This window comes from Pholcus phalangioides, unplaced genomic scaffold, assembly GCF_987345545.1.
Source record: "Pholcus phalangioides strain wild (caught in Gottingen) unplaced genomic scaffold, Ppha-v1.0 ptg000001l_1, whole genome shotgun sequence".
Lineage (NCBI taxonomy): Eukaryota > Metazoa > Arthropoda > Arachnida > Araneae > Pholcidae > Pholcus > Pholcus phalangioides.
The window spans coordinates 14049090-14337447 of NW_028301594.1; the positions used below are offsets into that span (position 1 = coordinate 14049090).

General features: G+C 35.5%; 4 protein-coding genes and 1 non-coding gene across 5 annotated transcripts; 2 read left to right on the forward strand and 3 right to left on the reverse strand.

Annotated features, from left to right (window-relative positions):
- The first annotated feature begins 24109 nt into the window (after positions 1 to 24109).
- On the forward strand, positions 24110 to 35756 carry LOC149089921 (receptor expression-enhancing protein 5-like). Its single transcript, XM_089231056.1, has 5 exons — positions 24110 to 24233; positions 24536 to 24599; positions 27617 to 27755; positions 34326 to 34556; positions 35527 to 35756. The coding sequence occupies exons 1-4, from the start codon at positions 24224 to 24226 to the stop codon at positions 34500 to 34502; spliced, it is 390 nt and encodes a 129-aa protein (XP_089087182.1). The 5' UTR covers positions 24110 to 24223; the 3' UTR covers positions 34503 to 34556; positions 35527 to 35756.
- Positions 35757 to 42819: 7063 nt separating this feature from the next.
- Positions 42820 to 43926, forward strand: LOC149089922 (protein tipD-like). The gene has a single exon (XM_089234953.1). It carries the CDS (start codon positions 42820 to 42822, stop codon positions 43924 to 43926), a length of 1107 nt encoding a protein of 368 aa, XP_089091079.1.
- A 9019-nt stretch (positions 43927 to 52945) lies between these two features.
- Positions 52946 to 199895, reverse strand: LOC149089923 (neuroligin-4, X-linked-like). The gene is made up of 8 exons (XM_089231066.1): positions 198938 to 199895; positions 113983 to 114132; positions 103475 to 103660; positions 95942 to 96737; positions 94278 to 94393; positions 81109 to 81623; positions 71200 to 71711; positions 52946 to 53705 (listed from the first exon to the last, which is right to left on the reverse strand). The coding sequence occupies exons 1-7, from the start codon at positions 199401 to 199403 to the stop codon at positions 71268 to 71270; spliced, it is 2673 nt and encodes an 890-aa protein (XP_089087192.1). The 5' UTR covers positions 199404 to 199895; the 3' UTR covers positions 52946 to 53705; positions 71200 to 71267.
- Positions 199896 to 221230: 21335 nt separating this feature from the next.
- On the reverse strand, positions 221231 to 221304 carry TRNAT-GGU (transfer RNA threonine (anticodon GGU)). The gene has a single exon. It is a non-coding gene; the product is annotated as a tRNA-Thr (tRNA).
- Positions 221305 to 243363: 22059 nt separating this feature from the next.
- LOC149089925 (uncharacterized) lies at positions 243364 to 248259 on the reverse strand. Its single transcript, XM_089234963.1, has 2 exons — positions 244549 to 248259; positions 243364 to 244350 (listed from the first exon to the last, which is right to left on the reverse strand). The coding sequence occupies exons 1-2, from the start codon at positions 248257 to 248259 to the stop codon at positions 243364 to 243366; spliced, it is 4698 nt and encodes a 1565-aa protein (XP_089091089.1).
- Positions 248260 to 288358: the final 40099 nt, after the last annotated feature.

Here is a 288358-nt window from a genome sequence, read left to right on the forward strand (position 1 = left end):
CCAATCCAACTCGTTAATTTCAGTAAATTGCAGTGTAACGACGATGTGGCCTGAGTTTGTCATAGCATGGGTCACGATCAAGTTTTGATAATCCGGGATAATTTTCAATCAATTTCTTTAGAACCAAACCAAACAGAAAATCACTTTTTGTGTGATATAAGTTATTACAAGCAGAAAAGTTTTAAGAAAATCATCATATTGCTCCCAACCAATGATAATGAATTAATACAAAAATGGAAGTTTCGTATATTAATTAATCAGAAAAAACCATAATTATAATAAACTAATTACGAACTTATATATCTGGGATTTCGGGGTTGATCCAAGAAATATGGCCATAAATAAAGTTTTGAAAAAAAATTATCATGAGCATAAAAGAAAAACAAATTCAACATCATTCTCAACTGATATCATTAAAACAAAAATGGAGAATTTAGGTATTAAATTAATCAAAAATATTATAATGAACTGGTAATTGTATCATCAGTTTATTATAATGAACTGACGATAAAAAGTTTTAGTTTATCATGATGAAATTATTTATCTGGTGAATTGGGCTGGCTCAAAGAAACATCGCTATAAAAAGAATTCTAAAAAACATTTCTTAGGAACAGTTTTAAAAACAAGCGCTTATTATCATCAATCTCAATCAATACAATCTTGAAACTGATATTTATAGGCATATTATTCATAATCACGTACGCATTTCACGATAATTCTGAATCAATAGCAAATGTAGAATTATAAAAACAATTGTCTACGAAATTTCACAGAAGGTAACAATCTTTCTGAATCATTCGCCATCTTGAAACTAATATTCATAATCACATTTCCATTTCATCATAATTCTCAATCAATATCTTTAGTACCAATCCATAAATAAAATTACTTTCCTATGACAAAAAGTTACTATTATCAGAAATGTTCAGAGAGAGAAACAAATTCATCATTCTCAACCAATGTAATCCATACAAAAATAAAAATTTTGCGTGATAATTATTAGTCAAACTATCATAATTATTATAAACTGATTGTAAAATTATTAATCTACCTCTGATCTAATGGCTGCTCTAGAAAATATGGCTTTACTAATATTATTTTTAAAAACAAATTATCATCAACAGAAAAGTTAAACAAAAAGTTAACATTATTCTCAATATAATTAATAGTAAATCAATATAAATACAATCAAACCTCGTTAACGCGTCACTCTTGAGAGAGCAAAAATATGACTTAGTAAGCGGAGTGACTCGTTAAACGGAGTAAGCCATAGCTGTGCCAATTCCTGTCCGAGGACAATTGGGAATTCCAAAAAGTGACCCGTTAAGCGGGGTGACGTTCTAACCGGGTGACGCACTAACGAGGTTTGACTGTATAGACATTTTCTGTCAGTTGATAAGAAAGTATTGCAAATACAATATACCAGTAATGAAATTATATATGTGGGGACTTGAGATTCGATTTAAGCCATATGCCTACAAAAAAATATAATCAAAAAATTATCAGGAACACATAAACAATAAAGGAAAAAAAACCTTATTCTCACCATAATTCAATACTAGAATGACAATTTTGTGTATTAATTGATCAAAAATTATTATAACACTATGTAGCATGAGGAATGTCCTACAACGTACAAATCTTCACTTCCAGTTCGAAAAATAGATGGCAGCACTATAACAAGAATTATACAGAAACAAGCTTCACGTTAGGTTCATAATTCGTACACACACATTCCAACGTGTACCAGTTCGTTACAAGTTCCGCAGAGAAATATGGACGAAGTGCATGTGTGGTTTAGTAGTAAAAATGTAGAATATAAAGAACTTCCCCCCAAAAAAAAGTCAATACCGATAAAAATGCTTGTGATGCTTTTGTTCGCATGCTTAACGACTTCTAAGGTAATCGCTGGGCCAAAAACCATCTCAAGTTTGAGAAAAACATAAAGATCTATACAAAAATGGCATTTCTAATGTTTCTCACGAATGACACTTCGCATCCTCCACGCTCATCTAAAGTTTGAGGATAATAATCATAATTTTCATGATTATTCCGGCCGAGCAAACACAGAAATAGCAACTTCTAACCCAAGGACAAAGAAAACGTTTCTTTTTCTTTCCTATTACAAATAGTGTAATAAACTGATAATAAAATTATCTGTCTGTGTTCTTGGGGTGGATCCAAGAAATATCGATACGAAAAGAATTTAAAACAAATTGTCTTAGGAAATAAACCCTTTATTTTTCTTACCATTGCGTCTTCTTAGAAACGCTTGTTATTTTCCTCTTATGCACTGGGACTTTTTGTTCCAAGACCGGGATTCCGCTATAAAAGTTTTATAAAAGTACCTCTATAACACTTGAAAAATGTCTCCAATAAGATAATTGGTTACATTCTAGAAAATCCAATCAATGATCTTATTGCCGCATTTTTCAAGTTTTATAAAGGGACTTTTATCAAACTGTTATAGTGTAATCCCGGCCTAATTGCTGTACCTAACTTTTATATAATGTCTGTTGTAAAAGTTACAAACTAAATAAAAATATTTCAAAAATTTTGATAAGTAACAAAAGCTTAATTCATAATTAATATTTTTAAAATTCAATAAAAGTTTTTTTCTCTAACTACACACAGTTTTCCTTTCATACTTCCATTCACGGTATCGAAATTTTCTTTGGTGTAATGGAAATGAAAGAGTTTTGTCATGCAATGAGTTAAAAAAGTATTACTATCATTCTCAATCAATACCATTGATGCTCAGTCACAGAAAAAAAATCGCACTTATAAATCCAAAACGTTCAAGTATCACGCATCATTTTATCCGTATGCAAATTTTCCACCTAAACAAAGTCAAATTAACTCATTCAAGACAACACGACTTCCACATAGTTCGTGTATACGAGCACAACGATGGAATTTTCCATGTTTAAGAAAACGAGCAAAAGTCTCTAGTTCTCTTTTCATCACAAATCCTTTAAAAAAGCGGAGGGTCTTTTCTTTGGTATATATATATATATCTTGTTATCCTAACAAGTGAAACTCGCGTCCACCCTTTCCTTCAAGAATAATTTCAGGACTTTTCTTAAATAGCATTCCACTTACATATTTCCACAATGTGCTTACGAAATTATCTCTAATTGGATGCTTCAATTATGATCTTTTGAAAAATTCAAAGTTCTGGTAGAAAAGAAAATACTCGATTCGAAGCTCCTAATATTACAGGGTGAAGTGGGAATTGCATTCCCTCCTTGCATGCAAAACGGGAAATTTAACTTCTCGGGGGGGAAAAAAAATTAAGTTATACAAATTTTTGAAAATACTAATTACATTAGAGATTGTAGACTTTTCGGACTTCATTTCCCGGGTATTTTTCCTATTCTTGAAAATATTGGATGCGTGTTTATGTGTATTAATACGGGCTGGTATCGGATAATTCGTTACTAAAGATGCTCAAATCATATATTTGATTTGTAAGTCTACTAATTAGAGTGTATTTGTCAAATACGATCAAGTTGCGAGACTAAATGACTAATAATTATAATTTACTAGGTATGTCTCGACTCTTTTCGTTAAAATCGTGTCTGTAATTACAATGCCTTCCGATGTTGCTGCTGTTTCGGTTCCACTATTTTTGCCGTACCATCTTGCTGGACTTCTTCGCAAGGATTCGGGTTCGAAACCCGTTGGCGGCAGTTGCCTTATTCTGCGGTTTTAACCTTTGCGGCGCGAATGCGAGCCGGTCTCCTATATGGGAGACAGATGGCAGTACCCGCAAGAACACGTAACAAGCACAACTCTAACAATACGGCAGGGCCACTCATATAATACATACAACACAACGGCATGTACCGATTCATTAGAAATTCCGCAGAGTAATGTGTAAGCGGTACATGCACGGTTAAGTAGTAGTTAGTACTCATTGACGTTGGTTTTCTGTGATTTTCCAACTTCGAGGTATGAATGCGAGCTGGTCTATCACGTGAAACTCTCCGCAGAGAGCATGGAGGCCTTCAACACGATTCTACATAGCATAATAATTCATACATTTGCCATTTTCACTTCAACATACGAAAAAGCAGATGTCTTCACCACTGGAACATGAAACAAGCATAACTTTAACAACATAAATATGCTACGGCCACCACTGCTCTCATGAATCTTTTCATAAGCTACTGTTTATGGCCCATGGAAGGATCACATCGCTTATGGTCTAATAGCGTTTGTTTTGTAATTTCTTTTCTGTCTTCCTCTCTCTTTTGTTTGTTTTTATGTTCCCTTGTCATTGTAAGAAAATAATAAAAAATGCAATCAGAACACACATTCTAGCATGTACCAATTCGTTAGATATTCCATAGAGGAATGTTTGTTAGGTGAACGTACGGTCAAGTAGTTGTAGTCATTGAATGCATACGGGACTAGCTATTTATTCGTAGTTGTCGTGAGTGCAATTCCCCTCCCCTAAAAAGTATTCATTTTAAAAATCCCACTTTAATCATAAGATAACATGTTCTTAAATTCTTTCGCACGCTTGGAAGTCCCTCAACGCAGCCATTTTTATTTATACCAGAAATAACTTGCTGTGACACATCAACGGAAGCGACGTCAATATTGAAAACATTCTGACGACATGTTTTGCTGTTTTTTTTTTCGAATACTCGAACCTATTATGACGAATCAGAGGAATTTTTGACAGAACAAAGGAAACAAAACTAAAAATAGAAATTTCTCGTCACTTTATAAGAGAACGCAAAGACTCGCCAGAAATCATTAGCAAAAACTAATAATAATAATAATCATCATCATCTAAGGCAGTGGTGGCATTTTACCAATCGTAAAATTAAATTTAAATGTAATTTCAGAAACCATTTAACTTTAAAAACCCCGATATTGACAACTTTCCCAACTCATACATGCACTCACTTTTACACAAAACATCACTCTCGTCTTTCCATTCATCCAGCCCGTATGGTGATTTATGGTCCGCTTTAAGGGCCAGGCATCACCGTTAAACTTTTGATTCTGGTTCGCCAGAAATCATGATTTAGCAAAGACGTAGTTAAAGTGCTAAGGCCCAATGTCTAATTGTTTTCTTTGTAGCGCTGAAGGCTTGTGAGTGAAATACAAAAACGGAAATGTGACACCAGTTTGGATTAAATACGACGATGGTAAGTGACCATATTTATTATTATTATTATTATCATTATTATTATAGTTCGGGGAGAGTGAATGTTATAAATAAGCCCTTAAAAGTTATATGCGGCACAAACGTGATTTTTCCGTGTTTTTCAATGCGTTTTATTGCGTAATTTAATTTAATTGTTAAATTTAATAATATGTCGTGACATGGCCCGCGATAGAGTTTTATATTACCATCACCTCTGAAACTGAGGTTTTAGTGAGCTGACAACTCTGTATAACACGGGTTTTTTGATAGCCATCCAAAAAAATGTTTGGCCCGAGCTATAAAAAAACGCTCATATTGAAATGCGATATTTTTATGTGACGCAAATCGTCACAAACATTAATTATGCACTGTTTGTGTTGTATTTTACGTGTCATGCCGAGTTTTTCGTTGTACAGCGCCACGTGTGAGTGAAACTTTGAACTTTTTTTAAAAACCTATCGCAAATAAATACTATCGCGATGAGTATTTTAACACACAAAAAACGTCCTTTTTTTTGTATCAATTAGTTAATTTGTTATTAATTTCTAACATGTCCAGGATTTCTCGCCTACTTTGTGTTACTTACAGAAATCTTTTTTAAGAAATATATACAGTTACATTACATCTCATCATCATTAAAATAATTTCCTCGTTGTTTTCAAATTATTAAGTAACTACCAAATGCTTACTCATCACTTACTTAATCATTTACACAAAGAATTAACTATCAATATGAGAATCTTCAGTTTTATCAGCCCAATAAATAATCATAAATCCTTAAAATAATGGGTATCATTGAAACGTATTTATTAAATAACGGACCAGCTGATTTCTCAATTGAGTTTTCACAGGAAAAACAGCGAATCCTTCTATCCAATCTTGGACGGGGCAAAGTAGTGAGAATCCTTTAACTGCACTATTTACGCGAGAGACAAAGAGAGAAACTATCTTTGGCTCTCTTCCGATAAGCTATTCGGGATTAGCTCAGTTTCAACGTTGGGGCGGAAGATCATTTGGGAATTCATCGAAGAGCTCATTCTCCGCAACAAAGATACATCTCCTCCTTCAGTTCATCATTTAAAGAGGAAACTCTTGGAAGTGTTTTGGTAAATAGGGGAGGAGATGAGAATCACAAAGTTGAAAGCGTTTTCCCTTCTGAGTTTGATGAAAATCTGCATCGGCAGCGGCATTCGCTTCCGGAACGTAGAAGACTCCCGGTGTAGAAAATTTAAAATTTGTTCCCGATTTTTACTCCTAATTTACCGAGAGAGAGAGAAAAGAGTTTTATGTACGGAGAGGACTTCAGTGTTTTCAAAAGAGACCTAAAGAATTCGGGAAATTTATTCCTTTATCTACATCCGGATAATGATTAACCTTCGTATATTGAGTCCGTAAAAAAATAGAAATAAAGTAAAAAAAAAATCAGACTTTCATCGTTGAAACGCGGGATTCTAATGAACTGTGTTGAATTGATTGAAACTTTGTGATCGATCGTTTGTATGAAGAAAAAGTCGCTGAAACTGATTCTGAGCAGTCCTGTTGTAAGGATATCAAAGGAAAGAAAATGGAGGGCAGTGAAATGGCGAGAAAATTTGGAAGTTAATACAGGGTGTCCCATAAATTCCTAAATTGAGGTGCGGTTTTTGAAAAAGCTAAATTCCCGAAAGGATATTTTTTTTTTTTTTTTTTTTTGCACAGATAAAAAATTAGTTAAGTTTTTGTCGATAGAGGACACTGCACAAAAGCAAATCAAGAGTGATTTTGACCTTAATTTTTCTTCAATCTTTTCTGCGTCGGAAACGTTCGGGAAACTTCAGCTCACGATTCGTGGATAAGGTAAAACGATTTTATCAACAGTGTCTTTTCCAACAATGGTTAACATCACAATGAAAACCTTATGTAGGTGCCAGTAAGAGGAAAATTCAGAAATGAGCTGTTGATTTTACACCCCGCTTTTTATTGGACTATGCTTTGCATATTTCTTGTGATTTGCTTCCGTGCAGCATCCTCTATTGACAAAAATGCTGAATATGTTTTCCTGTACCAAAAAGCATAATAATATCCCCCCTTTGTGATCATAACTTTTTCGCTAAACCACGTTCGACTATAACAATTTTTTTTAAGTTTTATGAATTTTTAAACTATTTACGAATTTAATGGGACAGCCTCTACTTCAAAGTGTATTAAAATTTAATAAAAATACGTTGTCAACATTAAAATCAATATCACAGCGAAACAAGCGGTAATCAAATATGGTTATTTGATTTTATGGTTATATGAAAACGCTAAACCGCAAACAAATAGTGATACTTGTTAATAGTGTTAATGAAAGCCTCGGCTTACGAATTTTCCGGCTAACAATTTTTCTTTTCGTGCTTTTTATACCTCGTCTGATGAATACGGATTCGGCAACGAAGATTTTAGTGCATCTGGATACACGCATTATAATAAACCAGCGTCCTGAGCTGGGTTTCAGCGCCGACCATCATCAAAATTAGTGTCACTTAAGCCCGACTTGCTCTCTTTCTCGTGTCCACCTCCGTATCTTCTTCCAGATGTGTCTCCACTTCTCATTGTGAACATTTTTCGAACCATTTCATATAAAATGAAAGATCCAACCAATAGAATATCCATTGGGAAAAAAAGGAGCCTATGTTTTCAGAGCATGCGTTCTTTCTGTGCAACGCTCTTAGCATCACCATGAAGTCTATGTATTCTAGAAGGTTATCTTTTCCATCTGCATGTATCAGGCACAGAAATGAACTGACCAAATCACAAATGAATGACAGCTACCGACGAATTCGACTGGGTTGTGTTCATACGAAGTACGAAAACCTGGATGACCAAGCGGAGATCGATATGTAGTTCGGAAAGAAAATTCACATTCAACTGTGGGGTAATCGAACCACCAATCTCTCACTGCCCGGGCGAGTGTTCTAACCATTGAACTACAGAGAACAGACATTTTCCTTCCTTAGAGAATATGTATGAATGCTGAACGGGACTGCGCATGGGCAGCCTCCTAGCTCAACTAATAGCTCTTACGACGTTAGCCCCCAGATGGTGACATATAGAGAGAAACGATGTCACTCTCCGCTGTTCATACGAAGTACGAAAACGTGGATAACCAAGCGGAGATCGAGATGTAGTTCAGAAAGAAAATTCAGTGGTTAGAACACTATCCCGGACAGTGAGAGATTCGTGGTTCGATTCCCCCACAGAGGAATGCGAATTTCCTTTCCGAACTGCATCTCGATCTCCGCTTGGTTATCCAGGTTTTCGTACTTCGTATGGACAGCGGAGAGTGACATCGTTTCTCTCTATGGGTTATGTTCATTGTGTGTATATATAGTCTAAAACAAAAATATCTTCAATATCTCTTCTAAAATCTCACATATCCAATTTTGAAGCTTTTCATTTTAGCCTTCGATCACTTTATGTCTTTTTTTCTTGGTGCTTTAAAAAGAACGTATCTTTAAATTTTAGGCAATACCTGGAGAACGAATCAAATTATTTTCCATAGAACCCTATAAAAAAAATCACGTTTCAGCTAACGAACGTGATTCTGGAACGAATTACCTACCTTCATTCGCCGAGTTATCACTCTAAAATGCATTTGAATAACTTCCACCAATATTCGCGTAAAAATATTACATGGTATTGATGAGAAAAAACCTCATTACGGAAAATATTTTCAATATTTGAATATACATAGTGTAAAATATGTATTCTCGTTCAGCACATTCCTGAGATTTTCCGCAAACGAGGGAAACCATCACCTTATCTGGTAATGTAAGAGGATAGATACCACCTATTATAAGAGCCGCAAATGTAACTTTTTTTTTTTTACTTTCGAGGGAACCAAATTACTTTTATGTGTGGGCTAAATCAATTAGCATTTACAGGGAGTAATTCCATTTCGATCTCATTAGCTACCAAGAAGAAAGTTTCGAAAGAGCAAAAGTTAAGAGAAAACCGGTCCCTTGATAGTTATTGAACTTGATAGCTCATTGGAACTCCGCATTTGAAAATAAAAAAAATAAATAAATAAATAAAAAATAGTTGGAATTTTCTTACAATTGGAAATACAAACAGAAATTCCAATAGAGCTTGTAAAATGGCTGGGAATGGGGGGAAAAGGGTCTATAATTATACGGGGGGGGGGGAGGGGAAGAGGGAGAAATGCGCATACAAAATTAAGTGAAGAACTTGATTCTTAATTATTGTTTCATATGCAAATGAGAATCTGATTGAGTATGTGTGGGTGTGTGTATAATCAAAGCTTTTGAATCACTGGATGGTTAATGGATATAAACAAAATAATGAATCGTATGAATGAGCTTATTTATTCTTCTCGTATAAAATGCGTGTAATTAAATTAAGTAAATTAACATATGGCTTATAATAACGATGCATTAAGTCATTCAAAAATCAGTTTTCCTTTTAAATGCATAAAATAGTATATATTTACTATATGTTTTCTCGAAAATGTGTTTGCACACGCACTCAAAAAGTTTATTCATTCAAATACTCTAATGGAAATTTTTAAATTTGTAATACTATTGCGGTAGAATTTTAGTTTTACGACTCTTGAATTTTGATTTGCATAATTTTTTCCAAAATAAGAGAATTTCCAAAATTTGTTTCGACCAAGGAAATTATGTATTACATCTGTCGCATACATGGAAATTGAATAAATTTTTGATGGTAAATTATTGAAAAGAGACATTTTCAAGGTGTCTGTTTACTCATTTTATGAGTGGTTTCTTCCTTTTTGAATAGGTACTCGAACATGAGTAAATTTCAGTTGAATATAGTCCTTTATCAATATTTGAATAAATGAAATTGAATCATTTCAAAAATGTCATAAAACTTTCATGGCTTTTATTAAGCGAATATGATTTCATAAAAATGTCATATTAAGATGGGATGAATATTTTGCTAGACTTCGACAAAAATCTTGATAAACTGCATGCGAAATGTTTTTAATATAGAATAGTGTATTCAATTTTCATAGGTCAATATATCTTTTCATTTTCAATACCCCATCATTTCATTTTCGATAAAGTTTCCAATTTAATTATGATTTCATGATAAAAATAATTTCTACGCCAGTGACGATAGCATCGTATTGGATGTAGATTGTTATTGAAATCAAAAAGTTTCGATTCAACGTGCCATTTTTTTCATTTTACATAAGCTGAAGACTAATATGCCATCTATTGGTACGTGCAGTTAGAACTTGATGATTACTTACTCGTTGGTATAGATGACAATGGGAGTTCCGCATTCTATTAATGTTGCGTGAAAATATTTTTATTCACATAATATCTCTCGGTTCCGGTTAACACGAAGTGTCGAATTCGTGGTCGTCCACTCAACAGAGCATTTAGTTGTCAAGGGTTTAGTGCAGTGGCTCTTAACCAAGGGTCTTTCAAGAGGTTCCAGAGTATCTGTGAGCTTGGGTAAGAAAACATTCAACTTTTTTTTATACAATCTTTGTCTTATTGGCACAAAGGACCCATGGAACACTAAAGGTTATGAGCCTTTGGTTTAGTGGGTTCAAAAGTAGCACAGAAAGTCTCTAACAAGTCTTCCCCGTAAAAGAAAAAAAGGAAAAAGAAAATTTTTTGCTGGGGGGGGGGGGGGGGGGGGGGTAAATGGAAAGCGTTAGCACAAGACGGAAAGCGCCGTCGAATACAAATACAGTCAAACCTCGTTAATGCGTCACTCTCGGGAGAGCAAAGATATGACTTAGTAAGCGGAGTGACTCCTTAAACAGAGTAAGCCATAGCTGTGCCGATTCCTGCCGGAGGAAAATTAAGTCTTCCAAAAAATGACTCGGTAAGCGGAGTGACGAGTTAACCGGGTGACGCACTAACGAGGTTTCACTGTTCCCAAACACCATAATAAAGTAGAACTTCCCATGTCGATCCCGTGCTCCGCCCTGCATTTGCGCAGAGAAATTTCGGACCCATGGATATCCGTTGTCGAAGAGGTTCCACTGGAGAAACTGGAGAAACCGCGAGACACCCAGGCTCTGTCGCAAGAAAAGAGGTTCCACTGCACTGCATATAAAACTTTCCCCAGCATTCCAATAACGAATGCAGTAGAACCTCCCATGACAAACACTCCTCATTAACGAACACCTCCCGTTAACGGACACTTTTGGAGCCCGTTTAGCAGTAACTGTGTGTATTTCGCTATTTAGGCTGTCAGAAATCGTTTGCACAACAGATATCTCTGCAACCGTTGACTTTAAAAATCTACATCCAATTGTAAAAATTTTCAAATGGCGTGCAATCAAAAAAAAAACTTTTTATACAGCCCCCGTGTGCTAAAACGTCCAATTATTGAAATGTAGACCCCGCTGTGAAAAGTTAATTTCCAAAAAAAATAGTATTTTTAAATACAATGTGTATCGATATATTAATGACTATGCTTAAGCAACTTACCCGTGAGTTATGATCAATCCTTTCATTTGTTTTGACTTTTCATCAGTTTCAAATTTTCATTCATTATATGATTATTTTCCATTAATTTCGAAATTTCCATTCATTCTCATTTCTGTTAATTATATAATATATAATAACATTTATTTAATTTCATTAGTTGTCTGATTCATACTAAATTTAGAATTTTCGTAAACTCTAAATTTTTATTAATTTTCATAAATCCTGAATTTGCATTAATTTTCATCCATCTTCATTTTTAATTAATTCATGTTAAGTAGGTTGAAAACCGATGTTTAGACCAGTTTGATAGATTTTTGGCTTCCTCTACGTAAATAAGAAATCCCTTTTCAAGAAATAAAAATTACAGTGAAAACTCCCTCAACAAACACTCCCCTTTAGCGGATACCTCCTGATGACAAGTTTTTTTTTTCATTTACATTGACGTGCTTCAGTGTATTTTGGTATCCATTTACGGACAAAATTTCGATCCACTAGGTGTCCTTTATCTGATATTTTAACCTTCAGAAACCGTTTCAAACTCACAGAAACTTATTAAAACAGCATCATTTAAACATTTTTTTTCTCAATATTTTAACTTTTTTACATTAACAATTTACAACCCCCCCCCCCCCCCCTCCGCTCGTGTGCCTCTCTTTTAAAGGATGGGAGGGCATCAGGATTGTACAAGATGCTCAGGCGGGGCATGTTGAATAAAAACAGTTGGGAACCACTACTGTGTGTGTGTGTGTGTATTAACCGAAACCCCCCTGTTAGCGCGCAAAATGTCCGGTCCGTGGGTATCCACTATCGAGAAGTTCCAATATATTCAATTGACTACAAAAATGATCAGCATTACTCGTATACTGGTAAATAGATTTTACAGACAATTCAGTGACTCAAATAAATTACTATCATTTAAAAAACCATTTAATTATTATTATTTTTTTTTTTTTTTTTGTTCCTCATAATATGAGTGTTTATATACGAAAACGTTACAGTCAAAGCAAACTCCTCATCCAAAATTCAACGAAACACATCAAAGCGTTCCCTGAATCCGAATTGATTCCCACATTTAGTTATAAGCTGAATAATACGAAACAGATTAAAAACCCGTTTCCCAGAATATAGTAAAATGTACGTTCATTTCATACTCGATTTACGTAGTGCTCCATCCCACGATTGACAGCGTCCATTGAATGAGATTTTACAGTATTTTCGTTCCCGGTTATATCTAGTCATTTATTTACTTCCCATTCAATTTTTGAAAAGATTTAAAACCCTAATAAACAAGTAAAATAAAATTTTCTACTACAAAAGTTGGTCTCTGACAGCGCTTAAAATTTCCATATAAAATGATTTCATCCAAAAAGCAATCACTGGAACGGAAATGAAGTGGAATTTCCTTGAATTGGGAAAATTCCTTATAGTCAGTGAAGATTTAGAGAATAAACACTTATCATAAATGGATTTTCTTCTTCACATTTTTTTTCATCCTCTTCAAGGGAAAAAGAAAAGACTCTCGTTTCGATTTCCTCTTTCTTTCCGAATTAATCTATAATGTATTTAAAATTTCAATTTAAATAGCGAGCAAATTTAGTTTTTTTTTTCTTTTTCAATTTCACTTACCGTTTATTTGAGTAGGAGTTCGTAAAATAAAATTCCTTTATCCAATATATACCCAACACAAGTAATTTTTGCCTGTTTATAAGCTTTAAGTGTGGCAAGTTGTTAAGTGCTCAAAACATTGTCCAGACGTTTAAGGTATCCGACTACGTTGAAAACGTCATTTTCGAAGAAAATATGGATTTTCATTTTTTTTTTTTTTTTTTTTTATAAAAGCTCTATTTGTTGTGATTCCGAAACGGGCCTTGCTTTGTTTATATGATGCTTAGAACCAAAGTTACATCCACTTTAGTGTTGCGTTTTTACATACAAGTAATACGCACATAAAGACTTTAAACGTGTTTTACGAAGAATGCTATTTTTGACATTTTACTTAAAAATTGATTCATTACATCCTAATGAAATTTTAATATGATATTTTGCTATATATTGTTGAGGTTATGAACCAAAATTTAAGGTCCATCACATATATTTTTTTGAATTACAGTGTTTTATAGACAAAATGTAGGATGAAATTTCAAAAAATTCAAACGTACTTAAACATATTTTGGTGTAACTTATGAACATATCATGCAATCTTTTAAATTTTGGTTCATAACCTGAAACATTACTAGTCAAATGCACTGTGAAAATCACAAAGTATTTCATTAATAACATTTTTTGCAATCGCGTTTCGAATATCACATGAATTTTGCCTAAAATTCGACATAAAAACGACTTTTCCATAGAAACTACAATAGATAGACGAAAATTTGTCACTGTTTTGACCATTTCGAGACACCTTCTATCAAAAAATGAATTTAAAGTTCACTCCAGAACCATTTTAAAGAAAAATGACAAAAAAGGTAGTCGGATACCTTAAGTGGTTTAGTAAATGCTCGTTGGACTCTACGAGACCACGTGCACTAGCGCATGCGCATCATGCCTACATAATTGAAAAAAATACCTCAGACTCTGTTCAACTTAGTCACTAAATTACTAAATCACTTAATCACTTACCAGCTAAACTCGTGTAAAGAGACTTTGCCGTCTGCATACATTCATAAACTATTCGACAAATTTAAGTTAACAACTAAATCACTTGCAGCGTGTAAACGGGGCTTGAGTTTAAGTGTACTCAGAGAAAAGTGGACAGATTATTCAAAAACATTATCAAGTAAATTATATTAAAAAAATTGTGGTTGAGATGAAAGTAAACCAGAAATATTGCTTCGAAAATTAGTGTTTCATGGCTTATTAATCATAGAATATATTAATTACAAGAGCAAATTAATTAATTCTTTTATGTAATTGGAAAACTGAAATTGACCGAAGATTCAAAATAAAAATGGTTTCATTCTAAGAATAGATCACTATTAAATGAGTGATGAGTACTTTCCGCCGATTTAAGGGAAGCTCACCAACAACTCTTCGATGGAAAAATCAGCCCTGAGAAAATTCACTGGTGACATTTCGTCACCAGTGAGTGACCAAGTGATAGAGCAAGTGAGTGAATGTGTGATTCATCAAGTGATAGAGCAAGTGAGTGAATGTGTGATTCATCAAGTGATAGAGCAAGTGAGTGAATGTGTGATTCATCAAGTGATAGAGCAAGTGAGTGAATGTGTGATTCATCAAGTGATAGAGCAAGTGAGTGAATGTGTGAGTGGTCAAGTGATAGAGAAAGTGAGTTAATGTGTGCGTGACCAAATGAGTTGGTGAATGAGCTAGCAAATAAGCCAGTGAATGATTCAGTAACTATGAATGGCTCATTCTCCCTCACTCACTCATTCTAAGACTACAATTAAATGAATGATGAGAACTTTCCTGTGATTTACGGAAAATTCACAGCCATGCAATTCACTCATCGATGGAAACATCACCGCTTGGAAAATTTACCGACAACAGTTCGTCCCCAGTGAGTGGGTCTGCGATATAGCACGTAAATGAATGTGTGAGAGGGACCAAATGACTCAACCGAATCAATCTATAACCTGCTCAAAATCTCAATTTAAAAAGCGAGCACAATTTGAGAGAGCCTTTTTTTTCCTTTTTTAAATTTTACTTAGTTTATTTGAATATGGAATTTCGTAAAACAAAATTACGTTAGTTATATATTGCTTTAAGTGTACTTACAAGAAAAGTGAGAAGATTATTAAGAAAAAATTATCCAGTAAAAATTATATTAGAAAATTTTGTGGGTTGAAAGTAATACGGACGAAACATATTGCTTCAAAAATGAATGTCTCGAGGCTTATTGACCCTAGAATATATTAATTGCAAGATAAGCTTAATTAAGCATTATTTATTCTTTTACGTAATTGGGAAACTAAAATTTATTGAAGATTCAAAATAAAAATAGTCTCATTATCAAAAAAAATAAAAATCGCGATTAAATGAATGATGAGCACTTTTCGGCGAATTACGGAAAATTCACCGATAACAACTCACTGCCACGCAGTCACCGATAGGAAGATTTACCAACTCGTCGACGAAAAAACCATCACTGGGAAAATTCACATCCACTTTTTCAGTGAGAGAGATAGTGACCGAGTGATAAAGCAAGTGAGTGAATGCATGAGTGACCAAATAAGCTAGCGAATAAGTGTCAGTGAGTGAGTGACCGTATGAATGACTAATTCACTCACTCACTCGCTCACTCCTTTGCTCAACTGCTCACTCACTCGACCATTTGCTCACTCACTTGCTCAGTCACTGACTCCCTCACTTGCTCAGTCACTGACTCCCTCACTTGCTCAGTCACTGACTCCCTCACTTGCTCAGTCACTGACTCCCTCACTTGCTCAGTCACTGACTCCCTCACTTGCTCAGTCACTCACTCACTTGCTCATTTGTTCACTCACTAGCTCATTTGGGCACCTGCTCATTCACCAACTCCCTTACTAACGTGGTCAACCACTCACTTGCTTACTTACTCATTCACTTACTCATTCACTTGTTAACTTCCTCACTCTCACTATGCCACTTTGTCGATGAATTTTTCCAGCAGTAATTTACGTGACAGCGAGTTTTCAGGTGATGAATTCGATTATGCGACTATCTTCATTGCATGAATTCGTATGCTATTGTACTGAACGATGCGTCTTACGCACACAACTACTATTACCAAACCACACATGCATCTCGTTCATATTCTTCTACCGAATTTCTAACGAATGAGTACACATTGGAATGTGATTGTATGCGCTATGAATCTAACGTGAAGTTTGTTTCTGTGTAATGCTCGTTACAGTGCCGCCATCTTGATACTATTTCGTCATATTATGAGTGAAGTGTAGTGATTGAAGATTTGTACCGTTGTAGGCCTGCTGCCCTCTACAACGGTACAGATACTTATCTTATCATTTATCGAATATTTCAAATAATATTGAAATTAAATATTTGAAATAGTGTGTGTGTGTGTGTGTGTGTGTGTGTGTGTGTGTGTGTGTGTGTGTGTGTGCGTGCGTGCGTGCGTGCGTGCGCATTTTGAATGTTAAATGTTATTAAGTGTTTATTATCATGTGTTACTCATACCGTCATTAAGAATGAAAATTATGCTGGATGCCAAAATTCAAGTTAGGTATGACAAACTAATAATTCTCATGTAAACAGCTGGTACAGCAAGAGAATAGACAATTCAGCAGTGATTATTTCACTCTCATCAAACGGTGACTAAGAAAAGTATTGAAAAAGAATGTCAATATTGCCCTTAAAGAAACAAATTAGTAATCTTTGATTTCAGCACGCAGAGATCATTCAGACCTTCAACACAATGCTTGCATAACATGAAAGCATCAGCCATTTTCACTTATTATTATGGAATACAGATGCCGGCACTAGTATAACACCAAAAAACGAGATTAAAGCTGACGACATAATAAATGCGTTAGATCCACGCACACACACACACACACACAACGGTTGCACGCGGTTGAGTAACAGTATGTGGTTTTGGCGCAGTTTGACCAAATTGGCGTTTGTGCTGATAAAACCAAAACCCAATTCAATCGAGATTCATCACTAGAATTTTTAATCCTTTAGGAGACTCTTTTTGTGGAACACGCTGTATAGGAGTTCCAAATATGTCTCGGGTGACGTCACTTTGACATTAGAAATTGTATTCCTGCGGGCGGAACTAAAACGTCTCCGTGAATTGAAACGTATATAATAGGACGACGCACGCAGAAATCCGGATAGAGGTACAATTAGACTTGGACTATACTACTAATTATTCCGCTGAATGTATGAATGGATTAAACCATTTCTCTTCATATGATGTTTCTCAGTGAAAGCTAAGCATGCTGATTCAAACTTAGGTTTAGTGTAGAATCTATCATTTCCTTCCATTTTACACTCGCCAATCAGAACTGCCATTACCTCTGAGAAAACTTCGTATGAAAAAGCACAGCTGCTATAATGTATATCGGTTGATTATAAAAGTAATTTAACGAATTAACAATCCATATTTCACGGAAATATGAACGCTCAGCAAAGAAAGAAGCGTTAACACATACGAAATTACTTGAGGAACATTTTTTTCAAAGTTACAAACATACAGGGTGTCCGGTAAGTTTCAGCACGTCCTTTATCTCATCAACATTCCGTCGTAGAGGTATTTTTTTCAATTTAAAAAAAAATTATCAGCAGGCGTTCAAAAAATAGTACCAGTTTTAGAGCGGAAAATATAGTGTGTCACATGTCACAAAATAAAAAATCTAAATTTTCATACGGTCCGTCTGTGCTCTAACTTCCAATTAGAAAGTTGTTGCTTTGACTCCCCTTAGCCCAACAAAAAAAAATGTCATGTTCCTAAGTGCAATATACAGAGATACCACAGAGATATTCGAAAAACAGAGGAAATTTAGGGAAGAACAACGTTAAATGTGGGTAAAACGGTTTTTCCGCATTTAACGCTGTCCTTTCCAAAATCCCCCCCCCCCCCGTTTTTTGAACTCGAATATATCTATGAATATTTCACTTAGAAACGGATTTTTTTTTTTGCATCAGGAGAGACACGGGGCTACAACTTCCTAAGTTCAAGTTAGAGCACAAAGGGACCGTAGAAAAATTTAGATTTTTTTATTTTGTAATACACTTTATTTTCACTCTCAAAACTGGTAATGGTTAATTTTTCAACGCCTGTTGAGCATTTTTTAAATTGGAATCATACCTCTACGACGGAAGGTAGATGTGATAATGGCCGTGCTAGCACCTACAGAACACCCTGTATAGTCCAATATTTCCGAAGTTGTTGGTGTCTGTACATGCAATAACGTAGCAAGGCTGGACAAATCTATTGCCCGATAAGCCCGGGGCGTATAGAAATTTTGACTGGGCAGGTATTTTTCGACTACATGTCCGATGCGGGTATATATATATATATATATACAGGGTGATTATAAAAAAACTATCCCGACATATGGGCCCCTAACTGTCATACCATTCACAGAAACTGAATGAAATTTTGGCATAAGGTATTTTGATGTATGCTCTCCAGAATGATATTGTAAACAACAGTGTCACTCTAACAGTTACGGTTACAGTGAGAAAATTTCGAAAATATCAAATGGCAACACCAAGTTTTTTGTATTGGAATGTGATCTCCATTGTGAAAAACCCTAAATAGCGTTCGAACGGCAACTGTAGCATGAAAATCACCGGCGGTAGATAGGCTAAAAGTGAGGACAACCAATAAGGACAGAGAAGCAACATAAAATAAAGCATTTTATTGTGTTTCACAAATTTTCCACATGACCTTGTGGAGGACTAATCAGGCTGGGATCTCAAACGGTGTGACGAATGAAACGAACATTAATGCTCTGGTGCACGGCAAAGTCCTTTTTACTTTTTCTTTGCCTAGCTCCGGGGATTTTCGTGCTACAGGTGCCATTCCAACGCTATTTAGTGTTTTTCAGTATGGAGATCGCATTCCAATACAAGAAAATTGGTGTTGCCATTTGATATTTTCGAAATTTTCGAGTAACCGTAACTGTTAGAGTGACACTGTTGTTTTCCGTATCATTCTTGAGCGCATACCTCAAAATACCTTATGCCAAAATTTCATTCAGTTTCTGTGAATGGTACGATAGTTAGGGGCCCATATGTCGGGATAGTTCTTTTATAATCTCCCCGTATATGATATGGCACACAAAAAATGTTCGGTCCATCCAAGCACTTTTTTTGGGCAGAATAGGAGCACAGGGGCAATGCGTTCATATTTAAATTTTTGAAAGCACGTGGTGTTTTAGATTCACCAATTACAAGCAGGGGTAATCTATGATTGCCGGTGGCATTCGCACCATAGCAGTGATGCGATCTCTTTGGCCCTTAAACCCCGCGGCTGTTTTTTTTTTTCCGTATTTTTCTTTTAGACGATGACGGATAACAGAAACTGGCGGTTAAACGAATGATAGTTAATTGAAGTTTCACTGTACTGCACTAATACATATTTCTAAAAGAAAATTTCAGTAATATTTCCGTTCTATATTTTCGATGAGAAACAGAAAATTCAGGTTTTTTTTCTTTCTTCTGGGTGTGCGATTCAATCCTTTACTCTTTTTTTTTTTTTTCATTTTATCTCTCCTGTCTATACAAGATGGAGACAAAGAGGACAGAGAAATATACAGGATTCGAGAGAATAAGGGACTCAATCACTGAGTGGAGGAATCTCGAAGGGGAATCATTTATCACAAGGATCACATAAAACTGGAAAAAAAAAAGAAGACATATAGAGGAAATGAAATAAAGAAAAGAAAAAAGTACAAAATTCCTGATGGGAGTTTCACGAGTATGTGTTTCGTGGTGTTTTTCGATGAAAGTGATGAACAGAGTTGTTTATAGTTTGGCGTGTTCCTTTTTATTCCATTAAACATTTTTCAGTTCCATTAGTTGAGAGTGACTCCTGATGTATATTTAAGGAAAAAAAGAAAAACGCAAATAAATAAAATCTGGGACTAAACTGGGAGAGAAAAATACTACATTTATTTATTTGTGTTTGTGTTTAAGCTTTCTCTTTTCTTATCCACCCTTTCATCTCGTTTGTTGTTTCCTCTGTGTCCCTTGCTATGAGTTCAACAAATCTTCCGGATACAATCATTTTTATGTCATGTTTTCATTTCCGTATTGGATTCCCCTGTTTTTCTCTGTTATCAAACCCGCATCTTCCTTTTATAAGTTTAACCGACCCTTCCTTCTAGAATTTTCTATTTTCCTTCTTCTACTTTCCCCCTCCCCCCGCTATTGTGATTTTTCCGTTACTTTCTGGAACATTCCAGAGTTGAATTTGTGTGTTTTACTTTCTCTCTCCCTCGTCCTTTGACATGTGTTGTTCAGCTATTCTCTCTCTCTCCGGGGAAGTACAAAATGACGCTGGTGAAGAATGAGGAGGGCTTGAAATCGAACTTGTCGTTTTTTCTTCAACATGCTTTTGGTTCTTTTTCGAATTTAAAAGAATAAAGTAATGAGAAAAAAGAACATATACGTTTTGCTAGGTCCAAAAAAAGGAAGAAAAACAATCGTTTGTTCTCAATGCTTATTATTACTGTATCAACTTTTAACTGCTTATCATTAACCTCTATACCAGGGATGTACAACTCCCGACCGGTCAGAGTGTTCTACTTGGTCCACGAAAGGTGTACCGGTAGAAAAGTATCAGTACACACAACACGATAAATACCTAGGCTGAACATATTTCATTCATAAAAAATTTGTGAAATAGGGGGAATCCAAACGGGATTTTTGCCAAAAAACTGTCAAATGCATGTAAAGTTGTCACACCAACAAACTTGACAAGTTAGGCTGGAAGAGATTTCGGCAACGAGGTAAGTCCGGTAGTAGACAACAACCGAGATAAGTCTGTTCTATCTTTTATTCATTCAGCCAGGAAAACGATCAAGGGCAAGTAAAGTTGGCAATTACCGTGTCAATAGCAAGTTAAGTTGTCAATAACAGTTTAAAAAAATTGTCAAAGACGAGTGAAGTCATCGATTACAAAGAATTTTTTTCCCCAGGCCAGTAAAGTTGTATGAAAAATCGCCAATAGCGGAAAATAGAGGTCTACTGCAGGTCACAATGTATAAAATTCAAGTGTAATTCAAATAAGAATCCACTCACATGTGTATGATTCAAATTATCGTTTATAAATTCGTAAATGTTTGTCAAATATGTAAGATGGATATATTTGCAAGACTATATGTTTACATTACACAGTTTACATAAGTAGTAGTATATTCACATAACTAGTAGAGCAATAATTATTACATAGAAGAGTTGATCCACTTTGCCCAAGAACATTAGGACTTTTATTATTTTTTGTGTATTTGCCTTATTCGTTGGTGTCTTCTAAATAATAATTATTACTCACTCTATCAGTCATGTAAATAACCTGAAGTTGGTTTTCTGTGGTTCCCAACTTCGAGGCACGAATTTGAGCCAATCTCTTTGTTAAAAAGTCTCGCCACTGAGAGCAACAGGCCTACACAACGATACAATTATTAATTCATTGCACTTCATTCATAGTAGGAAAAAGTGACGGCAGATGGCAGCAGTACATATAACTAGCATTTACACAACAACAAACCTCACCTGTTAGGTTCACAACACGTACACGCACATTCCAACATGTACCAATTCGTTAGAAATTCTGCAGAGGAATGTGGACGAGGTGCTTGTGTGGCTTAGTAGTAGCAGTCACATAAACTTACATACCATAACATAAGACATCAAAATAACCTTAATTCTTTATGTCAAAAATTCAAATCATTCTATTTTCCTCTTTGAAAATAAGGGGAAAAAAGGGACATTTTGCTTAAAAATTTGGACTGCTAAAACTACGGAAATGTTCTATAGGATACAGATTATGTGGTCGCTCTATATGTGTATATATACAGTCAAACCTCGTTAATGCGTCACCCGGTTAACACGTCACTCCACTTATCGGATCACTTTTTGGACGTCCCTATTTTCTTCAGGTAGGAAATGGCACAGCTATGGCTTACTCCGTTTAATGAGTCACTCCGCATATCAAGTGATATTTTTGCTTTCCCAAGATTGACTCATTAACGAGGTTTGACTGAAACTATAAGTTTGAACTGAACTATAAGTTTCTGGCCCGCGGGCAGAAGTAATACCACATATCTGGCCTTCGGACTGGAAGGGTTATAAAGTGCACAATATGCACGCCTGTTCTATACGGACTTATTATCGAGAACGAGTTTTGAGATGCATAGTAAAGGACCCAAAGAGTCTCCATAGGTGGTTACACGAATGGAAGATTGACGAGAAATAGGAATAAAGTACAACTATACCTTTGGGGTATCGACAAACCTTTTTCCTATCATGCAGCACACTTAGTTAATCTCTTCTTTATTGAAGGGGATCTCATATCTTTTAACATTTTCAAAAGCTCTCAAAAACTAATGCTCCAACAGAAATGTAATTATAAATATTATATAATCACTGATTTATTTCAAATTCCGCACATATATTTACGATTTTATACGCTATACTATACGTTAATAAAATCTTTTACATATCTCTGCATCTTATAGATGTTCTATTTTTTAATTTTCAAGTATTAAGAAACAATATAATGTTAACCCCTTTTGCACTCATTTTTTCAAAACTAATGGAAATTTTAGATGAATGATTTGAGAATTAATGAAAATTTAGAATTAATGAATTAAAAATTAAATAATTGAAATACAAGCTCACCAATGAGGATTCAGAATTAATGAAAGAAAAAACAAATCCCAGATTTGATGGAAATTCCGAATTGCAGTAATGATGGAAATAATTCGAGAATTGACGAAAATTCAGAATAAATGAGAGGAAAAAATACCAGAATTTTGAAATGAAAATTCAGAATTAATGAAAGAGAAAATCTTAGAATTTTAGAAAGTCCAAAATTAAGTATAAGGAAAAATAAATAAATACAAGAATGGATGCAGATTTAGAATTAATAAAAGAAAAGACCAAAAATTGATGAATACAAATGAGAAAAATGCTCGACAATATTGATGAAATTTTCAGAATTAATGAAATAGAAAAAAATCCCAGAATTAACTGAGGAAATTATTTTCCTCGTCTATTACTGAAAGTGCGGGCGGGGGCTTCAAACCACTACTACTGAACTAGACATGCACACCTCGTCCATATTCCCCTGCGGAACTTCTAACGAATTGGTACATGTTCGAATGTATGTGTATGTGTAGTGAACCGGACGTGAAATTTGTTTCTGTCTAATGCTTGTTGTGTGTAGCGCTTCCATCAAGTTTTCTAACTATGAGTGAAGTTTAATGATTTAAATAATTGTATTGTTGTAGGCTTGTTGGTCTCTGTGCTGAGATTTTTCAAAGGGGAGATCGGCTCGCATTCGCGCTTTGAAGTTGGGAACCACAGAAAACCAACTTCAACTGAGGGGGCCTACAAACTGGGGGTTCGTTGCAATATATCCCCTGTCGCTCACCCATTGCCCTCCCCGCCCCTAAACATCCTGGAGCAGTGCCCCTAGGCTGGTACGTTTGGCGGACCTTTTTGTAGTGAATTTATAGCAGGGAAAAACAAGAATATGAAAAAATAAAATTGTCCAGGGCCTTATCAGCCCCACACTTCAAAGTGCTGCTCTGCTTCAGGCTATTTTTTGGGTAATTTGGCAGCACAACCCAAGCGCCACACCCCCAATTTCCCGATGATTGGGAATGTTTTTGCAATTACAGCAGAAATTATTACAGATTTTTTTTCATAATATTGGCGACTTTCTTGACAATAACCACAATCAATCCGTATTTGTTCGTGGTAGAATATGGTCACAAAGTTATTACATTGATTTTATTGGAATTAGTTTTTAATCCTATCACTGGCGTAAACATCGAAGTCAAGGACGTCTCGGAAACATTGTTTACATACTCACGTGGGTGTGTGGTTGAGTTCCTTTTTGTTTCTATTTTTATCTCCCAATTAGTTTCAGGCGAAAGGAAAAAATCGCCAACTAACTAAAAAGATGGCCAGAGGTGAACCTAAACAATGAAATTATATTCATTAGCTAATGATTCTTTAGTTATTTATTGGCTTTATTTAGCAATTTGTGCATGGCTCAACTATTTTGTAACAACCACTTGTGTTGGATGCTGCACACATTATATTTAGTGCTTTAAATCCCTCATATTTAGCTTTTTAATGATACGTAATCATAATTTGATTTTACATGTTTCATTTTGTTACAGTTTAGATTCGATGTTTTGTTTGAATGCTTGTTATTATTTCGTAAGCATGGCATGTTAGTTGATTCATGTTGTGACATTTTCTCCTATAGGTTCTTCAATTGCTTATCATGTTATTTACCTTGTTATTGGTTTCCTTTATCCCGCTTATGCATCGTAAGTGGAACGTTATGCTCGTTTTATGATTTAGTCCCATTATTATTTCGATTAATTTTCTTTAGTTTGATATGTTGACGAATGTCACGTTGACTATTCATTTAACTGATACAAAATTAATCGGTGTGGAAGGGGATCTTCTAAATGATAACTTCGGTCAATGTATCTATCGATGTGTGTGAAAGCTGATGTGCAGTGGATTCTATTTATGAAGTTGGTGGTTTGAAACGTGAGTGTGACCTGATATCCCTGTTAAAAAAAGTCTCGCCGCAGAGAGCAGAAGGCTTACAACGGTGCGATTTTCAGTCATGGCTCTTCACTCATAGTTTGCATTTTTGGTTGTTAGGTTGTGTGATTTTGTAGAAAATGAAGGATCGAGAATGATTAATTTCTTAAAAAAAATAATTTATTTACAAAACAAGACGAAACAAAAATCTAGGGAGCGACATGTTGCTCGCTTGATGGTTTGGTCATGAATCTTGGAATTTCGTGTGCGACAATAGGATGGCATCGGCTTTACATTTGTGGGACACAATACAAATCAAATCTCACACACACTGTACTTGCTGCCTAGCAGTCCAATGGTTAGGGAGGGGTTCTGCCGGTCTGGGTTCGAATCCCGGTTCTGCATGGATGTGTGTCTACTAACACATTAATAAATTCCCTGCACAGATTAGGTCTCTTGGAATACTTGATCATTTTCATTAATTTAATATAGATGGCAGCACTATGACAAGCATTACACAGAAATAAACTTCACGTTAGGTTCACATCACTTATACACACATTTTTCAGCATGATCCCATAAAGAAGACACAATACATATCAATTGTGTTTTTTTCTTTGAAGAAGACATGGGGAAAGAAAGAATTGAAAAAGAACGGGAAAAAATCCTGAAAGGTCACACAGATTTCTTCAAAATATCTGGATTTAATGGCGAGGTGCTAGTGCTGAAAGATTGGTGAAGGTCAAAATCAATTTATTACCTAAGTTTTTCATCTAATTACGTAAACACACTTCTAGCTAAAGTTGATCAAATTTACCAAAAATGTGTACGTTGTCCAGCTTTCAAAAGAGCCTACAATAAACCTTATTGGTGATCTAGTTCAGGGGAAATGGCGATTTTCGGCGCCACACACGGCAGATGGCCCAGACAAAAGTCATCAAGGCCAAATATATGCTGATGACTTTCAAAAAAATATAATCGACAGCATCGAAAAGAAAAGCAGAAACCAACAATATAATAAATAATAGTATGTACCCTGTTCTGGGTATAAAAAAATATGTAGAACCCGAACTCTCTGGCATAAAATGAATCGGTCAGGCAAAAGTCTCTCTAAGTATCCAGACTATTTAAAACAATAATAATCTAAAATAATGATATTTCTTTATGGCACTAATGGCAGAAGGCATGCCAAATGTAATTACAAAAAAGAAGAAATGTGTCGGAAACATACAACCTCGTAATCTGGTATAATCCTATTGACAAGACAACAACATGTTGGGAACGAAATAGATGCTACTGTACAGAGGGGAGAAAGTTCTGTTTATCCTTTTTAATCACCCGCACTTCGCATCATCTATAATGAATGGTTCTAGAACATTTGTAATGAGAGGTTCTTTAAGCAAGAGAGAAGAAACGGCAACCCACTGCCATTACATTAGCGAGTTATAGTACCCTTGGCGATCTGGATTATACTAATTTGGCGGTCTGGATCATACTAATTTGGCAATCTGGATTATACTGCCCCTGTTCCGGAGAATTTTAGTATTTTGCTCACAATACATCACTGAAATTGGAGTTCGTCAAAATAATTTTAGTAGGTTTTGGGCACAATTATATTTCACTTCCACAATCTTCGCTTGATTAAATACATATATCCTGTAGATACAGGTGTAATGTTACCTTATAGGATTTTTCTGAAAAATGGAATCATCTGCAAAATCTGTATCTGCCAATTCTGAAATTTCACAAATATTTATACATTTCAGTAATGTATTCAAACAAAAAGCGAAGTTTCTCTGAACTAAATCAGTGATGGGCCATTCAAGTATTACGTAAGCAGATTTTCAGCCATTTTTGACCCCCCCCCCCTCCGTCAGCAAAATTTCGTCAGCAGCTTAGAATATTTCATATCTTCAAAAAAGGAGTGGTTGATGACGTAAGCAACCTTCAAACCCCCCTCCCCCTTTTCATCAAAAGTCAGCAAATCCAAAACCCCCCCCTCAATGCTGATATAATACTTGAATGACCCCCTTGGCTGTTCTGAAAGCTTGTACTATGGAGAACTATGGTAAATCTGACAAATTTTAGCTACAAGGGTTTTGCAGAATTTGCAATTAAAAATTTTGGCGAAAGGTTGATTTTTTTAACTCTGCCAATCTTGCAGCACTTGTAGCTTGCCATTAAATCCAGATATTTCCTTTGGGTGAGGTTTCCCAAATACTTCACTGACTTGACACATTTCTTCCCCCTCCCCCCATAATCAATTATCCACCATAACCCAAAAACGGTTCAATGATGGGAGGATTCCAGGGTTAGTAGGGTGTTTGATGTTCCACTTGGGCTCGTCTATCACCCCCCCCCCTCCCCTTCGTTTGCCAGAACATGACAAGTTTGTCCCGTATTTGCAAAATTTTGCGATAATCAGTCCAAAATTATAGATTTGTATGGAGAACATACAGACAGACATACATTCAGGAAATCAATGTAGGTATTGTGGGGGGGGGAGGCTTAAACCCCCCATATGTAGGCCTATTTCTATAGTTTTGTGATGATGTTTAATGTTGGAGCTCAGACGCATGGGCCCAATAAAAATTTACACCTATGTCGGACCATTGAATTTCCTTCCAATGTTGTCTTAAAACACTCAACCGTGGTTATAATAACTACATTTTGTTGCTCCTCGAATGTTATTTTTTATACCAAAGTTTGACGGTATTCTAATTAGTGAATTTTTGTTGATCAGTCGAGTCCTCAATTTAAGTTTATTTCTTTTAAATATCACCATATGTAGATTGCATGCTATCGATACACCTACTAAAAAGGATGATACCATATGGCTAGCCTATTGGGTCGTTTTTGCACTGTTCAACATCGTGGAGTTTCTATCAGACTACCTATTGGATTGGATGCCGTTTTACAGCTCAATGAAAGTAAAGAACCTATAATTTTATTTGTTATTACACATAGTTGTTATTCTCAATTATTAATTATGCAAATTATCACAACACTGTGTGTATGGTTAAATAATCATAAGATCTGGACTTCGGTGTTTTCAAAATACATTGAAATGTAATTTTTGCAAACATGCATTATGCATATATATTATATATATGATTGCACAGTATAATTTTAATATACAGTATAGTCTCACTTATCGGACTAAAATGGACTGGAAGAATGTTGGATAAGCAAAAATGTTAGATAATAGGGAGGTGTTAAAAATAATCTATTAAACGTTAAAACTGTGTTATTATTTTACACATTATGAACCTAATAATCATATTTTACAACAAAACAGCAGAAAAAATGAACGGAAAAAATGAACTTACAGTTACAGAATATTCCAAAGTAAAATACCATACTCAAAAAGTTCTTTCCTGTGAGGATTTAAAGAGTTTTTTTTTATCATAGTCTGCTTTCCTGACGAGTGCCAAGTAACAAAAAATAGACTGTGCTCGTGCTCGCAACTTGCAGTTATTATTGCTGATTGATGCTGTGTGATGTGTTTTTTTGGGGGATGGGACTCGAATCTTGAATAAACAAGAATCTGCTGTATAAGCACACAAATTCATGGTTCAAACATTAGGCGGGGGAGTAATATAACACAATTAGTCGACCACAAATCACCCTACAATGAATACTCAGAACTCAAGCAGTGAACAGTGGAGGCATTTACTTGCTGCGCCATGAAATGATCATTATTACAGCAAATGTTCAAATGTGCAGCCACTGATTATTACATTGACAGAGGCTGCCAATTTGAATGTAGTGATTGCTGTACATTGGCAAAAACACCAGGCATGTCTCGCTTGAATGATGTCAGCAGCTTACTAAAACTCTGGCAATAAGATGTGCATCAAATTCGATGGAACTGTCATTGTGGCAAGGGCTCTTCAAATGACCGCAGAGAAAAAAGTTGAGACAAGAGTGCATATTCACTTGCCTGTCTTGTCTGTAATGCACAGTGCAAATAACTATGACTTCTGTGGGAAGTGCTTTTTGATCGAGTTACTGCTTTGGTTTAGAGTATGCATTGCAGGGTGATCCACTTTTTTTTTTATTGTATTCTATCATCCCCTAATGTTTGTACCAAGAATTTTGAAGTAGAAGAGGGTGAATAACCCCCCCCCCCCCCGCTACTGTTCAGTGAAAAATTTATGGAGGGTAGTGTTATAATTGAACTGCCACTACTCAAACCTAATTAGTGCCTGTTCGGGTAGACACATTTTGGGTGGGAGGTTATATGGATCGTAGAAAAAAGAAAATTGCAATATATAAAAAAAAGTTAATTTTTGTTCACCAGTGACGCTTTTTCAAATTATAGTTTCCTTCTTTCCATGGTCCATGTAACCTACATATACCGAGTTTCAATGAACTACATTTCTCAGAACAGGCTCTACTTAGGCCTGAGTAGTGTGAGTTCAATTGTAACCGCCCTCTATTTTGGTATGGGCAGAAGGATTGGGATAGACATGTCCTCCTCTCCTTCACTGCACACACCCTCCATGATCCGCGCGTTTTCCCTTGAGGGACTTATATGTATATATGCTTATAGTTCTATAGTTCTACTACTTGAAGTTTTGACCCCCATATTTTCCAAAAGATTCTGTGTATTGATAAAGAAATGACGTAATTTCTCAAAATCAGTGGAAATATTATTTTGTTGAATTCATTTATATTTTGTAACCAAAGAATCTGAATGTCGAAATGAGGAATTAATATTCGAATCAGAGGTTACTCTAAAAAAACTTACAAGTTTTTCCTGCTATTTTTTTATTGAATAGACAATTTCATTATTTTATTTTATTTTTTTTACATATATGGGGTTGTTCTGACAAAATTGGCCTAAATTGTGTTCCCAGCAGTTTGCATTTGAATGAATTTGGCACACAATTTTTTTCCCCATCACTTTATATTTGTATTACAGTTTCTGAAAAAGTCACCACTCTGTCTGTTATTTCTTCATCAATAGATTTTAAAAATTTGCTTGAACAAATTTTCATTTGTTAAGGAAATGTTGTTTCCTCGCTGTCCCTAGCCCTTTTTTTCAAATTTTAAAATGATAGCTTTCTATCTTAAAACTAAAATATATAATTTTTTTTCCAATCTATATACAGCGTGTTCTGTTAATGGACTGACGAACTCAGAGGGTTGTTAGCATGCATCAAGAGGAAAAAAATTGCCATGAAACATGGTGTCGCAAACCGTGTTAAAAGGGTGAAAATCGCAAAAAAACGCATGCAGGTTTTGACGTCATGCTGCAACGAAAAACAGTACAATAATAACTGCAAAAAGATTAAATTTGATTAATTATTACAAGAGTTGTTGGAAGTGGTGGTCACTGACATCATTGCACAGTCAAAAACAATATGAAAACGATTCCTGGGCGCACTCGAAGCCATCACGATACTCATTGAAACAGACAACTAATGGCTACACATGCTTACTAACGCAATGGTTATGATTTACATCATCCACAGAGCTTGATCTTATCATAGCACATCCGGTTTGTACTGCTGCTTACATCAGATATGGTGAGCAAATGCATTCAGCGATCAACTGACATCCACCTTTCGTCTCCTCTGCTCTCAGAGCCTGCATGCATTTTTTGAGATTTTCAATGCCACCAGATTTTCAACCGGTGTCAACGTGGCTTGCGACACCATGTTCAATTGCAATTTTTGTTCCTCTTAATGCCTACTAACAACCCTCTGAGTTTGTTACTCCATTAGCAGGACACCCTGTATGTATAATCTACATGTATATAAAATTGATTTTCTGTGTGTGTTCTCTATACAAGTCTATAATTTTGGAGTGATTGTAGCCAAAATTTACAAATATATCAAACGGGACCCGACTTGAATGATAGGCTACTTTAAAAGTTTGTCAGAGCTAGGCCGATGTTTAAAAGTCTTGCAACAATAGTTTCTCAGCCTCAACAATCACTTTCGGAATGTTTACTTTGGTTACCATGGTTCCCTACCAATAAGTTTAAGACATGCATATGCCTTTACAATTGTTTGTCACTTCTTTAATGCTACCAGTATTATGTATAATAGTTTATATATGCCTTTTCATAATGGTTTGTCACTTTTTCAATCCTCCCAATAATTGAAGAAAACCTTGGCAGCGCTGGGTATTTTAGCTAGTAATATGTATTTAGGATCCGTATATTTTCATATTCCCCCTTTTCTCATAATTAAAATAAAATTGTGAATAGTTTACAGCCAAATGAAAATTTTCCCCAACTTTTTTTTTTTTCATTTGCGACATTCGGAAAATATTAGTTCAAGTTCTACAACACCAGTCGCCCCCTATCAAATTTTGTGTTGAGAATATTGAGACGAATGTAGTCATCACTTGAACTTCCTTTTAAATCAATTAGAATTGTAAATTAACTCACAAATTAGATTTATTCCGGAAAAAAAAAGGCGAGTGATTTCATTAAATCTCCTTCTCCTCGCAACCGTTTCTTTTTTTTTGTGAGAAATATTTGGAAATTATTTTCACTTGGACTCATGTTTAGAGATGTCCAAATTTCTTTGTTGCAACATCAAGCTGCAGTAATGTTCCACCTGAAGATTTTGTTTTTGAGTGCCTCTCCTGCGCTAACAAATCAAAAACAAATGAGAAATCTGTTGTCCCCCATAAAATTGACAAAAACATCAAACAAGAAATACAAATAAAAAAAGGGGAAAAATAATTGAGATTTTGAAAAAAACTGAAAATTATTGCTGAAACAGGCAAAATTCCACGTCAGATTTGCCTATCTTTTAACATGGTTAAATTTAAACTGATTTTCTTTTTCACCATCAACTTTGAACACACTTTATTACTGACTCTGTTTTATTTACCAGCCAATAAAGTGTCCTTAAGAATTTTTTCGGACTTTTTGGTTGACATTGTTTTTTTTTTTTTGTCCAATTTTGTGAGAATGACCCATGTATAAGAATTGAAACAAGTTATTTTACTTACTGATGCAGTAGAAGTATTAATTTAGTACAATCATTGTGTTACGGACAACATCATTAGGCTGGAGAAATACTTTAATATATTTTGATATGCATGTGAAATGAAAACAAATATTTTCACTCATGAAAACACTATCTTTCCCTCTTCTTTTTGGCACTTTGCCTAATTCTTTCTTTAGAGATTATGCCTTGTCTGCTTGAAGGATATATATATTCTTTTTCGGTTTGTATGAGATTCTTATGATGAATCATGCCTCAAGCTGCAGACGAAATAATTTATAACATTACTTGTAAGGATTTTTTTTTTCATGAAGTCTAAAATCTGGTGCCTATCAAGAACTTCATTCTCTAGATTCATTTTAGATAAAGTAAAGATAATTCTTCATGTTTTCATTTTCATTTGGATATGTTCAAACTTAAGAGAATCTTGTCATGTTGCAGTATTAAGTTATGCTTTATGTAAAATGCATTTTTTATGAATTTTCTTCTCTTAAAAAGAAAATACTTGAAACACAATAAAACATCTTGGGTGAAAATTTACCAAGATATGTGATTAAGATTTTCCATTTGTGTTGCCTTTTTAATTGATAAAATAGTGAAATCTCTCAAAAGATTGTGCGTATATGTAGAGAAAGATGTACTCCCCACTTGTTAATGCAAGATATACTGAAAAACTGGCTGTTTATGCAGAGATACTGATTTTTGGAAAAATTTCACCTCTGCTGCTACCAAAACTCGAACCTGGGTTCCTCGAATGCCAGTCGAGTGCTTTACCAACTAAACTATTGGCCTAGTGAGAGATAGAGTATTTCTCCTTTGGAGCACTATAGGCCTATACTGAGTGGTACCGTGCGATGGACGGTGGTTATGTATGAGCCATTTGTTGATTTCTGTCACTGTCCATTTGTGGTGTCATTCAGTATATGTGCTTCAAAGGAGAAATATTTTATCCGTCACTATGACTTAGTTGGTAGAGAACTTGACCGGCACATTCAAGGGACCCGGGTTTGAGTCCTAGTACCATGAATGAATGAACGCCAAGATCTCTGCCACCAGACTTATCCCGTTGCCGAGATCTCTTCCAGCCCAGCTTCGTGGCAGAGTCTGGAACAAAGTGAGTGCGTGTGTACACCTAACAGTCTGAGTGTGTAGCTAGTGTTGTGTATGATATTTCAGTGCTGCCATCTATACTTCAAATTGTGAGTGAAGTGTAATGATTGAATATTTGTAACGTTGTAGGCCTGTTGCTCTCTGTGGCGAGACTTTTTAACGGGGAGATCGGCTCGCATTCGCGCCTTGAAGTTGGGAACCACAGAAAACCAACTTCAGCCGACCACCACTCTGGGGTTGAGTCCTAGTAGCAGCAGAGGGAAAATTTTCCAAAAACCAGTATCTCTCCATAAATAGCTAGTTTTCAGTATATCTTGTATTATACAGATATGGTTGTGAAAAAGAGTATAAAATCAGGCATTGTGATCCATGCGGGAAGTTTCATTTAAAAGTAATGAGAAAATTTTTCTGTGGTATAACACAGCCAGGCATAATTTATTGGGGGGGGGGGGGAACCACATACTAATTTAAATTTTTATAAACCCCCCCCCTAATTATATATTTTACATGGTGCTGCTTGTTGCATGTGATTGGGAAAAGTTGTTGTGCTATACCATTATTTTATCAAAGTTACATAGCGGCAGGTTTCTCTGTTCTAGCATTATTTCAGATTGAAAGGATTCTCCCACCCAATCTAGATATTTTGCATCTAGTATTCATATTCTGGCCACTTTGTGTGTATTCTGAAATCCAGAGTGTTCTTGAGGATATATTCTCTTTCAGTGCCATATTTTCAGTGGGGGAGGATTAGAGGGCTATAACTCAGGGCGGCAAGTTCAGAGGTGCTGCAAATTTGAGGGATGAATGACAGAGAATGATAGAATAGGCAAAAAGGGGGGGGGGACAAAATTTACATAACCATTAATGAATTAGCCTTCGCCTAAACAGCAAGGGACTAAGGCCAGTGAGTGACCAAAAGTGTGACCTAGTTAGTTATGCAAGTATGTGAGTGAGCAAAATAATTACTTAGTTTGTGTGCAAGCATGTGAATGGCTAAAAGACTGACTTTCGAGACACAGGTGCAGTTGTAAAAGTAATGGCTGGCCAATTGGGTTTACAGGTTGGCAAATTTGATTAAAGAGTAATCAAGGAAATTTGACGGGCGAAATGGGGGAAAACTGAGGCAAAAATTTGTGTAGTTGCCCTCATGCCTCCAAAACCATAAATGCACCTCTGCTCTGTCTTTGGCTTTGATTTGCTAATTTTTTAATTCAGCCAGACTTTGAACATAGTTAGTAATATGCAAAGCTATTTCGATCAAGACAAATAGAATTTGCAGACACTTGTGTGTAGGACATTCACTTGATAACCCATTAGAATTGTCTCTTGATTTCAGTTTCTACAATATGTTTAATCTAGTGCTTTGTCTCTCTGTGTCTATAAGTATTTAAACATAATTTTGCATGTGTCATGCCTTAGGTGACTTTCTTGATGTGGTGCATTGCACCTCTACCATACAACGGAGCTTTCTACATGTACAAGGTGTTCATTGAGCCATTTTTTCGATACTATGGAAGGAATTTGGATGGATATATAGATGCCATAGTCGACAGAGCTGTCGAGATGATGCCACCTTACCCGAAAGGGGAGCTCTGATGAAAGATGCGTCCATCAGATTTCAATCATCCATTTTTAAATTTTTTAGCCTTAGTAAGTATGTCTTACAATATTTTACTTGAATGTGCCAAATAACTCCAAGATTTTATTGCTGTTTTCATGTTGGAGTTACCTGATGGATTTGAAATAGTGATTTCAAAAGGAGCAATATAACTTACAACAGCAAGTTACATCAAAACATTGGTGTTGTATATGACAATAAAAATACATCAACGGAGTACACCATTACTACTACTACTTAACCATACATGCACCTCATACACATTCCTCTACAGAATTTCTTATGAATGAGCACAAGCCGGAGAATGTATGTTATGAGTATATGTGTGGCCTCTAATGTATTTATGTTGTACAGTTATGCTTGTTTCATATTCATGCTGCCATCTGTCCTCCATTTTCTGAAGTAAAGATGGAAATTTGTACCATTACTACTAAGTGCCGCCTTAACTCATGGGCCTACCCGGACGCAACTGGGGGGGGGGGGGCTTCCTCATAATAATGAGATTGGGCTTTAATTTTTGAGAGTAAATACAGGTTGTTCCCCCCCCCCCCCCATAAATTATAAATAATTTAAAAATTCATAACAGTTGGAAGAAATTGATATATGTGTGAATGTGCAGAGATCGTGAAAAGTTATTCTTATGAAGGGGGATTTTTCTTGCACAGAAAAACAATTTAGTTCAAAATGGATTATTAGTTCAATGGGTGTAACGACAAAAATTTGAGTACTCTGCGTAAATAATATTATTATTTTTCATGTACATCTTATACGTATCAAATTTAATAATACTTTAGTTTGCAAACACAAAACTGACAAACGACAGGCACTCATGAATGTATTAAAAACGCACAGATAAACACCACTTTCCAGCATGGACCAATTTATTAACCCTTTTTGTTGGTGAAATTCCTCAAAGGAATGTTTGCGAAGTGTGCATATGCAGTGTAGTAGTAATACTTAGATATATTATTACATTGATTTATTTTTAAGTTTCACTTTTAGTTTCAGAAAAAAAAGGAGAGAATCGGAAGAGACTGAGTCCAAAGAGTTTGTTTGGCAGACCGATTACCATTTTGCTGCACATCGTCATCATTATTATGGATAAGAAAAGCTTATTACCTGTTATTCTGAAAATAAATTTTGATAATTAAGTTGAATAGCGTTTATGTGATTTCCATTTTTGTGATAGGCATATGTATAAAAAGAAGAATTAAACATTTTTTTTTTACTTACAGATTTTGTTGTTTCTTTAGTCACAGATTCTTTTGTACAATATTGCACCAGTATAGTCAATATTTGAATAATCATGGTTATCATGCTTGTTTATGAAGGGGGAAAAAAATCAGATATAAAGTCTGGACCGACGTTTTTTATGTGGTGCAGTGTTCCCTCTTCAACCTTTTTACAGCTGCATACCGGTGAAAATAATTGAACGTTTCGCAGACTGGCGGGAATCTGAGAAATAATTTGCGGACCAGTGAAAAATAAATAGGAGTAATTTTTTGTCCGATAAAAGTTAATAAATTTGGGGGGGGGGGAGATAAATACAAGTTATTTGTGGACCAGCAAAAATTAATCCGTGAAAATAGAAATAATTTGGCGACAAAAACATTTTAACATGAAAAAATAAATAGTTGTATAATTAATTTTAGATTATTTTTGCAGATACACTTGGGCGTGGTAGCCCGGGTCAATAAGCTCTACCAAAGGATGTGTAGATGTGTCGCGAGTTTGGTACCCGATTCGTCTTCGTCAGTAACTTTCCTGACGCAGGGGTATATATCAGAAACGGTGAGATGAATACAGAAAAGATTGCTAGGGAGTCTCACGCCGAAGGGGTTAGCGCACCAACTTCTCGGTGGGTGTAAAAATTCCGACTGCCGTTCGGAATCGACAATAAATTGTAGGTCCAGGATTGATCAACTCACGTTGCAGAAAATGACCGTGGTGCGAAAAAAATGATCAAACAGATAAACTTCACAGAACATTCAGATATAGTCCTCCGACCACGAGATGAATTTTCGCTGCGTCATGTCACGTCACGTCGAATGATTTTATTCAATTTTTTTTTTTGGTAAAATGATTGCACATCGAGAAAAGTTCATCAGTGACTGAGCTTTCACGATTGGCATGTTTTTCTAGGATAAAATAGAATCGTTTGACGTGACATAACGTGCCGTAGCCGAATCTCATCTCGTGGTAGGAGGACTATACGCCATTCATGTTTCAAGGGGGTCGTATAGTTATTAAAATAAAAATAGTCCGTGTAAAAAGGTATTTTTTATTTTAATAATTATACCTCTCCTTGAAATATGAATGACGGATCTGAGTTCTATATATATATACACGTTATTAGGATAATTTTTCTAACTGGAAGTATGACTCTCTCTCTCTCCAGGATCCACGGTTCGCCAGTAAAATGTGGCAAAGGGAATTTAGTAATCACCCCTGTATATGCAGATATGATAGATTTCAATATTTTAAACAAGTTGTCGAAAATGTGAAACGCTGAGTCACAGTGTACATGTAAGAACAGACGAGGGTTGGGGATGAAAGGAAACCTATTGGTATACTAGGGGTTTTCAATCTTAAAAGCTTAAACGTAACCTTAAAGTACCCCCCCCCCCCCCCAGAAATACACTGGAAGCCAGTGTGGTCTTCTAAATGCGGAAGATGTGCTTTCCATAAACATACACACTACGTAAAATTCATAGGAAGCAAGCATGTTAGGGGCCGTTCAAGTATTACGTCATCATCGATGGGGGGTAGAGGGGGGTTTCCCGATTTGCTGACTTTTGATGACAAGGTGGGAGGGGGGTTCGGATAATGCTTACGTCATCAACCACCCTTTATGAAAATATGAAATATTTTTAATGGCATCTTACTCGGTGTGCCAAAAACGAAAAACCTTCCGATAGTTTGTGGGCACTTGAAGTAACATTCCCCCTATTGATAAATGGCCTACAGAGCCACTTTAGTGATCTCTAAATGTTTCGCTTATCCAAGTGGTCTGGCAATGTGACCGGGCCGCTTAAGTGCTCTGGAACTGTGCTACGCATCATTCAAGTGATCCGTAATTATATGCCGGGGATCACACACACTTAAATAATCTGAGAATATGCCGCGGGTAACTTGAGTGATGTAGAACCGCACTTGAGGCCACTTAAGTGCTCTAAAACTACGTCACATGTCACTCAAGGGATCTCTAAACGTGTCACGTATCGCTTAGGTGTTCTGGAATTGTGTCCCGGGTCATTTAAGTGATCTGAAAATGTTGATTTCCGGAGGGCAGGCCGCATCAGATAACCCCCAGGGCCAAATTTGGTCCACGGGCCAAGGGCCTTTATACGATTTATCATTATATGGGTTAGAGGGTGGGTCACAATGAATTATGAAAGATAAATCTTGAGTTCATAGCCCTCAAATAACATTGAAATTAACAGAAATTGATTATAATAACATAAAGGTATTGTCTTCCGAAATTTCAAATTTAAAAGAAAATCTTTTTTTGCATTAAAAAAATAAATTTTTGATCGTGGAGAAGGGGGCACGAGCATCCTATACCCCTATGCCCCCGCCCCTCGTGTACGTCTCTGATCCCACCAATATGCGTTAGGATTCAGAGGGGCAGAGCTGATGAAGAAATTTTGCTGATGGGGGGGGGGGGGTCAAAAATGGCTAAATATTTGCTTAAGTAATACTTGAACGGCCCTTAATCAAGAATAGGCAGCTACTGATACTAACGATATTGTCCACCTCATGCCAGAAGCACGAATGTACAAATTTCCCTTTTTTTTATCAGCTGTTTGAATATCTTGTTTTACTATCTATACTATCTAAGTCAAGGGTGGCCAGCAGCTGGCCCGCGGGACACATGCGGCCTGTGAAGTGATTTTGTGCGGCCCGCGACAAAGTGAAAGTACTGTGAAAAAATTAAATTTTTGATCATTATTTGAACTATTGGTTCCAATAGCAGATTTCTTGATTAACAAACTTCTTATTTCTAGTGACAAAATTAATTTAATAAATAATTAATTCAATTAATAATGGAGCAGCTTATACACCGAAGTTGCACCACTGATGCGGCCCGCGACGCTATAGCTGACCATTATGTTGGCCCCTTGAACAGGCAGAAGTTGGTCACCCCTGATCTAAGTTGTGCCTGAAACGCGGATGTGATCCTTTTGAAACACGTTACAAAACATCTTAGGAAAATAGCTTCCATAGAGTAACATGGCTAGAGAATCCATTCAAATGTCATTTCTCACGTTCTTTTTTTTTTTGCCAGGACATTGCACATTCGTCATTCTGGCATGACGAAGCCGATATATCGGTTATTGCACAAGTAGAATTTGAAAAAATTACATTGTGCGATACATGGTAATTAGCTCAGCTGAATAAAGGCATTCTTTAGTTTTGACACATTTTAAAATAAAAATGAATTTCTTATTTGGATTTTTTTTATTTTGGAGAATCTATCGCGACACCCCTAGTTCATTGACGCGACCCCCTTTTTGCGCACCACTGTGCTGGCCGATTCGCTCTTACCATAGTTAACAACAATATGTTTCAACAAATGAATTATTTTCTTAATCATTATATTGAGCAATGGCATGCTTAAAAATACATTTTTTAGGTGTTGAAACGTCTGTTGAAAATCATTCGTGTTGGAGATTCCAATCTGGTAAGACGCGTTTGCGTCTAGCCTCGAAGGAAGGCCTCTGTATGAGGCCTAATCTAGAATTAGGTAAGAATCACAGTTTTTAGGGCTTCGGTCGTGGGCATTGACACGGTTAGGTAGCTCGGGGAAGGAATGTCCTCGTTTGATGTTTTTGTGGTTCGTTGTTCTTTCTCCCCTGTTAGTTTGGCTTAGCTTTGTGGACCCGAGAGGTACCGAGCATCGTGACCCCCTGCAGTTTGAGTGAGCGGACCCTTTGCGTTCGTCCTCTCTGCATTTGGAGGTCAGTTGCTCAGCCACTTACACTCAACATCGTCGTGGCAATGGTATCACTGGCTTGTTGTTTCGAGCCACTGTGCCAATGGTGCCGGGTTTTGAGGAGGTGGGCTAAGGGTTCGCAGAGCTGAGCAGAAACCGTTTCATTCAAGATTACTACAACCAAACTTAGTTGCCGCTGTGGTGGTCGAATGCGAGAACCCGGGTTCGAACTCTACCGTCACCACAGTGGTGGTCATCTGAAGTTGGTTTTCTGTGGTTAACGTAAAATTTTCATCGGGATGGATAGGATTGACCCCACATGAGTTATTAATTTACCGTCAATCGATTGCTTCGAAAAGAGGACACTAGTACCGTTTGAACTGTCTGAGGGGAATGGGGTGCCTCCCCTCTGTCATGCAATCTTTGATCGATCAAAATTTTGATTGCGCCTGTGATATGATTTTACACAACTTTCTATAATTGGTGCATTTTGACTTTCACTTGATTTATTTGATTCTTCGATTTACATAATTTTTATTACTATGCACTACATGTAATCTTTGACGTATCAATAAATTCTGGTTTTACCCGAGATACCTGGTTTCTCCTCCCGGGTTTGGGGCGGGGGGGCTGAAGTGCTTACGTTGATTTTTGCGTCAGTCTAGGTGTCTCGCGATTTCTCCAGTTATAACCGAAGCGACTCCACGCTGAGCCAAGGAAAGCCACCCATTAAATAAAAAGCCACCCATTTGCTTAGCTTAACAGATTTGGAAAGTATTAATTTGTTTACTAGTGCAATTATTGAGATAATTAAATACAGCAAAACCTCTCTTTTGCGGTCACCTGTGGGACGAAAAAAAAAATTCGTCCGTAAAAAATTGGTGACATTAAAAATTTTATCAAGGGTTCCAATGGCATACTTTTATTACACAGGGGGAAAATATTATTTGGCCGTAAAAGAGCGATCACTCCATCAGTGCAGTGTCCGTTAAGAGGAGTTTTACCGTACTACTTAACCGCACATGCATCTCGTAAACATTCCTCTGGGAAATTTCCAAGGAATTTGTGCAATCCGAACGTGTTGTGTGCATATGCGTGACTGTTAACGTACAGTCAAACTCGGTTATAACGACTTCGGCTGTAATGCCTATAATTGACGGTTCGTACTCATTCCCATAAAGAATAATTTTGATGAACATTGCTTATAGCGTCGATAAAATGCAACCACCTCAGATACAACGACGAATTTTTCGTCACTTTTGTTTCCATGCTGATGACGTTTTCTCAAGAAATCGTTGAGATTAGAGATGATCACATCCAGGGAATGTTCGTCTGTTTTTTATATTTATATATAACGTTGGGAAAAAAGATTTATTGCACGTAAATCGTAACAATCGTAAAATTTGTCAAATAGGAGTTTGTTATATCAAGGTCGGGTTTCAGAATTCGTCAAATATGAGCTAATTATAGGATTTATTTCGACGATGGTTCGGAAAAATTCGCTAAATCAGAGTTCATTATATCTGATTCAGATTCTGGCTCACAGTACGGTCATCTGAATAATAAAATGTTATCACGTGGAAATGAGACCGATTTATCCTACTTACCAATACGAAATGGCGATTATACATAATAACCGGCAAATGTGGTGAATTTAGTACGATCCATCATGTCATGGACGACGCTTGCGTATTATGCATAAGGGATCGTTCAAGTATTACATCAGCATCGATGGGGGGGGGGGGTTTCCGATTTGCTGACTTTTGAGGACAAGGGGGGGGCGAGTTTGGATGATGAGCATGATTGAGCAACTCTTAAATGCTCTGGAATTGTGCCACTGGTCATTCAAGAAATCTGTAAATGTGCCGCTTAGTTCATTTAAAAAAAGTGGGTTTGAGGGTCAAGCCGCGCCACATAACCTTCTGGGTCACATTTGGTCCGCGGGTCAAGGATATGGCTTAAAGGGTGGGTCGCAATGAATTTCTTAAAGAGAAATTTTGAGTTCTTACCCTTCGCGTAAAATAGCATTGAAATAAACAGAAATTGATTATAATAACATATAAAGGTATTTTCTTTCGAAATTTAAATAAAAAAAAAATTTACGTTAAAAAATATTTTTTCTGGAGTCTGAAGGGAGGCGCACGAGCCCCCTATGCACCTTCTTCCCGCATACGTTTCTGATCTCACCAATAAGTGTTAGGAGGTAGGAGGCAGTGCTGACAAAATTTTGCTGACAAGGAGGGGAGGGGGGTCAGAGTTTTGCTTACTTTTGCTGACGAGGGGCCGGTCAAAAATGGCTAAAAATTTGCTTACGTAATACTTGAACGGCCCCTTACCACTTGAAATGGGTACTTAATAATTATTAATTAATGATTATTATTAAATAATGAGGCTTCTCTGTATTCCTAGAAATGTTTAGGTGGCCAGTGTAACACTGAAAATGTTGTAGGTCTTCTAAATACTCGTATGGCTTACTGCTCGGGATGCGTAAGAAACTTACATGCAGATGAGCCGACGTGAAGAAAACATCGGGGGAGGGGGTGAAAGTTGCTGATCCTTCCGTATATACGGGACTCAAACGCGTACACAGGAGAGAAAAAGTGCAGTGCACTGTTTTTTTCAGAAATTATTGAGGGTGGCCGGCTCAAATGGCCTCAGCCCTTAGGTTCCACTGCCTATGCTCACATGCATCGTTCTTTCTTTCAAACCGACCACAATCCCCCGGTCTGTTATTTAATTATAAATTTACCACCGAATGAGTTGTGCCGGAAGTGTGTATGTGTACTTAACAGCTTAGAGTGCGTATCTAGTATTGTACATGGATTTTTAGTTCCGTCTTCTATTTTTCAAATTATAAGTGAAGGGCATACGTACATGATTTAATATAGTAATTGTACCGTTGTAGGCTTCGTGCTCTCTGTGGTGAGACTTTTTAAGAAGGGAAATCGGCTTGCATTCCCACCTCGGACATGGCGATTTACCATATATCGTAGAACATTTTCGGCTAAGTATTTTACTGGTGTTCCGTGACTTCAGCAGCGCCATCTTATATATTTTCCCTTTTAATGTACTTCTTCAAGAACAGTATTTTATTTTTACTTTGGAAAGTCAGTGTCTTCTGAGCGGAAGCTCAATCAACTGCGCTCCGTAGCAAAAGGCAAAAAATGACTTAAGGGGATCATAACTGTTGTAAAGGCTTTCTGTGAATTGCGATGCATTTCTTACATGTGCGAAAAGCTTAGAACGACCAAAGCTGATGGATAATAATCGCTGATACACGGTGAAGTTCGTCGATTTTGTGGAAGAACATTTTTCTATCACATAGAAACCGATCTGACTGGCTGCGTTACCGAACGAAAATGACGGAACTCAGAAATTCCTTGACATCCGAGTATAAGTTCGTTGATAAAGTAGATGAAGATGATCATAACATACCCCAAGGATCAATTGGAAGAAGTAGTGTTTCGAGAGGGCACATCAAGGTTCAAGGAAGCATCCATCTTACGGGAAAAATACCGTTGGTACATAAAGCGATGGTCGGTGATTGTCACCAGTCTAAGCAAATAATCGCCGTGGGAACCGGTGATGGAACTGTTCGTATCTTGGATCTCGTGAGCCAGATGCCCTTGAAGGATTTGTCAGATGTTTGTCCGAAGGCGGAACCCGGGATGCCCGTTACAGGTCTTTCGTTTCTGCAGCACGTGAGTGACGCGACATTACTACTCGCCTCGTATTCGTCGGGTCTAACCTGTTTGTGGGATGGTGAAGACGGCGAAATGCTCTGGGACATCGTCCAGGACAGACAGACTCTCGTGAACAGGCTGTGCCCTGACGAGAGATCCTTTGCTGCCGCCGGAACTGACAACAAGATTAGCATTCACGACCTCGAGACCGGAGAAATTATCAGCACCCACGGGGGCAGTTTGAATCCGGACGTGATGGATGGTCATACCATGAGGATATTCGATGTCAAATTCAACCCTCGGAATCCCAGAGAATTCGTGACCGGTGGTTGGGACAGTACGGTTCAGTTCTGGGATACCAGGATGCCACATTCAGTCAGGAAGATAAACGGTCCGCACATCTGCGGCGACGGGATCGAAATACTCAAAGGTGGCAGGGAAATATTGACAGCTTCTTGGAGCAACGGTAACACGTTGCAACTGTGGGATTACGCCGAGGGTACTTTAATAGATACTCTGGAACCGGACGAATACCCATCACGTTTGTATTCCCTCGCATACAGCAAAAGGGGCAAGTTCTTCGTCACTGGCGGATGCAGGGAAAATATGTTCCGAGCCGTCGACATCTTTTCCAAGACAAGCTTCGCTACCATGATTGATATGGAAGACTCTGTTTCTTTTGTCAAGATTTTGCCTCGCATTTCGGGGAGAGCTGCGCATCACCCGGTAGCTGTCGGTATTGGCACTTGTATTCGCATTGTAGAGCTAGTTTTAAATCTATAGAACCCGATGAGAAAAGAAGAAATCCAAAGAACGATGCAATTCCCTATCCTTCGATACAAAAAATGGAAGAAGAAATGTTGACCATTTCCGGAATTTCTTATTTTTATCCATTTCCGGAATTTCTTATTTTTATCCATTTACAAAGTTCCTTTTAAGGGTTGAGTTACGAGTTCAACTTGTATTTATCTCTTGCGTTCATTTGGAATCGAATACAAAGGGTTTTTGAAAAACCTCACGAATATGTTCACGATTGACTTGTTCATGAAACACTGCGAAACGAAAGCTTTAGCTTATATAAAAGCGTTATTCGCAGTTTTATATGTCACTAAATAAATAGTGTACAAATAATGGTTCATTTGTAGTAAATTTGGGATTTTGTTGACAAAGTACTTGAATCGTCCACTTATTGCAAAACCACAGGAACCTTTCACCTAAAAGCCGGATGTATCTCGGGTAAAGATTTTCGTTGGACTCCCTTCACAGTAAATTTTCGTATGGAAAAGAAAAATATGATAAGACTGATCCAGTGTTTCAAAGCTGTACCCCCAGTCAGCCTCCTCAATATAAGGGTCATGTTAAGACGTTATCATTTTACAGATTGATAATACACTGATAATAGTTTAATTGAGTATGCACAACTATACCGGAAACCCAATTATAGCAATGATCGTCATCATATGCAGCATAAGAACTGAGAGCTGAATTGCCACTGATAGGTTTGCAGTTTTTCGTAGATTTGTTGCTCTGAATGAACGGTAGAACTCTGCCACACCGGACTTATTCCGTTGCCGAGATCTCTTCTAGATCAGCTAGACTGCAAAAGATTCGGTGATCTGATCACATATAGGAAAATATCGTAAGCCCTGTACTCCATTTTTCGGTCAGTATTTCATTTTTGTAGTGTCCCGTGACGGAAGTAAATATGTGTCCAGTATTAAATTCCAAAATAAATTGAGCGCTTCGAAAACACATTAAGTTCAAAAATGGAGTAAAATTTACATATAATTAGAGGGGGGACAAAATGAGCACATATTGAAACACTTAAGAGTTCCTATAATAACCCAATATATAGGTTGCTTCACCAAAAAAGTCCAAAAGCAATACCCTACGTATTTATTTTAAAATTCACATAAAATGAAAACCATCAGAAAAGGGAGTAGAAATGCTCTGCGACAGCTTTCATCCGTCCCCGAAATGATCAGAAAAATTAAAAATAATTATGCCCTTTTCCATCCAAAAATAAAAATCGATGATGTTTGTGTCTCTGGCCGTCAACTGAAATAAATTGTTGCTGCAGTGATTGAACAAAATCTCATTGAAACATCACTGATTTAAATTCTTTGAGTTTTGCCACTTTTGGATTTCGAAAAAGACTTGAAAAGGTGCAAAAATCAGAATTTTAAATGATCGGTATTTCATTTTTATACAATTCTTCCAAGGTAAAAGTTTTTCCTCACAGTAGAAAGAGCCTTAAATTTCACTGATTGAAATTTTTTTTAGAATAGATCCGTAAGAAAATTTTAATTTTCAAAATTTTAAATGAAAGTTCTAATTTTCATATATCCATTAAAAACATTTTCCGAAGTTTCAAAAATCCTCACTGCAAAATTCTTTTTTTTTGCTGATGATTTTTCATATTTTACGCGAATTATAAAATGAACCACAGATTTTTATTTCTTTCGACCACTTCTAGTGAAGCACCTTGAGTATTTCCAGTTGTATGAAACATCATATCCGCTTCAATAAAATGGGAAGTGCAATCTCCTTATGTTATATCATCTTAGATATCTGAAACAAAAAGGAAATCGTATTTTTATGAAAGAACAGCGGAAAGAAATTTCTAGTTTAGCATAGAACAGGAAGAAAAATATTCCCAGGAAGAAGTGGAAAGAGAACTTCACTATCAGAACTCAAATTACTTTCCGCTCTTCCTTTTGATAACCTTTTATAATTAGTTCCCTAGAGATCAACGTCGTACCCGTAAAGTGCTCACTATCTATCGTCGAGACAAAAAGCAAGTTTTTATACCGAATAAAAAAAAATGCAATAATGATTTTTTTTCCCCTCATTTTTATACAGGAAAAAAAGGAGGGGGGAAAAATACCCACGTCCTCCTGTGTTTATTTCCTTTTTTTTTCCTCAAATATTTTTCCATCATTTTCCTGTCTCTGAGGAATCTCCGGAAAATCTTCGGAAATAAAATATAAGAAAAAATGATGATGTATATATATGTTTAAAGGGAAAAAAATAAAATAATGTAAAAAAAAAAACAAAAGAAGAAATTCTGGAGGGGGAAAAAAGAATTTCTTCTTCCGATATAAGGGAATTTTTTTTCCCCTTCAGAAAACTCAAATTTGATGGATGGTGACAAGTAACTTGAAAAAATAGACTTTGGAAATATTCCGAAAACTTTTGCTTTGCAGCTGTTCAGCTTTATATGTTATGGGGGAAAAAAAGAGGGGAAAATGTAGATCCAGGACAGAAAAAAAAAATTCCTGTGAACTTTTACTTATTTTTATGGTCTTCTTCAACCCAAGTGTATTATTAACTAAAGTTAAAAACAGTCTAAATCGCTTACAATTAAATTTGATTTAATGAATGTTGGTCATACGTTAAACTAGGGCTCGGAGTTTTATGACCTACAAGATATGCAAGAATTTATGACCTAAATAGCGTGAGAATATGACATTAAAATTCAAAAATATGACATTAAAATGCAAAAATGTGACATTAAAATTCAAAAATATGACATTAAAATTCAAAAATATGACATTAAAATTCAAAAATATGACATTAAAATTCAAAAATATGACCTTAATATTTAAAAATATGACTTTATATATATATAAAAATAGTTCCGTTATTTCATCTCTTATTTTTCAGTAATTGTTTCTTATCGTATTAACCCTTTATATCCTTCAAAATATCAGGTTAGATAATTTCTTTTGAGCTAACTTCTAACATATTTAACAAAATAAAATACAGTGTGAATGAGTTATGAATTGTCTTAATGTTAGTGTGAATTTGTAATGATTTGGATGAATAAGTTTATAGGAATTCAGAAGCTAGTAACACCGAAATTGCGTTCGAATGGTTTGAAAATTCATGAAGATAAAAGGAATGGGTTTCGAGAACTTGCCACGTAAGGCTTCAGAAAAATCACTTGGCCCGGAGGCCCATACTCTTAAGACGGGGCTGTGCTTGATTACTATTTCGCACAGCATAACCTTGATGGTACTTGCACCATTAAAAAACCAAGTCCAATCCAATCCGAAGGTACGTATGCACCCTCGAATGCTTGATGTCACTTATCGATGCAAATTTGTCGCGAAAAATATTATATTTTTTTTTTTGGAGAAGTGCTACTGTGCACTCTTATAAAACAGCCTCTACCACATTTGATATTGAAATTCGATCGCACATTCTTATGATTAAAAATTGCTTTTGTATAGGTGCTTTATATCAGCTCTGAAAAGTTTGTCCCATGAATTTAAGAATCATCCTGTATTACATGTGAGAAAGATATCAATGAACTGGAACACCTTCCGCCACCTATCAAATAAAACTGTTATATGACGTGAATGCCGCTCTCCACTTGTTAATACAAGATATACAGAAGACTGGATGTTGTGAAGATATTTATTATTTGAGATGTTAATTTTTTAAGGAAGGAAAAAACTCATCTCTGCCTCTACCGGGAGTCGAACCCGGGTCCTTCGACTGCCGGACGAATGCTCTGACCACTAAGCTACACAGGAGATAGAGATTTTCCTTCGCTAGAGCGTATATATCCGGCAATCGAGGGACATGGGTTCGACTCCCGGTAGAGGCGAGTTTTTTCCTTCCTTAAAAAATTAACATCTCAAATAATAAATATCTTCACAACATCCAGTCTTCTGTATATCTTGTATTAACAAGTGGAGAGCGGCATTCACGTCATATATATAGCCCTCTGGTGGCTCGTCGTCCATGAGCTATTAGCTGATCGGTTTCACCGTCCATTGCACGGTTCCGTTCAGCATATATACGCTCTAGCGAAGGAAAAATCACTATCTCCTCTGTAGCTTAGTGGTCAGAGCACTCGTCCGGCAATCGAGGGACCCGGGTTCGACTCCCGGTAGAGGCAGAGATGAGTTTTTTCCTTCCTTAAAAAATTAACATCTCAAATAATAAATATCTTCACAACATCCAGTCTTCTGTATATCTTGTAAAACTGTTATGATTCTCCAATTGAAAGTAGCAATCGGGTTTTATTAATTCATGTACCGCATGGAAAAAAACTGTTGTGCTATGAAATCAGTTGGCATTTATAAGTAATAATGTTATTTAAATAATCGAGTTTGCTTCGAATTTTTAACAATTGTTATTTTTGTTTGCTAAAATAACACTAGTAAAACTCGTTTAATAAACGTTACTGTAATTGTAATAATTACAATTTGCTTGTCATACTAATGTTATTTTACCCGACAGAAAAAAAAGTTGTTAAAATTTCGAGGAAAAATTGATAATTTAACATATATTATTGCTTGAAAAATATTAGCCAATACTATACTGCCCTTTTTTTACACGGTACATTAATCAAAATCCGGTCGTTAATTTCAATCGAAGAATTGTAACAGTTTTATTTGATAGATGGCGGGAAAGATTCTAGAGTTTATTGTGATGTTTTTTTCTCACGTAATATAATACTCTATCACATAATTGTTTCCAATATATTCTAGAAGGAATATTTTTTTGCTGATGGAATTTTATTTTTACCCGTTTATTGGTCATGGACAAAAGTAATTAAGAAAAGGATCATTCTTTCATAATGAAAAAAATTCTCTAGTGCGATGTTACCTTTCATCAATTTCTCTGTTAATTTAAAATGTTTTGTTTTCAAGGGGTTACAAGCTCTCAAAATTAAATTGCTCTCAGACAGATTTCTCGTGATTCTCAAACTCAATTAAAAAAAAAAATGTCTAAAAGTCGATCTTGCGCATGTCAATGTGCGTGAAAAAGTTTGTAAAATATGAACAATTAGAGTCTCAGAATGACTGAGAACGCTGGATGTCCAAATAATTTTTTTTTTTTTCGGAGAAAAAAAATTCCCCATATTTTATAAGGCAGCATGCTATTTTGTAATTTCGCACAGATATCGACATTCTGTGAACCGAGAAGTAGGTCTGTGCAGGTGAAATAAAAGGCAGTATACCCCTCAGTTGGAAAAAAAAATAAAGGATACATTTCATGTAAGAATAAAACTTTTCCTTTCTACCGCGATCATCTCGGTGCTCTTCATGCCCCCTTCCATCCTGGAGCTAGCCGTCCTAAGACTGATATATTTGGCGGGACCTCCTCTATAGTGAAATTATAGTGTAAAAAGCAAAAACACAAAAACAATGAGGTTTGTCCCGGGCCCACGTGCTAGATCCTTGCCCACCCTAGATGCTTGATTTCATACTTGGGAGATATTCACCAATAACTCAGATGAACACCCTATGATTCAATGATTAGCATCTTGATTATTTCAGTTAAAGCCACATGCCAGAGTTCTTGCAAGCGTACTATTCGCCTGGTGATGGTTATAACCAAGTCTTTGGATTCGTGGATTCCCAATAGGCTTACGGGGCTCCGACCTAGCGAGTCCCAACCATGAATTCAACCACGCACGGCACGGAGACCGATGACTCCACATCCCGCAGTAGGGCACCTTGTCACTGTGATGGTCATGGTGACGGACTTGCATCACGAGGACCCGGCTTCACCTCTACCGTCACCACAGTGGTGGTCGGCTGAAGTTGGTATTCTTTGGTTCCAACTTCGAGGTGCATATGGGAGCCGATCTCCCAGTTAAAATGTCCCACCACAGAAAGCAAAAGGACTACAACGGTACAATTATTCAATCATTACACCTCACTTGTAGCGAGAAAAATTGATGGCAGCAAGACATAACAATCATTACACAGAAACAAACTTCACGTTAGATTCACAACACGTACACGCATATTCCAAAATGTACCAATTCATTAGAAATTCCGCAGAGGAATATGGACGAGGTGCATGTGCATGGGCGGCGATACGGGGGGGGGGGTGGCGTAGGGGGCATTGCCCCTCAGCGTCAAAGGTGGAATCGACTGATCTAATGTATATATGTATATATGAATTGCGTCATCACCCGTGGCCCCCCCCCCAGCAATAATGTTCGTGCCCTCCCCCCCCCCCCCAGACCCAGACTTCCAAGTCTATCTCCGCCTATGTGCATGTGTGGTTTAGTAGTAGTAGTAGGCCCTAGGATGAGATCTTTGACGGGCTTCTAGGTCAAAGGAAAGGCAATTGGAAAAATTGGAAATGCAAGAAAAGAGGTGTGGTGAGATGGAACTGAGCATTGAATAGCAAAGAGTGGAATAGCATTTCAACACTGACACGTATTGTATTTACCTGCTCTTATTTAACCACTCACGCTTTCCCTTCAAAATTATTTCGATGCGTAAATATTTGGGACAATAAAAACACCGTCATGTTAAATAGTGTTATAAAATATGCCGCCTCATGTCTGAGGCTGGTCCTGTCCGTATGGAGAGTACTCGAAACAATTCATGTCTGGATGCCTGTAAAACCTTTATTTGGCAACGTTGCTCTCAAAAGCAACACGTGTGGGCTACTTATATTTTTCAAATAAACACATTTTGTATTTTGAGTTCGATTCGACATTGATTGCTTAAAGAAATTCCTAAACACTCGAGTTTTACTTGTGAGCGGCTCATGAAGTTTCTATAATTACCAGCAGAAGGGCTCAAAGGTACACAAGTCAACCTATTGATGATTTTTGAGCCTTACATTTTGGCAGGGCTCTAACTAGGCAGGTGCAACAGGTGGCGCGTAGGCCTAAATGGGCCCAAAAATGAGCCAGAAAGGGGTTAAATTCAAATTCTTCAAAGGCCGCAGGAATGACTAGCTACGGCCCTACAGTTTGGAGGGAAATACCATGTGTGGAGGAGACATTGCTGCGCATTCTTCACCAACCATAGAAAAGTAAGTTGGCAAACCATAAATGCCATTTTTATACAATTCAAATCTATGTAAATCATATAAATACAGTGTGTTCCCCTGAAGTGCAACATATCATATATATTTTTAAATATTGGCAATAACTTTATTTTGTCATGCAATAGCATTCAGGATACCTCATTTGCTTAGCGTAACTTAAATATTTTTCCCTCTGAATATTTGAATCTTTGCCAATTAAAAGATTAATGAAAGAAAAAAATTAAAGTAAAACTGGAATTGTAAAAAATTCCAAGGAAAAAACTTACAACGAATCTATCTTCAGCACACTCTTCAAAATCTCCGCTAATTTAGATCAAGCAAAGAATTAGAATAGAAATTTCATCTATTTTTTGAAACAGACATTCATGAAGTTACAGGGATTTGTACTGTAAGAATTGTAAGTCATACATCATCGATATGTTTCGGTAAAGGTGATAAATCCACTGGTTATTATGCATTATCACGAGCATTTTGTCCACTTTGTTCGATAACTTTTGCGAAATTATTAAAAGTGATTGTGTATAATCCTTTGTTGCATAAATTTTAGTGTAGGATGATGAATTCGATCAGCGAATTTGATTATATTTAAAAATGTTGGTAAATGTGAAGAAAGCTGATATTATACAAGGCTAATAATAATTTGTAGGTTTTTATCCTTGCAATACTTATGGAGTCATATGTCATAAAAGATATTTAATGGGGGAAAAAATTAAACAGCACACAGCGCTCACACACAGCAGCATATGCATCCATTCAACTCACCACCGATGAAACATCAAATACATGTACTTCATACATAGGGTGCATAGTTAACAGAGCGTATGGCGTTTTACTGGAGAACCGTTGATCCAAGAGGCACAATTCCAATTGGAAAAGTATACAAATAACGTTTAGACTTTAGACGAGTCATTCATATTGCAAGGGTCTAGTTATTGAAATAAAAAAAAATCAATTTTTTATACCGTCCCCGAGTGCCCAAAAACTCAATTAAAAAACTTGTTGCCCTGCATTTTTTGAGGGGGAAAAATTGAGAAAAAAAAACAGCATTTTTTTTTAAATGGGGGTAAAACGGGTGTTACCCTCATTTAATAGTTTTTTTTTTGCCAAAGGTAGCAATGCTGCACTTAAAAACGCGGATTATTTTTTGGCCTCAGAAGAGGCAGGGCAACAACTTTTTATTTGGGTTTTTGGGCACACAGGGACGGTATTAAAAGTTATTTTTTATTTTAATAACTATACAACCCCTTGAAACATGAATGAGATATCTGAGTACTACACGTTATTTGGACACTTTTTGCAATTGGAAGTATGTCTCTAGGATCAACGGTTCACCAGTAAAAGGACATACGCCCTGTAACCTATGCACCCTGTTTAAATAATCGTCCTTGCCAGTAATTTGTATATCCCGAAGCATAACAAAAGGAACCAATAATCGCCAACCTGATTGAAACAGCTGATTGAAAAAAAAATATTTTAATACCTAAAACTTAATTTAATTACTTTTATGACAAAATATGCGTAGTGAATTCCCGTACGGGAGATACAGGTAAGTGGTGTTGAATTTAAGTGAAACATCCGCTTGATTTCTTCCGTATTTATCACACTTTCCAACTTAATTCGGGAAGTATCAATAGTCACCGCTAAAAGTGATAAATGTAGGAAAATTTATAAAACTTACCGAGACGATTGTGGTAGCGATTATGTATATAAATCGACGATTATGATAATCATCGATTTATCACAGTTGCCACAACAGATATACTACTTTAGAATTTGAAATTTTTGATATTTAACATAGTGAAGCATGAGTGAACCAGCTTGTCACGTTTCCAGAAAAAAAATAAATGTTTGAATAGCAGTAATGTGTTCAAGAGAAGAATGCAATAAACTGCATTATATAAAAGTAATCCTATTTGATCCATATTTGGGTGTTCTTCTGAGGTTTAGTGTCTGCTTCAAGTGTATGAAAAAAAGAGATGACTTCATGGATGAAAGAAAACAAAAACCTTTATTCTCAGGATCTATAAACACAGCAGGAATGTACATTATCATATGTATAACTTATAATTATCAGCTTCCGAAACTTTTTTTCCTAAATTCACTTTCCATTCCGGCGAGACTTTTGAACGCTTTTATTACTTATAACGGATACCGTTATAGATGATATATATATATAACTATACGAACCTGAATAATTTACACATTATATGTAAGACATATTTACATATTTCGTCCTTCTATACTAACCGGAATACGAATTTGGTTTGTCCTGATCCCAGTTAATCAGCATTATATCGATATCATATCTGTGTCGGTGTTCTTTACAATTAAAAAAAAAAAGAGAGGAAAGTCTTGTATTGAGCTTCAAATCAAATTGTTCGTTTTGCTGACATGAGAGTGTCTAAGAGATTGTCATATTGAACATGATCTTCTTTCGTTTTCACGTAACACCATCATCATGAACGATTCGGATTTTTCCGTTTAATGTAAAAACTCCATTTCACGCACTGTTCAGAGGAAGACAAATCGAAAATTTTGTTTTCGTATTTCTTGTCTTGAGCGAGTCCTCGTCGGAGATACAAAGAACCAGAAAAAAACAAAACAACACACACACAATAAACAACAACAAAAAATAAAAGCATGTAAAAACTCAGTTGCACGGTGAAGAGAAGCACGCAGAAGCACGCTCATGTTGCTCGTCGGCTCTCGTTGGTTGTTCAGATGTAATGAGGACCAATCATCAAGCATCCCTAGAATAATAAAAATAAATATTTTTGTATTTTAATGTAAATGGTTACTCAATTTGCTTAGAATTACTCGCGAGTTGGAAGGTGAAATTACTTCACTCATGGGCGGAGATACGGGTGGGGCGTGTGGGCATTGCTCCCCGCGTCAAAGGTGGAGTCGACTGATTTAATGTATATATGTATATATGAATTGACATCATCATTATTGTGCGCCCCCCCTCCGGCAATAATGACCGTGCTAACCCAGACTTCCAAGTCTATCTCCGCCTATGACTTCACTGCGTGCTTAGAGTCACTGATTGATCATTCAAACTGATTTATCACTTTAAATGCAATTTATCTTAGTCTTAGATTCTCTGAACAGAAAAAAAGAACGATTGGTTGTGGCGTTCCTCCTTCCTTCTCTTGGCGTTCCTCCGGTCTCTATACGTTTATACTATAACGGGATTCGACTGCATTGAACATGATTTTTCTATCGTATGAATGGCTACAGCATAGGCACCGGAACCTAGGGGCTGAGGTTATTTGAACCCCTCCAATAAATTTTGTAAGAGGGCTGGGCCGCCTCTTCCAACAATTTCTGGAAAAAACAATGCTGTACATCCTCCCTATCCTGCGTACGCTCTTGAGCACCGTATATACGGGAAATCCAGCAACTTTCAGCCCCCCCCCCCTCGTATTTTCTTCATGGGGGCCTCTGGGCTACAATATGGGCAAAAAGCCATTGTTGTAGAAAATGTTGTCTGCTGGCCGGATATAAGAGATGAACACCATTCGCGGGCCACAAACTTGTAATTATCGTGCTGTGTGGATTGATACTTCTCTTTTGGAAACCCTTTTACGTGGGACCATCTTAATGTAGGGGCTCACCTGGGTTCTTCCTGTTTACCTCTTGTGAGATAAGGTCATCTAAGGCCACTCATGTAAGATGACCTTGCATAGGAATTACAATAAATTGTGACCGATTTATAGCGGTCTCAGTGTATTGCTAGGCCAGAGGGCCACCATGATGCTTAACCATTGTTTACGTGGCCGATTTGATCCCATTTTTTGAACCAGAATGAGCGCATTCCGCTATAGAGGGGGAGGGTTCACAAAATTCTGCTGAATTTTTTCTTCTTCAAACAGTGACCCGTGTATAAGCGGTCCCTGTTAGTACATGAAAGATTTTCTGAACAAAAACAAAATCGGCTTGTCTACGAGTATACAGGTTGTTTCACCATAACTGACCAAAAGGAATATAAATTACATCATTTCAATTTTAAGCAATTTAACAAAAAAAATATGAAAAATTATCATCAAAGAGAACGGAAATGATCTGTGATAGTTAAACCCCCCCCCCCAAAAAAAAAAATCATTATTGGGCGAAATACAAAAATTTGTATACGGCCCCGTATCTAAAAAAATTCCAATTAGTAAATTTTGCGTCTTTTTCTATGAAACTCAAAGAAATTTACCCCGTGAAATTTTGTCCAAAGTTCATCGAGATATTGATGGTCAAGATTCGTGATTTTCGGCACTTTTCACGGAAAAATTTTCTTCAAGTCGATTTATAGCCTTTGAGGGACCAAATGGGGAACATAACAATCAATTTACGTTTGCATGAATGTTGGACTAGCATTCCATGTAAAAGAAATTAAAAAAAGGGAGTAAATTCCGTCATTTCAGACATAATACAAGATGGAGTTTATGACTAAAAATATATTGTGAGTATTTTCATCATTATTCATTAATCTAAATCAGTTTCCCAACCTTTTTTGTCCCATCGCCCCTTCTTCATAAATTTTTGTCCCATAGCCCCCAACGCAGTCTAACCCATAGGATCCTTTGTTATACCCGTAGCTTCTACCGCACCGGAACATTCCATCGGTCACGTTGGGAATCACTGATCTAAGTGAAAGCACAGACTAGAAAATAGAATAATAAAGCATGAACGAAAACATGCAGTTGAATTTATACATCACAGAACAACTTAGTGAAATTGTTCACACAAATAAAACGATTGTATCCCAAAATATTCTGTTCTTTCCTTCAGTAATGCTTTTCTTCTATTCTTGTGTTTCCTTTCTTCATGTAGTAGTTAGACACCCCCCCCCCCCCCAATACCGTTATATGAGGAAAAACTAATATCTCAACGAAATTTGTTCGCGATTTTCCGGGGTAACTTTCTCTGAATTCCATTGAGAAAGACGCGAAATTTACTAATTGTTATTCGTTAGATTGGGGGCCCGTATATGAAAATTTTAATTTTTGTATTTCCCCTAACAATGACCGTTCTGGGAAACATTTTTATTTTCTGTATATTATGCTGAGGTGAACTCGGAAAGAAAAGTCGTCTTGTCTCAGCCGGGACCGGAGCCCAGGTGCTCTTGCATACCGGGCAAGTTGACCTTTCTATTCGCTGATAATTTTTCCTATTTTTGTTCAATTTTAAAACAAACTATAGAATTTATAATCCTTTCTGTGAATTATGGCGAAACAGCATGTATATGGTGTATGATATCCATGCTTGTACTCACTCGTATACTGTAATTATTATAATTTTTTCCAGCCACCTAGTCGCCCGTTGAGGCTTTAATAATTAAATTACTGAATCTCACACCAGAAAGAAAAAAAAAAGAATCATACATTCTGTTGAATAAACCGCATTAATGATTTATTCCAAGCGACTGCACAAAGGATTCGCGTAATTATACGCATTTAGCCCCCGAATCCCATTAAAGTTGTTTGATTACGAGAACTTCTGCACTTTCGTACAAGATGATGCATATGCGATGATCTCGAATCCCGTTGACGGGCTTCCCGACTAGACAAGTGTGATCGTCCCCCGAGCGATTTAACCCTAAATTTAATGAGTTTTCCCATTTCCCACTCCTTACCCTCCTCCATTTTGGATTTTCCAAGAGTGTGTCATTAAATACTTAAAAAAAAAAAATAGTAAGAAAATGAGAAAGAGGTTGGACTTTAGCGAGAGATTGTCCCTGAAAAGGCTATTTCAGAGAAAGATAGAGAATATCCCTCTCTTTCACTTCCACCCATAACGTCCGGGAGAGAGAGAGAGAAAGACTTGAATTATGTCAGCGTCGACTATTCGTTCCGGGTACATTCCAGGAGATCCTTGTCACCCGAGTGTAATGAAGTATATTGAACTGTATTTCACTCGGGCAGTGTATGTATAAGTTTCGCGAAGAAAGTGGTGGAAATACTTGGGATAGTCGAGAATTGATGACACGTAGGGGCCCGGCTTGATATGTGAGAGTTTGCCGCGCTTGCAGATTCGCGCTAAGGAACTCGCTAATCGATTGAGTGTACACGTTGGAATTCCGATGTCTTTTACTGTGCGGGTGACGTCGTACAAAGAGCTGAAATTATTATGGTAATAAAAATGATTGCACATGAAACAGTAGCGGCGTTGTTGTCTTTTTTCGTTTTGTGGAATCGAGATTCTCGTAAGTTTTATGGCGTTCCTCTAAATTTGGGATAAATGTCAAGAAATAATGGCAGGATATACAGGGTTTGCACAAATTAATGACACGATTTTTAAAAAAAATATATATATTTTCAATACTTTTACACATAATATAATCAGTGATACATAAAAATGAAGAAAATCAAAGTTTTTTTTGTCAACATCGCTCAATGGATGGCAGCACTTCCGTAGAACGCAGTGATTGGAATTTGACAGTGAATCATTCTTTTGTGGTTTTTTCAGCAACAAATTTATCAATGGACACTGCACAGAAGTCGCGGTAACAACTATTGCATGCTCTAATATACACATTTTTTCCCCTCATAGTCACCATTTTTAATATCAGACACTGCGTTTTGTAGAACTGCTGCCATCTATTGAGTGATGGTGAAAAAGAACTTTGAATGTTTTTATTTATTCTATTATGTATCACAAATTACACACGTATTATTAACACATAATACGTGACACGATTTCACAAATTTATCTTTCCAAAACTATTAACACATAGTTTTGGAAATATAAATTTGTGAAGTCGTGTCATTAATTTGTGCAAACCATGTATGTTAAGTATGTATAAATCTTGTTTATACGGAGGTAGAATACCCGAAAATGATAAATGAATTTTGAAACATCATGATGATGAGACATTCTGATAAAATGATGTAAACTTAAACAACTGGACCAACAGCATTGCGATTAACTGACGAATCTCTACCTAGTTTATGTTAATATGAATTAGGGCACGGGCCTTCAATCTTTCAGACATTGCGGGACAAATTTAAACTTTCGATGAAGCCCGTGAGACATGAAGTCATACTCGTGAAAAAATAAACGGGGATCCTCAAATTATTTAGCAATTTTATTTACTGTGAAATAATTTATTTCATTAAATTTCAATTTTTATTTATCTTGAAGTAACTTTTTTCACCGATTCCGATTTTTATAAATTTTAATTGTGACGTTTTTTCTGATGACTGGGGACACACACACACACACACACAAATCACTTTAAAACTAATTTTTCAGGACAACAAAATTTGCATTTGAGATTACAAGCAGTTATATATATATATATATATATCATGTCAGGAAAATTATGAAAATTATATTGTTGCCATCTGTAGTAGATTTCATCAACTTGAACTTGCACCACTTCATTAGTAATTAGGTACCATAATTCTTAGTTATTTTATATAACTAAGTATACATGAACCAATGTGTATGGACTTACACCATTTGCATTCTCAGCCCGCCAATTCTGAAATTACTCTTTTCCTTAATTTAAAATTTGCATCAATTAAGGAATTATTTCTTACACCAATTCTCAATTTATTTATAAATTTCACATTCACCTATTCTAAAATTATTTCAGTAAACCTTTAACTATTTATTCATTAATTAGAAATTTTCATCAATTATGACACTATCTTTTGTTTTTCCAAATCAAAAGAAAAAGATCCGAAACCGCTAATAGAAGGTTACAGATTACCAATACAAATAACAAATGCAGCAATATAGTTAGAAATAAAAAGAAATGCAAAAAGTGTTATTAAAAGAGATATCAACCGAACTGATCACCAGAGTAAAATTAGATACACTTGATATCGAAATGATGTTTGAAAGCAATGTATTCATCAAAATTCAGTGGCAAATATAGATCATATGGATATTGATATAAGGGAAGATTGTATTAAAATTAGTCATATAAACATAAACGTGAATAAAAGACATATATATATATGAAATGTGCAAAACAGTATTTGAAGTCGGGGAAAAAAATGAATTACATACCACAAATACGGAAAAATATCAGAATGGAAATACGATCAGACAACAACCAAAGCTGATTTTTTAAGTAATTTTAGTATTTTTGAGAGAAAATTCATCTCTGCTAATGAGGGCAGAGATGAATTTTCCTTTCCCGTGAGTATATGAGCATCGGCATCTCTTCATACACAACCAGTTTTCCATATATATTGTATTAAGTGGAAAGCAGAGGGTCGCCCTTACCAGATATGGGATCAGTTGCGAAAATAATAGCGGGTGTCCCTTATAGCCCCGATTTTTTTCTTCTAAAAGAGATGGGGGGGGGGGAATCAAAAATTCGAAAAAGGAAAATCATGAAAATTCCTAATATATGGAAAATATGGTTTCAGAATTGATGAAAATTTAAGCGAATGAAAGAAATATCTTCAGAGTTCCTGGATGGGTGAAAATTTATAATTCCAGAATTGATGAAAATTCAGAATAAAGAGAAGAAATAATCCCAGAATTGATGAAAATTCAGAATAAAGAGAAGAAATAATCCCAGAATTGATGAAAATTCAGAATAAAGAGAAGAAAAAAAATTAGAATTAATGAAAATTCAGAATGAATAAAAGAAAAAATTTCAGAATAAATAAAAGGAAAAATTTCAGAATAAATAAAAGAAAAATTTCAGAATTGATGAAAGTTCAACATTCCTAAATTAATGAAAAATCAAATTATGGTAAAAATCAATCATTATGGTAAAATTATGGTACAAAAATGGTGAAAGTTCAAAATTCCAGATTAGGTTAAAATTCAGATTTTTTTTATAGAGCAATTTCAAATATAGTGGACATTTAGAACTTATGAAAAAAAAATAATTCCAGAGAAAAAAATCTTTCCTTTCGTTCCAGATGAAAATTCTGATTTCCGGAATTGATGGAAATTCACAGTTTATGAAAGATTGTTACCGGGCGCCCCTCCCCCCAAAACACGGGACCCGGAGCGACCGCACCTGTCGCACATTCCTAAAGGCGGCTCTGTTGGAAAGGACGCCTTTCTCAATACATAATCGTTCATTTTCTACTTCAACTCCAGAATAAATAGTAGAATTTCTGTTACTATTTTTGACACTTTTCGCAAAAAATACAAAAATATAATTCTAATCGATATACATTCGTACCATTGCATTTCCATTTTCTATACCTTCAGTCCCCCTTTTTTTTAAAAAAGAAACTTCTATATCCTATGGAGAACAATCCATTACATAAAATGTTTCTTCTCACCAAGCAGCGCAGAATATTTTATATATTCGAATGAATATTTTAATAATTTTTCACGAGATTTTAAAGTTGAGGGGGAAAAAAAAGTAAAACTGATATCACATTGTAATGAAAAGCGCGAGGGAAAAATAATAAAAAGGCGAGAGAAAAAAGATTTTTCCCTTGGATTAAATCCAAAAAAGCTTTTTACACGAGCTTAACTCGTTGAATTCTTTTACTATTTATCTCCTAGAAATTTCAGCTTTACGGATAGGGGAGAAAAAAATAAAAATAATAATAATTCATTTTACACGTTACTATTATTATTATTTTTTCCCTTTGTCCCTACGAACATCTTTTTTCCCTCACGTTTCGAAATTTTTTTTTTTTTGCTTTGTTTTCACTGAAATTTTTGTTTCACATTTTTATCCTTCAAAGCTGTTGTTTAGGACGTCATCTTTTGTTTGGGAAAGAATACAAATGGTAGCAGTGAATTTTAAAGACAGCTTTTCCGGATGGGAGAGGGAGAAATGTATTGCTTAATGAACGTTAAAAACGAGAGGGGAGAAAAAATCATTCCGGAAATTTTCCCGATGGTTTTTGAAGCACGGGATTATGAATCTGATATCTTTCATATCCCTTTCTTTTCGTGTTATTTATTTATTTATGATTTTTCTTTCTCCTGTCATTGTATGTTTATTTAATTCTTTTTTTCTTTTTTTTGTCTCTGATGAAATGTCTGAATTAAAATTATGGCCGGGATTTATTGCTTTTCTTTGCGGGTATTTTTGAGAGAATTATAACATTATGTTTAGCATAATACAGTTTTATTTTTATCTTTTTTGATTTCTCGGAATCTATGTATTAATGCTTCAAAGTTTAAGGAGCTTGAAATTGTGGATTAATTTTTATGCTTCGTATATGCCCGCCTGTACAAATACAAATACAAGGCCACAACAGGCGAAATGCCCTACGAGGTGTCTGAGAAAAAGATGTCCATAACGAATATGGATGTCATATATTTCTAAAATACAGCAAACCCTCAATTAAAAATGTGATTCTCAAAACTTGATGAGATATTATACAATGCCCATAAAAATATTTAGAGGTGTCCTATAAGAGGTGGTATTTATCCCGTGCCTAAGTATGGATAGCTTCTCGATTTACTCCAATTTGTTCATCGTATTTCTTTTTAAACGTGTCAATTGTGTTACAATTTACTACCCCCGGGGGGGGGGGGAGCTATTCCATTTATTAACAACCCTATTAGAGAAAAATTCCCTGCGTCACCATAACCTCGTATTGTCCCTTACCAATCGATACTGGTGTCCCCTTGTAAAAGCAGTTGATTGACGGTGTACTAATAATTCATGGTCCATCCTATCCATCCCGCTCAAAATATTGAACACTTCGATCATATCCCCCGATACCTGCGTTCTTCCAATGTAAACATCTATATATAGTTGTTTTAAAAATCTATTTCTTACTAATCATTATGTACTATTAAGAAGAATAGGGAATTGCTGCACTTTGATGATGTAATTTTAACGGCGATCGATTGCATGCGGTATTTTAATTTCAATTTCAAGAAATTGGGAAAATCGTTCAAAGACTGTCGGTTTTTTTCCTCGTGTTTTTTAACTGTAAAATGAAAGCAATTGATATATGAATAAATCTGTAATGTTCTACAAAGTTTCTAATTCCATGTCGATTATTTATGGGAAGAGATTCAAAAGTTTTGCAAAAAGGGGAAATGTATTGCTTAATGAACATTGAAAACAAGAGAAAAAAATTATTCCGGAAATTGTCCCAATCGTTTTTGAAGCACAGGATTATGCATCAGATATATTTTATATCCCTTTCTTTCCACGTTATTTCTGTGTTGATTTATTTACACCACCATGTTTTTCTTGTCATTACATGTTTATTTAATTCTTTTCCTTTTTTTCTGATGGAATGTCTCAATTAAAGTTATATCTGAGATTTATTGCTTTTCTTTGCGGGTATTTTCGAATTATAATATGCTATGTTTAACAATATTAATTTTTATTTTTCTCTTTGTTTGTTAGTTTTTTTTTGTTTCTCGGAACTTACGTATTAATGCTTCAAACTTTAACAGGCTTCAAAATGTAGATTCATTTTTATGCTTTGTAAATGACCACCTATACATAATTACTTTAAAAATCTATTTGTAATTTTTAATCATTACTGTACTATCGAGAAAAAAATCGAATTACTACACTTTGACGATGTACTTTTAGCGATGTTTTATTGCATGCAGTAATTCAATTTTATTTTCAAGAAATTAGGAAAATCGATGGAAGAATGTTGATATTTTTCCTTCTTTTTGAATTGTAAAACGAAAGCAATTAATATAAATAAATCTATAGTGTTCTACAAAATACAAGAAATAGTTTTCTATCTTATTTCATGTCGATTATTTAAGGTAAAAAAAAAATTCAAATATTTTGAAGAAAAGGGGAAATTTATGACTTAATGAACGTTAAAAACAAGATAAAAAAATTGTTCCGGAAATTTTCCCGATGGTTTTTAAAGCACGGGATTAGGAATATGTTATATCTGATGTCTTTCTTATCTTTTTATTTTCGTGTTTCTTTTATATTTATTTATAATATTTTTCTTTCTTGTCATTTTGTGTTCATTTAACTCTTTTTTTATTCTGATGAAATGTCTGAATTTAAATTATGGCTGGGATTTATTGCTTTTCTTTGCGGGTATTGTTAATTATAATGTTATGTTTAAAATAATTTTTTTTTTCAAATTTTCCTTTTAATTTTTTTGTTTCTCGGAATCTATTAATGTTTCCAAAGTTTAGGAGGCTTTAAATTGTTAATTCAATTTCACATGCTTTGTATGTAGCCTATATACACATTTCAGAAATGTATTTGCTACCAATTATTACTCTACCGTCAAGAAGAATATGATATTACTACACATTGATGGCACACTTTTAACGGAAGTTCGACGGCATGCAGTATTTTAATTTTATTTTCGAAAAATTGGGAAAACTATTGGAAGAATGTTGATATTTTTTCTTCTTTTCAAATTTGAAAATGAAAATGATTAATATCAATAAATCTATAGTTGTTCCGCAAACAATATAAGAAATAAGTTTACATCTTTTTTCATGTCGATTATTTAGGGGAAAAAAATTCAAATGTTTTGCAGAAAACGGAAAATGTATTACTTAATGAACGGAAAAAAACACGAGAAAAAAATTATTCCGGAATTTTTCCCGATGGTTCTTGAAGCACGGGATTATGAATTTCATATATCTGATATATCTTTCTTTTCTTGTCATTTCTTTATTATTTATTTATAATATATTATTTTCTTGTCATTGTAGGTTTATTTGCTTCTTTTTTCTCTGATGAAATGTCTCAATTAGAATTATAAGTGGAATTTATTGCTTTCCTTTGCGAGTATTTTTGCATTATAATGTTATGTTTAACATAATTCGTTTAATTTTTTCCTTTTAATTTTCGTTTCTCAGAATCTACTAATGCATCCAAAGTTAAGGAGGCTTCAAATTCGGAATTAATTTTTGTGTTCTTGTATGAATATACATTTAAAAAAAATCTATTTGATACTAATTTAAATTATTCATGCAGTAAAAATTTATTCATTTTCATTTTATGAAAGCATAATTTTTCAGTCTAAATGGCATTTTAATCCGCAATTTTAATTGATTACAAAATGTTAAGGTCGAGGAAATATGAATTTTTTTTTATTGTATTAAAGGTAAACATTAAAATATTCTGTTTTACTGCTATAAGTATTAGGCTGAATAGTTATTTTTCAAAAGGTTTTAGATCTTAAGGATTAATTCTTGAAACTTATTAAAAATCGTATTGAAAACATATTTAATAATTTTTTTGATACATTGATGCAGATTTCTCAAATACTTCAACCAAATGTATATTATGAGGAAAGCAAAAAAAATTTCATTGAAAGATGTATAAGGACATAAAGAGCATTCATATACTAAGAATATTTTTGCTATGACGGATATTCAGGTTTTGGAAAAATCTCAGATTTTGTTATTATTTGTTTACTAAATCATTACTGTTTTCTAACTGTACTATTAGGGAGAGTAAGAATTTTTATAGCGTATTACTACACTTTGATGTCACATCTAATGAAACTTGATTGCATGGAGTATTTTAAATTTATTTCTAAGAAATTGGGAAAATTATTAAAATAAAGTTGACATTTTTCGATATTTTTTTTGAATTCGAAAATGAAATATGTATATATATATATTTATTTATATATATTTCATTAAAATATAATTATATATACCGTATATACTCGTGTATAAGCCGACCCCCCTCCTTCAGGACCACCAAAACCGCAATAAATTGAAAACCCGTGTATAAGCCAACCCCAAAAGTCCGTGCACACATTTTAGAGAAAAAAATTCTTATATTTTCATGCAAAATGAATAGTTTGCAGAGATTTACAATAGAAAATGATTCAAACTTTTTAATCCATTTCTTTTGAGTCTCCAAGCTCATCGTAATCCATCAGATCATCATAAGGGGGTGCGGCATCTTCGTTTTTATCTTCATTTGGACTGTGATCGCCATTGTCACTTTCAAAGAGGATATCATCTTCAGTTCCGTCCATCGCATTGCTGATGCAACACTTTTTGAAGGATCGGCAGAAACAGAGTTCCACGCCTCATGTACCCATTGGCACACTAGGCCAATGTCAGATTTCTTCAAAGTACCACTTTTTTTTGTAGTTTCTTTATCATCGGAACTCATCCATTCGACCCACAAATTCCTCAAATAGTGTTTGAGAGGCTTTTTGATGCTCACATCTAAAGGCTGTACAATCCACGTTAGCCTGGTATCTAAGCCAATGATGTTTCCGATTTCTTTGCCTCGGCTTCGACATTATCCGTTCTGTAGGCTTTAAACATATCCCATACCAATAATGCCGGAATCTGGAACACTGCTACAAAAATGACTACTGATTGTGGGGGTCGATGTTTTCTCATCAAAAATTGACCCGAGTATAAGCCGACCCCCCTCACTTGAGGAACGAATTTTTCCACAAAAAAACTCGGCTTATACACGAGTATATACGGTATATATATAATTAAATATATATGAAATATAATTATATATGTATATATATATATATACACTTTTCCACCAAGAAATGCAAAATATATGAATTTTTATCTAATTTAATATCGAAAAAAAAAACAATTGAGGGGTTTTTCCAAAAAATCGTACCAATCTACAAATTTTATACGTTACTTTGAGCGGAAATTGCTTTTTATAGATTTCGGAAAATCAGAGATTATTTTGAGAGGCGCTGAATGACTTTATATGGAAAGCATACTATAATACTATATTTATACTTCCACTTCAAACGGTGTATTCATGGCTCGAGTTTATTATCATCTATCAAGAATTTTTCTTGAGCCGTTCCGTGAACTGTGAACTTAAAAATGATCGATTTCGAGAATTTTGTATTATATGCCATTAATTATTAGTTTTTATTCGTGATAATATATTTGCATTCGTGCTTGTATAAATTCTGATTATTTTTAAATCATGTCATGTAATGCATGTTGCTAGTCCGGGAAAAATGAGCTAAAATTCTTCTTAGTTGCTGATTCTAAAATCACATCAGATCTTATACTGTTTGTCACAGAGAAAATCGGTCTTGAGTGTCATGCTCAGAGGAGTTGAAATCGTGTGGACAAAGCAAATAATTTTATGCAATTCTATGACTTTATTATGCATGCCGTATATGTTTTCGACAAAATAAATTGCCAATGCACAATTCCTATCCACACTGAAAAGTTGTCTTATCAATATGTATACTCTGTAGTTAGAGTATACATGAAATTGGATTTCACATGAATTAATGATTTCTCATTCCGCCGGTGCTGTCTTCACATAGTTCTCAACCGTATTAATCTTTAAACCTTCTCCGTGGACTGTCAAGTGAAAATGAAGCCACGAATTGCAAGAACTCAGAAACCCATTTTACGGCAACAAAACACAAGATTGGTCTTTGTGATAACAAGAAATTTTATCCGAAATCCCCCCAAAAAAATCTGTATATGAACAAGACTTTCGTGCAAGGGTTCTTAACCTATGGGTCACGACTCAAATTTGTTCCGCGGAAGCTCCTGAGATGGGTCGCTCAAATCCACTTACAATCCGGCTATAAATTCATTTGTTGCTTCATTGGTTTCAGTGGAGTCTTAACGATTTTGGCGGCCTGGGATGGGACACAGAAATTTTCGGGCACCCTTTATGAGCTATGAGCTATAATTTTATATATATAGCAGTTTTTTATGGAAAAACCGGTATCGAAAAGGGCATAACATCATTACAGAATGCACAGGAAATGCTGAAATTAACTGCATGAAAATATGAACACATTAAACTAACATTAATAATACGTGTCTCATCATGTCATTCAGACATGATGAGACATATGTAATGACATATGTATTTCTCAACGTAAACATTTTACGGTTGAGAACTATGTTTCAAACTCTCATCATGTCATTCAGACATGATGAGAGTTTGAAATTTACGAACGAACATAATTCCAGAATTAATGTAAAATGATCCCACTACTAATGCAGAATAAACGAAAATTAATGCAGAATAAACGAAAATTAATGCAAAATAAACGAAAATTAATGCAAAATGAACGAAAATTAATGATAGGAGTAATTCCAGAAATAAGTAAAATCCAGAATTTGTGAACGAAGTAATTTGAGAATTAGTTAAAACTTTTATTGTGTTGGAGACCCTGTGTGATACGAGGCCCTGGGCTTAGCCAACACTATCTATAGCAGAATAGCAGAATGGCTCCGCGCGAAGCTCGTGACATCATTGAAAAGGTCGTCTCACCTATAGCCATTGGATACCTTGCTACAAAAAAGGGTAAAGGTGGCGCATGCATCGGCCTGCAATATTCAATGGCTGTAGGTGAGATGTCTTCTTTAGTGACGTCACGCTCTTCGCGCAGAGACCTTCTGCTAAACATGATGTTGGCTCAGCCCAGTTGGCAAAACTGTCAAGACGCCATGGAATGGCCACACTAAGATAACTAAACATTATCAAGGAAACAGATATCTTCTGGATGTTTTCTAGATAACTTTTCTTTAGGAGGTGAACTCGGAAAGAAAAGTCACTTGGTCTCCACCGGGAATCGAACCCAGGCCCTCCTGCAAATCGTGCAAGCATGCTATCATCGACACCACTGAAGACATGTCCCTGCCTTTCTTATTTCCACTGTGGCGTGAGATGCTGACGTAGAGACATTAGTAGACTCAACGTCAGCCAATAGCGCCCAGGGAGGACGGTAAAGATAGACGGCTTTTTCTCAGCCCAATATATCAAGGAAACAGATATTTTCGTGAAATAAGGAATCCCAGGTCATGTCTCCATTGGTATAGATGGTAGCATGCCTGCCCGGTCTTGCAAGAGACCAAATGACTTTTCTTTCCCAGTTGACCTCGGCATAAAATTCAGAAAAATATCTGTTTCCATGATATATTGGGCTGAGGGAAAAAAGGCCTCCTATCACTAAACATTATGTTAATCAGGAATATTTAATAAACATTTTACAAACTGAAAATAGACGAATGGGTCGCAAAATTGGTTGTGTTGTTGTTTTGGGTCGTGGCTGAAAAAGGTTAAGAAGCCCTGGTGTAGTGCAAAAACGAAATCAATTTTTTTATTGCAGTCAAAATGATCGCTTCCATCATTCTGGGTAATTCGAAACTCTTGTCGTTCTAGTGTTAATCCCCAACAGCTCAGAAATTATACAAATAACCAACTAATACATATACAAAAATGCCCAAGGGAGAGGGTGAGAAAAGATGTCCATAAGAAATAGTAGCTCTTCTCTGCACCCCTTCAAACAAGTGCATGTCCCGCTGTACGTATGGTCTCCAAAACCTTACAGCATACTCCAGTCCAGAACGAAATAAGCCTCGAAAAAGCGGAAGAATGACTTTAGGAGAACGCCAAGAGACCGTGTTGAAAATAAAACCGAGGATTCCAAGACCACCGATGAACAACGTTCAGAAAACCTAATTACTGCCATAACCCAATTTCTTGCTGTAACTGTATGTCCCGTGTAGAATCCGGAATGAAAGCACTCCACATGGTTCCTCGGGATTTGGCTATTTATTTTGGCTATCCCAAACCCGTGAACAGTAAATACTTTTATGCTGGCAACGTGCCAGAAACACGCTGAACAAAATTAACTGCAATCGGTTAGAAATCCATTTTTATGCCAACGTCCTTTTAACATGCGACATTTCCTCGAGGTAAATTATAATCGATTCCTCATTTTGTTAGTTGGTACTCGCTATTATGGAGTCGAGTGGATGGAAATACACTTCTCTTTTCCACTTTTTGGGCCAGAACTAAAATGGGGGGGGGGAATTGCAACGAAAATTACTTCATTACGTATCGATGCCGAAGAAATACATCCAATTAACTTAATGAGGTAGTATTCAAAGCCAGCTCTCTCTCTCTCTTGTATTACATACTTTCTATTCCGCGACTCTTTCACGATACGGCAAAATTAGAAAATGGAAAACGCTTCCAAGAGCTTGAAATGTCTCAAAAATCTCGTCTAGAAAAAAAGTGTTTTTAAATTGTATGAAAATTTAAAGCAATTTCGATCATATGTTTATATATATGTATACACACGGTCCATGAATGTCCAAATACATTTCAAAAGTAAAGCCATTTAAAATCGACGTTGATTCACCAAAGCGAAACATTCGACGTTACAGAGTTTCTACAGAAGAGATTCCTTTATTTTTAAAAATTTAATTAAAATTAAAAACTGAAAGATTTATCTCCATATTTTTAAAATTAAAGTTAATAATAATTTGCAATGAGAGAGAAAGAGAGAGATTATTGCAATCACAAAGGTCAAGAGTATGGTTCCATAACCTCTTCAGTACGCAGGCCAGATATGCAGTATTTCTGCCGCTTCCGAGTCAGAAATTTGCACATGTATTGTGACCATATGACTCGCATTTTACGGGACTGACCTATAATTTTGTGGTCGTTTAAACATATTCATAAAATGACCAGTTTCCACCATAATTTTCATCGAAGCTTACTTGAATTTTTGAAGTAAAAAAAATTAAGATTATTTTCATGACATAAATAATTGACAATATTTTTGCTGTAATACGCAACTTTCTTTGCCGCTGACAAATTTTTTTTTGGCTGTAATTGACAACGTCACTGAAATTAGACAATTTGTTTTGGCTGAATGAATGAATCTGAATTTGTTTTGGCTGTAATTGGCAAGTTTTCTTACCGCTGACAATTTTTTTGTCTGTAATTGACAACGGCACTGACATTATACAATTTCTTTCGGCTTTAATTGGCAAGTTTTCTTGCCGCTGACAACCTTACTTAAATTAGACAATTTTTTCTGGCTGTAATTGGCAACATTACTTGCCTTTGACGATTTTTTTTACCATAATTGCAACTTTAATCGCCGTTGACAATTTTTTTTTGCGATTTTGGCGACATCCCGCATAGATCCCGTTTCCCTGCATTTTTACGAAGGGAATATGGTCAGTCTAGGTATTTACAGTATTGTGTGATGATCGATTCTTTTCTATTTCTTCACTACTATTTCTTCACTTTTTCTGGGCTGGGTGGAACCTGTTAGAGTGTCAAATCTTTCCCACGGGACAGAGGTGGGTCACCCCTGGTGAAACTCATCTTCTGGCTGTGTCATCAGTGTTTAAACAACAACATATTTTGTTGGTGCTGCCGTCTGCCTTCCAAATTAATTAAAATGATGTAATGTTGAAATGAAGTTTTATTTTCCCTCGCTCATGAAAACCGAAGGGTTCAAAGTTGAAAATCAATTCAACTTTGTATTCAACGGATTTCTACCCCCACCTCTCCAACACTATCGAGTAGGAAACTAGAGGTTTCTACACAGGGCCGTCATTTCATCTTTTACCAGGGGAGCGAAACTTTTCCGGGGGGCAAAGAACAATGACGGGCCTAGGTTTCTACCAGATTACAAAAGTACAGTAGTTTCTTTTCCCACCACATTTTTTCCCCCTTTTAATACCGTGTTTCCCCGAAAATAAGACCCGGTCTCATTAATTTTTGCTTCTTAAAAAATGCTCGTTTCAAGGCTTATTTTCGGCGTAGGGCTTACATTAGGAGTGTAATGGAAAACCACACTGAGGCCTTTTTTTTGGGAACAAAACATTTTTGGATGATGACTACATAAAATCGGCTGAAAGTCGCAACACTGGATTTCATAAAACATTTCTTTTGGGTTCCATGGTTTGAAACATAGCTTCCCAATCTTTTTTGTCTGCCCCCCCCCCCTCATCGCCCCCTTCTTCAGAAATATTTTTCTCCCATCGCCCCCCCCCCCAACACAATCCAACCCATAGGATCCTTTGTTATACCCGTAGCTCCTACCGCCCCCTGGATCATTCCATCGCCCTCCAGGGGGCGTTAACGCCGCCACGTTGGGAATCACTGGTTTAAAGTAAACAAGCAGTTCGGTTTAGATTTCCAGGACGAAATGATGCGGACTGAGGTCCGTGCCAGCCGGAAATACTCGACGATTCATTTGGTCCCCAGCGTCGTGCTGTACCGGTTGTTTACTTATAACCGTGATTACACTATAAAAGTTTGATAAAAGATCTTTAAAAAAAAAAACGAATAAAAACAATAAACCTATTGGTTACATTCGCATACGCTTATTGGTTGTATTTTTAAGTTTTATCAAAGACCTTTTACGAAACTTTTATAGTGTAATGCTGGCCTATGAAACCAACCGCCAGTTGTGAAAAACCTTTTTAGCATTTACTGGTATTTGCCCTATTCGTTGACGATTTTTTGGAGTATTAGTTATTGTTTTCATTCGTTGACGAATTTTTTCGTCCGAAAACATGAATTTTACTTGAAAAATTTGAGAAAATTACTTTCGTGAGCTCGAATATTACCTCCATTTCCCGTCATGTATCTCCTCAGCTCAAGACTCAAATTCACTTCACTATATTAGGCACTAGGATCACAAATTCATATCGTGCGGGTGCTGCTGACTCTGCATAGAATGTTGTATAATCTGTACTCCACCACCTTGAGGGTGATGCTGAGAGCAACTAGTCCTGTTATTCGTCGTCGTGGAGTTTTGCTGCGATAAGAGGGGTTGGGCCTCCGCTATGGACGTCGTCGTGATGTTGACACCACCACTATCCTTACTGTAGATCTGAGGTGGTGCCGGTATAACGCATGGTTTCGGTGGTACTTTCGGATGCAACATTCCACCCGGGTGATGAACCTGGTGGTGCAGGTGATGATGGTGCGGATGAGGCGGTGGATGCAAGGCAAGCTCCTGTTGTTGCTGCTGCTGCTGGATCGTCTGACAGACCGGAGATGGCGGTGGTGCTCGGAGTGGAACCTGTTTTGTTTGTGGGGTCGAACTTTGCATCAATTGGCTGTCTCCTGATGATCTCTGAAACAAGAATAAGGAGAGACAATCAATATGGATCTGAATCTTTGGAAGCGCATAAATCTAGCGTTTTGATAAATTTATTTTATGGCAAATGTGTGTCTAATTATGCTGACCACTGCAGTGTCAAATAATTTTCTGTTTTAGTTCAAAGTGTTACATAAATTACATTGAAGATCATTGGAGAATTATGTCTATATTCAATAATTTGTGAAGCTCTGTGTTTGAAACAAATGAAAATATCACAGTCATAATGATTTTGTAGCATTGGTATATTTTTAAAAATGAATTTTCTCTTATAAATGATATTTGGTAATCGAAAATAGCGAAACATTAATATTCACGAACATGATATTATTATTCTTCAGAACTTTATGATGCAAATCGCCAGAGGAATAAAAGTCTGTTGCATTTGAATTACGTTCATTGCAACAGATAGAAACTTCAAACATCCATTCTCATTCGATATGGGTAGCAAAACCTCTCTTTTGCGGACACTTATGGGAGAAAGAAAAATTCCATAAGGGGATTAGCCGTACCTGAATGGGTTCCCCTTAAAACTGTAAAATACAGTATCAACGATATCTTGAATGGTTTATTATTTGAAAAAAAACGAATCTCTCCAATATTGTAAAATGCGTTTAAAGTCAGTTATGTTCTGAAAGTACATAATTATTGCAATGATTATGTGCAGTTAAAATTGTAAAAGCTGTATTATGCGAAGCAGTTTAATGCCAACGAATTCCCTGGACAGATCATACGGATCTTTTGGAAATACGCGAGGTTAACGTTATTAAAATAACAAAAATTGCTTAATGAATTGACATCTTTTGGAAAAACTGATAAATCGACGTTTGGTGGTTAAGCTGAGTATTTCACTTTCAAAATATATTTCAAGCAGCGAGATTAAATCCAACGCCATTCCGTCATTGTGCTACACACGAAAATGTATTCAATCCGTCCAGCGCAGAACTTTAAACGCTATTGTTCCGTCCAGTATGCACTTCGAAAACCGATGATTTTTTTGGTACTGCTTTCTTCCGCATCACATTATTCTTCCCGGTCGTCTTCTTTTTCTGTTGATTTTGACATTGTTAATTTCTAAACATGTGTCAGATATTTCTCGGTGATATACGATCTTCTATTCTCACATAATTTCTAGAAGCATAATCTTCCGCCGATGCTCGTAATAAATCACTGTATTTGGCGATATGGATTTTTATTTTTGCTTATGATAGAGATCGACAATTACTCTAGAGCTAGCCAAATTAAACAACGTGGAATCAAATGTAAAATTTCCGAGCACAAGCAAGGTAGTTTTAGATCCTAAACTCAGACAGAGTTGCCAAACATAAAAATTTCCAGCCAAAATGTTTCATTTTTCAAAGTACCCATGAAGTGAACGAAATACTAGAACTTATGCTGCCATCAAGTAAGCATAATTCGAACCAAAATTACAACTATTGGTGTCCTTATTGGAGTTTTAGTTCAATGGAACGAATGATGAAAATTGTATCTGTGACCTCATCTGAGGAATGACCGTTAAGAGGGCGTTTTACTGTATTGATTTAAAATAAATTTGATCATAAGTAAATTTATTTCACTTTTTCTCTGTATTTAAAATCACAATTTACCAAGTAATATGATAAACTAGATATAATACGAAAAACACACACAAAAAAAAAATCCTAGGATTTTTTTGTGTTTTTCGTGTATTTGCCTTATTTGTTTGTGTCTTCTTAACATTCTTGGGCAAAGTTGATCAACTCTTGCATAGAAATAATACTGCTTAGTTTTTCTAAGCAGTTATTAAGCCATCATCGTTTTTTTTTCCGATTCCTAAAACGCTACTAGTATTTAACTGTACATGCACCTTGTGCACATTACTCTGTGGAATTTCCAAGGAATTGGCACATGCAGGAACACATTGTGGGTATGTTTAAATGCGTGAACCTAACATATTCATGTTATCGGAGTTGCGCTTGCTTCGTGTTCTTGCTGGTGCTGCCACCTAACTTCCACGTATTGAAGTAAAGATGGTAAATGCTCTAATTTTTATATTATAAATCATGTTGAAGGTCTGCCCTCTCTGCGGAAAGACTTTTTGAAATGGGAGACCGGCTCACATTAGAGCCTTGAAGTTTTGAAAAAGAACGTCCAATTTCGTGAGTAAAATTTGAAATCACAAGTTGGAGTATCAAATAAATACATTATGTAGAGAATACGATGGATTCATAAATATGATATAATAAAATGCGAGTTATAGGAACTTTTTCACCAAATATATCAAATGAATTGTTGACTGTATCCGACCCGGATTAAAGATTTCCAAACCGATGAAAGAGTGAAAAAAAGTTTAAATGGTGACACGATGAAAAACGGTAGTTTTTGCTGTTATCAGGTAAACATTGAAGACCGCGTGTGACTGTTTACATTATTCTGTATTCGAAGGTGTTCGTTGATTTCATTATATACTGGAACCACACGCAAAGAGAAGTGCATAAACACAAAAGAACCTGAAAAATGTTATTTGATGTCAGTGGAGAAAATCGCAGCGGTGGAAAGTGCTTTCCTATATAAATCCAGAAAAAACCTCCATTTTAACTCTCTACTGATTTCAATTCCCCTTTTCTCAATTTTTTTCCCTACTGTGCTAGAAACAGTTGTGGATTTATTTGATCTGGAACACTGCACACTGAACCTGCACCACATTTTCTTTCACATCACAAACGGCACATTCTTTTATCTGAGAGCTTTGTTTGTTTGTGGAACTTGACTATGTTCCATCGTGAACATGCGAGATATATTTGGTCTTATTCAAAACTCGCCTGACAAAATTAACTGCTATGTAGTAGTGACGGTCATGTACTACTCAATCGCGGTTAAATAATTGCTCAAAGGGTGTCAAGACCCCTGAAGTCGATTTTGCAAAATAAAAGACTAAAAATTATTTTATCCGTTGCAAATCAAACGCAAGAAATTTTGTGTACTCGGTTCATTTGTTCTTTTAAAATAAGAGAAAGAAGTAACAGAAAATACAAGAAAAAACACTTTGAACGCGATTTTCTCACATTGCAGTTTTCGAACTCATCCGTATGATTAACAAAAACGACTGCACCTAAAATTCTGAAGTTTTACAGAAATGCTTATGCGACATGTGTTATTAAAATAAATCTTCAACTTAGATATCTGACTATTCGTTAGAACTTAATGAATTTTAATAGTTCAGAAAAACATATATATAAATTTCAAATATCTGAATTCAATATTTTTTTAAAAATACTCCTCATTGATCAATAGCTAAATCGGAGGTTTTACTAACACATGTCAAATAAACATTTTCTGCAAAATACCAGAACTTTTGATGACTTTTTTTGTTTAAATCTTACGGAGAAGAACAAAAACTCTCCAATCTGAGAAAAATCGCGTTCAAAGTGTTTTTTCTTGTACACATTTATTCGTTACTTCTTTGTGTTATTTTAAAAGAACAAATTTACCGATTGACAATTTTCACCAATTTTTTTGCATTTGATTTGCAATTGAATAAAATATTTTTTCCGAAGCATTTTGAAAAATTGATCACTTAAATTTTGGACGTTAACCTGTTTGTACATGTACCTCGTTAACATTATTTCTGAGAAATATTTGACTATTCTGTGCATGACGTAAAGTGTTCTGTATGTACTTTTGAGGCTCTGACATATTTATGCTGGTAGAATTACTCGCGTTTCGTGTTCAAGTGGTGCTGTCACCCGACTTGAATATTAGAGGTGACAGTGAGAAATGCTTCAGTATATAGGGTATTGTGTTCTCTCTGCCTTGCTCTCAACGGAGAGTTTTTTCAAACGTGGGACTGACTCGCATTCACACCTCGAAGTTGGAAACAAGGACAACTAATGACTGTTTGACGTGAATACGTCTTTTAAATCGTCTGACGATACTGGAAGCATTCGCAAAAAAAGTTGTGTGACGAAATTCTTTAAACGCTTATATCTCAGGAAATACCCAACAGAAGCCAAAGGCAATGTCATCATCACGTGCAAATTGCAAAAGTGAATTCAATGAATGATATAAGTCCGGTTTTAATATCTCTTCCCGTCTAGGCACCAAGGCCACTGTCCTAATTCGTAACAAATGGTTTTCCGACATATCTCTAGCAGTTCACAACGAATGTAGACGACATTGGTATCTTTTGTTAGTTGTTCCAAAGTCAAAGTCGATGAGAATGTCATAATTTGATTATGTACCCCTTTGACAGTTGAAGCTTTAACGATAAACACGCAGCATCAAATTACACGTGCTACCAAACTGTATAGGCCTATTTGATTCATTTTTTTAAACTACAAGTTAACGATAAATTTCTTATAATGAAAGGATAATTTCGAGCTGAGAAGCCGCGGTTCAATAGAAATTGCAAGTTTCCTACTGAAATTTACATGAACTACGTATCTTCAGCACGGAATTGTCGTTCAGCATGATATGAAGGTGTGTGTTGTTCTATCAGTTTCACATAATTTTATTTTTACTACGTGATTCAAGGCACAAAAAAACGCATTCACGTCAAAAACCTGCTGCCGTGTTTAACCCGATTATTTTTCGTCTAACATTTTAGCCAATGGTCATTTGGCAATTTTCATGGTCAGTTCTTTCGATGTTTTTCTCATTTCGAGTTGACATGACATTAATTTTGTAATGAGGAAGTAAATCGTGAAGTTCCAATTTTCTCCATGTTGTGTCTCATTTACGGTCTTCGCTGCAGTCTTTCCCAATCGAAAAGAAACACGTGCCCACTCTTAGATCATGTAACTGAATAATTCAAAATAAACGATAAATTATAAAATAATCCAAATTTAATCATGCACAACTGCCCGATCTATACAGCACACACACGATTGCAATATTGCTTTGTGTACCCAACGCATGTGAAATATATATATTTTGAAGATAAAATATATATTTCTCGAATTTCATCACCTGAATAGATTTATTAGCTAATCCCAATAAGTTAGCAACTCCATAGCAGAACATTTCTTTCGATTCAACCAATCGATACGTATGAGTAGTACCAACTTTTAAACACTAGCTACGAGAAAATTCAGAACTAAAAGAAACAAGAAGTAAATACACGTCACGTACGATCTTGTTAAAAACATAGTACTCATCATATGCCAAGAGTAAAATTTTTTCGGGAAGTCTTGTTAAAGTCACGGGAAAGAAGCTTTTATTAAAAGTCAAAAAAGTCTTTTCGAGCATAAAAATATATTTGAAAAAAAAACAAACCTTTTCATCTCCGGGTTTGTGAACAATGACAAGATAGTCACGTGAAAATCGCATCCCAACGGAAACGTTATATTCGAAATGATCCAGATCAACCTTTTCATTTCTTCCCCCCCCCCCATATTTCGAATCATTTGCATATTTATAGAGTACATTCAAAAGACTGGGAAAAGGAAAAAAAAAAAGTACATATATATAAAGTGAGTCGAAGCATTTTTTCCACTTATTGCTTTGTGATTCCCATTTTGTATACATGCTTGAATGGAGTTCTCACATTTTCTTGAAGCTTTTCGAACTGATGACGGTGTCTTATTGAAAGCAAAGAATATGAGAGGAACTGTCACTGGATACGTTTGGTTTCCTCAGTCGAAACTGTAACAAGATATTCCTATATTTTCTCCCTTCATTTCTGTTCAAAAAAAAGAAATTTTACAATTCTTTGCTCCACCAAACGAGAAAAGTATCCTCTAAGTAAGCCTTTATCGAAATATCCCTGTTATATATGGAAAAGATATTTTTACTTATTATGATATTTTTTTCCCCTTTCTTTACAAGTTTTTTTCTTCTTTCTGTGAATATTGCGGAGAGGGAGGGAAAAAATGGATCTCTTCTTTCCTGAATATTGCGACAGACAATTTCCGAAGAGAAAATTTTTCCCGTCGTTTCTCTCTCTCCGTTATTATCTATAAACTATGCACGTTCAATGACGTCTTTATTCGTCGTAATACATTTCATTTTTTTTTTTTGAATTCCTATTTGGTTTCCGGTTCGTTTGTCAGCGTTGTACGATGATGATGTGATATTTTGTGCTTGCACTTGTATGATGGGCGTTGTATATTACCGTTTATGCATTTATGGGGTGGGGGATGAAACCATTGCGTATCATGTAATGGTTTGATAATGTTGAATATTTTAGATGATTAGATATATTTGTATCTTCACTTTATTGGCTTGTTGAGTAGATCCAAAAATTTTCGATATGTCTCAAAGCCATCAATCCGAAATAGCGATTTCCTACTTTTCGATACACAATTTTGAATTTATTTCAAAACGGAGAGAAAAAAACATTTCTATATATTTTTTTCCATTCGAATGAATTTTTTCCGTTTTTCTTTCTTATCGGACCAATGAAAAACGAATATTTTATTTTAATATGAAATGATCATTGTTAAATTTTTACATGAATAAATCTTTTCAATCATCCGATGGTACGTGGTGCATTGACAAAAAGTTGCGTAACAAAATAATTTTAACGTCCGTATCTCGGGAAGCATTCAGAATATATCAGAGTTTTTTTTATGTCTGCGGGAAGATCTCGTTACTGTAAATTTAATAATACCTCTCTGGTTTCTACCGCTTTACGATCGAGGACGTAATATTGCGTCCCAACGCCTTTGGAATAATGTCAAAAACAAACTCTCCCTGTTTTCTTTCCTCTCTTATCACCGTCAGGATTTGTTGTAACCCTACGAAGTTGTTTTTTTTTACCTTCCTTTTATACACAATTATTATTGACTTTCCCACACATATGATGTATTCTGTTACTATATACGTTCAAGAGTAAAATGATAGGCACACTAAAACAGGCTTGTTAGGTTTGTGGTGAGGGGGAAAAGAAAAATTTACTTTGTGCAACTCTACACTCTCTTATCTGTACTTATGTATTATAAGTGAAGATAAGAGAACATAACGCGGCGGAAAAAAATTGTTTTTTTCCACTTCTTTACCTTTCTCTAACGTGCGGTTATGTTAGGACGTTCATACCATATTTTTCGTTCCTTCGTCAAATAGAGATCACTCGAATTTCTCACTGAAACCTTGTAAGCGAAGCGGTTGATAACCCTTCCGGTCTGGGCATTTGGCTCGCGGCTTGCATTCGTAATGAAATTGATTTACGCTATATCTCGGGAAGTTCACAACGGAAAATAATAACAAATATTATCGTCCGTTAATAATTTCAAATATTCCAAAGGCAAATCAGATGAAACACATTTCATTAATTCAGTACTTATTAGGCGATTCGAGGCATAAAGAACGTAATCACGTCAAAACTTAAGGCCATGTCTATGAGACAGCCTACACTAAATTTTTTTTATTGGCTCTCGATCAGATGACGATTCATAAATCAGTAATGTCAGAATCTTCAGGGACATTCACCACATCACCGAACGAGGCACACAAACAGGCTTGCTCGGATTGGCGCCAGTTTTTGTAGGATAAAATGCATAGAGTGTGTAAAGAGTATAAAAAAATCTGTTCTTAATATTGCAACGGGTGATGGAACATGGATCTATGCATACAATAACAGAAACTGACATCTGGGGTCTATGAAACTGAATATACTTCTCGAAGTGCTGCTATGCTTTTGAAATTCTGATGCAGTGACTGCAATCCAACTTAAATAACTGTGTGCACCTATTTGAGTCTGCATTTCACACTCGTTATAACGACAATAAATTACAACAACCTTTTCGTTACAACGACTAGCACGTCAAGTCTCAAATACCATAGAAATTTAATTCGTTTAATTTTTTAAACACAGTATACAGAATGCATAGCAAACAGGATGTATGGCATTTTGCTGGCGAACCCTTGATTCTTGAGGTATACTTCCAGTTTGAAAAAGTATCCAAATAACGTGTAGTAATATTGCATTCATGTTAGAATGGGTTTGTGTTGCTATTAAAATAAAAATTTTAACTTTTAAATGGACACCTATGCTCAAGAACCCAGTTGAAAACTATTTCCCTGTCTCTCCTGATGACAAAAAAAAAAAAGAAGGAAAATAATCCATGATTTCAGGTGCAATCTTTACTGAGATATTCGAATTCGAAAAACGGATGAAAGTTTGGAGAAAAAGCGTTAAATGCGGGTAAAACGGTTTTCCGCATTTAGAGCTGTTTTTTTTTCCTAATTTCCCTGCGTTTTTCGAATTCCAATATCTCAGTGAGCATTTCACTTAGAAACATGAGTTGTTTTTTTTTGTTGGGATCAGGGGAGGCAGGGCAAACAACTTTCTCATTCAGTTTTAGGGCACGCGGGGACTATAAAAAACTAATTTTTTATTTTAATAACTGTACAACCCCCCCGAAACATTAATGACATATCTGAGTACTACACGTTATTTGGATACTTTTTATAATTTAAAGTGTACCTCTAGAATAAACGGTTCACCATCAAAATTCCATATATCCTGTGTGTTATGCACCCTGTATAGTGCGATTTGTAAATACAGTAGACTCTACTCTTGATAATCGGACCGAACGCTATTCCGTCCCTTTCAGTAATCCAGCGTTTGTAGGCGGACCTTCTTCGAGCGTAGTTATTTTATAACATGTATATTATTATTATTTTATAACATGTATATTAGTATTATTTTATAACACGTATATTAGTATTATTTTATAACACGTATATTAGTATTATTTTATAACACGTATATTACGTTTATTTTGCTAATGCAAACTAATTCATTCCGCTAATACAATCGAAATTCATTTCGCTGAAGCAATCTACTTTGTTTTGCTGTACTTTCATTGGAAACTATTTTCACACGAATGAAAATTTCAACAGGATAACTGTCAAAAAGGTGGCTTGAGAAGAAATTGTGAAAAGAAAAGAAGTAAAAAAAAAAATCAACCAAAAATTTTAGTTTTTTCTCCTTAAAATTTCCTACCACGAAACGGGAAGAGAGTTTATACTTACGTATAATTTGTTTTTTCGCCATAAGCCCCGTTTATATGTGCAATAATATATCCCGGGAAGTTACTCGTAACAGGGATTTTCGCTACAACCCGTTTACATAGCGTTTAGTTTATGCCGGTATTCCCCCTCTTCCTACCGGAAGTCGTCACTGGTTAAGTGGGTTGAACGGAAGTGGTTGGTTCAAGATGGCTGACGAAGGAGCTTACAGTAGTTTTCGCGGCACAAAGGATTATGGGAGAGGACGTCGGAGTCACCCACTATTATTCCGCAACAAAGATGGGATTCATTTGACAGATCTTTGTCTTTCCTTTTTTCCACATGAGGAAAAAAGTTGCCATGCGGGAAATAATCATCAAAGCGACACCCCCCCCCCCAATCTTGTACATGTAAACGAGGCTATAAACTGTTCACAACTTACCGTGTAGTTCCTCTTTTGCATTTTCTCCTCCTGACGGTTCTTATCCCTCTGGTAATAGATTCCAGCAAAAATGACGATGTTGAGAATGAGAAGAGAGCACCCGACGGCGATGGTGACGCTCAAAGCCGTCGAGAATGTACTCTGATGCATAACCACCGCTAGAGAATCGGTGATGTTGATGACCGTCGTCGGTAAGACTCTGTCCCCACCGTGTTGGTGATTCGTGGGCCTCAGGGAATTCAGCAAGACGTTCGGTCGATTCCTGGTTCCGTTCCACGTTCCGGCCACCGTCGGGCTAGGCGGTGCAGCCGCAGCGTACGTCTTGTTGCCGTTGGGGTTCGTGAAAGGAACGAGCCTGACGACGCCGTCATAAGAATGCTTGTTATTGTGGTCCTCGAGAAGATGATGCTCGGGTGCGAGGTTGATCGGATTCGAGATGTGCAGTTGCGGGAACAAGTTCAGCCAGAAAGACAGACGGTGAGCGTGGTAGTGATCACGGACTTTTGGTTTCATACCTGGAATACAACACAAAATGTTTGCTAAACTACATGGCAAGGATGTTTAAAGCACAAAAGGAAGAGAATAGCATCAGACCGCAATATTTACAAATATGAATTGCGATGTCATAGACAGAACTCCTAAAATTTAATAACTAATCAACCAGTTGACATAAAAATTTGCGGCTTCTTCTAATAAAACCTTATTATAGCCTAAAGCAAGGATCTTCAACCCATGGCCCGCGGGCCAAAACAGTTTTTGAGGCGTATGGTTTCTTTATAAGCTACATATCTCGAGTGGCCAAATTCGACATCCAAAAGGTATACACAATTACAGAATTTACAGGAGCACTGAAAAACACTTTAATGAAAGAAGCAATTTTAAAACAATTTCAAAAAATAATTTCATAATTGTTGAAAATTTATACTTAATGAATAAATAGTTACATAATAAGTGAAAGAAAAATAACTGCAGAATTACTGATGTAAATAATATTCAGAATTACGAAGATTAATTTCAGAATTGTAAATATTAATTTCAGAATTGTAAATATTAATTTCAGAATTGTAAATATTAATTTCAGAATTGTAAATATTAATTTCAGAATTGTAAATATTAATTTCAGAATTGTAAATATTAATTTCAGAATTGTAAATATTAATTGCAGGATCGCGAAGATTAACTTCAGAATTGGCAATATTAATTTCAGAATTGCCCAGTTATTTTTTTCAAAATTGTACAAAGTAATTATTCATGAAGAAAAATTAACAATTTTTGAAAGATGTAATTTCATAGTTAATGTAAATTTAAAATAAGTGAAAAAATAATTTCAGAATTATCGGGACAAATTTCAAATTTAACAAAAGAAATAATTGACTAGAGGAATTAATCAATTAATTAATGAAAGAAAGTTATTTGTAAGTAAATAAAAAAAAATTCAAAATGAAAGAAACATAAAAGTATTCAATAAACTTGGGGGAAACCTGGTTTAATAACCTAGGATACTGCGGTTTGACTGAGTGGCCCGTGGACTTCGTGGAAATTTTAATTCGGCTCGAATGTCGGAAAAATTATGATACTAAATATAGCGAAACATGAGGTATCATGTCACCATGAATAATTATCACTTGACAGTTGCCAATTATTATTGAAGGCGCGAAATGAATCGTTACTGTGAATCGCAGTGGACAAAAATGCTTATACTAATTGTGCGTACATGCACCTCGTGCACATTCCTCTGTGGAATTTCTAACTAATTGATAAACGTCGAAATGTGTGTTTTGAGTGCAGGTGTAGCTTCAAACGTATCTATGTTGTCAGAGTTGTGCTTGTTGTTGGTGGTGCTGCCAGCTGGCTTCCATATTTCGAAGTGAAGATGATAGATGCTTCAATTTTCATGTTATGTAAGTAATATTTTAAAAGTGTGCCTGTTGTCGGCTCTCATTTTAAAATGGGAGACTGAAATGGATTTTATTAAGGTACTGTATTACACGCAGCGCAGTAATGCACGCAAAAATGCAGTAAAACATGCTTAACGTGACAAATATCTGAAATAACTATTTTCATTAATGTCGCATTTATGCATTAATGTTGCATAAGGCTGACCATTTCTCCCCGAAACAAATACGGAAAATTAGATTCATAAATACGAAAAAACCGTACATCACCAAATGTTGCGAAAAAATTGCTGAAGATTCGAAATTGCTAATTATTGGAACAGTCGTTAAAACTCTAAAATAATTAACACCATGTGTAAATGACATTGGATTAAAATACATTTTCCCGAAAAAAAAAAGATGGCGAACATCTCAAGTTTTTGTGAGTTAAACAATTACATTGAAAAACAGTAAGCTATGAAAATAATCTTAACCCTAGCTTTCAGTTAAGAATCAAAATTTAAGATAGCTTCGTCTAAAATACAGAAACAAAAAACGGGACATTTTAACTAGAAAGTGGGGATAAAGGCACAACAACTAAAAAATACAGGATGAACAAGAATCATATGGTCACCCCATAAGGAAGCCCGCACCAGCCTGACAAATTGAAATCTTACATGAATGAAGAAAAATTCATCATCTAGTCCGTTGAAATCAAATTATTATGATGATTCATATTGAAGGTTCACTGAAGGTTCAATTCCTGAAGGTTCAGATATTTCAGGTAATTTGTCTTGGAAATAACAACTTCAATTACGTTGTTGTTTTTTCACAGTTCGACTTTCCAGGTTGAAAATTACGCGAACCATTTTGTGTGGCCATAAATATCATATCTTTAAAACTTGCGCGAAAAACCAGACGCGCCATATCATTATTCATTAGCTCAATCATCGTTTTAAAGTAAACGAGAATTATAAATCTTCGTGAGAACTAATTTTAAAAGAGTCTTCTCAAGAGGTACTTTCGATGAACATGAAAAATTTTGTCTGGAATTAAACTCAGCACGAATATTCTCTGTTTGAACTTTGAAGTGACAAAAATTCGAGCTGGAAAAAAAAAATTTAACCGAACTTTAAACCGATGAGATAATAAATTCATGATCTTAAAAATATACGGTTAAGGGATTTAATAAATTTTATTACCACCGATATGTTCATACACTATATCGTCTTCCTCATGCACGAATGTGCAATGTCTTTGGGGGGGGGGGGGAAAGAACGTAGGAAATGACGTTTTTGAATGCTTACTCTGCCAATGTTACTCTATGGAAGTTAGTTTCGTAAAATGCTTTCTAATATGTGTTTCAATAGGGATACACATACACGTATCAAGCAAAACGTAGATTGCTGGCGTCCAACCAGCTGATTAGAATTTGCATTGTCGGGTTTTGGAATGAAGGAGACGATCTGTTTCATACTGAATATTATACTACTACTAATTAACCGCGTACAAATGCACCTCGTACACATACCTTTACGGAATTTCTAACGAATTAGTACATGCCGGAATGTGAGTGTATGTGTTGAGTACATAACGTGAGGTTTGTTTCTGTGTAATGCTTGTTATGTGTAGTGCCGCCATGCTGCCATCAATTTTTCTAACTGTAAGTGTAATGATTGATGATTTTAGCGGTGTAGGCCTGTTGATCTCTGTGGCGAGACTTTTCAACTGTGAAAAGTCATTCAACGGAGTTTTGGGATTGAAACCATCTTTATACACTTCTGAGAATATTTCCTGGATAAAAAGCGATAAGAGTATCTTCTTGGCGAAGAAAATAAAAGGTTTTGCGATAATCGAAATAATTCTGATTTTGTGAAATCCGAACGAGCCCCCCCCCCCCCTCCTGATTGTTGCTCCCTGCCAAATGCTTTTATACTATCACACCATTAGAGTAATAATATCGCCCCCCCCCCATAATAGAACACGCCATCGTAGGCGTGATGCTCTCTGTGACGAGACTTTAGGAACCGCAGAAAACCAACTTCAGCCAACCGCCGCTGCTGCGACGGGGGTTTGAACCCGGATCCTCGCGATGCGAGACTGTCACTATAACCACTCGACTACCACAGCGGCAGCCACCAAGACCACGGGCCGAACTCCGGCCGGCATCGCGCCACAGGACCTGCGACTCACGCAAAGGACCACAAGCAATAACACCCAACATGGCCCCGCTCTGCCCCTTGTGGAATATAAGCAGGATTTTTTAAATGAAGAGAGAGACTTGATTTATTTGAATATGTTTACATTGGAAGAGCACATGTGTCGGGGGGATATGATTGAAGTGTTTAAAATTTTCAACGGAATGGATAGGATGGAACATGAGTTATTTATATACTATCACGCAACTCTCCGACAAGGAGGGTGCGGGTATAAGTATCGTTTAGTAACTAACTCCCCCCCCCCCCAGTGTTAATGTGGCAAGGTTTTTTTAATAGGGTTGCCAATCAATGGAATAGCTTGCCTCCGGGGGTCGTGGATTCTAACATAATTGACAAGTTTAAAAAGAAATACGATAAACCCGATATTTTGGGATAAATGAAGAAGCTACCCATACTTAGATAAGACAATCATAATTTTTCATGAGTATTATGTTCGTATTTTATCATAAATATTGGTTTTTTATTGCTCTTATTGGGCTGCTGTAGCACTGATATAGTTTAGAAACATATATTCGCTAACCGTATTTTTCATGGGCATCTTTTTTCAGCCACCTCGTTGTACATTTTGTCAGTTAAGGCGTTTGTATTTGCATAAACGTCATTTCCCATTTTTGGAAATTTTGGAAATTTGTTCCTTTGGGATGAGAGGGACGATATACATAAATACAATCTGTCTGCCGGATTAGATTGCTTGAAATTATTTGAAGAAGAAATATGCACTTCACCTATGAATTCTAATGAGACTTGGATAAATATGACGGAGCACGTGTTTTGACGAATCCCCCGCACCATTCTCATCAACAACCAAATATTCGAAAGATCACAACACTATTAAATTTTTCTTCGAAAATATCAAAATCGTTGACAAAAAATAATCCTCAAAATCACTTTGAAGATATTTTAAATCTTTTCAGCATATCATTCAAATAGAATGCATATCACACACATAAGTATCAACGTGTTTCGAATCATATCCTCCCTCGGGATACGTTTGAAATAACAAAAGTTTTCAGGAATAATGAGTTCTTAGCGTGTGTATCAAAGAAAATATCGCTATATCTAAATATTCATAAACATTTTAACGCCTTTAAGATTGTAATTTTTATACGAGGACTTTTTCCTAGGAGATGCTATGCATATTCCGTAGTTTAAATTATTCGCATGTGTGCATTCGTGAGAGTTGGTGCCGTAAAAAACATTGCAATCAATAGTTGTCATGGTTTACTCTTTTTGGCTAGCAGAATGGGTTAAGATTGTGGTTTGATGCCTTCGATCAAGATGACGTGCGAGACGCATGAACCATTATACGTTCAAAACATATAAATTCGTGGTCATTTCGTTTTAGACAATGCGCATCCATCGTGATCAACGTCTTGCATGTGCTGGGAAGCACACGAAAATTGGGCCCTCGACGATTGAAAGAAAATTATACTCTAACAAATAACAAATATTATAATAAAAAAAAAATATGATAAGAATTTGTAATTTTACATATTACTGTTAAACAGGACATTCCCCTCGTAAAGATTCTTTTCAGGGGAATTGGAATGAATCAAGCAAGCAAGAGATTGTGGCATTCGCATCTATGTGTAGAGCTTCAAATGATTTATGAAGCCAAAGTTATGCGTGTTTCGTATTTGAAAAATGCTGCTATCCGTGTTCCATATTGCAAGAGACAATAACGGATGCCTGAATTTCCGTGTTTATCACGATAGAAGAATTCTAATATCAAGACATCGATAGAGTAGAAGAATCACGTTGAAATTCCGTGGAGAGACATTTTTGAAAGAGTTCTCATTCATGCTTTGTAACGAACTATAACGAACACCTTAGAATTTGTGTTGTGAAAGTATGTATGGCCCCGACGTATCTATGTTATCAGAATTCGGGGTGTTTTGTGCTCCAGTAGTGCTGCCATCTGACATCCATATTTTGAAGTGAAAGTCATAAATGCCTGAAGTTTCGTGTTTTGTAAGGATCATGACGAAAATATGCTTTCTCTCTGCAAAAAGACCTTTTCTTTTTGCGGTTTTTCCAATTTCGATATACGAATATATAAGCTGTTTTTAAAAAAAAGTCTACTGTGAATATGAATTCAGATAATTCCGATTCAGCAGACTTTTTGAATAGGAGACCTGAACGTAATCGTGTATCGAAGGTGGAAACCAATGGAAAAACGAGTTCAGCTGACCTCCTATGTGCCATCAACTAGGTTCGAAAATGAAACCTTGTGAAGCGATTCCATCACGATGCCCAGACGACCGAAAGCTTCGCTTTCACATAAAACTACTACTACTACAAATTTCACATACATCTGAAGTAAATAATCATATTTACTATACATGCACTTGATGTAGTACAATATTAGAGTGGCAGTTCCGATAACTATTAATATATTACTACTTCTGCTAAACCGCACATGCACCTCGTATAAATTCCTCTCCGAAATTCCTAATGAATAGGCGCATGTTGGAAAGGTTGTGCGCTGGTGGTCGTAACGTATTCATGTTTTAATAGTTATGAGTGTTTCGCGTTTTACTGGTACTGCTACTTCACCAAACACCAACTCCGGCCACATCGCTATATTGCAATTTACTGCCATTAGTGAGATGGGTTGGAAGCGAAGGCGCTGTCTATCGGTGGTCGCCTCGAATTCGTTAGGGAAAATATCTTATCTATATCCTCCCTTGGGCTCGAACTCGGGACATTGACAACAACCTTCACGATGGCAGACGAGCATCTTACCACCATGCCACTCGGGCACCCTGGTACTGCTATCGCACTTCCATAATTTTAAGGTGAAAATAACAGTTGCTTGGATTTTCGGGTTATGCATGCATATCATGTTTTAAAAGTCTTGTCTCTGTGGCAAGAAAACTTTTTTTTCTTCGAATGATCGCATTCGACTTGATCGCATTTGCGGCTCAAAGTTGGAGAACATTTCCAATCATTCCGCTGGTAGAATCCATGCAGGGCTATGTATAATAGCAACTATGTGAGCCTGGAATCCATGTTTCTCATTTTGAAACATGGCTTATCAAGGGTGGAAATTGTGCAACACATTTCACTAGGTAACTATCCTTGCTTCGGTGGCATTCCGGTCAATAAGAGTCACAAAATATGAGTCGGGGGCAAAGAGAGAACATAGGTACTGTAGCACCCACTGAAAATCACAGAATTAAGTCAAGCAAAAACCTGAGAATCATTTCAGAAATCTAACTTCCTTACGTGAAGATCAGGCAGATCAGTCACATGGTCAATACATTTCCAACGCTTCGGTTTACGAAAATCCTAAATTCCATTATACCAAAAACATTCACGGAAAATATCTTGAACATTTTATCCCTATATAAATATCTCAATTTTTTTACCTTACATTCCGTATAGAAATGTTCTTAACAATCCTGGGAAAAGAATCTCATCTTCCTTGAAGCAAAGACGCATCATTACAGCTGTATATATGATATTAAAAAAAAAAAAGAAACAAGATTTTTACCCTTCTCTCTTTTAATGATTTCTACAAAAATCCCCTTCTCTTTTTTTCATTCATCTATATCATCTTCCTTCGAAGTATTTTGAGAGAATAATGATTATGAAAGAATTCGTTTCATATTCACACTCGTTATCGTAAAGAATGTACGGGATCAAAGGGACAAAAATTCTTACGTATTTTCTGTTAAAAAAAAAAATAAAATTCCCGCAAAATACTCGCATATTTTATGAGATCAATTATATACGAAACGTAGAGCTAAAATAAGGGATATCTCATCTCTCGCCCCCGTATTCTTATTTTTTTTTCGTCTACTTATTCAGTCCTTAAGGAAGAGATGACCGATTTTCTTGGAATTAGTAGCCAGCGAACTACAATCGATGCGGATCGGTGCGTGTGTTATGTATATATATATATATATATATAATATATATACATGTATATATATAATATATATACATGTATATTACGGTGGAAATCCCTACCGAATACATTGCTTTTTCCTTCATAAAGAAAACATACGCTTTGGTGGTCGATTTGCTCTGGGCTAGTGAGCAAGTCCTGTGAGCGAGTAAGACCACCAGGTGAGAAAGATTCCATGGGTTTTCTTACAGCGTACACTTTAGTTCTTTCCCCCCAAGCTCATGATCTCTTAAAGAAGAAGCACAAAAGAATATTAGCTCCGAGGATATAGCCGTGTATGTGTGTGTTTTTTATATTTTCCTCTCCTGCCCTACTTAATACTTACCCTGGAGAGTGGGAGAGAGAGAGGAAAAACCGCATTTTTATCTACTTCTTCGTGGATTATTTTGGATATTTTCTTTGGGAAAAGTATGTTTATCTAACCAGACAGAAGATAATGCCATCTAAATGCACACAAATTACTTTCAACTAAAATACTGTGCGAACAATATCTCCATAAATTTATTTCGAGTCGAAACGAAACCTGTAGAAGTGTGGTTATCGGGATATAAGTCACTGGATTTCAATCACAAATATCGACAAAATTTCTGATTTATAAGTGCATATGAAAACTTTATGTGGACTTCAGTCTCGTTAAGTTTTTTGGCTGAGGGAATAGTCAGACAAATGCTTCACTGTTGTGGGAACGAAGAAAAAAATCCCTTTTTTTCAGTTTTCTTTTCGTGAAAGGTACATGGAAATCAAACTCTCGGACGTCGCGAATTCAATATAATAGGAAAAAAATGGGTGACACACAAACATAAAACCTAGGTTCGAAATTACTGTCACCGACACATAGATGATTAAAAGCAGACACTCAACAACAACACTATTAAATGCACCAAGCCTATACAATGCAAGCAAACGTGCTAAAAAGTTGTTTGCCCGTAAAATTCGAAATACTGTAATGTGGAGAGAAACACGGTGTCACTCTTTGTTGTTCATATGAAGTACAAAATAGCCTGTATAAGTGGAGATGAAGATGAAGTTCGAAAGAAAATTCACATTCCCCTGCAAGTAATCGAACCACCAACATTCTCCGAGCGAATGCTCTACTATTCTCAGCTACGTTCTTACGTAATTCATTTACTTAGAGCATAGCTATGAACGTGAACGGGACTGAGCGTGGACAGCCTGCTATAGCTCAGCTTATAGCTCTTACGACGTTAGCTGAGCTAAAGCCGGGTTTTCCTAGGAGTAGAACTTTTGCTTCGTGTGCAGCGTGAAAACGCTGATTGGTTAAAAATTTGAAATTCTGGTTTTTTTGAACAATCAGCGTTTTCAAGCTGCGTGCGCTGTAGAAACCTGCTTCTAGGAAAACCTGGCTTAAGAGGCTGTCCAATGCGCAGTTCAGTTCAGCGGGTTGGTTGGTTCGGGCTGGTTATCCAGGATTTTTTACGAATGCAACGGATGGAATTATTTCGCAGAGTAAACTTATTTTTGATTAATTTCTGGAAATTTATTTTTACACATTTCTGATTCGAAGAATGACATGTATTTCATACAGATATTCAACACTTTATTCTTTACATTCATTCAAAGTAGCTGCCTGGAACAAACGTAACGCAAAATATTCTTGTTTCTTGACCCTTTATTTCGTCGTGTTGCCCTCAAATAACATGAGTTTCTTCTATTTTTCAAGCAAACGCATTTTGGATTTTGAGTTCGTTTCGGAATTGATGCTTCCAAGCAACTCCTGAACATTCCATTTTCATGTATGTTTATGAAGTTTCTATAATTACCAGCAGAAGACCTCTGAGGTAAACTTGTTTCCTATTTCTACGAGCCAAAGTAAACGACGATTTTTCACCCTCGCATTTTGGAGGGAAATAACCACGTGCGGGAGAGACATATTGCTGTGCATTCTTCACCAACGATAGAAAAAAAAATTGGCAAACAAGAACAATCACATTTTTATGCTACTCAAATTTATGAAAATCCTATAAATATAGTGTGTTCCCCTGAATTGCAAGATCCCATATTTTTTACATATTGACAATAAATTTTTTGGCATGTAATAGTATTCAGGATACCTCTCATTTGCTTAATTTAACCCTTCAAAATCTTTCTCCTCTGGATATTTCAATGGTAGTCAATTACAGGGTTACATCGCATGTACACAGTCCGCACATGCAATTAATTACTAAAATTCTTTTTATTACAATTATTTTATTATTATATCCGCGTCTTAACCCGATACATTCTTACCGTGTTTGCTTACGTGGAGCAATTATCCACTGAGGAAGTATTACTATTTACTCATTCATTTTTCATGAATTTTGGACAAACAAAAATCATCCAGTGTTAAACTACATCATCCACTAAAACGATTTACATGCACCGTACTTTCCGGGAGAAAAAAAGAAATCCTAGTAGAGCCCAAGAGAGAGGAGAAGCGTATAGTTTGAATTATTGCTATTGTGTTGGTTTTTTGAGACGAAATTCTTGAAATGACGTATAGATTACGTGATAAGATGTTCATTTTTTCCTTCATTATTCCCTTATCCTCCCACAGATCTCCCTGCTTCTCCCGTTATTCAATATCATTGGATCTACTGTATAAAACGTCTGAATATTTTACTGCCATCTATCTCCCATAAAAGAAAAATACGTGAATCATAAAATTTTCGCTGAGGGAAAAAGAGAAGTACTCCGCTATTTCGTGATCTTTTGGTGATCTTATATTGCGGCATTGAAATAGTACTAATTAATAAAAATATGATAGAACTAACATAATATTAGTAATGTTCACTGTTCATCTCTCTTCGTGTCCCTTTGCTACTAATTTAATTTGCCAGTTCTTTTGTTATAAAAGTAATACATTTTAAATAAAAAAGATTTCTAAACATTTTCATACTAAATTTTACTTTCGCCCGTTGTAAATTTGTGTATTTTATATTCTTTAAGAAATTATAAGATTAATGGCAATTCACGAAATAATAGTGATGTAAATCAGGACATATTTCAGCATTCCAAACTTTTATTTCTTCCATAAGTCAGCCATCACTTTTTGGCTGATCTATTCAGTATATCCAGTTAAATATAAAGTGAATTGTAGTTTCGCCAGAACGGGTTTTCGTGGATGGGGACTTTTTTGAATGGGAATTTTTTTCTTACACAGACAAGGAGATGTATTTACAATATATCTTAGGGGTTTTTGTGCCCGTATAGCGTCCGTTCGACCGAAACGTGGAAAAATCTGTTTTAACAACGCAGTAACCTACCATTTTATGGGCAGTAAAATTTTACAGCTTTTTATTTGTGTGAACGACTCAACTTCGTGCAGATGCTTTTCAGGAAAAAAAAAAAAAGAGGAGAAAACGTTTCTCCCCTTTACGGTCGCGTTCAGTGTTGAAGAAAGCAAAATTCGAACACTTTCGGTTCTTTGAAAACGTTGACTGACGTTTAGAGCGAAAAAAAAACACTTTATTTTCTCGGTAGAATAAGTAAAGACGTGAATACCGAGGCTAAAAATACTACAGCTTGCCCTATGGAAGTCAATATACAAAGCGATTTGCTTAGTTTTCGGTGATTGTGATGATACAAATTAACAAATACAGAGGCCACAACAGACAAATTGTTCAACGAGATGGCTGGAAAAGATGGCCATAGAAAATATTGACGCCGAATAAATATTTAAACTATATCAAAAATACAGCAACATAATAAGAGCAGTAAAAAGCCAACAAAGAAGACACTTTTCATGAGTGGAGGTCTAACTAATTTGTTTGTGGAAAGTACCCGATGATAAAATAAACGTATACTTCGGCCATTAAGGCTGCGAACCGAATTTCTCGTGAATATGACATTCTTAAAAAAAGGCTTCATGTTGTGATAGCAACAAAATAGCAGAAAATTCTTCACAACGCCTCTAATCTCAGCATACAAAGTGGCGATTCATCTCAAACGAGACGATTGAAAAATGTAATGTTGAAATGGAAATGTCCTCAAATGATTTTAGAGGAAGTAAAAAAAAAATTTGAATCTCATGATTATAGGTCCAGACTGTAGAATGGATGTCACAGAACTTCTAAGAGGCAATTAGTTAGAGAACTGATACTTCTTGACAGGAACATTGGTTATTCATCCAGGAAATTTCTTGAGAAAGTGGAACACAACTTAAAATGTCTTTTCTCCATAAGATCGTACGCAGGATTAACCTTTGCAGGGGCCACGCCGGGTTTACAGGGGAAGGGGGGCAGTGAACTCTTAAAGAGAAATTGTAAGAGCCTAACCTAAAAGTTTTCAAAAACATTTTAATTTAACAGAAATCCATTGAGATAGCGAATGGCGGTGTTTCCTTTCGATATTTTAATGAGTTTACAAAAACTTTGTGAAAAATGTTTCAAATTTTTGATTGTCTTAGTAGAGACACGATTTCTCCCATACCTTATAAATATGGTCTTGATGACATAACAGTAGTATTTCAAAAATCTCTGACAAGTTGCCTTGTTGAACGTAGACAGTACCTCAGCGTCGAATACCTGCATCAAGAATGGTGGTTGGCAATCGACGAAGATGACTGATATGAATATCTTTGATTTCGGTCTTGCTTTGAATTGAAAGATCAGCCAACTCTCTCTGCTTGAATAATTACTACTCTAACCGAATGTGTAATGTAATGTTTTGCATGCAAAATCGTCCACATTGCTCGTTGCACCCTAGACTTTTACGTAATATGCTGTGCATTTTATCTGCAGCTCGCCATCATCGTTTTTATTTGAACAAAAGTTAGGTACGCTTATCTATAACTTTTCTACTCTACATGGAGACAGTAGTCGTGTCTTTAAGCAGAATATGCAGCAATGTACGAGTATATTAACCTGATTATGAATTCATAACCATTGTATTCTCTCTGGTACAGAATGGGTATTGGTTGTTAAATCTGAATAAAATTAAAACAGATTCATCTCCTCTAGTATATATTTTAGGTAAAGTATTAGCAGAACTTTAGACGAACACCCTTATACATGCATTATGAAACCGGAAGAATATTTTGAATCCACCCAATTTCCTTGTTTTCATCCTTTTTTTTTAATTTTCAATGATTACGGAAAACGCGGATGAAGATTTGAATGCGTGGGAAACGATCCATAAACTAATTGCAAAGAAAGAAAAACCTACCTATCGATAGATACTTCTGATGAACGTTCTCATACTGAGGCCATATAATTTTCTCGAATCTTCCTTTTGGCTTGTCAACTCCTGTATCAAGTTCTATGACCGGTGAGTTCGGATCACTGGAATTCAGGAAATGAGAGGTTTTATCGAATATTTACTTTAATTTCAATATCACAGTGTGCATGAAAAGATTATGTTGATTTCGAGAGCGATAATGTATCGTCAGTTTATAGGACATTATACAGTACAACTACGCTATCCAATCCGAACTAATTTAGATCAGAATCTCTTTGATTACAGAGAATATTTTTCTAAACGTGATCGTTTTATGCATTTAAGGTGAGCAATGACGAGACTCTCAAGAGAAACTTAACTTCATGTTAATCACTATATATATATACACATATAATTAACTATGAGAACATGTTAGATGAAAAAGGATAGCGCGAGTTACAATATTTCGTTACTGGTACGTATTTGTACAACAAGCATTATGATGTCAGTTTTACGTTAGCACGACAAATTTCCGCGAGTTCACTCCTGTTTCCACACGTTTAATAAAAGCTGGTATCCCAACATATTAGATGAGAATTGCAAACCTTATTACCATGTTCAACAAAGATCATTCTGATAAGGTCTACGGACCTAAAAATGCTTGGGGGAGCGGGGGAGGGGGGAGAAGTCTCTTGGTACTTAAAAAAGCGTCTTTGAACGATACATAATTGAATTAGGAGTCAATACCTTATTTTGAGAAAAACATTATAGGGGAATCAGGGTGAATAAAAATCTTCGATGATCTGAAGGGGGGGGGGGGGGTTACTTTTGGCTTCATGTGAAAACCCTTTGACCCACACGTCAAGACGTCGATGCATTCAACAAGTGTAGGAAGCCGATAAGAGAAAGCAGTGCTTATCATTCTTTTTTTTAAAAAACAAGGATATTGCTTGGATTGATCGAGTGGAAATCCGCATAGGCAGGGCTGTCTTAATCCTTTTATGATCACGAACGAAATATTTCATTCAAATGCCAGTGGAATAAATCCAGTATCCAGAGAGTTCTCTGCGCTTTCTTTACTCTCTCTTGAACATCGTGAAGCTTTTTTTTTTTTTGTAATTCTATAAACCGAAGTTGTTTTTTTCCTCCCAATTCTTTTCTATATTTCTCTATTATTGATTTTTTTCCCAACATATAATGTATCTTTTTACTATATACTTGTAAGAATGAAAGAGAACACATAGGGTGAGTGTGAAAAGAGAAATCTACTGTATACTCTCTTATACACTTAATCTATTATACAGTTTTTCCTTTTCTATTCATTCTTCTTCTTTTTTTTTTCTTCTATTTTTCCCCTTCTTCTTCCATTTTCTAACGTGCGGACAAGGTTACCAGATTTATCGCTGATTTTCAAATACAGATCTTCCCAATTTGTTGCTAAAATCTTGTACGGGAATGGGGCAATACAACAGCACAATTGTAGGAATTGCAGTGACCCTTATGTCCCAGCTGGACTATGCGCGTGTTTTTGTTGGGTTTTCTCCAACTTTTTATTATGCAACATTTATGAACTGTTTGGATTAACGGTGATCCAGTGTACCCTACATCTTGTGCGCGTGTTGAGTATAAATAATAAGTATATCGTTCAGTTATTGAATTTCCGCAAAACTCACCCATATCTTGCGAAATTGACCCAATTCGACATTACTGCTTCTGCGAGACCAATCTCGGCCCTCGTGTAGTTCCGTGAGAAGTGGGATAGAGTACCAACTAGGGGCGCCCCGAAAACGAACTGCAAATCCTCGCCGTGTACGCAACCTTGTCTTTGAGGAAAGTCGCCGTCTTCGATCTGGTAGCCGAACACGTAGAAGAATGTCTTGTGGGACCCGATGGAGTGATAATTAGCCGATCTCACGGCTGGAGCAACGACTAGAGCGTCACCGATAGCATCTAAAGTCCCATCTAAGACGTTGATAGCGTGTTGTATCGGCCTCGTCCAGTCGGTGTATTCATTAACGATAGTCAGAAATATTTCTTGAAGATGGTAATAGAAAGTGTTCCTTACTAACGTCCTTAGCAACCTATCTCTTCTGTCGGTGTCTATCCCGTATCGCTCTTCGTGAGCGGATATGTAGAAATAAGACTCTACACGCGTCACTCCGAACATCAGGTCGAAGCTCCCGTACTGAGGGTCATCCGGGAATTTCTCCATCAGCCTCACGGGCTCCTCTTCTATTACGATGCCATCTACGGTCGGTCCGAAACTGGTCAAAAAATCTGGGACCGATATCTGAACTTTGAGGATGTCGGACACGGACCTCTGACGCACGCAGTCCAAGAAAGAAGCTGATTGTGTAGTCGGGCAGCCGAGAGTCCTGGCGATCTGCTGGCCGTAAGTCGTAGCGTCGTGAGCTATTGCCCAGGAGCTGAGAGCTGATCCACTTTGCATGATAGCACGATGAAAAAGACCTAAAAAAAAATAGAAACAATTCTCGAATAACACTGTATGTACCCGATAACATCATTTCAGCAGTAAACGTCTATTTAAAGAGCTAAACCATTTCAAGCATGCAATACAGCGGCAGAACCTTGGTGATCTCTTTCGTGTTTAACTTACGAACCTTTCAATCAGACATGTCATGCTCTACCACAGAGGTCTTCAACCTTTTCCTAGTCGTGAGCACTGCCTGTACCCATCATCAAAATAGCACCCTTACGGCAAGTTTGATATACCAATGCATGGAATCAGGATGATTTCAATCCTTCAATGTAATTTGTGCAACGTGTCTACGTGGGACGTTGACAAAGTGCTCACGAGTACGAAATCGAACCCGAGCATCGGGCACTCTGGGAGCTTTAGGGAGCATCGTGGTGCTCACGAGCAACGGGTTGGAAATGCCTGTTCTATTACAATATGCACTTACAACTGCCCTGAACACCCGAAATGTTCCTGCTTTTAAATGAGATTTCTATCCAAATTCCCATAAATCATCTAATTCAAGTTACATTCACGAAGGATGCATAATATTCTCATACGTGAGAGAGTAGTCACGAATGTACTCTTTTTTTCTTTGCTGATGCTTCGTATTAACAGTGCTTTCAATTTGAGGGGGAAAAAAAAGGAAAAGGTTTAAAGACCTCCTCTCTAAATGCTTATCCATATATATGAATAGCAAAATATATATATATGAATCCATCAACAATAATACTACATATTTCCCGTTCAATATCTGACATTTTTCACTTTGTAAGAAACTTAATATAAGGTGCTAACTCCAATGACTGCACACAGTAGATGGTTCCTTGACCTTTTTTCGCGATCCCACGTCGAAGTGGACTCGACAAAGTGACCTGCATCGGAAACAACGGTACTCCATCGTTTAAGCGCCCCCCCCCTCTCACGATAACAGGAAGGTCCCCGTGAAGTAGACTTCTTAACAGAAATCATAAGCTATACGACAAACCGCAATGTGACAGACATTTACGGCCTTCCTCATTAAAAGTTAGGCGCTGTAAAGTACGAGCAGTACCAGAAGAAGACACGAAAAACTTCTGATAAGGGGTTGGTCTGGATTGGTCTTAGAAGAAACTTTCAATAACCAAAAATGTTTGAAATGCGAAAAAAAAGTCATCTTTGAAGCCTTTTCTGTAAAAAAAAAAAAATCAGTTGTTCAAAAATAGTGACACAAAAGTTCAAATGCAGACATTGGCATATTCATTCGTTACCATTTTCGTATTTAGAAGACAGATGGCAGCACCTGAACACACGCATGCTCGAAATTTACATGGATTTACGGTTACGATCCACAATGATTTGTCACGACAAACCCACTTTTTGTAAAATAAAATGGTAATGAATTACTTTTGAGGTAATAGGGCGGCGTGCTATTGCTAAGGGGTCATTCACATATTACGTCAGCATCGGGGTGGTGGGGAGGGGTTTCCGATTTGCTGACTTTTGATGACAAGGGGGAAGAGGGGTTTGGATGATGCTTTCGTCATCAACAACACTTCATAAAAATATGAAATATTCTTAATGGAATCGTACTCGGTGCGCCAAAAAAACGAGAAAAACTTTTCGTTAGTTTGTAGGCACCTGAACTAACATTCTCCCGATTCATAAGTCTTCCATAGAGTCACTTTAGTGATCTCTAAATGTTTCGCTGATCCAAGTGATCTGGAAATGTGTCTGGGCCGCTTAAGTGCCCTGGATTTGTGCCATGTATCACCTAAGTGATTTAAGGAAGTATCTATATCGCAGGGGTTCTTCACTGAAATTGGGTCACAGGCACTTCCGAGATGGGTCGTAGAAATCCACTTACACGGAGAGGGATTCTTGAGCTATCATTCACGACACAAACTTGGCTTACAGGGGCGTGTGAGATGAAATCCACTTTCAGCACGGGATTATTGAACTATGGGTGACGACCTAAACATGATTCGAGTAGACTTCCGAGATGAGTTATAAGAATCACTTACAGCTAGGGATTATTGAGCTTGGGCAACGACCTAAATTTAATTCGCAAGGAAACTCACTAAAGTACTCGCATAAATCCACTTACAGTCCTGTTATAAATGTATTTATTGCGTCACTACTTCGAAAAACAGTGACATGGGTCGTGAAGCTGAAAAAAAGTTAAGAACCTTTGATACTTTCTGTAATGACATCTAGTGCGTGCTTCCCCTCTTCCTCAAAAACGAAGGCGGTTTCGCGGACTACTATACAAGCAAATAACAAAAAATTTCCATAAAGTCATCATGACCCGTATATAAAATGAATAAAAAAATCATTACTTTTTTTCCCCCGCTTTTTCGCAATTGCCCTATAGACAGCAAAAGTATGTCCTAACATTCCTCAGCAGAAGAGGGGGGAAAAAATGAAAAATCCAACTTTTCCTGATATATATATATATAGAGAAATATATTGCAAGTACTTCCGACTCCAAGATTTACTCTCAAGGAATTCATCAAAATTCCAAACGCTTCATAAAAAAAAGTTAGAGACGGAAGAAAGAGAAATGTTAGACGCATAAGAAAGTATAATAATAATACAAAAAAAAAAACGAAAACGACAAAGGTCTTTGAAAAGTAAAAGGTGGGACAATGTGGACCACCCTTAAGGTCTCTCCCTTCAATATATATTGCTATATATATGCGTACCATCCATATGTGTAACGAAATATACACACACATACAATAGAAAGACGCCACCAATATCGTTACTCTGAAGATTTCTCGAAAAATCTATGGCAAGAAGCAAAGAAAATAAAAACCTTTCCTTCTATGGAAAAGAATCCAACAAAATGTATATACAATTCCTCTTAAGACTATTTCGAAGATGGCGGAATGTTTTTCTTGCAGATCCAGGCAACGCAATTCTGTTTTTTTACCCCTGCTTTAGTTTCGGGGGTGGAGGAAAAATATAACAAATGTTCGAGAGATTTCCTTATCTCTTAAAAATTTTTGGATTCTGATTTTATATAATATTTTTTTCCTCTATTCTATGGTATAGGGATTACGTTCGGTATAAGATATAGTTTTTCTTCTCCTTTTTTTTCTATACAGGTAACCGTTTGACTTTGTCTCTGGAATTTTCATTGTTCGACTATTTCGTCATTTGTTATCATTTCCTGTTCAGAATATATATATACATAAAAAAGAGACTGATCTGATTACTCTGATCAAGGCCAAAGAGATTTCGTGAATGATGGATTGATGCGATTAGTTTTCGGAAAAAAAAACCGTTTTCTGATGATGGAAAAAAATCTCATATTTTGTAAAAGGGAAGGATTTTGTTTGGGTGTAGGAAAGAGGGGAAAAAACCTGAGAATATTTGTATTGTTCATTTGCTTAACTTTCGACCTTCCGTCATTGCTCGTGCGCACATGCTCATAAAGATGAAAATACGGCTTACTTAAAACGCAACACCCGTCGTGTGCTAGCCGAAACGAGGGAGTGGGTTCCAGTGAATTATTATTAAACTATAAGCTTGTTATCAACCTCTTCATGTGAAAGGGCGAGATATCTCGCCCTGGAGTAGATGAAAGAAAACATTTCTAGAGAGAGAGAAAACTCTTTCTCTGTCCCCCCCCCCCCCACCCCCATAGAAACACTTTATTGGTAAGACTATGATTAGCTATTGATTTTTCTCCTTTTCTCTCAGCATTGTCTATTTTTCTCTCCCATTACAATTTGTCGAGTAGAAAACTGTATGGTACGTATTTTTCTCTGCATAATCTGCCGATTATCTGTTAAAAATGTGTTGGAACATTAAAAAATACGGATTATCTACTGCTCCGGAAAATCTGCAGAAAATGATGTTGTTAGCCTGATGAGTATTCTGGGGTGTCTGAATTTGAAAATTTTTTATTGAACTGTAATTTTTTTTTTTTTGTGTGTGTATAAATAATGCTATTGTTTCGTTAATAAATGTCCTTAATTAGCGTATTAAAGGATTGGTTATTGAAACACAAGGTCAGCTTTTATTATTTTTTCTTAACTTCTGTGCATAATACGCCACCGCGGATTTTATACGTTGTTTTGTTTTCTTTCTTTAAATTTCGCATGCGGATTATACGCAGAAAAATACGGTACCTTATATATACAGGGTGAATTGCAGCTAGTCTGCCAATGACGAACAGAAATCGAATATAAAACACTCGAGCAACTCAGTTCTATCTCTCACCGTTTACGAATTATCGGCGGATAATGGATTATGGAAGGGAAATGCGTTTCCCCACGTAATCCATTTTCATGTCTGAAAAAACCAAAATTTGTTTCTGAAAGAACTACATGCAAAATGAGCACATTTTGTAAAGAGCAGAAGAAAAAAACCCTCTTAGGGAGACGCCATTTTTATCAGAATATATGCATTTACTGGGTGAGATACACAAGCGTTGAATGATTGAAGAAGTGTGAAAACGGAATGTTGCCAATCCACATCTAAGATTCCCAAAAGTGATTTTTCGTTGGGATTTCTTCGTCAATGAATTCTTGTAGATGAATTTTCTGTCGGTGAATAGACCAGATAGGTGTTTTCATTATTTCAAAAATACTCATTACGTAAACTGTATATTTCTATGCTATCTAGATTCACCGACCAAACAAAAATTCCAAACAATCCTTTCATTATAGGACGCTGTAATAATTCATTAAAACACTTCCATAAAGCCATACATATTTTCGACTTGTATCCAGCATAAGTCGGACTTTGATTATTATAGGATCAAATTTATAGTTGTATACAGGGTGTCCTGTAAGTCCTAATGCGGCCTTTATCTCACCAACCGTTTGTCGTAGAGGTATGATTTCAATTTAGAAAATGCTCAAAAGCCGTTCAGAAACCACTTTCAGTGTGTTCAGAGTGAAAACACAGTGTGTGTCAAGAAATAAAAAAAATATTTTATACGGTTTCCGTCCTCAAACTTCACATTGGAAAGTTGTTGCCTTTTCTTTTCTGTGTCCAAAAAATTGTTTCTAAGTGCAATATATGCTGAGATATTCAAATTCAAAAAAATTGGGGAGGATTTGGGAAAGATGATCATAATGAGCTTGTCTTTTAGTTTATGGTGTTCTTTGCCAACTTTTCGCCGATTTTGAATTCAATTATAAAAACTAGTGCAAGGTGATTTCTGAACACACATTTTGAGTATGTTTTTGAGTTACAACCATAGCTCTAAGACAAATGATTGATTAGTAATTATACAGGGATCGAGTTATAGGACTAGCAGAATACCCTGTATATTAAGTAGTATATCTACACTACTACTACTACTGAACTAGACATGCACCTCGCCCATATTCCTCTGCGGAACTTCTAAAGAATTGGTGCATGTTGGAATGCGTGTGTATGTGTAGTGAGCCTAACGTGAAATTTGTTTCTGTGTAATGCTTGTTGTGTGCAGTGCTTCCATCTGCCATCAAGTTTTCTAACTATGAGTGAAGTGTAATGATTGAATAATTGTATTGTTGTAGGCCTGTTGTTCTCTGTGGCGAGACTTTTTAACGGGGAGATCGGCTCGCATTTGCGCCTGGAAGGTGGGAACCACAGTATATACACTACTATACAAACATGGAGGAAGACATTTTTACGACAAATTTTCAACGCCATTTCATATTTGTTTGGTAATTTTTTTTTGGCGTGGCACTGTCATTTTTGACATACGAGGACAAATTAACCAATGCTATTGTCCGTTCCGAATGACTTTCCTTCATTGAATCTCGCCTATTGGTGTTTTAAACATTTGGGGAAATTTCTTCTGGTAGGAATATCTTGGAAAATTATTTTTGTGGCATGTACCTTTCATAACTGTGCAAGGAAAAATCTGACAAGAGCTTTCCACACGCAAAACTTGAGAACGCCCTCGGTCTAAGTGGATGTCTTATAAACTTGGGTTACTTCCTCCTCCCAACTAAAGATCATGGCCCACCGCTCTGTCTCAAGGAAGAAATATGAGCAGGTGGTCGAAGAAAACCTCTGTCTTCCCACGCTAGAAAAATACCTGGGTTATTGAATCCCTTAATGGATACTGTCCAGCAGTCACATATGATTAGGTTTCATATTTGGCTATCAAAGTTCCCATTGCAAGCACATACTACGATGGATGGGACTTTGCATGGCATGATATGAAATACGATAGAAAAATGGATGTTTATACATGTGCACAAAAACTTGGTTCATGTTAGGTTGCTATTTTGAAAACTCCCAGTATTAAAAAAATATGTACCGTGATGCTTTATACGAAGATCTCTTCGAAGGTTATTGGATCTGAAAGTATAACGGGGATATACAGAAATGGGAGAGAGAGGTGAAAAAAACCCCTCTTTTTTTCGATATGCGATATTGGACGTACGTATATCCACTATATAAAAGGATGCTTTTTCCGTTCCTCATACAACTTCACTTTACATAAAGAACTCCCTGATTCGAGCAGAATCCGAGTTGCATTGAGAAAAATGTGCTTCGAAAAATATAGTACGGTTAAGTTACGAAATTTCTAAATCAGAAATGACTCACAAATCAACGACTAATCGCGTAATGACACATGGACAAATCAACGTAAGAAATATGAAAAAAAAAAGTTACTGTGTTTGACCCGAAGGAGACTACGAATGCGTCACCAAAAGGCAACATTTAAAAATGAAGCGAATGAATTTTAAATTTTTTCTTAACATTAATGAATAACCAACAGTTCATGTTTGTTTACCTTTTGCCATGGGCGACAGCACCAGGAAATTGACGCACGCAGCTCCATGTCCTTGTCCAAAAACTGTGACATTTCTTGGATCGCCTCCAAATTCTGCTATATTTTCTTGGATCCAATGCAACGCGGCGAATTGGTCCATAAGTCCATAATTGCCTCGAGCCGAACCTTCTGCCGCCGGTAAAAATCCTGTGAAAAAGCGTGAATTTGTTTTTACTCTGCATAAAGCGAAATTGGAACGTATTATTACAAGTTAGGACAATTGAATTTTTCTGTATAAATGATGATTACGACACTGGAGAAAGTCACCTGAAGGGGGAAACCTTTTCTTAGGCCGGGATTACACTATAAAAGTTTCACGAAAGTTCATTTATAAAACTTGAAAAAAGTACCTAATAAGGTCTGCATCGGATGCATTTGCTGGAATGTAACCGATAATATTATTGGTTCAATTTTTAAAGTTTTATAAATGAACTTTTATAGTGCAATCATTACCCAATTTAAATTTTACAATCTTTGTAGATTGAAGCTGACGCTGGCGTTTCCCAGGATGATGAGAGGAGTTTATGCAAACAAATATAAGGGAATAATAACCTTAAACACCCCATAAAGGGTTTCATTAACCCTTCTTTGACCGCTCCTCTAATTCACGACCAAATGCTAGAATTTTTTTTTTATGTATGATAACAAGTTACTTAAAAAACATATTACTTAGTTATTCTTTGTATTTCATGTAAATTTCTAATTAATTAGATTAATTAGCTTAATTTAATTAAAACAATTGGTATTTATGATATTGGGAAACTTCATGTATCATATGACAAAAAGAAATTTAGGAAAGAAATTATTTGTCTTTTTCAATTTTTAAAAATTTTATTTCCGTTTATAGTCATAGGGGAAAAAAATTTCAAATCGAAAATCAGGATAAAATTTCCAAAAAAATTAATTCTTGAAAAGTCATAAAAAATTGAATTTTTTTGTAAAAAAAAAGTAGAAAAAATACTATAGCACTCATTAAACATCTTAATTTCCAAAAATGTTAATTTCATAGAAAAGTTTGTTTCAGCAGTTAATCGAAAAAATAATTTTGAACAAAGCGTTGCACAAATGCAATGGCGAGGTAAATTTGGTTACTCTATATCCATGTTTTTAAAATTTAAAATTTGCTTTTTACCAATGACTGCACAGAGTTGCGAACGTATACTGGAAGCTAGAGGTTTTTGTTTAGGGTTGTTTTTTTCAGTACTGTCTTTGTGACCTTCATTTCCCGCAATAATTTTATAATACTTTTTCAGAGAGCTTAAATCTCTACAGAAAGACATTACACCGAGTTTGTTGCATTGGGAAACAATCATTTCCATCCAGTTCTTTTTAGTGCAGCATAACAACTGCATTTTTCATGAAAGGCTCATAGTAATCTTTTTGAAGTTCTGTTGTACTGCCCAAAGTTGGAATGCCGCGATTGTCTATAAGGTCGGGATTACACTATGAAAGTTTTATAAAAGTGCTTTTATAAAGTATGAAAACTTCAACCAATAAGCTTATCGGTTGCATTTACTCGAATGTAACCTATGTGCTTTATTGGTTGGATTTTTCAAGTTTTACAAGAGGGATTTTTATCAAACTTTTATAGTGTAACACCGGCTTAAGAGAGATTTCAAATGATTCAATGGAAATCTTGATGGCTATGCGAATGCTCCATGAAATCCAAATAAACATGGATAATTCTACAGAATAGATAGTTTCACTGGAACACGAATGGAAAAAGGTATACGGCTCTTTTGATACTAATACTACTTAATACTATAATATATGGCTTACATGCACCTCGTATATACATTTATTTCTCTGCGGAACTCCTAACGAATTGTACGTCGGAATGAGCGTACGTGTGACCCAAACGTATTTATGTTCTCAAAATTATGCATGTTTCATGTTCTAAAGGTGCTGCCATCTGTAGTGAATGACCCCACCGTTGCCACAGTAATGGTCGGCTGAAGTTGGTTTTCTGTGGTTCCCAATTTCGAGGCACGATTGCGAGCCGATCTCCCCGTTAAAAAGTCCCGCCACAGAGAGCAACAGGCTTACATACAGTAGAAATATTCAATCATTACACTTCACTCACAGTTCAAAAAATCGATAGCATATGGCAGCACTATAACAAGCATTACACAGAAACAAGCTTCACGCTAGATTCATTACATATTCCAACGGGTACTCATTAGTTAGAAATTCCGTAGAGTTATATAAACGAGTTGTACGTGTGGTTTAGTAGTGGTAGTAGTGCCATCTTTTTTCGTCATTTTGAGGTGAAAATGACAAGTATTGGAATTTTCATGTTATGTAAGTCTTGTTGAAGGTCTGCCTGTTCGCTGTAGAGAAACTTTTTCCTAATGGAAGAACAGCTAGCATTCGCGGTCTTGAATTTGGAACATGCAGAAAACCAAATTTATCCTACCACCACTGTACCGGTAACTTCGAACTTCGGTGTTGCAAGGTCGTTAAGGTCAGCACGATATTCCTTTTTTTACCCTGGCTTTTGATACCACAGAACACCAGGGAGGCACCGAATAACAGTAACATCGTGCCCCAAGACATGGGGGATTTTTCAATCTCTCAAGATTCAAGTACTAATCTGCAGATGTGATAAAGGCATGCGTACATCAGGAAAAGCGTGAGAGGCTTGCGTGCTCCCGTAGATATGCACGGAGGGTATCATTTGCGTACCCGGTCACTTGCTCCTCATTCCCCCTCCCACTTCTAGGATCCCCCTTCCAGGATCGAACTCCTATATGTATCACAAATATAAAAATTGTTAATCCAATACAAAAGAAGAAACTTGAATTATAGCTGTAACAATTCTTAGACATAGTTTTAGAAATTCTTGGTGGTGGAATACCAACGGGAAATCCTCATCATCATCACAAAATTTAATCAACATCCGTCGGTAGAATTAATGTATTCATAATTGAAATAAATAACAATGGCTCTTCTCAAACACTCTTTTGCAGTAAAGGCGGAAAATGCAAAAGTATCCAATTTTTATTCGCAGTTCACAAAACGGCAACTTGCGTGTCGGGATTAAAAAGCCAAGTTTTCCGTTCGAGAATGTGGTTCACGATTTCGTATGAATATAATTTGGGCGTTATTAATTACTTCAAGAAAATATGTACGCGAGTAGAGACGAGGCGAGAAACTAAATTACTCTCTGAAATTTCTCTCGCTCTTGTATTACTCATTTTTATATCGATTAAAATTCCCACCGTAAACAAATTAATTAAGATCTTCCTCTAATTACGATATTTTGCTCTCGGGATATTAAGCCGGAGTGGAAAACTGCGTTGTCAGACATGGCCGCTAAAACATCCCTTCTTACAACCCTCTATTGTTTGTTCTATTTTGAGAGAAAAGTTACGTCAATGTTAAAACACGATACTCCAATTTTGTTACTGTAGAGAAGTATCAGGTTCTTCTTCATTTAGTTGAACGTTAACTTAAGTGTGAATATTTAGTCAATGCTCTCCCATTTTGTGCTTAGTTTTGGAAATTTCGAGGAACTTTTATTTTAACGGAAGTTTAAAATAGGATTATTTTTATTCAGGGACATGCGATACTTAAGGCAATTGAACCAAATTAGTAAGAGTATACTCGAAATTTCATTAAATGTGGAAAAATTTCGATGAACGCGTATTGTTGTTTAATACGCGAAATATGTATGAAAAGTTTTATACAAAAAATATAGACACAAAATTCATTTTGCCAAATCATAACGATATGGTATATTTGAATGGGGCGTTGATTATGATACAAATATAATAAGAAACACTTTGAAAAAGGTTTAGAATAGTATATCTGAAAAAAAATTAATAGAATCTAAGACTGTCATGAGGTGGTTAAAGATTTAACATTAATAAACTTTATCTTTAGAATTTTTTTTTGTTTTTTTTCATAAAAATCCCGACTGATTTGAAATTAAACGGCAAAAGAGATAAACATGACGATATGGATTTCAATATGACATACACAAAAAACCAAACAAAACTATAATTTAAAAACAGTTTGTATACACAGCACCTAAGGAATATAATAAAATGAGTGACAAAATATGAAAAATTATTACACAAATTTAAAAACTACTGAGATAAATAAAATCAACGCAATTAAGTAAGGTTTATAAATTTTCATATGTTTTCGTATACTATTTTTTCTCTTTACGAATGTAATGAGGATTGAATATTATCAATATCATTGGTCTGTTGTCAACCCACAATATGTATAATACCAATATGTACCAGACGGCATATGTAAACATTTGGACTATTGAGTCATTGGTAATAATATACTTGTACTTTGTATATGTATTTTATGTGTATTTTGTTTTTGTGGGTATTGTATATATGTTATGTTTGTGAGTGTGTAAATAAACTTCGATTTCAGAATGATGACAATTGATGACATGCGTTATCATATGATACGAGGCATGTGGTGATGTATGATTTAACGTCAATTTACAAAATTTCCCCTTCCATTGCTTTTCTTTTTGCACCACATACAATACGACCTACGGCCATAGGACAACTAATTACTTCACAAAAAAGTATCAGTTGAATGGGAAGTTGTCCATTCAAGGCACTGCAAGGGATGTCACGGCAGCATGAGAGAAGTCGATTTTTCAAAAATTACTTTAACAATATTTCATCCAATTGCAATTTAAATGCAAAAAAATTTTCGTTAATCGGTTAATTTTTCTTTCAAAATAGGAGAAAAAGTAATGAATAAATGTGTACAAGAAAAAACAATGAACGCGATTTTCTCAGATTGAAGTTTTTGAGCTGTTTAAAATAAAATAGAAATAAGTTGATTAAAACAGATTCCGAAAATTCTGAAATTTTGCCAGAAATTTTTGTTCAACACGTGTTAGGGAAATGAACTAACAATTTAGCAATTGACCAATGAGAAGAAGTTTTGAAAAAATGTTTAAAATTTTTAATTTTTTTTTATATTTTTGAAACTTTGAAAATTCATAATAATTATTTTAACGAATAGTCATAGATTTGATGCGAAATGTCTTGGATTTTTTAATTTAGATTATATGTTAAATTCAAAAAAAAGAAAATCATGATTTTTCAATATGATGACCGGAGCAAAGGGATTCCCTTTTCTAAGTAAACGCTCTGCTTCCCCTTTTTTATGCAAATGATTGGTTACAGTTGTTTGTCATGGGTTTTTTCTTGATGGTCTTTTGCGGTCCATGAATACTGTGCGACAATAGGATGAAGGCAACAGACGCCTCCCCCAACAGAATAATATTCCATATAATAATAACGTAAAAACGAACAGTCGATTATGTTTCATGCAAGCCCACGGGCAAGCTGAAATCTCCTCTACGACTCCTAATAAATCCGTGTACACGTGGTCGAAAATCCCTACAATAAAAATGTAACTACAACAAAAGTGAAGATGCAGTCGAAAGCTTTCTCAAAGTCCATGAAACCCAAGCACAACATCCAATACCAGTGCATGTTTTTCATACGATTTCTTACACCATCTACTTTAAAAAAAGAAATAAATAACTTATACGACAATACAAATGAGAGAGATGCTTCATGTAATTGTATTTCAATACTTATTTCCAGTAACAATCGATGATCGTTTGTTCACCGAAATGGAATTTTAAACTTCATTCTTAAGAAAAACCCTTAACCTTCGTTATCATTGATTCGAATTAATCTATAGCATATCGTGAGAAAGCGAAAGGAAAACCCAGAACAAAATAATGAATATATTCGACGTTCTAGAAAAATAAATATCCGAAGGAAACACTAAAATCTAATTACATACATAACGAAAACAAAATAGAGAGGAAAATCAAATTTCTACATAATTTTTGTTTGCATTAAAAATTTGATTTCAGTTTTCTTAATGCGTTGAAATCTTATAAAAAAAACTATGAAATTTTATATATATATATATATATATCTTCTTCAATTTTGTTATATTTGTTGTTATTTTAAAGAAGGGAAGAAAAACGATTTAAGATGTTTGATGATGGGAATTGGATTTCATTGGAAAATCGTTACTAATCGATTTTTGCACTGGCATAATTCTCTTAGAAACGAAATAAAATAAAAATTTCCTTAAATTTCTTTATTGTTTTCTTAGTTTTAAAGCCTCGTTTAGAAGGAAAAAAAAAACGAAAGAAAGACAGGAATTTCCTTTCTTCTCTTGTTTATCTTTAAGATAAAAATATCGGCAAAAAGAACTTCTTCAAGAAAATTTCCGTTTCCTTATTACTGAGAAGAAAAAATTCGATCTCTTTTCCCCAAACAATTTAAGAAAATTCTAAAATAGAATGAAAATTTATGTAAAATATTTGAGAATGAAATAATAAATTGGGGAAAAAAATAGATTCACCCCTAAAGCGAAATATGTATGCGTGTATAATTTCTTCTTTAGGACCAAAAGCAAATATTTCTGATGATTTATTAGGAATTCTTATGAATAATTCTTGATTTTCTTTTTACTGGAAATTTTGGTAAATGTCAGGTTTCTCTGTGTTATCTTTGTTTATTTGATGTGTTCATAGATGTTTTGATGTTGGAAAATTTATTTTTCTACTGCCATAAAAGACGGAATATCTCAAAAAGGTGTTTTTTTTCAATACGAGTAGTTTTCACGTTCAGAACAAAATATTTTGGATAATATTTTTTCTGTGCTATGTATGCAATATTTTCAAAAGATGTGTCAAAAGCCTATTCAAAAATGTTAGGAAAGCATGTTCTGAATGTTTCTGTGTTGCTTAAAGCATTCACTGGTTGGAATTTTATTATTAGTATATATTATTATATTTTTATAATTATTGTTATTATATTTTTATAATTATTATTATTATGTTTTTATAATTATTATTATTATATTTTTATAATTATTATTATTATATTTTTATAATTATTATTATTATATTTTTATATGTTATTATATTATTATATATTATTATATTATTATATATTATTATATATTATTATTATTATATTATTATATATTATTATTATTATATTATTATATATTATTATTATTATATTATTATATATTATTTATAATTTAGTATACTGGAAAAAAAGTAAACATTTTATAATTTTAACCCTGCAGCACTCAGAGGTTTTGATAATGAGTATATCTGATACATGTCTCTTTTATAATACTGAAATACATCAGAACATGATGCTGCTGTTGCCCGAATCCCCTTGGGCAGACAAAATGACGCTCAGGGATATCCTCTGGAATCAGGTTGTAGGCCCACCAGAGTGGGTGCAACTTAACCTCTTAGTCAGATTAAAGGCCCCTTGTGGAGTGAATGAATCGGACATTAAGGCACCAGTACCAGCATCTTCTGCTGCATATGGTGTATTTTAGAATATTCTTGAATTCCTGAGTAATTTTTTATTTTGTGTGTTGTGATATGTGATTTGGTGTTTTGAACCCTATTTTGATGTTGAACCCTATCAATTAAGAAAAAGCTAAACTAATGCATGTCTATGGTTTGGCTTTAGTGCGCTCCACTTTTATTAGACGTCAAATATTCTTAGTTTTCGCGATATTATCTCATATATGTTTTGCTTTTTGTTATGTAACTGTGTCTTAAGCTTTCATTTTCCTATCGTGTGTATACTGCAGTAATCATTTACATTTTTCACATTTTTTGGTTGTTATTCTACTTATAATGCTATTTCTCTTGAGTATTGAGATGTCGTATCATTCAAATCGCTGTCTGCCCATGTTCTCATATTATTTTGCATATTGATGTTTTGAATATATAGCGACATAATATAGGCTACATGAATATACAGGGTGATAGAATTGCCGTAATCTCATCAACCGTCCGTCGTAGAGGTATGATTCCAATTTAAAAAATGCTCAACATGCGGTCAAACATTACGCTGTGCTAGTTTTGAGAGTGAAAATACAGTGTGCCACAAAATAAAAATAAACAATCGACATTTCTATACGCTCTCCCTGTGCTTTAACTTCCAATTCGAAAGTTGTTACCTTGTCTCCCCTGATCCAAGGAAAAAAAATTCAATGTGCAATTTCTAAGTGCAATATTCACAGAGATATATGAATTCGAAGAACGGAGGGGATTTGGTAAAGAACAGCGTTAAATTTGGGTAAATTGGCTTTACCGCATTTTCACACACTGCATTTTCACTCTCAAAAATGGTACAGGGTAATTTTTGACCTCCTGTAGAGCATATTTTAAACTGGAAGAGTCAGTTTCAGAACTTGCTTTTAGAAGTTGCTTCGTATGACCGATTCTCGGAAATATGCTTACATAAATACTTAATACGTAATTACTTCCATAATCTGCTTACAATAGAATTTAGATTGAACAACTTTCAACCGAACACTCACACATTCATTAAATTATATTGAAAAATAATTCTTTACAATGAATTGATAGATATATAAGACACTCTTTCAACGATGATTAAAGTTGATAATTATTCTACGTAAAGGTACCCTAAGGGTAAAAATAAATCTGATAAGGTCCGCTAAGGATCTACTCAAACGTACATGCAATTAATAGGCATTTCTCTGCGGAATCTATTTACCTGCCGAATTGAGATTTGAATTTGTGTTTCCTTAATTATTTTCCCGTTATTTTCTCTTCTAATCTTTTAATTTAGTGGTATCAACCATAAAATTCTCTAAAAAAAATTGATGGACTCTCATCGCGATGACCCGGGTTCGTACCCCACCGTCCTCCATCCCAGGCTGAAGGTGGTTTTTTGTGGTTCTCAACTTCGAAGCCGAATGCGAGCCCATATCCCAGTTAAAAAGAGCAACAAACGTACAGCGGTACAAATTTTCAATCATTGCAGTTCACGTATAGTCTGTAAACTTGATGGCAGATGGCAGCACTACACATAACTAGCATTACGCAGTAACAAAATTCATGTTAGGTTCACAATACGTATACGCATATTCCATCATGTACCAATTCGTTAGAAATTCCGCAGAGGATTGTGGACGAGGTGCATGTGTGGTTTAGTTCTGGTTAAAAAAACTTCCTGTTTGTTTTCTGGACTTGAACATGTCCATAGCAACAACATTAAGGTTTTTTAAAAAAACTAAATATTATTCTTCTTTGAAAATAGGTGATTTAAAAGAATTAAATTTATGACATAAGTGATGAAATGAATGAAATTTTTGTTTCCTAAATTAAGTTTGGAATCTCGCACATTCAGGAAATAAAAAATCAAGTGCTTTCATGTAAGAAAAATATTATTTTTTTCTGATTAGGAACATTATCCGGGCAATCCTGATGATCCCCTCCCCCGGCCGGCCGTAACCTAGAAACCTGGAACTATTGCCAGGAGATGTACCACGACTCTCCACCCCCCATAGTGAAACAACATAGTTCCACAACATTCTTTTTTGTTTTGCGTCTTTAAATTTTGCAACCCGGGGCTTCTGTCCCCCTCCTCCTCCTCCTTCCTAGTTCTGTGTCTTTTTCCTTATTACTTGTAATTCTTGTTATTAAAAATGTAAACTCCAATTCAGGGTTGAGGGAGCCAAAAAGGTAATTTATTTCGTCCAAAGCAGTGGTAGAGGGTTCGTGAGCTTGGATGTGATAACAATCAACTCATTGTTCTTACGTTGCTATATGCAGAATGCTATTTTTCAAAGGGGGGTCCATGGGTTTAATTTTTATTTATTTTATTGTCATGGGGGAGGGGGTACGCAGGCCCGTACCAGAAATTTTGTTCGGAGGAGGGACCACTTTCATTTTCTCACATTTCGGGGGGGATTTGGGGTTCCGGCCCCCCCCCCCTTCGCTACGACCTTGAGGATATGTAGACTTCATCTTGCTGGCACTAATTGTCCGTGTGCCCGTGAAACACAACAAAACGTTGATAATTTCGATCAAACCCCTTCCAAAGTAGTACCCCATCTGTTGCGAAAATTCATAACTATTTTTCCAATTCTGTCTAATTGAAAACAAACATAGTGCAGAAAATGACGAAGTGTTTTCTTGCTCTTTCAATTTTCTTAAATCTATGTTTTAATTAGTTTGACAATATTTATAACAATTCACACACCAATAAACAATCTGTTATCATAAGTTTTTATATGTAATAAATTTGTTGTATACTTTTGTTTCGATACTTTAACAACAGTCGATAGGTTTATATTGACTTAACATGTTATGCGTCATAGCGATTGGTGAGCTTAATTAGTGTAAAAATAATACCAAGGAATCTCAAACGGCATCAAATTCATCAGTCCTAGTTATACCAATTGCGGTGAAGAAGAAAATCTTTTCATGGTGGTTGATTTGTGGCGCTATTGATTGATTGATTGTGATGATATATTACAAATTAAAATGAAATAAGAAAGACAAGATTATTTCATGCTGTGTGTGTGTATTAATATATAAAGATTATTATACTGTGAGGTATATTTTATTCCACTACTGACAAAAAAAGAAAACCGAATTCGAATGACAGTACCTAGAACACCCAGCCGGTAATTCACCGTGACGACGATCACATTACCAAAGCTCGCCAACACGCTTCCGTCATATGGATTACCAGCGTTCCATTCAAAAGACTCTCCATGAATGTAGACCATCACAGGAACTTTAGGAGCATCTCTGCCTCCTGAAATGATAATAGTAATGTAATGAACGTATATGCATAATATACAATGAAGTTTCTGAGTGTCAACAAATTTCCATTTAATCCAGCAAACAAACATTTATATAAACTAGGAAAGACAAAAGTGTTAAAAATAGTGAAAATCATTCTATCTATTCTGGATCATTTTCCTGAACTAATGAAATTTTAAAATATTTGTGAGATGGTTTATTTGATTGTTATAAATAAGAAATTGCAAGTTGCGTGTATAATTTTAATGAACACTGATTTCCTAATAAAATGCACGCTGTTTAATGTGATCACATTGGGAGTCAGGGTTTCTGGTAACAAACAACCGATTGATAACTATATTCGACAGAGAATCTTGGTTGTAAACACGGTAAGAGATATAACGACCAGTATACCCAGTAATCTCCCCAGCGTGGTCCAACCCCTCGGGGTAAAACGCTTACATCCCTCTTGGGACAGAGCGTGGACCATGTCTGGACTTACAGTATACCCCGTTTGGTCGACCGGGACGTATGGAAATTGGACAATACGGATCATAAGAAACTATAATGCCCCGATGACCTTGTGAACTGAGTAAGGAAACTTCCGTCGATAAAGAAGGATCCTTATTTAATACAGTCTTGAAAATTCATAACAATAACTTGTAGAGAAAAAAAGTGTCTGGTTCATTTTCAAAATATGCAGAAAGTCACTTTCGACAAAACAGAGGGGAAAAACAACATAAATCGATGTCCTGTTAACTATGAACACATTTTTTTCCCCATATAACGGATATTGGTACATTCCGTACTTAGCGACAGTGATAACAAAACCCGAATGACAACATTACCCGTTATTCGAATACGAATCATCTACTGAAATTCAATAATGAAAACAATGCACGTGTAATGAATGAAATAACCAAGATATTGATCAAATCATTTCATTATACAATTTTTCGAACTATAACCTGATAAAAAAAGATTTCTGATATGATTCTATAACCTGAGCAGAAACCGAATTTGAAGTGTTTGTATCACATTCCACAGAGATATAAGGTTCCCAATGCTACTTATCAATATCAAGAATTTCCAAGAAGTCTCGGAGATGTTTTACGACATCCAAAATAGTAAATTTATAACCAATAAAAGATCCAGATCCTAAAAAAAGAAACGAAAGTATGATATTGGATACCGAAACAATTCCGTTCCATACAAATCAAAAATAACAGGATCGATTCCGGAATAAAGTTATAGGCACCAAATTCCAGAGATAACAAACGCCTCTTATGACATCAAACAGCTTAACGATATCTCCCTCCATTTTTTTATAGATATATCATTACTAAGCCACGAACTACTAGAGCTTTATTTCTCTCCTAAAAACAGAAACGAAAAACGTAGCTTTTTTTGTTTCTAGATTCTTCTTAAAAACTTTGACATGTTACTTGTGTGGCTTCTTCTGCAGAATATAGTAACAAAAATAATAAAACTATGTATACATTTATATATCTAGATATAACCTTATATCCTTTGTTTATTCCACCTTTACAAACCACATATACTTTCCAGAATAAGTCTTTTTTATGGCTTCTAAAAAGGAATGAAAAATCTGTTACCCAAAGCCTTAAGGGCACACACAACAGTGGAAACTCTCTATTGAAAGAAAAAGATTGAAAGGGATTTTCAGCAGCGTTGCCACAAAAGAGGAAACCTTCTTCGGACTTTATTAAAAGTCCTGGTAGTAAAAATCTACTTGTACAGTGTGTTTCAAAAGTTTAGTCACAGTAAGTGAATGACAACAAACGAAAAGCTAGATGACGCAGCAACAAAATCTCTTGAGATTTATTTACGCACCCACGCGAGGCTGTGTATATACAGGGTGCATAGCTAACAGCTGACACAGAAATTTACTGGTGAATCGTTGATCCTAGAGGTATACTTCCGAGTAGAGAAAACGTATCTAAATAACGTGTAGTACTCAGATATGGCACTCATGTTTCAAGGGGTTGTATAGTTATTACAATTAAAAACATTAACTTTTTTAAAAGTACCAAATTGGAGAGTTATTGCTCTGTTCGTTTTGAGGCCAATAAAAAGTTATATGTTTCTAGGTGCAATATTCGCTGAGGTATTTTTTGAATTCAAATATTTTGAGAAAAATTGGGGGGGGGGGGATAACAGCAATAACTGAGGGGGGGGGGAATAATTTTCCGTGGGTTTAAAATGGTTTTCCTAATTTTTTCCACATTCTTGAATTAAAATATAGGTGTTTTTAAAAGTTGGCACACACAAACGTATTTTTATGGAAATTACGTTTCGAACCATGAGCCTTTCGGTTGCCTTTGATTTGGCGTCGTACTAACTGCTCTAACAATTGCTGCTAGCAGCTGTTTTTTTCTCAACTCATAGTGAGTGAAGTGTAATGAATGAATAATTGTAACGTTGTAGGCCTGTTGCTCTTTGCGGCGAGATTTTATTTGCGAGCCGATCTCCCGGCTAAAAAGTCTCGCCGCAGATAGCGACAGGCCTACAACGTTACAATTATTCATTCATTACACTTCACTCACTATCAGTTGAGAAAAAACTCATAGTTTAAAAACATTATTGCAGACGGCAGCACTACACATAACAAGCATCACACAGAAACAAACTTCATGGAAGCTTCACTATACCTACACACATACATTCCAAGATGTACCAATTCGTTAGAAGTTCCGCAGAGGAATATAAACTAGGTGCATGTCTGGTTAGTAGTAGTAGTTGCTGAAAGCCCGCCGTAATTAAATATATCAATTCTCCCGCATATATATTCATCTCTAATGCGCATGCACTCTCACAATGAACACCTATAGTTACCCCAAGCGCTAGACGGCAGTTTCTCTCGGATTATCTTCCATAAGGCTTGGGGGAGGGGAGGAAGGTAGGACCCCTTATGGTGACCAAATAGGAATGAAAAATCTGTACCCGGAGCTATAAGTGCACATACTACAGCGGGAATTCTATTCAAAGAAAAAGGTTAGGAAATTCGGCACCGTTGCCACAAAAGGAAAACATTCTTCGGACTTTATTAAAAGTTCTGGTAGTAAAACTCGACTTGTATGTATGCGTACACATACACAACATAAGTATATATATATTTTGCTGCTTCATCTTCTCCGTTTAGTTGAGAGGGTGGATGAACTCGAGTGAAAAACCGGATTTTCCTGTTCTTATGCAGGATACATTTTGGATTTTCAATAATTTTACCATGTTTTTTGCTTCCCCCCCCCCGTCTCCGTGTATTTCGAAATTGCTAAGAAACTTTCAATTTTCAACTATATTGCTTATTTTGCTGAACCAAACATATTTTCGAGGTATAAGACGGGCATTTCTAAAGAAGCGTTTTTCACTTCGGAAGTTCTTTCGGAAAATAGAAATTGCTTCGAGGAAAAATTCTTTTTACGAGTTTCTTAACTAGATGATTTTCCAGTTCGAGTCGGTGTTTCTGGCGAATATGCGGTATTTTTTTTTTATTGTTTGTGTCAGCGTTTTTGAACATGCGGTTCACGTGTGCACTTTATTATTTAATTAATTCCAAGTGAATAGAAAATCATTCAAATGTCGCTATTGATATTAGTATTACAGCTCACGCCGATTAATGTGATCACATCGATATTCAAATCTGTGATACCAATAGCCGGCAGATAACCGACACCGTGAGAATAACCTTTTCCCAAACCACATTCAAAAACATAAATCTTATAAATTTTTAAGGTTCTTTTACGAATATATGGAACACCCTGTGTATAAAAATTGGAATTTTTGACGCGAATACGTTCTTTGTGACATGAATCGCGTTATAGGTACTGACATAATAAAATGGATATCATATTTGTCTTAAAATATACAAGGTGTCCCATCAAGACCACCCAAACTCTGCACAGCCAGATTCCTCGATTGTAATACATAAGAAATGCCCAAAGGACCGTACATGTATGACCCATAGTTTTCGAGAAAAATGCGGAAAGAAAAGTATGGCGTCATATCCGGTGGAAGGAAAAAAAACTTTATTGGAGACATGAACGTCGGTATTTGCATATGTTTACATAGGAAAGTGTTCAGAATGTCCACCACGCATATCGAGGCATGCATGCGCACGCCGTCGAATGACGTCAAGCCGTCGTTTGATATAGCACCGGATATGACGTCATACTTTCCTTTCGGATTTTTTCTCGAAAACTATGGGTCGTACAGGTATAGTTCCCTGGAAATTTTTTATGTATTGCAAGCTAGGAATCTGACTGTGCAGAGTTTGGGCGGTCTTGATCAGTCACTCTGTATAATAGACAATGCCAATGTCGTCTATTTGCGTTGTGAAGTTCTCGAGATATACCGTAAAACAAAGTGATATCATCGAATTTGCCTTAACGAGATCAAACCCGTAGACAGCAAAAACGCTGATATATTCTGAATTCTTCCAGAGATATTTGAGTGTTTGAATTATATACACACACACACGCACAGGAACATCTGAATAAACACAGACTCATACACGCGAACATATAAAATAACATTTTTCTGTGTTATCTTTTGATGCATTTCCCTGCACAGAGTGATTCCATAATCTCCCTTGCCGCATTGTACTGGTGAAGCGTTTATCGAAGAGGCATACTCTCAATTAGAAAAAGTATCCGAATAACGTGTAGAACTCAGATACGTCGTTCATGTTGCAAGATGTTGTTAGGATAGTTATTCAAATCAAAAAGAAAAAAAAAACTTTTTATAAGTTCCCCGTGTGCTAAAAACCTAATTAGAAAGCTGTTGCCATGTCTCTCCTGAAGCCAACAAAAAATTACGTTTCCAAATACAATATTTGCTGATATATTTGAATTGAAAAAACAGAGCGAAGTTAAGAAAGAACACGAAAAACTAACGGAAAACGCTTCTTCCTCTAGTTTATGTTCTTTCCTTTCCCAACTTTACTATAATTTTTGAATTAAAAATACCTCATCGAATATTGCACTTAGAAATGTGTAATTTCTTTCTACTCGGGTTTTTTATAGCACAGAAGGAATGTATAAAAAAGTAAATTTTTACATTTTAATAAGTATAGAACTCCTTGCAACATGAATGGCGCAATTGGAGGTATGCCTCTTCGATCAACGATTTGACAGCAAAATGCGCCAAGGAGAATTACGGAATCGCCCTGTATAAATTTCTGATTTATTATACAAGTAAGAAAAAAAAATTTAGAAAAAAAAAACTGACCTTTAACTACCTGACAAGTGAAAAAGTGGTTTAACTATGGCTGGCCCGTTTTAAGGTCATCTCCGTTCAAGTACACATGTGAATGTTTAGGTGTGCACGTTTGTTGTTTTAAAAGTAGACCGTAAAATTAGTATCTGTATGTAGAATCAACGCGTGTTTATCGACCATTAAAACCCAATGAATTATCCACTATTTCGATATCCCGATTTTATTGAGTTCAAAAGATAATTATCTCTAACAAATAACAAATAAAATTATCAATCATGTCAGGAATTCGTGAAATGAATTTGAAACATTGCCGATTCTGTTGAAAACTTCAAAGCTTGGTGTTCACCGAATGGTTACCACCTCGACTTTACTGTAAATATTGATGATTGAGTTCATCGGCACTTTCAAGCATACCAAGGAAATTCGTAACAGTGTTTTAGTGAGTGATTAAGTTAATGGGATAAATATTTGAGTAAGAAATGTTGTAGACTACTTCAACTGGAAAATGAGACGACGGAATTGAGATACGGGTGAAAAAGACATTCCGGTTTCATTGGGAAGTTTTCTATGCTCCAAGATAGACTCGATAAGACTTCTTAAGTTTGTTCGCCTTCTTGAGTTCATATATTATCAAGTTTATTTTTATGCACTTTAGCTCTTTTTCCTCTTCAAGAGTAATTGGAAAAATGTATCATTTGTGTATTAATCATTCGTTTTTAAGGGGACGTTTTAAGGGGACGGTTCGTTTTAAGGGGGGTTTTTAAGATCATACTTCCAGCTTATATGTTTTAAAATAGTGCAAACACACAATAAATGCATTTTTCTGAATCTAATTAAATTATTTGGAAAATTTTTATGTTTAATGAATAATTTATTATTCATAATAATTATATAGGTGTTCCCTAGCAGCCTTTTTTCTTAGTGAAAATGATAAACAAATCGGGGTACGCCGATTTAAATCAGCTTGATTAAAATCGCTATTTAAATCACTTGATTTAAAAAAAAACCAATGATTTAAATCACTTGAATTTTAAAAAGAAATCTTTGATTTGAATCACAAAATTTTAATTTTGTTTTTCTTTACGTAACTTCAATGATATTGAAGTAAAAGTAACCTGTATGGTAAGCATGTTATTGATATGTAGTAAAGTTCCTGATTAAAAGAAGTATAGAATATTTTTGGGGTGAATATAGACTTGAACTTAATCCCTAGACAAAATGCAGAAAGGAAGCTGGCCTACTTCTACATTTTGTGCATGGAAAAAATTGAAGAAAAATATAAAGAGTTGGACTTGACACTTAGCTAAATTGGACAAAGTATTTTCAATGCATTACAATGAGACTCTATGTTTCCCCTGATTTTAAAACAGAGAAATACTTTTTTGTATGAAGCCTTGCATTCTATACCTTAATTGCTAGATGTTGTACCAACATGAATATCATTGAGCTTTCGACTTGACTTTTCGTATTAAAATATTTAGTTCGCTCGTTTTTTTTACCAAAACTCATCAAATACGTGAAAGAATAAAAATGTGTAAACTATTAAGCAACAAGAAAACACTTCCACTAATTGTGCAAGAAACAATCTTGTCAATAGAGTTTGTTGTATTTAATTGTCGCTTAATGGCCCTTTGGTTGTACATCGAGTGAATCGAGATACCTGCACCATATGTGTGATATTGAGTTGCCACCGCACACACACATTCACTTTAATGGGGCGGGGGGGGGGAAGGCTCATGAATATAAGCACTTTTCTCTATAAAAAAGTGTTAATCTATGAAGCTAATTTGGGCTCAATGATTCTTCATGTTACATAAACACAGATTTTTGGTGTTCGTATTTTTTGCTTGCAGTTTGTTTGTAGTTTATTCATTAATGCTGAATTAAATTTGTGCTATTTGGAGAAAAAAGCAGTTGGGTGATACGGAAATGTGCAGTCTTAATGATTAACAAGATTTGTTTTAATTAATAAGCATTCAGTTAATTTTATTAAAAAATCCGATTTTTTCATTTTCTGAAACAAATCATTATCAATGGATCAATATTCATAAAAAAATAACACGAAATAGACTCGATTATTTTGCTTTCAAGTTATAGGTTGCTGTGTGAAAATATTTAAATTACGAAAACATTTATTAAAATCTGTTCAACAAAAATTTAAAACACTTCAATTTAAAAAATTATATTAAAAAAAAGAATTCACTTAGAATGGAGTTTCAAGAGAATATTTTCTTCCCTCTTAAAAGAGCTTTGGTAAAGTCAAGGGAGAAGAAAAAAATTGTGTTTTTGTACATAAAGTACTCAATAACTCACTCCTAGACCCTCACTGATTTAGGGAGTGATGTCATGGCTTGGCATCAACCCAAAGAAAGGAGTTGAAAGAAGCACAGATTTTTTCTCACCCCAAAAAGGAGATTCAAAAAATAACTTCAATACAGTTTTTATACATATAAATTTTTTTTGTTGAAAAAAGTTCAAGTTTTAAAACCTTGAAAGGTGCGAAATCAAGACCTTCCATTCAATAAAACAGCAGCTTTGATACTTTGTTCTTACACTTGGCACATATCCGGGTTGGCAAGATATCAAGAACGTGGATTAGTTTCTGGAAAAAAAACTGGAGAAAAGGATAAAAAAACTAGTTTGGGAAAAATATATATATATAAGAGTGTACTCTGAAGAAACTTGAAGAGTAGTTTAGGAAATTTAAATCTGCATCAAAACAAAAAGATCTTTTCTTTTAATGTTTTTTTTTTCTCGCTCTTCCGGGTGATAAAATTCCCGGCAACAAAAGTGGATATAAATCTAAATTTCCTTCTATTCCACAAAGTATATTTTTTAACATTGAGATTGACTGGTTTGAAAACAATCTATGCAATTATTGAATCAGAAAATGTCTACTTCTTTTAAACTGTTATATTGCAATAGCATTTGACTGAATTTTTATAACATGGTGAGTTCATTCTAATTGAAATGAAATTTAATTCAACCTGTTTAATGATTGAACCTCGTATTTAGTTACTGAAGGATTAATTAATTATTTAAATGAGAATATGCTTAATACCAAATGAAATTGGGAAATTAATTTAATGAGTCTTTAGTCGGCACCTTGTTCAAGTTTTCTCGTTAAAATGTTTTGCGACTGAATGGTGTTGTTGCGTTTTAAATGTCGTATCCAAGAGGAAATAAATATATACAGGGTGTCCTGTAAGTCGATTTATATCTCATCAACTGTTCGCTCAAAAGATGCTCAAAATGTGTTCAGGAATCACTCTGTTTCTAAATTTTTATACGATCCCACGTCCTCTAACTTCCATCATTACCTTTCAACTAACATTAAATATCATATTTCAATTAAAAAGTTTTCCCTGTCTCTTTTGATGCCATCAAAAAAGAAATCTTTTTCCGAGCACAATATTCGCTGAGGTATTTCAGTTGGAAAACGGAGAAATGACGGGAAAAGAGTAGCAAAAATGATGGAAAGAAGCGTTGTCAGTTAGTTTATGCTGTTCTTTCTCACCTTCTCTGCGATTTTTCCATTCAAGTATCTCACAGCAAATATTTCATTGAAAAACATGGGATTTTTTTATTGGGCTCAGAAGAGAAAAGGCAACTACTTTCTTATTGAAAGTTAGAGGACGGAAGGACCATATAAAAACTATATTTTTTATTTACACAAACATAAAGGCCACAACTGGCAAACTGCAGAACGAGGTGGCTGAAATAAAGTTGCCCATGATTGTATGGATGTCAAACACACCGATGGATGTGACACACTATATTTTTACTCGCAAAATTGGTGAAAAGTGGTTTTTATACACATTTTGAACATTTTTTAAATTGTTCAAAATACATTTTGATTTCAGTTTTCTATACGTGTATGTACAGTATGCAAAACTGAATATCGAAATGAGATTGACTGGACCAAAATGATTACATCATTTCAAATTATATTAAAAAATTGCTTAATTTTCTACAAATCAAACATTTTTCAAAACATTCTTATTTTGCAACAGTGACAAAACCAATTCTGAGTGCATCGGTATGTGTTACAGGGGAATTATATATTATATTTCTCTATCAAACATGATAGCACAGACGCAATTACAAAGACTACAACTGCACTTGGAAACAATAGAAACTATATTTTTTTGTAATTAAATATATAATTATAACATCATAGTTATATAAATCATATTACTGAATACTAGCATATGCATATGTTAATGTATGCGTTGGAACTGCTAATTGAGATCTAAAGTAAACATCGCTGAAAAATTATTAGGTTTTTTGTGTTTACCAGTATTCTACCGATATATTAAAAAAAAAGCAAAAGTTTGAATAGACAAAAATTATGCAAAACATTTTGAATATGCAAAAATTCAAATTCATTAACATCAAAATATGTGACAGTCAAAATTACCGGTAAAAGATGAAAACTAGTTATAAAATTACTGATTCATGAAAACATGACCTAAAGGTATATAATATACGTGAAACCAACGATAATAATTTTGCATAACTTCTAACTTTCTACTAATAAATCGTGAATTTATAACCTGCAGCCAAGAAATTACAAAATTAAATTTTGTACTAATGAATCATGAAATAAAAAAAATTTACAAATATTACAAAGGAATCTCAAAAGTAAATTGTTACTAAGGAATCGCCATCTTGGAAATGTTATTAAGAAATGACAAACTTTCAATTGCTACAAAGAAATCGGAAATTTATAATTGACAACATAAAATAGGAAACTCATAATTTATACTAAGAAATAATAAACTTATAATTTTTATTAAGAAATGGTAAATTTACAATTGTTACTTTAGAAAAAGAAATCGCTTATTTCAATTAGTTACTAAGAAATTGAAAGTTGGAATTAGTTATTAAGAAATTGAAAGTTGGAATTAGTTACTAAGAAATTGAAAGTTGGAATTAGTTACTAAGAAATTGAAAGTTGGAATTAGTTATTAAGAAATTGAAAGTTGGAATTAGTTACTAAAATTGCAGTTACTAAGAAACTGCAATTTTAATTAGTTACTAAGAAACTGCAATTTCAATTAGTTACTAAGAAACTGCAATTTCAATTAGTTACTAAGAAACTGCAATTTCAATTAGTTACTAAGAAACTGCAATTTCAATTAGTTACTAAGAAACTGCAATTTCAATTAGTTACTAAGAAACTGCAATTTCAATTAGTTACTAAGAAACTGCAATTTCAATTAGTTACTAAGAAACTGCAATTTCAATTAGTTACTAAGAAACTGCAATTTCAATTAGTTACTAAGAAACTGCAATTTCAATTAGTTACTAAGAAACTGCAATTTCAATTAGTTACTAAGAAACTGCAATTTCAATTAGTTACTAAGAAACTGCAATTTCAATTAGTTACTAAGAAATGATAGATTTTCTCTTGTTACTAAGAAATGATAGATTTTCTCTTGTTACTAAGAAATGACAGATTTTCTCTTGTTACTAAGAAATGACAGATTTTCTCTTGTTACTAAGAAATGACAGATTTTCTCAAGTTTTCTTGTTCTTTCAAATTTTCTCAGTTATCGAGAAATAGCAAATCAACAATTGTTACTAAAAAAATCGCAAGTTTACACAACTTAGCAATGAATCGAAAATTCGCCAATTTACAATTCAAGGTGAACTGGAATTCTGATAGTAAATTCCGAAATCAGAAAAATGACTTTAAAATCATTAAAATGTGCACAGAAAACACCTAGAATCAAACAGTTGGTGACATCACTTGCATCACCCTCAAAAACAGTTACATGTGAAAATTTCTATATTCATTATCCCACGGTGATTTATATCTCACAAGACGTCATTTAAATGTTTATACCACGTATTTTTCCTTCTACTTTTTTTTTTGTCCCCACGACGAAACTCCGTTCTGTTAAAATCAGCGACGCGGGAAGCAAATTCAAATGACAAGCGCCTCGTACTTATTTCAGCGTTTAACCTCAGAGGCCGTCATTAATAACGAGAGGTTATCCTCCTTTTTGTCCACATGGGTGACGGCGAGAGAACTTTAAGGAGACGGAAAATGAATGGAAAAAAAAAATTTTTAGAAAGTAAAAGAGAGAGACGAAAACTTGTTTTCAAGTCAAATTATTTATTTTTCGTCGAATGTGTGACGCCAGAAACTGGAACATCGCCAAGCCGGATCCCGTTTTTTTATTTTACTCATTTCGGAAAACCCCTTATCTTCGCTCGCGTCTTGTCTAAGCGATGCTTTTGGGGGTCTTCAACTACTCGGGTTAGAAAGTTTTTTTCTTGCTTTTCTCTTCGGCTGCAAGAAGAAGATTGATGTCCAAACCGATAGCGAATGGCGTTTGTGAAAATTTATTTATTTATTATTGCTATTTGCTTTTTCTTTTTTCTTCCCGGAAAAACGGGCTTTGACTAACAACATGATTTTAAATTGATTTATTTGGTAACTGAACTTTTACGGCTTTTAAAGTAATGATTTATTTATGGTATTTAAAGCATGGTCTGTTAAGCATATTTTCCTGTTACAGATATCCATCGAAGTTTCGGGAGGAAATTTATGATGGATGTGAAGGTTTAATTTATACAGTGCAAGCCGGTTATTGGGATCACATCGAAACTCGGGGTTTCTGATAACAATAAACGATTAATAACTGCATCCGAAAAAAAATATATTCCGGTTGTAAGTGCAATGATCATATGATCAGTTGGACAAACGGGACAACTTTTTTTTTGTTTTTACGGGTTTCAAAATATTAAACTGCCTTTTTTTTCTATTGTTTTAAAACAGCTTTTATTTCTCCCTTTAACCCTCTATGGTTCCATAGAGGGTTTCTTGATATATACATCGCAAATACATGATCAAAAACACATTATACTTATTTTTATTCTAAATTTCTTTAGTGTCATTAATTCTTTCATTAATTTATTGTTATTACATCGTTTAGTGTAATTTCAGTGTAAAATACGAACATATAAATATAATACTACTTCATTTAGAAAAAGTTTGATTTTTAGTTAGTGTTATTTTTCGAGAGCAGTTGAAATTTCACGCGTTCAGAAGTTTATAAAATCACATAAAATTGATGGGACTAGAAATAAATTTCAAGGAAAAAACTACTCAGTTTCACTAAGCAAGATCTTATCTGTTTATAAATAACAATAAAATCCAAAGCAAACTGTATATTATACTATTAATTTACCATTTTATCTAATTAAAAATCCCCTCTAATTAGTTAAATTGCTGTTCTGATCTATTATTAAAACATTTCTTGTTCATTTATTTCCCATGTGTATTGATGTATATTTCTTATTTAAAATATGCTAACAGCATCCAATTACATCTCTATATTCTAAAAATAAACAAATAATAAAAATAATAATAAAATTTGGGTGCATCTCTATAAAAATAGGAGGAAAAATTATGAGGACAAACTTGTATGAAAACTTGACAAAATGTGCGTAACTGGAATTATTGTTCGTTTTTTCTCATTTTCTGACTATTTCCATATCATCGAGATTTGATCATTTCAAAACATAAAGAAAAGCGATCAAAAATTAACAATTTGAAACATCGATGTGTTAAAAAGTTTTCATTAAAATTTTATTGGACAAATTTTTTTCAGTATAAAAAGAGAAAAGTGCAAACATTCAAAAAAGGTACTTAATTTTTTTTTTAATATGTGATTAAAAAAATATATATACATTTGTTCATTTAGCGTAATTTTCGTTAAAGGTGAATTTTATCTATTTCAGTTTTTTTTCTTCTCACTGAGAATTTTTATAATTCTTTTTAATTTCAGAATCAACCATGTAATTTTTATTCCTTTCGAACTATTCTTGAATACTGTGTGTATAAAATAGTGTGCTGTTTCAATGGATTGCCCGTTTTAATAACGTGCATGAAATACTTGGATTTTTATTGCGGTAAAGAGCTTTCCAGTTACAATGGTTATAATTGATTCGATTCACCTTAAAATAGCAACTTGTGTTTTAATATTTATACCACGTAGTTGCGCCTGTATACCCTCTCTAGTGCAATTAGAATATTATTGTGGGGAAGTCACTAAACGAGGGAAAATATAATATTCTTGACTGTAAAATAAGAGATATAATAGGATGAGAAGAGAGAGAGAGATTAGATAAAAACTTTTTATTTAGTTCATTTACTATTTTTATTATTAATTATTTTCCCCTTATATTCATTATTTTTATTCTTATGCTCATCATTTTTATTCATGTATATTACAATTTTTTTTTAATTCTATAAACAGGGTGATTCTTTGCATAGCTAATTCCCAAAGTTCCATTAGATTTACCCATCCCGAGAGTTTCATTTGGATTTTGCATATGTCAATCCACACATAGTTTTCACTTAAATATTCATGTTTATGAACCACAATGAGTGACAAAAATGAATAAATAGTAATTATTCAAGAATGATTGCAAAATATATGTAACAATATATCTGAAAAATTCACATCCTGACATATTTTATATGACAAATGAATACAATAGTAGATGAAAAGAAATGTTCATATAAATATTTTATAATATAAAATTCCACAATATTTCAAAGTTGGCGAAATAAAATTTCTATCACCTAACGTGAAGTAAATATTCTATTTCGATAAAATTGAAAAAAAAAACAACCCTCATATGGATGCTGGATAACATTTCCAACTAAAAAAATATATAAATTTTTCACTACAACACCATTCAACATTAAAATAAAATTTTTCATATCAACTTATGGAACTGAATGAAACACTATCCAGAATATAAATCGGTATTTCGAATGGAAGAAAAAAATATTAAAAACATACACTCAAAAAAAAAGTAAATCCAAAAATTCTAGACATGTATGTATCGAAATGGTTATATTAATAAGAAAAACCGAATTTATTTAATTGAATCCCGAAAGACGTTATTTCGTCAATGATACGGTCTAAGATAAAAATGAACTCGGTGCACATAAATATGCAAAACCTTTGTGAGTTCCTTTGGAGTTTTGTCTTTCCATTTTATTTGTCTGCGTATCTATTTAAGGAATACATTATATTTAATTTTATGAAAATTATTTTTGTAGCAAAATGTCTTAAGTAATTACCGGAACTGAACAAGACAGTTTCTTTTCCTTTTGTAAAATATGTATTTTCACGTTGTCTGATTTCATTTTAAAAAAATTCGTATAATTATTTTTTTCTTTTTCCTAGTTTCTAGTTATTCTGTTCCGGTATTAACTTATTCAGTGGTTTCACGGGAGTAATTTTTTTGGTATATTTGTTTTGCTTATTTCTATAATATCACTTATTCAACAATGAGTGAAAAATTAGATGACAGCATATCCGGAAAAATGTACATACTGGCATATTCTATGACACAGGTAAATATAATAATAAATTAAAAAAAAATGTTTTATAACATAAAAATCGCAATATCTCATAGTCAGCGAAATAGAATTTGTAATGCCTAACATGAAATAAATATTCTATTTCAGTGGAATTGAAAAAAATAATCTTCATATGGATGCTCGATAACATTTCCAACCAAAAAATAAATAAATATAAATATATATCCCAACACAAAACCACCATTCAACATTAAAATACAATTTTTCATACGAAGTTATGGAACCGAGTGAAAAACTATCCAGAATATAAATCCGTATTTCAAATGGAAGAAAAAATATTAAAACAAACAACACTCAAATAGTAAATCCGCAAATTCTGGACATACAGGTATCAAAATTGTTATGAAACAACAAAACGAATTTCCTTAATTGAATCTCGAAAGACGTTATTTCTTCAATGATACGTTCTAAGAAAAAAAAAATGTGACTCAGTAAACATAAATATGCAAAACCTTTTCGAATTTCTTCGGAATTTTTCTTTTTCATTCTTTATTCACGTATATGTCTTTGTCTTCGCGTCTGTTTTTATAAAGAAAGCTATTCTATTCCAATATCTTTTTTATTCTTCCCGTAACAAATGCCTTAAGTAATTACCGGAACTGAACAGGGCATTTATTTTTCTTTTGTAATATATTTTTATATTTTCTGGTTTTGTTTGGAAATTCCGTATTATTATTATTTTTTGTCTGTCTGCTTTTTTTTCCTAGTTTCCGGTTACTCTTTTCTAGTTTCAAATGCTTCAGTGGTTCCACGGGAGATTTGTCAAGGAATAAGCGTTCTTAAATTACTTATATAGTCGTTGTTATTCTGCTTATTTTTTTGTATATTTGGTTTGTTTCCTTTTTTTTTATTGTGTGTGTCATGTAATTTTAGAAGTTTCGTGATTTTTCCGTTTTGTGTATTTGTATGTTTTTCTCTTTTGAAGAAACGCAATCTTATCATCGCTTTGTTTTCGTTTTTTTTTTTTTTTAATTTATATATAATGCAGTAGTTTTTATTACGTTGTAACATGCTTTTTTCGGAGTTGAAAGGTTTAGTTATAATTTAAATACGGATTATATGAATATCAGAGTTTTTTTTTCCTTGTTGTTGAATCGTATGTTATTTGCATTAATTTTGTGTATTTAATATTTATTAGAACAGCAATGTACTATTGGACTATTGAGTTATGTATTATCGTTCGTTTTTTAGAAGTTGGTATTGTTATTGGGATCCAGTTTCAATAGGAAAAAGGGTTTTTGTACCGTCGTTTACTCATTTTTGACTGACGTTCTATTTGCACAACGCTTTGTTTAATTTTTGTTTGCAATTAATTTTCATTCATTTTTTATATAAAAATGAGAGGCTCTAAAGAGTGTCACAGTATTTTTTAAAATTTGTTTACCTGGAAAAATTCGGTTTATTTTTATGATTTTTCAAAAAATTAATTTTTTTTATTTTAGATCTAGTTTTTTTTCATCCCCATAAAAATTCATTTTTTTAAGGCATAGAAGAAAAAACGTTTTTCTTAAATTTTTTTTTTGTCACGTATTACCTGACTTTCTCAAAAACGTAATTATTAATTGTTTAAATTAAATTAACCTGTGTGCGATTAATTTATATTAATTTAATTGTTAGTTAATCGGAAATTTAAATTAATAAGAAAGAAAAAAATGATGAATTGGTGTCCAATTTTTTGAAACTTCTCAGATAATTTAAGTAACCGCTTATCTATTCTATATTATAAAATCACAAAACCTTGAAAAGGGGCTGTTTCTATGCAACGGAAATCGGTTACGTTTTTTGGTGTGTTACGAAAATCGGTAACGATTCCGGGTGAAGTTTTCATCTAACTCTTGGATATATCGGGAACCGTTTGACCCATCGGGACAAAATTATGTGTATGTACCGAAAGGCGTGCCCCCCACCTCTTGCAGCAAGGCCCCTAGGCTGGTATAGTTGGCGGGCTTCCAAGCATGCTTTTCACGCCCCCCCCCTCCATGTTTAATTTATAGTGTGAAAAATCAAAACGTGGCAGGAATAGTTCCGGCCCCTGCCAACCCTGCCCTTGTGGGTGGGGGCATGCCGAGAGGTATGTATATGTATAATATACATATACATATATCAATCACCAGTGCTCGCAACACGTAGGGTCGGAGTATTAGGGCGTGGCATTGCACACATACCTTGATGGGGGAAGTCAAAAGGTTTCATTTCGAGAGCCTCTGACGGATCACATTGTTTTCTTGTTGCTTTAACATTGAAAAATTTTAAATAGCAAAAGCCTAAGATATATCCAGTCTGGGGGGTCCCGTAAAAATCTGCGAATGGGGTCCCGGCTCCTTGATTAAGCAGTCTTGGATTTTATTCGTTGTTAAAATGAATACAAATAAAAGTTTTTTGTGGCCCTCACAGGTAGGATGTCCTCCATGGAAAAGTTTACATTTCATTTCGGAGGCCTTGGATGAATCTCAATGATATTTTTTGTTTGGCATTGTAAAATTTCAAACAGCGGAAGCACGAGATAAAACCAGTTTGGGGCCCCCCTCTAAAAATCTGTGTATTGGGTCCTGGGTAATTGGTTGGGGGCCCCGGATTTTATTCGTTGTTTAAATAAATATATTTGAAAAATTTTCGTGGCCTTCACAGAGGAGATGTCCGACAAGCTTCCGGGCGAAGGACCCATGTGGAAGGTTACAGGTTTAATTTTGGGGACTCTGGATGAATTGCATTCTGAAATTCTGCTAATTGGGTTCCGTGTCGTTGATTGGGGATCCCGGATTTTATTCGTTGTTTAAATGAATATATTTGAAAATTTTTCGTGGCACTCACAGAGGGGGGGATATCCGACAAGCTTCCAGGTCGGTGGCCCCATGAGGTAGTTGACAGGTTTCATTTTGGGGGCCCTGGATGAATCGCATTGTTTTCTTGTTGTTTTATACTATAAAATTTGCAAAAGTGGAAGCCCGAGAAAAATCCAGTCTGGGCTCCACTAAAATTCTGCGAATTTTTTCCCGTGTACTTGATTGCGGGCCGTGGAATTTATTTGTTTGTAAAATGAATAGAAGTAAAAATGTTTCGTGGCCCGACAGGGCTCCAGTCTGGGGACCCCCATGGAAAAGTTTTCTGGGGGTACTTGATGAATCACATTTGCTTTTTTTCCCTTTATTATTGTGAAATTCGTTAGTAAGCTGCTGCTTTGACATGTAGACTGATGAAATGGAACGAAATAAACAAGATATGCTGTAAGAGAAAAGGGTGTAAGGGGGGGGGGTGGCCGCTACAGGCAGCAGGGGGATCTGCTCCCCTCTGGTCATATACAAAAATTGTGTAGTTTGGTCACGCGAATTGGAAGAGCGGAAAAAATAGGGCATGACATGAGATTTGACATGAAAAAACGAACATTCAACCGGCACTTTAAAATAAGCTAATGATAAGCTACTAGAAGTGAAAACAAGTCGCGTGCATACGCAAGATTACTATAGTGGTCTTTCGCATACATGCTACTTGTTCAGCATGTTTTCGCTCCTAGTAGCCTTCAGCGGATGACCGGCTTAATTCACAGACGCAGCTTTACAAAATATCTGTGTCTGTCTTTGCTAAAATAAAAAGCTTTTAAGAAGGCGAAATATCTCGTCAGTGCCGGTGAGAGGTTTCAACAATGATATTCATGTGGATTGTCAGCGCTTGGTGTTAAGGACGTGGTGTTTAAGGATGTTTCAGAAATTAAAAGAGTGTTTCAGAGAACCATTTTTGTGCTTTGAAAAGTTTTATGTATATAGGAGCTCTTTTCAACCACTTCACTATGGCAAAATGCGTCTTTCCCTAACAAATGCAGGTATCCTTTACACCTGCATAAAATACTAAATTTATAGAAACGGAATGATGGAGGAACGTCCTTCTCATTATTAAAGTGAATTTAGTAGTTATCACCATTGACAATTACGCCACTGACTAGATAATTGTTAGATTAACACTCGATTGAGTTCAGTTAGTCACGAACTCTGAACCCACGGATCAGAAAATTAAGGCATTTCCATTCATTTATGATGAACGAAAATTCTTCGCGACATTTGAAAGAAGTCAGTGAGGTTTTAAAGATTACAGATCCACGGGATGAAAAAAAAAGATCAATATATTGATGTTCCAACTTTGAAAAAACAAAAATGGAAAGAAGAAAATTGTCCCGATGAATCTTTAACGTGGAACATACGCACACACGTACACGATATTTCTCTTTTCGTTCACTTTTCAAAAGACTGTCTCTCCTCCTTCGTAATTTATTCCTTAGCCGCTCCGCAGAAAATTCTCGAATCAGCTACTTACTGGAGCTAATTAACAACGCTAATTACCTTCCAAATTGCGTCAGTTCTGATGACATATGGGCTCTCGCTACAAAGCGGAGGAACATTTGTGGAAAAAGGCATTTTTACTCGTAAAAAGAAAAAAAAAAGCATTAAGCAGTGGAAGAGGGTTTTATTATCAGGAACAACCAGATACTCAATAACTAATTTTTTTTTTCATTATTATCTGTCCTTTTTCCTTGTCCCCGCCCGATTCATATTCATACATATTCTTATTCATTTGCGAGCTGTCAAAATTACTGGTATTAATTGCTTAATGGCTGAGTGCTTTCATTCGCATTTATTCGAAAGCTTATCCTCTTCATCTTCAACCTATCATACTTAAGCAGCTTTTAAGCAGTTTTCGACTGGTTCTTGACACATTGTGTTACTGTAAAGATTAGTTTTTGAAGTTATCCTCTCTCTCTCTCCTTTGCTCCTTCTCTTTTTTCTTTCGTTTCCTTTTCGCTAAATTACCATTTCATGCCTTGTCTGCTAATTGTTCACGCCGTGTTTAACAAGCTCTTGAATCGAGTCCCGTTTGGGATAAGGGGAAAGAAGAAGCGGAGACATTCCTGTCATTCTTCATCCTCGTGTCATCGTGTCATTCGTGGGAACAAGGGAATCTGTATGAGCGAAAAAGAACTTTTCTATGAACCGGAAAATAAATATATTGTTTTCATTTTTGAGATAACTCATAACTAATGATGTTAGTTATATGTGTATATATTTTTTTCTCCCTGAGAAATTTAAAATTGTTTTTTTCTGATATTTTTAACGTTTTATAAGACAAATTGACTTGAATTTCTGTGAATGAAAAAAATTGATCACGTCTGACTTATTTCATTCAAAATTTAGCAACGAAAAAAAAAATATTTTTTTATGATTGAGAAATTATTATATTACTTATTTTTTCCTGTAGCGAGAGTGAATAAGCATGTTCTGTATATCAAAGATGATTGAGAATAATGGATAATAATTACATCAGGATCAGTTGATAATATTCAAAAAATTATGTTATTTAAAATAGAGCGTACTTAAAAAGAAAATGTTGATGGATGATATTGCATTACCGATGTTTTGTGAGATGACAAAAAAAAAATTGAGGTATAAATGAGAGAAATTTTAAATGAACGACATTAAAAAAAATCGAATTTTCTTTTTGAAATAAGTTTTGCATAGATTCTCACATTTTGCTCATCATTTTCTTTTCACATAATTACAGTATATTTTGTATACAAGTTTTATTTATTCTAAAATTTCTTACATACAATAAAATTTGCGCCAGTAGCTCATATTTCATTTAATTTAATCTATATAGAAATTTTTTGATCTATAACGAATCACCTACACAAAGTAATTTGATGAAACAACATCACTCAATAGTACAATATGACTCTAATATAGACTCAACGGAATATGAATTCATATTTTCCAATGTTCTTTCAAAATTAAAAAAAATCGGTTTAAATTTTAGAAGTTTAATATATATATATATATATATATATATATATATATTTTAAACTTCTAAAATTTAAACCGATTTATATATATATATAAATTACGTTTATACAGCTGTATTTTTAATAATTGACCTTTCGCCTTGCTGCAAATTTCTAGTTATTTTCAGTGAGTAAATTATCTCTCTGCAAATTTCAAAATAGCAGTTGATGAGATTTATTTATTCAAAAAACTAGTTGTTCTAACCAAGAAATAAAAATTAATCTTTATATGACCTAGTGCTTCATGGGATACCTCGATTTTTCTGAAAAAAAGTAGGTTCATACCGTTTGAAACAAGTTTTGATGTTCATTTCAACTATATTTTTTGCAATATACATTGCTATGCTCAGCTTTACATTTGTTGCAACAGTTTCTTTCTTGTCTTGCGGCTCTTTTTGATGGACACATTTCTTATCGAGCTCTCTTCTTTGGCGGCTCATCACCATCGCAGCTGCATGATGGATCGTCTTTGTTGTTTTCAAATTGAAATCAAAAAACTTCTTCGTTTCTGGCACTCAATTTTGCGGCCTTTTTGAAATGATAGAAAACAATGTATGCGTTGAGAGCACTCACACCGACCGTGTTGTAGATAATTACCATTTGCCACCTTTTTGTCTTCCTCTTTGTACTATAGCACAGTCATTTGATCCATGGTATTCGAACAAGATTTTGTTTTGCTGTAATGCAGAATTTCAGGCGGCATTTGAACTGGTGCTGAGCTATCTACTTCGGGTTGACTACGCATTGTGCTGAGAAAAGTCTTTTATTTTTCTTCGGACAGTACGATAATACCACTGAATCTTTCTGGAATCTAAAAAAACTGCTGTTTACTGTCCTGCATCTATCTACTTTTACGAGAACAATTTGGAGTGCCGCTTATTTTAGATAGTTCCGGATAGTTCTAACATAAGTGAGTTGCCGTTGCTTCAATTTACGAGCTAGAAATAGGATAGTGAAGAAATTATCGCCAGTAATATTTCTACCAGTACCTATATGTATGCTCTATCAGTTCAAGAACTACTCTTTCACATTGATTGGTTTCCTTCCCTTGTTCTGATCTCTTTCCAATGTATATACGCATGTTGCACACATAGATTGCTATGCTAACGTAAGTAATCTACAGTTTTATGTCATATTTTCCTGGTTTACTGGGTTTTACTGCCTAAAATGTCAAAATCCTTTGGATATAACCAACTTCTCGTCCACCGTTACGTCATTGTTGAAATTTCACGGACGGATTTTTTCATTGGATAGACCACCACGTACCATTATCTGCAAAACAGAACAAAGTTCTGTTCCTACTCTCAACAATTTTGAAAAAAAAAATCCTCCTTTGTGAACAAGCACCAAACGTAGCCATGCTCACTTTATTATTCGAGTTACTTCGGTAGCAACACCTACATTTTTGCTATCAGTAGACGGGAAATGAGGGTTTGAAGAGCACGGAGGTTAAAATCCTGCTATCTGTGATGGAAAATCTGAATCTTTACTGATTTTTTCATGAAATCAAGATACGCGTCCAATGGACGCCATTTGTACAAGTTTGAATAAGTTGGGCTTGACAAAAAAAATGAAAAAAGGTAAAATTAAAGAAAAAGATAGAATTAAAAAAAAGATGAATATCCATTAAAAAGAACGAACAAAAGAAAAAGTCAGTGAAGCTTGGCTCTCGGAAACTCACAGTTTACTCACAAATCGAGATCGAATACTTGAGGTGGGTCCAATGAACCCCATGGGTAGTCTAAAGCCCCCGTTCACATGTGTAAATATTGCGGTAGCATTGGGAGTTCTAGCACCCGCTTGACGACTTTTTTCCTTCGTAAGGAAAGAAATGGAGAGCAGTCATTAGTGAAAATTCTTGAAGTTTGATTTAAACCCAATTTTTCTATTTCCCATGTGAACGGGGTTTAAGTGTTAAATAAATAACTACAATTTTTGACTGTAACCCCTGTAAATTGCTCAAAACAATTAATAATGTTTCCAATATATTATTTGTAGTAAAATCCCTAACATTTATTGGTATAGTATTATATTTATCTTCAAGTGAAAACAAAAGCGATTAATCTATTTCCCACCTGATACATAGAAAGAATTACATTCGAAACGAAATTAAACACTTACTTCATACATACTTGTGCACATAATATAATACAGAGATACTGAAGGTCAAACTCTAGTAAAAAAATTACATTTAATAAACACTAATAAAGAGTTAGCAAGAGTTTCAGATTCCTGATATCACTGATCCTAATTTCAAATAACCTCTTCAAATCAGTTTCTCGTCTAATTACTTTGTCTTCTATAACAAAAAAGAGTGTACTATAATGTTTCTGAGTGATTTCAATTTCAATTCTAATTATACTAGAGCCTGTTAATTTTTTTTACGTATATTTAAAAAAAAATCAGTTTCTTTACCTAAGGGAGTAACCAAAGTCATTCGTTACTATTAAAAACCTTTTGTACTCAAGAACCTTTTATAATATTTTTTTATAAATATAGATGAAGTAAGAAGAAAAAATGCAATCTAATTGTTCTCAGTGTTCTTAAGGATAACTAAGAAAAAGTGGAGAAGAGCTCGAGTAATCAAATTCACATGAATCACATTTGAATCGTTGCACGTTTCTCCAAGTTAGTGAGTAGAGAGTATAGCGTTATCTCTTTTACACCTTTTTCTCATTTATTATTATTATTTTTTTTTAAGTATTGCTTCATTTTTCTTTTTAGTTAGCGAATTACTTCTTAAAAGTCATTGTCCCTGTTCTTTTCCCACTCGACATAGAAATTCAAATAAAAAAAAAATACTAATAATAATAAAAAAAAGACTAACACAAAAACTTTCAACAAGAATTTAACCAAGTTTTGTAACAAGTCGTGTGTAAAACTTTTTTTATATATATATTTCTTTAGGGAAAGAAAAGAAAGACTTATTTTCTTTTCATTCTTATCTTTTCTGTTCTTCACTGATTCTATTCTTTCTTATTTCTTCTTCTTATTGATTCAATGGGTGGCGCCTTGAGAATTCCACTTTCAATTCTTCTGATGAGTTTAGGAACTCTTCGCATAGTCTCCTATCTTCCTGTTGTTTTTTTTTTTTTTTTTTTCTTACTCTCCTTCTTATATATATTTTATCTTAAGTCTTTAAGAAAAGACTTCTTTTCCCTCCCTTTACCTTTTTTTCCCAGTATATATGTGTGTATTTTTTATTATTTGCATTTTTTTCTTCTTCTCGTGTCCGTGATTCCATACAAGAGCTCGTTTGCATATTGTTACCTTATCAAGGACCAAAATCTATTTTGTTCGATGGTGCGGAAGTTGATGGTCTTTGGAGACGCCATGGTGCCTGCACCGGATGAAAAAAAAAAAGAATAAGAAAGGAAAAAAAAAATAGAAATAATAAGAAATCTTGTTATCAGTACTTCAGGTTTATGACCTGCTGTCTTAAAGATTCTCCATCGACCGATATTTTTTGATGTATGATCAGGTTTTTTTTTTATGAGATTTTTGTATAGATTCTCTATGAATTGTGGGACCAATGAATATTGCCTCGGTGAAGATATTATATAAGAAAACTTTTCTGCGGTTTTGGTAGCAACAAAAGTTAATAACTCGTATATGGATCGTTCAAGTTTTTCCATGGTTCTTCCATGGCAGTACAACTCTTAAACCAGTGGTTCTACAACATTTGTCATCCGCGGATCTCTTCTCTAATTCATGTTGTATCTGCTGCTTCCCAGAATAGTTCAGAAGGTACCTGCCACCCATAAAAGAACTACTTCAAAGCATAAATAGACACACAAATCAGTATCTTCCGCTCAGCTGCTGTGGTGGCCGAGTGGTCATAGTGATGTACTCGCATCGCCTTGACCCGAAACCGACAATGACCCCCACTCTGTCCCCAAAGGAGGAGCTAGCAAGGACCCGAGTTCTAACCCTCACCGTTGATACAGTGGAAGTCGGCTGAAGCTGGTTTTCTGTTGTTTTCTGAGCAAATGCGAGTCGATCTCCTTGTTAAAATGTCTCGCCACAGAGAGCAATATCCATACAATGGTATAAATATGCAATCATTACACTTTACTCATTTTACTTTTGAAATATAGATGGCAGCACATTGTTAAAATCGGACGCAGCATTATATACGCACTCGGACTGCGTACACACATTCACACTTCCCGCTTAACTCACTCGATAGTTAATTGACCATGGCGATAGACTGGGGAGTTAGTTGCACATGCTGCGACCAGAGGGCGTTTTATTAAGAAATGACACATTTAGGCATACGTTCGAAATTTTAACAATTGTTAAACACTTTTACAATTGTTACTGGAACAAAACATGTTCCACATGATGGCCATCATTTTCAGATGCCCCGTGAAATCGCAAGATGGCATGTTCCACAACTGACTGAAGTATGTGTGGGGGAAATGTTCAGCACGCGGCTTGAAATGCTGCGTTTAAGGTCAGGTAAAGTTCTTGGATTGTCACGAATTACCAGACATTTCAAATGCCCCGAAAGCCAAAAGCCGCATAGAATAAGGTCCAGGGATCGGGGAGGCCATAGATTAGGAAAGTGCCGGCTGATGACACGTTCTTCTGTAAAATGTGTGTTTTAAGAACATTCTTAACACACACTGCAATATGTGGAGGAGCTCCGTCGTGCATAAAGATAGTGTCTGTAAGTCAGTGAAGGGCTTGCAGAGCCGGAACAATTTCGTTCTGTAACAGCTATGCATATCACTTTCCGATGATCGAACATGTCACTGAACTTGTAGAACGCAACTCCTCGTAGAAGTAGGGACCGAGAATAAATGATGCAGTAAATCCACACCGTACAGTCCCTTTTGGTGAATGCAACGGAACCTCTAAGATAGGATTTTCTGGTTCCCGAATTCGGCAGTTGTGAGTACTAACTGCACCATCCAAGTGAAAATGCGCTTCGTCTGTCCAGAGGATATTCGAAGGCCATTCTGAATCGACCTCAACGCGAGCTAGAAACTACAGTGAGAACCGAAGTCGAACGTCATAATCATTTGGAAGCAACCGTTGCGTAAGTGAAAGTTTGTACGGATAATATCGGAGGATATTTCGCATGATCTTATGGACAGTTGAACGTCGCCTATCCAACGCCTGTGCTACATGCTTGACACTAGTACCACGAGAATTTGAAGTTCTATTCTCTTCAACCTGAAGCGGAACTTCCTGTCCATGGAAACGGGTTTTCTTCCTCTTCCAGGACGAACGACCAACGATCCTGTGGTTTCGGATTTCGTTATCATTCTCCGAAGGTTTTTTACATTCATTGGATTTTTTTGGATCCTCTTCCAAGTCCGATATTTCCGTAGAGCAGTTACTACAGAATTGCTGTTTTAGTAAAAAAAATTGACCAAGAAAGTGTGGTCTCGTAAACTTATCGTCATTGTGAGCAGCAAACACATTGAGAAACAAGATCTCCGCGAATGCTTCTAGGTTTTATAGCAGCTGCTGCGTGACGTTACATAAATTTACATGTTTACTACAGGTATTCAAAGTGAAACGCCCTTTGGTGGAGATACGTGCAACTAATTTTTTCCCCTCCCATTACTTCGTGAAGCCCTCCACAAAATTTCCCATTTTCCTGATGACTGGTTTCACCTGTAGGCCACTTTAAAATAGGGTCTTTTAATTATGGATACCCTGTGTGTGCATTGATCTTTCTTAACAAAACCCCGGAACTTTTCTCCAAAACCAAACCCTTTCTCGTTTGTTATCACACAATTCATTAATCTCGACAGTACCGAAAATATGTTGTAAACACTTTTTATGTGTGTTGTGTGTTTGTAATTATTATTTTTTCTTTTTTGCCTTAAAGTGTTCCAGACTCTGCCACAAAGCTGGAAGAGATCTCGGCAACGTGATAAGTCCAGTGGCAAAGTCCTGGATTTATTCATTTATTCATTATCGGTAAAAATAATAACGAGAGGGGAAAATAAAAAAAATAAATACAAATTAAATATAAAACACAAAGAGAAGTAAATGGCAGCAAGAATGGGGTTGGTAGACAAAAAAATCGGCATTCAGCGGCGTATGCAAGATGAAACAATATTAATATAATGTCAAATAGGTAATTTAATCTTTCTTGGGTTAACAACCATAATTTTGAATTCTTGAATAAATATGTACACCAAGATTGTTCAATTATTAACAGAGGAAGAAAATTTAATATAAAATATCGAGAACTTAATTTTAAAAAAAAGGAGAAAAAAATGGAAACGAGTTTTATTTGGCCTTGGTAACTGTATAGTGTGGCATCTAAACAATATTCCAGGCTCATGTAATTACACATTGAGATGACCACTTTTTCATAAAATATTTTTAAACTTTTATAAACATACAAATGTTGTAAAGAAGGGTTGTTTAAATTGATTGAAAAGTGGAAATGCATGTGTGAGTCGGTTTCTACTCAGAATGATACGAATGAAAGACTTCTGTGTGACATGAAAAGTGGAGAAAGATTGCCAAATTATGTTCCCCCTCCCAACATGTAATGTCACAATTCAATCTTGATTCTACTAACGCAAATAATGTACAGGGTGGGCAAAAAGTCCGTAAAAACTTTAAAATTTCATAAAAAAACCGGAAAAATAACCGAAATAAAAAAAACGGTTTGCAGGGTTATATATATAGCATCGCTATGTCATGGGCATTTTCTGACAGGAAAAAAAGAAAAAAAACAGCCGATAGGTGGCGCTGACGTACACAAGTCAAAGAAAAAACACGCAAATAAAGAACAGAATGCTTCCAAATCGTTTATTACAGCAGTACGTGTTCCACATGACCACCGCCACAGGGAATAACACATTGCAGACGAGTCACAAATCCAAGTACCGCAGAGCGCAGCGGGTCCACATACACGGTTTACAACGGTGAACTGATTGTGGATTAGGAGCGCGTGCAGGTTCTTATAACCGTCTCATTTGCATATTTCCACTGAAGTCGCTCATACCAGCACCCCTATATTTTTTTCCTGTCTTAAAAAAATTCCCGTGACCTACCGATGCGAACCCTGCAAACCGTTTTTTATTTCCGGTTTTTATTCATTTCTAAAGTTTCTACGGACTTTTTGCCCACCTTGTAGTTTTCAAGTGTATATTGGGAGAGAACATTTATTCCCGAAAAAATAAAATTTCCTAATGTTGCGATTTGATTCTACACTCGTATAGTTAATGCATGCTTTCCAAGATGGTTTTGAATCTAAAAAAATTCCGAAATACTTGAAGGTGTCTACTCTGTTCACAACTATACATATACAGTCCGAGATACTATCATCTACCACATTCTATGGTATTTTATGACACTAATTTGAATTTATGTTTCAATTGTTTTAATTCATGGTATAAGAATATTTTTATCCGAAATAAATTTTCTGTTTGGTTTAATCCATCCAACTTTTAAATTGTATTAGGTTTTTAATGGTCGTTATGCGATTTTGAAATTTACCGTCTTTGATTCGGTGTAAATTTGAATATACCGGGCAAAAAATCCATTACACCAATTCTTTTTCTCTTCATTGTTTTAGTATTTTAGACAGTTCATCTTTTTCAGTTTACGGAAAAGTCACCGATAGGAAAATTCTGGTGCGTAAGTGAGTAAATTATGAAGTAAATGAGAAACCTGGTGATCAAATGAGTGGTCTAGTGAGGGAGTGATATAATGAACAACTTAGTGAGTGAGTGATATAATGAACAACTTAGTGAGTGAGTGATATAATGACCATCTTAGTGAGTGAGTGATATAATGAACAACTTAGTGAGTGAGTTATATATTGAACAACTTAGTGAGTGAGTGATATATTGAACAACTTAGTGAGTGAGTGATATAATGAACAACTTAGTGAGTGAGTGATATAATGAACAACTTAGTGAGTGAGTGCTATAACGAGTGACCTAGGGAGCGAGTGACAGAGGGTGCGACTCAGTAAGTGAGTGATAGAATGAGCTACCTGGTGATAGACTGAGTGAGACAGCGAGAGCCATCTAGCTATAGTGACAGGCAGGTTTCGCTCGTTCATTCACTCACTCGTTCATTTGCTCACGCGATCATTCACTCATGTCAAACTGATGTCGGTGAACTTTCCTAGCGATGAATTTTCCTTTCGGTAAAATGTTGGTTGGTGAATTTTCCTAGCGGGGAATTTCATGGTGGAGAATTGCTTGAATTTTCCAGACACGATATTTTTCTGTCATTTTAGTACAAAATACGGTCATATAAAGTACACCACTGTTTGTTTTTATATCTAGATAAAGTTGATTCCTCGTCGGTGACATTTTTTGAGAGCTGCTGAAATTTTACTTTTCTAGAAATTTATGAAACCGCAAAAAATTAAAGGAACTAGAAATAAAACCCAAGGTAAAACTATTCAACTTTGCTAAGCAAGATTTTCTGTGTTTGCAAGTTGCAAATAAAGGCAAATTGTATAATATTCTCTTATTTGGTGATTGTAACTAATTAAAAAAATTCACTCTAATTAATTAAACTGCTATGTGCTGATGTATGTTTCCAATTAAACATACGCTAACAGCCCCCATGTACATTCGCATTTGTGAAAAAAAAGTATTTTCAATACATTTTATGCGGGGTAAACCACAGAGAGTTAACACGTCCGATTTTTTTTTTGATTAGTTTTAATCCTCTGTAGACTCTCGTATGTGCATATTTATTTGTTCTTCAGTGTTTTTTTTTTAAATTTTATTCAGCATTACTCTACCATGTATTCACCAATTCATACTTATTTCAATGAGCTTTCATTCGAACCTATAAATTCTCCGTTCAATTCCTAACGCTGAAAGATGAATCTAGGGAAATATCAATTCTAGTGAAAATAGTTGTATTTCATTCTAAACAGGAATATCTCGCAATGTCTGCGATAAGTTTTCAAAATAGAGTTTATTGTTAAAACTCAGCTAATGCTATATTACTCCATTCTATAAAGTAGAAATCTTTTGACACGAATTCTGCCAAAGTCTTGCAATTTTCGATGTATAGATGTTTGGAGTTGCTCCATAAGTTGCATCAATATGTTTATAAATTTGTATGAGAAGTATGTACACTCACACGCATTTATGTATGTATAAGCATTTTAACAATACGAGTGTATCATTTGTATCCGTTTGAATAAGATATACAAGCTGTAGCATAAATTCGTAAAAGTTTAAAAAGTCGCAAACTTGAAAGAATTGGCACATTTGAATGTTGTTTGTGAAAAAGTTATTCCCACGAAGGCGGATGTTTTCGGTGAAGAAAAACAAAAATAGTTCAAACCTTTGTTGATAGAAGGACAGGAAAACCATTTCGTTCTGAATGGTTTTCCTCCGTGATTTCCATATTTCCAGTGGTTTCCTTTATTAAAGCGCCTTCTATTGAAAAAAAAATTGAAACAATTTTTTTCTGAAAAAAATCCCTTTTTAAAAAAGCGATATTTTTGCGACACGCATTCAAATATATCAGTTATTAATTAGCGATGAATTACGCTTCTGTTATCGTGTTAAAAAAAACAAAAAAAAAACAAATTCCCAGACACATCTCTCCTTGTGAACAATATGCTATCTCTATGAGGCGATTCGCGCGGTCTATATGGTCTTTCAGGCTCAAGGCGTGTGGAAGTCATTTCTCTTCCAGAAGTTTCGATCCGGTTTCAAACCATCATAACCTCAGTGTGGCTTTTGGCACATAAGGTTCATGCCCCATCGATATATGGTAACGAAAGGAGGGTGCGTCTGACGGTATTCTCAAGTAGAGTATGATTGTTTTACATTTTTGAATAAACTTTCCGTCGTTTTGCAATCTCTGGAGGGATCTACGAAAATCGTTAATTTCTCTGAGATTCGGTTCAAAAATATATTTTACATTTCATAAATATTTAGAGTCAGGTCATCTAGCGAAAATTTAAATTTTTTTTCATTCTACAATTTAACACGCATTTTATGTTCTCATTGAAAAAAACATACGAATCTATAAATATAAACGCATCGCAAAGCGGGAACATTCTCACGATTATTATAACAAGAATTATTACACATATCAATATTGATGATGACGGCAAAAACCTAAACAGCTTAAAACTAAAAAAAAAACCATCCCAATATCGTGGTGTATATACAGGGTGATTATAAAAAAACTATCCCGACATATGGGCCCCTAACTATCATACCATTCACAGAAACTGAATGAAATTTTGGTATAAGGTATTTTGATGTATGCGCTCAAGAATGATATGGGAAACAACAGTGCCACTCTAACAGCTACGGTTACAGTGAGGAAATTTCGAAAATATCAAATGGCAACACCAAGTTTTTTGTATTGGAATGTGATCTCCATTGTGAAAAACCCTAAATAGCGTTCGAACGGCAACTGTAGCATGAAAATCACCGGCGGTAGATAGGCTAAAAGTGAGGACAACCAATAAGGACAGAGAAGCAGCATAAAATAAAGCATTTTATTGTGTTTCACAAATTTTCCACATGATCTTGTGGAGGACTAATCAGGCTGGGATCTCAGCCGAAGAAACGGTGTGACGAATGAAACGAACATTAATGCTCTGGTGCACGGCAAAGTCCTTTTTACTTTTTCCTTGCCTAGCTCCGGGGATTTTCGTGCTACAGGTGCCATTCCAACGCTATTTAGTGTTTTTCAGTATGGAGATCGCATTCCAATACAAAAAACTTGGTGTTGCCTTTTGATATTTTCGAAATTTTCTCACTGTAACCGTAACTGTTAGAGTGACACTGTTGTTTTCCATATCATTCTTGAGCGCATACCTCAAAATACCTTATGCCAAAATTTCATTCAGTTTCTGTGAATGGTATGATAGTTAGGGGCCCATATGTCGGGATAGTTTTTTTATAATCACCCCGTATATAGCCATTTATAAACATTTTAAAATACCAGAAAACACCCACACGTTAATTTTTTTGCAAGAAAAAAGGGCGAGAAATTCGAATCTACACACACATGCACTACAAAAATGGCATTTTATTCTTTAATTTAAATTTCGCACTAAATTACGGAAAAAAAAGTCACTTCTAAAAAGTGAAAAGTGTCAGAAAAAGTAGAATAATTTGCATTTAAATAACCTTTTTTTTCTGGAAAAGGGAATATTTTTTTAGAATAATGCTGAAATAAATTTCACTTCTTTCCGAATATTTCTCTACGATTCCGGGAAATTCCACGTAAATTACACGAAAGAAGAGGGGAATTTATATTTCAAGATAGAAATTGCATGTGACATATTCCACAAAAAATAGTTGTTATTTTTTCTTTACCTAAGGGACAGTTGTTACAATAAATACCAGGCAGTTCCGGTAGAACTCTTGTAAGACGACGCCCTTTAACGGCAAATTATCTCTTTTGATTCCTTCCCAAGGAAACAACTGAAGTTCGTCTTGTTACAGCAAGCATTTGTCCAATCACGATTTAAAGCCTTTACCGTTCGTTTTTCCTTTCACTAAAGCACAAATCTTCGGCATCGGGTGCCTTTTTCCGCCAACACCGACCACCTACGCCGCGCCGGTGCTTTTCTACTAGTCGTAGGTTGGGACTGGAAATGAAAAATGACTCTTTAATGTTAACTTCTTCTTTTCTTTGCACACATTCTCCTTACTCTCTTCACTTCTAACTGATTCCTTAGAAAAGATCTTCCGAATACACCCGAGTTGAGTTGGAAGAGAAATTATACCTGTTTCCTCCACCCCTCTTTTGTTCTTATACTTTTCTAAGGTTTGTCGAAGATATACCTCACCCCGCAACACTTCTGTTCCCTTCTTCTTTCGGCTTCTACACCGCTGGCTTGCAACAAGAGCCAGAGATTCGTTTCTGGAACACTTTCCCAAATGAGCTTTCCAACGGATTTTCTCTGGAAATTCTTTCTCCGGTAAAGATGGGAACATTTTCAATGGACGGAAAAAGTTGTTTTTTTCCCCCATGTTATTTAGTGAAAGGTAGAGCAGTAGTAGTTGGTAGTGCTTTATCCCCTCCCACTATCTCTCTCTCTATAACAAACAATCTGCTTTTAATGAATAGTGGTTGTTGGAAGCATTTACAAATTGATGTTTATGCGATTCTAACACGTCGTTTTCAAAGTAATAGTTTGGCAGGCTTTCAATTTGGAGGCGTGCGGCTGGAATTCCGTTGTTTACTTCTTATGATTGGTTCTGTGAATATAGAAACGTTTCCTTCGAAGATTTTTCGTTCATATTAAAAGAGATATAAGGGGGTTACATCGCAGAAATGTTTTTTTTTTCATTTGAGGGGCCCCCGAATACAAGAACCGAATACCGATATACAAGAACCGAATGGTCCTATTTTTTAATATTTAAGGGTTGTTATTTTTGTTTTGTGTTTATGAAGTCATTCTCTTTCGTTTTTTGAGCAAACGGAACTGGTTATAAAAATATTTAGGGGCATATAAATGTCCCTGGTGTTGGGATCAGTTATGTCTAGGAATACGCAAATTTTGCAAATAAAATAATCCAAATTTCATAAAAAAAACACTTCTGACACGAAAATTTTGTATTTCTTCGCAAAAGTAAAGATTTTCAAGTTTAAAATTTTGCGTTAATTTGCAAAAAACATTTTTTTGATCAAAAATTTTGCGTTCACCCTCAGAAAAAAAAAAATCAGTAAGTTCGCATTCATCTACAAAATATTTTTTCACATAAAAAATGTTTGCGTTCATTCGGGAAAAAAACTAATTTTCAAATCAAAATTTTGCATTCATTTGAAAAAAAAAATCCAAATCAAAAACCTTGCATTCATCCGCAAAATGTTTTTCAAACGAGAAATATCGCGTTCATCAGCTAAAGAAAACTAACCTATCGAATTTTGTAGTTTAAATACGTGGCCAGGCATGTGCTCGACTCAAGTGCTCAACAAAATCACTACTCAGTTGCGCTTCAAAACGTGCAAATTATCAATACTTCGCAGAAGAAGAAAATGAAATTTTCGTATTTGTTCATAAAAAATGGAAAATTTTGCATTTATCGCATCTATTTTGTAAATATGAAAATCAACGTACCCCTGAAGTTACGTGTCTTCAGGCTATGAGTAGTTTAACAATATCATAAAATCATAACCTGTAAGTATGTTGGATATTTTAGAAATGCCTGTGTTTTAAAGAATGTGGATCAGATAAGAATTTTAAAAAAGTTATCTTTTATCATCACTGATAGAAGCAATTTGGCGGTTGATAAAGACCGAAAAAAGCATTTGAAATGATAGTCCTCTACGTATATACAGGGTGATTTCATGATTTCCCTTGCAGCATTTTGCTGGCGAATCATTGATCCTAGAGGCATACTTCCAATCAGAAAAAATATACAAATAACTTGTAGTACTAAGATATGTTATTCATGTTGCAAGGGGTTGTACAGTTATGGAAATAATAAAATAACTTTTTATGCGGACGCGGACACCCTGTCCTCAAAACCCAAGTTGGAAAATTGTTAACCTGTCTCTTCTTCGGCAACCAAAAAATATTCCACGTTTCTAAGTCGTTCGTTGATATATACAAACTCAAAATCAAGAAAATTTGGGAATGAAATGTATATACGAAGGAAAGGAGCGTTGTCTGTTATTTCACACTGGTCTTTTAAAGCTTTTCTCCGGATTTTGAATTCAAATATTCCATCGAATATTGCACTTAAAAACGTGATTTTTTTGTATTGACCTCAGGAGCGTGACCCCCCTTTTGACAAAAATTTAATCTGCTGCCCTTGTACATTACGTGACCATATGCCCCGTTTTCTGGAACATATTTTATTTTTCTGTTAATGAATGTGCTTTAATTTCCCTAATCCATGATGAACGAAATTAAATTATTTTTTAATATTTAGTTCACTGAACTGTTTTATTATGAGATTTAAAACTACTCCCATGCATATTAGCTGTGAAATCATAGGGCGGAGTCATCACCAGAGGGTGAGGGCAGCGGAACTATTAGTCGATTGTTGCCGTCCATCCCACGGAGCCATTCAGCATATCGCGTATTCTAAACATGAATTGGGTCCAAAAAAATAGGAGAGATTTGTATGGATAGTATCATAAACATTAAACATAGCTTTTCAACATTTTTCCAAATTTTAAGCCCAAAAAATCAGGGGCGGGTGTTCCTTATACACATTAAAATGCGTTATGTATATACGCTACTACTTGTATATACGCAACGAGGGAATATTCCATCTGCTCCCATACCTTGTGGTAGAGTACTCGTCCGGTGTACGAGAGACCGGGGTTCCAGTCCCCGTGATGGCAGATTGAAAAATTTCTTTCTTGAAACATCAATAGCTCTCGTCATACAGATCGTTTTTCGTATGAGTATCATCATCAGCAACCATTTTCAATCCACTGCTGGATGAAGGTCTCCTCTAAATTTTTCCATTCTACTCTGTCTGATGCTTTAGCTATCCAGGTGACTCCAGCCAATTTTCTGATCTCGTCAATCCATCTTGCGTGGAGACGCTTTCTGGGACGTTTAACACCTCCGGGGTACCAATCTAGAGTACTTGTGGTCCATCTATTGTCATGTCTTCTTGCAATTTGCCCAGCCTATTTCCATGATATCATATACCTTTGTGTGGTTCCTTATCCAGGTGATTCGTTTTCTGTCTCTCCTTGTGATGCCTAGCATACATCCTTCCATGCTCTTTTGTGTTGTCTGTAGCCTTTGTATCTCCTTGCTATGTGTATGTCGTTTAAACGAGTGGAGACGACGTCTTTCTCTACAGTGCCATATCATGTAATTTTTTATAAATAAGTCCAAAAAGTCTTGGTTACCGTGGCAGAAACTAAACAGCACCGTATCTGAATGAATAGTTATGCGAAATTTCAAATAAGAATAAATACCTAATTTAATCCCGTTATAATGACCTTCAAGAGACCGCAGAAGTCACTTCGTTTTAAAAGAATTCCAGGTTTCCGTTCATTGTTCCTATGCAAACTTATCTGAGGGGGACTAGAAAAGTGTTCGTTAAAACGAGATTTTTTTCGCTATAACGGTGTCGTTTAAACAGGATTTGTTTTTGGTTATGCACCAAGTTGAAAATTGGATCTTCATTTTTCTTTTGTGTCTGACAGAAAAGCAAATTGCATGAAATGGCGTAAAAGTATAAATTCCATGAAATTCAGTTTATATATATATATATATATATATTTTTTTTTTTTTTTTTTTTGCATTACACACATTTTGTACGCATGCGGTGCAAAATACAAAGACATATATTGCATATCAAGAATTGATTTTTTTTCCTATTCCCCACTAGATTCGAGAAAGACTTATTTACTTCACTTGAAGAATTGTACCATTTTAGGAGCAAAATGTTATCAAAATAATGGGGCAATTCTTCTAATGTTTTCCTTTGGTTATACTGTTTGAAACGTGTGATTTAATCACCGATAATTACGTTCTTCACGTAAAGTAAAAAAGTGAATTAGCGGCAAAAATAATTAGCGTCAATTAAAATGATCAACAAAATGTATAGTAATTAGCATTTATTTTGTTTCATCGAAATTAGCTTCTCGATTAAAATCGGACGCTGATTTAATGTGGAGTTCGTAATCGTTGGATTAGGAGTAAGTAACGCGGGATCAGTGGATTCAAGTACGAATGTAGATACTCTCATTAATTCTTCAAAAGAAGCCAAACAAGAAAACTCTGGTCTCTTTTTTTCCGCGATATAAATTCTAATAAAAAATACATATAAGTATTCTTCTCGTTATTTTTCGTTCCATTCTCAAGACGTACATAGAGATTTACGCCTTAGTGGTAATGATACAAATAACGGGCAAAAAGAAATATTGCCCAAGGGGAAACTCTGGGATAGAATCATTACTAGATGCATTGGGGGTTTCTCTCTCTACGTCGCGGCTGATTCAGAGCTGAATCTTTATTTATTTTTTATAGAGAGATAGCGTAGTGATTACAACAAAAGCTCGGAATAAAAGCAATTTTGATGAATTATTAAAACGAACAGCTTTTCTACCAAAGAAATGTACGTCTTAATTAGCAGCTTTGATGGCCCGCTAACCAACCGTAAATCACGTAGAATGAAATATAAATACTGTAGCGCCATCTATGTGCTAAATTTCGCGCTGTTTTGAAAAAACATTCTTCATCATGACAAGAATTTTACTGCACACGTTATATGCAGGGTAAACGTGACCTGTTCGGCCAAACGAAAGGGGGTGATAGACGAGCCCCAGTGGCACATAAAACACTCTACTAATCCTGTCTTACACTGAACGGTTTTCGAGTTATGGTGGATAATCGATTATGGGTAAAGAAGTGTCAAGTCTACAAAAAACCTAAAGTTGTGAAATCACTCAATCAACAAATAGTTCAACTCGAGTATCACTTTTTCATGATCCACTAGAGCTGCCCAATTGGATCGAAAGAATATTAGGAGAATGAATTGTATGTGCCGCAAATGGCAACGCATACTGGATCCAGTATTCCATGAACGATATAAAGTTCTTAGACGTTAAATCACACGTTCCATTAAAACTTTTGTATCTGAACGCTGCATTAAATTTCTTGCAGAAGAAAGCTGCGAAGATGGTTCTCTACACAAAGCTTACAGAATTTGCAAATCCAAGTCTTCTCGTATGAAATAAATACAGAAGCCTAATGGTCTAGTATACACAGATACAGAGAGAGAATGTCGAAATTTTCGCAGACACTTTCAAACAACAATTCACTGCATGGGACAACACCCTAACCCCACAGTCTATCCAGAGTGTTGAGCAATTTGATGAGAATTACATCAACAACCCATCAGCTACTGATGTATCCACATTTACTCCTACTAATGGAATACAAGTGACGAACCTCATCACTAATCCTAAAAATAAGAAAGCTCCTGAGTTTGATCGTATTACCCACAGACTGCCCAGAAATATTATCACTCACTTTATGAGAAAAATTTAATGCACTTTTGTAATCATGCCATTTTCCAAACATTTGGAAACGTGGTATAGAAAAGACTATGCCAAAAGAAGGCAAAGATCTGCAATACCCAAGTTGGCATCTAATCTCCCTGCTCAGATCTCATGGAGAGCTTTTTGAAGAGATTATGACAATTTGTCTGGTCATTATCATTGAACAAAGAAATGTTCTTGGAGCTGAACAGCATGGTTTCCGTAGACAGCATCCTACAACCCAAATTTTAAGGGTTGTTAAATGCCTACAAACAGCCAGAATTTACCAAAAAATTGCAGCAATTGCGTTTTTCGATATCGCAAAATATTTTGATAAAATTTGCCTAAACCTAAAATTCTACATTATTAAATTTTTCAAACCATATCTTGATTCGCGTACTTTTAGAGTCCAAATAAACGATACCATATCTAACCCTAGAGCTATCAGGGCCTTAATTGCTCAGGGCAGTGTCCTTCGTCCTCTGCTTCATAATTTGTACATGCCGGATTTTCCAGTGGCACCAAAAGGAATTACCGCTACTTATGCTGATGACAGCGCCGTAATCTGTACAGATAAAAAGGCAAAGAAAGCTTTATCAAATCTTCAATAGATGGTCCAAAAAATTAAAGTGTGATGTCTTCGAAGTTGGATCCAATTGAATGCTAGAAAAACTGTGTTCATGTAGGAAACTGGAAAAACAGAGATTCTCCCCCAAAAATGCATTTATAAACTTGCAAGGAGACATAATTTATCTATCTGATACTCTTAAATACTCTGGTGTAGTTTTCGATGAACGTCTTTCGTTCGCTCATCGCTCTTCTCAAGTTATTAAAAAAGACGAACAAACCAGAGGGGCCCTTAGCAAAATTTCCAGGCTTAATATCCCCCCCCCCTTCTTTTTTTTGAACAACAAAATCATTTTGTATAAATTGATCACACGTCCTACATTATTATGCTAGAAACCCTAATATTATTGCTCTTAAATGTTTCCAAAACGTAACACTTCGAAGTTTTACCACACAAGTCCCTCTGGTTCATCAAAAATTAACATATACGCAGACAAATCACGATTGAAACATTGATTGGATTGTGCTAAAAGGCTCTCCAGGGGAACTGCTTTTATTCTCTTCCTAACTCTGACTATGAACATCCTCATGAAATCTCCAATTGTAATATCACTGATACTTTTAGACTTAAAAAACCTAATTTTGTTTTAGCATGTACCTGTGTTATGTGACTAATTCTCTCCATTCTGGCACTGTCAGAATTGATACACTGCATATGCCATTGTAAATATTTCATGACTCACAGAGATATTGTATTCCCTATTTAACCTCAATTTAAAATGTTATTCATCATTTTTATTTTCATCTACATTATACGCAAACTTAACTCACCCTTAGAAAAAGCAGAAAAAGTCCCATAAGGTGACACCGATTTCATTGAAATATTAAGATTTAATGGCGAGCTACATGCGCTGAAAGATTGGCGAGATTCAGAATCGAATTATCGCGGAAATTTTTAATCGCCAATTGCGCAAAAACCACCCTTCTAGCTACAATCGGTCAAATTCATCAAAAACTCACCCATTGGGCACACTTTCGAAACAGCCTACAATAAACCATATCATTGATCTATTTCAGGAAAAATTCAGCTTGTTGTTCGCAATACATCACTGAAATTCGTCGACGAATGTAATCAACGAAATTTCGGAATTATGTACATTAAAAAAATATCGTAATCGTGATATACATTAGACAGTTCCGTTCTAATACCGAATAAGAATAATTCAGGACTTTAGCTTAAAGGGGAGGGGGGGGGGAGAAACTCCCGTTTTAGAACAGAATGAAAGAAATTGAACAAATTTTTGAATACTCTTTGCAACCAATTATGTGAGAAAGAAAAACAGTCGTGACTTTTTACTTATAACCTTTTACCATTCGTCCTGTTTGACCAAACGGGATGTATGGTCATCGTACTAGCAATTGTGTTTGTTTAAGACGTACGAATTGGCGTCTATTGTACGGATAAAATCCTCAGGAAACAAGATTTCTCCCATAGAGCGACCATGTTAAACTTCCCCGCTTAACTCTAATGCCCAGATAGAAGACCTGGGAGGTTTATGTAAATACCTAGTATTTTGTGTTCGAAGTGGACTCGTCCAAACTTCGACCACTTTCCCTTCTCCCCACCCCTTTCATTCATATCATTCAGTAACTGTTATAAAAAATGCTGAGTCCCGATGTCATCACATTAAGCGGCGTGGACCGTATATAGTAAAAGTTGTCGTGTGTGAATCGCAGTCTTCGATTAAGCGGGGGAAGAGTATTTAGAATTATCGCATTAAGCGGGGGAGGAAGATTATTTAGAATAAATCGGGGAAGTTTAACACTGTCTCTATGGGAGAAATCTTGTTACCTGAGGATTTTATCCGTACATTTGGGGTATCCGTTACCGGATTAAGCGTGGTCAACTGCATGACATTGACATTTTTCTCACCCAGTGTATGATAGTTTCATCTTTTACACTCCTACTAGAATATTTCTATGTATTTGAAAATGACGTTATATTGCAATTCTGCTCATACAATTTCAGTCGAATGCCCGATGGGTACAGAACGTATCAATTTACGCGAACTTCTCGCTATAATACTGTAACTATACGTATAATATCAAAAGCCAACAATAGACAGTTTCAATTTCATGTGATTTGCATAACACGATCTCCCTAAAAGGTTGTAAAATCCCTCGGATTTCACTATGTGAGATTTCAGTATTAGGAAGAGCGATATCGAGTTGAAATAACGAAATTGCTCTTAAACTCTCGAATTAAAAACAGAATATTCAAATTCCATTTACTCTTAAAAGCGTTAAATTTCTCTCGTTGTTCGAATTTGATAGATGACGTTTGAGATGGGAATTTAGTTGAGAGGTGTATTCCCGCTTCAAAGAGACTTCTCCATCACTCTAGACGGTTATACATATTAAAATAGACGTGGCCGTTCTTGCATAGAGCGATAGCCGTTCTCTCACGCCTCGGTGGGAACTAATTAAGAGGCGGCTAATTCCACGCTGCATGCGCCTTAATTACTAAGCCGAGACACGCACACGATTTTTGACTTGATCCACGGATCACAGGTGATGTGTTTTCGTTGTTATGTAATATAATTGATAGTGCGCGATTAATTAGGGAGAAAGCTATACACATTATGGATTTTTGCAATAACTTGAAAGCATTGAAAATATTGGTTTCGTACCATAAGTTGGCACGTATCATATGAAGGTTTTAACGGTTTATAACCGTTTCTCATATAAAGGCTTCAATATGCGTGGAAGCCTTTATATGAGAAACGGTTACAGACTTGTATGGCATATTACGTGCTGCTAATGCTACTAAATCGTACATGTGCACCTCGTAAACAATTCTCTGGGAAATTTCTAACGAACTTGTACTTGTGAGTAACGTGTGTATGTATGTATATACAGGGTGTCCCATAAATTCATAAATAACTAGAAAAATTTTAAAAGTTAAAGAAAATTGGTGCATTTGTATTCGAATTATGCGATTATGAATTTTATCTGATTTATTATCGATTTGAATATGCGATTTAGGATTTTATATTCGAATTAAGATTTAATGTGGACTATAATATTATGTGCTTGATCTCCGATTGAACAAGTAAATTGTGATCTCGAAACTGATTTTATACTTGGATTATGATTTTATAGTTGTTATGATTGAAATTTATGCTTTTTTATGAATAAATTGACAGGTATATATATATATCATGTCCGTGAGGACAACGAGCAGATATTGCCATATGGTGATGTGGCCTGGGTATCTTTCGGTTTGATGGCACAGTTGTATTCGGTTTGCGAAAAATTCTCGAAACGAAAAAACTAATGAAGAGGGGATTATCTTTGGACACTAAAATAATTCGGTTCTAATTTTTGTCGATATAGGGCGCTGCACGTAAGTAAATAATTGAATATGTATCCAATTGCATGTACATGCAACTCAGAGTCCTATAAAACATAGGGTTTACGATTAATAGCTTATTTCTGAGTTTTCCCTGTTACTGGTGCTTACACAAGGTTTTTTTCATGGTGATGTTGCATTGGTGGTACATTATAGGTGAGGTTATTTTACGTCAGCCACAAATCACCGGCTGAAGCTACACGAAAGTTTCAGACACAGAAGAGATTGAAAAATTAGTTTTCCATGGAATTCTGTGAGAATATCTTTTTCACAAACCGCATTCAAAGTACCAATTCCTTTCATTTTTATGTATTTTCAAACTATTTATGAATTTATGGGACACCCTGTATATATGTGCACGTACCACTGAGGTGGCTTTATTCTTTAAACGTAAGAAAATACTATTTCTTCATACAATTATATATGCCTTGTGATTAAAATTTAAGTTGTTACCTTAAAATTTTTTGAAATAACTTATGTTTTTGTTGCTGCCTGTTTTGGAAAAAAGCTTTTAAAAGTTCGTACGATGGGGGAAAATGTCGCATCAGTTCCTTAAATTGCAAGTAATCACGACAATTTTTCAGCATATCCTAAAACTTTCGCAAACTTCGTGGGAATTTTTTTTTAAATTATTTTAAGATTCGATCATTTTATTCGAAGTTTTCTGCAATTCTAGTAACTCAGCCATCATCAAAGTTAGATGCTTTCATTCACCTATTTCAAAACGTTGCCCAGCTGAACAATCGGGAGAATGACTGCTTATACCAGCGATTATCAATTGAGGGTCCACGGCCTTTACACTGAAAGGAAGTGGGTGGTCCAAAGCTTAATTGTTTAATTTGAAATTATAATAGTAATTATAAGTTTCAAAATTTATATAAATAAATTAGGTAGTATAGAAAATTCTTTAATAACTGACAGAAACGTATAAATAAGAAGGTTTTAAGTAAGAGATTACCGTGGTTCCCAAATGGGAAGAAGTCATTTACCCGAAGAGCTTTAATGTAATTTAAATGACAATATGCAAGCGCAAAGATATATTAGCTATTCATGTAACAAAAATGTTTTACTATCATCAGTTGACGAAAACAAGAATTATTTAACATTATTGGCTCTTCATTGGCTTGATTTCAGTCATTTGTAATAACACTAAGTTTTCTCTTAGAGATATATTCACGAAAATCCGTACCTATGTTAGTTGAAACCGTTTAAAAGAATGTGCTCGCAGCATACAATATGTTTTGAAAAGCCAAAGAAGAAACATAAAAGAAAATTGCATTTGCCTACCGTGGGAGTTGCATTCCAAGTGAATATTTGATAAATTTCTTTTTTGTTATAATTCTGACACTACGAACTCTTCTGATGGGATGTTTATTGATGTTTGGATTGGTGATTGGGTTGAAGATTATTGAGGATGGTGCCTCTGAATTTCAAGCAGCACGAACAAGGTTTCACCCCGAAGGAGTCAGTGAAGAAAATTTCGACTATAGTTTCGTTTCGCATAATGAAACGAGAGATCGAAAGCCCAGAGATTACGTGAGGATCACTTTCAGTCTTTTGGGTGACGATATCGACGTTGTACTTCGTCGAACTGTGGATGCGCAACTTTTTCATACGATAGTGGAAACTCGAGGACTGCAAGGTCCAAATGACACCGACGTAAGGAATTTTAGCGCCGAATATTATGAATTCACGAATTATGCGATGTCTGTCCAAGGATACAAAAACAAAAACGGTCAATTCGAAGGTTTCGTTGTGACCAGACGTGGTCTATTGCTACACCTGGTGGAGTCGGCCAGCGTTTTTCATCCCAATGGTTTCGCACTCGAATATAAATCGATTGAACGCGAATTACACACGTCGGTGATTACGAGAACCGATGAAGAAGTGCGTGATGGAAATATCGGAGACAATGTGACACCTAAATCATACATCTTCGACATTGAGATTGTCACAGAGCCTTATTTATATAGTCATAAGGGGAGCGATACAGCGCCGTACTTGTTCATGCTCTCCAAGTTGGCCGACGCAGTATTTCATTGGACGGAATTTGGATCGAGTACAGTAAGAATTATCAACAAAAAGGTCACTATTTTCACAAATAAGGACGATCCGAAGTACCCCTTGGACAAAACCTCAAATCCTTCTGCCAAAAATGAAGGAAATTATTTTGTAAAACATCATGAATGCAATGACAGCGTTAAAATTTTATTTGTTAATATTTTAGTTACCGGAAATTTCAATGCATCTGAGTTTCCAATCAAATGGGGTAAAGCTGCAACTTACGCAATTGTCAGAATGATCAACATAGATTACCAAGATAGAAGATTTGAAGACATTGCACATTCATTTCTTCGTGCGGTAGCAGTAATTATGGGCGCAGATGTTGATAAAAACGAAAGGGACAAATCACCATCAAGAGACAGATGTTGCTTCCCATACCCAGTACCAGCTGAATTTATAATGGGAAATGATAGCAATGATTCTGTGACAAAGATTAGTCGATTTTCTCCTTGCAGCATTGAAAAGATTTCAAAATTCCTCAAGACCAAATTGCCTGGAAATTGCAGCCACATAAAAATCGCCCCCGTATGTGGCAACGGTATCAAAGAGAGTGGAGAAGAATGCGACTGTGGATGGCCAGATATATGCGATCAAGTGGACAAGTGCTGCACACCTAAAGGTGGTCTCGGCAAAGATGCCGAATGTACCTATCGGAGGCACATGAATAGAGTCTGCAGTAGCAAAGAGGATGCTTGTTGCACTGACGATTGCACCATACAAGTAGTCGGGACAGCATGCGATTTCAGTCCTGAAGGTTGTGTTATGCAAGAATGCGATGGCAACTCGAAATTTTGCCCTACAATAAAAAAAATCGCTCGTCCTGGCACAAAATGTTACTATGGTAGCATCCCAAAATACAATTGCTCCTACGGATATTGCGGAAAATCCTTCTGCGAGAAGAAAAATTTGGCACACTGCAATTGCACAGGCGCTGATGCTTGTCGAGTGTGTTGTTTTGATCCGGTAAAGTCATCTTGCGTTCCGGCAAAGCAACTTGGAGCTTTTCAGCACATCAGAGGGGAAGATGTGTTTTTCCCTTACGGCACAGAGTGTGGAGTTGACAAGGTGTGTGATTCATCTGGAATGTGTCCAATAGAGAAGATTGCATTTTTGGAATCGCAAGCTGAAGAATTCAAATTAACGTCTCAGTCAACAACGAATGCAACAACAGAAATTATGACTGCAGTGACTGCGACTACAGTGACTACGACAACAACGATCTCAACTGCAACAGAAAGTGTAACACCACGAGAACATGGAGAAACAAGAAAGTGGATTTATTATGCATCAAGTGCGGCCGTAGGTACTGCTTTGATTCTATTGGCTGTATCCGTTATTTGTTGCAAACGCGGAAAGAAACGGAAAAGAAATGATTCGGCAGAGCCGATAGTACTCAACGACGATTTTAGAATAGTTTTACGACGACCTAAAATTTTAATGATCGATGGTCAGCCATTACATGTCACATAAATGTCAGTAAAGCTCGGCATTTTATGATATAGTATCTCATTTTCATTTTCGTTTAGCAATTCATCGGTTGGCAATTATTGCACTAAAAAGTCAGATTTTTTTTTCTTTTAAAAATAGCGATTGGGTCCTAATTCGGCTTGAGACAATTTAACACTAAGCGTCCAGATTTTGGCTCATCCCTGGAACGCCAAAGGTGCCAAAGGTGTCACATAGACAAACACAGTATTTGCTTCGTTTTTTATCCTCTTCACACCTGAGGCAAAACTTAGTTTTTTTTAGATTGTTCTCTTTGCTAATCCTCTTCACAGTTATGTGAAAATTATTTTCTCACAGTATTTTCCTTCATTTTTAACAGTTTTAAATGTTTTTTCATGTTACAACCTGATCTACACATATCTGCATCCAATTCAAATCTTCCCAGTCAAGATAACATATCAAAATTAATTTTCTAATTAATTAACCAATTACTTGAAAAATTCTTTATTATCAGTATTTTGACATACAATAGACACAAACCAATCAAAAACAACTTCTTGTTTCTTAATAGTCAGCTCAACTCAGGTTTGAAGAGGTTATCATATGAAAAAACTCTCTTTCAAAAGAAAACAAATTTTTAATTAACTAACTAATTACATAATTGATTGATTCGACGATATCCTTACTATCCTTGCCACTTGAGTTAGGTGCACATGTGTGTACATCAGATCTTAGCGTTTTATAGGGCAAAAGACTATGGCACAGATTTTAATTCTTTTTTTTTTTGGCATGCTATATGTGTGTAGGTATGTAAGATCATGTTACTGTAAAATTTTTATGAATATCATTGATATTATGCAAATTATAGACTAACATGAAACATGCTACATCGAGTGAATGATGGGATAATTCCCCACTTCATATCTATATGGAAAAATTAAGTAAATGAAATAAAGTTTTATTTGAAATTGAAGTGATATATGAAATCTAGAATATAGGAAAACGAGAACGTGAAACGGCTATGCATCAAGTGTGGTACAAATTCACGAATATGACCTGACCGATTTGAATATTTTGCACGAACATTTGCCAGTGTGGCAAATGTATGACTAAACTTGTCATTAATGTACGATGTTTTGTGTTTGGACGGCATCATATTTAGTTTTCGTAAAATGTTCGTCAAACGAAAGAAATGGTTGTCTTTTTAAAGAAAAAAATAAACTAAGATCTGTTAAGTGTGGAAGAGAGGATTCAGCCCAGTGGTTCTCAAACGCTGTGTTTTTCATTAATCTCAGTATAAATTTTATTTTTGATCTGTTTTGCTGTACGCATTGATAAAGTTTGTGATTTTGTGCTATTACTCGTAGAGTGCTAATTTTTGTTCTCGATGTTATAATTTAACGTGGGATTTTTTTTTTCTGTAGAAATATTTGTCACTCGAAAGAAATCATTTTAAAGACGTTCCTTTATTAGTAAAAAATAGAGTTGCTAACGCATACTAGCAAAATTTTTCAAATAGGATAGGGATGGTTCAGCCTATAGTGGTTCTCTATCTTACAATAAATCTTATTATAGATTTTCTTTCTCCTGCATTAGTATTATTTTCTTTTTTTGTACATTGATTTTCTTTTTGCATTTATTTTTTTTTCTATTTAATATTGTTGTCGGTGCGTATTCTTGACTATGAAGTGAGAGGATTTGACATTTTGCGCTACTACTGGGTGTGAGCAAAATTTGTTCCTAACGTTGTCACTTAACGTGGGAATTTTCTTTTTCTGTTCTGACAGTATCATATTTAGTTTTTTGGAGAAATATTTGTCAAACGAAAGAAAAATCGTTCCACATTCTGTACTTTTTGAAAGAAAACAAAAACACGTTACATATAAGATATACCAGCAAAATATTTTAATTCGAGTAAAAATGCTTCAGCCTAGAGTTTCTCACACTCTGTTTTTGAATAAATCTTGGAATCAATTTTGTTTTTCTCTACTATTTTCTTTTCATTTCTTTATTAAGATATTTCTAAAAATATATGTAACATTCTGATAAATATTAGCGTCTGCAGACAGATCAAATCAAGGAACTTTCATTGCAGATACAGTATACGTATAATGTAATTCATATTTGGAAGATGATAATTTTTTCCGTGAAATTTCCTATTAAAAGTACAGCATGTGGTCTCATCTAGTTTATTTGATTAAAGTAGAATTTGAATAATTTTTATTTTCATATTGTCGAAAAGTTTGTTCAATATTTTTATTTTCATTAAATAAAATCATACAACACATGAAAATAACCTTATTTTTAACTTTGTTCAGAACTTTTCCGACTTTTTCTTATTCAAATTTTGGAAACCAGATAATACAACTTAAAAGTTTTAAAGAATTCTTCGAAAAAAGATGAAGATAAGTCTTAAAAATGCGTTAAATCGGTGTGTGATTTCTATGCTTTCAAAAATACTGTATGAATGTCCTTAGGGAGGTCCGGCTATTTGAAATACATGTAGAAATGAAGTTTAAGGAGAGAAGGCAAACCGAATTTTTTTTTTTTACTCAGAAACTTTTCAAGTCATCTTCAACACACGAAAGACGATCCAGTCCGAAGGGCATTTTCTTGAAAAAAAAAAATAAAGGATAAAATTCGTTCTTTTTTTCATTCTTCTTTGATATCAGTTACTTCGGTACGTATTACGTACAAAATAAAATCCGGAAAAAAATGCTCTTCCTCAGGGAAAGCAAGTGCACACGTTACCCATCTTTTACAGATTTCGCTGACGTGAAAAGTCAAAAATATCTTCAAGGAGAAAGAAGAGCTTTTTGTTCAAGAATATTCCGAATTCGCGAAGGTATAAACTACTTCAAAAAAAAATAAGAAGAAATGAAAAGTCCACCAAAGATTTGAAAAATCGCTGTTTTTTGAGTTTTTCTCGAAATCCCATAAAAAATGATATAAACACCTCTGGCAAATTTTAGTAGTTTGAAACTGATTTGTTTTTTGCTCTTGGATTATCATTTTAGAGACTGGAAAGACGAACTCAAACGACTCAACGAAATATTTTTGTCCATTTTCCTATAAAATATATAATATAAATGCATTAAATATTTCTTAATATTAAGCTTTTTCGCTGACTGTTTATATAATAGAAAATCGAAATATCCTCAGATTTAAACATTTTCTAAAACATTTTTTAATATATCTCTATATATGGATAAATTATTTTTTTTATTCCTCTCCACACATAAATAGAAAAAAAAAATTAATCGAAATCGATTCAAAGAATAATAGAAAGGAATTATTGGCAAGAATTAAAGGTTCAAAAATCGATTTATCGGATTCTTTTTTCTTCTAATCCCTTATGTTCCTAGTTCATCGTGAAAAAGTAGTAAGAATAATAGAAATGGTATAGACTATCGGGTTTTTAGAGATTAATATATCGATTTATATTATTTGTTTTATTAGTACATAATTCCCATTTTTGAAGGTAGCATTTTTATTAAGTAGGATAGAAAGGATTCTAAAGTAATTTAATTTAATTTAATATTGTGTAAGAATGACTGCTCATTTGATTTTTATTTTCGATTGTTCATATGAGTTTGCTTTTTTTTTCATCATTATAAGAAATGGTAATGAATGCAAGTGAGCTTAGCCTGAGTCTGGTCCGGCCGTCCATGTACGGTCGCTTTCAGTGTACACGAGCTCCAAGGAAAGATTGAGAGATTCGGTGCCTCTGTAGTCTAGCGGTCTAGGTCATTCACCCGGAAAGTGAAAGAACGTGGGTTCGATTCCCCGCAGGGGCAGTTGAATTTTCTCTCTTTCGAATTATATCTCCCCAACAGTCAGTTGTTAAAACCTTCGTATGGTAATGAATGTATTGTAAGTGCTTTCATTGAATCAAAAAGCTTATGTTTGTAAGAATATTATATATATATCATTGTTCCTATTTGGTATTTCCTCATTTTGTTTTAATGTGCAGTATAACCTAAACTGTTTGGGTTAATGGTGGGGAAGTTGTTGTGGGGAAGTAATTGAAACAATGTGTCACGACGAGTGCAAGTCTAACAAGATCGGGAAGTTTTTATAAAATATTTGCAATCTTGATCTCTTTCTCGTTGGTTATGTGAAATGTACAGTGTGTGGATTTCCTTTTTACCCTCTTACTAGTATTTTGAAGACATTTTTTCGTCTTCTTAAAATGCGCCTTTTGTTTTAGCCATGCCCAGGTAATTTTTTTAAAGCTGATTCCTCAATGAAAAGCATTTTATCATTTGCTTTACTTTGCAACTGCTGAAAGCCAGAAGAAAGTTTATTTCATGAAAAAATATTTTTTGCAAGGGGTTTAATGATTTATACTATTCCAGTGAAAGGGTTGAGGTCAATATCATCATGGAAAATAAATTTACTCAACACTAAAATAACTTTGGACTTCGATTTTAATACTTGGTGCACTCGGAGCTGGAAATCATAATATTGAAATGAAATAAAAATTCCAGACTTCATAAAAACCATAAAAATAATCGAAATAAAAAACGGTTTGTAGGGGTTAGCATCGCTAAGTCACGGGAATTTTTGGTAGGGAAAAATAATTAAAAAACAGCCGAGAGAGATAGGTGACGCTGACGTACATAAGTCAAAGAAAAGATTTGCGAACAACGAACAGAATGCCTCCAAATCGTTCATTACACAAGTATGCATATTTCATGTATACACCGGGACCTGCTGCACTCTGCCCTCTGCTGGATTTGTGACGCACCTGCAATGTGTTATGCCCTGTGGCCTGTGGTCATGTGGAACACATACTGCTGTAATAAACGATTTAGGGGCATTGTGTTCGTTATTTGCGCATCTTTTCTTTGACTTATCTTTATGAATTTGTAAAGTTTCTGCGGACATTTTGCCCACCTTCTATATTTTCTGTAAGAAAAAAAATATATATTTCTTTCTGGTTCAAGTATAAAAAATTCTATTTTTTAAGTATAAAAAAAGTTAATTATAGTTGTAGAGAAAAGCGTATAATGAATAAAATGTATTGCTATGGCACATTTTTTTCAAACGAATGCATGGCACCTGCAGGTAAAGTACGAGATCGAGTCTATAAGTGAGAAAAAACTTATTCAAAGAAAAATTATAAATAGTTCACTGATTAGAGTGTTACAATGGTTATTTCCAGCTACGTTTTACTCACACTAATCGAATTTTGTGTGTGTGCGCGTGCGTGCGTGTGTCTTTGTAGTGTATTAACGCAACCCATCCCCCGAAACCTGTGTTTTATATATCTTTTCAAACTATCGAAAAAATAAGGAAATAATCTCCATGGAATAAGTTTAACACAGTAACAATAAAAACATACCAGAAACTATTCGAAATTAACATGAAAATTCAACCGTGAGCGATTTTCTCAATTAAAAAAAAATATTTGCATTTGTCTTCAATGAACCAAATAGAAAAATATATATATTCACTAATTAGTTAACTTCATTAACAAGATTTATCGAGTATAAAAGCGAACATTTTAGCAGGATTTTTTTTGTTTTATTCCATCAGAGCTTAATACAACGTATTCAGCCATTTATGTATATTTTCAGTCTTTTTATCGCACGAAGGACATAGAAATTAATCTTTCAAGTTAAAAAGACGATGGAAAAAACAAATAAAAGAGTTATTTTCCACGTACGATAATAATGATAAGGGAACCGCAATCCTTGAGATAAATTCACAAAAGGTTCTAGAGAAAAATCAATCCTGAAAGGATATGCTAATGTGTCTTCATTGTTGATTCGACACAACTTTCAAGTGAGACAAGAAGAATTCGAGCAAAGACTTGCTATTATTATTGCTAGTTTGAATTTACAAAAAAAAAGTAGAATAATTAAATAGACGTTTGTAATGATGCTGTTGGATATTTTTGGAACGTTTAATACAATTATATAAAAAAGAACAAAAATATTTCCACTAAAAACATCCGGTCTTCTTCGTTTTCCCAATTTAAGTAATCATTTTTATAAATGAAAATTTTACCTTCATTGTTTGAAATAGACACTTTTTGTAATTAATATCAATATGCTTGTTTTCATTATTATAACTGTCATTATGCGGTCTGTGCGATGATTTGTTTTTATTGAAGAGTGCTGGTGATTCGGCTGCTCAGTGATTATTTAATATGTTGAGTTTTGTGGAGAAGAATATTTTGTGCTCTCGCTGGAATGTATAGAAAGTGCTGGTAATATGAAATACCATGGTTGTTTTTTTGGATAAGTTCAAATTAAAACATGATAGAAATCTGAAACTTGTATTTCTATAAAATTTGCATTCTTGTCGTTGCACTGACAAGTGTATCATTTTTTCACAAAATGAATGTTATTTTAGAAGAAAAAGCATTAAAAAATCGTTTTCAGGAGGTAATATCGTCTTCCTCTCATGCTAGGAACGTGAATGTACAATATCCTAAAAAAAAAGAACGTGGGAAATGATGTTTGAATTATTAGTCTATATACTCATGTTCCCTTATGGTACTGATTTTCCTAAAATGTTTTGTAACATGTGTTTCAATACAGAAAGACATCCGTGTTTCTAGCAAAACTTGGATAGCAAAATAAGTTATCCAACCAGCTTATAAAAATAGTGAAAATTTGCACATTCATGTTCTACTACCAGCTAGACGATATGGAAGAGTCTGGTGTTATTGAGTATCTGGTTGGAAATGAAGAAAAATAATTAGAATTGATCAAAAACAGGATTTAATGAGTCTTTGAAAATGAAAAAAGAAAATTCTCTCGTTCTTTTTTGTAGTTGATGAAGCGGTGGTGTCAGAGTCTCTTTACATAAGTCAGAAATGCAATCTTTCTTCCTTCTCGGTGCCAAAATAGCCCAGGTGGACTCACAGACAACAAGACGCATATAATTTCAAATAAAAATACAAGGTCACAACTGACAAAATGCCCAACGAGACGGCTAAGGAAAAGATGTCCTGAACACAAATGAGGATCTCATATATTCCTAAAATACAGCAATTCAATCGAAAATGCAATTATAAAAACCTGAGGACTATATCTATGAATAAAATATCACACACACACACAATGCCCATAAAAATATTTATGATTGCCTTATTTTAAGTAAGGATAATTTCTCGATTTACCCCAATATGTTTACCGTATTTCTTTTTCAAACGTGTCAATTGTGTTAGTATTTACTACCTCCGTGGGTAAGTTATTCCATTTATTAACGACTTTATTAGGGAGAAATTCTTTACCAAACAAAAAGACTTCTTCTCATCTATCTTACTAAACTTCTCATCTTAGATAGAGGTTTGACTCCAATTCAGGATATAATTTGAATATCCCACACATCGTCTTTGAAAAAAATGGCATCTCATCTAGCTGGAAAGAATCACTAGCGAAAAAAGTAACACAACACAAAGAAAAATCTGACTATCCCAAGGGCCATGGTTGAGCGTGTATCATCTATTGACATCATGAGAGCATTCTGATGTTACTTATCACCGTTCAATTTGGTGGTCATACCTGAAGGCGGAGGAAAAAACCGAGTTTTCCCTATCACCCGACTATCACATAATTCCCGCACAATTTCTATAGTTTTTTTCTCTCGGGTTTTTATTTTTATCTTTTACTGGGAAACATTATCTCTTCATTCATCAGGGTGTGTTCTGATAGTCTTTCTTTTTCTCCTCATATTTACATGCTTTGAACAATCGCGGTCGAAATTTGAGAACCCAAGCAAGGTGTCTTCAAACAGGATAGATACTCTTCTAGCTACGATCTCCATTAAACCCACAGAAGTGCCGAAACCATCTATTTCATTCGGCCAATCCACATCTCTATAGAGTAAAATATTTCGACATGTGACTTGAATCATACTGAAACGGAACAAAATGCGGGTTAATATTTTTCCCGCCTACGTAAGAAATAATCCCAATTACGGAGGAGTAAAATGACAACAGGGTATTAGAGATAAGATGATCCTTATGTAAATGAATTTTATCTGCGCGACCTTACGCAAGATACATGCACACGTATAAAGATAGATATGCATCGTACGTATTTCAAGCATTCATAGCACTTCAAGGGTTACAGAGCCCACTCTAATTAAGCTTTATAAGAAAGACTACGCAAGGGTCTCGTGACTTTTAAAGGGTATGCATGACCTATATGCACTTTTATGGGTATGTGCGCCAGCCTCACACGCGTTTCACGGGTCACTCAAAGTACATAATGTTGGAAAACAGTGTTGTGTGGTCAAACAACAAGAATTATTTCCTAATATAGTCTCTCTACAGGCTTGTTTGTGCTACTTGTTTTAACGATTATCATCTCAATACTTTTTCTCACACAGATCGGTGTGTGTGTTTTGAGAAATTAAAGCAGCGAACACACAGTGGTTAAAACCGTTCAAAAGAGACTTTGCATTATGCTCCTGCTCGCATTATGTTCTGCAAACATCAAAATAAAACTGTATTTTCATGATGAACAACTTACGTAACTGTCGTGTCATGTACATCATGGCAATATTGAAGGTTTTTGTTCTCTTGATGCCGTGATGGATTTACGAAATCTTCTGATGGAATGTTTATGAGGATCTTTGCAGTGATGATTGCGTTGCAGTTTGTCGATGATGGCACCTCAAGATATCAAGCAGCGCAGACAGGGTTTCAGCGCAAAACACTAACTGAAGAACGTTTCGACAACAGCTCTGTTTTGGAAGGAGAAACGAAAAAGCCAATGACTGAAGATTACGTGCGATTTAGTTTCAGTCTTTTCAACAAGAATATCGATGTTACACTCCAACGAACCAGAGATCCGGAACTGCATAATATAAGAGTGAATACTCGAGGACTGAAAGGTCCAACTGACTCCGACGCACGGAGGTTCAGCTCTGAATATTATGAATTCACGAATTCCGATATGTCTGTCCAAGGATTCAAGGACAAAAGAGGTAATTTTGAAGGTTTTGCTGTGACTAGACGTGGTCTTTTGATGCACCTAGTGAGGCCGAGCAGCGTTTTTCATTCCCATGATTCCGCATCCACTTCTGAATCCCTATTAAGCAAGTTTGACGAAATATTTATTGGAAACGCTGATGAGCACTCGAGTGCTAATGATTCCAATGAACACGGTAATCTAAAGATTGACATGAGTGACCAAGAGAGAAATATCCTCCAACAAAAACGAAGAAATATCGGAGATGGTGTACCGACTAAATCACACATCTTCGAAATTGAGATTGCCACAGAACCTTATTTTTATAGTCATAAGGAGAGAGATACAGCGCCGTACTTGTTCATGCTCACCAAGTTGGCCGACGCAGTATTTCATTGGACGGAATTTGGATCAAGTACAGTGAGAATTATCACCAAAGAGATCACTATTTTCACTCATAGGAAATCGATGTATCGAACTACTAAACCACCTAAAAACTATTCACGTTTATCTGTGGTAGGACAAGCTTTTGTAAAACAATATCAATGCGCATATAGCGCTGGAATTTTTTTTATAGATTTTAACACAACAGGAGATACTAACTCGATTGTGCTTTCACCCTCATTGTGTTTGGATGCATCTTGGGCAATTGCTAGAAGACAAAGCCCTAATCTAAAGGAGAGAACTTTCGTAGCCATTGTTCATTCATTTCTGAACATGTTAGGACGGATGTTGGGTGATTCAACCGATAGTAAAGAATCCTCTCCTGAAGACCGACGTTGCTTTCCAGACCCAGTACCTGCTGAATATATAATGGGAAATGATAACGATGATTCTGTGACGAAGATTAGTCAATTTTCTCCTTGCAGCATAGAAAAGATATCGAGATTCCTTAAGACGAAACTGCCAGGAAATTGCCCCCACATAAAAACCGTTCCCGTATGTGGCAACGGTATCAAAGAGAGTGGAGAAGAATGCGACTGTGGGTGGCCAGATATATGCGACCAAGTTGACAAGTGCTGCACACCTAAAGGTGGTCTCGGCAAAGATGCCGAATGTACCTATCGGAGACACATGAATAGAAACTGCAGTAGCAAAGAGGATGCTTGTTGCGCTGACGATTGCACCATACAAGTAGTCGGGACAGCATGCGATTTCAGTCCTGGAGGTTGTATTATGCAACAATGTGATGGTAATTCCAAATTTTGCCCCAATATAAAAAAAATCGCCCGTCCTGGAGCAAAATGTTACTATGGTAGAATTACAAAATACAATTGCTCCTACGGGTATTGCGGAAAATCCTTCTGCGAGAAGAAAAATTTGGCACACTGCAATTGTACAGGCGCTGATGCTTGTCGCGTGTGTTGTTTTGATCCGGTAAAGTCATCTTGCGTTCCGGCAAAGCAACTTGGAGCTTATCAGCACATCAGAGGGGAAGACGTGTTTTTCCCTTACGGTACAGAGTGTGGAGTTGAGAAGGTGTGTGATTTCTTTGGAACGTGTGTGGAGGCGAAGACGACTGTGCCAAGAAGAAATAGAAAAACGAGAAAGTGGATCTACTATGCATCAATTACGGCAGTAGGGGTGACAATATGCGCTGCATTCACGATTTACCGCAAGTGTGCTAAAAAACGTACAAACCTAGATTCTCAACAACCGATCACTCTCGATGATACGTTTAGAATTCCCGTACGACGACCTAAAGTTTTAACTATATATGATCAGCGAGTAGATTTTACTTGAATGCAAGTACAATCCAGCATGTTAATGTTTGTTATCTATCTCTGTGTTATCATTAACTAATTTGTTGTTTCACGGAACAATGTCTCTCTTTTTATTTCTTGTTTTGATGTTGGCTCAAATCCATGAATATGATCCTAACATTATCGAATATTTTGTGCTGTTATTCATTATTGTCATTATTGTGCTAAATTTCTGGGTAACCTTTCTCTAATATACGATTTGTGGTGTTTCGACAACATCACATTCAGTGGGTGTATAAATGTTTGTGAAGGGAAATAAATTGTTTAAAAACAATTGCTTTTTGGAAAATATACAGTCGTTAAAGGATACTAGCAAGATTTTTCAAATAAGATAAATAAATTTTTTTAAGATAAATAAATAATTTTTTATTTTATTTTTTATTTTTTTATTTTATTTTTTATTTTTTTTTTTTTATTTTTATTTATTTTATTTTTTATTTTTTTTTTTTTTTTCTTCCAGTATAAGTGCATTTCATGCCTTCTGGGGTTATTGTAAATAAATAAATAAAATAGGGATGGTTCAGCCTATTGGTTCTCAAACGATTGTGTCTACTTAATCTCTTAAGAACGAAGCATCACGATAAATTAAGGAAACATTTCCGTTTAAGTCAAAATAGGCAAATTATGTATATACATCAAAAATTCATCTGCTATTGTAAGGATGTAAGCTTTCTAGAAGAAATAAGTTTCGGACTCGAATTTCGAAGAGCACGAAGGAGAAATAACGGGGGGGGGGGGGAGACCAAGCTGATAGTTTCACTGCAATATAAGTTAATATGTGCAGAAAACAACTTAGCATGGTTCAAAGATCCAAGCGTGTATTATCTTTAGAAAATACGTTAAAAATACTAATATCTAAGACTTGAAAAAAATAATCCAGAATGGTGAAAGGAAAACATAAGAGTAAAAACAGTAGAAGTTACAGGTTGAACAGTAAGGTTTCACAGAAATTTCCTCAGTCTGTCCTGGAACGAATCATGAATAAAATCAAGCTATTTGCTGCGTATATCGGTTCTCAAGAGGGAATCTCGCGTTCAAAATAAGCTTCTGTTATTTGTTTGTTTGTTTTATCAAGCTGACGAATAGTTTGAATTCATATTTACGTTATACAATTTCATGCATTTATACATTTTAAACTGTACTCTGATACAAAATGAGGCAATGAGAGAAAATTGGCAAAGTGACCCGGAATTTTCTATGTAACCTGGGATGACATGCGCACCAAGATAAAAATCTTCCGCTATGGTAGAAAAACCAAAATTTTAATAACTTTACAATTTTCATTACACTTACTAATAATAAAAATCACTGGTGGGACTTATCTGGTTATCAAAAACCCTGCACAAATGAGGTCTTGAATTTTTTCTTGATTCTGAATCCCGTCGGAAAAGATGCTTATTGGTGATATTACTTATCGGGAAACACCCCAATAACGCGAGTCATCTCATTTACATATAAAGCGAACATCTCGGCAAATTCAGCGCCACAAACGATCAACCAAATAAGTTTTACGTCACCAGAAATTTTTATTCTCAAAACTGGAAAAAGTCCAATCGATGGGCAAAGTCGCCCAAATTTACTTTCTGCATTAAATTTATTCTTCATCTCTTTTCGTAAGGTATTCCTATACATTTGTAATACTGGATGAGTTGTAATGGCTGCAGACAGATCAAAACAAGGAACTTCTATTTACAGACACGGTAAATGTACATCGTGAGTCATATAAACAAATTAATAATAGTTCTTTCAAGAAATCTCTTATTAAAATTACAGAATGTGATGACATCTACTTTGTTGAACAATTCGAACTTTTTCGTATTGTCGAATAATTTTGTTTATTATGATTTTTTTCGTGAAAAAATTATGTCACACATCAAATATTATAAATATTTGCTTCGTAGATAATTTTTCAATTATTTTAAATTTGAAATATAAACCAATGCTTTTATATTCAAGTCCCTTATGAAAATTTTCGTGACCAAATATAAAACTTAGTTTAAAAGAAGTCCTTAAAACAAAGAAAAACAGAGTTGGTCTTAAATATGCATTAAATCGGTATGTGATTTTTATGTTTTCAATGATACTGTCCCTAGGCAGGTCCGGCTATTTGAAATACATGTAAAAACGTAGTTTAAGGAGAGAAGCCAAACCGACTTTTTCTATGAAATTTCCAAGCCGTCTTTTACACACAAAAGACGATCCAGTCCGAAGGGCAGTTTCTTTGAAAAAAAAAGAATAAAATTCTTTTTTTTTTCATTCTTCTTTGATATCAGTTACTTTGGTACGTATTTCGTACAAAATGAAATCCGAAAAAAGCTCTTTCTCAGGGAAAGCAAGTGCACACGTTCCCGATCTTTTACAGATTGAAAAGTCAAAAATATATTCAAGCAGAAGAAAATGCTTTTCGACAGAGAATATCCCGAATTCGCGAAAGTATGAACTACTTCAACAACAAAGGAAGAAATGAAAAGTCCACCAAAGATTTGAGATATCACGGTTTTTCGTGTTTTTCTCAAAATCCCATAAAAAATGGTATAAACACCTCTGGCGAACTTTCAGAAGTTTCAAACTGATTTGTGTTATATTTCGCTTGGATTATCACTTTAGAGACTGGAAAGACGAACTATAAAACAGCTGTACGAAATATTTTTGTCCGATTTCCATTATCGCCCTATAATTACCCACATAGCTCCCTGTAAAAAATTAATGCAGAAAAGTATTTTCCGTTTCAAGCTCTAACAAGTATTAAAGAAATTATAACGCTTTAAAATTTTCACTCTTCAACGTTTTTTTGCCAAAATGTAGTATTTTTTTTTACTGTAAAGTGAAGTCTTTCAGGTAAAGGACAAGGAAAGAAACTGCTTTGCAACATAGCATTAGCTTCCTTGATTACACTCAGGGCTGTAGCACTGCTATCAGCTTGAAAACGCCAAGTTATACGTTTGAGCGCACGTTCAGTCAATTTTTGCAGAATTCGAAAGTGACGTAAACAATTTTCACTGCGCTATATTTCAATAATTATTGGTAAAATAAAAACTCTGAAAACACTTTTCCATATTAGTTCTCTGACGGAATACCGCGTGTAATTATTGGACGGTCGATAGTATGTATACATCCACCCTGTATAAAACAAATGCCTTAAATATATTTCCTGATATTGTTTTTCTTTTCTCCTATTTATTCAATAGGAGAAATCGAAATATTCTCGAACTCAAATATTTTCTAAAAAACATTCTTTTCTCAGAAAAAAAACCATATATAGGTGGTTTTTTTTTATTCTTCCCATAAATAGAAAGAAAAAATTTAATCGAAATCGATTTAAAGAATAATAGAAAGGAATTGGTGGCAAGAGAATTAAAGTTTCAAAAATCTATTTATCGGTTTTTTCACTCCTTATGTTTATAGTTCACCTTGAAAAGATGGAAAGAGCAATAGAAACGATATACTATCGTGTATTTAGACATTAACATATCGATTCGTTATTTATTTTATTTGTATATGTTTCACATTTTGAAGTTGGTATTTGTATTAAGTGGGATAGAAAGAAATTTAATAATGTTTACTTATGATTCTTTATATAATATTTCGAGTTTGTTTTTTACCAACGGTCTGACAAATGGTAATGACTGTGTTACAAGTACTTTCGTGGAATAAAGGCGATTATGTTTGTAACAATTTTGTATATATGATATTATTTTTATTGGTATTTCCTTATTTTCTTTTAAATATACATCTGATTTTAAGCGTGAACTTTGTTGTTGAAATATTTCAATCTATTTGCTTTACATTGGCAGCTCAGTGTGAAAAGAAGTCACTCGCAGTTATTTTTTTTTGTTAATTTAGATTGTATTTGAAATCAAGATTATTTGGTCTGTGAGTTTATTTGCTGTCATGCAAATCTCAAACTTGATTTGGATTTACTGATTCAATTGTTTCTCGTTGGCTGTCCGAAAGTAGTTGAATGATATTGGAAGATGTGTAACTACCACATAAAAAAACACAAAAAAGTATTTTGAGTCATTATCAGCAGCAAATGAATTCTTATTCAGATTTCTCTCTTCCCAGTATGTAACACGATTTATGTTTCATTGGTAGTAGGTCTCATTTTCCAATGACTTACGACTAAAAAAGACTGAAAAAATTGCAATTAATTTTTTAAAATTTTCTTTTTAACTCTAAAGAATGAATTTTCGTGATTCTTGAGTTTAAATATATGAAAAGCAGAATAATTCCAATTGTCACGAATTATCACAAAAATTCGATACGGTGTGAAAAATGACAGATTTCCCTCCCGGGGTTGGCAGTTATTGATCTCACAAATCATAGATATCGAATTATGTGGGATCGCCATCTTCCATTAAAACTAAAGCGGTAAATACAGCCAATTGTAGCCAATACAAAATAAAAAAAACGTATTAATGCTGAATTTTTACATAAATTTTTTTCACAGTGAATAAATCACTACGACCCTAGGTCAGACATCTTTAACCTATTGCTCGCGAGCACCATGGTGCTCCCTGAAACACTCATAATGTTCCTAGCACGTGTCCGATTTTTTTGCTCATGAGCACTTAATCAAAGACCCAATTAAACATTTTTTACAAATCCATATTCAAGAATTCAAATCATCCCGATTTCATGCATTCATATGTAAAATTTGCCGTAAGGGTGCTATTTTGTTGATGGGTACAGGCAGTGCTCGCTACTTGAAAAAAGGTTGAAGACGTCTTCTCTAGTTGAAAGAAACTGCGGCATTGGAACACCTTACAACGCACTCCCTACGTGTGCATCTGCTACCTTTTCCTGTGGGAAAAGTTAAAAGAGGAGGTTTGTATCAGAGTGCAAAGAACATGTAATGCAACTAACTTGCAGTAGGAAGGTTAACGTCGAAGTCTACGGGTTCGGATCCGGGCAAAGAAGATCAGAAACAAGTTCTTTACCTGCCGATTCTGGGGCGACCACCGATAGAGGTGACTTCAGTTCCCAACCAACTCCACCGGTTGGAAATTACCGTATAACGATATATGACCGGAGTTGGTGTTGGTTAAGGTAGTACTGTACCGATCCACTTTCAGTAAAGGAAAGTTTAAGGGGAATAATCATCATATTCATAATTATTCAGGCTAAGCAAACACAGAAATAACAACTAATACCGATGAACACGGAAAATAGTTTTTTATTTTGTGTTACATTGTGAAATCGGTTGATCATTTTTGTCGCACCACGGTCATTTTCTGCACACAAGGACTAATTTTATACACCAGGACCAACAATTTATTGTCAGTTCCGAACGGCAGGCTTGTTTTTAATACTCATCGAGAGGTTGGCACACTAACCCCTCGATGGGTGACTCCCTGCGGTAACAATGTTTTTCTGCGGTCATGTCGCCGTTTCTGTTGTACCTCTGCGTCAGGAAAGTTTTCTGACAAGGACGAACCGGGTATCGAACTTGCGACACCTCTAAACATATATATATATATATATATATTTTTTTTTTTTCATATTTATCTGATTTTTAAGAGTTATCAGTAAAGATATCACTCACTTATTAAACCCAAGCTGAAATGTACAGGGTAGGTAACAACGGTTTTTTACCGTCGAACGATAGACCCCTTAGAGGCATACTTCCAGTTAGAAAAAGCATCGAAATAAGGTGTAGTACTCAGATATGCCATTCACGTTGCAAGGGGGCTGTATAGTTATTGAAATAAAGTGATGAAATGGACGTTAAAATGTTAAAACATATGCGGGTAAACCATTTTACCCGCATTTAATGCTGTTTTCTACCCAACTTTCCTCCGTTTTTCAAATATATCAGTGAATATTGCACTTATAAACGTGGAATTCTTTTTATGTTGGCTTTTGAGCACAGCGTATCCGTATAAAAAGTTAACATTTTTATTTTAATGACTATTCAAAACCACTTGCAACATGACTGATATATCTGACTGTTGCGCGTAATTTTGATAATTCTTTTAACTGGAAGTATACCTCTCGGAATCACCGGTTTGCCAGTAAAATATCATACACCCTGTTATCTATGTTCGTTCCTATATTCCTTTGCATATTTGAAAAACCATGGTTCGTCCACTTTTATGTGATCCAATGTGTGAAATAAGACGAATATCATCAGTTTAGATTTCTTAACGGAAAAGAAGACTCCAAAAATGAAGAATGGTCTCAAAATGGAGATCGATCGGAAACATTTGGCTCTTAAAATCTGTATACGGAATTTCTGAATCGGTTATAAGTGCACTAATTGCAACACTTTCAACGTATTTTTTTGTCTCTTCTTTTAAGAAACTTTTCTTATACCGCGTAATCAGCTTTCACGAACAAGTGTATATAAATTGCATTATTAACACTGATATTTCCTGCATTTCATTTTTCCTGAAATGGTGTTTTACCTAGAATAGGGGATTTAATATCAAAGTATATCTTTATTACCGAATATGTGAAAATTTAATGGTAATTTTTTCAACAAGAACAATCAACATATTTTTATTCTTTAGCAAAATACAATATTATACAAAAACCGGGGGGAAATTTGTCAAGAAGCCGCGATTTGGCTCATACTACTTCTTAATTAACCGTGCATGAACCTCGTCCACATTCCTCTACGGAAATTCTAACTGATCGGCACATGCCGGAATGTGTGTTCTGAGTGTACGTGTGGCTTTAACGTATTTATGGTGTCAAGTTGCACTTGTTTCGTGTTCATGCTGCCATCCGTCTTCCATTTTCTGAAGTAAAGATGGAAATGCTTGAATTTTTGTTATCATACCATTATAGAGTACATGGTGACAGAAAATTCAGCCCGATAATATAACAACGATAGTAATGATTATAAAAAAATGAAATGGGAGGAGGACTCACAAAATACTTTACATAAAGTTGACGGTGGCATTTGCAATCAGAACAATATCAATGGGTTACATTTTTTCCTTAATATGAATTTTTGCTAGAATGAAAGAAAAAGGTAATATAATTTTAAAAAAAAGCTTAAAGAAATTAAGAACGAATTTGTTGAGAAGGTGATTGGAATTGACTTGACAAGAAGGGTCTGCGAGCTTCGGACATAGAAAAGTCTCAAATGAAGGGGATGTTGTGGAATGAGAATTCCAATAGAATATTGTAGTCCATTTCCAAAATTCTCTGTCACCGCAATTTATGACAATGGCCAAGGTTCCACGAAAATAATAATTAATACATACATACATATATATATACTAAAAATGGTAATTGGCACACTGATTACAACCAGTGAGTCACGACGGGGATGCGGTCAGAGTTCCCGTAGGATAATTGAAATCTTAATCCCGTTCCCAAGGGTTATGTGAACGTCAAAAGTCTTGGCTTCCTTTAACGCTCTCACAACCACATCGTGAAAAAAATGAAATAATTATCATGCAAATTGATTTGGTTGGCCATTATAGTTGTATTTAATCTTAAAAACAAAAAAAAACAACAAAAATTATCTATTACACAACAATTTAATTAACCGGTTACTTGAAAGTTTTATCTCAGCACTATCCTTACAATAGATAAAACAAAAACAATTCAAATACGTTGAATAATACATGATTATGAACACAATTATTATTTGTTTTACTACCACGAAAGCCACTTTTTTTATACGGGGACGAAACGTTAGCTGAATTATATTAATTTACATATTACAAAAAACGAATTTTTCCACACTCGTGCTGTTGTCTGGTAATCGTAAAGTAGTTATACCGCCGTTATACTTCAAAATAGTAATACGCAACATCTATGTAAGGCATGTAACGATGAGGGGGGATTACAAAATTATTGGTACTTTAAAGTACCGAGATCTCTCGTTTTCTTAAAAGCCCCTTTTGTTTTAGCAATGGAAAGCACAGATATTTTTTCAAAGCTGATTTCCCAATGAAACACATTCTATCATACCCATTACATTGCACCAACTGAAAAACGGAAAAAAGCCTAAAAAAACATTCTTTATAAGGATTTCTGCTTTGCTGATTAACGCTAGAAGGACCACGCCGGTCATTTTGACCATTTTCGATCTTCTCGCTCAACTTTTACGATGAACCAGAATCGTTCAGAATAATGTAATTTCACGATTTTTCCTAAAATTAGTTATATTTTACTTAAGATGTTTTACTGTCATAATTTTTTTTTTTTTAATATCGGGATAATTTTAGTTATACCTATAAAGACCGTCATCACTCAATTTGTCTGGCACTTTCATAGCCACGAACAGCAAACATTCCATCAAATTGTTTCATCAAATTTCTACAAATATAGACATGCTCACTTCGGCTAATTGAAAGCGCTCTTAATGATCGAATAATTAGAAAATAAAAATACTAATATTGCCAAAATGTAGTAATGCAAATCATTGAATCTTATCTGAAAGCTAGTAGAAAAATTGGAGCTCGTGATTATTGTTTTACTTCATCCATTACTTGCTGAACTACCTTGATAGGAATAATAATAAAAGATCGGAAAGAAGTTTCTAGTGAAATTCATCCGGGACCCCTTTATATGAAATACATTTGACGCGTTTACACATGAAGACGTTACATTTTAATGGTAAGTAAAAGGAAAATATTCTTCCATTCAATGCAATGATATATTGTAATATATATTCTCAAAGTGAGAAAAAAAAATTTCTGAAAGTGAGTTTTTCACAACGAAACTATGTATAGTGTTGATCATATGGCACGGAAACATATCGTGCGCTTATCATTAATTTTCCAGTGTACGTTTTCCTCAACATCCGACGTAGCCTCAAGAAATAGTACTTGGTCGATTTGTGAAAAAAGTAATTAAAATTTTGAAAGAGCCAATTTCCTTCTTGTTGAAATAAGCTAAAAATGCTAAGAGACCCTGATTTGTTCAGGAATCAGAATTTTGCTAACAACAACAACATGAGCTACTGTACCAGGAAAAAAGCAATGATATCAGGTCTCACTACGCAATTACAAAACAAGAGATAAATTTTCAATGCGTAAAAAATCTGTACGTGGAAAATGTATTTTTAATGTAACGAATTATAATGTTTAGAATGTAAATACATTTTTTTATTTGTTGAAACTTTTAGGTATAAATACTTTTAGGTATAGGTATTTATCTTTTTCTCAAACCTGAGCCAAACATGCCTCGTTCTCTGTTGATAGGCATTTAATTTAACATTAATTTTTTTCGATTGTTTCTTGTTTATTGTATGTTCAAATGGTCTTAAAAAAGTAAAAAATAATTATATAATTAATTAGATATCGTTACGTATACCTCAAGTCTATACTTCAAAGAAAAAAAATCATTAAATATCATTTAAAACTTTTAAAAACCGTTAAAAAATTTACACATACGCGTGCTTCTTGAGAGAGGCGAAGTAAAAATAAAATTTAAATATAAAACTTATTTGGAAAAATCTAATTTTTATATTCCATTGCTTACCTACATTCATATCTACATTAAAAAAACATTAATCGAAATTTCATAGTGAAAGTCAGCTTGCGGTCGTTTTGACCGTTATTGGTCGTTCTAGTGTTAAAGGGTTAAGGTCAAAAGCACCATTAACAGAAACGACTGATAGTTTTCCAAACGGGATTGCAAGAAATCGGTGACAGATATTAAAGTCATTCTTGCGGAATATAAATGCGCAAAGTCAGGAACTTCAGATACGTCATTCATGTTGCAAAGGGATGTATAGTTACCGAAATAGTAGAAACCAACTTTTTATACGCGCACCCTGGGCCCAAAAACCCAATTAGAAAGTTATTGCCCTTTCTCTACTGATCAGAAAAATCACGTTTATAAGTGCAATATTCGCATTAATTTGAATTCAGAAATTGCGGGAAAGTTGTGAAAGAAAAATTAAAACTAACGGAAAACGCTTCTTTCCCAACTTTTCGCCGATTTTTTAATTCAGTTTTCTCTGCAAATATTGCACTTGAAAACGTGAATTTTTTTCCCTTGGCATCAGGAGTGAGAGACAGGAGAGTAATTTTTTAATTTGATTTTTGAGCACAGGGTGTCCGTGTAAAATGTTAGTTGTTATTATTTTAGTAAGTATACATTCTCTTGCACATTCACATTCTGCAAGAATGAACTTCAATATCTGTCTTGCAAACCCATTTTGAAAACCGTCAGTCACCTGTGGGGCACTCTGTATATATTTAACACTAAAATAACTTCAGACTTCAGTATTTAAATACTCAGTATGCTCAGAGGTGGAAATCATAATAGAGAAAACTCAAGATTTAGCAAATATTATCTTTTTCTATGTTAGAATGCAAAAAAAATCTGCATTTCCTTCTTCACGTATAAAAAAATTGTTGGCAGTCTATGCAGAGATATTGTTTGAAAGCATGAACTACTTATCATTTAACAATCAAGTAACTATTTAACGTAAAGCAGAGATAAAATGACAAACGGTCACACTACAGCATCTAACTAGCAATTTCTTGCAGGAAAAAACAAACATAAACGTGTGACATACTTTTCTCTATCGCTACAGCAGCGCCGCCACAACTGAATTACAGAGGTGGAATGGGAGCGAAGGAAAATTCACATTACATATCTAAAAAAAAATATGAAATTATATATAAGAAAAATACCCTAATGAGAAAAATGTATTTCCACGGCAAAAAAAAGTCTCAAACCAATATTATAACGCAGCTCCAGATAAAGTACGAGAGTTTATATGTGAGAACTCACTTATTCAAAAGAGAAAGTCATGAATAATTCAGTGACTATTATTCTAACAATTGTTATCATCAGCCAAGTTTTTCACGGTGATCGAATTTTGTATGTGTGTGTGTGTGTGTATTAACGCAGCACATCTCCCGAAATACGTGCGTTTCAAATGACTTTCCATATTACCAAAAAAAAAAGAGAAAGAAAGAAACTCTCCGTAGAATAAATTAAATACAATAACAATAAAAAATACTGCAGACTATTCGCAATTAACAAGAGAATTCAACCGTGGAGTGATTTACTCAATTAACGAATAATTATTTACCTTTGTCTTAAATAAACTAAACAGGAAAAAAATATGCATTCATTAATTATTTAACTTCATTAAGCAGATTTATCGAGGATAAAAAGGATAAAAGCGAACATTTTAGCAGGTTCCATTTTGTTCCTGCGAAGCCTAATGCAATGTATTCAGCCGTTCACTCATATTTGTAGACTTTCTTTATCGCACGAAACACACAGAAATTAATATTTCAGTTGGAAAAAGACTATGAAAAAAATAAGTAAAAAGTGTTATTTTTTCCACGTACAATAATAACAGTGAGAGAACCGCAATCCTCGAAATGAATGCACAAAAGGTTCCACAGAATAATCAATCCTGTAAGGATATGCTAATGTGTCCTCATTGTTGAATTGGGCACAACTTTCACAGATTAGAGAAGAATTCGAGCAGGGGACAATTTCATTATTATTGTTATTTTGAATTTAAAAAAGTAGAATAATTAAATATAAGTTAGTTTGTAATGATACTGTTGAATATTTTTTGGGACGTTTAAGTGCCGCAACCCTTTATTTCATTCCACCACCTGCATCTCTAAAGACTTTTTACTTCTTAACGGAACACTGTTGTCGATTTAAGCCATATGCGCTAAACCTATGGCCCGCGGGATCATCTCGTGTGACCAGCGACTTGAAATAAAATTTTGTGAAAATGAACTAAGCGGCACATTCAAGGATCACTCAAGTGATTCGTAACATGCCTTCAGGTGACGTGACTGAACCACGACCCATTTCCAGATCCTTTAACTGACCCGCGACACATTTCCAGACCACTTAAATGATCCGGTGCACATATAAAGGTCACTTAAGTAACCCGCGACACATATAAAAAACACTTAAGTGTCCGCGACACCTTTAAAAATCACTCAAGTCACCCGCGACTTATCAGATCACAGAAGTAACTCGTGGTAGAGCTCAACATCACTTAATTGACACACGCGGCACATTCCCATATCACTTGTGTGACCCGCGGCACAGTTCTAGAGCATTTCAGCTGTCCACAACACATTTCCAGATCACTAAGTGATCTACGGCATATTAACAGGCATATTAAGTCACTTAAGTGGCCCACGACACGTATTTAAACCAATCAAAAGACCCGCATTCTCTAAAAGGTTGAGCGCTCTTGATTAATCACCCTTGAATATACAAAAATGTACATGTAAAAACACTTCATCAAAATTAAAATAATAATAATAAGTAAATAAATTGAAAAACATTACTACTGATCATTAAACGGAGAAACAGCGACAAATGCAAATGCACGGGGAATACGAAATTCCGAACGTATTTCGCCGTGCTACGGGGGCCGTCTTCTGAGGATAAAATATCACGCTGACTGAGAATTGCCACTTGGGTCGGTTACCAACGCTGAACCAACACCACCTATAGAAGAAGGACTCCGCACAAAGCTCGTGACGTCACTGAAGAAGACCATCTCACCTAGTCATTGAATATAACAGGGTAACTTCACCTCTTTTTTGTAGTATATCCAATGGCTATAGGTGAGATGTGGCCTTCTTCAGTGACGTCACGAAGTTCGTGCGCAGGCCTACTTCTATAGGTGTTTGACAGAACTCTCGGTTGCTACGAAAATCATATCGTGGATATTCGACGAAATTCAGAATTGGCAGTTACAGATTTTCGCGGCATTTTGATTTTGCAGAAAAAGTCCTATTAGGTGGCACCCCCCCCCTTCCAATCAAGATAGTTGGATTAAATGGCAAACTGCGTAGTGCAAAATCGAATTGTCACCAAAATCTACATGAATGTCTACTTCGAAAACGCTGATTTCGGTGATGTATTGCAAGCAAAAGGCTAACATTCTCCTGAACTAGAACGTCGATTTGGTTTATTGTCGGCTCGATTAAAAGCTGGCGCAGTCGAAAAGTAGCTAGTAGGGCATTTTTGGAATTGGCAATCAAAACCTTTTGCGACAATTTCATTTTGAACTTCGCCAATCTTTCAGCACGTGTGGCTCACCATTAAATCCAGATATTCTGATGAAAGTGATGTTGACTTATAGGATTTTTTCTGCTATTATTAAATATGTGATTGGTTTGCGTGTATGTCTTCCAAAAACTTCAAAAAAGTTTGGGATATTTCAGACTTGACTTGATTCAGACTTTTAGCCATAATCGATTAACCACCATTACTCCAAAACGGTTCGTGACAGGGTTGATGGGATGTTTGATGTTCCACTTAGGCTCGTCTATCTCTTTAGTTTGGCAGAACAGGTCACGTTCACCCTGTGTAGCTGAAACAACATCAAGAGTTGTGAGGTTACGCATTTCTTATCTCTTGCACTCGAAAAACATCAGCTGGAATGCAATAATATTAAAACTATTTCAAGTGTTTCAAGATTTATACCATGCTCAATGTACAAGTTTCCCGAACATCAACCAATGAAGAAAAAAACATAGTTATTTTCATGAAACGCAATCAGGTACGATATTATGTCCATGTAATCGGATGTCGCGTAACCAAACTGATTAGACGAGAGAAATTGACACCATTAGCGCAAGAAATAATCAAGAACGTGTGCACCGTATACTGAAATTAATTGTGGATTATACACGGTGGGTCGAAATTCATTTTTGCCCCCAGTTTTAACAGCATCATAATTTTTATCCGAAAATTTCCCGCAAGTAACGTCGTATCTAAAAAGGAAGCACGCAGCATATTCTACCATGAATTATGCACATACTCCATTTCTCTCGAAAAATTTGGATTCCAACATTCTCATAAAATTTCCTCGGACCATTATGGTTTCAAATTGCTACTATACTTAATGTTTCACCATGATCATTAGACGAATTTTCAAGACTTAAATTTTTATCATCCATTAGTTCCATGATAAAAGCAGATGTGCCTCGATATCCATATATATCCTCTTGTCTGGAGAAGCTGCCCTGCATTCGTTAACACCATATCATGGTTTTGTGTGTATGTGTTGGACGTTTTTCTTCTGTGGCCGTGGAACGAAAAGGAAGCCATGAAAACGCCAAGGTGGTTGTGTATAGGGCATTACTACGCGCGCACATCCTTCGCGGCTTAATCGTTAAGTATAAAATGGAGCTATAAGTTTGTGCTTCTGCCTCCATAGCTCTTCATTAGTGTCCAGGCAAGAGATATTTTTAGAGGTTGGCACGAAGCCGAAATTGAGGTAATAAATGACACGAAGTTTTCCCAAACAACCTCTTCTCCTGGAAATTTTATCTTCTTCCGGAAAGATAATTCTTTTCTTTTATTTTTGTGAGGAAAATGATTTTATAGATTTCGCTATGGAACACCGCATTGTGTGTGAAATAAAATTCTACATGAAAATCTACTTTCCGTTAATCATAATAGTCTTCGGATTTTTCCAGCCCGTGTCTCATCCATCCCATCTATACATACATGGACGGAGACGCGAGAGCGTATCATAAAATACCCTGGTGTAATTTAATATATTCAATAACTTGAAGAATTTATACTTTTTAGTAACTCGAATCATTTTCTTTATGGAAGAGAAGAAAGTTGTGAAAAGTGAAGATACATTTTTAAAACCCTTCATAGCGTAAAAGTTTCCAGAGTTACTTATACGATTTTATTCAGACAAACACGTACTTGAACCATTATTTTTAATTAAGGGGTCACATACCTCTTAACATTGATTTATTAGAATTTCTTCACATATTTATGATTAAAAATTCTATGCTGGTATGAAATTTTACTTATGTTCAATACTTAATTTTTTCAAAATTTTCGAATAAAAGTACATTAAAAACAGCTTGCGCGCATGATAAAATGACATGACATGAATGTAATCATTCAATATTGAAATTAAAATGAAGAAAACGATTCATTTCATGAAATGAACTAAACGATGTTCGATCCATTCATAAATATATTTGATTTATAAAAAAATATGTATATATATATATATATATATATATATATTTTTTTTTTTAATTTTCGAAAATTTAAATTTTAAATAAGAATGAGTCAATGTCATTACAATCTTCTAGTTAATTTTATGAAATGTACTGTTTTATTCATTTTAATTTCAATATTGTATGGTTACATTGATTTCATATCATTTTATCATGCGCGCAATCTGTTTTTAATGCATTTTTTGAAAACAATTAAAAAATTAAGTATTGAAGATATGTAAAATTTCATACCAGCATAAGATCGAATATTTAATCAAAAATATGTGAAAAATTTTCTAATATAAATCAATGATTAAATAGTATTTTTTAATGATATTTTAACTTTTCCCCCATGTTAAGAGGTACGTGACCCCCTTAAATAATATACAAATACAACGCCACAACAGGCAAATTGCCCAACGAGCTGGCTGACTTAAGAACATCATGGATCCCCGAGCCCTACCTACTACTGCTACACCACACATGCACCCCGCCCACACCTCCCCCCCCCGCGGAACCCCCAACGAATCGGTACATGCGGGAATGTGCGTGTACGTGTAGTGAAACCTGACGTGAAGTTTTTGTTTCTCTGTAATGCTTGTTATGTGTGTAGTGCTGCCATCTGCCACCAGTTTTTCTAACTATGAGTGAAGTGTTATGATTGAATGATTTATCGTTGTAGGACTGTTGCTCTCTGTGGCGAGACTTTTTAACGGGGAGATCGGCTCGCATTTGCGCCTTGAAGTTGGGAACCACAGAAAACCAACTTCAGCCGACCACCACTGTGGGGTTCGAACCCGGATCCTCGCATAGCGAGTCCGTCACTATAACCACTTATCATCGAAGATACAACACAAGTAATATGAATACATCAAAATAAAATTGAATTATTAATTTTTTAAACATGAATGAATAGAATAAAAATAATAATAATAAGCGAAAGAGATTGAAATCATTTTATCTATAAAAATGTACCTTTGATAATATTATCAGTTACAATAAATATATTCCTAATATCCCAAATATCCCTAATCTTGTCCATTAGAAAATCTTATTCGTCCAGAAAACCCACTAAAAATATTTCTATATAGCGAAATGCGACGTATAAAGGGAAATTAACAATAGCATTACGGGAATTTAGAACTAAACTACCTATAGAATGACTGAAAGCGATCATTTTGACCGCAAAAGTTTAAAAAAAATACAACGAAGTTTATTTTTCTTCACAGAAACCTCATGAAACTGCATCTATTCAGTGAATTCGACCTACATTTGCAGTAAACTCCTAATTGATGGATTTTTCTTTTTCTGGAATTTTTGGAAAAATGGTCTCGTTTTGACAAAGGCTAATCCCATTTTTTGTGACTTCAAAAAAAACACGTTTGTGGCTATATGATATTCGTGACTTCATTTTCACTTGGCAGTTCCACTGTTAAGGGTTGAAGTGTAATGACGTTGAGATATTCGCGAAGAGATTGCATGTGCGTAATGAAAAAAAAGAAACAAACAAAAACACGAATAGCCGCAAAATTCCGAACAATGTAATATACATACGTGATACATCTTTTCGATGCCGATCGCATTTGACATTGAATGAATTCATTTTGTTGAAAACAACAACGGCACTCATTACAAAATAAAATTTCATAACTTCAATTTTGATTTCAATTTTGTGTATGTACGATACTGAAGTCATAAAACTTCTCTACTTGCCAACTATAAAATTATTTTTTGCTCATTCGAAAGCATGATACAGTAGACGCTCTTTATAACGACCCCCGTCGTCCCGTCGGGTGTTACATTGGAAGGTTGTTATATCGAAAGGAAAAGCATAGATTATTCGTTCTATGAAAACATTTGAGACATCCTACCGGTCGTTGTAACGGAATGGTCGCTTTAATGTGGGGTCGTTATTACGAGCGTCGAATTTATGTGGTAAAATAATTGCCCCCTACATCCTCCAGCAGGAACCCCTACAACGGGATCTTTGGTCATGCCCGCGGGGCACAACTGTAATGAATTTATATTGTAAGGGAACAATAAATAATAGAAATCGTCTCAATCCTTGGGCAGGAGCCCTGTCCGTGAGTAAAATATAATGAAAAATGAAGATTCTTCCCGTTGTGCGGCATTATATCAGCGAATGCAATGCAGTAAAAAAGTGCAAAGACCATAGAAACACTAAAAGACTTTAATAACCCAAGACAACGAGATTCTTCTACCATTTCAAATGTACTTTGGTACAATGGGTATAAATAGTAATAGGAAATGGGTACAAGAGAAAAACGAACGCAATGATAGAACGTCTGTTTTCTTAATATTAATGTTCGCATAAGAAGACTGTGCACTTCAGCATGTTTTGCAATTATATTAGTTAAATACAATAAAACCTCTCCTACCGGTGGGACAAAAAAGACAGTCCGTAAAAGAGGGCTAACCGTTAAGCAGGGGTTTGAAATGCATACTTTTATTATGAAAGGGGAGATTATAATTATATCGCCGTAGAAGAGGGTAGACCGCATCGGAAGGGTGTCCATTAAGAGAGGGGTTTTACTGTATCTTTATGTTGTAAAAGAAAATTGGCAAATGTACCTTTGAAACATTTGTCTGAGGAACTTCCAACGAATTGGCAGTGCGTGTCGGAATTCGTCGTGTACGATCTATGTAACATGGACAAGTTCCTCCACGTGAGTAATGTCTATAACGTGTTTCAGATTTGCTGCCATCTTCCTTCCGAATTCAGAAGCAAACAACTCCACACTTTATTGTGCCTGCATCACGTACTATGCTGAAAAGCGTCTCAAAGCAGCTGTCGACAGCACGCATGCGCTACCTTGATAGGAAATTTTGATAAAAAAATAATAATAACAACATTCGTTTGGACGGAAGTGATTTCGTAACTAAGCAATGCGGTTCTAGCAGTATGTCATTACTTTTTGATACTTTCAGCCCGGGCACCCTGTATCTATTGCCATATACATAATATGAGAACATGCAATGGCACTTTTTTATCATTAACCTATTCATCGTCTTCAGTTTTTATGATATATTAATTGAAATGGCTATTCTCTTCTGGGAATTAATGTCTACCATGATTCGGCATCACCTTACTAAAGATAAAACTCACGGTCATAAACTTAGGAAAACATTTAGGTTGAATGGCTTTTTGGATGAACAAGTGGGTCAGCACGAATAACCATTCAGCGTGTCGTTGTTGGGACTAAGTGCAAATTTCGAGCTCACCTAATCGACAAGATTTCGTTCAATCTTGCAAAAGTTTCAAAGCACACGGAATTTAACCTCCGGGCCTAGAAAGATGACCAGAACTATTGAACTAAAACCAAACAAAGCTTTTGTGGAACTTCATTGGAAGAACCGACCTTTCTCTCTCCACTCTGTGTGTGTGTGTGTGTGTATATATATATATTTATTTCCTATACCGTGGTATCTCAGTCTTGGCAGGCTGCCGATAAGGGTTTATTCTCGTAGAACTTTGCTAGAAAAGTCGTAAAACTACGTGATTTCATGGATTCACCCGAGGACCATAAATTATTCCATTTGTTCGTAATATCCTGGAAAACGAAAGTATTCCGATACCGTCTTCCGCCATATTTTTTGTCTGTTCGAAGTGAATTAAATATATTGAAATTTCGGAATCCCCAGCCGTAAATAATGCGTAATTCCGTATGAGTTCAGTCGGAAAAAGGACTAAAACTTGGGTTTTATATGTTGAAATGCATTTACATTTTTTTATTCTATCTTAGAAACTGATGTTGGATGAAGTTTCAGTTTTTCGGAACAGAAAAGTTTACATAAGCATACATATTTTATACTCAAACATCCTGCAGACAGACTCACTCATAAATACAAGAATAATATTGATCTCTGGAATGAGAATCAACCTTACGCCATGCGCATATCTATCAGATAGATAGATAGTGTATTCAAATGTGCCGTATCTGTGAATAGTATTTGCTTTGAATATTCAACAGCGAACCTACCGGGAATAATTTCAGGAGAGCACTATCCAAAGGGTTTACGAAAATGTCCATTCTCAAGGTGAAATGGTTTCAATAGGAACATTGTACACAGTAAATACCGGTCGAATGCAAGGACTTCCTAAAACCGCTCTGTAGAGAAAGTCGCGATGTAGGCACAAATCTCAATACAATACAGGAAACGCGTCCATTTAGAAAACCATTATCTAACTCGAATTCGGTTTCTCATTCAGGACTCGACCATAGTCCATACGTGTTTGCTCGAGTTTACACTGTACCTAAAATTGTACAATGAGTCCCATTTAACGCGTCATGCATAATATTAACAGATGACGATCGAGTGATACAATGAACTTTACGTTAAATAGCATGGTTAAGTATAGGTGAATTTGGTTAATTCTATCATCGGCACTGACGAGATAACTCGCCTTTTTAACAGGCTTTTTATTTCAGCAATACAGTAGAACCTCTGGATAACGGACACCCATAGGGTCAAAAATCCGCTAACGGGGAGTGTCAGCTAATGGGAAGGCACGATGTAGAGCAGAACCTCGTTTATACGACTTTCACATTTATACGACGTTCGACTTCAGTCGCAATTAGTTCCAATAAATGATTATGTTGAAATGTATATGTTACTGCGTGTGTGTATTTAAAAGTGAACATTGGTGCGGTGGTTATGCATAATCACCGGTTGTCTCAATAAAGAAACCTTGATTTGAAATTCCACTACATTTATCACTTCATCTGTAATTAATTATAATTCCCAAATAAAAATGGAAAATATAATAAATATGGAAAAATGTATATTTTTTCTTCTCTTCATTAAACCAATTAATTATTTTCGCCCTTACATACATGCACTACACGTATTTTACACTAAAATTTGAATTAAATTACAATAAGTGTGAAGATAAAAACATTATAACAAAACATAATGTTAAGGAAATAATATAAAAACATATTAAGAAGAGAAGATAAAAACATTCATAACAACATTATCATTTTTGTAATGTTGGCTTTCGTCACACGTATCAACAAACAAAACCAACACACACACACATTACCATTCGAATTCACCATCCTGGACCACTGTTATGTTCCGCTAATCAAGTAATTGATTAACCAACCCGATTAATCGGCCCAGTCCTACTTCTAATACTAAATATTTTTTACTAAGGTTTTTTTTTTAATTTTTTGAAAGCTATTGCCAATATTGCTTCAAAGAAAAAAAACATAAATTCCAATAAAAAATTATTTTTCCCCAACATTGTAAAAATTAATTCTTAAGAAAATTTGGTGAACTCACCCTTACGTACATGCTTTTTTCTTGCAATTTTTTCTTGTGAATGCAGAATACAGTTTTAACATTGTTTGAATCGAAATTCATTTTTGAAAATCAATAAAATGAAAAAAAAATTCAACAATATGTAAAAGGAGAAAAAATATTTCAAATTAATGATTGAAGTTCAAAATATATTGTCAATAATACTTGAAATAAAAAAAAGATTCAATAATGTTTGAAGTAAAAAACTATTTTAACGGTACATATAGAGTAGAATACATTTAACTGGTAATCAAAATGTGTTTTTATACAATGCGTCGGATATAAAACATTTTAAAATTCATGTTTAAGCGTGTCAAGTGTGTCGTGAATTACGTCATGTTTGTTAATTCACGTTCAAGTTTTGGAACAGAGCTTCAACCAAAAAAAAAAATTTATGTTCACCAATTCATGGAAAAAAATTAACTGTCCCCCATTTTTTAAATGAACAAAATATTTCATCAATCATTAAAGTTAAAAAATAATGTTCACTAATACTATCAGTATTAGGACAATTTTTAACAAGATTTTTAGTAAAAAAAAGTTCTGCAATAATGTGTGCTCTCTGTAGAATAACAATTTTCAACAATGAATTAATTAATATTGTTTCACCAATGGTTCCCATAAAATCCCTAATCAAGTCGCATATCACTAGAAAAGGTTATTATAACACAGTTTAAAAAAACAAAACCGATGACATTGAATATTACTATTACAGTGTCAGACAGACGAGACGATGTTATTTCAAAACGACAATATATTTATTATATTTTATTATATTTATAGATGAATTTAGAACAAAATTCAAATATTGAAACGATGTAAAAATCTCAAGTTGACAGGAAAGGACAAAACACAAAAATTAGTTGAATATGAAATTAACGGAATTTAAATGCAGAAGACACCGCTTATTAGAATCACGTGCAATATTGTCATTCGGGTATCGTTACTACTTTCGTTGAATACTGAATTGACTAATATCATAGACAGAAGCGCATTTTTGGTTTTGCCGCCCTTGTCCCATTCTAGTTTAATTTCCTTCGAATTCACCACACTGTGCATAAACAGCTTAGTTCGACTTCCCCCCCCCCCCAATCCTGAAAGTGCACCTATGCCTCTCAGTCACTCTTTTAGTCACTCATATGTTTACGGGGGAAAAAAACCACATCGGTCTCTCACAAAACTATGGTTTTTTTCGACATTCACATGCTTGCACACTCGTTCAAATCGAGCACAACTCCGATCTATCGCCATTGACAACATACTATATTCTCGGAAGTGTGAGTGTGTATATGCCTAATATATATAGTCTGAATGCGTATATAGTTTTGTGTGCGAATTTTTAGAGCTGCCATCTATATTTCAATTTGTGAATAAAGCGTAATGATTGAATATTTGTGCCATTGTAGGCCTGTTGCTCTCTGTGATGAGACTTATTAACGGGTTGATCCGCTCGCATTCGCCCCTCGAAGTCAGGAATTACAGAAAACCAACTTCAGCCGACCACCACTGTGTTCGCGGTAGCCTTCGAATCCGTTTCGTGGCGATGCGAGTCCGTCACTATGACCACTCGACCACCACAGCGGCTGTGACTTACTCCATTGTATCTTTAACCTGTCCAGTAATCAATCGATTATTGGTATCACAAATCACGAAATCAGATGTGATCGCATTAAGCGGCGCGCCAAGTATATTTTGGTAGTTTTAAGTAAAGTGACGAAATTTATATATAGATTCGCGCTGATGGAATAAATTTCGAACATAATTAGATATTTTTGAAGACCGTAATCCAAAGAAAAAAAAAACCAAAACACAGCGAAATTCAAGATCTATAAAGTTTTCCGAATAAAATGCAATTTCCTTAAATCCTCCATTTAACACGCGATATATCATTATTAAGTTTGGAAACAATGTCATGGAAATGAAAGGAAAATTCCCCATAGTAAAAACTTTACGACCGTAGCTTAAAAGTGAAATAAATAGCTCGGTTCAGGCAAAGTACTACATAAAAGCAACATTACAGGCTCCAATGTTGAAGCGTCTTTTAATTCTCGTTGCTTATGGTTGTTTCTTTCTTCTTTTTTTTTAATATATATATGTATACATCCTCCTTCGTTGCTTCAAGCTGCGACATCTTTTCTCATTTTGGTCCTTAAGGACATCTTAAACGTCTCTCATTTGACATCTTTAAGATTCCACGAGGCGCTTCTCAACGGGCATATTATTACATGGTGTCTGGATAGGAAAAGCGAAAAAAGTCTCTAATATATTTTAACATGTCGCGTAATATTCTAGGGACAAGACGTTAAAATGTCTTTTAGAAACTAGAAGGAGGGGAATGGAGGGATAAGCGAATATCCTCCCCCCTCTCATGGTGTCGTAAGATTATCACAAGTCGTTTCATTTCGTGCTCTCATCTTGGGTATCCCCCCTCACTTTTTTTCCCCCCTGAACATCGACCACGTACATTATCCGCCGGATAACCCATTTACCCTGGGAAACGAACACCTACCCGTTCTTCAAATACTCCCTTAAAACCACTTTCTCCGTCGATGCGTTTTGACTTTCCTTCGTCTTTTCTTGGGAATGTATAAACAAGGAATTGAAAACCCGTCGCGTCTTAGACGATGATGTTCAGCCATCGGGAAAAAGGTTGCTCTATCCCTTAACGCCTTCTAGATGCATGTTTAATAGTTAAAGAGTCTCTGTAGGGAAATAAAAACCGTAATAACATATACGAGATTCGCTTAGAAACGTGACATTTCACTATAAATTCGTTTCATCGGGAAAGAGTTCGTTACGGTTTGATGTAGGAACGAATTTGCACATTTTAAGAAGAGTAAAGCGTAAATGGATTATGTGTAATGTGGGGGGTGGGGGGGAGGAAACTTTCAAGTTAGAAAAAAAATTGATAAATGTTTTGTTGTACAGAAGATTTTTCATTTACTACTAACAGCAAAAGACACAACACACGTGCGTGTGTATGTGTCTTTTTTTTCAACGAAGATTGCTTTAATTCTCAATCTTTACTAAAATCAAGAGTGAAGGTAATTTTCATGATTTATAAATGACGTTATAATGACTAAGGCAAAATAATTTCTCTCTGATATGTTTGCAAAGTTTATTTTATTCCCGTGAAATACATTTTAGCAGACTTGCTGTAGCTTTGTGATTCTCATCAAGAATAATTTATAAGCAATATTTGGCGTTTTCGCCGAAGTTTCACAATACGTTTAGCGAGAATCAGTGATATGTTCCATATTAATAATCCTAATTTCACGTATTTTTCTCGATTAAATTTGTCACCATAATCCTATGGTAGTAAAACTTTTTCGACCCGCCGCTGCATTCAGAGTCATCGTTTAATCCGCGGCTACACTGAACGGTCTGATGTTGAAGAATCTTTAAAGCACGGGTTTGCAACTCGTGTTTCGCTGAACCTGGGGTTCCATAACGGTTTCTTGGGATTCCGTATGATCAAACGTCATGCGGAATCCTTAAAAATAACAGATCCCAGAGAGCTTTCAAAGAATAAAACTTTTTTGTTGCTGATATTCGCAAAGTTGTTGTTTGTTTGGAATTTTAACGAGAAAGTGTCAGATTTAAAAAAATTCCCAGATCTCTTGAATGACTAACCTAGAATGTGGAAACATGTGAGTGACAAAAACAGTGTGCAAGTATGTGAGTGAAAAAAAAAACAGACCTGAGAGTAATGGAAGGAAACAGTGACCCCTCTCTCTCTGTAGAAGGTGTAAAAGCATGTGAACGACCGACAGATAGCGACATACAGACATATTTATTTAATAGGAGGGGAGGGCTAAGTAGGTTACAGTCCTTGTTTCTAATTTGGAGGAATGAGTAGTCAAGAAAACTAGACACTCATAGGCCACAAAACGACAAATCAGCATCCGGAGGGGGGGGGGGTAGGGCAAAACTCTACTTGGAGAGTTAAAAATTAAGTGGTCCTCGAATTTCGAGAAAAAATGAGGCTGAAAGGATGGAAAAAAATCCTACTGAGCTGATATTTTTTCATTTATTTCGGTGGCACCAAGGATCTGTTTTATTTTTCGTTATCAGACTACTTCATATACAATGTAATGTTTTTCTGTGCAGCAGAAACTATTTACACGGAAGTACTTTCATTCTTAGTCATTCTCAGACTCTAAACGTTCATATTTTGCAAACTTATTAACTATGGAAAAATGGTGTATTTCTAAGTTACAGCCACCAAATGGGTAAAAAAAATTTATTAGCCAAAATACCCCTTTTAGTAAATAAGTATGTAAATTTTAGCATTTTGCTAGTAATTCCAATGTTATTGTACTGTCCAGAAATATCAAATGTTAAAAGTTTGAAGCAAACTTAATAATTTAGCTAATATTATTGCTTTTAAAATATTTACTAATATTATATCATATTTGTTCTTTCCATGCAGCACATTAATGAAAAACCAGTTACTCAACTGCAATTAAATAATCATAACAGTTGTGTTTTTATTTGATAGGTGGCAGAAGGGGTTCTAGTTTGATGAATGACGTTTCCCAGTATAATACAGTCGATTCCCGTTTTAATGAATACCGTTATAGCGAAAATCTCGTTTTAACGAACACTTTTCTAATCCACCAGATAAGTTCACATAGAAACAATACAAAAATCTGGAATTCCTTTATAACGAGGTGATTCCTCCGGTCCTTGGAGTTCGTTATAACGGGATTCGACTGTACATCCTGTACTGTATAGTAAAATTATATTTTTCGCCTTTGTTGGTTATGGACAAAAGCAAAAGGCACCAACTAAGACTTAATTAAGAAAGACACCATTTTTCTGTGGTTTAAAATATAGACGTTTAAAGTCTGGAAAATGACTGTGAATGCTTCTCCGTTTTCGTAGGTTTTTGCGGCGCTGAAAAAAAAATCCCCTGTACTTTTTTGTATAAGGTAGCATATTATTTTGAGATTCTGCACAGATATTGAAATTATATGCTCAGAAACAAGTCAGCGCAGGTGAAATAAAAGACAATATGCCCCACCTGGAAGAAAACAAAGTTGAGGGGAACATTTAATGTAGGAATAAAATTATTCCTTTCCCCGCGAGTATTTCTGTGCTCATTGTGCCCTCCCCCATCCTGGAGCACAGCCTCACTAGACTGAGATGTTTAGTGAGACCTCCTCTATAGTGAATTTATAGTGTAAAAAAAAAACCCCGACAACTCAGTTAAACACCCTACGATTCAATGATTAGCAGCATGATTATTTCAGGCATGATTATTTAAAGCACATGCCAGTGTTGTTGTACGAGAGCTCTGGTGTGATGGTTCAAAAGCTCAAATCAAAGCTCTTGATTCGTGAACATTCCTCCCAACAGGATGAACCTCCAACCTCTTGAGTACCAAACATGAGTTCAATCTGGTACAGCATGGAGGGAGACCTATGCCCCCTCCCCCATCCTGTTTTAGGGCCCTAAGCTTAGATATTTTGGGGGCTCCCAGGTAAGGCTCTTCACGAGCTTCCTGTATCATGAACTTATAGGGTGAAAAACAAAAATGATTAGATTAATCTCGGGACCGGGCAGGAGCTCTGCCAGTCCTTCCATCTTGTAGGGCCAATGCGGGGACCTCAGTTGCACAGGGGTTCCATTCCACGATAAGATTTGACACGATGATTTATAACAATAAATATGTATATTTAGAGCAGAGATCACTACGCAGGGGGGGGGGGTGAATAGGGAGACCATGCCCCCCCCCTCCAAAACCGACCAAAAATAACAAAAAAGTTCAATATTTCGGTTAAAAAATTCAAATATGGAAAAAAATACCTTTTATGTGTTATTTTAAACAATTTCTGTCAGTTTTGATGCTTTTTAAAGGTGATAACTAAAAATTACTCGGGAAGACAATTTTTTTACCTCCAAGCTTTTGTGCTTCTGATTGAGAGGAGGTGCCTAAGCCCTCTTTCATTCTGCCCTGGGGCTATGATGCTGTTGAGACGGCAATAGGAACATAAATTTTTTTAGATAAATATTTAAAAAAATGTTGTATATACAACGGCCTCGTTATCATCGAGGGTTCCACTGAACAGGGTGTGCTCACCCCTGCTTTAAAGCATTTATCAGGCACGCATTACTCTCGCCATATTCACGCGACGATCGCTCTGACAAAATCTGCTTTAATCAAATGTAAATTTGAACTTCACGCACAGTTTTTGTTTGCCTCTGATTATATTGTTCGTTGAAAAATGTCTTGAAAACATCAACATTGGTTGTAACGCCACCTAGGTTATAACCACAAAAATGCACGGTATCTTCGATACCGTCGTTATAATCGGGATTTTATGTATTATTGAACATGCGTGATACTAAAGCGCATACGTAGGAATCCACCTAGCACAGTTCCTGGAGTCCCCAGTGAAAATCAAAACTGTTTCACAAGAAAATCAAAAAAGTACATATGGTTTTATGGAAAAAAAAAGAGAGAAAGAGCAGTGTTTCAATGATTAGAATAAGATGATTGAAAGGTTTGAATGATTGAACACCTATATCTGAGATTTAGTGGTTGGGGATTTTCTGGCACTACTCCAGACTGGAACCCATTCTACCGAGCCGTAATAGAGACCTACCTGTCTTTAACGGAGCAAGTAAAATTGGGAATGCCAGTGTTGGTAATAACTCTTCAAAATAAGCTAGAAAACGAAGCACAAACCTGGAGTATTTTATAGGGATGGCTGAATATTAAATAGCGAAATTCAATGTCATCAGCTTTCACAAGAAATATACTGTAGTACAATATAACCATTCTCTTGAATGCACGAATTACCATTTACGAATTTATTTTGTCTGTATAAAAGCAAAAATATATATCTCATATCAAATTATCCAGTGTCACGAATACAATGTCACGAGGTACTATAAATGTTGAAGGACTTGCCGATCCTCAAACATTCGATTTTAGGTTGAAAATAAGCTCTTGGTATTTGCAAAGAAGAATTCAATTAATGAATACGAGCCTAGAGAGAAACGGATGAAAATATCCAAAAAAATAAGACCTTATCTCAATAGATTTCAAATAATCTTCATATCTCGTTTAATGAAATACGTGTATGTTATTGAAGTATTTTACCGTGATGCATGCGAAGTATTGATGGGAAAAAAATGAAATTCGAAAAAAATAATTTAATTTACATTTCTGAAAATTATGTAATTTGAAAAACTTTAATTTTCTTGTTCGAAAGGTTATGAGTTTTGAAACACATTCAAGGAGTATGAAATGGAAAACAAATTTATTGATCATGAAATTGTAACGAAATTAATGGAATATGAAATTAGAAAGAAATTTATCGATCATGAAATTGTAACGAAATTAATGGAATATGAAATTAGAAAGAAATTTATTGATCATGAAATTGTAACGAAATTAATGGAATATGAAATTAGAAAGAAATTTATCGATCATGAAATTGTAACGAAATTAATGGAATATGAAATTAGAAAGAAATTTATTGATCATGAAATTGTAACGAAATTAATGGAATATGAAATTAGAAAGAAATTTATTGATCATGAAATTGTAACGAAATTAATGGAATATGAAATTAGAAAGAAATTTATTGATCATGAAATTGTAACGAAATTAATGGAATATGAAATTAGAAAGAAATTTATTGATCATGATATTAAAAGAAGTTTATTGATCATGATTTTAAAAGAAATTTATTGATCATGATTTTAAAAGAAATTTGTTGATCATGACTTTTAAAAGAAATTTATTGATCATGATTTTTAAAATTTACTAATCATGGAATTGGAATGAAATTCAAGGAATATATGACATTGGTACGGAATTCAAGGAATATATGACATTGGTACGGAATTGAAGGACTATATGACATTGGTACGAAATTCAAGGAATATGGAATTAGAAAGAAATTTATTGATCATGAAATTGTAACGAAATTAATGGAATATGAAATTAGAAAGAAATTTATTGATCATGATATTAAAAGAAATTTATTGATCATGATTTTAAAAGAAATTTATTGATCATGATTTTAAAAGAAATTTGTTGATCATGACTTTTAAAAGAAATTTATTGATCATGATTTTTAAAATTTACTAATCATGGAATTGGAATGAAATTCAAGGAATATATGACATTGGTACGGAATTCAAGGAATATATGACATTGATACGGAATTCAAGGAATATATGACATGGGTACGGAATTAAAGGACTATATGACATTGGTACGAAATTCAAGGAATATGAAATTAGAAAGAAATTTATTGATCATGATTTTTAAAAGAAATTTATTTACTATGATTTTTAAAAGAAATTTATTGATCATGATTTTTAAAAGAAATTTATTGATCAGGAATTGGAACGAAATTTAAGGAACATGAAATTGGAAAGAAACTCAAGTAATATGAAACGGGGATGAATTTAGAGAAATATGAAATTCGAAAGAAAATAATTTGACATGAAACGGGACAGGAATTCAGATTAAGAAACTTGAAATATAATTCAAACATAACTGTAAGACGAAAAACGAAAACGGTGAAAAAATGTGAAAGTCTCTAAAATTTATTTTTAAAATGCCAATTTTAACCAAATTTGAAAAATAGTAAACTGACGTCGTCCCCAATTTCAAAATATTCGGACAATAGTTGATACGCATGATTAGTATTGCTAAATGAAAGTGAACAACTATCTCGCAATATTACTAAAACGGAGACAAAAGTAACTATTTATTCTCTTGGTTTTTTTTCTATTTCGAATACTCTGAAAAAGTTATACAAACATTATCTATATATATATTATATATTTAGTAATATACAAAAGCATACATTGTGTGTGTGGTCTGTGAAATAAAATTATAAAATAAAATAGGTAAAATGGAAACAGAAACTTCAGGAAATAGTTATTTTCTTCATATCAACAGGAGATAAAATTTATTAGAAATCACTTACTATACTTGGGTGCGTAGAGATTCAGGTAAAGACAATCCTCACTCTGTTCCTGCAGGTGAGGTAACAATCTCTTCAGGTATTCCAGTCTACCAGCGGGCATGGTTTTCAATGCCTCGGCCTCGTTGCTTATGTTCGGCAGTTTCTGAGGGCACACGGCACTGAACCGGATGACGGGTCTTACTCCTCCCCAATGCGATGGGGTCACGGGCGGCATGAACCGCAGTGCCGATACCGGTGGGCTCGCATAAGGTATACCCAAGTACACTTCCACGGTTTCTAGATTCTTACCCAGTGGAGTAGACAGGAATCCCCTGAGTGCTCCGTACTTGGTATGCACGACCCTCGTGAGCACGACGTTGGTCAAGTTCCCCGTATCCGTGTAATACACTTCCTCGGATATACATAATTCCACCGACGCAAAAAGTAGAACTAACCTGAAAAAAGTTATCTTCATCGTGAACATCATGAATCAATCAATCATGAACATCAATCGTGACCACGTAACGATCGACTTCGACTAAGTTGTCGCATTCACGGAAAACCCTTACCGATCAATCATTATCGAACTTGCAGGTCCAACATGACACACGTTGAACCTGTGGAATACGGAGTACATTTCCCGCGTTGAAAAACTGTGCCATGTCCATCGATATCATTATTAAAAATTCATTTAAAAACACAATTCACTCGCAAATTGAAGCAATTAAAATGCACCAACGGTGTATAAAAATAAATTTACAACTTATTGAGTTAAATTCCAAATTCCGTCGTCACATTAATGTATTGTGTAGCATTGGAGCATAGTATCGTAATTAAAGTGATGACTTGAATCCTTTCTCATAAGAGTCCCGTAGAGAGTATTTCTCGGCAAGAGAGAGGGAGAGTATATATTGTGTGGAATCGTTTCGAGAGCTGAATGGAAGCGATTCCACTGAGGTGTTTTTCCCTCCACCAGAATCCTGATGGCAAAACGGGAGAGAGAGGAGAAGCAGGAAAATATCAGCGCTTGCGCCTTTCACTCGAGCCCCACTTTGAAACGTAACCTGGTGGTAGGTGAACAAAACTGTCTTTTCTATGTGCCTTTTCTCTGCTGCCGCGTGCCGTATACACAGTATATATGGATTAACTTTACCACTAGCAGGCAATAATTCTTCGTTACATAGATTTTTTTTCTTCTTCTCCTTATGATCCTGGTCATGAAAGGGTCATGTAGAGAAAATGATGCCATGACTGACCAAATCAATAATAGGTGTACATTGCACAGTTATTCAATATTTTTGATCATATACGATGATTTAATTAGAAAGTTCTTTGGAAGTGACGAACTTTCGTTTTCATTTAAAGTTTTTTCAACAAACAAGTTCATCCTTGGGATTTCCCTATAAAAATCATGCCACTATCAAAACTTGAATATGTATCTGTTGTGTGTTTGGAATCCTCATTACAGTAATACTATAAATCAGAGTTTCTCAACTTTTCTGAACCAAAAAGCCAGTAAAAGGTCTGAAACAATTTCTGAAAGAACTGAACAGATTTATGCTCAAGGACTTACGGTGCTATTCATTCAAACGTTACTGTGAAACAATTGTTTCTATTAATAAAAAGTAATTCGAGTCAATAGGCTGCATACATTTTATCATTTCATATGGAAAAGTCACTGTCAATACTATAATATTTAAGGTGCAATGTGCCCAATTATTGATTTTAATATTCATGATACCTTCATTCGCAACGTGTGGTTTTATTGTCTAGGATTCGAGATGAGAAAATATTGTTTTTATTGTAGAAATAGTTTTTCAATGTCCGCCATCTTCTCTAAATATGGCCAAAACTTAAAATATATAGAAACCTTGTGCTGATTTGAATATCTTTGTTATGAGTAATAAAAAATTTAAAAAAAAGTAGACATTTTTCAATGTTTTTACCATTGAAAAATGTGTACTTTTTGATGAAAAACATTTGGTTTTTATTGTTACAACAAAAACATTTATTTTATACATTTTATTTCTTACTACGCAAGTTTTGTCAGTGAATACGTTCTTTGTGCATACCTTTGCGTGGTAGGTACTGACATAGTGAAATTTATGCCATTGAATGTGAATTAGCTAACAGACGATACCAATTTGTAGATTTCAGTTACGAACTCTGCAATGTATAGCGTGAAATTTCGTTATTAGCGTGGGCCGCGTGTCTGGTGTCCAGATCGGAAGACATATTGAAATCCGTGGGGTATCATCAGATTCGCGTTTGGAAGCTTTAATACACGATACCACTCTGTCTTTTATTTGCGTTACGAACCTCCCGAGATATAACAAAATAATTTCGTTACGAAAGCAAGCTGCGAGACTGGTACCCAGACCAGAAAAGTACTAAAACCGGGGAAAGACATCATTAGGATTTGCCTTATAATGAGATCTACCCGTTACATACTGATATATTCTGAATACCTCAAGAGATATGAACTTTTACATTATTTCGTTATATAACTTTTTGCGAATGTGCCCGGTATCTTCAGATAATTTAAACAACGTGTTCACGTCAAAAAATCAGAATTCAAATTAAAAATCAATTTCTGGCATAGGAAAGATACAAATACAAACGGTATCGAAATTTTACCGGTAATGCAACATAAATCTGACATTTCAACGCTACACATTAAAGTACGGAACACGTAAGTAATTGTACACCGCCAATTATATTTGGAACATTGTTTCAGCTTCCGGTTATCAGGAATTGAAGTGTTGCCATTTCACTTATGTGTATTGATGCGCCCTAGACATCGATTTCTATGTAGGTCATTAAGAGAAAGACAGAGAGGAAAATGGGCCTCCATTATGCTAGTAAACATCATCAATCATTGTAATGTTTGGCAAAGGCCGTTTTGCTAACTGACACCCACAGATTGATCGGAGTGTGTGTCTCTTTAAGGTCATGATACACCTTCGAAGCTTAGAATTAGAATGATTTATGGGGAAAAAATGTCTTGAAGAGCTCTGGAAAACAAAAGAAATCCCTAGATTAAAATCAGAATAAAGACATACAATTTTAGAATCTGAAGATATTTCGCTGAAAATTACGCGTATTCAATTTTTCTTTTAAATTTCTATTGTTCGGATATTTTTCCGCAATACTATCTTTTTTTTTCACGTAAACAAAAAGACGAAAAAACACGGCTTTAGCAGAATTTTCTCACATAATAGTGATTGTGTTCTGACATTAGTCACTGCATGTCCTCCATTATTAGCAGTTTTTCCTGTTGAGATCGTTTAGAAAACTACGAATGTGGAGGGGAGGGGGGAGGGAGAAGGACCCCCGACTAAGGCCATGGAAAACTCCACGTCAGAATAGTTCCCACCGACAATATATGCCTGGTGGTGAATCCATAACGCCCCTTGCCAAATTTTATAGGTGAACCTTCGACTCAAGAGAAATACTTCCAATAAAAAATAAATTATCCAAATGAATCTACGACAGTTCAGCGCGAGACAATTCAGCGCAAGGGAAAGAAAAAGTTAAACATTCGACCGACAGTGATTTTGCTTTGAACGTTAGAAAATTTGCTGCATTAACATTCGTACCAGCCAGAGAAGTAGTTGAAAAGTTTGAAGATTTGTTAGAAGCGAGTACTACAGAGACAACGAAGAATGTCAACATGACATTGTAAATTATTTCGAAGAAACCTGGATAGGAAGGCCAATACGAAGAAATCGTATTGGTCCTAGAGATCCAAAATTTCCAAATAGAACTATGGAATCGGTTCGAGCCACTATTGACAGCTTGGACGACAATATTATTATTCGCAAAAACCAATAATAATATTGAGGGGTGGCACAATTCATTTAGCAGTATTGTTGAAGCCTATCATCCAAATGTTTGGAAATTCGTAACAGCTCTGCATGAAGATGAGAAACAGAAATAAAATTAGAGCAGTGCATCTTTTGTCAAGAAAATACTAAGCATCCTAAAAGAGCTTTGACACTGAATTTTTTTTTTTTTTTGAAATGGTTCAAAATTACGAGAATCGAACATCAGATGAATTTCTGCGAGGAATGTATCACATAATTTTCAGCTGCGAGCGTAACTACTTTTCATAATATGTTAATACATTTCTCGTGACGACGACATATTTGTGTCAAAAAAAAAAATTCTAACCATATCTTATTTTGAAAATCATTTCAAAGCATTTTGAAAGTACGCCAGTCCTAAGTCTGGATAAAGTGAGAAAGGAATTTTTATTTACAAATCACAAATCACTGCGCTGAATTGTCTCGCGCTGAACTGTCGTGACATCATCCAAATAACATGCACAACTCAGATACGTCTTTCATATTGCAAGGGTTGTACAGTTATTAAAATATATTAAAAACAAATTATATATAGACGCTAAGTTCTTAAACCAATTATAAATTTATTGTTCTGTCTCTCCTGTGGCCAACAACGAACATTCTACGTTTACAAGTGCAATAACTACAGAGATATTTGATTCCGAAAATCGGAGTAAATTTGGAAAAGAACAGCATAAACTAATGGACAAGGACAACGCTTCTTTCCTTCGTTTATGCTGTTATTTTCTCTTTTTTCTCCGGTTTTTGAAATCAAATATCTCAGCGAATTTTACACTTAGAAACGTGGAATATTTTTGTTGGTCTCAAGAAACACGGAATAACAACTTTCTAATTGGATTATTGAGGGCAGGGCATCCGATAAAAAAAACAATTTTCATGCATTAACATAACTTCTATACCACCCACCCCTTGCAACATGAATGACGTATCTTAGTATTTTGATACTTCTTCTGATGTATGCCTCTCAGATCAATGGTTCACCAGTAAAATGAGGCAAGTATGGGATCGCCCCCGTATATAACGGGCAATTAGGGTGTTGTGTGCGTTATCATTTTTCTTGAAGGACTTAATTATTTACTTACAGGGTGATGCAGAAACCTAACCTGTTCAAAAAAATGAATATTAAAAAAAAAAACCTGTTGAAGATAGAAACAAACGGCTTAAGTAATTTAAAAGAGACGGTTTCGACGGTTTTTTTTTCCTCTCCAAATTACTACTAAATTTCTACACACTTACTTTTGGTGACACGGAGGATGCCGTCATCTCTCACCATGTTATTTTCATATCTATGTTGTTTTTGTGACTCCAATGTGGTTTGCGGTCATTGTTTCCGATAGCATTTTATTTTGCATCAGCTGATGCACCGTTGGATGTATAATTTCATTCTGATTCACACATTCATTATCAATACTTCACAAATGTTTTGCTTGAGGGAATTTTACGTTGTCCTCTGTATTCCCATCATCATCCGCCGCTGCTTCTAGATTTTTCTCATACGATCTTTGTATACTTCTGAAAAATTTTCTCCTGGGTGAATCTGCGTCTTTTTTGCGTTTTCTACAGCAATCACAAGCACGTATGAATTTCTATTTTTATTAACAAACAATTTATCTGATAAAATAACAAAAATGCATGACAACAAAAGCTTAGTCACCTGCTGACCGTCATCCACAGATAAGAGAGAGAGAATGAATGTTAAAAAAAAAATCTTACGATTGACTGTTGAATATTTACGATCACTGTATTGAGACTGTATTGAATGCACAAAGAGACTATCGGAGGAGATTTTATCATACGAAAATGAATTGTCATAATTTTGGTTTTAGTATGCGCTGAATGTGTTCTAAAATACATGGGGGGGGGGGGGATCAGTGTGACAGCCTTCCAACTTTCTGAGTATCTCGGTTCGTATCTCCGTTAAGAAAGATAATGAGAAAAAAGTTATGTTTTACAATACGAAAATGAGAATTCAGGAGAAGTCGAGAAATTCTTAAGCCTTTGGTTCATTGTTACTGATATATGTGACTAGAAATCATCATAGATCCGTCCAGACTCCCTGGACGGATCATGCTGATCCCTTGGGAATACGTGAGGATCACGTTACTATTAAAAATAAAGGGAACGCATAGGGTCACACGGTCACCGTCCGTCTTTTTCATGTGAATTCGTATTTATATCAAATTTATAGCTAACTCTACGTCCCACATCATTTGATATTACTGGAACACTTCTAGAATTTCTCAACTAGACGGATAAATATGCTCGGAAGAGTCAGTTTGTCCAGAGGACACGCGTCGATGTATCAAGATGCATGATCATTCAATATTAAGTATTACCTAATACTGAACATACCCAAATGACAATTCCCATGATAATATGTATTTCATTCATTATTCAAGTATATCATTTAAAACGGAGTGATACTTCTAAAAAAATTGTTGAAAAATTTATTTGTAAGCCTTTTATTTATAAAACCGGATTCTAATTGGAATCCAATGCCATAATAAAACACGAAAAGTTGGCGAATTGTATCAACAGAACGAGTATAATTAGAAAATCCCCCCCGGTAAATTAAACTTGGATGAACAAACAATAACACACACGGTTTAATGAGAGAAAATTTTGATAATTAAACGCGAGCAACACCGATCAACAAGTTATGCGTGAAACGGAACGTTAAAATTCCAATAATATCGATATTATAGGACTATTGGAAACTTTTACCGAACGCACGCATATTTTCACTGTAAACCAAGTGCTCCTGCTCCACCCCCTAACGCATTAGTTATGTGCTCACTACAAACAGTATAATGTTGGAAAATTTAATGGCGCGTCCGCAGAGAGTATAATACTACGCGTAATGTACCGAGAATACGGTAGCAGATTCCGAGAACAATGCAATCAAAAATTATGCTCCATTTGAATAATACCCCAGAAACGCCGTACAAGGCTGTGATATTCCCACAAGGGCCTCTAGTTAACGGCTTCAATTTTCTTTTAGATAAAACGTTATTTTCTAAAATGGCTCATGACTCGGATCAGTCGTTCCGATATGCACCAAAACCTATTATAACTTCCTATACCTTTTGGGAGAGGATGGGTGAAAGAATGTACAGAGCGCTCACCAGTATTCCGAAATGTGTGGGTGTGTGTGTATATACAGTATTGTCATTTCCACTCCCATCTATTCATTCATCAGATCTCTTTGTTATCGTGTGTGTGTGTGTATGTGTTGTTATCGCCGAAACTATTATGACTTGTTAAGTTTCGTGTCTCGTACCTCTTTTCTGCTTTGACCTCACCTCGTAGAGAAAAGATATATCTATTCTCTCCCCGAAAACTGAAGTTTTCCTTTATCAGGTCCATTATCGCAATAGCATTCGGCCCCGAACCGAATCTACTTGATTAGGGACATTATACGTGTATGTGCCTTCTATGTCATAGACCGTACTGTATTTTCTTCCCTATCTTCGTAGAAATTATTTCGGATTAGATTCGGTATTGGCTACGGCGTTCGCCATTTCCATTCTCCATGGGATTTATAACGTAATTTAGGAGACTATAATAAGGCTAATTTTGAAACGGCTTCGTTTGATACATGGTGTTTCCTGTATTTTCGTTGTCGTTGGCTTTAAACAAATGGCATACTTTGAATGGAGAGGTAGAACATTTTGTTAGAACTGAGGGAATTGATATTTTTCAAATCGACAAATTTTTTTTCAATTATTTTAATAGAATCATGTCACGAAAGTTTCAGATAGAAACTTATTCCATCAAACAAATTCCCCAAGTAACATGAATACGTCAGTGCTTTATAAGTGAATACGAACTGATTCAAGTGATTCCCAAATGATTTGCAGCGGTCTCGTTAGGGCAGAGAGGGGGCAGAAACTCAATGAGTTCTTTCTTTTAAACCGAGTGCAACTTCAGTCTACAGCCGTGGGTGGCTTGCTACCAAATGAGATACGTTGGAAGCGGGCATACGTACCTAACAGTCTTAATAGCTATCCAGTGTCCTGTATGAACTTTTAGTGTTGCCATCTACTTTTTAAATTATAACTGGAGTATAATGATTGAATATTTGTAACGTTGTAGAGCCTGATGCTCTCTGTGGCGAGACTTTTCTTGGTGGGGAGAGGGGGCACACACGTACATTTCAAAGAACTGTAAGAACCATATCACCATAGAAAACCAACTTCAGCCGACTATCACTGTGTCGACGGTGTAATTCGAACGGAGTACTCGCGATGTGTGTCCGTCACTATGGCCACACGGCGGCACAGCGCGAGTAACTAAATGCTGCGCCAGCCAGGAGGAGTATGTTTGTAATTACTATTGATTCAACTCATTAGAACATAATCCAAGAAAATATCACGCTTCTTTTCCAACGTCGAAGCACAAATGTGAAACCACTTCTAAAAAAAGCATATTCGATATAGCAAGTAACGGATCTTAACAGAGATATCATTTGCATGTCATTTAGAAAAATTAGAGTCAAATGATTTTGACTTATTTAGGATTCGAATGTTAGATGGCAGAACTTGAACCCATAACATGTACAACTATTTCATAAAAGCACAGTTATGTTCCAAACTAACTTATTTTGGCTCAGCTGGTTCTCCGGAGATAATACGATTGCTAACTGCTTCCTATGGCAATAGACTGGAAATTTTCTAGGTTAGTTGACGTCATGCTCAGCAATTACGGGATATCTCGCCAAACTTTATGTTTCGTGATTCGGAAGTGCCAACGTATGTCACTTTATTGAAAACCTCTTTTTAAGACAATAAGAAGTCCGAAAATGTTTTTTTCCCTCTCTCGAACATATTTCCCAATTCCCCTGAACTTGGCAGATCAACTGCCAGTGGACGGAGCCAGCTTTTGTTCACATTTTGATAGCAGAAGGATAGGGACGGTCTTCCAAATATGTCCCTTTTTTCCTGCACTTTGAGGTACGTATAGGATTAGGAATATGAGAGTATAAAATAAATAAAACACGAGAAATTCCCTTCCTCAGTTTATTGTTCTCGAAGTTGAGGGAAAAACACTTTCACACCTGCACAAAATCGGAAAAAAAAATTCTTGAAAAACATGTAGCATTTTGCAGAGGGTTTATTTCCCACTGTGCCATGGGTATCGGTAAAATGTACAAAACCGCGGATAGAGTAAAAGGAAGTCTAACGAAAGCAAATGGTGAATACGGTTCCCCCACACCATGTATAAGGTCTCATGGGATTAGTTGTTGGTGTGGAAATCATTGTGGCAGTGAAATCATTCCGAAAAAAAGAAAAGAGCCACGATTTCGAAACGATGTGGTTTGCCACTGCAGGGGAAACCACCGAAGTTTTCTACACCGAACAAGAGTGCCACAAAATATTTAAATTTCTCTTCTTCCCGAAGGTGACCTGAAGATATCCCAAGTTTGGGTATCTTTGGGCTAATCAGACAGGGATATTCAATTCAGGAAAAATGTCACATTACTCACATATTTTCATGTACAGAAAAATAAACTGAAATTGAAATTTTGAAATTGTTGCGGTGCAAAGCAAAAAATATGTAAATTTGCATATTTTATAGGACTGTTCGTGGCGCTGCTGTAACTTATATATTTCACGTTCTTTGCTATGTGAACTCGATTTTGCTTACGCGCTTTCATAGCAGCTGGCTGTCTTAATATGTTAACTTGATTTCAAACCTTATTTTTTGTTAAGTTTGAATAATGCTTTACTAATTTTAAAATAAATTTTAAAATTAAATTCTCATCGAATCGATTCTTGATTACGGATATTTCTACAATGATGTAGTCGGACAGTTACCGAATAAATTGTTAAAAAATGATATTAGTTATATGATCCTCAAGTTACACTGGTGATTGCTAAAGTGGTTAACCCGCACTATGAACTAATGTGATTTCAAGCAGCAGTCAAGTGGTAAGTCAACTGTTTTTTGACTTTGGATTGGATTTTGACACTGAGCGTTGATCGTGTTTTCGCAGATCCGATTCCCGTTCACTAATTGCCATTGACATTGTTAACCATTTTTTTAGCTAATTATAATTAATATTTGCATATATCTTTAATAGCACTTAAATTTTTAATATTTAATAGTAACGTAATTGTAATCTTTGCTAGTAATGCAATTTTGCAATGTGTTATAAGCTCTAATTTTTTTTAATATTTTGGAATATATAATTATACACTATTTTGGTAATTTTATTAAATTTCTTCTAAATGGATCCTCACGATGATAATTCAGGTGATTGTTGAAGATACATTAGCGTTTCAGATAATGTGTGTATCACATTTCCAATATTTTTGGACCTGTAGGTTCAAAACTAGGAATTTATGTTACCTTCAGCTAGCAAGGTAGGAGAATTTTCAACTCACTAGTAATTTTTCCCCCATAATAGGAATAAATTATAATGAAATTTATGATAATAGCTTCCAAAAGGAATTCGAACTCAGACCCGTGAAAATTGGGGTCGATACGTTGAGTTCACGTCAGTGTCAGCCGGCATTGTCTGCATTGTTACCTTGTGTGTAGCTCTTTTTTCGGTGAAAAGAATCACTTATAATGAGATAATTGATTATATTCGAATAATTTAATTATGTATTCCCGAGACGCTTCTGTCCATTCATTCTTTCCCCGGAATTTCATAATTTCAAGGGAGTTTTATCCCGCCTGCAGCAGAAGCTAATATTTTCATTTCCAGGTGATACCGGACAATGCCCGATTACCATAAAATCGATGGGAAGTTCTCCTGACAGGGTTTTCATCTGCCAGCAGATGGTAGAAAATTAATTAAAGTATCATGCGATGCGTTTACTAATTAGCGTGTGTCAGCGTAAGTGCGTTCGAATGGCGCATTATATATGAATATGCGTTTACATTGTGACTGGGGACTGGACTGCGGCGGTCAGTAAAAATTTTCTTCGCGGAATCACAAGGGTTTATAAAGCATAACTGGAACGACCCGTGGATATTGGATATCATTATGGAAGTCTTCAAACTTTATGACGCAGTGATTAAGGTGGAAAATGAGAAGACCAGCGCTGTGTTATATGTCCCATCTCATCTTTCAGGAGCGCTTCGATATTCCCTTGAAATGGGAAGCGGGGTTTATCCGATCCTTCAATGTTCAGTGTGTTTGTATGTGGGGCATAATGACAAATAATACTTACTGCATTGATGTGATATGAATTTCGGAAACATTTGCTCCTGAATGAGGCTCCAGCCCAAAAAGTTTCCCACTACGAGGAGCGCCTTCCCGAGGAGTCACTGCAGTTTCACATGGAAACACGAGAATTTCTGAATTTGTAAATAAAAGCAGGGGGGGCGGGGGAGATCCTTCAAAGGATATTGTTCCCACAAAATTATTCAGACAAAAGTATGCAAACATGGTTCCAGTCAGTGAAGTTTCTTATAGATGGATTCGATAACAGTTATTATAAAAAAGCGCTTGAGCCGATGATGTTTTTAATGTAAACATGACCTTCTCGCACAGAAATAGCTGAAAATGATCCATCTAATTATGTTTGATGAACAGAACTTTCCCAAAAAAAGAATGTTTCTGAGCATTCCTTAATAATAACGTGATCCACACGTATTCCCAAGGGATCAGCATGATCCGTCCAGGGAATTTGTTAGTGTGAGTAAACATCCATGCCCGAACCGGGATTCGAACCCAGACCTGCACAGTGAGAAGCTAGCTCCCTAGCCACTCGACTGCCAGGCGGCCAAAACCTAAACTGTTTGCAAAAACAGGACTTCCCTAGATATGCACTAACCAATAATGTTGGATAAGGAAGACTTCTTAAGAGAATTGGGAATCTCAATAATTTTGATTGAACACCAATTTCCCAGAGAAATTGTTTCTGGATGTTGCTGTAGCTAATGAAGCTTGTTAAACAAGGCTTTCCCAGAAAGCTTCAGCATATTTGATAAGAAAGACTTCCCGAGAAAATTGTTTCTTAGCATTGTATCATCCAATAATTATTATCATTTAACACGAATTCCCCAGAATGTTTCAGCTAATTATGTTTGATAAGGAAGACTTCCCCAGAAAATCATTTCTGTACATTGCTTCAGCCAATAATATTTTATATTTGATAAACAAGACTTCCCTAGAATGATCTAGCCAATAATGTTTGATAAGAAAGACTTCCCTAGAATGATCTAGCCAATAATGTTTGATAAGAAAGACTTCCCCAAAATGATCTAACCAATAATGTTTGATAAGAAAGACTTCACAAGAGAATTGTTTTTGTACATTGCTTTATCCAATAATTTTTATTGAACACGAATTCCTCAGAAAATTTTGTTTCTGAACATTACTCCAGCCAATGATGCTTAATAAACAAGACTTCCCCAGAAAGCTCCAGCCATCTAGCCAATAACATTTGATAAGGAAGACTTCCAAAGAAATTTGTTTCTGCGCATTGTCTCTTCCAATAATGATCATTTAACACAAATTAATCAGAATGTTGCAATTATGTTTGATAAAGAAGACTTACCAAGAAAACTCAAGCCAATAATAAAGATTACTTCCCCAGAAAATTGTTTCTGAACATTGCTCCAGTCGATAACATTCGATAAGCCGAGTTATCCCAAAATATTGTTTGTGAAGATCGCTCCTGCCAAATATATTTGTTAAACAAAACTTGTTTCTAAACGCTGCCTCATCCAATGAAGTTCGATAAACAGGACTTCCACAGAAAGTTGTTTCTGAACTTTGCCCATTTATTGATGTTTGATAAGAAAGACAAATAGTGAAAAAAAAAAATGTTTCTGAACTTCTGAAGATTGCTCCAGATAATGATCAAACTAAAAGTAATTTTAAAACAATTTCTGGCAATGTTTTTGTTTGAACAAAGATATATTTTTGTGAATGTAAGTAGTTTGACTATTCAAGCAAACAATCTTGCAAGCAAATTTACAGTTCAAGCAAGTTTCTAAATTAAGTAATTTTTTTTTTTGTCTGGTTTGAGTTGTCTTTTTGGTTCAAATATATTGTCACGTATTATTCACGGTTTTATGATAAATAAATTAAAAAAGAAAACGATTTATCGAAGAAACGCTGCGAAATGCCCCTCGCATTGTGACTATCAATATCAAAACTGATCAGGAATTAGTTTTATGGCTCTTTTTAATTGCGCCCATCACAGAAACGGCACATTAGAATCGGAATTCTATCCCGAGTTTTCCTCGATACAAATGGCTTCTAGTTAAATGCACACAAAATCCTCGATACAACATTTCTCTCCCTCTGTTTCCTCTTTTCTGCACTAGTCGGATTCGCAGTGACATTCACACATACACATGGATGAATCGCTCTGATAAGCAAAAGGTCATTTTCCGGAATATCTGCGAGAGTTTTTAGGATGGTCTTCCGCGTGATTTATGGATCTGCGGTCAGCGGCTTACATACATTTGCCATCCGTTTACCTATATTATCGGAGCAACGAGTTTCGTTCGGATAAAGACGGCAATTACGCTGATCATTATCACTGCCGACATGACAAATCGTTTTCTATATTACGTCCTCAGCGATGCAAGCACCTAGAAATAGATCGCATTGGGTTTGATATTCGGTACCGAAATAGTTTCATACATGCACGTATCGACGTTATTCTTGTAGAAAAATGTCTTTGGATTTTCTATTTTGTTAATCAAGGCTCGATGAAAATATGATGGAATGTATGTGAGAAAGATATTCTGAATCAGCCGTCAAAGTTAATGTTTCTGTGAAATAACATCGCACTCCAACAAAAATGTTACTATGTTACTCATTTGTTTTTTTAGTGATATTTCACATTTGAATGGTAAAGCCGATGATGTTTTACGAAAAGATATTATTTTCTATACTGAAGTTGTGTATAAATAATAGTTTTTCGATCAAACTTCTACAAACAGCCGCTGTGGTGGTCGAGTGGTCATAGTGACGGACTCGCATCGCGAGGACCGGGGTTCGAGCCCCACAGTGGGGGTCGGTTGAAGTTGGTTTTCTGTGGTTCCCAACTTCAAGGCGCAAATGCGAGCCGATCTCTCCGTTAAAATGTCTTGCCACAGTAAGCAACAGTCCTACAAACAGTACAAATATTCAGTCATTACAAATCATTCACTCACTTCTGAAATATTTAGATGGCAGCACTGAAAAATCATACACAACACTACATACGTTCTCAGACTGTTAGGTACACTTCCGGCACAACTCCCTAGGTAGTAAATTGCCCATGGCGATAGACCTGAGTTGAGCTCGGCTTGAAAAAAAAAAGCTTCTGAACAAACAGTGGCCTATGAATGAAACTTCTACAAACAATAATTTCTGAACAAACCTTTAACAGAGAATGGTTTCTGAACGAAACTTTCTATATTTCATTAACATTGATGCGGTGCTATCCGAAAAAAATAATTTTGAAGAGTAATTTCGCTCCCCTCCCCAAAATTTTAACTGGCATTTTTGTGAAAACAAAAGGTTTTTTTTTTAACGATAAACAGAGAAAAAACTCAATTTAAAAATTACCTAAATTTGAAAAGGTATTTTCGCTCCTTTACGAAATTTGGACGAGTAAAATGAAATTTTGATGAGTGAGTCACGCATATCAATGTGTATTGGCGCAACACTGCGTTAATAAAAACAGACCATGAACCCGTATTCCAAGTTCTTGTGTGAGAAAAAAAAACTTTATCTATACAAAGTATAAATACTTGACAGTGCTCCAGCCAATAATATTTTTCTAAGATTGCCACAGCCGATAATGTTTAAGAATTCACTCAATCTTTTCAAAGCTGCATCTGGCAACAGTATATCCACCGCCTTCTTCAACGATATCTCTACATTCAAAGCAACACAACTGTATTCCCCTTCTTGAAGCATGTTCGGGAATTTTTGACTACATTTTGATTGTTTTAATTTTTGTAAAACTTCCCTGTAATTTTTGTGTTTTTTGAAATTTTGATATATTTTTCTCATGCTTCAGTTTGCTTATAACCTAAAGCTCAATATATTTTAAAATATTGTTTTTCTTCAATATATTTTAAACTCATTTTTCATTCCATTCCCACACAAACTCCCCTTCTTGTATTCTTTTTTCCTTAAAATAATAACCAATTGTGTGTGTGTGTGTGTATGTTTTAATTTCATGGTAAGATATAAAACTTCTGATAATCTCGAACATTTTTCTTTAAACACCCCGTATACGTAAGCTTACATTGTGAAACAGATATATTATTTCTCTCCATGGGCATATTTTCACTAGAAAATTCACCACTAGAGCATTACAAGAAAGTTTTATGGGGGGTCTCAACATTCACGAGATAGTACTGGCTACTTATACGCTCTTTCGACGTAAACTCACTCACTGGGACCAGTAAGGTATAATCTATGTTGAAAATCCTTTGGTTTTTTTTGCTCATGTACAAAAAAAAAAGATCATGTTGTGAAGCTCTGTGGATTATATTTTACTCTATGAGCGGGAAGAAAATAAAACCAAGGAAGAGTGGTTTAGTATGTCTTGCCACTTGACAGGTTCCACTCGAGCGAATACCTTTCACGCTCTCGTTTTTACAGAATAGCCCTTTCAAAGATCTACTTATGTATGTGGTCTATGTTCAGAGTACATCACATCCATGATTTTTTTTTTTGCACATATTCTTCGATAACTCTACAACCAGCTCTCACATTTTTTTTCTTCACATATCCCTACAGCGAAACTGGCAGTGATTGAAATTTCTGGACTTGACGGGCTTTCACGCTCGGATTGGAAGGATGAAATGTTCGAGGTCCTATCCCTTTTTTTCTCTCTCTCTCTCTCTTACACATCAACCCTCCCGAAAAATGAGGACCATCTTGCCAAACATGAAATTTTCTACTCAGAAAAGAAAAGTAGGATTTGAAAAGAAAATAGTGAAGGGGGAAAAAAATTCCCATCAAATATGGATGGAAAAAATAAAGTTGGACGGAGGAATATATATATTCTAGATAAATCCTTTGTGGTTAGAATCTAAAAATTCTTTGACTTTGGTATTGGCCTTATACGTGAACTTGAATGAATACGACCCCATGAGATCCATATAAATTATAAGATTTAAATGAAAAAAAAATTGATAAGCGTGAGGTGGAATAATTTCATTCAAAAAAATCTTAATGATTTTATTTTCTAAAGGATATCAAACATTATTATTTTGTTCTGGAATGTGTAAAATAAAGACATTTGCATAGAAAAAATAACAAGCTGAAAATTCAATTTATGTAAATCACAATGCGTGAAATAGTCACAACGCATTTCCAATATCAATTTGCGAGTGATGATCATCGTTATTGTCACACACAGCAATGTTATTTTCCTTGCGATCGAGTTTGGAAAAGACATCTTCAACCTGTTGCTCGCAAACACTGCGTACTTCCAGGAACAGAGTCAGGAATGAACAATGCGATTTTGTAGACACGGAGTACTGATGGACACATACAAGTAACTCTCAGAAATTAGCATTGAGGTTATTTGTGTCCGATATAGAGTCGCAGTATTCTAGTTCGTTTTATGATGGTCTTTTTCACTTGAGAAAGGTTGGAAACTCCTGGTTTGGACGATTCATAAAATTTGAAAAAAATATGTGTTTTTATTTTACTAATGAAGGTAATTCGTTCTGGAATCAATTTTGTTAACCAAAATGCGATTCCCTCTAGGTTTCTATAGGAAAGCAATTAATTCGTTCGGATTTTCATCCGAATAATCTAACAATACCATTGGTGCACTCGTGCTACTTGGCAGCTAGATTCAGACGTTGGTTGTGGTGGTGTTATCGTGCCTGAGAGTTAATTTTTGAGAATGTCCAAGCGCAGAACGCTAACTATTGCTTCAAAAATGGGAGCCATACCGAAAGATGGTCGACAGCGGAAAATGGAAAAAAAAAGTGAGAGGTTTCAAAGAGTTTCGACATTCCTCCAAGTTCACTATCCCCAATTTTGAAGACAAAAGCGGAATGAAAAAGAAAATTTTCATTTCCCCAAGAAGAGATTCAGAGAAGGAGCTCATACTCATGTGGAAGCAACTCTTATCAAATGGTTTGAAGAAGTGAAACGGGAAAATGTGTGTGTGTTCCAGTGACCAGTCCTTTGCTGAAGTGTTACATTTTGCATGCTTATTCGATAAAAATGATTTTAAGGGAAATAATGGATTGTTACAAAAATTTATCGCATGTGAATTAATTTCCACGAAAGTGATTCGGTTGACAATAAATCTGTAAAAAATGGTTAAAGATCAGTAAACGACTTACTTTTCCTGCTACAGCCGAACCCCGTTATAGCGCCAACCTCCACAAATTTTCAGTGAACGAATCCTCCATATAAGGATTATAATGTGAAAAACCCATTTTAGCACCATCTCATTATAACGCCAACTATTATTTGGATGTATACAATGTCAATGTGCCATTTTCTAAGAATTTTCTACATTTTTTTCTTCCATAATTTCGTTTTGTTTTGAAAGGAGTTGAGTGTTTAAAGGTTTTCCCTTTTCATTCCACACACACCTTTATCATTATAACAACAGTTTAGAGAGCAAATGGCTTCCAGATTAAAGTCGTGGGGAAGGGGGTTTATAGAAAGCACATTGAATATCTGAAAATGTGTTTTCTTACAAACGTTCACCTGGGAGCTAAACAAGGAACGTATTCAGACATACGGATTTATTGATAAGAGAAAGTGTGCAATATGCGTACTGCACCAGTTTGTTCAAGGTATACAACATACGTTTTTCTACAGCAGAGGCTCAGAGGTGTGAGAATGATCAGAGGTTCTTATGCTATGGGTCACGCTTGGGTCGTTAGGGGCTTTCGAGACGAGCTTTTCGTCGTAGAAATCCACTTACAGCCAGGGATTCATGAGCTACGGGTCACGACCCAAACTTGATTCGCAGGGAGTACCGTCTTAATGCAGGGCTTCCACTTGACGAGGCGTACAAATCCATTTACAGTCTATAATAAATGCACTGCGTCACTGGTTTCATTACTTTCGAAGAGCAAACAGTCCCATGGGTCTCAAGGCTGATCTTGTTGACTTTGGGACGTGACTGGAAAAAGTCTAGGACACCTGAATTAGCTCATCCCCAATGAATAAAAAAAGTAAAGCTCGGGGTTGAGCGCTAATCACTCATCTACCTAGTGACAGCAACAATATTATACAACAAATGGATATCTATCTGATTCTTACTCTATCTTTAGTAAAATCTTACAATATACACTGTTGTAGCATTGTAGCGTCTGTTGAAGATCATTCGAATTGCAGATCAAACTCCGGTAAGACGCGTTCGCTTCTGGACTCCAAGGACAGGCCTCTCTTTGAAATCTAACCTAGACTGAAGTAAGTATAACAGTTTCTTGGGCTTGGGGGGGTGACATGGTTAGGGAGCTTTTGGAAGGGTTCCCCAATGTTTCCGTTTGAAGTTTTTATGGTTCGTTATCCTCCCTGTTAGATAGGGCTCAGCTCTGCGGATCAGCGAGGTACCGAGTTTCGTCACCTCCTGGCTGGTTGAGTCGAGAACCCTTTGCGTTCTCGAATATCTCTCGCATCATTGGAGGTAAGTTGCTCAGCCACTTACACATAATATCGTCGTGGCAATGGTAACACGGGCTAGTGTCTTCTAGTCACTGTGCCAGTTGGTGCCGGGTTTTGAGGTGGTGGGTTTACTGACCCAAGAGAGCTGAGTTCAAATCATTTAATTAAAAACTATACTGCTGTACATTATACTCGAATTAAGATTTAATATGGAATATATAGGATTATATGCTTGATTTCCGATTGTATACGTAGATTTGTGATCTCGCAATTGATTTTATACTTAGATTATGATTTTATAGTTATGATTGTAATGTATCCTTTTTATGAATGAATTGCCAGATACCTCTGGCAATCCAGTCCGTGTGGACAATGAGCCGATATTGCCATATGGCGATGTGGCCTGAGTATCTTTCGGTTTGACGGATGAAGTACGCTGCAAGGTTTTAGAGACCATACCTACAGAGGGACATAGACTTGGTTGAAGGGGGGCAGAGAAGCGCTACGCGTGTCCTAGTTGCCACATGCGGCTTGAGTGAAGAGAGACCTTTTTTTTTTTTTGAATTTGTTTTCCATTGAATGAACGCAGGTGTAGAGGAGATATGATCGAAGTGTTCAAAATTTTCAACGGTATGGATAGGATGGACCATGAACTATTAATTCGCCGTCAGTGAACAGCTTTTACTTGGGTATCGTATGGTAAGGTACAATTCTAGGTTATGGTGCCGCAGGGAATAGTTTTCTAATAAGGTGGTTAATCAATAGAATAGCTTACCCTCGGGGGTAGTAAATTCCAACACAATGTGGCGTCGCAGGGAGTTTTTCTCTAATAGGGTTGTTAATAAATGGAATAGTTTTAATAGCCCCCCTAACACAATTGACACGTTTAAGAAATACGATAATTACGTTGGGGTAAATCGAGAGGCTATCCATACTTAGAATAAGACAAACCATAAATACATTTTATGGACATTGTATAATGCTTTATCGTGTGTGTGTATATATATATATATATATATATATATATATATATAGTTTATGATTTTTGTGATTGCATTTATAATTGGATTGCTGTATTTTAGTAATACGACATCCATACTTGTTATGGGCATCTTTTTCTCAGCCTCCTCGTTGGGCATTTTGCCTGTTGTGGCCTTGTATTTGTATTTGTAAAGTTCCAGACGGCGATTCTTGGCTTATAGATAAAACAACTTCAGTTCTTTACCCACCAATGTCAACGTAGCGATTTATAGGTGTCTGATTTGAATATACGCAGTTATTTGTTTCACAAAGTGCTCTCTATCGACCAAAATTTGGACTAATTTTTTCTTATCGAAGAAAAAACATCTCTTGTCGTGTGAATAAATTTTTCACCAACCGCACTTAAATAGCTCAATTATTCATATTTTTTTTAATTTTAAACTATTTACGAATTTATGGGACACCCTGTGTATTTTTGTGATTTTTAATGATAATTCAAGTGGACCTGTACTTATGTAGAGCACTGTATCAAAAAAATAATTTTGTTGAGCAATGAAGCAATTGAAAAGAAATGGAAAATAATCGTCTCTTTTCTTGTAGAAGGTTTGAATGTAGTTAGAAATATGCATCGAAAAACTTGAATGACAGAACATAACTTATTCCCTTCGGAAACAGAACAAATACTTCATGAAACATTAGTTAATAAAAACTAATTACTTTATGGTAATCAGAAAATCTAATTAATGTCATACAAAGCCTTGTTTCCATTACACACACAAAAACAAAAGCTGGTTGTTTCAAAATCAATACTCGTCCCCAACACGGTGCTCAGTTTCGATTATTTGTAAAAACAAAAATGGAAACAAAAGTTTTGTTTTGAAAGTTATTTCAAGATTGTTTTTTTCCTTCAACAAACAAGAAAAAAATACAATATTTTAGTTTTTTCCCCAAAAAAAGTTTTTCCCTTTTCCCCCATTCTTATAACATCTGACATCATCTGGTAAAGACAGCTCCAAGTTATGTGCGAGGGGACATTTTTTTTTCTTCGCTCCTATATGTACTGTACACCCTATTCCAGGACATGAGAAGAAGTCCGCTCACACAACACCATCGGCCCAATGATCGAGCAGCGGCTAACGTTCGGAATTCTGACCGTGCAACAGCAGTTAATCAGCGACAGTTCGTGTTGGGTTTGCTGGTGAAAGCAGAGAGAGAGTGGTTTCCAATCGTCCACACCGTGTTCTCTCTCTCTCTCTCTCCGCAAGGCCAAAATGTTCGATATACGCTCATATACACCGTATATCGGACAGAAAAGCCGGGTAGAGGTTGGGGTAAGGCCGTGGACTTGAATGATTGATTGAATTGTCGAACCGACGTTACCTCGGTGAACGGGTTCGTGTCAACGCCTTCTAATGGATGGGATCGGCACTTGAACCAGGGGATATTATATATATATATATACCGGTGGCCAAATGTTTCTGACTCTTACGTAATGACCACTTTATTCCGTTGTATAGACACTTTGTTTCGTTCATGATACATCTTGTATCTTTGGTTCGGGAGTAGTGGACGAGAAATCTTGCGTTAATCCAACTATGCGTTCGCCGTATTATATTACGGTTGGTTGAATGTACATAATTCCAAGCGGTGATTCGGTTCCCGTACTTTCGCCCTTTGGGTAAGCGCTAAGAGAAAATCGCAACGTGAAGGTAAAGACTGTAAAATCTCGGTTTCTAGATCTTTTACGTTGGAGGAGAATAACACAGTTTCAATGTGTTTTAAGTATTAATGTGTCGGGGATGGGGTTGGTCGTGATGATACGAAGGGTACGTGAATATATTTAAGTTTGAATTTTTTTGATTTTATGATTAAAATACTAGATCACCAATGTAAATATCGAAAATTATGACGAAAAAAATCACACAAGTTCATAATACATTGGTGTTCTTATGTCTATATTATCTCACCCTGATGGGAATGTTCTACTTTGATTGACATACCGTTTATTGCTATCATTACAACCTCACTGTAAAGGTGCGCTGTAAGTCCTAATTCGACTTTTATCTCACCCACCGTTCGCCGTAGATGTATAAAAAAGCCGTATGGGAATCTCGCGCGGCAGAAGTGAAACTTCTACGTTTGACATGACTAGATTAATTATGAATTTTCAGAAATGTTTGTAATTATTATAAATATGCCAATATAATATGAATTATGCCAAATAAAATTCCAAAATGCATTAAAAACAGTTTGCACGCATGAGAAAATAATCCGACATCAATGTAATTGAATAAAAAATTATTCAAAATAAATGAAATTGTGCGTTATGACAGCGCAGCCAATTAGGAGCCGGCACTGTGACGTCACAAAACTTGCGTTCGCGTACGAAATATACTCTCATGTTGTGGGGTGGGTTGCGTCGTCACGGGGAGTAGGGAAAGGCAATAAACTGTCTTTGTCTGACACAAACCGTCCAAACCCCCAACTCCCCCTCTCCACACCCAACTTTATTTTCTTACACGCCCGAACCTCCATCTATTGACTTCCCCCTCCACCGCGCCTCATTTCCTTCTCGGACCTCCATTAGACAATCAGTTAGAGGAAATATAAAGCTAGGTTTTCAGGAAAAAGAAAGCATTTCAATTTGTATGATGAATTTCCTTTAAACCACAGAAATTCACTCTTGTGTCGCTATACAAGTTTCACTTCAATAATCTAAATTTTTATGATGTCCCCAACGTCATCTAATTTTCAAAAAAAAGTTGTTGCCCTGTTCAGCTTCAGGCCAATAAAAAAAAAAATAATAATAGATGTTCTAAGGTGCAATATTAATTGATATACTTTAGTTCAAAAGTCTAAGAAAACAATTTTCCGGATATTATGCTGAGGTGAACTCGGGAAGAAAAGTCATCACGTCTCCACCGGGACTCGAACCCAGGCCCTCTTGCATACCGGGCAAGCATGCTACCATCTACACCACTGGAGACTCCTGAAGTTAAGAGAGGCTACTCATGTCTCTACTTCAGTGCCTCACGCCACAGTGCTTGAAATAAGGAAGGCAGGGTAATGTCTCCAGTGGTGTAGATGGATTCTGTTTCCTTGATATCTTGGGCTGAGAAAAAAGTCATCTATCTCGCTCTAATCTGAGAAAAGTTGGGAAAGAACAGCATAAATGATCGAGAAAAAATGTTGTCCTTTAGTTTATACTGTTCTTTCCCAAATTTTCTCCAAGTTTTCTATAATTCAAAGCTCTCGGTGAGTATTGCATTGAAGAATATTGTGTATTTTTGTTAACCTCAGGAGAGAGAGACAGAAGTGTGTGTGTACAGAGGGCCGTAAACAAATTTAAATTTTTCATTTCATGAAAGACTATTTTCACTCTTGAAACAGGTACAGAGTGATTTTTGAACAGATTTCGAACTCTTTTTAAATAAGGATCGTACCTCTACGACGAGCGGTTGATGAGATAAAGGTCGGATTAAGACTTGCAGGACACCCTGTATAATGGCATTAGAAGAATTGTATCCTTCAAAATGCCCGATAATTGTGGGAAAATAATAACTGTGATAAAAAGCACCACTTTTTCACCTGGTGGTAAAAAACCGAACTACCTTTTTAGTGAATCTTTCTCTTCCCCCAAGGCCTTGTTACATATACCAAGTTCATCAATACATCTTTATCAGAATGGACGCTACATATGCCTGAGCAGTATCAAGTCAGTTTATTTAACTAAAACCCTGTACCTTTGCTTTAAATTATTGATCACCCCAATACACCTCCATATAGCGTGGATAGCAGAGGATATCTCAGTGAAGAAAAAAACTCATAAGAAAATCTGTCACATAAAATATGACTTTCCTCATATCCGGAGAATTTTAACTCATGAAAACGAATTCTTTCATCTGTGGTTAGTAGAATATTTATATCATATTTATTCCTTTCAATAAATAAGAAAAAAGGAGTCGAGCCAGTAAATGTACACACACACACACACACTTCCCCAGAATTCAATCTTCAAAGAAATCTTGATGTTTAAAATAAACATTTCACGGCAACAAACTCGAGAGCAGCAGTAGCTCGCTTTTGCCACACCGCAACTCTGTTCAATATTCCACCGACGAAACCAGAACGAGGAGACTTCGCATCGTGTCACGAAATTTCAAATCTCACCATCCTTTTCCCTTAATTCTTAAGTTAAACATACGCCTTCTCCCCCTCCCCCCACACACACAAATAGCGTTCCCGCTTTTAATGTATTATTATATGTATCTTTTCTATCGCCTATAAAGGCTGGTTGGATCTATGTTTAAAGAGAAATGAAGCGTATGTGCCGCTTTTCTCTTCTCTCTCTCTCTCTCTCTCTCTCTCTGTTCTTACTGTTCATTGGAAAGGCTGAGCGAGCACCTACGGAACCTTTGAACTAATTGTTAAGAATAACAGAGATTTGGACTGGCGCAATTAAAAGAATAACAACGGTTCTCTCTACGTATGGCTATTGGTTGAAGTAAGAAATAAAGTAAGGCACAGTATATACCACACGGACTAGTGGATTCGGATCCAATCAAGATTCGAAGAGGAGGTATATCTTGGACATTGAGGCCAATGAGCAAAGGGGAAAAAAGTAGTCAGGAGAAAAAAGTAACTGATACCGTAAGAATTCTTCGGGGATCAATTAAGGGATTGGCTTCACTAGTTACTGGATTTACCCTTTATTATTTTTCCTTTTTCTTTTTATACTCGTTATTTTCGTGTTTTGTCCTTGCCTTGGACTTGTTTCTTAGGCTACGCAAAGGTAGAAATAAAACAAAAAGATAAGGAAGAAACAAACAAACAAAAAAGAAGGATCCGAAACCAAGTTTTTCCTGCTTATAGTTAGTCTGGACAAGTATCTTTGATTTGGTAGCATGAGAACTTTTATGTTCCTCCTAATGTGAGAAGGCCTGACAATGAAGAAGACGTGGCGATGGTGGATGGTTGGCTATTTCATGAATGTCATGAATAATTCATTACATTTATGAGAAGGGGTTTTTGTCATGAACCGAGAGAGAGAGAGAGAGAGAGAGAGAGAGTGATGGTAGGTAAGTAGGAAGTGTTGCTGGGTCTCGGAAAGAAACTCGATCCCTTGATTAATGAGGAACTCCACGTAATGAACACCTATTTTCGTGGGAACTACCACCCCTGTATGTTGTTTGGAACGGGGTATATTATATGCATAAAAATGGAGTAGAGGTGTTTTTTGGAGTTAGTTCAAGAAGTTTTGCAACATTTTTGCGGAAATTTATTCCATGGTGGGCGTAAACGTGTGGAGAGTTTTTTTTTGCATTTTTTTTACCTTGTGTTTCCTGAATTTTGGATTCATGGCACAGTTCAGTTGACGGTAATTTTATTTAATGAACGTTATCTCATCAAGTACGTGTGCGAGCATGAACGGGTACGTAAGCGCATGAATTATTCTGGAATCGTATTTTTTTTCCATGTCGCTGACAATTATTCAGAGTGGATTAGTGAGTATCAGAAAGTAAGTAGAAATTAGAGGTTTTATATGCAGCCCTCTAAACTTGGTGGGACTTACGAGTACTCTACAAAAGAATAAGTAGCCCTCTAACATATTAGTTTGCCTGGGAGGAGGTTATAGTCCGCAGATCATGAGAAGCACGTTGCATACGTCGCATTACGCCACGACGGATGATTCCACTGTTTTCTTTTAAGTAAAGCGACTGCGCGTCGAGAACAGCGCATTAGCAACTGCGTTTCTCATTCGGCGTCTTTAGAGCTATTTTAGCTTCCTAAAAGAACCATCACAGTGGACACCATCTCAATGGCATCGTTATCGCAAAGTTTCTGTTACTTAAACCATGCCCCCCCCCCCCCGACAATGGTAGGGCTGACATGGCTAAAGCCCGGGAAAATTGATTTTTTTAAATAAAATCACTAAATAGTGACCCATGATTCATGGGTCACAAATTATTCATGGGCCATGAATAATCCGGGGAGGGGCCCACCAAAGATTCTACCCTTCCGCCGATTGCAGAATCCATGATGTAAACACTGGGTGCTCGAGCACCCAGTATTTTACATAACGGATTGAGTACTCCAACATTTAATCAAAAATCGAAATTTCATGTATCGAGGTATAACCAAAAACCCACAGGTATATAGTAGAGCATCAATTATCTGAAACAGTCGAGGACTGGAAGTGATAGCTGATTTTTCGGATAACCGATCATTCGAAGAAAAAAATTGTACCAGTGAAAAGGAATGATATGAAACCAAGAAATATTAAACACATAACTGTATATATTTTGTATCACACGGTCTTACAAATAACACACACAACTGACGAGCCTAGTTCCACAAGTTCAAAATGACCATTAAAGTAGGTCTACAGTTTAGTATCGGTCGCAACTGGAACATAGCGTGCAAATTTGAATTTGCTGACTGGAACACTTTCGGGTAACCGATGTTTCCATTGATCGGTATTCAGATAATCGATGCTCTACTGAAAAACATTCCAGACGGCCTTAGCAGGTAAGTATAATTTTGTGATCCTGCAGGACCTCAGAACCTTATAAATCTTTCTACACGGAATTAAATTTGGTGAAAAAACTCAGATCCTTCCTTTTTGGTGTTCGCTTTTATTATTTCTAGACATTTCATAAAGCCCAAAAGTTCAACCGGTCTTTTTTTTACTTTAATTGATGAAGTTTGCGCCCTCTATGGGTTCAACAGAGAACAAACGTAAAGTAAATAATTGAATATACTGGAGACTAAGACGGCTACAAAGCCATTAACCATCTCCAAGTCTGATTTTTTTGTCTTAAGTTTAACTATATTTGCTGTTATTTCCAAATGTTTTGTTTATGAGAAATGTGTACTTGGTGGTTAACATATATTAACAGATTTCGCGTGAAATCTTTACATTCAGTTGAGTGACAAAAAACTTTCTGAAGATATATAAAAAAAAAAAATCATTAATTAATGAAACAAAATTACAAATGAAATTATAAAAAATGTATATGTTGTCGAAAAGAAATGCTTATGATAGCAGCAGCATGTTTCTGTGCTTGTGAGAGAGAGAAAGATTTATAGAATTTCGCCGACGACGACATTGTCTATAGTATAGAATCTCTATACCATAGAAAATGTCACGGAGGCTTGTAGACGCTATGCCATATGCAGGCTATGTCATTCGTCTTTCTTTTTGGAGGATGTCCATCCTTTTGAAAACTTGTCTTGAAGTGCCATAAAAATGCCAAATTTTAAAACGCACAAAGAACTTCGTTTTTTTGTACAATGAACGCACAGCATGAAGTGTCAATTCGTACCCCACCTCTGCCACAGTGGTGGTGGTTGTCTGCTGAAGTTGGTTTTCGGTGGTTCCCAACTTCGAAGAGAGAGTTACAGGCCTACAACGTTACGATTATTCAATCATTACACTTCACTCATAGTTAAAAAAATCGATGGCAGATGGCACACTGCACAGAAATGTATTTTGGGTTCCCAACACGTACATGCGCATTCCAAAATGTATCGATTCGTCAGAAGTTCCAGGAATATGAACCAGGTGCATGTGTGGTTTAGTAGAAGTATGAAGTGTTAGTTGAAAATCATGCGGTAATGTATTATACATTTTAGGTGCTAAATAGCATAAATGTTTGCGAAATATTTCCTTTTTGTGAAGACGAATACAATATACTCAAATTCTTCTCAAAGACATTTTGTTTTTTTGTAGTACACAAATATTTATTTTCATGCAGGAAGAAGACCGATTTGTGGAAAACCAATTTTCGTATACCCAGGACATTCCAGATGCAGTCGACGCTCGTTATAACGACCCCACGTCACAGTGAAAATTCTCTTATAACTGTGGGGAGATTTTTTTTTTCAAATAGGTCACCGCCTCGCATTCACATCTCGAAGTTGTAAAACCACAGAAAACCAACACACATTTCACCTGCCCAATAATGCTCCGATAACAGGATTCGCTTGATCCAGGAACCTCACGATGCGCGTCCAGCAAAATACCTACATTAGCGCAGAGTACCAAACTAACTTACCAACTGCAAATATCTCAATAGTTCCGCTTATAAGTATTATTTGGTTTGAAGAATCTCGGGAAAGAGAAACCGTCTAAAATGACCGAGAACGCTGTTCTGAAAGCCGTGTCTATGGAATATTTCTAGAGATTTTGGGAATGCCAAAAGCTCTCAAGAACATCTTACCGACGTTCAATGTGAAAACGGAAAATTTTCTCCCATTCATAAACATTTAATATTTTGACATCTTTATCATCAAGAGGATGAGTTTCCGAAAGCATATAAAACTCTTAAGATTAAGTTTTCGAAGCCCTTGAAATCCTCTATTTCTTATTGAAGCGTTTGAAATGTAATATCTTATATCCTTATATTCAATATTTCACATGTCCTTCGTCTCTCTTCTCGATGAAGCCCGTTTTATACGGAAGGGGAAATGATAAAAGGCCTAATCTTAAGAAGAACGGTCCATACAATCAATCTTTTATTTGCGCAATTGACCCCGCAATTTTCGATCATAGAATCCAGCGTAGTAAGTTCTTTGAGTTTATGTCCATGTGCGATACGGCTTATTTCTTTTCCCCCGATAGGTGGATCATGTACTGAACCGAACACGTAAACTAAAAGAAGAAATGAAATTCTTGTGACATCGGAGCCGCCCTTAGGAATGAGCGACATTACGGAGCCCCGCAATCACGTTAATGATAATTTATTTCCTATATTTCGAATTTTTACTAATTCTAGAATTCTGAATTTTCATCAATTTTTAAAATCTGTGTTTTCATCTACAAAGAAATAATTCTGGAATTGTTTGCCAAAAAATCATTGTTTCTTATGGGTTCTGGAATCCTGAACTTTCATCATTTCTACAAAATCCTCAGTTTTCTTCAATTCTGGAATTATTTCTTCCTTTCATTCTAAATTTTCATCAACTCTGTAATTATTTTTCATGAATTCTGTAATTATTTTTCATGAATTCTGTAATTATTTTTCATGAATTCTATAATTATTTTTCATGAATTCTGTAATTATTTTTCATGAATTCTGTAATTATTTTTCATGAATTCTGTAATTATTTTTCCTGAATTTTTAATTTTCATCAATTCAGTAATTATTTTTCACTTTTTCTGAATTGAATTTCCATCAATTCTGGAATTAATTCCTCCGTTTTTCTGAGTTTTCATGGGTGTTGGAATGACGTATGCATTTTTGGATGCCGATTCTCTCCTCTCCCACAGAATAAAATCGGGGCGAAGGGTGCCCGAAATTATTAAGACGCCTCTGTCCCCCTTCCGCTATTATTTTCGCAACGGGTCCCGCGTCTGGTAAGGGAGACCCTGCATGATATGTTCATTACGAGAACAAAATATTATAAACATCAATATAGGAATCATAGAATTATAAATCTAATGAACATAATTATTTTATAGGGAAGTTTCTGTTAGAAAAGTGGTAGGAAGTGTATCATGAGAAACTATGGATTAGTTTTTTAACCATGGAAATATTGTTTCGATAAAAACGGATTATCGATTTAAGGTCTCATATACGTAATGTAACGACTTCCACGAACGTAATTAGGAGAAAGCCGACACCAAAGCTGAATCTCATTTATGATATTGCCTAGGCTTGATTACATCGAGGAAATAAGGAATTCCAATACTTTACATAATATACGAACTCTGTCGGAGCCAATAATTTGCTATTGCGGATTTCAGGATCGAAAATTGAGGGAGGAGAGGGAGCAAGAAAGAGAGAGGAAACCCTTTAAAATAAGCTCCGATACATTATTTCACGCACGTCAACTTCAATATGCGTGTTGCCGCATACACACAAAATCTCTTACCTTTACTCGTGGAGGCGGTAAATTAATACGCTTTTCCGAATAGGCAATCCGCTGAATGAATAACACACATGTACACACAACGTATCCCCGGCAATTGCGATGCAAGCCGCATTCATAAAAATCTACTTGTGCGTCCTCGGCTTAGTAATAGTATAATAAGTTCCATAAGCGCCTTTTGAAATGGTTATAATATACAAACACAGACGGCAAGTCGTGGATAGAAATATACAAATTCTCTCTGATGTTGGATTATTTAGAATGGGAATTCCTACGCAACCACGAACTCCCCCCCCCCCCCACCTCCTTTTCTCATGTCGATGGAATAATGTGTAATGAATTTGGGAACGTCGTGAATTTTTTAAAACTTCTGAAAATTATATTCTTTGGATAATTATTAATAGTAACTGACTTTGACAGTATCATTAATTTGTTTGTTTTTTGTTTTTTTTTTCGTTTGTACTGATGAAATATTTTAATTAGCTTGCGTATTTTTAATATGATCCGAAGTTAAATTTTTTATGTAAATAATATCGTACTCTAATGTTTTTCGTAAGGGGGTTGGTGCACGTAAATTTTCCAAAAAACACATTTTCGAATTTTTCAATTTTTAAATACCCCTAAAGTATACATACATAGGTACTAAGAAATTTTCTGCGTCTAACTGTGTTCCAGTTTTTAATTTACCTGTACTAGAAGTATTTTTAAAATAGTTTAATGTAAACTACTGGAAGGGTAATGCTAATGTTTTTCACTAAAATCATTTTTTTTCTTACACAAATACAAATACAACGCCACAACAGGCAAATTGCCCACCGAGGTGGCTGACTTAAGAACATCATGGATCCCCGAGCCATTTTTTGGAGGCCCTACCTACTACTGCTACACCCCGCCCACACCCCCCCCCCCCCACGCGGAACCCCCAACGAATCGGTACATGCGGGGATGTGCGTGTACGTGTAGTGCAACCTGACGTAAAGTTTGTATCTGTGTAATGTTTGTTAAGTGTAGTGCTGCCATCTGCCAACCAGTTTTTCTAACTATGAGTGAAGTGTTATGATTGAATGATTTATCGTTGTAGGACTGTTGCTCTCTGTGGCGAGACTTTTTAACGGGAAGATCGGCTCGCATTTGCGCCTTGAAGTTGGGAACCACAGAAAACCAACTTCAGCCGACCACCACTGTGGGGTTCGAACCCGGATCCTCGCATCGTGAGTGCGTCACTATAACCACTTTTGTTAGATGAGGAATATTTTCCCGATCACCACTCATTCAAATGTCTTGAAACTTTGTGTGTCTCAACACTAGGGTGCTACACGAGCTTTTATGATTTCAATTGTTGCTTATTTTTTTCTCGAATTTTAACTTCAATAACATGAAGCTTATTCAAAAATCACCAAAATTTACCCCTATTTTGCGCCATAAAAATTTTTTAAAAAAGTTTTCAAAAAAGAATCCTCTTGTTAAAGCATGTAACCCATAATGTTGAGAAACACACAAAGGTTCAAGACATTTGAATGAGTGGTGTTCGAAAAAATGTTCCTCATCTAACAAAAAACTTAGTTTTGAGGAAAAAGCATTTCAGTGAAAAACATCAGCATGTGTAATGCCCTCCAGCAGTTTATATTAAAATAATTTTAAAATATTTGTAGTACAGGTAGAACAAAAAATTTAACAAAGTTAGACGGAGAAAACTTCATGGTACTTATACAAATACAACGCCACAACAGGCAAATTGCCCAACGAGGTGGCTGACTTAAGAACATCATGGATCCCCGAGCCATTCTTTGGAGGCCCTACCAACTACTGCTACACCACACATGCACCCCGCGGAACCCCCAACGAATCGGTACATGCGGGAATGGGCGTGTACGTGTAGTGAAACCTGACGTGAAGTTTTTTTTGTTTCTCTATAATGCTTGTTATGTGTAGTGCTGCCACCTGCCACCAGTTTTTCAAACTATGAGTGAAGTGTTATGATTGAATGATTTATCGTTGTAGGACTGTTGCTCTCTGTGGCGAGACTTTTTAACGGGGAGATCGGCTCGCATTTGCGCCTTGAAGTTGGGAACCACAGAAAACCATATTTAAATGTACACGACAAACACATGGTTAATAAAAGCCCATTTTATACCAATTTCTTCTCTCAATTTTTTTCGGTACATTAAGTAGCGCATACTTTAGTGTCGTTTCAGTAAAAAATACGGGTATGTAAATAAAAAGCTTTTTTTTATGTAGAAATAGTTAATTCTCTCATCATAAAAGTAAGTCTTATATAAATGTATAATGCGTATAACTGGTATGCTCGCCTCAGGCATGTGGTAGGAAAAAGAATGCTTGCCCTGTAAAAATGCTTACATGCTCGGACGTGTCGGGCAATAGATTTGTCTAGCCCTGGTGGCAAAAAATCCCGGATCGTGGATTATATTCTACAGCAGTCAGAATTGCGATATCAGAATAATCGCAATGAAATATTCATTACATTTATTTGCGTTAACTTTTTCTGCATTCAAATCGGAAAAAATATTTCTATATTTTAATACGTCGTCAAAAGCTAGAACCATCTTTAATCTCAGGTTATGTGATATAATGCTTATTAATTAAACCTTAGAGCCGCGGGCAATGCGAACATCGCGTTTCACGTATTCTATAAAATTTCGTGGAGTACGCTATTATTGCGTTCTGTATACATAGCGAATAAAAATTATCCTGCGATTTTGTACCGAAAAATGCAATCCTTCACGGCTGGAGGGTTAAACGAAACATAGATTGTAATTACAATAAAATTCCATTGGACAAAAAACTTTCAATGTCCCATAGAACTCGTTTTGCTTAGAATTCATACCCTTTAGTTCAAATTAAAACCGCTGAGTTTCATCAAATTATTAGAAAATAATATTCTAAAGTTGGTCGTTATGCAGCCATTACTTCTGATTATCCATCTAGATATGAGAAAACGAGAAAGAACTCGAAATGGAGATTCAAAAACTCGAAAAAGTGATCATTCTTTTAACTGAGCAATAAGCATTTTTATCACGTGATTACGAGTCTTCCCCCCCCCCCCACATTTTTCTCCTCTTTTCTAGAGTATCCATTGCAATTTATCCTGTTTTTCTGATGATAGCTTGGAAAAAAAAAGGGATTTTTCATTTTAAAATAGAAAAATAAATAAAATAAAAAGTTATTCCGCGGAAAAGTATATTAGATTGGAAATATGAGCGTTAAAGAGACATCAGCGTCACTGTTAAAAGGAGAACGAATAGCGCCCCAGTTTCGGGCCAATTCATTTCCTATGAAGGAGGCTTATGCTGGGGCTGGAAGAGGATGTCCGTGGGTTGCGGTTGAAGGAAATGCTTCGGATATGTTCGCAGTACATTTTAAAACTCGAGCCGTAGATGACAGTTCGTGTAAGTTCTAATATATCCAGGCAGCAATTTCTCTTCCCTCTCCGCTCCTTTTTAAAAAAAAAAAATGTTTTCTAGCCCTAAAAAGTATTTTAACTGCATCGAGCTGGAAGGAGTTGTAAAGTTTATCGCCAGCCGTTAATTATAAGCCTGGAAGGAAGGAAGGAAACATATGCACCACGTGTTTCGGAATTCGGGAGAAATGGCACCATTGTCCTGGATTTATCGCCGAAATGTTTGGGCCCGCGTGAATATGCGTGACATTTGTCTTCTTAATTCGGATTGTCTGGGAAAGTAAGGAAACTCGCTATTCGGTATAACGTGTTGGTATACCTCGACTATAGGTAAGATGAATTATTGTAAGCAAACTCCTAATGTTTCCTATTTTTCTTAAAACTTATCACTGGCTGTTGCTTATGATACCGTAGGGGTCATTTGAGAAATTAAAGTCGCATGAAACATTTTTGATTTAGGTGATGACTTTTGGTTTCCACAACAAGTTGTTTCTGTGTTGCATTGCATTCCACTGAAACTGTGTGATGTTTATGTAACAATCGATATATCGTGTGTACATCAATGGTTCCAAGTTTTGGTTGAATGAACCCCCCAGGGAACCATGGAGTCGGATCCAAAATTTTATATCTCTGCCACTGTCACTACGAATTTTGAAAACAGATTCCATCACTCTGAATATGAAACGCATTCACTTATGCGTTAGTGAATGCATATTTAAAACACTTTGTGGCATATACAGATTCTTAGAAATTCAGAGAAAATTTTTGTGGCATTCATATCCAGTTTAGTATTAGTAGCAGTGAGCACAGTTGTGCTTGAAAGAAACAGGTCAGAGATTCCTGGTTTCATGGATCAAATTGTTCTTGAAGCAGAGGTAAAAAATTAGTGAAGAAATGAATTTTTGAATAGGATCAATATTTCACCATGCGGAGTTTATCTCCATATCAAGATAACTTTTCTGTACAACGTGGATGATTCCACCTGTCATTTTAAACCTAAAGATGTTTTTTGGGATTCAGACCTCAGGGCTCGCATTCGCTAGTCAGTACGCAAACCACATGTTTGTCGTTTGGAGGGGGGGGGGGAAGAGTATTATTAATAAAATAAATTACTGAATAATTCAAAAGTGTAAAGCCGTATATGGTGCCTCCCTGATGCAAATATTCGACTTCTTAAGCAACTTCGACAGATGAGCTCGAAATACAAGAGAGAACATTCATTCGACTCTCAAAAGCATTGACACTTCGAACAGTTGGAGCGATAATGGTTATCATACACTACTGTATTTTTCATGCGGGGAAAAACTGCTTCTATATGTAGCACTGAACACTCCATACTAAATTATTTTTATACGAGTTTTGATGTAGTGTAAACATGTAACGAACTGAATAAAACTCCATTATTTCGCATCCAAAAATTTGTTTTGAAGAATTTTCCATGATACCAGCAAATACAGGAACCAGTTAATACTAAAACAGCCGAATTTTAGACAAACCTAAAGCCACCGCTTAGGGTCAACTTGACCCCCCCCCCTCTCCCCATAAGTAATTCAAGCCCTATTAAAAGTAATTGTTGTTTGATTGATGGATGGTGTTGAAATGGAAATATATAGTAAGACCTCCTTTTAATGTCACCCCGCATATAACGTCAGTTTTTCAAAAGTTCTAGCATAATTGGCAAAAACTTTTACCTGTTATTGAATGACCCCGCTTATGAAGTCATTTTTATTTGCTCTTTAGAGGTGACGTTCTACCGACGTGTGACGGTATAATATTCAACCTGTTTCACGATATGCTTTTGCTTGAGTACAAATTACAATAGATCAAAAAATTATTTATTGCGAAGTCTGTGTGAATTGGGTATGTTTTTATAATACGCTCCTCCCCAGACACATATTCCGTAATTTATATTTGAGTAAAACCATGCATAGAAAATACCTTTCAAGAAGTTATTATCAACTATGTATTTAAGTTTATGAAGGACTCCTGAATACATTCTGAGATTTTTTAAACATTTTTTTCACTATATATATTCCCTTTTTAAGTTATTTTGTATAATTATTCCTAGGTATTCATAGTTAAACACTCGACCTATTTCTTCACAATCACATTCTGATACAGTTTGAGATTGGCAGTGCGTATGCAACTTTACGTGGATTTCTGTACTTCCATTTATATATTTCTTGTTTTCGTACACATTAATTTAGTTTTTGTATATTCATTTGTAATTTATGTTTAATTAGCCAATGATTTATTTTTGATAGATCCTTTTCTGTTTTTTTAATCAGACTGTCTGTCTGTTTCTGTATCCTCAACATATAAAACTGCCACCTGCAAAAGATATAATGTTACCATTGGGATTTAATTTCCTTAGTTCATTTAAGCAAATTAAAAACAGTATCGGCCCCAAAACCGACACATATAAATATATAACCTTTCATATAGATATAGTTTTAATGAAAATGCACAATGGATTAACTGTGTGAAACGGCTTCAAATTGTCTCTATTCCTGAAAATGAATCTTCGGTAAGGAATTATACCGAAACTAGACATTCCTTTGATGCCGTTCATGTATAAGACCGGCCACATGCGAGTTCTTTGAAAGTTTTTCTTCGGAAGTAAACACAAACGGAAACGTTTCGTCTTTTGTTTTCTCGGAATAGCTATAAGTTTGAAAGCTTTGCTTTATCAAGCGTTATGTTACTAATGGTTTCCTAAAAAAAGACGACGACGACTACGACGACACCGCCATCATCACTAGAAAACGCTGCGATCACCGCTAAGGAAAAAGAAGAATATACGTTTTTTTTTGCCTTTTGTTTGGCGATATTTTTTCTTCTTTTTTGTGTGTGGTTTGGGAAGAAACACAAAAATAAAGTTTCGAAAGAAAACACCAAACAAAGAGTAAGAAATAGGTATATCCGCATTTGAGAAGAAAATGGCTCGACTAAGACGTTCCGATGTCCCATTCACAAATCCACGCGATGGCACAATAACATTTTTCTTCTATCCACCCCCTACGAGATGGTCATTGCATCTTCCGGAAATAATAAAGCAAAATTGTTTGGACACATTTAGACGGTTTTCTATTGATAAATTTCAGATATATGTGAGGATTTCCTGTTGTTGCGTGACATTCCCTGGTTTTGTGGATGCTCTTTATTTCCCAGGTATAGAATAGAAAGGTTTTATGGAGCTAACCTATAAATACATTTTGATATGTTTAGATATGGTAATGAAATTCCATCGGTAGAGAAAAATTGGAATCTATTCATAACATGAATTATCATCTTCCGGCCGTGTCCACAACTACACGCATTATTTGTCGATGTTCACTTCCCGAATCATTGGCAGACTGCAGTCATATTGATTACCGATGTCGACCTTATACCAAGAATAAGCATATTTCCTTGCCTTCATCTAACTTTCTAGAAATGTTATCCCTCCTTAGGGAAACGAGAACAGTGGTATAGGAAATATATCTCCACGCTGTGTGAATACAGAAAAGATAATGTCACGGAAACTCAAAATATTTATATTGATACTAAATCTGCTTTCGCTTTCGTAATTTCGATCACTTTCGGATGTCATGGATATCTAATTCATGTATGGAAGTTCTAAATGCAATAATGAGTAACAGAATTATTGGGGAAATAGGTTTCGTCGGATACATACATCGGACACCTTGATAAAAGGTTCCCGAAAAAAAGGGTGCAGTTAAATCGTTAATTGTCAATATGTTTTGAAATAAATTCAGTGATTTCTTGTGATATTCTTTGAGCAAAAAAAAGCAAGTTAAATGAATAGAAACATTTAAAACAACTTATGGGGGATGATGACCCGTATACAATTACGGACATTATAAATAAATTTAAGTTATACATTGAGGATAATTTTCCTTCGATTTTCTCACGATTTCCATCGACTTTTCCTTTTATCGATTTTTCTCACAATTTCTATCGATTTTTCTTTTGATTTTTATCGCTTTTTCTCTCGATTTCTGTCGCTTTTTCTCAGGATTTCTGTCGCTTTTTCTCTCGATTTCTGTCGCTTTTTCTCTCGATTTCGGTCGATTTTTCTCTTGGATTCTGTCGATTTTTTCTTTCGATTTTTCTCTTGGATTCTGTCGATTTTTTCTTTCGATTTTTCTCTTGGATTCTGTCGATTTTTTCTTTCGATTTGTATCAATTTTTTTTGGATTTCTATGGATATATATTTTTTCATCGCACGCGCTTTCGCAATTTCACTCATGAACAATATTCACAACATTCCTTTCAAGCAGAAAATTTCGGAATTACGATGACAGTGTTTATTCTTCGTTTTGTGCTATTTAAATGCTTTGGAAGATCGAATGACTCAACCCGGGTGAAATAAGACAAGTGTTTTGCATTCGTTCGCAAAATATGTGACACGGGTAGGGGTTGATTCAACACCTACTACATATGAGTGCTAATTCCATAGATGATAATATTGTGTGGAATGGTGTGCTGCGCTTTTTTTTGTCATACAGGAGTTGCCAAACCTTGATTGATTAAAGTTTTGATGCAACTTTTCCAATATTTTTTGTTTTTACATATTTTTTTTGTTTTGTTTTTAATACAACTTTCAAAATTGTATATTTTTGCTTCCCGTTGCACTTTGATTTTCACCTCATTCACTTGATTTTTTGATTCATGTAATTTTCATTACGTTGCATTATGTAATCTTTAACATCTCAATAACTTCTATTTTTGCCGGAGATGCCCGGGCTCCCTGAGGGCCCGAAATGCTTAAGTAGCTTCTTACGACAGGACCTGGATGTCCTGCGGTTTTTAGTCTTTCCAAATGACATTTGGAAATTGGAAATTGACTTTCCAATGACTTTGCAAAACATTATGTTTTGCAAAGAGTAGAAATTCCAGAACTAATATTATCATACAATTGAATTGGTTCTATTCCTAGGATAAAAGGAGATACGATAATTTGATATATAAATTATACCAAATTTCAAAACACACGATCCAAAAACGTATCGCACGATAAACAGACCCTATACCCAGACATCTAGAATATTCTAGCACTTTAAAAGCGAATAAACAAAACAAAAAAAACGTGGAAAAATGTGAAACAGTGAAATTCTTCAGGTCGGGAAAGCATGACAAATCTATCCCATAGATATGAATTGCACGGTATGACAAAAAATATAGTGATAAAAAAATACGCAGGAAAGGTAGGAAAGACAAGAGATAAATCCTTGAACGTCCGATCGTGAGAGCCTTCGTCTTGGGAATCCCTGATAGTAAAAAAAAAAAAAAAAATGGTAGAATATACAGGGACTTTTCCATCAAATTCAGAACAGCAAGGCAAACGCTATCCGTCATACTACCCACGTGCCATCAAGAACTGAACAAACATTGTGTGTTTGTATGTATATATATATATATCGTCCGGATATAAAGTCCTTTCATTTATAACGGTAACATTCTTTACTTCCGAAAGATAAATATTTCGTTTTGCAGATGCAACCTATTTTGTCGTGGGGGGAAAAAAAAAATCGAGAAAAAAAGCAAGAAAAGAAGCGGGAAATAAAATAAATATACAAAATATATATATATCTAAAAAAAAATATTGTATTTGGGAGGTCTTGGGGTACTTTTTGACGCCAGCAGTTCTTCATTGCACAACAGATTCCCGTCCGTGCGACCAATGCCTTCGATAACCCCCCCAGCAACAAAAAATAACAACCTCCCTTCTCTTTCATTCCCAAGTCTGTTATTCAGGCATAAAAGAAAATAAGAGAAAGAAAAAAATGTGAGGGAATAAGAAATGGGCAGAAAGTATGAGAATCGTCAATTTGTTTTATTGCCAACGCAAAAGTAAATCATGTTTTTATCTCTTTTTTTTTTCATATAGTCGTGAACGAAACGACAAATGAATCACAAAAGAAAAGCAAAACAAAAAAGTGATTCATTCGCTGGCACAAAACGAATAATATCGACATGTTAACGATAGAAAGCAGAAAAACACACACACACACACACGTATAAACATTCGTTGTCATAACGAAAGAGATGAAAAGCTTTCATTCCCGTTATAGCGCGTTTTTCATTGTTCATCTTGGTTCTTTTATTTCTATGTAGTACGTATTTGTGTGTGGTTGGGTTAATCTATTACGAGTATCAGAAATGTATTTGGATGAAATTCGGAAAAAAACCTATTAGTCTTAAGTTATTTCTATTAAGGGGAAAATTTTTGTATCAAAATCAATAAACGAGTATTTTATTATATTGAGTATCTGGTTTTTAGTACAAATCCTGCACAATATATACATATATATTATAGGAATAGCATAAAATACTGTTTAATACCTGTTAATTACCGGGGGTTTGTGAAAGAATAAACAGAGCAAAAACTGAAATTGTAAGTCAACCAGAAAATATATTGAATGCTATTTATATATCACGTTTTTATATATATAAATTAAATACATTTTTCATACATGATTTCTCGTTTTTTCCACAATATTTAAATTACAGATATTTTGAAACCTTTTTCAATTTTCGGTTGCTTTTACAATTATCGTTTTTTTCCTAAATTTTGAAGATATATTTCGAATTTCTCCACTTTCAATATTTATTTCGATATCTTCGTTTGCAGTTTTTCCCACTTTCATTGACTTTCTTTCATGCAATACCGCATGTTTGAATTTTTTGATTTTTTCTACTTCAATTTTTTTACTGAATTAGAATTTATTTCACTTTTTTTTCATTACCTCCGTTTAATTTTTTTTCCACGTTTACCTTATGTTTAATTTTTTTTGACTTTATATGAATTTTTAATTTTTTTCAATTTAGTCTTCATTTTCAGATGGTACTGGATACTGAACTGTTGTGACGAATTTATTTATTATTTATATTGAAATTTGTTGACTCTCAGTGTTGATGCACCATATCAGCAAAGCCACACACAAGTATATATCCATTACATATCAATCTTATGACTACTGACCGGTACCTCAGTAATTTTTAAGTATCAGATTAGATATATAGTTGATTAAACGCACCATCTAATTGTTTTAAAAAAAAAGTTACTTTTTTTTTTAAATTCGAATTTTTTGTATTAATTAGAACAGAAATGACCAAACAATTAATTTTCGTGATAACAATTCATTATCACCATTATATTTATATTGCTATCTATTATTACTTTCCTCTTATTCTACTCTTGATAATGTGATAGTCCAAGGAATAACTCATTGCCAACCCATCAGTTGCGATTTTGAAGATCGCAGCAGTACCTACTGAACACGAATCACACGCACAACAGCAGGCTGGCAAGATTCCCCTGCACAATTCTCAAATAACATACATTTCTCAGAGTGTTAATAACTATCTCTCTAATGCAGCTCGCGAGCACCACGGTGCTTTCTGAAGTACCCAGAATGCTCGATACTCGTGTCCGATTAAGTGCTCGCGAGCACTTCATCAACGATTCAATTAAAGAACTTGTACAAATTGTATTCAAGGATTTAAATCATCGTGACTTCATGCATTCGTATGTCCCACTTGCCGTAAAAGTGCTCTTCTTTTGATGATAGCTACAGGCAGTGCTCGCGACTGCAGGAAGGTTGAAGACCTCTGCTCTAATTAGTGCATGAAATTGTCATGCAGTGATGTATCCCATATCAGTAAAACAAAAGAAAACTTGAAAATATATAAATATTGCTCTTTAATTTTGGCAGCAGCTAGGAAATCCAGACTGATATTTCTGTTATTTATACAAGATACGGAACATAAGAATGCATGGGTGAGTGCAGTGAAGCATATTTAACACACGAAGTAAATTCGATGCAGAATTCATTACAAACAGATTATTTATCATCTACTGTGGCATATACACGTGCGATCGTATTACGAAAAGGAGAAAATCCTTTATTGCAAGAGAAGCATCGGGTTAAATTTGGTCTCTGTTCACTGGTGATGTTATATAAAATCCTGATATTTACTTCCGAGGACGGAATAGGAAACTACGGATCCAATTATAATTTTGTTGTTTACTCTCTTAGATTTATCTTAATGGAATTCGTGAAATTTTCAGATCTAAATCAACGGAGAGAGAAAATCCTTCGAACGAAAATATTGGTTTATCGATGTCAAATTCTAGAGGGGAAAACTACACAAAAAATAATACATAAAACTTTTTCCACTCTTTTTTTTTTTTTCTTCTATTCTATCACACTATGCCATTTTCGCGTAATTTGAAGTTCTCGCAGCAGTAAGATAAACCGAATTTCACATTCTCTTGAAACAGTAGAGATGGTGGAGGGGATTTTTTTTTTTGTTCAGTGACTAAAATAAAAGAAAAAATGGTGGAGAAAAATGAGAAAATCGTTTAAAGTAACGTCCCTTTTCTTTTCAAATATTGATTTGAACTTATCAGTGACAAATGTCATTGTTCTTAAAAGCGGAAAGAAATATGGTGATTGTCAGGCAGTTTAAGCACTTCTCCTATTCGACTAACAGAGCCACCGAGAGAGGAAAGAATAAATGTTTTTTTTTTCCCTCGAGGACAAAAAATAATGGAAAGAAAAATTATTTATGTGAATAAATAAATAAAAGGCAAGAAATAAAGAATAGAACATTCGAGTTTATACATTATCGGACAAGCGATTTGATTCTGAAGTAATACATTTAAGGGGGGAAAAAATTCAGTTAAAGGGAAAACATCATGGTAATTAAATCGAACATTTAGAAAAATACATTTATCTTTTTTTAAGGAAAAAAATGAAAATTAAATTCACAAATGGGATTTATTTTTTTCGTTTCTATGAGAAATACATTCAGACCGATATATGGATTGATAGAACGACCTTTAGGTTGAGGTCAATAGTATTGCTAAGAAAATATTATCTTCTGGATTCGATGGATTATGGGGAAAAATGTTTAAGGTATAACATTTTTTTATTAAAATTTTTTAACAAACAATATAAAAAGCCATCAGTCAGACTTTGATATGTTGTTTTGTACAGGAATTTGTATAGAATAATAGAGAGTTGCTTTTCTGTGGTTCCCAACTGCAAGCCGCAAATGAGATCCGATCTTCCAGTTCTCACCACAGAGAGCAGAAGACCTACAACGGTACAAATATTTAATTCTTGCTTTTCATTCTCAATTCTAAATACAGATTGCAGCACTGGGAAAAATCAGATGAACCGGTGGAAACGCACTCATAATGCCGGTGCAGCACACTCTGTAATAAACTGCCCATGGCAATACACCGTAGTTGCGCTCGGTTTGAAAGAATGTAAGGACGAAAATCTTTTGTGTATGCGTTTAATGATATATGGATGTATTACGATAAATGTGATAAATCTGTGATGTTTATTAATCGCCAGTTATTTTGCAATCATGTATGTAAAGTTTGATGAAGCATTTCCTATATTTATATATAATACTCTTACTGATAACTCCGCATAGCTCCTGGATGAAGTTGGTAAGCAAGATAAATATATTGCCACAAAAACTGAATTGAATGAAAATAAGTGTTGCAAGGATATAAATGTATAAATTATTATCAGCTTGTTAACTTATGTTATATTTCTTTACATTTATCAACGTTTTTTAAACATAATGGACATCACCGATCAAATCCATAAACTGAAGTTTGAACAAAATATTTTGAGTAAATTTAAATAATTCATAATCGATTTATCATAATCACCAATACGAGCTGGGGATTACACATAAACACCTACAAATGTTATGAATTCGCGAAAATTATGAAGCTGCACAAAATGGGGAGATATTATGCATAAGTTGATGAATTTGTGCGCACGCACGCACGCACGCACGCACGCACGCACGCACAGTGTGGTTATTTATTCAAATAAATTCAAGTTTGTACGTCTTAAATCAGTGGTTCTCAAACTTTTGTTACCCACGGCACCGTTGCTGAATTCTTGGTTCATCTCCGGATCGTCAGAAGAGTTAGGTTCATGTTTTCCCCATATAAAAATGCCGCTCCTAAGAATAAATTGGTATACGCACATCAATATTTCCAGCTCGCTTCAACGCCGCCGACAAAGGTTGGCAACGCCGACGTACACTTTGAGGAAACACTGCCGTACATTGTCGGACTGAGCGACTAATTTCAAGCAATTGAAAATCAAGATGGTTTAAATAATGTTCAATATTACCATATTTATCCTTAAAATCAGCATCAGATATTGTTTAGGCACGACGATAGGTGGCACTAGCACATATCACAATGAAAGCACGCAAGAAACCGAAACTTCCTTTGTTGCGCGCGTTTTGCAGAAATAGAAATTTTCAATTCTTTCGCAGAAGCTTTAGAAAAACAAATGGAAATAATTTTAAAAATAAATGAATAAATCATTCAAAACAGTATCAAATGATATTGTTGAAAATAAATGAAGGATTTAACATGGTTTTAACATGAGAATGAAATTCTAATTCTTTAATGCAATAAAAATGCAGTATAATTTTAATTAAAATATATATATATATAGAGAATTAATTAATTTTGAAATGAATGAAATATGTTATAAGCATCCAGAATTAATATTTTTTTAGGAGCAATTAAATATACCTTCTCGTTTTACGGTTCCCTTCATTAAAAAGTAGAACCGAACAAAAATTTTCAATTTTAGAACGTATCAGAAGATTAATCTTTTATAAATTTATCTTCTATGAAAAGAAAACATTTTTACTGAAAAAACATCAACGTAGTCGATCATAAATAACGGATTCTGTTTCATTATTTATTTAGGAATATCAAATTGCACGTTTTTATGTTTATTAATCACTTTATACATGCAGCTTCAAAAATAGACGTGGCTAGCATTAAACGTCAATATTTTACGGTAAAGGTTAAAAATCGGTTATTATAAATAATAACCCGTTGTTCTGCATACTTACCAATTGCTTTGGTAAGTTTGAAACATTTATCACTTTTACTGGTGGATATGTATATTCCCACAGCGTCGTTAAAATCTGATAAATACTAAACACAATAACATTTTTACCGGTGATTATGCATAACCAAGTGTCGTCAGTAAAATTTGGTAAATATTTGAAATTTATAGCGTTTATAATGATTATAGTGATTAGTTACAATGGTAAAGTATAATTGGTGAATTTAATAAATATAAAAAAAAATCCAAATGAGTCTAGTTTGTGTGACGAATATAGTCGGACCCTGATATAATGATAAAACCCTTTGCGATCATACCCCGATATAATGAAACAATACATGTATTAATTATCAAGTATATCATATAGCATGGTGTTCAATAGCTCAGTTAAAAATGTAACCTAAAAATGCTACTACTGTGCATTAATGAGATTCAATCACACAATTGAACTTAAACACGTACTCCTATAGTACTAACTTTATTTTTAAAGGGAGAGCCTACTGCTCGTCTCCTTTCCTGGTTAACGACTTATTTCGTAATACAGTCACAGAAAAACGCTCGCTACAATTGGCGTACAAAATAGCCGCCAACTCACATAATTTGATGTATCGGCCTAACATGCCGCCCGGCATTGAAATATTAATTTCAATAAATACGACAATATAAAACTTGAATACATAAACAAATTCACAGATAACAAAAATTCGATGCAGTACAGATATCATATTTGCGAAACAAAAATTAATTATATGAAATACAAATGCACTATATACATACACAAATGTACTATATTATGCAATTATAATTTCAAGGCGGAAACCCAATGATTTCTTTTTTTTTCTCTATCGAGACCCTTCTAACGACAACAACGCGATTTTACATATTGATCTTTTGAAGATCCCATTCATTGTTTTTACATTTGCTATTCTCACTTTATTATCCCTACCCTGGAAAACCTCCACGACTCTTCCCAAAATCCATTTACAGCTTGGGAGGTTTTCTTCTTTCATGACAACCATATCTCCAACATTTATGTTGGGCTTGGAACCTTTCCATTTATTTCGTTGTTGTAAAGTGCTCAAATAATTGTTTTGCCAATGCTTCCAGATTGTTTGCACCAATTTAGATGTACGGTGCCATAAGTTCAATCTGTTTTCCTTAACATCAGTCAGTGATGGCTCTACAATGGCAGTGACTGGGCGACCAATGAGGAAATGACCAGGCGTAAGAATATCTAAATCATCTATATCACTAGATAGTGGTGTTAACGGACGTGAATTTAAAATTCCCTCTACTTGATTGACAATAGTTAACAGTTCTTCGTATGTTAGTTTCGAATTCCCAACTACACGTTTCAAATGGTGCTTAAAGGATTTTACCCCGGCCTCCCACAAACCACCAAAGTTGGGTGCTCTGGGAGGTATAAACTGCCACTGAATACCCTCTGCTGATAAATAGTTGACGAGATTGTTATTACTCTGCACAATATCGGCATACCAATTTTTCAGAGTTTTATTAGCACTTGCGAAGTTTTTTGCATTATCGCTGAACATTTTTTGAGGTTTTCCTCTCCTGGCAACAAATCTTTTCAAGCAAGCGATAAATGCTTCGGATGTCAAATCAGACACTATTTCCAAATGAGTGGCCTTCGTGACCATGCATACAAAAATGCAAATATACACCTTGTGGTAGATCCCCTTTCTCTGGCCCTTATATTTTATCAGAAACGGCCCACAAAAGTGGACACCAGAGCAGTTAAAGGGATAGTTCACAGTGACTCTTTCTTTAGGTAAATCCCCCATGAGTTGTTCTACTGTTACAGGTTTTATCTTGAAACAAGTGATACAGTCATGTACAACCTTACGACACATATCTCTGCCACGTAATGGCCAAAATTCTCTCCTCAAAGAATACAATAAATTTTGCGGACCAATGTGTAAATATTTTTTATGATGATGCTCAATGATCATTCTAGTGAGCTTATGTTTTGATGGTAATATGATCGGATGTTTTTGGCTATCACTTACTTGACTGTGCCGTAAACGACCACCTACTCGCAAAATATCGTCTAAGTATGGAAGTAAGTTTTTTATCTTGTCTGTTACCAATTTCCCTTTTATAAGATTGGATATGTCACCTTTAAACTCTATTTCTTGTGTGCAACGAACTAGATATTGCATACTACCTTGAAGTTCCTGATGTGACAAAGGACCCTTTCGCTTATTAAGTGGATTTCTCAAATTATGGATGAACCTGAAAACAAAACTAAGAATGCGAATTAATTTAGCATAATCATTTGTAATGCAAAATAAAGAATCCATGAAGACTTCGTTCAGATTTAGAGTCAAAGTCACATCAGCATATTTCTTGAACTCCGGGATGATCCAACCCAACGCTGTTGTTGAGTCAGTATACAGACACACCTTGTTCACTACTACACGCAGAAAAGATAGCACCTTCTCAACAAGATTTGAGAGCAGTTCTGCAGCACAAAGTTCAAGACGTGGTATGGTCACTACTTTGAGAGGTGCAACTCTGGATTTGCTACAAAGAAGCACCACCTTCACATCACCCACGGCAGTAATCGAACGCACATATACAACAGCCCCGTATGCATCCTTTGACGCGTCTGAAAATGCATGAATTTCTAATTTTTCAGCAGAGTCTGCTAAGACGAAACGATCAATCTGGAGGTTTGTCAACCTTGTAAGTCCTTCTCGGAATTTTCTCCAGGTTTTCGATTGTTGAGACGGCAGTTCATCGTCCCAGTCGATTTTCAACAGCCAGAGCTTCTGCAAGTAAATCTTTGCTTGTACTAGAACAGGACCAAGCAAGCCTAACGGATCAAATAATTTTGCGATATCTGTCAACACAGCACGCTTGGTAGGTATGTTGTTACCAGGAGCAACAGCGAAACCAAAACAATCTTCTTTAGGGTTCCATCTTAAACCCAAAGTTTTCACCGTGTCATTTTCAGGATCCTGAAAGCAATATTCTCGTTCATGAACAGGGACATTGTTCAACAATGCATTTTCGTTAGAGCACCACTTGTGTAAATCCATGCCTCCACATTTTAACATAGAAATCAGCTGTTGCTGCAATTCAATGGCACTTGTTATATCGTTAGAACCAGTTAGAATATCATCAACATAAAAATCAGTATGAGTTGCGGCAGCAGCAAGAGGATATTTCTTCTGTTCGTCATAAGCTAACTGTCTTAACACCCTAGTGGCTAAATATGGTGCACATTTTGTTCCATATGTTACTGTAAGTAACTTATACAGTTTGGGTTCATCTAACGGACTTTCTTTCCATAAGATGCATTGTAAGTTGTAATGATCAGGATTGACCCAGATCTGCCTGTACATCTTTTTCACATCGGCAGTGAAAGCGATTTTATGTCTTCTAAATCTTAGCAGTATCGAAAAGATGTCTTCTTGGACCACACCCCCATTTAACAAACAGTTGTTAAGTGATAACCCATTGGTAGAAGGGGCTGATGCGTCGAAAACTACTCTTAATTTAGTGGTACTGCTATCAGGTTTGTAGACTCCATGGTGAGGCATAACATATTTTATATCCTCATGTCCCTCCATCATCTCCTGCATGTGACCCAAGTCCTCATACTCGGCCATAAAATTTTTGTAAAGAACAGACATTTGGGGATTTTTATCCAATTTTTTCCACAGCCAATTCAGCCTTTGCTCAGCTAATTGCATGGATTCCCCAGGTTCAACATTTTCCTTCATCGGAAGATCAACTATATATTCCCCTCTTTCATTTCTACGATGGGTTTTTACAAAATGATCCTCGCAAAAAAGTTCTTCTTTGCTTTTCAGGGGTAGCTTCTCCTCCACAGATTCAATTTCCCAAAACTTTCTAATGGATTGATCTAACACATCAACTTCTCTCGAGAGAAAACAGCATTGCTGAGATGACGAGTGAGAAATTGTCCCGGAGACTATGTACCCAAATACAGAATTCTGAAGCAACACTTCGTTGCTGAGATACAGCTGTCCGCTCTTCAATGCCTCAAAAAATATTTTTGCTCCGATCAAAAGTTGTATTTTCCCTGGCTTGGAAAAATGTGGGTCAGCAAGTTCAACTCCTTCGGGAAACTTCAAGCCAGATAAATCAAGAGGAGACGATGGGGTGAAATCTGTTATTTTGGATACAATCAAAAAATCCAATTCTTTCTTGAACTCGCCGCTTTTATTTGCGACTACCCCAGTAGTTTTGGTTTTCACGGTATGTGACAAGCCATTAATGCCACAAACGGGGGCATAAACTTTTTCTTTCTTCAACCCGAGGGCTTCGGCGCAGCTTGTTGTCATCATGTTCACTTGACTACCATTATCGAGTATGGCCCTAACTCGAGTCTCTTTTCCTTGGGAATCGCAGACGTAAACATTCACAGTACTGAGAAGTGCTGATGAATTTGTGTTTATCACATTGCTCAGACTATGAAGAACATCTGGTTGTTGGCCCCCTACTGCTCCTCCCTCTGAGGGTATGGGGGAAGCGCTTTCGCTTTTTCGTTGGATGACATCTTTATTGCTTTTTGGAGACGCCGTTTCTCCCCGATGTAAGAGAGTGTTGTGTCTCAAATTGCAAATAGAGCAAATGACCTTTGATAAGCACTGAGACGTAATATGGCCAATTTTTAAGCAACAATAGCATAAATTATGCTTTCGCACAAATTCATATCTTTGCGAAACACTCATTCTTTGAAATTTTACACATTTATATAATGCATGAAAACCTTTGCAAGAGACACAAGATCTTCTATATTCTTTGATATTATCACTATCATATACCATGAAAGCTTTTGCTTTCGGTTGTATTCTGCGGTCAGGCTGCTGCTGACGACTATTTATTTTTCCGACACTTTCAAACATTATACTTCTTTTTTCAATGAATTCCAGAAAATTGTCTAGTTTAGGAACCTCGGTAGTTGTTAATGTTAACTCATATTCCTTTCTGGATTCTTTATCTATTTTCTGAAGTAATACATTCAGTAACATGGTGTCTGATAAATCATTTCTTTCAAATTTTAATGATTTCAACTCTCTTAAATTTCTATTTACATTGTCAATTAGATTGCGCAATTCCTTAGCTGACTCGTGTTGAACTTTAGCGCAATTTATTAAAGCTTGAATATGAGTGTCAACAACTATTCTTTTGTTTTCATAACGAGTTGTTAACGCCTCAAACAAAGAAGCATAGCTTTCGTCAGCTGTTTCAAGCTTTTTTGCATCCCCTTTTAATGATGCTCGCAAATAATACAGCTTTTGTACGTCGGTTAATTGTTCATTGCCTTCAATTAAACACTTAAATTGATTTTTGAACTGACTAAATTCCTCATACTTGCCAGAAAATTCTGGTAGAGGAATGTCTGGCAATTTTATACGAGAAATTTCTTTACGCTCATCAACATTAACTTTATGATGACTTTTCATCGACTCTTGGTAGAAAAGAAATCTTACCTCCAGAGTTTCTAGTCGCTCATCTATGTGCAGTAGCTCTTCGTCGAACACGCTAATGTCTATAGTCTCTGGTTGAGCGTATAATATTTTCCTCAATGCTTCAACATTTTTTTTGATGTCGGCGATATTGTTCAATTTCACATCAAGTAATTGTTTTGAATCCACTGATGGCTCAAAGTCCTTGGCAAAATTTTCTAGTTGAGTAACTTTAGCTTTTACAGTTCCTTTTTGACGATTATATTTAGCATTCATTTTCAATTATCCTGTGGCTATAGACGGACCAACTGTTCAATAGCTCAGTTAAAAATGTAACCTAAAAATGCTACTACTGTGCATTAATGAGATTCAATCACACAATTGAACTTAAACACGTACTCCTATAGTACTAACTTTATTTTTAAAGGGAGAGCCTACTGCTCGTCTCCTTTCCTGGTTAACGACTTATTTCGTAATACAGTCACAGAAAAACGCTCGCTACAATTGGCGTACAAAATAGCCGCCAACTCACATAATTTGATGTATCGGCCTAACACATGGTTTATCATGTTCACCAAGGACGCGACGCTTGGGTGTTATGCATAATCGCCGGTAAAAGTGATTAATTTAATGAAATATATCAAACATACCACCGATGCTTGGATACTATGCATAATTGCCAGTGAAAGTGATAAATTTAGGGAAACATCAAATATACCAAAATACTTGGTAAGTACGCATAATGACCACTTATTATACATAATAACAGCATTTATCGCATTTACCGTAACAAATAAATCAATTATCATGCTTTTCGAATGACAGTGCAATATAGAGCAATTAGCAGACATTCATTTTGGCATAAAAATTACCATGTGTCAACTAGTGACAGCTGTCACGAAGGAAAGAGATGTTTAAAGCTGAAAACTTCTGATGACTTCCCTTTCGTTAAATCACTTTATCCCGAGTTATACGAATGATAAATGAATTCGGAGTGACACGTCCAAATAAGAACCAGTCATTATCTGCAGGTAAAACAGAGTCGGAGCTTTGGTCATACAACGAATTCCTAAAGAGAGAGACGCTAATTAAAAACGAAACCGTGGAATTAATAAAACGCTTCGGAGCTGCTATTTTCGACATTCAAAGCCGAAAGCTACCAATTTATAAGCTCGACCGAGAAGAAGAGGCGGAAAAACAAAAACAAAAGCCTGTCATTTAAACATAAGCTGAACAAAGACATAATTGCATTACCGATGTCCTTAATCTGTCCACGATATTTCGGAATATGTCAAGATTTTTCTCGTAATTTCTTACCGGTAAAGTAACGTCGTGTCAATTTCTGTTGCAAATAATTGAGGGAAGGGGATGAATTTTAATCAACTTCTGTTTCATTGATTTCCGTTTCCATCTTGCTTTTCATTTCTTTCTTCTTATTGGAAACGCTAACTACCATTTGACTGTCATTTTTCACTTTTGAATTTGCAAACGATGTGTGTTGACATTACTTTATGTTCAAAATTTTAGGAATTATTAATATGAATTTTTTTTATTTGAGTTCGAATGTCATGTCAATTTCAGGTCTTCAAGAAAAAGAAAGTCACAAGTGGAAAGATCGTTCGATAATTTTAAAGCATATTTAGAACGTGATATAGTCGACGCTCGTTATAGCAACCCCCAATCGCTCCAAAACGGACGCTATATTGGAAGATCGTTACGTATACCACTTGAAAGTTTTTCCCCGTACGCCGTACGAGATCTCATTTCTCGGTCGCTTTCACTGTTTTGCCCGTATTTCTCCTATTTTCAGTATCAAATTAGCCGCACAGGTGGCAGTAGTTGTGCATTAAATATTAGTTTTCAATGCCATAAATATTTTTCATGGACATTGTATTACATGTTATCATGGACATTGTATTACATGTTATCATGGACATTGTATTACATGTTATCATGGACATTGTATTACATGTTATCATGGACATTGTATTACATGTTATCATTGACATTGTATTACATGTTATCATTTGTATTACATGTTATCATGGACATTGTATTACATGTTATCATGGACATTGTATTACATGTTATCATTGACATTGTATTACATGTTATCATTGACATTGTATTACATGTTATCATTTGTATTACATGTTATCATGGACATTGTATTACATGTTATCATGGACATTGTATTACATGTTATCATGGACATTGTATTACATGTTATCATGGACATTGTATTACATGTTATCATGGACATTGTATTACATGTTATCATGGACATTGTATTACATGTTATCATGGACATTGTATTACATGTTATCATGGACATTGTATTACATGTTATCATGGACATTGTATTACATGTTATCATGGACATTGTATTACATGTTATCATGTATTATTGTCTTTAGGGTTTACAATTGCGTGTTTAATTGAGTTGCTGTATTTAAGAAATATATGACATCCATATTTGTTACAGGCACCTTTTTCTCAGCCACCTCATTCGACATTTTGCCTTCTGTGAATTTGTACTTATAATTGCGCGAATTTTTTATATGACTCACCGTAAATGTAGCTTCCTCGTTCTTCGTTCATGTAGAAAGAAAAGACAACTTCCAGGAAAAAAAATTATCATATTATTTGAATTAAATAGTTGTTCTAAATGCTTAAAAATATTAGAAATGCCAATTTTAATAACATTTTCCTACTTAAAAATGTAGAATAACAAAGAAAACAATGAAAAAATGAACCATATTTTGGATCGAAAGCAGGAGGAATAAAAACAAAACTTTTAAGGGGTAAAAATAATAAAATTAGCTTCTAATGAGCAATCCATACTTGGTGTGAGACTGAAAAATTATATTATTGCTTCGTGATAACGAAAGCAGTTGCAATGCAAATACTTTGAGTTAATAATTGATTGGATGGCAAAAAATTTTACGCACATGTAATTGAAGTTGGTACGGTATATCATTGCGCTCTTTTGCAGCATGCAAATGAGCCATTGCGCGGTCATGTGTGCATCGTTAGCATTCAGGTTCGAACCCCGTTGCCGGTATAGTGACAGTCGATTGACATTGGTTTTCAGAGGTTTTCAAATTTGAAGACTTGAAAACGAGCCCATCTTCCATTTGAAAGAAACGTTTCGTCTCACAGAGAAGGCATACCTGCAACACAATATTCACATAACATGAAGATTCCGGCATTTACCATCTTTACTTCCAAATATGCAAAGCAGATGGAAGCACCCACAGGAGCAGAAAACAACCACAATTCTGACAACATAAATGCATTAGATCCACACATACCCTCAGAACACACATTCCGGCATGTACCAATCCGTTAGAAATCCCATAGAGGAATGTGTACGAGATACATGTACGGTTATGTAATAGTAGTGGCGTATGAAATATATGTTCACTTGGTATGTCCCTAATGTCTGCCAAATTTCAGAATTTTTGATGCAGTAGTTGTTTTTTATCTTATGGATGTGTTCAAAAACTGCAATTTGAGAAAATCACGTTCAAAGTGTTTTTTCTTCCATGCGTTTGCACTATAACTCATTACTTCTTCTTTTGTTTTGAAAGAACAAATTAACTGATCGAATTGAAATTTTTTGCATTCGATTCGAAATCAAATGAAATATTTTTTAAATTCACTTTTGAAAATTGTACTTCAGGGTCGTGACACCCACCAATGAATCTAGAACACATTCGTCATAGACATCGCAAAACATTGGAAATACGTGTTTTTTGTCGTTTTTATTTTACATTGTTAATAATAACACTTCCCACAACTGAAAAAATTATTCCTAGCAATTATTTTGCTTTAATTGTATTTAAAAATAGGGCCGCCCTAACCGGATACGGAACCCGTTGCGAAAATACTAGAGGGGCGTCAGAGTCGTCCTAATAATTTCGGTGATCCTTAGTACCGATTTTATATACTCTCAGGGAGAGGAGAATCGGAAATTCAGAAAATTAACTTCATGAAAATTCAGAATAAATTAAAGAATAATTTTCAGAATTGATTAAAATTCAGAAAAAATGAAAGAAACAATTCAAATATTTCAGAATTCCAGAAAATTATCAAAATTCAGATTTCCAATATTGATGGAAATTCAATATTCAGTATTTCGAAAATTATTTCGGTATAGAAGAAAATGCAGAATTCCAGAATTGGTGAAAATTCAGAATTTATGAAAAAACGTTATTCTTACCGTAAGTGCAGAGTCCGGTGCGACCGCATTTATCGCACACCACTAAGGGCGGCTCTGTCTAAAAGCCTGCATCAAGTATATATTGATTTTCTTTCAGAAGTTAATCCTGTTAAACATTTCGTGAAATATCGATCTCCAACTATACGTGGAATGCTTTTTAACTCATCAAATTACTTAAAATTCAAGATACATATTATGTGTATAATATATTGCTATACTTGTTTATGCATATATATATATATATATATATATATATATCTTCATACACGTGAATGAAATTAGATTTCATACGCCCTGACATCAATTTAAAGCTCAAATCCGTCGATACAGCGACGCAAAGAGAGAGGTGACGTACGATATCCCTAGTTCTCAATAGTATTTTCAATGGTTTGCTTTCCTCACAAAAATCGAAATTCATTCCAAATATTGAACGTCCTTGTGTTTACAGTGGGAAGGGCTTTTGTGGAAGTGCCAGGTTCCACCAGGTTACGGGTATCGATTCCCGATCCTTAAAAGTCGGGAGAAGAGGAGAGAAAAGTTTTCTTCCCTTCAGCAGAATCTCAAGTTTTCCGATAAGGATTCTTCTTGGAAGGTACAAACACATACATATACACACACACACACACGCGTTCGGAGAACCAACCCTCTAAAAGATTTCAAGAAGAAATAATAAGAAAAACGTAGCCACACACACACACAGACGTCAACCAGAAACTAACGAAAATGAATTCCTTTCACAAAAACCCGAAGTCGTTTCAGACTATTCAATGTCGATTTTGAGAAGGCTTCCTACAATAATTTGATAAATTTTTTTTCAAAGATATATAAGAGAAGTGTCGAGAAATTGTTTATATACAGGGTGTCCGGGCTATAGGCTACCAAAAGTGAGTGGCGGTATATATTAAAGAACCACACATGATTACTTATAAATTTGAGTTGTATTGAGGAGAGTAACTACGGAAATATACATGTAGCCCCCTCAAGTATACTTCATAAAGTCCAATGTAACTCTGCAAATGTCCAAAACAAAATTATATCTCATCCATAGTAAGTTGGTCAACCAATCCTTTGTTGAGATTTCGCAAACTTATTAAGGGGAAATTTTTCAACGCAGTGGTGTGCCATAAATTTGTGAATAGGAAATTTGAAAGTTCATAAAAATTGTAAGAATTGGAAAATTTGAATGTGGTTTGCGAAAAATTTGTTCCCACGAAAGGGAATTTTTACGGTATACAGAAAAAAAATTGCGTCACATGTTTGTCGATAGTGGGTGATGCACGTCTGTCTGGAGTGATTGGACATGAACCTTTCTTCAATCCCTTCTGTGTGTCAAATATTCGTTATGCTTCAGTCGGCGATTCGTGGCTGAGGTATAAACACCTTCACCAGTTGTGCTTTATTGACACATGTCAATGTTACATTAAACACTTTATCAGCGCCAGGACAAATAAATTTCAGAAATGTGCTATTAATCGTACATCCTGCATTTTATACGACTCTGATATGTTACATTGCACATTTCCAGTCATTAGCTTTCGTGCAGCGTCTTCCATCGACAGAAAATTGAACTAGTTTTTTCTATATCAAAAGTCTTACGAAAGAGAACAACTTTTTTTTCGCAAACCTTTATTTAAATTATTTATGTGTGAAAATCTGGATATTAAAAGAAAATATCATATCGAACAGACATATCTCAACAGATAGCCATATACTTTTGTTGTGGTCGAGATTGAACTCTAACAAATGATTTACTACCGCCCATTGTTGTCAGGGTATAAAAGACTTACGCCCGCCATTGTTACTCATATTTGTGAGAATTGCGGCGCTATCTAAGTGATTCTCTTGTGACATTTTTGTAGCTATTTTATTTGTGGTAGGATGTTTCGGGGAGTTGAGATGTTCGAGGTAAGTGTTATGTGCTTTCTCCGACAGTACGAATTTTTTTGCGTCAGGATAACAGTAATTTCCGGAAACTTCCAAATCTCTTGGTACCATATAATATTGAAGAAATTATTCTATTAATTCATCTCAAAAGCACTGATATGTTTGACTTTGTAAATTTACGCTGAATAGTAACAGTGTCATTAGAAATACTGAACCTATGTTTGAATTTTTTTTCTGATTAGGAGGTCGAAGCAGGTGCTCGGGTCACTGGTGGATACCGTGACGGCCGTGATGGATTTGGTCGAGCGAGCCGTAAGTTTTATTTTTGTTGTTACATATATGCTTCTCTAAATGTTTTTTGAAAATACTCATGATTTTTCAATCTGGTCGTAATCTATCCAGTGTTTCTTAACCTGTTTCTGCCCATAGAACACTTTTTCAGCCCAATTTGAACTTTATTTTCTACTCTCGTGGCCCTCTGTCCCTCGCCCAGGAGCGAAATCATTTTTACTTATTTAATTAAAATTCATTTCAAACTAAATTTATAACAAACATAAATTTTATTTATATGGTGGATCTAGGCCAGAAGCGGTTAGAAAGATTCGGGGGAGGGGTTGGATCATCAACAGCAGAATTAACGAGGGATAAAAAGGGCCGGCCTCGTAAAATACAGAGCCATCCGACGAGCGTTCACAAAAAATCGCCATTCCCGACTTGTATCCGTTCCTACCCTAAGTTCGGTGAGCTTCCTTCTTGCAGAGGTTCTAATGCAGGGCTGTCTGAACATTTGAAGTCTCCAGGTAAATTAATGTTCTCTGGGACCCCATACTTTTAGCAGGAAGTATGTATCAGTCAATACACTTGTGTGTTATATTGCCTACTTTCTGGCGAAGATCATAATACCAGGTCTCATCATGTAAGCCTTCAATGGGTATGATCCCGTTGATGGGCTTCATGCATTGAGATGATCCAGGTTCTATGGGCAGCTCTGTAGGATTCTGAAGGTAGTCACATGTGACCACTTTGAGATTTCTTAATAAAATAGTTCAGCCAGCTAAATATTGAAAAAATTGTAATAGCGTTTGATGACGTAAATTTAAAACCAGGACGAACATAAAGTACGAAAGCACTTTTCGCATGGATGGATATACGGCGGGGGGGGGGGGGGTTGCCTTGCAGTCATTGCTGCTCCTTCAATATCAATGGTGAAGCCGACTGGTATAATGAAACTGCATATATATGAATTGAAAACATCATTGTCATTGCCATGCGCACCCCCCCTTCCTCCCAGATTTTCAAGTGTATCTCTGACTTTTGGAGACAGTTCATTTATTAGCAGAAAATCCTATTTTTTTCCCGAACAACTGACCACCCAACACGAACCTATTGATATGTACGTATAAAGTAACGAGTACTTCGATCATTTGATCATCTTTGTACACCACCGTCATTTTCTGGACAAAAGGGCTGAACGGTACCTACGATTTATTGCCGATTCCAAATGACAGCGTTCGACATTTATGCCTTTTTATACTCACCGAGTGGTTGGTGCACTAAGGTCTCGGCGCGGGACTCCCTGCCGTAGCAATCTTTCTCTGAGGTTCTGTTGTCACACCGTTTGTGTTGTACCTCTGCGTCAGGAAAGTTTCTGGCAAGGACAAATCGGGTATCGAACTCGAGATGCCTCTAAACATATACAGGCTGGTCGAAGAGAATGATCAGTGCCTTTGAACCTTCCCGGTCTTCCAATCCATCTGGCCACACATTGGTCGAAAACCGTCAATAGCCACAACACGGAGAGTGTTCTGGAAGCAAATATTCGCCAAGGAATATTGCTTCCATAGGAATATTAGCCCAGTGGGGATCTTACGTCGGATAAATGAATTATTTCAACATTAAAATGTACAGGAACCAATTGCGACTGGACACAAGCGTCGTATAAACGTGAAAGACGTATAAACGAGGTTCTACTTTACTCGGAAGTCTGTAGTACTGTCTACTGTACTACTACTACTACTACTATTACTGTTTACTTTAGTTATGACCATCGTTTTCATATAACCTCGAATACTTCATCAAACACCATCTCTGACCATATAGCTGTATTGCAATTTACTGTCATTAATGAGATTGTTTGGAAATAAGATGATGTCTATCGGTGGTCGCCTGAAGGTCGTTAGGTGGGGGAAATCTCTAATCTATATCCTCCCTCGGGTTTGAACCTGGGACCGGTAGACGGGCACCACCGCGCCATTCAGGCGCAACATCCATAAAACTTCGAGTTCAAAACGTGCAATAGTCGTATTTTCTTGCCCTTGCAGGAGGTGCTCGGTGAGCCTGCAGGGCGTACCCGGCGGCATCGTTACTAAGAGACCGAGGAGCACGTGGATTCCTCTGAGTATGTAGAGGAGGCGATAGCCGCGGGGCCCTTGGATGCTAGGGTATGAATCTGTGTATTTCTAACAGACAATATTATCTTCAATGACGGCAAGAATAATGTTGTAATCAGTGTAAGAGAAATCAAAATTTATCTTCCAAATCAGCGATTCCTAACCTTTCATGTATAACCCCTCCCCTTCCGTGGAAATGCATATAAAGTATTACTTGCATACCCCCCTTTCACGTAACACAGGCTGGGAACCATTGCTTTAACCCTTTAGGCGGCACAGCAGAAATCACTAAACTCCCTTCAAAAACGTCATATATTTTTTTTTTAAGCAAGTGCAAATTGAAGACAAGTGAGAAAAAAGGTGTAAGGGAAATTTCATTGAGAAATCAACTTTTCAAAATATCTAAGCTTTTAGGGGAACGAGATATTTCGTCAATGCCACTTAAAGGGCAAAATGATACCATTAAAGAAATTTAAGTAATTACATAATTAAAACGGTACGTTTCATGCTTTACATTTCAGTCGGTCCGAAGTGTCAGCTTCAGCAACTGTCTTAGCATCTGCTACTTCGTAAGTAAATAAGCATTTATACATTTATGAGCAATCTCTGTCGCTCGCTCTAGAGATTCATTAAGCAATAACCATTACTGGGGGAGGGGGTGTATGCTCAGACATCCCGATTTGAAAGACCAGTACCTGGAAGCAAGCGTGAATCCGGGAGTGATGTGTCGGGAGGGGGCGATTTATTCTGTTCGTTGGATCGCCCCGTATTTTACGGGGCAAACAAATTTTTCCTTTGTTATTTGCCGTCCTTGGGAGGGATGATCACCCCCATCGCTTCCCTCTGGATCCGCGCCTGTCTGAAGGACATTTGTAAACAGGCACTATTTAGTGGACATTTTTGAGATTTGGTGATAATGGCCAGGTTTCCTCGCGTTCCCCCCACTCATTGTCCACATAGAGCTTTTATGGTGTTTAACATGGTATTTAAACATCCCAACATTTTAATGATAACATTCAGGTTGCACGAAAGTTTCTATACTATATCAGGTAACCTCAAAGAAGAAACATCATTCTTGAGTCACGCGAGCATTCTATATTCCCATTACTAGAGGAAGAGCACTATATGACAACTATGATATGCGCTCAAACTAATGTCACCATAATTTCAATATGCTCACGCACATACACACCCCTTCAACGCACATCCCCTTTCCTAAAATACATTGAAAGGCGTGTTCCTAGAAATATTTGGAAGGATCACCCACTAGAGATGCGTGGTAGGTGAGCACTCCTAGAAACAGCTGGAGGCTTGCAAGCATCCCTATAAATTCGTGGTTCTCAAAGTACAGGTCGTGACTCCTAGGGCCGTCACCAATCTCTATCAGAGGCGTCGCGAAGGGTTGTATTTATTTATGAGTACCCGTTCAGTGAGATGAAACGGGTTCATTTTGAGATGATTCTCATCTAGATTAGTTTGGAGTGCCGCTGATTAACGATGAAAGGATAAGGGAATCATGGGTAGAAAATGCATTGCTGCTTATCTTCCGCGTATCCCCTGGATGGCTTATCACGTATGTCCCATGATCCCCACATGTTGGAGCAGGTATCTTAAGCTGGTATCTTTCTCAGGTCCCCCCAAGCCAGACTCTTCATGGATCTTTCATCTTCTACAGTGACTTTATAGCGTGAAAAAAAAGTCTCACCCTTCGCGAGGCCATGCGTACTCCTAAATAAAAGCTCAAAACTGACTCGACACAAAGGACCATGGTTAAATCAAATGAATCAAGGCGGACGATGCGTATTTTCGTCATCTCAATTTAACGACTTTGGTATTTCTTCGGTACTGTTCAGTTCATCGGACAGTCAAGTCAAAAAAATTGGTTTTATTATATAAATATGTATGTATATATGCAATTTTTTTTCATTTCCCAGGAAGAGCCGCAACCTCCGAGCAGCCTCGCGGCTGCCGACATGATAGCCATCTTCATGTCGAGTAAGTAAACATTACATTCAATTTTGATGTTTTTTTTGTTTGCTCGTTCAATAATTGCAATTATGAATTGTAAAAACGGTCAATAACTTATGTATTTTTGTTTCATCTACTTGCAGGCGACGACGAGACTCAGCAACAGCCAGAGGTGGCTGGGAAACCACTCTGTTCGTGTCTCCGCTATGGCACAAGATATCGAGATAATTCCGGAGCCTTTGAGCTACCGCCTGGGCGAGTGACTCAAGCTCCAAAGGGCTCGGTGCCCTTTGGGGTCGCCGGGGTTGCCTTGCTGTACGTCGTTGTCTTCGTCGGTTATCTGTTATGCTGTCGGGGGGATTGATTTTTCTTTTCTTTTTTTTTCTATTTTTTTCATGTGATCGTTTGTATATATGTACGTCTTTATTCGTTTGTCCGCGTGCTGTATGTTGGGACTCGCGCAGCTGCCTCCTCGTGGTGAGTCCTGGGAAGTTTCGTAAAGAAACTTGCTGAGAGCTGCAACACAATCAGAAAACTTATCTCAAAAAAAAAAAAAAACCTAAATTATATTTCCCCACATGATATATATATGACGTATCGTGTGATATTTACCAAACTCTGTCCGGTTGCCCTAGCTAAAACACTTGCTTCCCTTGCCAGAGAGCTACTCACGCATATTTTTATGTACCCTGCACATGGTCCGTCACCATTTCCCCATTGTAACTTTCGCTAAACACTCCTCTCCTTGCGACATGTAATTTTTTTTTATCTTTTTATATTTTCTATCATTATGTAGCACTGAAGAAAAGTACTGTATCATGCTCTGACTATGAACTACGCATGCTCGTCACCAGGTTCCTATGTACCCCTCTCTAAGCTACTCCTCGTGACATGCACAGATTTTTCTTTCTTTCTTTCCCTTCATCATGAAGCACTGTAAATGTATTGCACCATACTTTGGCACTGCATTCTACCCGTCGCGGAAGGGCCCCCACCCCCAAGTGACATGTACGAATACGTTTCTCTTTTTCTGTCATTATGAAGCACCGCAAATGTCCTGTATCATATGTACGAGTTATCTTCGGCATGAACACGCCCCTTGGGGAAATGAGCTTAAATTGCGTTCGCGACAGAGCCTGGTTGTGCTCCGTTCGAACCGTAAAGCCGGTCGTCCACTGGATGCTGCTAGGAGCTAAAGCAAGTCACATGTGTGCGCAAAACTGCTACAGCAGTCTTGTAGATAACACGCGCGACTTGTTTCCCCTGGTGGTAGCTTTCAATGGGCGCGACCAGCCTAACTGTCTATTAGGCATTAGGAAATTTTCAAACATTTGGAGGTAGTGGGAGGGGGGGGGCGAGACTTTCGAAACTACGCAATAAAAATTATCTTTTTGTACGTTAGGAGCCATTCAAGTATTACGTACGTAAATTTTTAGCCATTTTTGACCCCCTTCCCCCCCTTGTCAACAAAAGTCACCAAAACGCTGCCCCCCTCTCCCCTTTGTCAGCAAAATTTCGTCATCAGCTCTGCCCCTTTGAATCCTAACTCATATTTTCATAAAGGGTGGTTGATGACGTAAGTATTATCCAAACCCCCCTCCCCCCGTCATCAAAAGTCAGCAAATCGGAACCCCGCCCCCATCGATGATGACGTAATACTTGAACGGCCCCTGAGGGAAGTGCTGAAACAGCGTCTCAAAGCAACCATCAATAGTGCGCAATATTTTAGTAAAAACCTTGTATATAAAACTTGAGGACATCTCCTATTGATGAAGCAGCATTTTTACAACTTGCACGTTAATTTTAAAATTTTACAATTTTGCACTTTCGGTTCTCTAACTATAAACCGTTATTTGTGAATACTTTTTAGCATGGATCCCCTGTGTAGTCGGGTCGTATTTTTATGGATTTGTATTCAACATTATCAATCGCATTGTAGCTTTACACCGAATTGCCAAAATTCATGGGCGTACCTCTTAATATTTCTGCATTTCGTCGGGTAAAAGGAGGTCCCACACGATATTAAGAGGTATCCCATGACTTCTCTCAGAGCTGAAGTGCCAAAAAAGTCATGGGATACCTCTTAATACCGTGTGGGACATCCTTTTACTCGGTGATGAGCAGCAATATTAAGAGGTATCCCATCACTTTTGGCACTTAGTGTATAAGTGAACCTAATTACATATTCGGAAGAGTAAAAATATATCTGTTATATACTTTTACTTTTTTTTAGAATTCTAATGTAGATTTTCGCTGAAGTCTCATCCTGATTTAAATCTTATCCGTCATCACTCTTCTTTGGGAAGAGAGATGGCGCTCGCATAGGAATAGCGCCAGAAATATAGAACAAATCGGTTCAATCGTGAAGCATCCAATTCAAAAACAAGATTGTGCCTGGCTGTTTCGTGAGCTTGAAAACATCCCTACATGAAGGCAGAATTTATTTAGAGCAAGGCTTCTTAATATTGTGCTCCACGGACCCATTGTGAGAGGACACAACGGGTAACATTGATGGACACCCCAGACCCCTTTGCAAAAAATAATCAGTATATAGCAAAATGTAAAACAATGAGTTCATCAACAACAACCAAGTTCATCTCAGCAATATTATACAGAAAATATGTTTACATGATGTATGAGTCAACTTTTTTCTCATCCAAGTCGACGAACCCCAAGGAATACCTCCAAGGACCCACAAGGTTAAGAAACCCCAGCTTTAGAAAAAAAAAATTTCGCTTTATAACTTTTGACTATAATAATTTTTATAACTTTAATAACTTTTAAGTTGCATAATATAATTGTATAACTTTTGACTGCAATATGTTATTTATACAGGATGCATAGCAAACAGGGCGTATGACATTTCACCGACGAACCGGTGATCCTAGAGGCATACTTCGAATAGAAAAAGTTTCCAAATAACGTGTAGTACTCAGATATGTCATTCATGTTTCAAGGAGAGATGGTGTATAGCTATTAAAATATAAAAATTAATTTTTTATACAGTACCTGTGTGTCCAAAAATCCAATTAGAAAGTTGTTGTTCTGTCTCTCTTGATACCAACAAAAGAAATTCCACGTTTCTAAGTGCAATATTCACGGAAATAACATTATTCATTGGCATATCTGAGTACTACACGTAATTTGGAAACTTTTCCTCATTGGAAGTATTCACTTAGGACCATTGGTTCGCCAGTAAAATGTCATAGACCCTGTTTGCTATGCACCCTGTATAACATTAAACCTATAAATTTTGAAATTCAAATGTAGTTACAATATCTTTATAACTTTTGACTCAAATTCTAACTTTAATAACAATATTACAACATTTGACTCAACTCGGCAGTTCGAGAATGAGAAAGCGGTACGTTACAGTGGGTGATAAATCTCGGTAGATAGATATTTTGTTGCCGAGAAGAAATTTATTACAATATTTTCCGTTATTACATTATTGGTATATCCGTGTTCATCAAGTTCTAATATATCCCGCAATTTAAGATACAAATCATAAAAAAAAAAAAAAACAACACGTGTTTTATTGACGAATCTCAAACTAGAAAGTACAGGAAAAAAAGCACCCTTGACACGTTCCGACCGTAGAAAAAGTTATTAGATTCATAAAGATTTACGTACTATTTCCGAACACCTTATATTTTATTGCCCTCATACATCCGGGAACTTTTCCGAATCCACGGGGCTGGTAGAGGCGAGAAGGGGAAAAAAAAATTCCTATACCGAACCTTAAAATTTTCATTCCAAAACCATAAATAAGACGTCTATGACATGGCATTCCTCCTTCGCGGCTTGTATATTCCACCGCAATAAATGCTGGGCTAAGATCTTCAGACGGAGAGAGAGAGAGAGAGAGAGAGACCCCGTATTTTATTTGCAGTGCAATAATATCGAATTTTACGATGTCTGCGAAGCAAATTTCCACACCTCTCCACATTTCTTTTTTTCCTTCTTCTTCTTCTGCATCTGCGTCGTCCGTAGTAGCCTATCAATTTCGGACTTATTTAAAATTTGACGTTACACATTTATCAAAGGAGGGGTAAGCGGGTAAATCCTCGATATATCAAACGTGGTTTGGTCCTTTGTTAGATACGATGAGAGAAAGAGAGAGAGAGAGAGAGAGAGAGAAATGGCAACCGGGACATAAAATTTTATGCTTCCGCTCGCGAGAATCGGAAAAATGTCATCAAAAACTCATTTGGGATCTTCGATAGTGCATATGAGGATTGAAAAGAGGAGAATGTATCAGGTGAATAGCGTGTGCATTCGAACCCTATGCTGCTACTTTTCAGTTATTCCCCCTAAGGATCGAATAGCTCTTCAGTGAACGATCCCTACGAAGAGTCGCGGTGATTGTGTATTTCACTATAGTCATTGAAAAAAAAAAAAGTGGAAGATATATAAAAAAAGAAGATATTCGAGTATTCATTCTCATTCCGGTGGATGGTTGCAGTTCTTTTATATCCAAATGTGCGTAATAATAACTTCCTCTCAGATACGATCATCATTTAAAAACCTATTGACCTTTTTCTCATCTCGAGGTCATGCTATAAAAAGATCCTCGATGACCGGAGAGGAAATTCCGATGGAGGAAATTGTCAGAAAAGAAAGCAGCACTTCATCATCGAAAGACTGTCTTTCACGAATGACAATTTTATCAATAGCCGTAATTGATAATTCATTGGAGAGGAGTTGCTTCGCCCCCCAACCCCATTCGCTGTGCGATATAACTTCGACGAATATCGATAAAATTTACGTGAAATCTCTTTCCATGTTGGCTCTTGAAAGTTAGATTACGTACAATTTTCACTTTGCTGGAATTCGGAAAACCTTTTCAGACGTCCTGACGAATCACGTGAAGGATACTATTATTGGGAAAAGTCGTTGATATATTTTTTCCTCTACTCTCTGTTCTATTTTCACTCCATTAGCTCATGATCCCTTCCAATAGCACCAGATGAATTTCTACTTAAAGACACATTTGTCTTCTTTGCATTGTTTGAATTTTCTCTAGGGTCTCTATGAGACAAAGATATACGATGTTCGCATAATTTTTACAAATTATGTTCATTGGATTCTCACTTAAAATTATATGCACTGATATTTCATCTTAATTTTTAAATAATTAAGATTGAGGACTTTAAGAAATTTTCTTAAAGTTCTACAGTGCTTATTACTCGTTTCATATAATTCTGCATATCTTACTATTGCTTCTATAGTATTCTGCATTTTGCTGCTATAGTTTGGCATTGCTTATTATTCAATTTTTATAGTTTTTAGCTTATTATTGATTATCGGTCCATTTTTATAGTTCTACATTTCTTGATACTGTATATTGTTTATTATACGCTTATTTCAGTTCTTATTGCTTAATGTTGCTTATTACTAGCTTCATATAGTTATACATTGCTTATTACTTGCTTCTTGTTGCTCTCTAAATTTGCTCATTATTCGCTTCTTATAGTTCTACATTGTTTTGTCGATCCCTATTTTTTCCCAGAATAGGAGCATGCACTCTTTTCAAGGGTGAATCCGCACTATAAATTTATATGGTGACTATCGGAAAGTCCATCTTGTGGGTTTCAGCTGCAGGGCCCTCTAAAACTGCTATCTCGGAGAACCTAAGAAAATCACTGACAGGTAACTTCTGGGTTAGTTATGGGGTTTTTCTAGATACAGAATCTATCTGCTATAGGGGAAGGAGGAAATCATAGTGGGGTTATCTCATTCTCGAAACAGCTTTCTGTTGAACTTTGACTTGTATCTCGTTTAATCTCGTTAGTTAAGCACTGCCATTGGGGTTAGGCAAAGGCGCTTGAAAGGCACTCTTAATGCAGCTTTGGGATTAGGCCTCTAACTTTAAGGTGTAGATGCGAGCCATTGAAATGGACTCTCCGCAAATTGTAGGCGGATCTCCAACACGATACTTGCATGACACGGAAATTTTGGCATCTGATATTTTTACTGCTAAATATGGGAGTGAGATGGCAGCAAAATTAGAACACAGAACATGTATTGCTCTGACGACAACATAGATACGTTAGGGCCATACACACAGTCCCAGTTCGGAATGTACCAATTCGTTAGAAATTTCCCAGATGAATTTTTACGAGATGTATGTACCATTAAGCACTGGTAGTGGAGTTCGGCCTTCGTAAATATGGCGAAAATCCCGATACGTAGGCATAAGCGGACATAAATTCATCGAATGGACGTGGGGCTACGCAACTGGTGTTTAATTAAATAAATCTTTATATTCCATGCTCTAGAAATCCCCAATGGACATTTTATCACGTTCTGCCCAGAATACGCAAGAAAAATGAATAAAATCACCACATATTTAAAAAGCATTATAAAAGTCTGAAGGAGCATATTTTCAACAGGATCGTAAGTGCAGAGATTAAGTCATTAAAAATGCTAAAGACCAAAAAAATCTTTCTCGTGTTTACTAAGTTAATCACAGATTGGCAAGAAAGCGGGAGGAACGTATGCGTGACAGAGAGAGAGAAGGTGAGACTCGGAGGGGATGAATGTTTCTTTGGGAGTCTTGAGAAACTGTTTCAACCCTCAAGAGCCTAATATATAACTCAAGAACCTGACACAAAACGGCTGATAAATTTTCTTCCAAAAGATTTGTCTTCGTTAGGAGTTGACTTCTTTGCCCACACTTTGCCGTGCTCTTCTAAGAAAACAGTCTTTTTCTCAGGCGTTGACGTAAGTAAAAAGAAGGAAGAATACTCTTCTATGTATGTATGAACTTTTTCTTGAGGACAACTCTGAGTGGTTGAAATAGATGAAATCTAGGGGAGAGAGATAAAAAACACAGATCTTGTCAACAGCCCGAGGATGTAATGATACATTTTTCTCATAACTTGATATAACTATATATATATTATTCTCAAAAATGATGTAATGCGGTTTTTTTTTTGGGTTTTCCACAGATTTCCATTCAAAATAAAATCGTTTGGAAAAACATTCCCAACAAAAACCGAAGAAGAAACGTGAGGTGGAATATAACATGTGTCAGAATAGGAGGAAAAAGGTATCAGTTATATGCGAGAAACGAAAACTTTCTTATTTTCATTTCCTTTTTTTAGAACGTACCCAATCTAATACTTGAAAGGACGAGAATTTGAAACTACCCTAAAACGGGAGGGGGGGGGGGAAGGAGGAATCTTCAACGTTTCTCGATTCCAGCGCCGTCTTAACGCGGGCCCACTCGGACCCGGCTCGGGGGGAATAAAGTGTAGAAGGGCCTCATGAAAATGAGATCTGATTCAAATCTTCGAGAGTAAGCACGTTAATAAATAGGCAGTCATTTCTAGCCGGGAAGAGGCTAAGAAATATCGCTTATCTGAGGGCACATGATGATTAGGCTTATTTATTTATTTATTATGTACAAAACCTGTGCAAGGCCAGCAGGCTCTAACTCCGCAGGTGCACAATTCAAACAATCAGTAAAATTGGAAAGAGACGGCAGGGAACATGTCTTTCGCAGGAAAAAAGTCTTGCGAGATATTTAGAAAAATCTTGTGTTAACAAGTAGTGGGGGAGGGAGAGATTTTTCTCTAATCTAAAATGACTATTCACAAGACTAATCTTGTGCTTTGTTAGAGTAAAATGAGGTTTTTTCGTGATTCTTTGAGCTTTTGTAATTCGTGATTTCATTCTGCCGTCGCAGTGACAAGTTTTGTAGTATAATACGGTTGAGAAATTTGAGGAGAGACCACACACGTGAAAAAAAAAAAATTGACGTGAAATCCCGAATATTGTAGAGTGTACATGTAAGTAAGATAACTTTTCGATGCTGTTAGCGTTGTGCACAGGAATTTTTTTTCGATCGGCATACATAATATAGTTCTAAAATTACATAGTAGATATATGACCATTTGCCTTGTCTACATTTTCAACTTCTCTGGACATTTCTTCGAAAATATATGTTTCCGATATGAGTCTTTGCCATGTTCCTCTAAGAAAACAGTCTTCTTGGGCATGACGTGAGTAAAAAAAGAGGAATACTCTCTATGAATGTATGAACATTTTTTGCTGAGGATAATTCTGAATGGTTGAAATAGCTGAAATCTGGAGGAAAAAAAAAACGAATCCTGTCGACAGCCCGAGGACGTAATGATGCATTTTTCTCATAACTTGATAACTATATATATATACATTATCCTCACAAATAATATAATAAGTTTCTTTTTTTCTCTTCACCACACACGTTCTCCATTCACGATAAAATCATTTGGAGAAACATTTCTAAGAAAAAACTGAAGAAGAAACGTATACGTGAGTAGGGATATAACATGCGTCAAAATAGGGGAAGAAAAGGGTATCACTTCTATGTGAGAAGCAAAAACTGTTTCTTATTTTCATTTCCTTTTCTTTTTCTGAGTGTGTGAGTGTTTTTCCTCTTTCCAAAAGCAGCTATAAAAGATTTCGGATACTGAAAAAAATACCTTGGGAAAAAAAAGAACTATTCGAAAATAACAGTATTTCAAAGGCACACTTTCTGAGAAGAAAGAAGTCAAAATCTTTGCGCCAAGGGGTGTGAATAAGAAAAGAAAATAATAAAGAAAACATTGAAGAGAATATGTTATACTGGTGAGAAAAGGAACCAAGAATTGCTTTTTGTTGAAGCACCATCCAAACGACTTTGCCTTTCACGATGAAATGTTATAAGCCTGAAAGGAACTGTATATATATTCGTATATACTGAAATACACGTGGGCAAAAGAAAAAAAAACCAGTCGAATGTGTAGTTCTCTTTAAAGTGAAAAACGTTTACAACGTTTCAAAGCTGTAAATAAAGGTGACTTTGATCTAGATAAATTTCAATTCGTTATACTAAAAATGTAAAGATAGTGGACATGAATTTATAAGAGTTTGATTTTCTGCATCAGTTAGAAGAAAATAATTAACTGTCCCCTTAAATGATCAATTTTTATTTGGGGTTGATAATTTTTTTTCATAAATTGCTGACACATTTTAGAAGCCCGAAAAATCGTTTAGAAATCTATTACGCTATTTGTAACATCCAACTGAATTCTATTTATAATTCCATTACATATAATATATATTTTGGGGAGAATAAATACTTACAAATACCTTTTATGATAGTACTTACAGCTTTATTTCAGGTGTTGCCAGAAATAGCTTAAATTTGGTGGCAACTGTGATGATAATGATCTATACCTATCTATAAAATAACCTCTCTGCAACGATTTTTTCACTTGGTCCACAGAGTATCGTTACATCGAGCTTTCACTGTATCACTCTGTACTTTGAATCCAATCTCGACTTCCTACAATGCCAAGCTGTGATTGTCACGTTTAGGGGCATCATCCAGAGTGATTGTCTTCAGTGGCATTAATGCCTCGATTGCAAATTGTACAATCAACTCATTTTTAATTACACGAAGTATTATAATTGTTCAAGCTATGGTGATTATACGCCGAGTAGCTAAATATGCCTCATACGACAATTAATCAACAGATATGATTTGTATAACAACCAGCTGATAACGGAGTAGAGAAAGGATAGCTACGATTGTTGAACAAAATAGATGTTTTGATTTTATCGGTGTATTTTTTTAAAAAAGTGTGTGGTTACTTGCTCAAACCACGCGCTACACAGAACATACCCTGCAACCTTCTGGTTTCCACCTCAGCCTGTCAAGATGGCAAACCGCGATAGTCACAAAAAGAAGTAGAAATCAGAACGACCGCCACCACTTGAAATATGCTATGTGCACGCCCGTTCACTTCAGTTCACCGAAACTCAGTAGATACTACATGTCGCACTCGGAGACGCTAAGTGCCTCGGTTACTAACGCCCCAACCAACGAGAAGGTAGTGACGGACGGTTTTGGGCTAAGGATCACCAGCCGTCACACATGCTTGAAAAAAACATGGGCCACGTGAGCGGCTGGCGTCTGTAGTTACCCGGCATTAGTCTAGTTTCAGAATTAGCCTCAATGAGTTCTCCAACAGAATACAATGTGGGGCTTACGAATCTGATCTCCCACGAGGAAGAGGAGGAAGAGCGAATCGACTACCCTCCCTTAAGAAGACTAGTCGATTCGGTCTTCTCTTCCAAATCCTCTGAACTCCCACGTGCAAACAAGATTCTGAGGAATGGAGAGAAGTCGATTGGCTCCTAGAGGTTAGCTGACGCATATCATCCTCCCACTGAGCTCAGTCGGATATACTCATAACAACCATTCCGATACTTCCTGATGACCATGGCCTACATGTTTTCAATAGGCCCGAGCAGTTGGTGGGATCAAAAATTGAATCTAACCAACAACCTGAGGCATGTTTTTCCATACTTCAGGAACCTACCAGTTACTATAATATGACAACGAATAATGAAAAAAAAATCTATTATATAGATGATTTTTCCATTGTTAGAAGTTGGAGGATTTCTTCCAACAATCTGAAATTTTCAGTAATAGTAATTAACGTTCCTTTGTTGGTGGGGGGGGGGGGGGGTCAAGAGAATGATTGTTTAAAAAATTATGTAAAACTATTTTTACAATTTTTCTTCTTTTGGATGCAACCATTTTTCCGTCACGTGACTTACAATGTATCACTATACTAAAATGGAGAGAATTTCTGTCATTGAAAATCCCTTGTGTGATGCAGATACGTATTTGCCACGGACAATATTTGAAGTCTGTCCAGTTTGAGGACGCTACTTGACGTATAATAGTGCACGCCGCTTAATATCGTCACATCGGTGTACGGAAATTTCGCCTTCAACATTTCGCCCATGGCACGTTTCGTCTCGGGTACATTTGACAATGGCATTTCCCCTGCCCTTACCGTGTGAATGACGAAATGAGTGACCGAGTGAGTGGCTGAGTGAATGACCCTAAGACTGACCAAGTGAGTGGGTGAGTTACCGAATGAGTGAATGGTCGTATGAGTAACCAAGTGTGTGGTGAGAGACAAACTGAGTGGATGAGCGATCAAGTTAATTACTGTGTGAGTGATCGAATTAATGACTGCGTGAGTAATGAAATTAATGACAGTATAAGTGCCCATTTGAGTGGGTGAGTGAACGACTGTGTGAGAGATCAAGATAATGATTGTATGAGTTACCAATTGCATGACAGTATGAATGACCCATTGAACAGGCGAGGGAACACGTGAGTGGGTGGGTGGGTGACCGTATGAGTGAACAAGTCAGGGTGGTCACTCATATGGTCAATAAATTATTCCGAAGGTGACTCACTCACCCATACATTCAATAGCACACTCAGAAAATTGGTCCTTCATACAGTCACTCACCCAATTCTATGATCACTCACACACTTATGTCTACTCAACCAATTAGATCACTCACACACTTATGTCTACTCAACCAATTAGATCACTCACACACTTATGTCTACTCAACCAATTAGATCACTCACACACTTATGTCTACTCAACCAATTAGATCACTCACACACTTATGTCTACTCAACCAATTAGATCACTTATGCTGTCACTCACCTACTTATATGGTCACTCATGCGGCCACTCACTCGGCCACCAAAACGGTCAAGACAGGCGAAATTTCCGGTTTTCCCGGCTTGGCGAATATGGTTTAAATGATAAATATATCTTTAAAAAAAATCAGGGTTGTAATTGTGATGACCATGTCTCGTTTGTTTGGTCGAACGGGGCATACGGAATCCGGGCAAAACTCCATTTTTTTTCTTTATAGCATAGCCCATGCAATCAAAAATATGTGTATAAAAAATGGGTGCGGTAGCCCAGTTCGATAAGATGCTCGCCTAAAGTACCAAAGGATGTTTAGAGGTTGTCGCGAGTTCGATACCGATTCGTCCTTGTCAGAAAATTCCCTGACTCAGGGGATACAATAAAAACGGTGGCATGACCACAGAAAAAAATTGCTACCGTAGGGATTCCCACACCAAGGGGGTTTAGCGCACCAACCTCTCGGTGAGTATATAAAAGGCTGATATTCGGAATCGGCAATATATTGTAAGTCCAGAGCTAATTAGCCCTCGTTTGCAGCAACCGTGGTGCGACTAAAATGATCAACGGAGAAAGTGTAAAAAAAATTAAATAAATCAATGGTTATAAGTAGTATTTTAAATGATATTTCACCATAGCATATTTTCACCAACCAGCATAGTTTCTCCCCATGCTATAAGACCACTTAATATCGCAATTTACGGCCAAAAACGAGTTGGACTGTAAATGAAGGTGCCATCTATCGATGATCGCCTCAAGCTCGTTAGGGAAAATGTATTGTTACCTATATATTCTTCCCCCTGTTCGAACACGAAACCTGACGTCACCCTCTGCGACGGTAGACGAGCTTATTACCACCACGCCACTCGCGGGCGCCATCTTATTCTTTACTGGAAACACTTTGAAGTGTATTTAAAACAATAAAAAAAACAGTGAAAAATAAATAATGCATACTGTGAATTTTTTTTTCCGTAGCTGTTCAAATTTTCAATATATAGATGTTGCAACCATTGAAACAAAAACGAAAAATTGCATAAATAAAGCTATTTTCGAAGTGAGTACGAATAAGTATACCCGAAAAAAAATATATGCTGCAGTACATAGCGTATCTGGAAAGAAAAGGAAGGAAATAGCGTTACACACAGTGTATTACCAGTCATTGGAATTCCTAGTTTTTCCCTCTCCCACAAGTTTCTTGCATTAAAATAGAAAAAAAAAGAAGAAATAAAATAACAACGATTTTTCAGATACGTTTCTTTTTTGTCAATATTAACGGAACATGCCCCGTTTCGTAAGAAGTTTCCGTAGTTTTTTTCCCGTGTATTTTCTTGTATTGATCAATAAAGGGTTCAGGTGTACGACGGTAGTAAAAACCTACAAACTACAACGAGAATAGGGAAGAGGGGAAAACAAGTGCATAAATAAGGCCTGGGTATAAAATATAGAATAAAGTTGAAGTAGATCTCGTGGTTACGTATTTTCAATCTAGAAACAAAAATAATAATGAAAATTCATAAAATTTCTCTTTTTATTATTTTTTTAAATATTCTTTTATTAGAATGCAAAACAAAATTTCAATTGAAAATATTTCCGAAGAGGAAACACGGACGTATTGCGTAATATCTGGAAATTATTATTATTTTTGTTACTATCTTTGGCAAAATAATGATTTAAAAGAATAATAAAAGTGTCGTGAAAATCATTAATACTTCTCGCAAGAATTTTCAAATTTAACCATTCATTGAATTCGTTGAATTAAAGATATGCGTGTGCTTTAAGAGGGGACACGTGACGTTCAAAGGAAAATTTGTACTTTAATTCAAATTAAAGTTCAAATTTTAATTTAAATCTGTATACTTCTTGATAAAAATGTTTTAATGGCATTTCAGTGTCAACACAATAACAATCTCAGTATCATAGTTTAAACAAATATGTGTTTCAACATATTTGTTTAAACTATGTCAACAAGCTTGGCACCAAACTCGATCGGTAATTTTTTGTCTCCTTTGCGTCTGAAACTTCATTTAAAAGCATCGACTTTTTATTTTATTTAGCTGTGTAGGCGTGTATCGATGCTTTGTAGCATTCATTTTACTGTCCACCTATCATTTTAAATCCACCTATCAAGTAAAAACGAAACTATCAGTTATAAGTTCTTGAAGTGACATCGGTGCTGGTTGTAAACTGGTTAGGAGCATAAAAATTATCAATATTGCCACGATACGTCGATACCAGTGCAAACATTTATGCATTATAATACAGATTATGATATTATTTGCGGTTTGCTGTAGAATTTCAGCAATTTTTTTTCATTTGCCTAACATGAACATAGTTGAGAATCTGAAGGGGGTAATATGATATTTTACGGCAGTCTACCGACTACGCAGTGAATTTTGTTTAATTTCTCATAGATGGCAGAAGTGGTTCCAGTGTAACAGTAGCACACTCTATTCTTGCGAAAAACAGCACTGCACCGGAAACCCTACTGCAACTAAGATGGAAGAAAAATGTTAGTTATTTTGAGTAAAATGGGGTATCAGTATTCAACCGGTTTTCCGCATGAAAACGAACAATAACGCTCATTTAAAATATTATCAGAGGTTACCATAGAAGAATTGAAGTTCGATAAAAGATTAATATTAATTTAAAATAATTTTGAAAGCCAATGTTGATTCCAAACGTTAAAAGCTATTGTTGATGAGAAGTAATGTTGAAATATATTGTGTTCGTTGAAAATGCTATCACCGAAGCAGCTGATAGTTCGAATTAAACAAGCTATTGGCGATTTAAAATATTTTTCCTAGGCATCATGCGTTTTATAAAACGTGTTTTCTTAAAAAGTAATAAAAAATATCCAGTCAGCCATTCAATACACAGTCGGCCTCACCTAATCGGATGTGAACAATAATTCCATTACACAATATCCGATTATGAGGGGAACACATTAAATTGCCATTTTACAGCGTTAATACCGGGTGTTCTTTTAATGGACCGACAAACTCAGAGGGTTGTTAGTAGACATCAAGAGGAACAAAATTTGCAATGGAAAATGGTGTTGCAAACCACGTTGAGAGGGTGAAAATCGAGAAAAACGCATGCAGGTTTTGACGTCACGCTGGAACAAAAAAAGTACAATAATAACTACAAAAATATTTATTTGATTGATTATTACAAGAGTTTTTGGAAGTGGCGGCCGCTAACGTCATCGCACAGTCTACAGCAACGTAAAAACGATTCCCGGAAGAGCTCGAAACAGACAACTGTTACACGTGTTTACTACCGCAATAGCACTAATTTACGTCATCCGTAGCGCGTCATCCATAGCGCCCTTTATTGGGCAGAAAAAAACATCAACTAAATGTATCTGTTGAAAACAACTTGAATAAGTAGAGGCCAGTACCCATCTTTCCCAAATGTATTTTTTTAAATCTTAATTGGTTTAATACATTTTCCAATATTTTTCCAAATATTTCATTCAATTAAAACCATTACGTGTATAGTCGGCTGTGTGATGTTTATTAACAGTGTGCGTATAAAGCGTAATGGTTTTAATATGAAATTATCATATTGAGCGGAGAAGTTCAACATTGACTCTATAGGAGAAATTTTGGTGACGGAGGAATTTATCCGTTTATATATAAGTGGGGGCATCCGATTAAGCGAGGTCGACTGCACTACAAAAACAATACATAAACAAAAAACAATCAGCAAAAGTCCGACTGGTGATGCATTAATATTTAATATTAAATAAATATTCATTTATTCACTTATTTTTTGCCATTTATAATATGTTACAAGCGTATTTTGGGGCTTATATATTTTTAGAGCCAATTTTCAGATCCTCTAGAAATTTCATTAAAAAAAAATGCAATGGAAGTGTTTTTACTAAAATTTTATTACCATGATCCTTCTCGTGAATAGCCATTGTTACCTGAACAGTAAATGCTTTGAACGTCGAGAGTCCCCGACTAATTTCGAGAGGGAAAAGACTCACTTGATGATTCAGGTTTTGTTTAGGAACATATGACGCGAAAGTGTCTGGCCATTAACCCTTCTCTCATTTTGAGCAAGATACTTTCACCACAAGTACAATAAAAAAAAAGTATGAAAGGAATGAAAATTCAAGGACATTATCGCTCACATCCGTGTATTCAGAAAACTTTAATGAAGCATTACCGTTAACGGGAAGTAAAAATAGTTGAGCGGCTCTCTTGAAAGCTAGTCTTTTTTTTGGCTTATATTATACATGCAAAAATGTAAACAAAAGGATTAGATAAAAACTGAGGTTTCCTTGAGAAAAATGCTCTTAGAAAAATGTCATCAGCATGATCATAATGTTGTTTTCGGGGCGTTGCTTTTTTCTTTTATCATCTCGCTTTGTTGTTTCTTCGCATATCTCCTTGAACGACACGTTGTTTTCGTTTTAAGATCTCAAAGGGAAAAGAAAAACTGTGTACATGGCGTGTTATAATGTTGCGAACATTATTTCTATATAAAATTCCGAAGTTCCCTTTATCCTTGAGAATATGGAAGAGAGAACTCTGTCTTCTTTGTTTGATGCTGGATACCTTTTGCGTTTACAATGAAACTGGTATAAACGCTGGTTTTTTTATGGCGTTGAATACTAAGTTTTTCCTTGGATATTTCTGTAAGGTGTTTGTTAGACATGACTGTAAGTGATAATTAGGGATTTTTATGACCTAAAACTAGTGGATAATTCTCTATAAAAATCGTGTTTATGCCCGATAAAAACTAAAAATATGCGCTGCAAAAACCAAGAATATCTTATATATAAATGTGAAGGTATGTATGTGTATTTATTCTTTATTCAATCTAGTTTTGGACCGATCGTCTCCAGATTTTGCATATATACCAAACATAACCCGGATCGAACCGTAGGCTACTTTAAAAGTTTGTCAGAGCAAGGGAAGTGCCCCAAATCGGCAAAAAATCTGTAGGGCAACAATGGCTTCTGGGCCTCAACAATTGCTTTCTGAATATTTACTTTGGTTATCGTGGTTCTCAAACAATATGTCGCAGACATGCATATGTCTTTACAATGGTTTGTCACATCTCTAATGCTGCCAGTATATGTACAACAGTTGATTCCTTTATAATAGTTTGCCATTTTTTCAATCCTCCCAGCAATTGAAGAAAACTCGGGCAGCACCGGGTATTATGACTAGCGGCCTTTAAAGTCAGAAAAGAACCTAAAAATTTCCTTTGCAATTTCCGGTAACATTAGTTTTAGCAAAATAATATGAGAATGAGAAGTGTTTTTATGCATGTAGTACTATTAAAAAAATCAGTCGTTGCTTTGACAAAAACTCTCCAAGATTATGAACTACTACATACATATCACAGAATAAGTGAAAGGCAGATTCGGGAGGGGGGGGGGGGTCCTCCAAATCCCTCTATCCCTGAGGTCCCAAGTCCTGAGATATTTTTATACATGAGCAAGTCCCAAATTTTGGGGTATTTTTATATGTGACCAGCTCCGCGGATCGATTGAATGATGAATCAGTTTAAAGCCATACTATTATTCAGGGGAGAAGAGGACAGTTTGAGGTAATTTTGAGGGAGTCAACAGGCATAGGCGAAGACAGACATGAAAGGCTGGGGGAGGAGGGCACGATAATCAAAGCTCATATACATGCATATAATGTTAGGTACCTACACACACACACACACTTTTCCGTCACAACTCAGTCGGTAGTGAATTGCCCATGGCGTTAGAACGGAGTTGTGTTCGGTTTGAAAGAAAAAAGAAATGAAAGCTTGGAGTAGCGTGGGGGTGGCGAATTAATCGTTAATGTAATTAGGATGAATGTCACATTTTCTGAAAGATCAAGAAAGAACAAGAAAGATCACCATTTTTAATTTCAATCTTTATTTAATCTTTGAGCAAGAAATTGAGAGGGTTGAAGAACAAAATAAACTCTTTTTCATTGAACATGCTGAAATATGCAAAAAATGCTTGGAAGATTAAATACATATGATCGAATAATTATAAAAATGATCGAATTTCATGAGAATATGCTCTATAAAAATAGCGAAATATGCAAAATCATAAAACATGTGCAAAGTCATGGAAATGTATCTATGTACTAATTACAAGGATATGTATCTATGTACTAATTACAAGGATATGTATCTATGTACTAATTACAAGGATATGTATCTATGTACTAATTACAAGGATATGTATCTATGTAGTAATTACAAAATTATGTATGTGTGCAATTATACAATATACAATATTATGCATCTATATATTATTATATAGCTGTTACATGGATCCATATTATTTGTGCAGATTTAGTTAAATGTTTACTTTTCGTTAGTGGTCTCTAGGGGCAAAGATTACGGAAACAGAAAAGTACTGGCACAAAAATCAGAACAGAAGCGTAAAAGTTTACCAGAACCATAATTTTGGTCTATCGTGATCCCAAATACCGCTATAAGAGCGGTCCATGCCTCCTTCATCTATATATTTGTGTGTTCCCAACCTTTTTTTAGACCATGCCCCCCATCAAAACATCTCCGAAATCCTGATGCCCCTCCCCCACCCGTGAAACTTCATAGTTCTATAACAAAGTTTTTTGGTTTTTTTTTCACACAACAAAAAAAATTTTTTTTTTTTTTGCTTCGTATCTTTTTAAGTTTTGTAATCTGGAAACTTCTGCGGTTTTTCAGCTTCAAGGCACGAATGTGAGCCGATCTCGTGTTTGAAAAAGTCTCTCCGCAGAGAGCAGGCAGGCCTACAACACGATACTGACAAAACATGAAAATCCAAGCATTTCCAACCTTACTTCAGAAAATGGAAGCCAGATGGCAGCATGAACACGAAACAAGCGCAACTCGACAAAATAAATACATTAGGGCCAAGCATACACTGAGAACTCACATTCCGGCACGTGCCGATTTGCTAGAAATTCCGAAGAGGAAAGTGTACGAGGTACATGTTCAGTTAAGTAGTAGTAATCTGAAAACTTCTCCCCCCCCAGGCCCGTCATTTGGGGGTAGGGCAGTGTGGGCCGTTGCCCGTCCCCTGGCTTGAAAATACACTAAAAATGGTATACAACTATATATATACATACATTGAGTACATGTGTTTCCCTTCCCCCCCCCGGAAAAAGTTGAAATGACGACCTTGTCTCCCCCCCCCCCCCGGTCCTTTATTTTTACCCTGTTACTGGAAATTTGTTCTTGAAATTCAAAAGTGTAAGCTCCTATTCTGGAGCAAAGAAAGGTTATTTACTTAGTTAAAGCAGTGATTCTTAACCAGGGGTCTGTGAGATTGGATGAGGGAAAGCAATTAACTCACTGAATAGAATAGGTAGGATTTCACGGCTGGAGCTTGTAAAAGTATCCGTACTTTATGATGTAGAAGAGAATATACTTTATGATGTGTCATGCCGTGCTCGAGGCTTTTTATCAGCACACGCAGCATGCACTACTGCGGTGGACATCGTCGTAGTAGGTAACAACGGCGAGCAAGAAGATAGAACGACATCCTCGGAAGACCGTCGACTATCGATGCCACCGATAAGTCTCTTGTTTCACGTCACAACGACGATACAGATTTCGCTGCGCTTCAGCCGATGCGCGCCAGTAGTAGATCACGATCTTCAGAGGATATTTTTTCGCCTCCTTGCTTACCGTCACTTGCACCGATGATAGCTACCGCAGTAGTGTTCAAAACGCCTGTTGATATAAAAAGCGCCAAAAAGTATGGATACTCTTAACCATTGTTTTTACATTGCTATATACAGATTATTATTTTGTGATAGGGGTTTGTTGCCTTCATTTCTCTTTATTTTATTGGCACAGTATGGGAGGTGGGGGGGGGGTTCGTGGATTTCATGTTGCTGGTACAAATCACCCGTGAAACACAAAACATTAAGAATCCTTGGTCAAACCCCTTCCAAGGAAAACGTTGAAGCAGAAAAACAAAAGAAACAAGCCATCAAGGCATTGTTAACAACCAAAATTTTGCAATGATATAAAAATAGGGGAACTGTGAAAAATTCTTTATAAGCCTTAATAGAAAATTAATTCTCAAATTGCCCAGTAGGACAAAAGTTGGGAATCACCGATCTATAAGTGTCACCATCTGAAAGCGAATGTCGCATGAAGCCATAGCGTTTGTACAGATATTTTTAAATTTTTACTTTTCATTAAATTAGCGCCCTCTATGGGGCAACGATTAAGATGCCTGCACAAATCAATCACGACCGGGAACCGGGATCAAAAGTGGTACAATGTCCAGAAAGCCTCTCGGTTTGATTCATCTACAAGGTTTCCCATAAATTCATGAATAGCTTAAAAAATCACATAAATTGAAAAAAATTATTTCTTTCAAAACAAATTTTTCTCATGGATTTTTTTTAGGTAGGGTCATAGAAAAAATAGTTCAAATTTTTGCCTAAAGAGAGCGCTGCACCAAAGCAAATAACTGGAAATGGGGGCAGTGATGAATTTTCTTCCTTGTAATCTTCATCTCCACAAATAACCAGTCTTTCGATGAATCTTGTATTGACAAGTGGAGAGGACATTTCTATATGCAGTTCTATATGATTTGTACAACTGTTCTATTGTACAGCGCCGTCTATTGACGAAAATTAAAACTATTCTTTCTGTAAATAAAAAATCGCCATCGTAAAGATGACTTTTTCGAAATTCGCATTCAGATATCTCGATCGCTTCAACTTTTATGAATTTTCAAACAATTTACGAATTTCAGGTAAATACCCATACATATTTATACCATACACCCATACATATTACACCCATACATAATTATATGTTCGTCCCAGCGGATAACTTATTGTATTATTTATCCCAATGGAAATCAGCTCTTGCTGAACTCCTAAGTGACAGTGACAAACATCCCGTTAAATTAGCGTGTCGAAATTAGAGACGGATGGGAAATCCTTTTAAACCTACATGGTGCCTGCGAATATTTCAGGTTCATCTACTTCGCCATGTCCAGCATATAACCTTTCCATATTTGATTAATAGAAACTTGTAAAGGAACGCGTGAGCACACCCGTAGGAATCCTTGTTCGAGGATAATACAGTCGGGGTATACAGTCCCGTCGATAATGTAAATCATTCGTCAATGGCTTTAAGGAGGTAAACGAACTGAGAGACTGGGCGCAGTGACATGCGGATGCACAAAACTCTGACTGATTAGATTGAAGCTTTATCTTTGCGAATTCGCTGATGCTGCCGATACTTTAGCCGAAAACAAGCTTATCGTTCGGTGACTATTTGACGAGCTTTACTGTATTCGCAGACACGAATAATATTCAAATTCATCCGCCTATAACGTACACGTTAAAGGTGACACATTAAACAAATTTATAGAATGCGGGGATTTTGAATGAGTTCGAGATTCGATAAAACTAAAATCAGGTTGATTGAAGGTGCAAATTAATTTTAATTTGATGTTTTCATTCGATCCTAATTCAACAATCCGGTAATTATGCATACTTACCAATAGTCTTGGTAAGTGTGTACTGTTTTTTTGAAAAATACGTGAATTTGAAATTACGCGAATATGCATAAATATCCAAGCGCCGTTGGTAAATTTGATAAATGCTGAAAAAAGTTACCGCTTTTTAACGGATATTATGCATAATACCCAAGCGTCGTTGGTAAAGATTTCATATAGTGAAGACATTTTCACTTTTACCGCGAGTATGCATAATAAATAACCAAGTGTCGTTTGTAAATGTGATGAATATAGTCGAACCCCGATATGTGATAATACCTCACTATTATACACCAATGTAATGACACAATACATTTTTGGATTGTCATGTAGCAATGACTGATTTGTATATTTTGAGTTATTTGCTTAGATGCAGCGCCCTCTACATATAATATAGTGTCTTATGTTTGCCAACGACGAGACGCTTGGGTGTTACGCATAACCGCAAGTAAAAGTGATGAATTTGGAGAAATTTATCAAACTTGGAAAAATGTCCGGTAATTAATAATAGTACCAGTATAATAATAAACCAGCTTTTATGCCCGGCTCATACTAACTGGTTTATTGTGTGTAGATTATCACATTTATTTAACCGCATTTATCACATTTATTTAACCGCATTTATCACATTAACCGGCGTAGCATACATGTTAATGGAGCGTTGGAAGTACTATTTGATTACTGTGGGAGCAAATTTGATAACTAAAAATGTTTCCTTTAATAAACCGTGACTGTAGTCCTACAGAGGGTCCTGTAGGCCCTATTTCGGCCTTTATCTCATCAATCGTTCGTCGTAGAGCCAAGATTCCAATTTAAAAAATGCTCAAAATGAGTTCAGAAATCAACTTGTTCCAGTTTTGAGAGCTTAAATACAGTGTGTCACAAAAAAATATTTGGTAATCGTATCATCTAACTTCTAATTAGAAAGTTGCTGCTTTGTCTCTCGGAGGGCAACAACTTTTAAATGGGTATAGTTGCCCGTGTGAAAAGGTACTTTTAATAGCAACCCCTTGCAATATGAAGGACGTATATCTGAGGTCCACATGTTATTCATGAATTTTTTTAAAATTAAAAATATGCCTCCAAGATCGACGGTTTGGAAATAATTTGCGGTGTGAGCTATGCACTCTGTATATTAGATTGATATGATAATGATGACTATAAATATGGATATACATCTCATATATTTGTCTTGTACTTTTCCGTACATTAGATCCAGATACTAATTATTTTTCGCAAGGAAATATACACTGATGCTCAAAAATTAAGTAACAGAATCTAAAATGTTTGTAATGCAAATGTTTTAGTTCTTTGTTATCGGAATCCACACAGATCATAGGGTGAAGCAAAAGACACCCTCGGGTGAAATTACAAAGAAAATAGAACATCCAAAATCGAATAACTGGCGAAGAAAAGAAAAATCATACACCAAGCCATAACAATTTCAATGGAGAATGTCGGACAACATAGGACATGTCAATTTATACTGGCTGTACAACTTCGGTTCATACCGGTAATAAGATTATTAATGGCGTTTTGCGGTATCGGGGTCCATTTAAGCGAAAAATTTGTTCGCAGCTCACCGAGGCTTTGGGAAGGGTCATGGTGAGCGGTTGAACGTTTTCCATGGATGTCTAATATATTTATTCTCTATTGGGTTCAAGTTCGAAAGAAATGGATGTCTTTTACGTACGAGTCAGTGTTTCAGACTGAACATAATGCTCGGTCGGCAACACGAACTGTGTTAAATTTTGCATTATCGTACATAAACATGGCATCAGGTCCCGTGACAGAAAGAAATGCGAGCATATGGTGCTAGGATGTCATTTCGATATTGCACTACCGTCTGGAGGTCGACGACGGCACCAATTGCAATTTCTGTCCAAATCATTATACCGTTGAGAATTTTCAGTTAGTTGCTCATCTTTTAAGCATGGAGGGTATTTTATGTACAGCGTGCCCAATAAATTCGTAAGTAGTTTAAAAATTCATAATAATCGAAGGATTATTTATACTTGAATGGGGTTTGCGAAACAGGTTATTCTTACAAAGGGGAACTTTTTGCTACAGAAAAAAAATAAATATTTCAATTTTTTTTCAATAGAGGACGTTGCAGTGAATCACACCACAGAGTTCTGGACCTGAACATTTCTTCAATCTCTTCTGTGTCTGAAACTTGGGTAACGCTTCAGAGTGTTGTAAGTGGGTGAGGTAAAACACACCAATACTGATTTATCCACCAATGTCAACATCATGAACGACCTTACGAAAGCGCCAGTATAAGGGAAATTCAGAAATGAGCTGTTAATAATCGTACACCCATTTCCAGTGCATCGTTTCATGCAGTAACCTCTACCGACAAAAACTTTTTCTTTCGGTACTAAAAAAAGTTAAAAAAAAAGTATTCCCCCTTAGCTTTTCACAAAACCACATTCAGTTACATCAAATACTTCGATTCCCATGAATTTTTAAACCACTCACGAATTCATGGGACACGCTGTATATGTTATAGCGCAATTTCAAAATCCAAATTTGAACAAACCATCACAGCTAAAAAATTTTTTTCGCTGATCCATTATAAAATTTCACCTGAATTTTGGAACGAATCGTTTTCATTCCTTTCAGACGTACCACGTGAAACAATCGTGATAGTTAAAGGAGAAGAGATAGCCTAACCCCCGCGTACTGCGTATACATTGTACCGGTGTACTGCCGGTATCCTACTGATAGTACACTACAGTCTGGAAACGCGAATCATATAGATAACGAAGCTTTATCGGAAGAAATAAATTTTATTTTTCGTTGCAACAAAGACAATAAATAAGGATTCTACTCCACAAGAAAGGAAAGAAGAATTAGGCTCAGTATCCAGCGCAACAGCCACGTACAGGGACTGGGGAAAAAAAGAATAAAATGAAAGTATTTTCCCTCTTTTTTAGTCTTTTTCTCCCCCTACTTTTCTTTAATCTTGGTTTTGGCTTTGAAACAAATTGCTATTCTTTAGAATACGACTTTCTTCTCAATTTCTTCTTCCTTTTTTTAAAGGTTGTATCTTATCTTAGGAAGGAAGCTCGTAAATCGGAAAGACATCTATTGCTCACTTTGTTTTTTTTTTCCCCCTCCCTTACATTATTATTATTATTTTTTTAAAGGGAACAAAACCGGACACAGGCCATTTCCGGGAACCGGGTAGAATAAGGAAAAAAAAAACCACGAAGAACTCCAGGGAAGTAACAGCGGGAAAATAAGTGGGAACACGAGCCGATACTAACACCACCGAGAAAATTCTGTAAATTCATGGCAATAAAGTATCGTAATGTTGTCGAGAGGGAGTTCGGTTTCACAAACTCGTCGATTTCTCGTTGCCATTGTTGTTTTTTCTCTATTGTTCTTTTTTCTTTCTTAACACCTGCACGTTAGGACTAATACTTTTTACTTGTTTTTCCCTTTTTTTTATGATAGTTTAAAGAGTCTTTCATTCTGAGTCAGAGTCAATGAAGAAGAAAAAAAAAATCAGTCTTTGAAATGGGTTTTTAAGTGAGAAAAATGTGATTCCGTGTCGGACATTCCAATGTACAAATTGTTTGTCAGTTGTTATTGGTTAGGCGCCATCCTAATATAAAAATTTAAATATTCACTATTTTATTAAATTAGTTCTTCAATTTGTGGCTGGTGTTGCTCACCGCTCTCTTGTGGTTCTTTGGAGAGATTCCAGTGGGTTCCGTTACCTTTGATGTTAATTATAAAATTAACTAACTGTTTTTACGTTATTACGTACGCCCCTGTACTAAACTGCACATGCTCCTCATTAAGAATTCACGACGAAAATTATGATTACTTCACAATAACGGATACCCGAGAGACCACCACCAGACCAAACGTGACCCCCGCTCTGTCCCCCACCATAGGGGATATAAACTGGTTCGTCTCAGGAGACGTGGGCCACGGTGGAAAAATCCAACGACATCCAAGACCAGCCTACTAAATCAACTTCAGCCTACCACCACCGTGCCCCAACGGAGTTTAAACCTGGATCCTCACGAGGAGAGTCCAGCATGATTTACACACGACCTCAGAGCGACGCGATAGCTGTCTGGATGTCCCAGAGAAATACCGCCAAACCATAAGTGTTCGTACTATGAGAACTCCGATCCTCAAATTGTGTTCAATAATACGTTAGAGTAATGAAGCTGTTTACAAGTACCAGGTGGAACTCAGAAACGATATATTGTTCTTTTACGGAAACATTCTGGGCATTTCATGGAGGTATCTTCGACATACTAGGGCTAAACAGATATCACTTAACAACGGCGTTGACTCGAAAAATACCCATCGAATTACGTAACAATTGAATTACTCGACTCACATCTCTATACCGTCGCATTTTAAAACGATGCACAGGAAAAAAACCGACAGCGTCCTACCGTTTTTTCTCAGCATCTTGTGTCTGTGTAACAACATACAACCGGCACCATTACTGTAACGCATCTCTTCATTCAATTTTTTTCCAACCTGTCACGAACCTAATGACTATCATCAACGTTAAGCGGCATCAGATAAAGACACGGGAATCCCCAATCTTGTTTCGAACCATCATTTAAGCATTAGATCCTACAGTATAACAAAGGCTAAAAAAAGATTTCAGCAAAAAACATTAGAGCACGGAACATTCTTATTCATTTTCTACATAATAATGGAAGCCCGTAACAAGAGCCGAAGCAACATCGATGCCTCGGGAGGACCACACTAGTCATTAAATGGTCTCCGCTCTAAGATTTCAAATCTGTGAGAGCTTACCATCTCAAATAAAAACTTCTCCTTCAGCCTTTAAACTTGCTTTTTCCCCCTCAAAAACTCTATATACTGCAGATTTTTTTAGTGAAAATAACGAGAATTTCGAATTACAACAACAACAAACAAACGTATACTACTGTTTATGGTCCCCGGGAGCCATGCTAATGAATATCGGAAGAACAAAACAATAAAAAAATGATGCACAAAAGGAAACAGTACGACTTTGCATCAACATTATCTTCTTTTCTACATTTTCCACGAAAAAAAAGTAATATCTGTTTGTGTGTTGTCTCCCCATTCTGCTTTCTTTATTACCTGAGAAACAGTAGAAAGAACTGAAATCGAACTCTCGACTCATCTTACACCAGTTTTTATTGCTCTCACACTAAAGAAACGTAACTTCTCCATTTTTGTTTCAGAAATTACTTTTTATTATTGCTAGTAGAAATTTGTTTGCCCCCCGTAGAAGTTAATATACATCTACATTTTCTCCATTTTCCACGTTTTTCGAGCATTTTTCTAAATATACATAACAGGAAGAAAAAGCGGATACCCAAGAGCAAGAATAGAATGGAAGACAAGAAATATATCTAACAATATTTAATATGAAAGAAACGTTTTGAGATGTAATTACAATTTTTTGAACGTCGAAATCCCATTGCTGTGCATAATGTTCAATTCTTAATTATCAATTACCATTTTTATAGTAATTCAATAAATTTTGGAAGCGTAAAGGCATGGCAACATGACATTTTTTCTTACGGAAACTAGTTATATACTCGTTTCATTTTTTGAAAACATTATTAATATCAATGAATAGTGATTAACTTCTATTCATTGATGTTAATGACTTAATTTTTATTTTTGGAGACTGGTTACTTTTGAGACAATCATACAAAATTAGAGTTTTAATAATGGATATCATGTTTCCGTTGAGCTTTAATTAGTCTAATTTTATATCATTTGAGATGTTTTCCTATCGTGGAAGAATAGAAAACTGAAAATTTGAAATATTATCTCAAGGGCTGCAGTCATTCATGGCAAAGTCATATTTAAATCCAAGAAGAGAAATTTGAGAAGTTTACATTCCGGTAAACAAAATACGATATTTCTTGATTAAAATTAATGTATTAATGTTTCTACATATTATGATGTGCATAGACCTTTTAATGATCACCAGAATGATGGCATTGATTTCTATTTCGGTCGTATGTTACTTTATAGCCCCCATATTTTATTTTCACGAAGGGGGATTTTTTTTGCTACATAAACAAAATTTAATTGAAACTTTTGTGAGTAAAAAGGGTGCTGCATGAAAGCAATCACTGGAAATATGGGAACCAGAGTTCTGTAAAATGCAATGTGTACGATTAACAGCTCACTTCTGAATTTTTCTGTTACGGAGCTCAAATAAAGTTTTCATTGCAATGTTAACATTGGTGCAAAAAGCACTATTGGTGAAGCATTACGAACGTTTCGGACTCTTTATTGAAGAAAAGTACAATGTCAATCACTTCTTCCGGATATTTAGCGCCCTCTATCGAGAGAAATCGGAACTAATTTTCCTGTACCAAAAAAAAAAAAAAACCCATTCGTGAAAATATTTTTTTTTCGTAAACCGCATCCAAATCCCTTGAATTTGTATTTACAAATTTATACGACACCCTAAATAGAAACGATGGAAGATGCATATCTTCACCAGGATCTCGTGCAGTTGTAACAGCATTGTTATATATAAATGAGTCAAAAATGTCAATGTAATCAAACAAAAAAAAGAATGTTATGTTACGCCGTTGTTCCAGTTTCAGTAGAAACAGCTCTCGCAAACAAACAAAAGTTCAAACATTCGGTTTGACTTCTCTTGACTTTGAGAATATGACGGATCTTTGTTCGTAGGTCTCGGCGCATTGAATGATTAATGATATAATTAGGCCACCCTATTCAAAGTGAACTGACGTCGACTGTTTTGAAAAGAGACTTTTGGCTGTGGCCTCGGTTCTCAGTTACTGTTTTTGATGAATTGGAGAGGCGGAGGCTGATTTTGGCCTTCGCAAGGCTCTAAGAGAAATGATTGCCTTCTCGGTAAAAGAGGAAAATACAACCATTAATCATGTTTCGTTGCAAATGAACTGCCAACGGGTTTTCATCGAAAGACTGCGAAGCGTGAAAAACATACTTCCGATATGAATGAAAACGCATATTAAACGGTGCAATTATTAGTTGGATTGATTGAAAGTGTGATCCCGATGTATCATTTCGTTTCCTAGTGAATATGAAGTTATTTAAATGAGCCAGTTTCTTAATTCATCCATATTATCATAAATATCAATGACTTCAAACGAGTCATTTGAAGAAGATGAATTCGGTGAAAAGAGCGGAAGAATTGTGATGAGAAATTGATCGGCGATTGGGAGAGAGAGAAAAAATTCTTCCATTCCTTTGAGATGTTTAAGTATTCCAAGAATTTATATAATTTTCTTTAGCTTCATTAGAATCAATGAAACTAATTTATCCGAAGTCATTCACAGGAGATAGCAAAATATTTTGACTTAGTATATTTATGTGTCTTAATGTGCAATTGAAATAAAAAATATAGTATAAATTACCACTAAATCAAATAACGGAGAAACGGATACAATCCTCTGACACCAAAATTTCGTCATTAAGATATGATGTTACGCTTTCAATGACTTAAATACAAAATTTCATTTCCCACATTAATTGTTAATACACATCAACCCTTATACACACAATTTTTTTTTATTGACTGAAACATTTGGCATTAATAGAAAATATGTTATAAACTGGGTTAAAATAAATGTATTTGAGAGTAGACACTGGCTTCCAAGTTGTCTTGAATACGTGCATTTGATTATTTTATTCTGGTTCTCTGTTGAGCCGATAGAGGGCGCTTACTTAATTATATATATATATATATAATGGAAAGTAAAAAGCTTAGGTATTGCGCGATCATTGTAATGCACTGTAAATATATTTCTTTTAATTTTTTATGTCTGATTCATTCGAGATGCTTTATTAATGTTGATATATCTTCCATCAGTTTTCACAATATACAAACTATACTGACTTTGAAAGTGGCTATTGAATTGTTCCCCGCATAATCGAATACCCGTTTTATCGGATAGTGTGTGCTGGAATCGTTGACATGCAATTAATTGGGGGTCGACTGTGCATCTGTGCTAAATAATCTGAAAATTTCCAGAAAATAAAAGGGAGTGTTTTTATGTACTGCATTGATGCCTTTAGATCTGCGGGGTGAGCCGATCTTCCAGTTAAAATGTCGCGCCGCAGAGAGTAACAGGCCTACAACGGTATAATATTCAGTCATTACACTTCAAACATAGTTAGATAGATAGATAGAACCGCTCACAACCCCGGACTGATGCAAAGCACCTTACTTCTGTTACCTCAAAAGAGGTATCAAACATAGTTAGAAAAAATTGATGGCAGGTGGAAGCACTACACATAACAAACATTACACAAACTTCACGGAAGGTTCACACACACACACACACTCCAGCATGTAGCGATTCGTTAGAAGTTCCGCAGAGGACGAGGTGCGTGTCTGGTTTAGTAATAGGGGCGAAAGGTGCATGGAATGTCACTAATAATAGAATGTTCATAACCTCCCCTCCTCTTTTGAATTCTGTATGAGTTGCCACGTGTTTACATTTCGTATTTTACATTCGTCCTTCTATTAGTTACGGGGGAGGAAGAGATTCTGGAGCGGGCATATTTTGGAGATATCATCTGTCGGGGTTGTCAGCTTAGGTTCAAAATCTATAGAGATCTAATTTGGTAATCTCTGGATTGAAACCTGAGAATATTACTCGGACTTCTAAAAGTGAAAAAACTGTAAGAATTCAGAAAGAGAGAAAGACAAATTACTACGTGAAGAACTGTTCTGTTTAACAAACTATGAAGTTCACAGATGGCGGGAGTTGAAAACTTCTCAATTCAGTCATCACTTAAGGTTTTTGAAGGTGGCACTTTCTGCAACCGAAGCTCTCATAGCTGTGTGGTTGACTCTCATATACCACAGACAGGAAAACGTATGCTCTCCGTCTTTCAATATCAACGAAGAATAAATTCA

What these genes read in the sequence shown, in the direction of transcription:
- LOC149089925 (XM_089234963.1), bottom strand. Translation starts at nt 248,259, where the DNA reads ATGAATGCTAAATATAATCGTCAAAAAGGAACTGTAAAAGCTAAAGTT. An exon ending in GTCGTTTACGGCACAGTCAA is followed by an intron (nt 244,351 to 244,548) that starts GTAAGTGATAGC and finishes ACTTGTTTCAAG; the next exon opens with ATAAAACCTGTAACAGTAGA.
- LOC149089923 (XM_089231066.1), bottom strand. Translation starts at nt 199,403, where the DNA reads ATGATGTTCACGATGAAGATAACTTTTTTCAGGTTAGTTCTACTTTTT. An exon ending in TCTCTACGCACCCAAGTATA is followed by an intron (nt 114,133 to 198,937) that starts GTAAGTGATTTC and finishes TTATCATTTCAG; the next exon opens with GAGGCAGAGATGCTCCTAAA. An exon ending in TTACCGGCTGGGTGTTCTAG is followed by an intron (nt 103,661 to 113,982) that starts GTACTGTCATTC and finishes GCTTTTTCACAG; the next exon opens with GATTTTTACCGGCGGCAGAA.
- LOC149089921 (XM_089231056.1), top strand. An exon ending in CTTTATCCCGCTTATGCATC is followed by an intron (nt 24,600 to 27,616) that starts GTAAGTGGAACG and finishes CACCATATGTAG; the next exon opens with ATTGCATGCTATCGATACAC. An exon ending in CGTTTTACAGCTCAATGAAA is followed by an intron (nt 27,756 to 34,325) that starts GTAAAGAACCTA and finishes GTCATGCCTTAG; the next exon opens with GTGACTTTCTTGATGTGGTG.
- LOC149089922 (XM_089234953.1), top strand. Translation starts at nt 42,820, where the DNA reads ATGACGGAACTCAGAAATTCCTTGACATCCGAGTATAAGTTCGTTGAT.